At 41.9% G+C, this 267708-nt stretch overlaps 5 protein-coding genes and 1 long non-coding RNA gene across 17 annotated transcripts; 3 read left to right on the top strand and 3 right to left on the bottom strand.

Annotated features, from left to right (window-relative positions):
* Positions 1 to 17473: 17473 nt before the first annotated feature.
* On the top strand, positions 17474 to 63229 carry A2M (alpha-2-macroglobulin). 2 transcript variants are annotated; one of them, XM_042945764.1, is made up of 36 exons: positions 17474 to 17653; positions 20202 to 20385; positions 21241 to 21400; positions 21569 to 21621; positions 23781 to 23801; positions 24320 to 24488; positions 24934 to 25018; positions 26601 to 26721; positions 27451 to 27565; positions 27994 to 28103; positions 29936 to 30097; positions 35142 to 35369; positions 35619 to 35679; positions 36673 to 36815; positions 37393 to 37542; positions 39728 to 39895; positions 40503 to 40611; positions 42947 to 43067; positions 43743 to 43971; positions 44697 to 44817; positions 45153 to 45274; positions 45610 to 45661; positions 49942 to 50025; positions 50307 to 50483; positions 51276 to 51363; positions 52857 to 53013; positions 53331 to 53405; positions 54072 to 54252; positions 55813 to 56036; positions 57383 to 57601; positions 58012 to 58139; positions 59206 to 59296; positions 60411 to 60479; positions 61909 to 62011; positions 62715 to 62756; positions 63093 to 63229. In XM_042945764.1, the coding sequence occupies exons 1-36, from the start codon at positions 17568 to 17570 to the stop codon at positions 63107 to 63109; spliced, it is 4425 nt and encodes a 1474-aa protein (XP_042801698.1). In that variant the 5' UTR covers positions 17474 to 17567; the 3' UTR covers positions 63110 to 63229. The 2 variants fall into 2 exon arrangements, with proteins under 2 accessions (XP_042801698.1, XP_042801696.1); XM_042945762.1 differs by having other exon boundaries at positions 35619 to 35682.
* Positions 63230 to 95952: 32723 nt separating this feature from the next.
* Positions 95953 to 131020, bottom strand: KLRG1 (killer cell lectin like receptor G1). 3 transcript variants are annotated; one of them, XM_042945760.1, is made up of 7 exons: positions 122101 to 122121; positions 118865 to 118882; positions 113237 to 113285; positions 109571 to 109675; positions 106994 to 107154; positions 97516 to 97616; positions 95953 to 96922 (listed from the first exon to the last, which is right to left on the bottom strand). In XM_042945760.1, exons 4-7 carry the CDS (start codon positions 109605 to 109607, stop codon positions 96811 to 96813), a joined length of 411 nt encoding a protein of 136 aa, XP_042801694.1. In that variant the 5' UTR covers positions 109608 to 109675; positions 113237 to 113285; positions 118865 to 118882; positions 122101 to 122121; the 3' UTR covers positions 95953 to 96810. The 3 variants fall into 3 exon arrangements, with proteins under 3 accessions (XP_042801694.1, XP_042801693.1, XP_042801692.1); XM_042945759.1 differs by lacking the exons at positions 118865 to 118882; positions 122101 to 122121 and adding an exon at positions 131007 to 131020; XM_042945758.1 differs by lacking the exons at positions 118865 to 118882; positions 122101 to 122121 and having other exon boundaries at positions 113237 to 113444.
* Positions 127998 to 140756, top strand: M6PR (mannose-6-phosphate receptor, cation dependent). 5 transcript variants are annotated; one of them, XM_042945757.1, is made up of 7 exons: positions 127998 to 128057; positions 135623 to 135802; positions 136568 to 136734; positions 138563 to 138672; positions 138953 to 139083; positions 139632 to 139758; positions 140240 to 140756. In XM_042945757.1, exons 2-7 carry the CDS (start codon positions 135624 to 135626, stop codon positions 140360 to 140362), a joined length of 837 nt encoding a protein of 278 aa, XP_042801691.1. In that variant the 5' UTR covers positions 127998 to 128057; position 135623; the 3' UTR covers positions 140363 to 140756. The 5 variants fall into 5 exon arrangements, with proteins under 5 accessions (XP_042801691.1, XP_042801689.1, XP_042801688.1 ...); XM_042945755.1 differs by lacking the exon at positions 127998 to 128057 and adding an exon at positions 130425 to 130907; XM_042945754.1 differs by lacking the exon at positions 127998 to 128057 and adding an exon at positions 131264 to 131442.
* Positions 140757 to 141801: 1045 nt separating this feature from the next.
* Positions 141802 to 165971, bottom strand: PHC1 (polyhomeotic homolog 1). Of its 4 annotated transcripts, XM_042945750.1 has the most exons (16): positions 165870 to 165970; positions 162747 to 162904; positions 161187 to 161297; positions 160315 to 160392; positions 159626 to 159775; positions 158869 to 159024; positions 151803 to 152064; positions 151569 to 151721; positions 148934 to 149733; positions 147743 to 147890; positions 147277 to 147488; positions 146583 to 146697; positions 145121 to 145229; positions 144738 to 144888; positions 144057 to 144288; positions 141802 to 142931 (listed from the first exon to the last, which is right to left on the bottom strand). In XM_042945750.1, exons 2-16 carry the CDS (start codon positions 162858 to 162860, stop codon positions 142777 to 142779), a joined length of 2946 nt encoding a protein of 981 aa, XP_042801684.1. In that variant the 5' UTR covers positions 162861 to 162904; positions 165870 to 165970; the 3' UTR covers positions 141802 to 142776. The 4 variants fall into 4 exon arrangements, with proteins under 4 accessions (XP_042801684.1, XP_042801681.1, XP_042801682.1 ...); XM_042945747.1 differs by having other exon boundaries at positions 151569 to 152064; positions 165870 to 165971; XM_042945748.1 differs by having other exon boundaries at positions 151569 to 152064; positions 158869 to 159000; positions 165870 to 165971.
* A 7869-nt stretch (positions 165972 to 173840) lies between these two features.
* On the top strand, positions 173841 to 185170 carry LOC122224213. 2 transcript variants are annotated; one of them, XR_006204680.1, is made up of 4 exons: positions 173841 to 173908; positions 176589 to 176694; positions 179681 to 179777; positions 185142 to 185170. It is a non-coding gene; the product is annotated as an uncharacterized LOC122224213 (long non-coding RNA). The 2 variants fall into 2 exon arrangements; XR_006204679.1 differs by lacking the exon at positions 185142 to 185170 and adding an exon at positions 179868 to 179906.
* Positions 185171 to 195949: 10779 nt separating this feature from the next.
* Positions 195950 to 238560, bottom strand: A2ML1 (alpha-2-macroglobulin like 1). Its single transcript, XM_042945746.1, has 36 exons — positions 238496 to 238560; positions 237803 to 237986; positions 237260 to 237422; positions 236606 to 236658; positions 229644 to 229664; positions 228641 to 228800; positions 228289 to 228373; positions 227224 to 227350; positions 226428 to 226542; positions 225724 to 225833; positions 224290 to 224457; positions 221738 to 221965; positions 219181 to 219241; positions 218800 to 218945; positions 218149 to 218298; positions 217334 to 217492; positions 216060 to 216169; positions 215386 to 215481; positions 214286 to 214514; positions 214035 to 214161; positions 212726 to 212847; positions 211840 to 211891; positions 211391 to 211474; positions 209323 to 209499; positions 209076 to 209157; positions 208565 to 208721; positions 206530 to 206604; positions 206196 to 206358; positions 203898 to 204112; positions 199858 to 200073; positions 199561 to 199688; positions 199307 to 199397; positions 198895 to 198963; positions 197926 to 198028; positions 197444 to 197485; positions 195950 to 196234 (listed from the first exon to the last, which is right to left on the bottom strand). Exons 1-35 carry the CDS (start codon positions 238558 to 238560, stop codon positions 197445 to 197447), a joined length of 4332 nt encoding a protein of 1443 aa, XP_042801680.1. The 3' UTR covers positions 195950 to 196234; position 197444.
* Positions 238561 to 267708: the final 29148 nt, after the last annotated feature.

Below are 267708 nucleotides of genomic sequence, written 5' to 3'. Positions count from 1 at the left end.
CAATTTTCATTGATTCTAAGACACACATCTTTTCACATCTCCAAAATCAGGGTGTGTTTTACAATCAGTAGAAATTCGTAATTTAATTAGATGAGGTTTTTTTTTTTTCTTTAAATAGTAGCTTAGATAATGGTGTCCTTTATATCAATGATGTCTTACAGGTGATAAAATGCAGTCATTTAACTTCTCTCCACTGTGCTCATCGATATTAAACTACTAATTAAGTCATGTTTGGTATACTTCAAATCCATCTTTTTCCCCCTCTTCCCACTGTCACAACCTTACTTAAGCCCTCATTTTCTCTGACTTGAACACTGAAATAGCCTCCTGGTTGGTCTCCTTGTCTCCTAAATTGCTCTACTCCAACGCGTGTGCCCCCCTCCTACCAGAGTGATTGCGTTTCTGCCACAGCCAACTCATTTCACTGTCTACAAAATTGCCTGTGGAATGAAATCTAAATTCTCCCTTATGGCACAAAAGGTTCTAACTCTCCCTGCATATTACCTAACCCCCATGTTGTTTCAAAACCCGTGGTTTTCATCACACCGACCTATCTACCTAGAAAATATTTTGCGTCTGTCTCTGTATCAGCTAGGAATCCCTCTGGCAATAAATAACAGAAAAGCAACTAATAGTTGCTTAAACAAATAGGAAAGAAGTCCATAGGTTGACATTCCAAGGTTGATGCAATTGCCCAATAATGCTGGCCGACACCAAGGCCTTTTCTATCTTTTGGACTTGCTTAGCATGCAGACCTCCACCTCCTCCCATTGCTTCATCATATCAAGATCGTCACCAAACCTTCAAGCATTACATCCATTTTCCGTACAGGAAGAATGAGGAAAGACATTTATTGTGTGACCACTGAAACTTTCACTTTTTATTACGAAGACAAAAGTTTTCCATAAGCTCCCAGCAGCTTTCCACTTATATGTCGTTGGTCAGATTACATCGAGCTAGACCCACAGCTTGAAGATGGCTAGGGAGAAGGATATGCAATAGTCTGCTTGGCAAATATCTTCTCAGTTTTTGAGACTGAGCTCAAGAATTATATCTCAGGAATTTAGGGTATATATAGATGTAGACAGATATAGATATAGATGATATAGATATAGATATAGATATAGATATAGATATAGATATAGACATAGATATAGATAGATAGACAGATGATAGATATAGATATAGACATAGATAGATGGTAGATATAGATATAGATATAGATATAGATATAGATAGATGATAGACATAGATAGATATAGATAGATGATATAGATATAGATATAGATATAGATATAGATATAGACATAGACATAGATAGATGATAGATATAGATATAGATATAGACATAGACATAGACATAGATAGATATATTCATCATTAAATGAATATTAAACACCTAGTACATACCAGGTACTGTTCTGTCCTAGGCACTAAGGGGATATAGCAATGAACAAAATCCTTCCCCTTGCAAAACTCCTATCCTAGCATTACCCTTTGATCCAATATGTCTACTTCTAGTAATTTACCTTACAGACTACTCTTCAAAAACACAGATGTTCATGAATGCTATAACTTGAATAACAAAAAAAAACATTGAATATCAATATGGCATTGATTAATTATAATACATACATATAAGATAATTCAAATGAATATATCTCTCTTGATATAGATACTTATGTTGACATGGGTAGTTATCTACAATATATATTTTAAAGGAAAAAAATTATAGAGCAAAATGTATACTATAATAAACCCACACTTTTATTTTTCTCTTTTTGACGGAGAGAGAGATTGGGGTGGGGGGGAGAGAGAGAGAATCCTAAGCAGGCTCCACACCTCAGTGCAGAGCCCAATGTGGGGCTCAATCTCACAGCTGTAAGATCATGACCTCAGCCACAATCCAGAGTCAGATGTTTAACCAACTGAATCACCCAGGCACCCCAAATCCACACTTTCTAAAGAAAATCCCTAACAAAATTCATGTGGAATCTCAAAGGACTCTGAATAGCTAAAATGGCTTTGAAAAGAAGAATCAGTTTGGAAGACTTGACTTCTTAACTTCAAAAATATTACAAAACTACTACAGTAATCAAAACAGTGTGATACTGGCATGAAGACAGACAAATAGATCAATGGAAGAGAATAGAGAGCCAAAAATCAAATCCTCATAAATGATCTTCAACAACAATGCCAAGACCACTGAAGAGGGAAAAGATAATCTCTTCAACACATGATGCTAAGAGCTGGATATCGACATGCAAAAGAATGGAGTCAGACCCTCATCAAAAATTAACACAAAAATGGACTTAAGAAATAAATGTAGGGCCTACAACTATAAAATTCCCAGAAGAAAACAGAGGGGGGAAGCTTTATGATATTGAACATGCCAATGATAATTGCACTACCTCAAATTTAAGAACTTTTGTACATCAAAGACATGATCAACAGAGTGACAACATCTATGGAATGGCAAAAATATTTGCAAATCTTATATTTGATTAGGGGTTAATATCTATTATATATAAAGAAATTCTACAGCTCAACAATAAAATATCCAATAACAAGCTTTGTTAAATGAGCAAAGATATTGAGGAGGGCACCTTTTGTGATGAGCACTGGGTGTTGTATGGAAACCAATTCGACAGTAAATTTCAAATATTAAAAAATAAATTAAAATAAATAAATAAATAAATAAGCAAAGAGCTTGAATAGACATTTCTCCAAAGATGATATACAAATGACGAATAAACACACCAAAAAATGGCAGCGTCACTGGCCATCAGAGAAATGCAAATCAAAATCACAATGATATATTATCTCACACTCATTAGGCTTGCTACTATCAAAAACAAACACACAAACAACCAAAACGAGGATATGGAGAAACTGGAACCCTGTCCACTATTGGCGTCATTGTAAAATAGTGCAACTGCTACGAAGATCATAGTGGTTCCTCAATTAAAAATAGACCTACCATATGATCCAGCAATCTCACTTTTGGGTTTATATCCAAAACTATGGAAAGGAAGTTCTCAAAGGGATATTCGCACATTCATGTTCATAGCAGCGCCGTTCACAATAGCCAGAAGGTAGAAGCAACCTAAATGTCCATCAACGAGGGAATGGATAAACGAAATTCTATACAACGGGATCTCATTCAGCCTTAAAAAAGAAGGAAATCCTGCCACATGTTACAACCCAAATGAGCCTTGAGGACATTGTGCTAAATTAAACAGGGCAATCACAAAAAACAAATGCAGTGTGATTTCACTTATATGAGCTATCTAAAGTAATCCACAGAAACAAAAGGTCAGGTGGTAGTCATCAGAAGCTGGGGGAAGAGGCAAAAAAGACAGTTTGGTGGGTATAGAGTTTCAGATTTGCAAGAATAAAAAGTTCTGGAAATCTGTTTCACAACAACGTGACTATTCTTAATGCTATTAAACTGTAGGTTTAAAAATGGTTGAGATACATAACATATAGAGAAGTTGAATCCCTATGCTGTACATCTGAAACTAACGTAACATTGTGTGTCAAATCTACTCAAATAAAAAAAAAAATTTAAGTACTATAAAAATGGTTAAAATGGTAAAAAAAAAAAATCCATATCTGCAGGTTTATATATTTATAAATATATAAATATTTATAAATATATAAATATTTATATATCTTATTATTTACAATATTTATAGACTAGAGCTATTTGGAGTGGCAGCTCATGTGTTATTTTCTATTTTCTCCATGCCTATATATTTTATAATGAGTGTGCATTCTTTTCATAATCAGAGATATATTTGAAAAATGGAATAAATTAAACGTTACTTTCTTGTGGCTTGGTCGGTTAAGCGTCCGACTTCGGCTCAGGTCATGATCTCACGGCCCGTGAGTTCGAGCCCCGCGTCGGGCTCTGTGCTGACTGCTCACAGTCTGCAGCCTGTTTCAGATTCTGTGTCTCCCTCTCTCTCTGCCCCTCCCCTGTTCATGCTCTGTCTCTCTCTGTCTCAAAAACAAATAAACGTTGAAAAAAAAAATTTAAAAAAAGTTACTTTCTTCTCTTCAACTCTCTTCTTAAAAAATAGTGACCATTTATCTGTGCTTTCACTGTCACCAATAGAATGTATGATGTTTACTGAATGAATTAGTGAATTTATCATCAACTAATGATGATGATGATGAATAATGCTTTCAACAATCTATTTAGCATCAACTTGAGAATTAAATTTAATATGGTTCTTTATTTAATAAATATAGTTATTAAATTCCTATGATGTACCAGACTATGTAATTTTCCAGTAACTTAATATTGTTATTTCTTGAAACCATCTTTTAATGAAATCAGAGAAAAAGAAAAAGGGCTGATAACATTAAAAAGCAAGCCACTTAATGAAATCCTATAATAAGCCAAGATAACACACACCAGCTGTGGAATTTTCTGGTAGTTTGGTTTTACAAAAGAGCCTAAATATATAGTGAAGTGAAGAGATTTAACATCCTTCAAAAAGTGTAACTAAAAGAGCGAAATACCTTCTGAAAAGTTACCCCAGCCTCTGCCAGAGAAAACTGGTGGGAGAACAACTGTCTCTTCACTTAGAAAATATTGCATTCTGGGGCACCTGGGTGGCTCAGTGAGTTAAGCGTCCAACTTCAGCTCAGGTCATGATCTCACAGTTCATGAGTTCAAGCTCCGCGTTGGGCTTTGTGCTGACGGCTCAGAGCCTGGAGCTTGTTTTGGATTCTGTGTCTCCCTCTCTCTCTGCACCTCCTCTGCTCACTCTCTCTCTCCTTCAAAAATAAATAAACATATAAAAAAAATGTTGCATTCGTACCAACTGTAAGAATATTCGTGGTAAGTTATGCATTGTTCTGAAGAAATTAAGAAGCCTATATAAGGATCTGGTTCATGCAAATATGAGCCAGAGGAGAAAAGCAGAGAAAAACCAAAATTTTGTCTCAAAAGGTCCTATGTCACATGAAGAGACATTTCATAGAGTAGATTTTGTCATAAACGTGAAATCTTAATAATTATTATTCCTTTGAAATAAAGCTTCAATGGAATATATTGTTTACCTAACCTTTAAATGAATTATAGTAAAAACTTTCTTAACTACACCTCACTTAAAAGATTCACCAGATAATAGGGTGGAATAATCATTGGAATCTACTCCTGAAATCATAGCACTATGCGCTAACTAACTTGGATGTAAATTTAAAAAATAAATTTTAAAAAAATCACCATATAAAATAATATCATCCATTTCAAAAAATGAAATCAGTGAAATATTGAATGCTTGTAATTAATAATCATCCCTATTATCCCCACATACTTTTATTCCTAATAGTTGAGTTCTGTGCTTACTCGGAATTTTTGTAGTCAGTGCCAAATCTGTTATGCAGTTGCATTATTAGAATTATAAATTTTAGTAATACATTACATGATCTGATAAATACAAATGTGAAAAAAGAAAAGAGTTCCAATTTTTATATAAATGCCTACATAATAAAGGAGAAAGATACCAAATAATCCAGCTGTATTACCTCCAGAAGCTAGAAAATAAAGAACAAACTAACCCTAAAATTAGCAGAAGGAAGAATATCATAAAGATTAGAGCAGAAATAAATGAAACAGGGAAAAGAAAAACAATTTTAAAAACCAAAGAAATTATGAGTTTTTAGAAAAGATCAACAAAATTGACACACCCTTAGCTGAACTACTTAAGAAAAAAAAAGAGGACCCACATATCTGTAAGAGAAGATATTACAACTATTCTCATAGAACTAAACGATCACAAGAAACTATTATAAACAATTTTAAACCAACAAATTGGAAAACGTAGAAAAAAAACGGAAATTCTTAGAAACCTACAAATTACTCAACACCCAAAAAATGAATAATTCAAATAAAAAATGGGCAGAAGATATGAATAGACATTTTTCCAAAGAAGACAACCTAAATGTCATCAACAAATGAATTGATAAAGAAAAGCTGATATACATAAACAATGCACTGTTGAGCTAGATAAAAGCAGCAAATCCTGCCTTTTCTGAGGACATGAATAAACCTTGAAAGTATTGTGCTAAGTGAAGTGTCGGAGAGAGAAAGACAAACACTGTATAATCTCACTTGTACGTAGAATCTAAAAAAAATCCAAACTCGTAGGAACAGAGAGAATCATTGTCGCCGGAGGCTAGGCGTGGGGGAAATGGGGACATGTTGGTCAAAGGGAACAAACCTCCAGTTACAGGAGGAACGAGTTGTGCAGATTTAATGTACCACATGTGGAGACACTTAACGATATTGTATGGCCTATTGGAAAGTTACCAGGAGAATAAATCTTAAATACTCTCACCACACACACACACACACACACACACACACACACACACACTGGCAATTGTGTGAGGTGATGGAGGTGTTGACAACCACTACGGTGTTAATCGTTTCACTATATATATAGCAAATCATCATGTTATATGCCTTAAACTCACACAGTGTTATAGGTTAATTACATCTTGGTAAAGCTAGGGAAAAAAAAAAAAAAAAAGAAAATTGTGGAATAATTTCCAAAACGTTAAAATATGTTAGCAATCCATACCATACTTTTTAACGACGTGGAAAAGCTGCATCATGATGTCTAACCAATCAATAGAGTTTTGGGCCTCCGGGGCCCGATTTAATAGCCCCAATCGGTCCTACAAGACTGTGCCATTGCTACCCCTTCAGACACCCGTAGCAAGCCAGGCTGTTACCTAGGCTTCTGACTGCAAATTGGAAGTTCCAATGGCCCCTTCATTGGGTTAGATTAATTTTGCTAGAGTAGCTCACAGAATTCAGAGATACGTTTTACCTACTAGATTATCAGTATATTATAAAAGGACATAACTCAGGAACAGCCAAATGGAAAAGATGCATAGGGGCAAGTGATGAGGAAAGAGGCATGGAGCTTCCATGCCCTCTCTGCGTGCACCGTTCTCTTGGCCCCTCCACATGTTCAGAAGCTCTCCAAACTCAGTCCTCTTGCGGTTTTGTGGAGGCTTCATTACACAGTCATGATTGATTAAACCACTGGCCGTTGGTGATTGATTCGATCTGCAGCTCCTTTTCCCTCCCTATCACATGGTTAGTTCTCCCGGCAACCAGCCCCCATCCTTAGGGAAGGTATTATGCTAAGTGAAATAAGTCAGTCAGAGAAGGGCACATATCATATGTTTTCACTCACATGTGGATCTTGAGAAACTTAACAGAAGTCCATGGGGGAAGGGAAGGGGAAAAAAAAAGTTACAGAGAGGGAGGGAGGCAAACCCAAGAGACTCTTAGATCCAGAGAACAAACTGAGGGTGGATGGAGGGGTGGGAGAGACAGGAAAATGGGTGATGGGCACTGAGGAGGGCACTTGTTGGGATGAGCACTGGGTATTGTATGTAAGCCAATTTGACCATAAAGTATCCTAAAAATAAAAATAAAAGTCATCTCATAAGCGTAATAAGAAATACATTTGTTGCTCTCAACACTTAGAAAATTCCAAGGGTTTGGGGAGTTGTGAGTCAGGAACCATGGACAAAGAACAAATATAAATGGGAAATATATATATTTGGTCATCTTAATGACCATTTGGTCATCTTAATGACCAAATATATATATTTTTCTTATAAATCGCAATACTGCAGTTACCAAAAGCTGAAAACCACAATTTTATACACACACATTTATTAAAGGACTACCATTGTTTCACACCCTTTGCTTTGTACATAACATGATTTAGTTCCAAATGATACTGAAATACACATTATTTCAAAGTAAGTAAAAGGAGACTACATATTTATAATTTGCCATGAAAGTTTGCCATGAATTATAAGAACAACGACATTGAAAACTTAGCAGCTTTTAGTAATATCTTACAAATATATTCCATTGTTTATTTCTTACAAATTGCTATAGTACTAGAAATTGTGGGTTATTTAAACCACGCACAATTCAACCAATGGCTAACTAATAACCTTTGGGCACGACAAAAAAAAAAACACAAGAAAGAAATTAGAACATCTAAAGCTCTCAGAACATTACTCAGCTCGGGTGGCTCAGTCGATTAAGTGTTTGTTGGTTTTAGCTCAGCTCAATGATCTCACAACTCATGAGTTCAAGCCCCACATGAGGCTCTGTGCTAACCGTGGGGAGCCCGCTTGGGATTCTCTTTCTGCCTCTCCCCTGCTCACACTTTCCCGGTCTCAAAAATAAATAACATTAAAAAAAAGAACACAAGTATTGTCATTAACATCTAAGTAATTAAATAAAGCTCGATAATCAATTTCATGTTTTCCTATTCTTAAAATCTGATTCCAAGGTTTTCTCCCAGACCAACTATAACTCTCTAAAATGAAGGTTCTGCCACGAAAAAGCTCCACGGTGAACATGAGAGCCACGGAGAACAAAGTGGATTCATATGGCAAAGCGATGAAATAATCCTGTGTGTTTCAGGATGCACACTCACACACACACACACACATACACGGATGCATACATACACACATTTTTTCATTCACCAAAGGAAAATTCATCCTGCAGCATTATCTCCTACCTTGCTTCGTTATTCAACACTAAACTGCATACAGCAAAAGATAAAAATAGAAAATACAAATACCTAAATTAGGACAACAATATAGCAGAATATTTTTACAACTTGGGGTGCAAAAGGACTTCCTAATCAGAAAATAAAACTCCTACACAAAGTTAATATACAAGCAACAGTCTTCATACAAGTGTCAATGATGAAGTACATCACTAGTAATCATAGACTTAAAATAATGTACCCTTTTGGGGCGCCTGGGTGGCTCAGTCAGTTGAGCGACTGACTTCGGCTCAAGTCATGGTCTCACGGTTTGTGAGTTCAAGCCCCACATCGGGCTCTGTGCTGACAGCTCAGAGCCTGGAGTCTGCTTCAGATTCTGTGTCTTCCTCTCCTTCTGCCCCTCCCCTGCTTGCACTCTGTCTCTCTCTCAAAAATAAACATTAAAAAATTTTTTTAATAAAAAATAAAGTCAAAGATAAAACACTAAACTTTCTGATAATTTTGAGAAGCTATGGCAAGCATATTGTTTGGGTTTGTTATGCTTTTTATCTTTGTACATTCAAATATTTTTCTCATCAAAAATTATAAAAGGTTCTATACACAATAGAGTACTACGTGGCAATGAGAAAGAATGAAACATGGCCCTTTGTAGCAACATGGATGGAACCGGAGAGTGTGATGCTAAGTGAAATAAGCCATACAGAGAAAGACAGATACCATATGGTTTCACTCTTATGTGGATCCTGAGAAACTTAACAGAAACCCATGGGGAGGGGAAGGAAAAAAAAAAAAGAGGTTAGAGTGGAAGAGAGCCAAAGCATAAGAGACTGTTAAAAACTGAGAACAAACTGAGGGTTGATGGGGGGTGGGAGGGAGGGGAGGGTGGGTGATGGGTATTGAGGAGGGCACCTTTTGGGATGAGCACTGGGTGTTGTATGGAAACCAATTTGACAATAAACTTCATATATTGAAAAATAAATAAATAAATAAATAAACATTAAAAAAAAGAAAAGGTTCTATAGGCTAACCAATTTGGATGTAAATTAAAAAAAATAAATAAGACAAGTTAAAAAAAAACAAAAAACAAACAATAAAATAAAATCTATCATACTTGAAAAAAAATTAGAAAAGGTTGGGGCGCCTGGGTGGCTCAGTCTGCTGGGCTTCCGACTTCCGCTCAGGTCATGATCTCGCAGTCCATGAGTTCAAGCCCCACGTTGGGCTCTGCTCTGACAGCTCAGAGCCTGGAACTTCCTTCAGATTCTGTCTCCCTCTCTCTCTGCCCCTCCCCTGCTCATACTCCGTCTCTCTCTCAAAAAAAAAAAAAAAAAAACAAACCTAAAAAACAAATTAGACAAGGTTAATGTGATAGCACAAATAAGAAACACTGATCTTTGAGAACCTCTCTGTAGATACATATTATCATAACTTCAAGTTTTCTTCAAGATACTGGTACAAAGATAAAGCAAATGCACACTCTGATAGAGTGAACATAGTATGTCATTAATTAAGCTTTCTGACTTTGATGGTAGTTAACAAGTAACCAGCTGAAATGTCCTGCATTTTGCTCTCAGAAACTACACTACTCTAAATGTTCTCTTCACTGAGGCAAAATAAAAGAAGTGTAACAATTGTTACCGTTGGAGAAGATACATTCAGTCCCTGGCAAGCACTGTACGAATACAATGGAGACATTTCTTTTCTATTTATTTCTGTTAAGGGTCATATACTGTACCTCTAATCCTAGCTCTTCTCAATTCCCAAGTAATCCTCCTTTGTTCTTTTTTTTTTTCAATATATGAAATTTATTGTCAAATTGGTTTCCATACAACACCCAGTGCTCATCCCAAAAGGTGCCCTCCTCAATACCCATCACCCACCCTCCCCTCCCTCCCACCCCCCATCAACCCTCAGTTTGTTCTCAGTTTTTAACAGTCTCTTATGCTTTGGCTCTCTTCCACTCTAACCTCTTTTTTTTTTCCTTCCCCTCCCCCATGGGTTTCTGTTAAGTTTCTCAGGATCCACTTAAGAGTGAAACCATATGGTATCTGTCTTTCTCTGTATGGCTTATTTCACTTAGCATCACACTCTCCGGTTCCATCCATGTTGCTACAAAGGGCCATATTTCGTTCTTTCTCATTGCCCTGTAGTACTCCATTGTGTATATTGTTCTTTTTTTTTTTTTTTTTTTTTTTTTTTTAGTATTTGTTTATTTTTGAGAGAGAGAGAGTGAGAGAACAAGCAGAGTGAGAGAACAAGCAGGGGAGGGCCAGAAAGAGACAGACAGAAAATCCCAAGCAGCCCCTCCCCCCTCCCCCCCCCCCCCCCCCCCCCCCCCCCCCCCCCCCCCCCCCCCCCCCCCCCCCCCCCCCCCCCCCCCCCCGTCAGCACAGAGCTTGAAGCGGGGCTCGAACTCACGAACCCTGAGATCAAGCCCTGAGGCGAAATCAAGAGTAGGACACTCAACCCACGGAGCCACCCAGGGGCCCAATCCTCCCTTGTTCTTACCAGAATGAGTTTTCCTGCATTTTGCTCCCTTCCTTTCTTTTCTGTGAACCCCCTTTCTTCTTTCCTTTACTTTCTTGCCTAGCTTATCCCTTTACCCCAGCTTTTTAGCAGTAAATATTTGCTAACTCTTTCGAAAATGTATAGCATTTGCTCTCTTTTCTGTCAAGGACTTGTTCCCAAGGTACCCGAACTTGCGGTATTTGGATGCTCTTCTACACCAAAGCCCAGAGCCCTTCTTCAATCATTAAGATCCACTAAGGTTTACAGGTTAGAAAAAAACTGGGTTCCACCTTGCGTCGTGGGCAAAACTACCCCCACGAAGCGGACAGCACCCATATCACCGTCCCCGTATTTACCCGCGAGAAAGTTGAGACTCAGGGAGTCCAGCGAGTTTCCCAGGACGGCCTAACCGGGTCAGAACTAGGACGCAGGGTCTTGACCACGGATCCAGTAACTCTTTCCCCTCCCGCCCGTCTTTCTTCTCCCTAAGGAAAGAAAGTGACCGACTCCGGCTCAGGTCGTGAGCTCGCGGTCCGTGAGTTCGAGCCCCGTGTCGGGCGCTGTGCTGATGGCTCAGAGCTTGGAGCCTGTTTCGGATTCTGTGTCTCCCTCTCTCTCTGCCCCTCCCCTGTTCATGCTCTGCCTCTCTCTGTCTCAAAAATAAATAAACGTTAAAAAAAAATTTTTTTTTTTAAAGGAAAGAAAGCTCCGTCTTGGGGGGAGGGAGCATTGTAGAGAAAACGTGCCTCTTTATCTGGGAGTGTAGTAAAGTGGCTCCATTTCTCCCCAGGATAATTCCTCCATCCACTCGCTTACGTCTATCTCACGCATGCTCAGCCGCCTCTCCGGGGGTTAGCACTCCTCACCCCGCAATATCCAACCTCTCCCCTTTCGTTTGACTCTCCCACTCAGCGTGTAGAGAGGCAACATTTCACATAAGCTTGTACAAGGCTCTTGGCTCGTCAGAGAAACTCCCTCCCGCCCCACCTGTCTGCCCACGACTTCCCTCTCATGCCCTTCCCTTCAGACAAACTCAGTGACGCTGGCCCCTTGTTTTCTCTCACTCCACAAGCTCCCATCAGGCTTCCCACCAACCCAGACTCTGAAACTGCTGGGTCCCGGTGTCCTCCTTGTCCCCAGATGGAGAAAAAACGATCATGTGGTCTATTAGTTGCCTTTCTTTGAGTTTGTTTATTTTGAGAGAGAGAGCATGCGTAGGGAGAGGCAGAGAGAGAGAGAGAGGGAGAGAGAGAGCATCCCAAGCAGGCTCCGCACTCTCAGAGCAGAGCCCCCGATTCGGGCCCAGTCTCACCAACTGCGAGATCATAACCTGAACCAAAGTCAAGAGTAGGATGTTTAACCAACTGAGTGACCCAGGTGTCCCAGTTGTTTCTAGCTTCTTAAAAATAACAAGTTTTGGGGCGCCTGGGTGGCTCAAGTCGGTTAAGCGTCTGACTTCAGCTCAGGTCATGATCTCTTGGTCTTGTGAGTTCAAACCCCATATCGGGCTCTGGGCTGACAGCTCGGAGCCTGGAGCCTGCTTTGGATCTTATGTCTCCCTCTCTCTCTGCCCCTCCCCTGCTCCTGTTCTGTCTCTCTCTGTCTTTCAAAAATGATTAAATGCTAAAAAAAAAAAAAATTATTTTAGGAACTTAACTTCTGTTATATTTTGAATCGACACACAATAAAACCATGCAAACTTTTGAAATTATTTTTTTTTCTAATTCTGTATGCTATTCACAGATGGCTTGGCATCAGGCCCCAATAACTCAAACTCATAAAAGTCTTCTCTTGGTTATTCTCTTCTTATAACTGTCCTCAGTGGGCTGCCTGGGTGCCTCAGTTGGTCGAGCATCTGACTCTTGGTCTCAGTTCAAGTCTTGATCTCAGGGTCGTGAGTTCAAGCCCCAAGTTGAGCTCCGTGCTGGGCGTGAAGCCTGCTCATTACAAAATTGTCCTCAGAGATCCCACACTCTCCTGTGTTTCTCTCTCCGTCTTAGCCCTTCTTGTCCCATTGGGGGCCCCTGCCCATCACCTAGACACTGGTGTCCCATGGGGCTCTGTCCCGGACTCTCTTCTTCAGCATATCCTACCTGGGTATTATCCCTTTCCATGGCATCAGCTTTCCCCATTTGCTGCTAAATCTATAATCTGTATAAGTAGGCCAGATCTCAGTAAGCTGGCATTGTTCTGATTTCGACTTTAACCGACAGTAACCAATGTTGTCCATTTTCACCGGGCAGTTCACAATGGAACGCTCATCACATTCTCACAATGAAAGGACACCCAACAGTTAAGAACAGAGAGGATCGATCAAGACGGAGATAGTGACTGAAAAAATGATCTAGTTAGGATACATCTTTTGCCGCTCTAGCAAAGAGATCTCAAAATGCAGTGACTTAAATAAGGGAAAGCATTTTTCGGTAACACGAAAGTCTAGGCTAGAGTGGCCTTTGGATGATTCAGGAATGTTTCGTGCTCTGCCTTCTTTGACACATGGTTTCCGTCTTACGGTCGACAATAGAAGTTCTGAGCATAGTCATTGTGTCCACATTCCAGCCTGTGGTAAGGAACAAAGGGGGAGCACAGAACCCAACCCTTACTTCTGAAGTCGTAAAAAGCCACACACATCATGTTCCCCAACGCCCCAGTCGCCAGAACTTAGTCACATGCCACACTCAGCTGCGAGAGAGGAGGTGAGAAATGGAAGTTTTTAGCTAGGCAGTTTGTCCTCAGCTAAAACCCAGTTGTGTTATTAAAAATAGAATTGGAGAAGGGGTAATAAAATACAACCAACCGTTTCTGCTGCACGTGCAACAGATGTTTCTGAAGTTATTATTTTCACTTAGTCTTTTCACTACCTCTATTTCCTATTTTATTATATTCTGTTTCATTGTTTTAAAACTTGCTCATAATTCGCCCATCATATTATGACCACTGTAGATGAGGACCATACTTTGAAAAACATGGTTCTAAGCCTACTGTGTCAAATATGGTACCCAGTAGCCACATGGGCTATTGAGCACTCAAAATGTGATTAGCCTGAAGTGTTATGTGTTGTTAGTGTAGGATCCCATACCAGATTTCAAAGACTTGTTACCAGAAAAAGAACATGAAGCATCTTTAGCGATATTTATATTGATTAAATGTTGAAATGATAGGGGCGCCTGGGTGGCTCAGTCGGTTAAGCATCCAACTTCGGCTCAGGTCATGATCTCGCAGTCTGAGTTCGAGCCCCACGTCAGGCTCTGTGCTGACAGCTCAGAGCCTGGAGCCTGTTTCAGATTCTGTGTCTCCCTCTCTCTCTGACCCTCCCCCGTTCATGCTCTGTCTCTCCCTGTCTCAAAAATAAATAAACGTTAAAAAAAAAATGTTGAAATGATAGTACTTTGGATATTATGAGTTAAGTAAAATATATATTACCAAAATTAATTCAATCTGCTGATTTTTGTATCTTAACGTGGCTACTAGAAAATGCAAAATTACATAGGAGGCTCACAGTCTATATGTCTATGAAACCATACTGCTCTAAACCCTAGATGCAAATGTTAAACTCCCTCTGAATATTAATACTTGAATATTCCACAAGTACTTTCTAAAACTAGACTCTTTCTCTTCCCAGCCCTTAGCCCTCCTGTCTTCTTTGTGTCCCCACTCAGTGCATCCTCAGCTAAAGGCATTCAATCAGTTAAAGGCAACACAATCCACTCAGTGACCTACCAGGAAAACTGAAAGGCATATTCTCCTTTATCACATTCATGTATTCACTGTGTGCTGTAACGTTACCTCTTAAATGTGATATAAATCTATCAGTCATTTTCTAATCTCATCATGAATGCCCTAGTTCAAAATACCATCATCTGTCACCTAGATAATTGTATCAGTTCCCAAATGGCCTCTCTGCCTCCTGGGTTGTCTCCTTCCAGTCAGTCCTTCAAAGTGACCTTTCTGAGAAACAAATCTGGAGAAGTCACTTCACACCTGATCACTCCCCTAAACACCTTAATAGTGCCAACAAGCTCCTTTTTTATTTGAAGCCAGCTTGCTTCACTTTTTGGAATGCATGGGCCTCTTCTCTGTACCAAGTGCTTTCCATCTCACTAAATGTGTCATGATTATTCTTACCTCCTGAGCCTTTGTATACATCATTCCTTATGTGCTTAGAACGCATTTTTTTTAATCGCCTTCTTCCCTCTGGCTAAACACTACTCATATTTCAGAGCTTCATTAAAATTTTGCTTTCCCATTAGAATTCTTTTCCAAAGCCCAAGACTGGATTATGTGTCCCTCTTCTGCATTCCCAGAGCGTCCTGAACTTCGATAAGAATGTTTGGCCACTAAAAGGATGAGATCGTGCCATTTGAGACAGCACGAATGGACCTTGAGGGTATTATGCTAAGTGAAATAAGTCAGAGTGAGAAAGACAAATACCATATGATCTCACTCATAAGTGGAAACTTAAAAAAAAATGAATAAAAAGCAAAAAGAAGAATTGGACCTATAAATACAGAGAATAAACTATATTCCCCTCACCCACTGGTTGGTAGGCAAATGGGTGAAGGGGAGTGGGAGACACAGGCTTCCAGTTATGGGGTGAATAAGTCACAGGGATAAAAGGCACAGCAGAGGAAGATAGTCAATATATCTGTATAGCAACATATAGGGACAGATAGTTGCTGCACTTGTAGTGGACATTGCACAATGTGGAATGTATAAACTTGTCACTGTGTGGTATGCCTGAGACAATTGTAACAGTGTGTGTCAACTGTATTCAAATAGATACATAAAGAACATTGCATTAAAACGCACGTACAAAAGACATTTCTAACAGTGCGAGATGCTCGAAAGAATCATTGGAGCACTATGTCGGTGAACACGTTGTTCACCAGTGTGTGCAGTGTGGTACACACTCCTGGAAGAAACAGGCACAAAAATCGTTGGGAACAGTGGTATCTGAGTGAATGAAGCCACACCGTCAATTTCAGTAAAACGCTATATTTAATTAACGCTTTGCACTACATGTTACATGCTGTATATACGAACGTGTTCAAAAAGGTGACTCTGGCAATGCTCCATGAATGACTCCGTTTGCTGCTATTTCCAAATAAGAAGGCAGAAAATATTAAGGAAAAAACAATCACAGTTAAAGAAGACAATAACCGACATAAAAATATGCTAGCGGAAGAGTAGATTAGGAGATGCAAAAACAAAACAACAACAACAACAAAAAAAAAAACACAGCAGTGATCTGGAAGACAGGATAATAGAAAGCACCCAAGCTGAAGAGCAAAGAAAGCAAAGAATTTTTAAAAGGAGGATACGTTAAGGAATCTTTTGGACAGAATCAAGCAAATAAATATTCATGTTATAGGGGCCAAAAAATAATAATAATAATGTTTGGCTACAGTATTTTTATTGCTTGTTTATTTGTCTGCTTTCACACCCACAGAACATAAGACTTTTTAGTGCATACCTGTTTCTACATATTTGACCATTCCATCTCCATAATTTGCATGATACTGAGCCCTACGTGGCTTGATAAATACTTATAAAACAACCAGATAGTTGAATGGATGGATGGATGGGTGGATGAATGGATGGATGGATAGTTTGAATAGATAGATAGTTGAATACATGATGGATGGATGGATGGATGGATGGGTGGATGGATGAAATAGTTTATATGATTAAAGACTGTTGAAGAGTAGTATATTTAGAAGGCAGTAACAAAACGTGTGTGTACAGTAAATGATAAAGACTATTGTGATTTTTGCACTGTAGGTCAAAGCTTTGTTCTTGAGGTCCTGCCATTTCTCTTTTCAGCTTCTCACTATCTCAATACAGGAAAGTATTTTCTATTTTCATTCCCCCAGGATCTGGCTCCACATCCGCCATCCAGTAATATCCCTAAGGTCAAACACCTATTAGCTCAATCCAATATCATTTCCAGAGAGAACTCCTGAATGCTGAAACTGCTTCAACATGTGAGCAGGCATATCTAATGGAGGACTTGCAGGCACGCTGACCTGAAGTGAAATAGCTATTTTGAGCCTGTCCAGTGTTGCTTAAATTGTAGCTTCCCTTGCCAACTATTCAGGCAAGAGACGTGAGGAAAGCCACAAAAGGAGCTGTGGGGAAATGGAACGAAGAAGTAAGAGAGAGAAGGGGTTGCAAACCCGATTAGCTGCTTTACAGTAAAAGGCAGAGAAAGCGAGCATGAAGGGGAATGTGGATTTTATCCCTCCAGGAATTCTCTTTAGCCCACAAGGAATTAACCTTGACTGTAATTGGGCCCCTGAGAGCAATGACCCTTTCACAGAAGTTCAGAGACCTCTACTTTGTTTAGACACCATGTGTGGGTGGAACTTCCTGTTTGCACAGAGAGCAGCATAAAGCCTAGTTGCCCTGAGGAATGTCTGGGACCAGACCAGTTGCAGGGGAGCGGGGTGCAGTACGGTCTGGTCTCCTGGGGGCCCTTCTCCCTGCAGCATGGGGAAGAACAAACTGCTTCATCCAAATCTTATTCTCCTCCTTCTGATCTTCCTGCCTGCAGATGCCTCAGTCCCTGGAAAACTGTGAGTTTCACATAGAACATGCAGAATCCTTTCCCTAAAAAAGAATCCTCTCTGATTCTCCTTTGTGTGATTCATTTGTCTTTCCCATGAAACTGTCACCTTCTTACCCCTAAAGTCTCTTCCCATGATGAGATTTCATAAATCTGGTTTATTCATTCTTTACTTATTCTTAACTAATCTTCTCCAACTCTCCAAATCTCTGAATTTCTAAATTTGCTAGGCATATGCAAAGACTTTCTAAGGGGCTTTGGGAAGTGATCCTTTCAAAGGAATCGATTTCCAGATCCTCACATTCAGATTGCTTGCTCTCGACCGTGCTATTTATCCTTTATTACTTCCCCTTCCTTAATTGTCCATCTTCCACTTTATAAAAGAAAGACAGAAAGAAAGAAAGAAAGAAAGAAAAAAAGAAAGAAAGAAAGAAAGAAAGGCAAACCTCTCCTTCAATCATATGCTACCATGGAGCACTGTCCTGGGGTATAAAAATCTGTAGGATGCCAAATCATAAAAACGATTTGAAATATTGATATTGGTGTGGAGAAAGCAAAGGATTCTAACGATGAGGGAGAAAATTCTTTGGCAGATTATGTGATGATGAATGCTTTGTGTCAACAAAGTTGAGGGGCATCCAAACAAAATACCAGCTGACAGGTGATTAGAAGCAATTCTTGATAATAGATACTTGATAATAGATAATAGATAATAGATACTTGGTGAATGTTGGTATATAATGCAGAAGGAGTTGCAAGAACCGGTAACAACGATATACTTGTTTTATCTGTGTTTTATTTACTTTCAGGTAAACAGTTTTTCACGGCACTCATGTCTATACAGACTAAAAATAGCAACACAATTAATGTTAGGCCTCTTTCAATTCTTGCTATTAAGGAATAGCCATTCGTGGAAACACAAAAACAGCTCATTGTTCTCATTAAATATGTGCTTCAAAAATATTTTTATTTGCTATAGTATGTGTGAATCATGACTTGTAATACATTCATATTGTTTTGATCAGTTGTATTCTCATAAGACTTCTAAAAAGAATTCAATCCAGAAGAAAATGCTTAGCATTTACAACTTTATGGTCGCATAAAGAGTTAAAGTTAAGGGGCGCCTGGGTGGCTCGGTCGGTTGAGCGTCCGACTTCGGCTCACGTCACGATCTCACAGTCCGTGAGTTCAAGCCCGGCGTCGGGCTCTGGGCTGATGGCTCAGAGCCTGGAGCCTGCTTCCGATTCTGTGTCTCCCTCTCTCTCTGCCCCTCCCCCGTTCATGCTCTGTCTCTCTCTGTCTCAAAAATAAATAAATGTTAAAAAAAATTTTTTTTTAAATTAAAAAAAAAAGAGTTAAAGTTAAATTAAGCACCCATCCATAGTATTATATGTATGAGCATATATATATATATATATATATATATATATATATATATATATATATACATACATAGTTAATAAAGAAGCCAGAGTTATCCATGAACATATTTTGAAGCATTAAAGCCTTAGGACAAACTTCTGTGTAGTCAGTGGCATGGTAATTCAAGTTTAAGGAGGAAAAAAAAAAAGAAAGATGTTAAATTTCTGATCATCACAGAAAGGACATTTTGACATATTTTTTAAATAGGTCATATTGGGTATGTTGTTGCTAGAATATTTAAGAACCCATCAAAAACTTATAAAAGACTGATGTAAGTTTTAACTTTAAAAATGTCTTTGGAAATAGTATCTTTTGCTATTATTTAAACTTGTGACAAAAATATACATGTTTACTGGAAAATATGTAAGGAATGTGTAGTGTCTAAAAATTATTTTAGGAATTCTGTGAGCAGAAATGTTTGAAAACTACACAGCCAATAAAACTATGTATGAGGGTATTGTCAAAGTCTGTTCTGCTCATGAGTTATCTCGGCCCAAAATTCCATCACTAGAAGGCCATTTGTGGGCGGAACCACTGTCTAGCCAAGAACTGAAGGGCAAATATTGAAAATGCAAGGAGCCAGAGTTAGGTAACAAGAAGATAACATTAGTTGCTCACCACAACTGAGACTTTAAACTAATGACTTTCTTTGAGCGTCAGATTCCATATCTACAAAGTGGAAGCAAGTATTTTCCATACGATTTTCACAGGGTTGTTGGATATATATATCCAGGGAAAGTATTGCACGTTGATTGGTTTTTGTAATGTCTCCCCTGAGACCTTGCTTGCTTTTTACAACAGTCCCAGTGTAAAATAGATTTACGACACCATAAGTGTAATCGGCCTATTTCTGATTTGAATTTGGGCTTGCATACGGTGTTCCTGAAAGTGAGGTGTCTCAGCATATTTGCTCACACGAGTCAAATGTTCACTGCAATGGCATTGGTGATGGAACAGGGAATAAGTCTCACACGTGCCGTTCCACAGCAGAGATCAATTTCATGTTCACCAATATGTCTTCTTGTGGTAGAGAACGAATGATAGTAACAATAATTGTGATGGAAAATAGTGCTGGCGATAACACCAGGGTGATTCCCCTCCTACACTCTCCTCTAACTGGACTCCCCGATTCCCAGGCAGTACATGGCCCTGGTCCCCTCCCTGCTCCATACTGAGACCCCTGAGAAGGGTTGCATCCTTCTGAGCTACCTGGATGAGACAGTGACTGTAAGTGCTTCCTTGGAGTCCCTCAGGGGAAACCAGAGCCTCTTCACTGACCTGGTGGTGGAGAAGGATTTATTCCACTGCGTCTCCTTCACTGTGAGTATGCCTATTTGACTTAATACACTTGATTCTACTGGTTAGGGTCATAGGCATCTAGAATTCAGTCAAGATAAAACTTTGAGAGCCTGGAAAAGACTTCAGAAAGAAATCTAAATGTAGTAACTATGCATAGGAATTAAGAAGCAGTGTGTGTGAATTTCCAGCCATGGGAGCCAAATATTTATAGGCATATTAAAAATCAACTTAATGACCAAAGAAAATTTCTGTTAGCCAGGAAGGGAAAAAGCAGTACGCACTAGACAAAGGGAAAATGTGACTTCTTCTTAAAATGTGACTTCTGTGAAATGGAAAATAGAAAAAAATATTAATAAGGCACACTAGACCAATGCATGACGTACACCCCCAGTGGTGGCCTGACAGGAACACATCACCCCATACTGAAGAGTGAAAATTGTAGAAATTTCCATAAGCACATATCCAATCTCTTCAGAGTTGCCCACATGTAACATGCTTATAGCCTACGGCCAATAAACTATGGTAGTTTTCTTTCCCATAGCCTTAAAATATATTCCTACCATGCCCTTTTAGCACATAACATCAGCTTGGTAAAGTTCAGTATATAATTGAATCAGGACTGTATTTGTTGATCTATAAGGAGATGTGAGTCTCACTTATGACCTCTTTTACTGATATATTTTCCTCCATCTTCTGTTCTGTCTCCCCATTTGTAAAATGACAGAAGTAATTCCTGTCCATGGCAACTTCCCCTACTGACAATCAGGGGGGTGCAGTGAAGCAAAGGGGCCAGATGTTCAGGGAGGAGAGGAACACGGGGTGGCGAGGGAAACTTGGGAGACTGAATGGGTTCTTGGGGTCTGTCTTATGTTTCAGGTCCCAAGATCTCCATCCAATGAGGAGGTCATGTTCCTCACTGTCCAAGTGAAAGGACCAACCCAAGAATTCAAGAAGCGGACCACAGTCGTGGTTAAAAATGAAGAGAGTCTGGTCTTCGTCCAGACAGACAAAGCCATCTACAAACCAGGGCAAACAGGTATGAAGAGGCCCTACAGTTAGAACAACTCCCAAAAGAAAAGATCTTCCTCCCCTGCATATTCCCCAGTCAAAGGTCTTGTAGTCCTGGTTCTTTAAAAGTTTGTCTCACCGGCCCATAGGCCTGACTTAAGGTCTCTGGGACTCATGGAAAATATTTCTGTTTCAGTGAAGTTTCGTGTTGTCTCATTGGATGGAAATTTTCACCCCCTGAGTGAGTTGGTGAGTCTCCAAATGTCTATATGGAATCATTCTTATCTGGATAAACAATCTGGAAGCCTCTTTTTGGTGTTGGAGGAGGACCAGGGAGAAGAAGAATCTGGTATCACTGGTGGTGATTTCTGGCAGTACAACAGTGAGAGGTCTTCATTTAAACCAGAACCCCAGCTCAAGAGAGTACCTAATTCTTTCCATCTTGGTACTGGTACTTAGTCACCTGTCACACAGTTAAACTTATTCCTTATAAAGTTCTCAATTAGGCAAATTAGAAAGAGATATTACATAATAGACCCACCTACACCATCAAACAGCTTAAATTCAAATAAACTCTCAAAGAGTTAGAATTTTTCTAAACATACCTACCAAAAACCTCCTCTATAAAGGAAGAGTGTAATCAGTTTTTGTTCCTTGAAACTAACACTACTTGATCGCTTCTCAGCCTTTTGGCTAAGGTCAAGTGAAACTAACCCTACTTGATATTGATAAGAAATAACTCTTTCAACTTTAATGCAGACATCAAACAAAAGAGTCTTCGTTTTTCTCTCCCAAACCCACCACCCCACCACATCTTCTTGTCTCAAAGGCAATTCTTTTCTTCTAACGCCTTAAACAAAAGATTCTCACGTAATCCCTGCTTCCTCTCTTTGACACTCGCATCCACTACATCTGAAAGCCATGTTAGCTTGAAATATATCCAGACTATTTCTATTTCTTACCACTTGAATTACTACAATCTCATCCTGGCCAATATCACGTCTTTTGTTTTTTTAAGTTTATTTTTTTTTTTAACGTTGATTTATTTTTGAGACAGAGAAAGACAGAGCATGAACGGGGGAGGATCAGAGAGAGAGGGAAACACAGCATGTGAAACAGGCTCCAGGCTCTGAGCAGTCAGCACAGAGCCCGACGCGGGGCTCGAACTCACGGACCGCGAGATCATGACCTGAGCCGAAGCCGGACGCTCAACCGACTGAGCCACCCAGGCGCCCCAAGTTTATTTATTTTGAGAGAGAGAGAGAGAGAGAGAACGAGCAGGGGAGAGGCAGAGAGTAGAAGGGACAGAGAATCCAGAGCAAGATCTGTGGTGACAGCAAGCAGAGAGCCCAAGGCAGGGCTCAAACTCATGAACCATGAGATCATGACCTGAGCCAAAGCTGGAAGCTCAACCAACTGAGCCACCCAGGTGCCCCATGGCCAATATCACTTCTAAAAAAGACCATTTCAGTAACCTTGAAGCTGGTCTCCTAATTTCTACTTTCACACCTCCGTCTAAAATAAGCACCTTATCCATCATTGTAGCAGCCTTACTGTCCCCCGTTTTTTCTTCTTGGCATTTCCCTACCTGGTATATAAATCAGGTGTGTGAGTGTGTGTGTGTATATAATATGTTTATCATATATATTCTTTATATTTCAGATACATGACTGATATATCATTGATATATATCTTAAATTCATAAATATTAAATATCAAATCAGTATCAATATAAAATTATAAATATATAAATATTAAGAATATATAAAATATGTATCTTGGGGCACCTGGGTGGCTGAGTTGGTTAAGGTCCGACTTCAGCTCAGGTCATGATCTCACGGTTGGTGGGTTGGAGCCCTGCATCAGGCTCATTGTCATCAGCACACAACCCGCTTTGGATCCTTTGTTCCCTTTTCTCTGCCCCACCCCACTTGTGCTCTCTCAAAAATAAATACACATTTTTTTAAATGACTAACTATTATAGCAGAGGAGCTATTCCTCTTCTTTATTCTTCGAACTAAGAATTCTGTGGCCATCTCAATATTTGGATCTGAGTATGGTTACTTATAATTTTGTTGGTGTTTATTTCTTAATCCGTAAAATTTCATAACAAAGGAGTGAGTATTCCTCACTTGATGCTATAAGCATTGAAGTAATGTCAGTAAATACTATCGCTAATGAAAGGCTGTGCACATACCTATATTTTGCTGATAGCTTAATAAGCTCTTAATATTATTTATTAATTGCTTAAAATAGATTAGTTAAAAGTTTTATAAAACTTAACCTGAATTTTTTTCCTGTTTTACTATAGATAGAGGTATTCTGCATAAAGATGTCTTGCTTATAAATCACAATTAAGAATATTTGAAAATAATTCTACATTACTTTATTTCTCTTTTGTCTTTCAGATTCCACTTGTATTCATTCAGGTAAGCAACAGGAAACATTCCATAATCAGAATTAAAGTAATACATTTAGAGAAAATGTTCATATTTGAGAGGCTGTTACATTCTACCGGAAGCTTGTCATTAAGGGAGAAATGTCTGGGGGTGCCTGGGTGGCTCAGTCGGTTAAGCGTCCAACTTCAGCTCAGGTCACAATCTCGCGGTCCGTGAGTTCGAGCCCCGCCTCGGGCTCTGGGCTGATGGCTCAGAGCCTGGAGCCTGCTTCCGATTCTGTGTCTCCCTCTCTCTCTGCCCCTCCCCCGTTCATGCTCTGTCTCTCTCTGTCTCAAAAATAAATAAACATTAAAAAAAATTAAAAAAAAAAAAAAGGGAGAAATGTCTGAGTTCATACAGCACCAGATAGTTTTAAGTCATCTTCCTTCCCTCCCTTCACCACCACCCCATTGGTTGTCTTTGTGAATAACATAGGGGTCTCCATAGATTTCTGTTATTGTCTCTAAGGCTCTAGGCTCTTTTGTAAGTTACAATTACTGTATCCATAGGACCCGAAAGGAAATCGTATCGCACAATGGCAGAAACTCAAGTTAGCGAGTGGCCTCACGCAACTGGCCTTTCCCCTCTCATCAGAGCCCATCCAGGGCTCTTACAAGGTGGTGGTACAGAAGGAATCAGGTGGAAGAACGGAGCACCCCTTCGCCGTGGAGGAATTTGGTATGGATAATGGAAAGTCACGGAGCATTTTCTTCATATCCAAACTTCCAGGGCCTGGAATTTGAGGTTATTTAGAGTCCTTTCATTTCCTACATGTGAGGTTGGGCTTCGAGTAGAATCAGTTATATCTAACCCCAATAAGACTATCAATAATCTGTGAATAGGACTTTGTATAGCTTGGTTACTTTTTGTAATAATTTTTAATCTCAAAAAAAATGTAAAATACCTTTAAGAGAAGGCTTCCATAATTCATTAGGATTACAGTGATCTGTCACAGTCCTTCAATCAGAATATCCATTTGATGGTAAGGTGGTTGGAGGGAAGAGTACAGCTAACTTTTCAGGACGCTAAAACACTGTTAGGGAATTGTTACAGAGAAACTGAGAATACTAACTCCCCAAAAGTTGAAAAACAATCACTAACTTCCTTTATCTCCGATGAACAGTGCTCCCCAAGTTTGAAGTGCAAGTAACAATGCCAAAGATAATCACTATCTTGGAAGAAGAGGTGAATGTGTCAGTATGTGGCCTGTGAGTTTATTGTTATTATTTTTTTTATCGTTTGAGAGAATTATTTAAAGGAGATTCACCATGGGGAACCTGGGTGGCTAGTCAGTTAAGTGTCTGACTCTTGATTTCAGCTCAGGTCATAATCTCGCATTTCCTGAGTTAGAGCCCCACGTCCAGCTCCGTGCTGGCATCAGGGAGGATTCTCTCTCTGTTTCTCTCTCTCTCAGCCCCTCCCTCGCTCGTGTGTACTCTCTCTCTCTCTCAAAATAAGTAAACTTTAAAAAAAAAAAAAAAAAGGAGACTCACCATTTGGGATATTTTCACTCATTTCTTTAAGAACAGTGGGAGGACAAATACTTTAAGTACATGGAATCATCCCATCTCTAGAACCTTCCTCGCCTGTTGCTTCTCTATCTTTCCTTCTTATGTTCTTTCATGTCCTTACCAGCATCGTCATAACTATCACGGGGCAAGCAACTGTTCCTAGAGAACCTATCTATGAGGACTGATTCTGAAAGTGACAAAGCTATACGCGCACACACACACGTACACACACGCACACACAAATGGGATAGTGTTGAAGGATACTGACTTTCCCATTTCCCAGGTAGAGGAAATTCTGTCATCAACAGATCATTTACATGACCTTGCATACATAGTGGAAAAATAGCTTTGATTCAGAATTTGTAGAGATAGGCATATTACCAAGATCTCAGCTGAGTCGTCGGTCTACCCAAGTCATGTCACATTCCTCTCAGCACTGCCATTTTTCCTGATGAGACTGGACATGATATCTCAGTTTGGTCCTTTCCAACCTTGAAAATTCATGTTTCTAAAATCTAATGCTCCCATCCCCAGTCGCCCATCGATAGCACTAGCAGAAAGAGCAAACAGAGTGAAGAAACCAGCCCTGCCAACGACCGCACACGTAATGCACCCACAATTCCTCAGGGTCCCTGCCCCAGCACTGTCTCAGAATAATCGCCACCAAATTCCTGATCCTATGTAACTGGTGAGCCAATACTCTTGCAAGTAAAGATTCAGAAGATGTTTTAGATAGGGAAGCAAACAAATGCCCTTGAAAACACATCAACCATCAATGACATATCTATATGGCACAACCCCAGTTTCATAAAAAGTAAACAAGTTAAACTCCATATACATAGAGAAGGCTACACATCACAAGAGGATAATGGAAAGAGACACCATCATATTAATAGTTTGTATTCCTAGGTAGAATTGAGGGCATTTTCTCTCTTCTTTATTTTGTTGGTATTGTTTTTTTCCCCTCTCTCTTAAGAACAGGGGTAGCTTTGGTAATAAGAGATGTATCTTTTTAAAGATGGGATTAAAAATAAAAAATTAAGGGGTAAAAAAGACATGATCAAAGAAGACTAGTAAATCTCAGCATGTCGCACTAGAGATTTGTTAAAAAGAAGGGTCATTACTTAACTTACTTGCTCTCAGCATTGTGAAGGCCCTGCAGAGATTAGAGGGAAGTACAGAGAGGAAATATACTTCAGCTAAAGGGGGAATATAAATAGGTAGAAAATGGGGATGTTCAATGTCTGCTTTGATTCATTTGGCAATGTTCCTATGACAGATACACATACGGGAAGCCTGTCCAAGGACATCTGACTATGAGCATGTGCAGAAAGTACAGTAACCCTTCTAACTGCTATAGTGGAGAGTCGCAGGCCATCTGTGAGAAATTCAGTCAACAGGTAGGTGGAAGACTGTTCCTCCTAAGGAACTAACAACAGAGACATTGTTGATAAGCAGTGAGTTACAACATGGTGCTAACCCAGGAAGAGAACACTCTACAAGAGAATGCTGTGTTAGCCACAGTAATTTACATGTCAGTGATTTAGCACAATAAGAATTATTTCTTTCTTATAATTGGCTACTGGGGGTGTGCTTGGTTCACCAAGCACCCAGAATAGTGGAAGTGGAAAGCTGCCTTGGCCATCTACTTGTATGAAGGAAGAAGGAAAATCATTATACCTGTTAAGCATTTGGGCTGGGAAGGGTATAGGTTTTGCCTTCTCTCCGTGAGCAAGAACTTGTCACATGGCCCCACCTACGTGCCAGGGAGGTAGGAAACACAGTCTTCAGATGGGCAGCCACTTCCTTGCAACAGTTGTGTACTATGGAAGGGGGGCCCGGCTTTGGTGAAAAGTTAGGTCCTCGCTACAGTAAGATTACCCACAAATTTTTAAGGCATGCCTATCCCATTAACTCTAGGGAATATCAGATACTAAGAAATATATGTCTGTAATAAACCAGATGCTATCAGGAAATGTAATCATAACTAATCCCTAGAGAATATTTATTGTGTTCTTGTTATTAGAAAACCCCTGGGTTACATTGTCCCTTCAAAAAATCCCACCAGATTAACCGACCACTGACCTGTCCAGTATTACGTTTCTATATTTTGCTTTATCCCCTCCTAGCTAAACAGCCAGGGCTGCTTTTCTCAACAAATAAAAACCAAGATCTTCCAGATGAAGAGACAAGGGTATGAAATGAAGCTTGAAGTGGAGGCCAAGATCCAAGAAGAAGGAACAGGTTTGTGTACCATGTGGGTATGGGGGGAAAAGCAATGAACACTGATTTATTTCCTTTGCCAAATTATGAATTGGAAGGGAAGTAGTAACATAAGAAGTTCAGGGGGGATTGGGGCACCTGGGTGGCTCCGTCGGTTGAGCGTCTGACTGGGGCTCAGGTCATGATCTCGCAGTTCACAAGTTCGAGCACCAAGGTGGGCTCTGTGCTGACAGCTCAAAGAGCCTGGAGCCTGCTTCTGATTCTGTGTCTCCCTCTGTCTCTGCCCCACCCCTGTTTGTGCTCTCTCTTTCTCTCAAAACTAAGTTAAAAACATTACAGAAGAAGAAGAAGAAGAAGAAGAAGAAGAAGAAGAAGAAGAAGAAGAAGTTGTTGTTCAGGGGGGATCATCCTTCCAAAAAGCAATTTATTTTCTTTCTTTTTTTTTCCAGAGGTAGAATTAACTGGAAAAGGATCCAGTGAAATAACAAGAACCATAACCAAACTCTCATTTGTGAAAGTGGACCCATACTTTAGACAAGGGATCCCCTTCTTTGGGCAGGTGGAGTATTTTCTAATTCACAAATCAAATTACGTAGCGTCATTTAATAAACATATATCCTGCTAAAACCGGACCTGCTTAATATTATCTATTGATTAATATAAGCAAAGGTATAAAACCACATAAAAATAAATCTTTCCCTCTATAAATTTGTATATGAAATCTATAAAATCATTCTAAAGCACCATCAAAATCAGAAGGGTTGTTTTCCCCCACTTTTTGAACAGCATTGTGCAATGTCACTCAATCTTTTCATCTTTTCACTACCAGTAGATAGTGTCAGGTTTTTATATTTCCTCAGAAGAATCTCAAAATTCCCCGTGGCCACTTACATGATCCTCTGATCACTTACATGATCCTAACTTTATATGGTAGTGAGTGGGTAGGTGGCTTTAATTGTTATTTTGAAGTCTAAAAGATTCTACTGTACCTAGTGTTTCTCCATGGATATTACAGTTAACACTACTTTCTTTTACACTCGCAAGAATGTACTAAAAACCAGTACGCATAAGGGTAAAATACTGCTGTGTAAGATTTCCAGATTCTAAAAATATAAATTTTCTCACGTGTCTACGAAAAACCTTGTATTGTTATTTTTCTATTGGAAACAGATATGTGCAAATGGGTCTTTCTGACTCCAAAAGTCTGAGATGACAGTTGTATGCCCACCAATGAGTAATTACCGTGTATCATATTCTTAATGGAAATGTTATTGAGGTTTCAGGTGTGGAGACTGTAAAAGACAGAGGGACTAGACCCCATTAAGAAGTGGTGAAGTGTGTTTTAGAATGTCTCGATTATGTTCTGACAGCAAACAATTTCAGAAACTAGTCACTTCCTAAAATGCACAGTCTATTTATTTTTAATTTCTCAGAAGTAGATTGTACTATTTTTGTATTTCCTTCCTACCAAATAACCACCCCATCAGTCATAAGACTCTCTCATCAGTTCGAGAGAATCTAACCTTGACTTTGCCCGCGCAGCCAATGTTTCATTGGCGAACTCAGATCTTACGAATTAATTACATACGTTGACCCAAGTCTTTGAACAGTGCTTCCTGCAACCAAAAGTGACTTCTACTAATAAAGAATCATCCTCTTTGAAATCTTAACTGGACTACTCATCTACTGAGTTCCACATTAGCAGTAATTTCACTTTTGGCCCTTACTGAATACTATATGATTCGCCTCAATTTTGCATTTTGCACATGGGGAGTGCCTCCTGCTATCTGCCTACCTTCCAAAAGTTGGAAAATCTAGACTGGGAAGCAGATATATAGAAAGCAACTAGAAAAGTACACGGGATAATGTATTAGCAACTTCTAACTTGTGCATTTATTATACTTCAGAACACTAATCCATGAAAAGCTAACGGTCAGCCACCAAATAAGTGCCTGGGGCTCAATTAAGTTTGGCTAAGGGGTTAAAAATTGTCATTACGATCTGACTCTTGTGTTCTGTGACTCTCCAAGGGTTCTGTGTAACCCACAGCACTTCTAAAATATCCAGAGAATACACTTTTCAGGTCATCCTTATCTTCATTTCCATGATTCCCCATCCCTTTACACTGCTTTACTGTTTGTCTCAGGACTGATGACTACTAAACACTAAACACGTATATATCATTTATGCATTTATTTAACATCTATCTCTTTTACTAGACGGTGAGCTCTATCTAGATGGCGGAGCTTTGTTTTGTTCACTGCGATAGCCTCAATGCCTGGAACCATATCCAACATACAGGACGTACTCAAGAAATATTTGTGATAGAATGAATGTTTGGTGACTGCTGGGTATTAACCATATAACTGATCCACAGATTTTAATCTTCAGGTGCAACTAGTGGATGGGAAAGGTGTCCCCATGCCAAATGAACTCATCTTCATCACAGCAAATGAAGCTAACTATAAATCCAATGCGACCACTGATGAGCATGGCCTGGTACAGTTCTCTATCGACCCCACCAGCGTGATGGGCACCTCTCTCACTGTCAGGGTAAGTTGGAAGAGACGTCACCAATGACATGAAATAGCCTTGAAAATAAGGTTGCAACCTAGAAGTGGTGAAATTTCCAAGTGGTGTTTAGTCCTATGGAAATGAAAAAAAAAAAAGAAATTGTAAGTCAATTTTTCAGGTCAACTTTGAAAACACTATTAAAAGGGAGGCAGTGTAGTGTTGTGGTTAAAAGCGTGGGTTCCGTTTGTGCGCTGTTGAGAATGCAAAATGGTGTGGCCACTGTGGAAAACAGCATGGCAGTTCCTCCAAAATTTAAAAATAGAACTACCGTATGATCCAGTAATCTCATTCTGGATGTATATTCAAAATAATTGAAAGCAGAGTCTCAAAGAGATATTTGCACACTCATGTTGATAATAACACTACTCACATTAACCAAGAAGGGGAAGCAACTCAAATATCCACCAACAGATGAATGGAAAAACAAAAGGTAGTCTATACATACAGTGGAATGGTATCAGGTTTAAAAAGAAAGGAAATCTGGGGCGCCTGGGTGGCTCAGTCGGTTAAGTGTCCGACTTCAGCTCAGGTCATGATCTCGCGGTCCGTGAATTCGAGCCCCGCGTCGGGCTCTGTGCTGACGGCTCAGAGCCTGGAGCCTGTTTCAGATTCAGTGTCTCCCTCTCTCTCTGCCCCTCCCCCGTTCATGCTCTGTCTCTCTCTGTCCCAAAAATAAATAAACCTTAAAAAAAATAAATTAAAAAAAAAAAAAAGAAAGGAAATCTGTCACATGCTACAATGTGAATGAACCCTGAAGACATTATGCTACGTGAAATGGCCCGTTACCAAACACACACACACACACAAACTGTATGATTCCACTTACATTAGTACCTGAAATAGTCAAGTCATAGAAACAGAAAGTAGAATAGTGGTTGCCAGGGGCTGCAGAGGAGAAATGGGGAATTGTTGTTTATTGGCTTTAGTTTTACAAAGATGAAAAAACTCTGGAGATCTATTGCACACTGCTTAACACCAGCAATCTGTTCACTTACAAATAACTAAGATGGTCATTTTTGGTATGTGTTTTTTCCACCATTAAGAAGAAAGTGTTTAAAGAAAGAAGAAAGGAAAAAAGGAAAGGGAAGGAAAGGAAAGGAAAGGAGGAAAGAAAAGAAAAGAAAAGAAAAGAAAAGAAAAGAAAAGAAAAGGAAAGGAAAGAAAAGAAAAGAAAGAAAGAAAGGAAAGGAAAGAAAAGAAAAGAAAAGAAAAGAAAAGAAAAGAAAAGAAAAGAAAAGAGTAGGTTCCAGAATCAGATAAATTATATTAAAATCCTGGCTTAACTCTATATTAAGAGAAAATAACGAAAAACTTCTATATTTTATTTTCTTATCTGTAAAGTGGATACAATATTAGTACCTAATTCCTGGGGTTGTTGTGAGAATTAAATAAGATAATACATTTTTTAAATTATTTTTTATTTTCAACTTTGTATTTAAATTCTAGTTAGCCAATACAGTGCAGTATTGGCTTCAGGAGTAGAATTCAGTGATTCATCACTTCCGTATAACACCCTAGGCTCATCACAACTAATGTCCGTCACCCATTTAGCCCATCCCCCATCCACCTCTCTCCATCACCCCTCAGTTTGTTCTCTATCATTAACAGTCTCTTATGGTTTGTTTCCCTCTCTCTTTTCTTTTCCTTCCCATATATTTGTTTTGTTTCCTAAATTCCACATATGAGTGAAATCATATGGTATTTTTCTTTCTCTATCTGACTTATTTCACTTGGCATAATACACTCGAACTCCATCCATGTTGTTGCAAATGGCAAGATTTCATTCTTTTCGATGGCTGACTAATATTCCATTGTATTTATATACCACATCTTCTTTATCCATTCATCAGTGGATGGACATTTGGGCTCTTTCCATAATTTGGCTAGTGTTGATAATGCTGCTATAAATATATAGCATTTAAATATATTGGGGTGCATGTGCCCCATCAAATAAGATAATACATTTTGAAACTAATAAGAATTTAAATAAAAACTTGAAACAAAAAAAAGGGGGGGAGGGGAGAAACAAGAGGAAAAACCTGGTAACCTAAGTTGAGTCGTCCTGAAATGAAGACAGAGACTGCCAGAAAAATGAGACTAGAGAGCATGAGGCTGAGGGTTTTGAGAAAATGTTTGTTACATATAAATTACAGAAAAAAGAAAAGGCTGTATTCAGTCAAGCTCTATAGACGAAGAAATAGCGAAAATAACAGAAAATGCCATTGCACAGATTATGATTTACTTCCATTCACAAGGAACCCAGAGTCCAGTAGTATGGAGAAATGGGAGGTAATGAAAACACTATTGTAACTTTTGATGGAAAGCCGGCTGAGGTACACGTAGCACATGGGAACTTTGCAGAATCCACAGAGCTACATTACTGTTCTCTGGGGTAAAGAAGTGAGTTTTGCATTAACGTGTTAAAGAAGATAAGGTAGATCTAGAGGTCAGAATCAGAAAGGTGATTGACATTCAAGGAAGAATGTAGATCTTGTTGCATTGAGCAGTGAAGTTAATGAAACAACTATGAAATTTAAAAAGTAAGCCTAGGGGCGCCTGGGTGGCTTAGTTGGTTGGGCGGCCGACTTCGACTCAGGTCATGATCTCGTGGTCTGTGAGTTCGAGCCCCGCATCGAGCTCTGTGCTGACAGCTCAGAGCCTGGAGCCTGTTTCAGATTCTGTGTCTCCCTCTCTCTGACCCTCCCCTGTACATGCTCTGTCTCTCTCTGTCTCAAAAATAAATAAACGTTAAAAAAAATTAAAAAAAAAATAAAAAGTAAGCCTAGAGACTTTAAGGAAAAAAAAAAAAAAACATGAGAAACAAAATTTAATAAAGGTTTTTTTCTTTTATGAAAGAAAGTGCAATCAACCCAAATGGCTTTTCAAATACTAGGCCCCTAAATAGGCAAAGGAAGACATTATTCTGTATGTAATATATTCATGTTTATAGTATTAGACACAGAATCCTCAAGCTACTTTTAGGAATATCTCAATTTAAAAGTAATGTCCTTAAGGGAGCACCTGGGTAGCTCTGTCGGGTAAGCGTCTGACTTCAGCTCAGGTCATGATCTCACCATTTATGAGTTCGAGCCCCACATCGGGCTCTGTGCTGACAGCTCAGAGCCTGGAGCCTGCTTTGGATTTTGTGTCCCCCTCTTTCTCTGCCCCTCCCCCACTCATACTCTGTCTCTCTCACTCTCAAAAATAAATAAACATTAAAAAATTTTTTGTAAGTAATGTCCTTTAGTTATCAGGGTTTGGGGATTAAATGTGATGTTTAACTTCTTTTTTAAAAGTTAATGTGTTATTTTGAAATGAAAATAGAAAAAATATGTACTTATGAAAAAGATAATACATATTAAAGCACTTAGTAAGCCCCCTTTAACTTGAATATGAATATTATTACTGTAAAAGCCCATTTTAACATCACTAGCATTTAAGGTTTTTTGGGTGGTTTTATTTTTAGAGGGAGGGAGAGAGAGAGAGAGTGAGAGCAAGGAGGGAAGAGGCAGAGAGAGGGGGAGATAGAGAATCCCAAGCAGGTCTCCCCCATGAGCACAGAGCCCAATGCGGGGCTCAAACCCACAAACCATGAGATCATGACCTGAGTTGAAACCAAGAGCTGGTCGCTTAACTGACTGAGTCCCCCAGGCGCCCCATTAACATGGCTAGTAGCATTCATTTCATGTGTATACACCCTATAAATTATTGTTCTTGCTTTATTTTCCCCCTGCTATTCTAATTTTCTCCAGATTTTTGTTATACCCATATAATTCGCTTTATATTAGCATAGAGTTCTCTATTCATCAATGGAAATGTAAATATACACAGAGATATATGGATACTCAAGTAAACATTATATAATAATGATGACAAATAAATGGGATATTTGATTGATACCACTTTACATGGATGGCATTAAAGCCCATATCTCCTAATTAGCTAAAAATTGAGTGTTCGCCCATTTATTCAATCAAGAACTGTCTTGAACGTTTTCCACGCGCCAGGCAATGTGCTCATCCTGAAAATAAAAATATTATTTTTAAATAACCCCTCTGTTTGGTAATTATTTATATGTTATCACTGGAGCATATATTGAAATATAAATAAAGTGTTTTGCTGACACAAGGATTCATTCATGCCACTTGGGAGGTGAGGATGAGGGTAGGGGAAGCCTGAAAAGAATATGGAAAGTCTTCTGCATGGAGAAGAGTTAAATGACAACCCCAAAAGGGCTTATGAACCTTGAGAGTCCAGAGGGACAAAAAGCGTTAAAAACAATCAGCCTGGGTGGTTCAGTCGGGTAAGTGTCTGGCTCTTGATTTCGGCTCAAACCATGGTCTCAAAAGTTGGTGGGTTCGAGCCCCGCTTCAGGCTCTGTGCTGGCAGCTCAGAGCCCGCTTGGGATTCTCTCCTTCCCTCTCCCTCTGCCCCTCCCCTGCTCTTGCCACATAAGCTCTCTCGCTCTCCAAATAAATAAGTAAACATTCAGAAAGCAAAATAAAATAGTCAGCCACAGACAGCCCAGGAGTGATAGACTTCAGCTAATTGACCAACTCAACTCTGGAACCCAACGCTGTTGACAGAAAGTGTTCTCAGACCCTTAAGGTTGAAATATGACATATTCATAATACCTGGTGGAAATCCATTGTAAATAAGTCTCCGAAGAGTAGTTCTTAAGTTTCTGGAGACTATTTGGTCTCCTCAATGGGCTTTTAGAATTCCAGCGTCTCTGTCTGTGTAGGTAAAGTGGCCCCCAAAAAACTGTCGCGCAAACTAAACACAGCAAAAGATGCCTCTGTGTATGCCCTTCAGAAATTTAAATACCAACCCAGGGAGCCTCTGCGGTGCAAAGGCCTGCAATAGAGATAAACACTCTCTCACTTTTTTACTGTGGAGTAAAAGATTTCTAGGTGCTAGTTAAGGTAGGACGATGAACCAAGGCAGTTTTGTGAGAACTTTGATTCCCTCTGACATATGATCTATGAAATTAATACTGTTTTTTTTTTTTTTAATTCACTAGGTCAAATACAAGGATCAGAGTCCCTGTTATGGCTATCAATGGCTGTCAGCAGAAAACGAAGAAGCTTATCACACTGCTAACCTTGTATTCTCCCTAAGCAAGAGTTTTGTCCACCTAGAGCCCATGCCTCATGAACTGCCCTGTGGCCAAACTCAGACAGTCCAAGCACATTATACCCTGAATGGACACGCCCTGCAGACGCTGAAGGAGCTCGTGTTCTATTATCTGGTGAGAAGGAAGGCCAGTTGGTTGACTCCCCATAGACAAGAGCCCTCTGAGGGGCAAAGAACCATGAAACTCCTTAGATGTCACTACTTTGACTTATGATCCATGTTCCTTTTGAAAGTTTGGCTTCTCTTTGGGCTAATTATTGCCAGCTCGGGCTCAATAAAGCAAGAATGACGCATGAAGGGCAAGACATGGGGTGTAAGATTTTTGTCAGGCAAACCAAGTTCCTTTTCCTTGCCTTTTCTGCAGATAATGGCAAAGGGAGGCATTGTCCGAACTGGGACCTATGTGCTGCCTGTGAAGCAGGGAGATAGTGAGTATTTCCATAATTCCACATTTCTTCCCCACTCCGACACAGTCAGCCTTACACTGCAGAAATACCAGAAATAGTTTCAAAAAAGAGAGAGGGTTTCCATCTAACGCCAATAAATGAGAAGCTGAGAGGGGAAAGAAATAATGGGGTGTTGTTTTTTCGCCCTTTACCGAATATTTCTTTTCTTTTCCTTCAGCACTGTATTCTGTCCAGATCATTTAAAGTGTTGATGTTGTTGTTTTATAATCTATGCATATTCCACGTTTTCAAACCATAGACAGTCATGGAGCTTCTTCTCAAATGGCATTTTAAAATTGTTTTAGGAAATGGAGAGAAAGGTAAAATTTTGGAATGTTTTCTATATGCTCCGTCTTTTGCTGAGTCATTTATATCTTTATATCATATTCCCTTTTGAAGATAGTTCTGATTTATGAAAGGTTAAATTGGGTACTTCCACCATGGATTGGGACTCTCACCATGAATAAATATGGACCGATATAAACCTCCGAAGTTTTCAGCTCTTCTAAGGAAGTCTCAGGGACCACTTACAACAAAACTTATCAGTGAACCACTCTTTTGACGCTTCTTCATAACTTCTGGTTCTATCTCCCTTCTCTAGTGTGAAGTCTAGATCAAATAGTAGCCAAGTGGATGTCTCCATGCCCTCAGATAAAATCAGAACTTTGTGTAGACGAGTTAAAGCTGAAAATTAGCGTGGAACCATTGTATGATAAGAGAAGAGAGCACTTTGATAAGGTTCTTCCTAAAGCTAGAGTTCTCAGAGGTACAGAATTCTTAGAGGTAAACATTCTATGTTTACTACTAAGCCTACTACGTCTGCTGGTTGCTACCTATTATACCAACCAATAGAAACGGCCGTTAACCAGACCAGGCTCCTAAAACTGGCTTCGTGGGACAGAAAACTTTCATTTCAGCCCTGGGGAGACGTCTAACCCATACTCACAATTCCTCATTCTTTCTGCGCTCCAGTGAAAGGCCACTTTTCGGTGTCAGTCCCTGTGGACACAGACATTGCTCCCATCGCCCGATTGCTCATCTACGCCATTTTACCTGACGGGGAAGTGGTTGGGGATTCTGCAAAATATACGATTGAAAACTGTCTGTCCAACAAGGTGGGTTTTTTTTTTCAGTTGCTATTATTATCAATTATTTTCTGCATGTGAACCACTGGGGCCAAAGGGGTTAAAATGAATCCTCCAGAGATTTTCAGCAAGGGAATGGCAGAGACACACGAGGAATCCATGCCACTTGCCTCCTAGTTTAAAATTCTCGTGCACTGTCTCTTACTATATGACACAGTTCAGAGTATCTTGCTCCCGTCTATGATGAAACGTTGGAAACATGAGTTTTTAAGATTACTAGGGAGCCAAAAGAAAAATATGAGAGCATCTAGAACCGTGTGCACTCACCCACACTTAACAAACACCTTACCGTGTAACAAAGGTAAAAAATGGAATCTCAAATTTAATCATTTATAAGAATTAGATATCATTACAATGGTTCAACTGATTCTTGGGAGTCAGAGTGAAGCGTAGGGGACAAAAAGCCTCAAGACTCCCATGGTGCCAACCACCGCCAAGTCAAATAAAGTGAGTACGTCCTGAATGTGTGGAACACTCAGGAAATACTTGTGAACGATCAATTAAATCAGGACATTTGTTTTTCTGACCATTCTCCCCAATTTCATAGGTGGACTTGAGCTTCCGTCCAGCACAAAGTCTCCCGGCCTCCCACATCCACCTGCGAGTCTCAGCTTCTCCTCAGTCCCTCTGCGCCCTCCGTGCCGTGGACCAAAGTGTGCTGCTCATGAGGCCCGAGGCTGAGCTGTCCGCGGCCTCGGTGAGTTCCCGGCAGCCCTGGGGGGTCAGGAAGGGCCGTGCGAGGGGCTCAGGGCGAGGAGAAAGGCCTATCTGAGTAAGATAGAATCTATCAAAATTCTATTTACCTAGGAGTTAGTAGCTTTGATCTCTTTCATGGGCACTTTTTTGGGTGAGAAATATATTACATTTCAACACATAGATATGTATTTGTTTACATAAGTTTATATACGTATACAAACATAAACACGCATATGTACATGTGTGTTTGTTTATATATATGTATGTCAATAAAATCATGCACCATTCAAGCCCCTGAAATCCTAGAGCTCTCTAAACTGGTAATAGGTATTTTCAAACTAGTTGTAATGTTTGAAAAAGCCTAACAAAAGTGGTACATTTAGGTGCACGACAACTGATACGAAATATCAAATTTCTGTTTTTGTTAAGAATTATATCAAACACTGTAGGTTCCAAGATGAACACAATTTCTGAAGGAAGATATACATTGTCTCTGATGAATAAAGATTTGGAAAAATGGAGGCACCTGGGTGGCTCAGTTGGTTAAGCATCTGACTTCAGCTCAGGCCATGGTCTCACCGCTCATGAGTTCGAGTCCCCCAACGCCAGTGTGGAGCCTGCTTGGGATTCTTGGTTTCTCCTCTCTCTCTCTCTCTCTCTCTCTGCTCCTTCCCCGTTTGTGCTTTCTCTCTCTCAGAATATATAAACTTTAAAAAAAATGTTTTTGGAGAAATGAATTACTATATGATAAATGACATTAATAAATTAAATCCTTTAAAATATCAATGGAAGAAATAGCACAAGTGTATGCTGGAGTAGAACAATGAGAAACAAGTCAACACTTGCTAATAGTCATTTGCTTGTGTCTTCAAATTTTCAATATGAAGCCAATTGAAATAACCTCTTCCGGAAGTTTCTTTTTTACTATCAAAATTTTACAAAGAGAAATTTATATTTTTTACTCCCTAAAAAAAAAAGTTATAAGAAAATATTTTTAGTTTTTTAGTCCTTCCAAATGGAATTTAATTGAAAATATTAGAATTCTTCTAAAGGAAGTATTGCGTACATTTCAGTAGAGGGAGCAAGGGCATATATGGGAAAATACAATGTTTTATGTTTAGAGAACAATTTCATCCTTCTTGGGGTCTTTTTATTTTTTTTATTTTTTTTAATTTACTTTAAGGGGGGAAGGGGCAGAGAGACAGGGAGAGAGAATCCCAAGCAGTCTCCATGCTGTTAGCGCCGAGCCAGACGTGGGGCTCGATCCCACAAACCATGAGACCATGACCTGAGCCAAAATCAACAGTCAGTCGCTTAACTGAAGAGCCACCTAGGCGCCCCATCTCAGGATCTTTTTAAATTATAGCAACACTGGTGGATAGATAAGGCAGAATATCCTATTAATTTTTAATAAAAAAGTAGAAGCTTTCAGGTATTTAGGAGTAGACCTGGGTTAGAACACTAGTCCAGTCCTCTCGAGCCTTGATAGTATTTTACTAATGAAACAATTTGTTCCCAGTAACATAAGCCGTTCATTCAACAGGAATTAATTTAGTACCTGCTGTGTTGTAGGTGTACCTACTGTTTGTTGGAATGAGGGAATCTGTTAGTGAACTCCTTGAACAACAAGAAGCCATGCTCTCATGGAACTTCTGCTTCCATAGATGAGATAGACAAGAACATATAATACGCTTTCAAGAAAAAACCAAGGGGGGAGATGGAGAATATGCCTAAGAAAATATTATCCTATCCTATATAGAGGATATTTACTTATTCGTGTGCCCGTTCAGAACATGTGTTCGTTAATGTTGTTATACACTGAGTCAGTTGCTAACCACAAGGAGAGACAAAACTATCATTTCCTTCTATCAGCCTGATGTTTTATACCATGTCTCAAATATAGCAGGCATAGATTTATCCCAATAAAGTTTTATTCCATTCTAGTATGGAGTCTAGTGTTTGCCTCTGAACTGTGTAACGAGCTATCATGATCCTTGCGTACTTCGATGGGGATGTTTGGGGGTATTTTTCCCTAAAATTCTTAAAACAGCTTCATCTCTGTAAATTATTTAAGCAACAGTGGCACTCAAACAAGACTGACGGTAATTATGCTTTTCTTTTCTCTTTGCACGTAAGAAGAATAAGCCACAAATAAGTTTGTCCTTTTGTCCTTTGCATTCATACAGGTTTATAACCTGCTACCGGTGAAGGACCTCACTGGTTTCCCTGCGAGTTTGAATCAACGGGAGGAAGATGATGAAGACTGTGTCAATAGCCATAATGTCTTTATCAATGGAATCATGTATTCGCCTGTATCAAATACAAATGAAAAAGATATGTATAGCTTCCTACAGGTAAATTCCTTGTATTTTAGATTCTAAAGATGTTTTGAAGATTTTGAATTCTAAAGATTCATGGAATATTATATATGCAAAAAATACATATTTGTTTTAATACCTTCATATCACAGTTGAGGGTAACGGGACACAGAGAGGTCAAGTGACTTCTCCAAGATTATGAATAGTAGCAGATCTGATCATAGCAAAGAGCCAGAGCTAGAACTTTTTGGACTACTAATCAATTTTTTTTTTTAATTTTTCCCGAAATTCATTGCCTTGTGTTATTTATAAATGTCACATATATAAAATATTACTGTTAAAAGAGTTTTACCAACAGAATAAAATTACTTCTGTGAGTATACCAATAACCTTTCTACAGATGTGAGCATTAAAAGTTCAACATTGGGGCACTTAGGTGGCTCAGTCAGTTAAGCATCTGACTCGGTCTCAGCTCAGGTCTTGATCTAAGGGTCATGAGTTCAGGCCCTGCTTGAGTTGGGCTCCACTTAAAAAAAAAAAAAAGTTTAGTATTAAGCTAATTGGAATGTTTGTGAAATTCAATGAAGTATGTGCCTATATATTTTACATTTATGTATTAATTCAGTGATAATTTCCTTCATAGGATATGGGCTTAAAGGTATTCACCAACACAAGGATTCATAAACCCAAAGTATGTTCACCACCTGAACCCTATGCAATGCAGTCATCTCGAAGACTATTCGCTTCTCCAGGTAAAAAAATAAAAATAGAAGCTAATATACTGAATCAAACAAAAGATTTTTTAAAAATATAAAATGTGATAAAATGAACAGAAAAGCACTTGTGATTCAGATATATTAAGGTTCTTGCTCAAGATCACATAGCAATACAAACCCAAACATTCTGATTATGTCCAGCCCCCACATATGCAATGCTGGAGAGGATACAAGGCAGACTGTAAGAAGTTTCATAAGAGAGGTACAGGAACTGTATGTCAACTATACTCCCATTTAAAGAGAGAGAGAGAGAGACAGAGGTACAGATATACAGAATAAGAGAAAGGATTAATTCTGATTGAGCAATCAGGAAACTCATTCATGAAGAATCCGCTTCTATTCTAGGGGTGCCTGGGTGGCTCAGTCAATTGAGCATCCCACTCTTTTTTTTTTTAATTTATTTATTTTTGAAGGAGAGAGAGAGAGAGACAGAGCATGAGCGGGGGAGGGGCAGAGAGAGAGGGGGAGACACAGAATCCGAAGCAGGCTCCAGGCTCTATACCATCAGCACAGAGCCCGATGGGGCTCAAACCCACGAACCGCAAGATCATGACCTGAGCCAAAGTCGGACGCTCAACCGACTGAGCCACTCAGGCGCCGTGAGCATCCCACTCTTGATTTGGGCTCAGGTCAGGATCTCACAGTTCATGGGATCAAGCTCTGCATCGGGCTCTGTGCTGACAGCATGGAGCCTACTTGGGATTCTCTCCCTTCCTCTCTGCCTCTCCCCTACTTGCTCTTTCTCTCTCAAAATAAATAAGATAAACTTTAAAAAGAAGAAGAAGAAGAAGAATCCACCTCTAGTAAATGGAGATGTGTGAGGTTGAAAGGAAAGATATAATTTCTAGTCACAGGATCAGCATAAATAGAAACAGAAATGTTCACAAGTTGGGACTACATTCTCACCAGTTAGGTAAGGAAGCTCTAACTTCCCCAAAATATCGGTCAATATTCATGTTGAAATCACATTTATTTGTCAGTGATATGGGCTACTTTACTGGTGAATCAGACACTAAGTAACCATTTATTTATAGTTTGATATTGTCAAATCATGGTGGAATATTAGTTGAATACACACTAAAGAGTTTGTCAAAAAATCAAGGAAAATATTCAATGAAAATTCATTAGTTATATGGAATTTAAATAAATATTATTATATATTTTTTATTATTTATAAGCTAAAGTCTATAATCCTTTAAAGTAGAATTTATAGTAGGGGCACCTGGGTGGCTCAGTCAGTTAAGCAACCAACTTCAGCTCAGGTCATGATTTCATGGTTCATGTGTTCGAGCCCCACATCGTCTCTGTGCTGACAGCTCAGAGCCTGGAGCCTGCTTCAGATTCTGTCTACCTCTCTCTCTGCCCCTCCCCCTTCTCTCCCTCTCTCTCTCTCTCTCTCTCTCTCAAAAGTAAACACTTAAAAAATAATAAAATAATTTTTTTTTAAAAAGTGGAATTTATAGCAAACTTATGTATAGGCACAAATTTTTTTTCAGAGAACTGGTTGTTAAATATTTACCAGCACACCATTAACAGAAAGTAAACAGGCAAGAGAAAACCCCACTGACCTTCTGACACATGTGGAAAGAAAGAACTCGTTTTTAATGTTTATTTTTATTTTTGAGAGAGAGAGACAGACAGAACACGAGCGGGGAAGGGGCAGAGAAAGAGGGAGACACAGAATCCAAAGCAGGCTCCAGGCTCTGAGCTGTCAGCCCAGAGCCCGACGCGGGGCTCGAACTCACAGACCGCGAGATCACGACCTGAGCCGAAGTCGGACGCTTAACTGACTGAGCCACCCTCACACCCTAAAAACGTTTTTATCCTTGATCCTTCACGCCTATAAACTTTCTCAGAACCACTGTCATAATGTTTGGGGACAATGGTTCTTTGACCCCACAGAGGAACATACCAAATGGAAACTGACTCCTGCCCTTCTTCCAATCCACATTACATCACTCTCCTTTCGAGGCAATGTGCCATAAGCACAGAGGACTCTTTTCTGCTACAAAGGCAATCCGAGGCTCTTTCTGCCTCTAGATCTCCATGTCCTGTATTTGTGATTCTCTTACCCCCACTCACTTTGGACTTATTCTAGTCCACTTTGGACTTATTCTAGTCCAAACGTAAGCTCTAGAGTTCAGCTTACATATCACTTCCTCAAAGAAGTATTCCCTTAGCACCAAAGCATCCTCTCCTGGTTCCTGTCTGTTCCATCAGCCTGTTTATTTCTTTTGTAACATGTATTACAAGCTCTCATAAGCTTAATCTTTGTATTTGTTATTTCTGTCTCCTCCCTCGCCCACCATAGCCATATCTGAATTGCAAAGAGGCCAGGAACTTACAGATATGGCACATGTTTCAGAGGCGTTCACCGAGACTGTGAGAAAGTATTTCCCTGAGACGTGGATCTGGGACTTGGTGGCCGTAGAGTAAGTAACTTTCTTTATATATAAAAGGTACGAATATAGACGCCTCACGATTTTCCGGGTTTGGCTAATTTTTCAATATCCAAGTATTTCTTCTAGACACGTTCTTATTTTCAGGAGAGGCTGAACATAAGTACTTCTGCTATGAAGTCTCACTCTTCTAATTATATCAGAGCTGAGAAATTTTGCACATATTTAATTCTAAGACTTCCAGAAAATGGGAATAAGGACCAGGTACTGCATAGACTAACACCTGTAAGAGATCTTTCACCGGCCAACAGTCTTGGGTTAAGCACAGAATCAGTCAGACCAACGAGACGCAGTCATAGTAGAATTAAAAACTGTAAGCCTGCCTTCATTGGAACAGTATTTTCAAGAGTAAAATTTAAGAGCAATCTCAAATTACAGACTCAATTTGTAACAACATTGTCTATAATAGACAATGCTATAGTTATATGTCTAGAGAAGATTCTGATATAGACTAGAATTGCAAACAGAATTGGAAGGAAAGGACTTCTAATATTTTCCCATTTCAAGCCTTGATTATCCTCTCCTTTATTGATATTTCTACTGAGTGCATTCAGGTCACGACAATAGAATTATTTATAGGAGTTCTCTTCCTAGAAAGAATTTATTTCACTGTTTGCTTTCTGTTCTTCACATTTCTATCCTCCCCAGCGCATCAGGTGTGGCTGAAGTGGGAGTAACAGTCCCTGACACCATCACGGAATGGAAGGCAGGGGCCCTCTGTCTGTCCAATGACACTGGACTTGGTCTCTCGCTTCCCGCCTCCCTCCGCGCCTTCCAGCCCTTCTTTGTGGAGCTCACAATGCCCTACTCTGTGATCCGCGGAGAGACCTTCACGCTCAAGGCCACTGTCCTAAACTACCTTTCCAATTGCATCCGGGTAAGGACCTCTCTTTCCTCAATTGAACACGAGGTGACAGTCCAATAAATTGAAAACTGCACTCTTTGAAATACTGTGCCAGATGAGCTCACCAGAAGAGGAATCCTCTCAGAGATATTCATATGTTATAGATGCCATGGTTGCCAGTATTTCCAAATACGTGCAACTTAAAACAAGCTTCTGAGCCTTGCCACAACCCCATAAGTTTAGGAAGCTTGTGCAGTATGAAGATTTCTGACAAGGTGGACAAAAATCAGTATGCTTCATTCTCACGTCTTAGATCCCTTAAGGTTTCGACTTCTACCTTCCACATATTTAGTTTTCACATAGCATCCTAGACCAATAGACATATCAAACCTCACTTTGAAAGTTATTTGTGAGCATCTGACCTCCCCTGAAACCACAAGCATTTATAAATCTTGTACACTCTGCTGGGAGAGCTGAAGGAATGGTCAAGATCCCAGGCCAGAGATGTAGAGTTTCCACAGGCAACATGCCATCATGACTTTTGCACCTCCTGTCCCACCCCATGAATGAGCAGATTATTGAAAAATACTAAGGTTTCCATGTCAGATCATGGAAAGGTAGTTGGTCTGCACTTAGATCATCTCTACTATTAGGCAACCTAAAATCTAACCAATCCCCAACATGCTTTATTTCAAACCATTATGCTTTTGGTCTCCTTCTCCTTCTGATCTGTCTCTTGGATTTACGTGTGGTTTCAGGTTAATGTGCAGCTAGACAAATCTCCTGCATTCCTAGTCCAGGAGAAGAAACAAGAGTCTCACTGCATCTGTGGGAATGGCCGGCAAACTTTGTCCTGGGCAGTAACACCAAAGGCATTAGGTGAGGGACACTCTCCTAGAGACAATTCTCTACTCAAGGATTGTATATGTCAGCAGGATCCTCACATCTAATGTTATTTCCCTGAGGCAAAAACACACCCCCTCCAATGGTAGGATTTTCGCCTGTGTCTTTTACTCTAGAAGGCTCTCCCCACTTCCTTTACTTCCACCTCCGCCTTGGATTCTCAGTATCATTAGCCTCTGTGTTTCCATTCCTGCTCCTGTGTTTTTATAAAACAAAAAGAGGTTACAAAACATTGAACACTTATGAAACGTGAGGTTTTGAGGCATGGAGAAAGAAGGCGATGGTGCTCATCTGTACTGCCCCTTTTTTAGGAAATGTGAACTTCACCGTGAGCGCAGAGGCACTGGAGTCTCAAGAGCCATGTGGGACCGAGGTGACTGTGGTCCCTGAATATGGAAAGAAAGACACAATCATCAAGTCTCTGCTGGTTGAAGTAAGTAAGCCAATCCATTTGACAGGTCACAACGAGTCAATAAAAACAATGGTGAATCCAGTTGAGATCCCAAGTTTTAGTTAAGAAGGGTTAAATAATACATAATCACAGAAGAGTTCACAATATTCTCTCCTCTTCTCTTTCTCCCTCTCTCTCTCTCTCTCTGTCTCAATATTTATATCATTTTTCCCTCACTTCCTCCTCATCTATCAACCTGTCTCCTTCATATTGCTTATACTTACAGAATTTATTTATGTAATACATTTGGAAGTCAGTTCTACTACCAACGTACATGTCCATTCTTACCTCTACCTTTTCTTTCTTTCCACCTAAAGCCTGAAGGACTAGAGAAGGAAGCAACATTCAACTCCCTGCTCTGTCCACCAGGTAAGAGTCACTCATCATAATTAAGATAGCATTGACCAAAGTTTGTGTAACATTTAAAGTTCGAAGAATTTTGTATATTATTATAAAGTCCAGGAGACAGGTTATATATATATATAATATATATATATATATATATTATATATAATATATATATGTATGTTATATATATATTATATATAATATATATCTCATATATATGTTATATATATTATATATAATATATATCTCATATATATGTTATATATATTATATATAATATATATCTCATATATATGTTATATATATTATATATAATATATATCTCATATATATGTTATATATGTTATATATAATACATATCTCATATATGTTATATATATAGTTATATATATTATATATAATACATATCTCATATATGTTATATATATAGTTATATATATTATATATAATACATATCTCATATATATTATATATATAGTTATATATATTATATATATAATACATATCTCATATATATAATATATATATTTATATATATATGTATATGACATTATATATTATTCCTACGCTTCCCTACAAGGTAAGTAAGACCCAGAGAACCATCAACCCATTTGAGAAGACACTAAAGAAACTCACAATAGAAGATATAACTTTATCTTGGTGAAGAATTTTCTAGTCTAAACAAAAACACTTACAGAAATTTGGTACACTAAGAAATTTATCGACACATGTGTTCTCATCTCAAACAACATGGAGTCAACATCATACATGTGTTTCTTGACTTTGTCTACCTATGAATTTTTGTTTACTGTGTTTATTATACTGTCAAGACTTCAAATATATAAAATGTGTTCTAAAAACATAATTGCCTGGTTATCTAGCCTTATTTCTACATTTAAGTGAATTTACCACCAAATCCTTTTATCATGGCTTGCCTTCCATTCCTGAGTTCTTTACTTTGATTTATTTCTTATGTGTCTAGAGCTGATCATCAAGCAGTTTTATTAAAATTAATTTTTATTGGGGGCACCTGGGTGGCTCGGTCAGTTAAGCATCTGACTTTGGCTCAGGTCATGATCTCACAGTTCATGGGTTCAAGCCCCATGTTGGGCTCTGTGCTGACAGCTCAGAGCCTGGAGCCGGCCTCAGATTCTGTGTCTCCCTCTCTCTCTGCCCCTCCCCCAGTCACACTCTGTCTCTCTCCCCAAAATAAACAGCAAAAAAAAATTTTTAATTAATTTTTATTGTCTGTGTAATACAAAAATACATTCTCCTTTAGAAAACACAGCTTCATAGTAAAGGCAATATTTTTAATACTTTAATTACCATCCATATATGTTTAAAAATAATATGCATAGATGAATTTATTTATATATGTGATTTATGTAAATGGTATTAAGTTTCATCCTGTAACTTGTGTAAGCAACATTTCGTGACTTCTTACTCAGCAATCTAGCTTAAAAATCTAACCATGTTAAATTATAGAACTAGGTAATCCCTTTTAGTCCCATTCCTAAAAGGTAATTCCCTTTGATATAATTTAGTAAAATTCCCTACTATCGATATATCACAGTTCTGATTGGTATTTTAGCTATTCCTCATTTTCTTAACTATTTGCCAGATGAATAAATATAAATAAATAAATACCTCCTTATGTATAGATGCAAGGGTGTTTTTTTTTTAATTTTTTTAATGTTTATTTATTTTTGAGAAAGAGAGAGAGAGACAGAGCATGAGCTGGGAAGGGGCAGAGAGAGAGAGGGAGACACAGAATCAGAGGCGGGGTCCAGGCTCTGAGCTGTCAGCACAGAGCCTGATGTGGGGTTGAACTCACGAACCATGAGATCGTGACCTGAGCCAAAGTCGGACACTTAACTGACTGAGCCACCCAGGTGCCCCGCAAGTATTTTTTAAGTGTTTATTTATTTTGAAAGTGACATAGAGAGCGAGCGGGTTAGGGACAGAGAGGGAGAGAGGGAGACAGAGAATTCCAGGCAGGCTCTGAGTCAGACGCTTCACCAACTGAGCCACCCAGGCACCCCCAGATGCAAGTATATTTATTTGTAAAATGTGAAATTCCTAATTAAGAGGTGATATGTATATTCTTCAGTTTTAATAGAACTTTAAAAACCCTTTTGCTAATATCTAACAGTTAATATTCTCACCAAGTTTATATTTCCCTCCGTGATCACCAGCATCTTTTACCATGAAAGTTTTCAATTTTGGTGAAAATTTTAGATGAAAAAATATAATGTTTTAACCTAAATCTCTACAATCACAAGTGACGATTAGCTCATTTTTACACATTTATGAATGCCTTCATATCCTGTGACCTTTCAGGTTGGAGTGATTTTTTTTTTTTTTTTCTGATTCATCTGTATCTGACTGATTCTTTATCTATTGAATAAGTTGCTTTTTTTTCTTTTTGGCTTGGTAATTTGTCTTTTACCTTTTTTATGGCATCTGTTTTTTTTTTTTTAACATTTATTTAATTATTTTGAGAGAGAGGGGAAGGGTCAGAGAGAGAGAGAGAGAATCCACTCAGGCTCCTCTCTGGTATCTGTTTTCTTACAAAAGTTTCTTGGGGGGAAAGTAAGAGAGTTTTTTTTTTTTTTTTAACATACAAATAATACAGGGCCCCTGGGTGGCTCAGGTGGTTAAGCATCCAACTCTTTTTTTTTTTTTTTAACGTTTATTTATTTTTGAGACAGAGAGAGACAGAGCATGAACGGGGGAGGGTCAGAGAGAGGGAGACACAGAATCCGAAACAGGCTCCAGGCTCCAAGCTGTCAGCACTGAGCCCGACGGGGGGCTCGAACCCACGGACCGCGAGATCGTGACCTGAGCCAAAGTCGGCTGCTCAACCGACTGAGCCACCCGGGCGCCCCAGCATCCAACTCTTTATATCGGGTCAGGTCATGATCTCAGGCTTCATGAGTTCGAGCCCCATGTTGCCTGCTTAGGATTCTCTCTCTCTGCCTCTCCATGCTTGCATGCAAGTGTGCACATGCACTTTCTATCTCTCAAGAATACATAAAAAACATTTAAAAAATTTTTTTAACATACAAATAATATATAATATATATAATTATATTATACGTTATATATTATATATTATATAATTATATATTATATATTATATAATTATATATTATATATTATATTATTATATATTATATAATTGTATATTATATAATTGTATATTATATATTGTATATATAATTGTATATTATATTATATATAAAATTAAAATTTAGATACACAACTGTGTATATAAATGTAATTAACAACACACATAATTAATGTATACAACTTGATGAGTTTGGAAATAAGTATACACCTGTAAGACTGTCACCACAATCTATACTATAAACTTATCCATCACCTCCAGAAGTTTCCTGCCACTCACTTATTAGCATATTTTTTGTGTGATAGGATCACTTAGTATGAGATCTATCCTATTAGCAAATAAGCATTTAAGTGTTCAGTATGGTATTGTTAATAGCAGGCATTGTTCTATACAATAGATCTCTACAGTGTAATCTTCCTGCGTAACTGAAAATTTGTACCCTTTGACCAAAGTTTCAATGTTAATTTCACAAGAAAGGGGGATGCAGCATGAAGATAAATGCTACATTTCTCTTTCATCGTCATGAAATTTACCAATCCTAAAATGGCAGTAAATGTATGCCTAGCAGCAGCAATTATTCTATGTTCAGTGAGTCAGATACTGTTCACCTTCACCCCCAGTCCCATGTCTCGGGCCCCCATAAAAATACGACCTTCATATCTGTGAAATTTGAGGGCAGTAAGGACATTGTTGTCGGAATTTGGAAATCACAGAGATTTTTTCTTTGCTTATGTATACATTAGGGGGTTTTTTCATACAACTGTCTAGTAAGGAGGTTAGGAATAGACGCTAAACTGATCATCTTGTGATAACCATCTCATGCTAGCCACGGGATGGTCACGACGGAGTCACAACATCATGGGCACTTGTCAATTTGTAGCCTTGTTTGGAATGCACTCTAAATACATGGGAAAAAAGAGGGATGGGGAAGAAGAATTTCTAGAAATCTCAGAATCCCGTTTGTACACATTTAAGATTATATATATGTGTGTGTATATATATATGTGTATATATATATATATATATATATATATATGTATGTATTTTTTTTAAGGGAAATACTGGAAGAGGGACAACTTTTCAGAAGTTTAAGTATAAGGCATAGTCTGGCTTCTGTGTTTTGGAGCTCTGCAGGAGCATTATTTTCATTATGGCTTGTGTGTTTCTCTAGATACCGGAGTGTCTGAACAATTATCTCTGAAGCTGCCACAGAACGTGGTAGAAGAATCTGCCCGAGCCTCCATCTCGGTATTGGGTGAGCTCCGTCCCTGTGAATCATTCTACTATATGGGCAGTTTTTACTGTATTTCTTTTCCATAAATACTCCCTCAAAATAACAACTATAATTTCAACTTCAGTCTTCCCTCCATCTTTGGGCTTGTTCATTGCTCCCAATCATACTCCTGTCCCTGGACAGCTCACCCTTGCCCAAAATCTTCATTTTTCAACCTTCCTAAAATTATTCCTTTCTTCTTAAGGATTCGGATAGATTATAATCTATAAGACTTATGATGTCCCATCTCTCCCATTCCCTAGGAGACATCTTGGGCTCTGCCATGCAAAATATACAAAATCTCCTCCGAATGCCCTATGGCTGTGGAGAACAGAATATGGTCCTCTTTGCTCCTAACATCTATGTTCTGAATTATCTAAATAAGACACAACAGCTGACTCCAGAGGTCAAGTCCAAGGCCATTGGCTACCTCAATACCGGTGAGTGATTAAACAAGTAAGTGAAAACTTCACAGAGTCATTTTAACAATACACTGGATTTCCCAATAGGCTTGAATTACTTATCGGTTCTATGGTATGTTGGCTTCTCATAGTATCATAGTTACTTTGGTACTCATGCTGTGATTTTACGGTAACTATCCAGGGTCCAACTTCCCATTAATGTTTAGAACTCAGACCCTTCTAACATATGACAGCAAAATTTAAGAAATATCACCAAAGGGACGCCAGATGGTCAGAATCTCGCAGTTCGTGGTTTCAAGCCCCAAATCAGGCTCTCTGCTGTCAGTGCAGAGCCCGCCTGGGATCCTCTGTCCCTCTCTCTCTCTCTCTCTCTCTCTCTCTGCCCCTCTCCCACTTGTGTGCTCTCTCTCTCAAAAATAAATAAATACTTTTTTAAAATTTTTTTAAAAGAAAGAAATATCGGGGCGCCTGGGTGGCTCAGTCGGTTAAGCGTCCGACTTCAGCTCAGGTCACAATCTCGCGGCCCGTGAGTTTGAGCCCCGCGTCGGGCTCTGTGCTGACGGCTCAGAGCCTGGAGCCTGCTTCGGATTCTGTGTCTCCCTCTCTCTCTGCCCCTCCCCCGTTCATGCTCTGTCTCTCTCCGTCTCAAAAGTAAATAAACGTCAAAAAAAAATTAAAAGAAAGAAAGAAAGAAAGAAAGAAAGAAAGAAAGAAAGAAAGAAATATCAGCAGAGACCGAGGCATTTTGGTAATTTTTCTGGCCAAAACACATGCCATCTGTCATACTGTTTCATTAACCTTCTATTCCAGGTTACCAGAGACAGCTGACCTATAAGCACCATGATGGCTCCTATAGCACCTTTGGGGAAAAATATGGCAGGAATGAGGGCAATACCTGGTAAGGAATAGACAGTTTTTTGAGCTTCTATTTCCGTACCAGCTCTTTTACATGTATTATCACAAGTATATTCACAGTAACCTTATCAGATATGTATTATTAAACCTGTAGTTGGTTATGCTCAGTACCTATACCAAGACTAGCGAGGTAACCACCAGAAAAGTTGACATTCAAATACATGTATGTTAGATCTGTCCCCAAAATTCATCCTGTTAATAACACCAAGCATATTCTTTCTAAAATAGCTATTCTGGGGGGGTGGGGGGGCGCTTGTGTGGCTCAGTCGGTTAAGCGCCCGACTCCTGATTTCGGCTCAGGTCATGATCTCATGGTTTGTGAATCTGAGCCCCGAGTCAGGCTCTGCACTGACAGCTCAGAGCCAGCTTGGGATTCTGTCTCCCTGCCTCTCTCTCTGTCCCTCCCTGACTCGTGCGTGCTCTCTCTCTCTCTCTCTCTCTTTCTCAAAATAAATAAATAAACTTCTAAAAAATAAAGTAAAATTTTAAAATAATAATAATAAAATAAAATAGATGCCTTTGGGGGGGCACCTGGCTGGCTGAATCAGTAGAGCATGCAATAGTTGACTTCACGTTGTTAAGTTCAGCCCCATGTTGGGTGTAGAGATTACTTAAAATTAAAATCAGTTAAAAATAGTAATGAAATTGGGGCGCCTGGGTGCCTGTCAGTTAAGCATCCGACTTCTGCTTAGTCATGATCTCACAGTCCATGAGCTCGAGCCCCACGTCAGGCTCTGTGCTGACAGCTGGGAGCCTGGAGCCTGCTTTGGATTCTGTGTCTCTGTCTCTCTCTCTCTCTGCCCCTCCCCCGCTCACACTCTGTCTCTCTCTCCTTCAAAAAATTCAATAAACATTTAAAATTAAAAAAAAAAATAACAATAATAATATGATAGCTGTTTTTAAATGGCTATTTTTTTCTAAAATCGCTCCCATAACCATGAGTTTTTAAATAATATGGCCAGTGAACGTATCACATAACTTTTAGATAAACCACGTTAACTTCCACTTGTGGTAGGCTTTTAGATCATACTCATCTTGACTGAGAATAAATTCACTCATAGGAAGAAAGAAATGAGGGGGACCCAGTGACACGAAACATTGTTTTAAAATCCCTAAGGCAAAGCAAAGCAGTTAGAAGTTACCACAATTTTCCATAGAAGATTCTGCCATCTACAGAAGGAAGTCTCTAAAGAGAAGAAAGATGGAAAACCTCACTCAAATAAGTAAAGATAAGTAACATTAGAAGAACATTAGAACGTTACTCGCTGTAGCAAAGAGAAAATGAGTCAGCAACAAAATACCAGATTTAGCAGATTAATCAAGCAGTCTAAAGGAGATGGGAGTTCTAAATACACGTGAATACCGGTCAGGTGACTCACATCAATGTAAATGGTGTCTAGTGAAGCCTGTCACTGTGATGCAGTTATAAAACTATTGTCACAACATAAACATCACCATCGCTTCCCTCCTGCTCAGGCTTACCGCCTTTGTACTGAAGACTTTTGCCCAGGCTCGAGCCTACATCTTCATTGATGAAGCACACATCACCCAAGCCCTCACCTGGCTCTCCCAAAAGCAGAAGGACAATGGCTGTTTCAGGAGCTCTGGGTCTCTGCTCAACAATGCCATTAAGGTGAGGTGTTCGTGGAGTTAGCTTTTATCTGTCCATTCTGATGTCTACAAGGATAATATAGGAATTCCTTAGGAAAGACAAATAATAGATAGATAGATAGATAGATAGATTGATAGATTGATAGATAGATTGATAGATAGATCCCGGATAGTGCCAAGAAAGAGGGGATGGAACGTAGGTTGCTTGTGCTAATTTGCCCCCTGGGGATGCAGACGAGTAAGGATACATTCCATGACACCCAGGAGCTGATTAAGAGCATTCTCAGAAGTTCATTTAATCAAATCTCTCTCTCTACCCCCCCCCCCCCACACTTACAGGGTGGAGTGGAAGACGAAGTGACCCTTTCTGCCTACATCACCATTTCCCTTCTGGAGATTCCTCTCCCCGCCACTGTAGGTACCACCTCATTCCCCTGCTGAGGCATAGTTTGGACACAATGACACTGCTGTCCGGCTGTCAGAAATATCACCTTACTAAAAGCCAGGTGTCAGCTTTCCTTCTATGCCATGCCAATGCTTCTCGGATCAGAAGGAAATGTGGTCAATCGGTTAAGAAAGATATACACTATCCCAGGGATGCCCCCTAAGCTATTTCTCCCCTAAGACCTCCCACTCTTGCCATATGTACATACAAAATGAGTTCTAAAAATATGGTCTGTGCTCCTGCCTAACGAATGTAATAATAACATAAAATACTATTCTCTCTCTCCATAAAAATGACAACAGATGGGGGCACCTGGGTGGCTCAGTAGGTTAAGCATCTCACTCTTGATTTCAGCTCAGGTCATGATCTCGCGGTTCACGACATCGAGCCCCAAGCCGGGCTCTGCACCAACAGCATGGAGCCTGCTTAGGATTCTCTGTGTCTCCCTCTCTCTCTGCCCCTCTCTCACCCTCCTGAGTGCTCTCAAAATAAATAAACGTTAAAAAAAAAAAAAAGAAGAAGGAAAAGAACGAGAACAGACGGACACATGCATTTGGAAAATGATCCGCTTTTACCTGGGAAAGCCAGTGTCCCTGTTCACACAGCTCGGTTCCCTCCTTGTTTTCCCCCCTCAGCACCCTGTTGTGCGCAATGCCCTGTTCTGCTTGGAGTCAGCCTGGAATTCAGCAAAGGAAGGACCCCATGAAAAGCACGTCTACACCAAGGCACTGTTGGCCTATGCTTTTGCCCTGGTAGGTAACCAGGACAGGAGCAAGGAGATACTCCACTTACTTAATGAGGAAGCTGTGAAGGAAGGTGAGCAAACATCCTGCCTTCTCTGTATCAAGAACCATACCTCAAAACCCCCCACACCTACCTCCTGTGATCGCTTTCCCTTCTCTTCTCTTGTCTCTATCACCATAAAATCTGGAACTTCTTAAGCAAGTCACACACCAAAAGATAAGAGGCAGGTGCACTGTAGTCGTGAGAAGCTCAGCCTCTGGAGACTGGCTCCAGAACAGTTTAACAGTGTGACCTTGGGCAAGTCGCTTAACTCGTCTATGTTTCAGTTCCTTCATCAGTAAGATGGGGGTAATAATAGTATTTACTCTGCCCCCTCCCCTGCTCAGGTCGAAAAAATAGAAAATAAAATGCAAATGGTAATAGTTTATCCAATGAAATATATTCTACCTTTCTGCCTTAACGGTGCCGTTACGTGTTTATTCTTAAAATGTATCGGGAAGGTTTCAGATATACAAAAAGGCATGAAGGATAATCAGCAAACCACTTTATACTTCCCTCCCAGCTTAAGAAATACAAAATTACCAATGCAGGAAAAATTCTGTGTGCCCCTCCCACCCCCAAAGGTGACCATTACCCTGAATTTGTCATTACCATTTCTATGGATAGCTTTATGTTTACTCCACCTATATTCCTAAACAATATTCAGAATTTTGATGTGTTCTTCATCCTTAAATCAACAGTATCACACTTTTGAGTATTTCTGCATCTTGTTTTCTTGTCTGTTTGTCTGCCTTTTGTTTTTTAAGTTCCACATTGTGCTAACAGGAGTCCCCTACTGAGGGCCTATAGCTCTAATTCATTATTTTCTCTGCCGCATAATATAGTGCAAAATATAGGTAACTCATAACTTATGTTAAAGAGTCTCTCATCATAGGTGTTGTCTCTTATTTGTTGCTATGGCAAACCGTGCTGCAGTGAATACTCACTGATGTGTCTGTCTCCTTGTGCGTGGGTGTGAGTTCCTGTAGGTTCTACTTCGAGAAGTGAATCGCTGATTCGTAGGCAAAACACATCTTCCCCTTTGCTGGATGTTCCCAAATTGTGATTTACTCCGCAGCGTAATTTACTTCCCACAGCAGTTTAAATCGGTTCCCATTAGGTCACACCCTGGTCAGCCTTTGGTTACCTTAAGGATTACTGTTATTTCGTACTGTTATTAGGGTACTATTCGCACCCTAATGAGTGCAAACTCCGTTATCTCATGTCATCTGCGATCCTCACAAGAAATCTCAATAGGAAAATTTATAGAAAATTTCACAAAGCCCAGATAAGGTCTGGATAACATCAGAAACAAGCAACCCCCACAGTCAGGGAGCGAACTTGCTCTGCAATTTCCCCCCAACGACCCAACCATAGCCACCGTTTGACAACTTCGTTGGCTGTGGGCTTATGACTCAGCAACATTTTCCGCCTTAGGCTGGCTGAAACAAACCACGTTCAGGTTTACACAGAAGGAAAAGCATCTAGATAAGGTCCAAGGGAATATAATTGGAAGGCACCCTCCACTTAAGCTCGGGCTTAAATTAGATATGAATATGTGGTTACTCACAAATCTCTTTTTCTCACCTCCAGACAATTCCGTCCACTGGGAGCGACCTCAGAAACCCAAGGCACCAGTGGGGCATCTTTATCAGCCCCAGGCTCCCTCAGCTGAGGTGGAGATGACGTCCTATGTGCTCCTCGCTCACCTCACGGCCCAGCCCGGCCCGACCTCCGAGGACCTGACTTCGGCCACGGGCATCGTGAGCTGGATCCTAAAGCAACAGAATGCCCACGGGGGCTTCTCCTCCACCCAGGTCTGTGTCTGCCAGAAACTTTTGCTTCGCCTTCAGGGAACAAAAGCTCTGAACAAGATATAAACACATGCAAGAGGGAAAAATGAGGATGCGGATAACTCGAAATGAGGAAAATACGACGAGTATTCAGGGAGAGTGAGAAATAAGGAAAACTCAAAGTCAAAGAGGGCTAAAAAGAAAATTCCTGCAGTTCTGGCACCCCAGCCCTGTTATCATCACAGTCCCCTCCTGCCAATAAAAACTCTACCTCCCTAAAGATGTGAGACCCTATGTGCAATGGCCACAGCAGAATGGCTTTTAAAAACCTACCTTCAGGAATCTTCTGGAAGTTCTAAGAGTCCCTTTCAAACAACAGTTGGAAACAGTTTCAAACAGTTTGAACAGTTTCAAACAGTTCTCAGGAGCGCCACTCAAAACCCAAAAAAGCTCTCCTTGCAAATCTCTGCATTCAAAGGTCCCCTTTAACCGGCTTATTTTGAAGCCGACACATTTTATGCTTCCACTATTCACCCTTTGCTATACAAATATTTGTTCACCAGCAGCATGAAGAACTTGCTTTATTATTGCCAACATCGTAAGACTATCTAAAAAAAAATCCGTCAATAGGTACACAGCAGGAAGTGTTATTTTCAGAGAATTTAGGCTTATTTTTCCATATGAATGGGGAAAACATGGAATACTTTTATGACAACAGTTATTCTTTCTTAAATCTATTGTTTAAAGAATATCATTCAGGTTCAATGCTGAGAAGATTTGAGAATTGAGAAGATGGCATGCAAGGGTGGGAGGAATCCAGACATGTGGTAAAAAAAAAAAAAAAAAAAAAAGGGAGAGCCAAAAAATGCCAATAAATCAAGAAGATAATTATAATTAAGCATGCCCCTGATCATGGCTGCAAAGGACCTTGGGTTTTCTCAGGGCACTGAACTCAGCAACAGAGCAGAGTTTAATTTGGGGTGAGAGGCAGACTGATCTTTGGTTGAGTGATGGCAGACATAACCACAATTACCAAGTAAGACATCTTAGACAAATAGCTAATGCCAATGAATGATTCCCATTCACATATACTTTCCACAGCTCATATCCCACAAACATTCATCCATAGGAAAAGATCAATTTTCTGAGAAATAAAAGAAGCCTCTAAAGCATACAGTTGGAGGCAGATATGTGCATATTACGGTTCTGTTATCTATCTAAGGATTCTAATCAATCTGGAAATTAGAACTCCATTATTTAAGTAGAGAGGGAAGCAGGAAAGAGGACGTCAAGGCCCATCTTGTCGACATGCCTTTGGGCCCTCAAAAGGTTACTGAGCCTACACAGGTTCTCTCACTCGTCTTTTCTAGGACACAGTGGTGGCTCTCCATGCCTTGTCCAAGTATGGGGAAGCCACTTTCACCGGAACTGAGAAGCATGCACAGGTGACCATCCAATACTCAGGGGCGGTTTTCGAAAAATTCCAAGTGGACAGCGACAACCGCCTGTTACTACAACAGACTTCATTGCCGAAGGTGCCTGGAGAATACACCATGACAGTGACAGGAGAAGGATGTGTCTACCTCCAGGTGAGACTCTTGGGGCACATGGGGTCAGAGGGCCCACCGGAACAGTCCTCACTAAAAAATCCCTAACTCAGCGGGGCGCCTGGGTGGCTCAGTGGGGTTGAGCTTCCGACTTTGGCTCAGGTCATGATCTCGCGGTCTATGAGTTCGAGCCTTGCATTGGGCTCTGTGCTGACAGCTTGGAGCCCAGAGCCTGCTTCAGATTCTGTGTCTGCCTCTCTCTCTGCCCCTCCCCCACTCATGCTCTGTCTCTCTCTCTCTCTCTGTCAATAATAAGTAAAACATTAAAAATTTTTTTTTTTTCAATTCCTAACTCAGCAAATGATAGGGCCACCCAGAGAACGAGTTGAGGAAGCTTGGAGGAGTTCTGGTGACCAGAGGGAACACAGATTTTTGTCTTTGATGTTCCACAGACATCCTTGAAATACAATATTGTGCCAGAAAAGGAAGAGTCCCCGTTTGCTTTGGATGTACAGACTGTGCCCCAAACCTGTGATGGACCCAAAGCCCACACCAGCTTCCAGATCTCACTGAATGTCAGGTAAGACCTGTGACTGGATCGTCTAATTCTGGGTATAAGAACCCGTCTTCTAGGGGCGCCTGGGTGGCTCAGTCGGTTAGGCGGCCGACTTCGGCTCAGGTCATGATCTCGCGGTCCGTGAGCTCGAGCCCCGCGTCGGGCTCTGTGCTGACCACTCAGAGCCTGGAGCCTGTTTCGGATTCTGTGTCTCCCTTTCTCTGACCCTCCCCCGTTCATCCTCTGTCTCTCTCGGTCTAAAAATAAATAAACGTTAAAAAAAAAGAGCCAGTCTTCTTACCGGAACTCCCATTAAGCTGAGTGGCGTGGCAATAAATGTTTGCACTACATTTGTTGTAAAAAGCAACGCGTCCTCATGCCGATACAGAATCGCTTCATGATGGGGTATATGCATTGTGCCTCCCCTGCCTCCAGGATCTGTGATTGTGAAACCTCATTATTGAAAAGTTAAGTCCCCTCAATAAGAACTAAAAAAAGAGAACATTCACCCTTGCCTCTGACCCGAATTCCTGATTTAATTCTAAATGTAAGTGAATTCATTCTATTGTAATGAAATTCTATATCGTTCTTGCTCTCTCCGATTGCCAAAACGTCTGAATAGAAGGACGTAGTGAGTCTGTAGTTAGAATTCCTACCGACAATAAGTAAACCTCAGATTACACACAAAATAATCGATTTGCATACATGCACAGCAACATTCAAATAGCTCCAGGGCTTACCAAAAAACGTTTCTGCCCACAGGAATGTTCTACCCTGGCTGGGGATACCGTTCAGGACAAAAGTTAAAAGTATACGTAACAAATAACGCGCAGAGGTTAGCGGTCTCAGGCCCAGCTATGTGTCACTCACAGAGCTTCCTTCAACTCCAGAACCTCGAGTCCACACACGTAAAATCCTGATTCATCAGGTTTAGGGTAAAGCCCGGTCTCTGTGGCTTTAACAAGCTCCCTATCACTTGGGTGGGATATTTAGGAAGGCTTTCATGTACTATTGAGGGCTGTGATGGCTTACTGTGGACATGGGAGAAAACACGGAAGGCCCTAATTTCCTTTCTTCCCCAAATCTTCAGTTACACTGGGAGCCGTCCCACCACCAACATGGTGATTACTGATGTGAAGATGATATCTGGCTTCATTCCCCTGAAACCAACAGTGAAAATGGTAGGTCTATTATACGTCCAGGAGGCTCTAGTTTATTTGATGTTTTATGTATCTCCAGACTGAGAAAATCTTAAAATATTTTAAATCAACTTCTACCAAAGGCTAGCACTTTCTCCAAATCAGAAATACAATTTAGCCTGCTTGTATATGGGTTTTTTGATGTGTGGTGGGTTTTTTTTTCTTTTTTCCTCATGGAACTCTGTTTTCATGCATCTCAAAATTCTGTGAACAGGTTTTTGATCACGCTGTTCCCATTCAAAAGTATTTATTTTAAAAATCTAATAACTTAAAACACCCACACACACAAACGAATGGTCCACAAAACATTCTCCCTTCCTTCTGAAGGTTTTACGAGGCATTATTATCATTAACCAGTCTTACTTTTAAACTCAAATGGCCAACAGAGACAAACAGTGCTGAGACCATCCTTCCACCACTGATTAAGACTAGGGTGGCAGGGATTAGGGATAATATTCATTTAGTCCCCTGAGCCTTCCGGGCAGACATGGTAACCTTGCCAGATACAACAGACTTTTCATCCGCTGCTTTGATGACCCCCGGAGGGACTGTGTGTCTCATTTCACAAACAGCTCTCTTCGAGAAGCCACAACGTACTAGAAGAATATCAGCAGATTCCTGGAGCTTAGACTCTTAAGATAAAGCTTATGCACCAGTGGAAAAAATATATGAAAAATAACCAACGGGCACAAACTAGAAGTATTACAGAAGTTCGGAGGAAAATGAGATTGCTATAAATTAGAGCAGGCAAAAAATTTAAAAAAAAAAAACAGTTAAAAAAGGAAACCTCCTTCATGAAGGAATAGAATGTAACTTGAACATTGAAATACGGAAAATTCTCAAGTTTAGGACATTTATTTCACATTTCTGCAGATATATCAACATTACACATAGGCATGTGCCAAACTAATATTAAATGCTGCCTCCCAAGTATCTTTCATTTTTACTTTAAAAACATTATCATCTTTACTTACAAAAATCATTCGAAGCAGCTTTACCCTCAGGCTTAATTTGGTAATCCAAATTCTCCTTTTCTCTGGTTTCCCCAGAGGCTTCGTCTGTTTATTAACATTTGTGATGTATTAATTTTCTCCAGCTTGAAAGATCTAACCACGTGAGCCGAACAGAAGTCAGCAACAACCATGTTTTGATTTATCTGGATAAGGTGAGAGCCCTGCCACTCTAGTTGTGAAAAAAATATAGATAATACTTCTTCTAAAATTTTTTTTAATGTTTATTTATTTTTGAAGGAGAGAGAGACAGAGTGTGAGTGGGGGAGGGGCAGAGAGAGAGGGAGATACAGAATCCGAAGCAGGCTTCAGGCTCGGAGCTGTCAGCACAGGGCCCGACGCGGGGCTCGAACTCACAGACCGCGAGATCATGACCTGAGCCGAAGTCGGATGCTTAACTGACTGAGCCACCCAAGCACCCTGATAATCCTCCTTCTAAGGGAGTTATAATAATCCTATTCTAAAAGAAGTGAATGAAGACATTTTGGAGACATCACCTCATGGCAAAACTTTGAGCATTCTAGGGGTGCTTGGGTGGGCTAAGTGTCCAGCTCTTGATTTTGAGTCAGGTCATGATCTCACAGTCCATGAGTTCGAGCGCCGTGTCAGGTTCTGTGCTGAGCAGAGGGATTCACTCTCTCCCTCTCTCTCTGCCCCTCCCCTGCTTGTGCTGTCTCTCTCAAAAAAACATTTTTTTAAATGAGCGTTCTAATATTAATTCCAATAAACATTCTCCTCTCCTTTATTCACATTTCATGTGAGACAATGGGAAGAAATGGCTTATTATAATATTGGGATATGAATATTTCTAGGCCTCATAAGCAAGAAATTCTCTATACAATGTGTTTTTTATGTCCATAATCTATTTTGAAAATATTGAATAATGTAAGGAAGAAACCCAGTGGTAAACCCAATGGTTTCTTCTTTACATAATTATATCAACATCAATTCTTATGTTGATGCTGCTATATCAATTATATATTATATCTCAAATATATCAATTATATAATTGACACCTCAATTATTATATCAACAGCACATCAACAATATAAAAGGGGAAAATACTGTCCATCTCAGCAAGGATGTACCAAAAAATGATAAGATCAGTCCGCCCATAAACTAATCTCACTTTATAGTTGTATAATCTAACATAATTTATGCATTCATATATTAATGGATGTTATAGTTTATAAGTTTTATGAAATTTTAGTAAGGCTGTAATGATCAATTTTTTATATTCCTTTTTGAGTTCACACAGTATTTCTACAAGATTGCGAAGTAAAATTATACCAAATCTCTGGATATGTAAAAATGGACATGACCATTCAATCAATAAAATCATATATCATTCACCCCCTATAAACAGAGCCCATGGACTAGCATTTATTTATACGACTATATGAATTGATTGGATTATTTAAGAAAAATTTTGGAATTTTTCATTCACTCTGGGAACTTTCTGCAATTTAAGGACACTGTTTGTTGATTAAAAAAAAAGGTTCTTTTCCCCCAAGAAAGTAGATGAATACTTAAACTCCTTCGAAGAAGACAGAAGAAAAATTTTAATTCCCTTTTGCTTTCTAGGTGACCAATGAGACACTGAGCTTGTCCTTCATGGTTCTGCAAGATATCCCAGTGAGAGATCTGAAGCCAGCCATAGTGAAAGTCTACGATTACTATGAGACAGGTAAGTGTGAACAACTTCCACATAGAAATTAAATTTCTTTTTTTTTTTTTTAATTTTTAGAGAGAGCAAGAAAACCAGGGAGAGGGGCAGAGGGAGAGAAAGAGGGAGAATCCCAAGCAGACTCCACACTCAGTGCAGGGCCCGAGGCGGGGCTCGATCCCACGACCGTGAGATCGTGACCTGAGCCAATATCAAGAGTTGGTCACTCGACTGACTGAGCCACCCATGCACCCCTAGAAATTAAATTTCTGATCACAGAAATTTCGATTTGAGAACTGTATTGGGGCCCCTTATTACACTAACTATTCTTATTTACTTCATTTTGTCTCCATCAAGTCTGATTCTTCTCTGTCTTCTATACATACGTTGTAGAAACTCCCAGTTGTATAAATATGTCAATTACTAATACCAACCACCTGTAGGACATTTAGCTCCCTTTTCTTCAGATAAGTCAACGATAAGACACCATGAGATTTAAAGAAGTATAACATGTGAACTGTCCTTCAGAAGCGTAGGGTAAAGAGAAACACAACACACTGTATTTGAAGAGTTGGCAACAGAAGGCCACAAGCAACGCATCAAATGGATGATGCTGAAGTTTCCGACCCAAGTCTTCCCATAAGGAAAGATTTTTTAAGGGACCTGTCTCCCCAGGTGTTTGCTATCCCTCTCACTTCACCTAATGGTTTTTGTTTTCATTCAGATGAGTTTGCAATTGCTGAGTACAGTGCCCCTTGCAGCAAAGGTAAGCAATGCACACGCTTTCCAAATGCAGTCACACCCCCTTTGGCTTGTCCCTCCAATAACATGAAATTCTGGCTAAATGCTTTTCATAGATACCCTCTTGCTCATAGTTCAACTTATTACTGAAAACTTCATTTGTTGGGAAAAGGTCACTGATGGCCAAACTTTAAAGAGTCCATAGGGTTACTTTTTGAATAATTGTAAGTAATAAATCTCACTTCCCACTATATTAATCAGGTTTCCTTAGGCACCGTGCTACCCAGATCTAAAGGACAGAATATTCGTTGCTCAGGAGACCCATGTCCCTCTTGATTTTCTCTTCTTTCCACTCTCACAGATCATGGAAATGCTTGAAGACCACTTCAATGAAAACTGCTTTGCTGGAATACCTGTTCCACAGACTCAGGTCTCTGTGGAAGAAAAGAATTTTTGTATGTCTGAAGATCTGAGGAATAAACCTTTTTTTCTGGCCAATCTTTATCGCTGGTTCCTCATTCATTCAATAAACATTTATAACATTTCCATATAATTCCCAGTAGAACCTTAAGATTAAACATTGATAGCAATCAAGGGTTGAGGGACTTCAGAAAATTAAAAATGTTACCGGCAGGGGCGCCTGGGTGGCTCAGTCGGTTGAGCGTCCGACTTCGGCTCAGGTCACGATCTCGCGGTCCATGAGTTCGAGCCCCGCGTCGGGCTCTGGGCTGATGACTCGGAGCCTGGAGCCTGCTTCCGATTCTGTGTCTCCCTCTCTCTCTGCCCCTCCCCCGTTCATGCTCTGTCTCTCTCTGTCTCACAAATAAATAAACGTTTAAAAAAATAAATAAATAAAATAAAATAAAAAAATAAAAAAATAAATGTTACCAGGATATTGGTCTGAGTAGGTTTCACTTGGGGCTTCAGGAGAAGGATTATGTACTAGGAGAGTGGGAAGGGTGTTTGGTTACAGGAATACCCTAAGAAAAAGCCAGAGTGCATTTTAGGAGAGAATAAGACTGTCTCGACTGGAAAAGACTTCCCACGTTAAAGGGAAATAATGAAATACAATGTTGGATAAGTTACATTGGGAGGCAGCATAACTAGTTAGAACTTCACCTGAACTGGGATTACATGTCCTCAGAACCAAATCTGCCATTGATTGATACAAGTGATCGGTTTCAATAAAGGATGTCAGATTGAAAAAAGCTGAAGGGGTGACACATCAGAAACGAGTCCTTCTAAAATAAAAAATCTATAGAACTCAGCAGCCCAAATAGGAGTGTTATATTGGAGCATTTTTTTTCCCCCAGAACTTTGAGCCAGGATCAAAGCATAGGTGAAAACTCAAGAAGCAATTCAGAGGCAGAAATCAGCATCCCCACAATATCCGATCTCTACATTTTCTTTGTGGGAAGTATCGAAATCATTTATTGTGTGGCTAGAGGAGCAGAAACTCCAAGAGCTTGGAGAGATCTCTGGAATAATCCTAGGAGTCCTCATCTTCATTTGGGTTGGTTTGACAGAAGCTTGGATGGTATCGGCTAAGAGCTTTTTTTTTTTTTTTTAACGTTTGTTTATTTTTGAGACAGAGAGAGACACAGCATGAACGGGGGAGGGGCAGAGAGAGAGGGAGACACAGAATCGGAAGCAGGCTCCAGGCTCTGAGCCATCAGCACAGAGCCCGACGTGGGGCTCGAACTCAAGGACCGCGAGATCGTGACCTGAGCTGAAGTCGGACGCTTAACCGACTGAGCCACCCAGGCACCCCTTGGCTAAGAGCTTTAAAGGACTTTGAAGTTCAAGCATTCTGAGCTCTAACTCTGGACTGGGCAAAAGTAAAAGATAAAAGCTATCACTGAACTCCATACATTCCAGCCTCCCCCTCTCAACCCTACATGAATTCCAAACCACTTGCAAAGCTGCAATATCACTGCGGAGGCCCCTCACCGAAAACCTCACAGGGCCGAGGGAGCACAAAATTTATTCAGCACAAATTCGATACCCAGGACCAAGCTAAAGTCCTTCCAAAAACACAGGGAAGAAATGATTATCCTAACGGTGAAGTGGTCAGGGTTTCCCTCTTTGGAGAATCACCTCCCTTCCATATTTTATATAATTTTCAGGGTGGTGTGGTGGGAAAAGCATAGGTTTCCAAAGATGTGGAAAGCGGGATGGTCTCAACATCCAGCTCTGGCATTTAGCACCTATGTAATCTTACCCAGCACTTACTGCCTCTCACAACTCAGTTTTCTGATCTGTATAAAAGGAGAATATTATCAGCCTCCACAAGCGTGTATGAGGATGAAAAGCCAAAGGTCCTCCACATAACGGACCTCACTGGGCACAGCGGTGCCGGCTGGAACCAGCAGTCACTTCCGGTTCATCTGCGAAATGGGCCTAGAAACAGCGATTACCTCACGAGATAGCTGCGAGCAGTGTGCTTAATCTAGTTCTTGACACACAAAAACATTCAAAACTTAAATGGTAGCTCTTTATTGAAACGATCTTTTAAAGCTTGTCAATAATCCCATGACTTCTTCAAGGGAAATCTATGCAAAAATGGACACACTCAAGGTCGTTTCTGAGTAAGGGTAACAATACACCCAGAGAGCAGTTAACCACAAGAAAGCAGAGCTGAGAGGTGCCTGGGTAGCAGCTCAGTCAGTTAAGCGACCAACTCTTGATTTCGGATCAGGTCATGATCTCATGGCCGTGAGATGGAGCCCCATGTTAAGCTCTGCACTGAGTGTGGAGTCTGCTTAAGATTCTCTCTCTCCCTCTCCCTCTGCCCTGCCCGTCCTCTACTCACACCCTCTCTTAAAAAAAAAAAAAAAAGCAAATCTGAAATTACTTGCTTTAAAAATTACAATTAGGAATCCAATCGTTTTCTCCAATTTCCTGAGTAGCGTTGACAGAAAGCTGAGACTTTAAAAATATATTGGAAAATGCAGGTAATTGGGTTAATGCCCTTACATTTGTTCTGCCAACAAGGCAGGGGGAGGAGGGCAATAGGTCTGAGGCTTGGGGGCTGTGGGCCAACTCCTCCCAGGATCCCCTGGGCCTCGCGCTGTAGGACTCTGACGCCCAGCCAGCACTGAGCAGCCGATGGTTCGGGATCTAAAATGATCCCGTTCCAAACTCTAATTGTGCAGGTTCCCTCCTGTAAAAGGTTCACAGCCTCCCTCCCATCCTCATGGCCTTCACCCTCGCCCAGGCTGCCTTCACCTCCCACCTTAAGAGCTGCTGTGCCCTCCAGAGCATTCGTGTCTCCAAACCACTCACCAAATTGCAGCCAAAGTCTTCTTCGGAAAATTCACATATTTTTAAGTGTATTTACGTATTTTGAGAGAGAGAGAGAGAGAGAGAGAGAGAAAGAGCCCAAGCAGGGGAGAGGCAGAGAGAGGGAGAGAGAATCCCAAACAGGCTCCACCCTGACAGCACAGGGCTCGAGGTGGGGCTCGAATTCACGAATGGTGAGATCATGACTTGAGCCGAAACCAAGAGTCAGACACTCACCCAACTGAGCCACCCAGGCGCCCGGATTTTTCACATCTGGTTGTAACTCTTCTTTGTCTAAAGCCCTTTGGCGGCTTCCCATTACATTAGTCCAATGGTTCTTTCTGGCTTGTCGGGTCCCGCACGTTTCCCCCTACCTTTTCAGGGTCCCATCAGCTCCTGAGATGTACAGGACACTGTGCTAGGTACTCAGGGTGCACAGGGGAAGAAATCTGAGGAAGTCCTGCTACAGCCCAGCAGGAGAGACAGATGTCTAACTGGTGACGTAATTACCTAATTAAAATGTAACAGGGGGCACCTGGGTGGCCCAGTCGGTTAAGCATCTGACTTCAGCTCAGGGCACGATCTCACGGTTCACGAGTTGGAACCCCACATTGGGCTCTGTGCTGATAGTGCTCTCGTGTTCTCTCTCTCAAAAATAACTAAGCACTAAAAAATTAAACCTCAAAACAAATCAATAAAATGGCAGTGAATGACACCCAAGGAAGCCAGGGTGCTGGAGACTTCCTGGGGAGGACGAGCCAGGTGGCTCACAGAGACTTTAACTCTCCACTCCTCCCCCAAATACTTCAGCACTGAGTACGATATGTACGTGCATCCATGCAATGGCCGAGGAAAAGCGATGCTGTTTCTTTAAGAATTTAAAACTATGGTTAAAAATGAAAATATATTTTTTAAATGACAAAGCAATTTATAGGCAGATTCACTGAAACCCCTATCGAGGTTTCAATCGTGTTTTGTGCAAAAATGGAAAACCCATCCTAAAATCATATGGGATTTCAAGGGACCCTAAAGTCAAAACACTCTTTAAAAAGCACATATTTAGGAGTGCCTGGGTGGCTCAGTTGGTTAAGCGTCTAACTTCAGCTCAGGTCATGATCTCACGGTTTGTGGGTTAGAGCCCTGCGTGGGGCTCTGTGCTTACAGCTCACCATGCTTTCTCCAGATACGGAGCAACCACTTTTGTCAGACTGAGAAAGCTGCTTTGGCGACTATTCAGTCTTCAAAAACATTTTCCACAAAATTCTAATTGGAGAATACCAACCTCTTGTTACTACCTCGAGTCTCATTACCAGACAGTCCTCGGGGCAGGGGGGGCGGGGGGGTGGGGCAGTGCAAAATAAACCTGTCACAGGAAGGATGTGTGTATATTCAGGTAAGATTCTCATGGAAAGTTGGAGAGGTTCAATTGTAATCCTTCCTCCTGAAAATGTAAACTCTATTTATTCCTACATGGGCAATAAAAGGGCACATCGGGAGAAATGGAATTTTGACCCATTGAATGGTCCTCTGGATGGGAAACGCTTTCTATTCATAATGTTCCACAGATAGCTCCGAAATACAAGGTTTTCTTGGAGAGCAAGGAATCTGCATTCAGTCTACAAGTACAGGCAATACCCCAAACTTGTGACGGACCTAAAACCCACATAAGTTTCCAAATCTCACTGAAGTCAGGTAAAAATATCTGTCTGTATTATCTAGCCCTGAAAACATTCGCACCTAGAACTCTCGAGTACATAGATTCAGGAAGACCTAAAGTAATCCTCGTCGTTAAGTTTTTGCCTCGTCAATGAAAAAAAAAAAAACTGTCTTCACCAATGTGGACAATGAAGAATTGGTACAGTTATGGGCCTAATTTGTCTACCTCTAGGATTCTTTTATTACCCACAACGATTGCTGAAGAATAAACAAGTCCTTTCAATAATACTTTCAAAAGTACTTCAATGTGAACTCATTCTTCCTTATCTCCAAAGGAAATCTTCTTTTCAAATTCCAGTTTTCTAGGGGCACCTGGGAGGCTTAGTTAATTGGGCATCCAATTCTTGATATTGGCTCAATTCATGATCCCAGGTTTGTGAGATCAAGCCCCACATTGGGCTCTGTGCTTAACATGGAGCCTGTTTGAGATTCTCTGTCTCTCCCTCCGCCCCTTTCCCTTGCTCACGTGTGTGCAATCTCTCTCTCTCTCTCTCTCTCTCTCTCTCAAATCAAATAAATAAAATAAAATTCTAGTTTTCTACAGAAAAATAATTCACAATTCACTAGCATTCTTCAAAAGCTTTACTTGGAACAGAAAAGGTGACTCTGGCTATAATTACAAAATCTAATGGGTCTTGGGGCACCTGGCTGGCTCAGTCCAGGGGAGCGTGTGACTCTTGATCTCAGGGATGTGATTTCAAGCCCCATACTGGGTGGAAAGATTACCTAAAAGTAAAATCCGGGGGCACCTGGGTGGCTCAGTCGGTTAAGCGTCCGACTTCGGCTCAGGTAGTGATGTCGCGGTCCGTGAGTTCAAGCCCTGCGTCGGGCTCTGTGCTGACAACTCAGAGCCTGGAGCCTGTTTCAGATTCTGTGTCTCCCTGTCTCTCTGACCCTTCCCCGTTCATGCTTTGTCTCTCTCTGTCTCAAAAATAAACGTTAAAAAAATTTTTTTAAAGAAAATCCAATGGCTCCCAGACAAAAAGAAAAAAATAATATTCACGATTTGGCCCATCGTCAAAAGACAAATAAGCTAAATGTATTTTATAAAAGTGAGTTACATTAATTAAGCAAAAATACATTCAAGAAGCTGTGGGGAATATAAATAAGATAGGTATCTTACCTAAAGGAGTCTATAGTCTAGTTGTGAAGGTCATTTGCACATAAGAAAAAGATAATCATTAACCTAAAATGTGTACGTTTCAAGGTAGTAGTAGATACCAGAGATTCTAAAATCTAGTTATTCTCTTTTGTAAAATTTATTTAAAAATGGATATTTCCAGGTTCCCCCCTCAGAGATTTAATTCGGTATTTCTGGAGCTGTGCCCAGGCATCTATATTTTCATGAGTTCTGCAGCTGATTCTGTTATATAGTCAGTTTTCAGAACCACTGATACCATCTATAAAAATACATTGACTATATATTTCTAAGGATGGAAATATCACTGAGGACAAGGCAGCAGTTAGGAAAGCTACGTAGAGAAAGCTACTTAAAAAGCTACTTGACAAAAGGCTTGTGGTGGACCTTAAAGGAGAGCAGGATTCAACAAATCGGGAGGCCTGGTTCTTCTCTTTCTTGGGTCTACAGCTAGACAGGAAGCCATGCGGCCTCCAACAAGGCGATCGCTGATGTAAAGATAGTATCTGATTTCATTCTCCTAAAACCAACAGTGAAAATGGTAAATGGATGGTAGGTGTTTGAATTTTCTGTCTCCCTAGCATAAGGCTATACCAACAACATTCTCACCATGTCAACGTGCATCAGGGCAACATTGGGCCTAATCTAAGGAAACTGAATTTATCTGCGACCAAGTGTATGGTTAGCATTGTGTTAGGTTCCAATACAAGAATTGTAAGAAAGATGTTGGGATTAATTGAGCCTACATTCTAGTTAAGAATACTAAAAGAGGGGCACCTGGGTGGCTTGGTTGGTTAAGCATCCGACTTCGGCTCAAGTCATGATCTCACGGTCCGTGAGTTCGAGCCCCGCATTGGGCTCTGTGCTGACAGCTCAGAGCCTGGAGCCTGTTTCAGATTCTGTGTGTCCCTCTCTCTCTGCCCCTCCCCTGTTCATTCTCTGTCTCTCTCTGTCTCAAAAATAAATAAATGTTAAAGAATACTAAAAGAAAAAAAATTAAAAAAAAAAACAATAACTGAAGCTATCAAATAACATTTAAGGACAAGATATAATTAAGCACCAAAATTGTTGGTATAGTTTTTAAATACCGCGAGAATTCAGAGAAAGCTGAGATCAATGTTAGAATAGAGAAAGATACCTTCATAGATAATCTCAAATGAATCGCTATCCAACTTGAGGATACTTCTCCCTTTATCCTTTGGTTAAAGGATACCTTTAAACAAAAGCCAGGGATACCTATTTCTTAGTCATAGGAATATTTACCTTTGTGTCTAAGTACTGGTATTCACAATTTCCTGTATATGTTTCCATTCTACTGGACAAATATCTTCACGCTCATTTAAAGACATTTAATCTCAGCTTTTTTAATACAGACTTCAGTCCCACAGTCTACTTGTCTCTTAGCACTGAAAGGCTTCAGTTAACATTGGGGATTTCTCTCATTTGCCTCATCTTGAACGATCTAGCCACATTGGCAGGAGAAAGCGAGGAACAACAATGTGTCAATTTATGTGGAACAGGTAAGGGCCCTGCAGCCTTGCTTAACACATCCAAGTGGAAAGTCCTTTTAGGTGGGTCTCTTCACCTGGGAAGTACATGATATGGGAAGAGCAATCAGAAGGAAAGCCTTTTGAGAAAGCACGTCTTCTCTGTTCCATAAGATAATGTTGTAAATTCTCTTTCCCCACTGCAGGCTTCCCTGGAACTTGGGAGTGTCAGGAGCAAGGGGGCTTGGGGAGGCCAGTGGGCATGGATTTGTTCATACTAGTATGGCAATATGAGCATTTCCATTTACTTCAGGGAAACACTCTTTTCCGCAAACAGGCCTGATCATTTAGAAGCCCTGTCGAAAGTTACGACGAAGGATAGGAAGTGTTGGGGCACCTGGGTGGCCCAGTCGGTTAAGCGTCTGAGTTCGGCATTAATGATCTCATGGTTCATGAGTTCGAGCCCACATCGGGTTCTCTGCTGTCAGAGCAAAGCTCACTTCGGATCTTCAGTATCTGTCTCTCTCTGCTCCTCCCCCACTCATGCTGGCTCACACTCTCTCTTGGTCTCTCTCGCAAAAATAAACATAAAAAAAAAAAAAAGGATAGGAAGCGTTCCCAAGAGTTGATCAGTGATATCAATCTCATTTAACATGCACGGATACAAAAAATTAGACAGATGATAGATACATGGTTGGTTGATTGGTTGATTGATAGATAAAGATGATCAGTCTAGATGTATTAATCATAGTCCATTTTATCATAAAGTAATGTTATTGATTTCATTAGCAACACAAGAACACCACTCTGATTTCGTACATGTATGTTTACGCTTTGAAAAATGTTTTTCAGATATTTGAAAACGTTAACGTGGGGGCCCCTGGGTGGCTCATTCGGTTAAACGTCTGACTTCGGTTCAGGTCATGATCTCACAGTCGTGAGTTCAAGACCCATATCACACTCCTCACTGACAGTGCAGAACCTGCTTGGATTCGCTCTCTCCCTCTCCTTCTCTCTCTCAAAATAAATAAATAAACTTTAGAAAAAGAAAATATTAATATGGATAGAGTCTGCGGCAAAAAGAATTTATCTCTCCCTATGAGCAGAGCCATGTATTAGACATTACGAGGAAATAGTAATTGTTTTAATGGGTTAAAAAAAAACTGGTACACTTTTTATTAAAAAAAAAAACCCATTCTCTAGTTGCTCAGGTTCCTACTGGAAAATCCGTACCACCATTCATGCACATGAGCTGTTAGAAAGCATAATTGGCTTGAGATCGAATGCTATCAGCCAACTAAGAATTCTTCCTTGGGGCGCCTGGGTGGCTCAGTCGGTTAAGCGTCCGACTTCAGCTCAGATCATGATCTCATGGTTTGTGAGTTAGAGCCCCACGTCGGGCTTTGTGATGACAGCTCAGAGCCTGGAGCCTGCTTCGGATTCTGTGTTTTCCTCTCTCTCTGCCCCTCCTCTGCTTGCGCTCTGTCTGTCCGTCCATCTCTATGTCAAAAATAAACAAACATGAGAAAAAAAATTTTTAATAAAAAAAATCCTTTGTTCCTCAAAGGATGAATACTGAATCACACTAAAGAAAGAGAAATGAGGCCTCTCCGGTTCTGGATTATTCTTGCTTTCCTTTCGCAGGTTACCAATCAGACCCTGAGCTTTTCCTTCATACTTCAACAAGCCATCCCCATAAGAGACCTGAAACCTGCTGTCGTGAAAGTCTACGATTATGACGAGACAGGTGAGTAAACAGGACTAAGAACCCTAAATAAATGCAATCCATAATAAAGAAATTAGATTGTGATGGACAATTGTACGTAGGTCCTGTTTTCAACTTATTCTGTCACCCATAACTTATTCCTGCCACCTCGCCTTACAAAACCACTACAAATACAACCCACAACATAAGCCTATCCATCATGCAAAATTTTGCAAGGTACTAAGAGTTTTACAATGAAGTGTTTACAGGCGAAGAGACATATAAATCTCCTTCACATGATAACATAACAATGCAAAGCCATAAATAAAAGCCTAGAGACTTACACAAATAATTATAGTAGGAAATCGGAGATGGGGAGAGAACTATAGCCTGAGTGGTCACGGAAAAGCAAACAAAGAAAGTAAAATTTGAGTTGAAAAATGAAGTGTGTGGATCATGCTGATTAGTGGAGAACTTCCTGAGTATTTCAGACCAGGAGGAAAGTATAAGAAAATACCATGAAGGAAAAAAGAAGCCAATATCGAAAGAAAACCCAAAGCATGCATAACTACAACTACCCCCCCCCCCCGTACTTTTCTTGAATCACTCTAGTAGAAACAGGCTTTTATTTTTTCCCCCAGAAAATGGGATTATGTCCCTGTTATCAAGAATGGAAATTCCTGGACCATTTTTGTCTATTGCCCCCGATAGCTATTTCCACAATGATGCAGTTCCCGATTCAGTCAAGTGTGCAGTCCTAACACCTTCAAAACCTCCCCATGAAACCCTGTCCCACTGAAGCTCCCTTTCTCATGCCTTTCTCCTGTTGTGTCTTTCAGATGAGGCAGTTTTTGTTGAATACAGTGTCCCCTGCAACACAGGTAAGCAGTTCACATTCCATGCCTCCAGGCTTCATTTTGCTCTCAAAGCCAGTCCTCCTTAAATACAAAAAACATTTTTTTTTTTTTTGGCTGATCTCAGATTCTTCAAACTAAATGATAACACAGAAATATACACCTTAGGAGAGGAGCACAAGCTCTCTGGAAAACTCCTCTAATTCCTTCATCAGCAGAGCAGATGTTTATTACAGGGTGCATATCTGATGAATCTCATTCTTAGCCGTAGCCAGGTTTGTTTCCTTTAGCAAGGTTTGTTCATATCCAACTAGAATTATATTTAAGGGGCGCCTGGGTGGCTCAGTCAGTTAAGCAACCAGCTCTTGATCTTGGCTCAGGTCACGATTTCATGGTTTGTGGATTCGAGCCCGAAATAGGATTCCGCACCTCGGAGCCTGCTTAGGATACTCTCTCTCTCTCTCTCTCTCTCTCTCTCTCTCTCTTCCTCTCTCTGCCCCTTCCATGCACTCTCTCTCAAAATAAATAAACTTATAAAAAAAATTAAAAAGAATTATATTCAAGAAGAGGCACTAACTCTTCTTTAAATGTTCACAGAATTCACCGGTGAAGCCATCTGGTCCTGGATCGTTGTTTTTTGGAGAGTTTTTAGATTACTGATTCAATTTCATTACTTGTAACTGGTCTAATAAGATTCTGTGTTTCTTCATGATTCAGTCTTGAAAGATTGCGCATTGCTAGGAATTGATCCATATCTTTTAGCTTTTCCAATTCATTGGCATATAATTGCTTGTAATAGTCTCTCATGATCCTTTGTATTTCTGTGGTGTCAGCTGTAACTTCTCTTTCATTTCTGATTTTATTTACTTGGGCCCTCTCTCTTTTTTTTCTTGATAAGTCTTGCTAGTGGCTTATGAGTTTTGTTTATCTTTTCAAAGAACCAGCTTTTAGTTTCATTGATCTTTTCTATTTTTTTTTTATTCTCTATTTAATTTCTTTCTATGTGATCTTACTATTTCCTTCCTTCTACTAACCCTGGGCTTTGTTCTTCTTTTACTAGTTCCTTCAGGTATAAAGGTAGATTGCTTATTTGGAATTTTTCCTGTTTCTTGAGGTAGGCCTTCATAGCTATTAACTTCCCTCTTCGAACTATTTTTGTTGTGTCTCATAGATTCTGGAAAGTTGTGTTTCCATTTTCATTTGCCTCAAGGTATACCCTCATATCAAAATCAGACAAAGACACTGAAAGAAGGGAAGAAGAAAGAAAGAAAGAAAGAAAGAAAGAAAGAAAGAAAGAAAGAAAATTACAGGCCAATATCCCTAATGAATATAAATGCAAAAATCCTCAACAAAATATTAGCATACCAGATTTTATAATACATTAAAACGATCATCTACCATGGTCAGGTGGGATTTACTCCAGATATACAAGGATGGTTAAATATGCACAAATCAATCAGTGAACAAAACAAAGGATAAAAATCGTATGATCATCTCAAAAGATGCAGAAAAAAAAATTTTGGCAAAATTCAGCACCCATTTATTATAAAAACTTTCAACAAAGCAGGTATAAACAGAACATATGCCTACATAACAAAGGCCGTATGTGACAAACCCACAGCTAACACCATACTAAATAGTGAAAAGTTGAAAGCTTTTCCTCTAAGATCAGGAACAAGACAAGTATGCCCACTCTTGCCACTTTTGTTCTACATAGTACTGTAAGCTCTAGCCCTAGTGAGACAAGAAGAAGAAATAAAAGGCATCCAAAGTAGTAAGGAAGAAGTAAAATTGTCAATATTTGAAGATGACATGATACTACATATAAAAACCCTAAAGATTCCATGGAAAAAAAAGCCTATTAGAACTAATAAATAAATTCAGTAAAGTTGAAAGATACAAGGTTAACACACAGAAATTGGTTGCCTTTCTATACACTAATACCAAGCTATCAGAAAGAGAAATTAAGAAAAACGATCCCACTTACAGCTACGTCAAAAGGAATAAAATACCTAGGAATAAATTTAACCAAGGAGAAGAAAGAACAACACACTGAAAACTATTAAGACATTGATGAAAGACACTGAAGAGGACACAAAGAAATGGAAAGGTATATTGTGCTCACAGATTGGAAGAATCAATATTGTTAAAATATCTATACTACCCAAAGTCATTTACAGATTCAGTGCACTCCCCATCAAAATACCAATGGCATTTTTCACGGGACCCAAAGAATTCTCAAATTTGTATTGAGCCATATGATGAGGATGAGGAGTGGGAACCACTGAAATAAGGTTGGACTCAGACTAACAAGATTTTAAAGGACAAACACTTATACGTAAGAGACACCGATAGCATGTACTAGATTCGTGACTAAGATCCTGAGCATTATGGTAAAAGACCATGTTGGATGTTCTGCAATGTTTTTTTTTAACGTGCTTCCTGTACCCTTGTCCCTCTTCTGATGGCCTAGCAGAAGTGTGGGGATGCCCTCTCTTCATGTACAGTAATGAAAATTAGCCACAGGGTGGCAGCAAAGTTTATAAAGTAAGTACTGCTTCCTTATTAATTATAAAAAACATGTAAAACAAAAATTAAGAAGTTAGGCAAAGGGAAGAGGAAAAAAGAGAAATAAAATAATTATGGAAACTTAAAACAAGAAGATAACAAAATAAGGTGCCTAGAACAAATTGTCCTTCTCCGTGGGCAGAATTACATTCACAAACTATAGAAATGATCCCTGAAAGTATAGTCTTGAGAATTACATTCACAATGCTGGATATGGCTGATTTGGGACGGGGACAGGGGGTGTTTCTTAGAATCAGTGTATTCTATGAGAAATATTACATTTCTTTGTTTTCTAATAAATGAAATGTGACTCTACGCCTCATCCCCATTGGACTACAAGAAATTTATCTCAGATATTTTGGACTACAAGAAATGTATCTCAGACATCGTGGGGAACTAATGCAGGATGAAGGTATTGCACCCTACTGCAATCATCTGTCTGTAGTCGACATGACTGTTTTAGATCGACCACTCTGTGGCCTCCTTGTCATTCATAGGGATAGGAATATTTGACAAAGAACAAGTGGCTGGGCCTGGCATCAGCCTTCCAGGTGTTCCATGGAAACCTTCCCTCTAAAACCTGCAAGAAATCTACAGACCTCTTTCTGCCCAGCCTGGAGGAATTGTTTTGTCTGGGATATGTTTTTACTGTTAAAACGTTTAGTCATTTCAGTCATAAACTTTAGTTTCTTAATTGGTTTTCTTCCTTCTCAAATTTATTTGCCTAATTTTTTTTTTAATCAAAACCCAGAAAACCCTGACCAAACTTCCCTCAAGGTTCTATTCTTCCAGATTTTCTATATAGACAATCACGTAATCTGTGAACAAAGATAGTCTTGTTTCTTCCTTACCAATCTGTATACCTTTATTTCCTTTTCTTGTCTTATTATATTAGCTAGGATTAACAGGACAAGGTTGAATAGGAATAATTAGAGGGGACATCTTTGTCTCATTCTGAATTTTAGGGGAAAGCATCTAGTCTGTCACCATCAGTATAATGATAGCTTGTAGGTTTTTTGTAGATATCCTTTACCAAGTTGAAGAAGTTCCCTGTATTTCTAGTTTGGTGGGAGCTTTTCTCATGAATGGGTGTTGGATTTTGTTAAATGTCTCTTCTGCATGTATTGTTATGATCATATGATTTTTCTTCTTTAGCCTGTTAACATGAAGAACTACATTAATTGATTTTCAAATGTTGGACTAGGCTCACATATCTGGAATAAATCCCATTTTTCATGGTGTAGAATTATTTTTACACATTGTTGGATTTGATTTGCTAATATTTTGTTGAGGACTTTTGCATTTTTGTTCATGACAGAGTATTTAGTTTTCCTTTCCTGTAATGTCTTTCTCAGGTTTTGGTATTAGGGTAATTCTGGCCTCATAGAATGGGTTAGGAAGTGTTCCCTCTATTTTCTGGAAGAGAGTACAGAGAATTTGTATCATTTCTTCTTTAAACATTTGGTAGAATTCACCAGTGGAAACAGTTTGATCCTAGTGCTTTCTGTTTTGGAAGGTTATTCATTTCTAATGCAAATTCTTTAATAGATATAGACCTAGTCAGATTATCGATTTCTTCATATAAGAGATTTAGTAGATTGTATCTATCAAAGAATTGGTCCATTTCATATGTTATTAAATTTATGGGCATGAACTTATTAATAATATTCCTTGATTATCTTTTTAGTTCCCATAGAATCTGTTGTAATGTTGCCTCTTTCATTTCTGATAGTAATTTGTGTCTACTTTCTTTTTCTTGATTAGCCTGATTAGAAATTTATCAATTTTATTGATCTTTTGATTTTTTTTCTATTGACTTCTTGTTTTTAATTTCATTTGCTTCTGTTTGAATATTTATTATTTCTTTTCTTCTACTTACTTTAGAGTTAATTTGCTTTTCTTTTGCAAGTTTCCTATGGTGGAAGCATACATGATTGATTTTAGATGTTTCCTTTTTTTTCTAATGAACATATTCAATGCTATATAGTTCCCACTAAGCACTGCAACCACAGGAAAGGTCTGGGGAGTTAGCATTGTGTCTGTGACTCTGTGATGATTTTGTGCCACATACTGAAATTATGCGTATGGAATTATGAACCATTCTAAATGATAACAAGATTTAGCACTTTACCCCACTTCTCCTCTTTCTCCTGCTTTATCTAAAGTTTAATTTCCCATAACCAGGGGCACCTGGGTGGCTCAGTCCGCTAAGCTTCTGACTTCAGCTCAAGTCATGATCTCACGGCTTGTGGGTTTGAGCCTCACATCGGGCTCTGTGCTGATAGCCTGGAGCCTGGAGTCAGCTTCCGATTCTGTGTCTGCTCCTCTCCTGCTCATGTTCTGTATCTCTCTCTCTCTCTCTCTCTCCCTCTCTCTTTCTCTCTCAAAAATAAATTAACATTAAAAAAAACAGTAATAAAAAAATAAAGTTTAACTTCCTATAATCAAATGTCACCTTTTATTAAGAATATGATGTGTCTGTGTTACCCTCGTTTGTTCCTTTTTTTATTAAGGAACCTCCTACTACTGATATTTCCAGTTTCCTTGCTACTGAATGTTATCATTCTTTTCTTCCTTACTCACTCTATCATTTTAAGGCTAGTTCACATGACTGGCAGTAACCTGAATACAGGGTACAGGCAACCTTGCTAATCAAATGATCCTAGGTCTCTATCTTGAAAATGTACAGTGACAAAGGGAATGACTGGTCACAAATAAACTATTTGCATCCAAGTCAGGTAAAAATAATGCATGAATATTCCTAGAATTGAGGTAATAAGAAGATGCTCTTTCCATTAGTGATTGAAAATATTCTACCCTTGACTGGCCACTAAAAACATCTTTCATTCAGTAGCCTCAAAATCGGCCTTGGGCTGAGTTGTCACTGGTACCGATGTTACCTGGTCATCATTCTGTGTAGAAGATACCCGTGATGGTCGTTTGATGTGTCAGCTTGCCTAGGCAACAGTCCTCAGTTATTCAATCAAAACACCAATCTAGATGTTGCTATGAGGGTATGTTAGGTAATTAAAGTCTATAACCAGGGGCGCCTGGAGTGGCTCAGTCCATGAAGCGTCTGACTCTTGATTTCAGCTCAGGTCATGATCTCACAGTTGGTGAATTTCAGCCCCGCATTGGGGGCTGCCAGCATGGAGCCTGCTTGGCATTCTTTCTCTCTCCTTTTCTCTCTGCCCCTCCCCTGCTTGCACACCCTCTCTCTCTCAAAATAAATAAACATTTAGAAAACTGTAAAGTCTATAACCAGTTGACTTTAAGTAAGAGAGATTATCATGGATCATCCGAGCGGGCTTGATTCAGTCAGTTGAAAGGCCTTACGAGCAGGGTTGAAGCTTCCCTGCTGAAGAAATTGCACCTGTGGACAGCAGCTTCAGCCCTCCTAGGGTGTTCTAGCCCACCCCTCCTGACAGCCTGCCCTATGGATTTTGGACTTGCCAGTTAGCTCCACGATTGGGTAAACCAACTCCTTGCAATAAATCTCTTGATGCATATCTCCTGCCAGCTCTGCTTCTCTTGTTGAACCCTGACACAGTGCCCAAAGATGAGTTATCCCTCATGGGACACTTCCGTGGGTTTCAGCAGATCCTGTGCACAGAGAGATATGCCCCTGAGGAATTTCTGCACTGCATCATTTCCCGATCCAGGTGCTATGCTCTCTGGAAGGACTCTTATGTCTTTACCTTAACTCTCAAGTTACGGTGAACCATTCTACAGGACTTCTTTCTCCTGGGGTCTGAGCCTGGCAGGAAGTCCTCTTGGATAAAGCCCTTTGTAGGTAACTCAGATCCCGTGACCTTCTGCTTCCTCTGGGTTCAAGGGAGCTCATATACCAACTCAACAAACAGTGAGTTTGCGGTCAGCTTTCATCCACTGAAGCTGTACCACCTTCCTTCATCTTCTGGGGCAATTTCTACAAGCTTCCCACCATCAGACCTCTCTAATCAATATTCAGGTAAGAGTTTCTACACCCTCCATAATGGGGAACTTGGGTCAAGTTCTTCCAAGCACTCTCTTCCTCCCCAGACAGCCACAAACCCACACATTTCCATTGGTGAGCAACATAGCACCAGGAAGTCAGCCTCTGCTCCCACCTCCGACAAGCAGCACCCAATGTCTCCTGGGTGCCTCTGGTTCCCCCTCTCACTTGGCTTGCAGTGGAGTGGGAGGTGAAATACCCCAGCGATCTGCTCATCTACACATTGCCTCAAAGAACTTGCCCGTAATCAGTCTTTAATTTTCCCTGATGAGCTGTTGGTAATTGCCCCTAAGCCAGTTTGGAAAGTCCTATGGGGTGTGTCTAAGGCCCCCCTTTAGAATACAGGACTTCTCGTCCCCCACCATTCTCAGCTTTAGCTTTCGGGTCAAGTTTCAAGACCACAGAAAGAAGTCTTTCTCTAAGATTCTACTACTCTCATTACTGAGTAAGCTTCTGTACTCACAAAAATCAACTATTCAAAAAAAAATCAATTATTCGTAGGTAAACTTCTATCCAAAATTTTGTATCTTTAAAGGGCATCCCCAGGGGCGCCCGGGTGGCTCAGACGGTTGAGCGTCCAACTTTGGCTCAGGTCATGATCTTATGGCTTGTGAGTTCGAGCCCTGCATCGGGCTCACTGCTTCATATCTTCTGTCTCCCCTCCCTCTCTCTCTGCCCCTCCCCCACTGACGCTCTCTATCTAAAAAATAAATAAACATTATAAAATATATATATATTGAAAGGACATCCCCAGGCTGTTCTAGTCTCTCCACAATGTTTTCCACTCGTGGCTCTGTTTCTGAGTCTAGGGATATTTGATGAGTTCATGAGTCAGTAAACATCTGTCCCCTTGGACAGTGGTTCTTAAAGCCTCCTGGGTGAGCCTTCAAACATGTAATCACTGCACTCTCCAACGTTTCACTTACAGGTGCACCAATTTTTCCATCCTTCTTGCCACAACAAGGCTGATTCCAGTTTGTTCCTGATGCTTCCATAATTATGTGTTCCACTAGAAGTCAGCTGTCTTATACTCTTCTTTACCCAATTTAATCTTAGAATGTAGAATGAAAAATTTCAAATGCTATAAAAGCTAGAATTCATTTAAAAAAGGAGGATAAATGTGATATACAAAATCCCAAATTTCGGCGTGCCTGGGTGGCTGTCAGTTAAGCATCCGACTCTCAATTTCAGCTCGGGTCACAATCTCACGGTCTGTGAGTTCAAGCTGACAGCAGGGAGCCTGCTTGGGATCCTCTCTCTGTATTCCTCCTCCACTCATACTCACTCTCTCTCCCTTTAAATAAATAAATAAATAAATAAATAAATAAATTCCCAAATTTTTAACAAGGAAAAAAAAATCCCATCACATACAAGAGAAAAATGATGAACTAAGACAAAATAGTTTTAGCTTGTATCACACTCAAATAGCTAATTATTTCAGTGTGTAAAGAACTTTTTTCTCACAATTATTGAGGAAAAGATCAATCATCCAAATTTTTTTTAAATTTTTTTTTAATGTTTATTTATTTTTGAGACAGAGAGAGAGAGACAGAGCATGAACGGGGGAGGAGCAGAGAGAGAGGGAGACACAGAATAGGAAGCAGGCTCCAGGCTCTGAGCCATCAGCCCAGAGCCCGACGCGGGGCTCGAACTCACCGGACCGCGAGATCGCGAGATCGTGACCTGAGCTGAAGTCGACGCTTAACCGACTGAGCCACCCAGGCGCCCCCCAAATTTTTTTTTAAAGGACAAAGGCTATGAATGGTCAGTTCACAAGAAAGGAAACACAAATGCCCCTTCAGCAGGTGCAAAGACGCTCTCTGTAGTTCTTAACAAGAGAAATACAAATTAAAACCACAAGAGGAAAATATTTTTCCCTTCTCTAATTAGCAAAGATCAAAATATTTTATTGAAAAAACTACACTGGTGAAGAGTAATGAGAAAATGAGACTAGCATATATTGCTGGTGGGACTATTAATCTGCAGACTTACATAGAGCTATTTGGCACGTCTACAAACACTCAAAGACACAAAACTATGCCTGTAGACTACCCAGTTCACTTATTTTTTAAAATTTTTTAGAGAGAGAGAGGAAGAGAGCACAAGCAGGGGTGAGGGGCAGAGGGAGAGAGAGATTGAATCTTAAGCAGGCTTCGTGCTCAGTGCAGCGCCCAACACGGGGCTCGATCCCACGACCTGCGCCAAAATCAAGAGTCCAACACTTAACCAACGGAGCCACCCAGGCACCCGGATGCCTGTAGATAAACAGTCATTGCAGCATTGTTGGTAAAGTCAAAAAAGAGGAAGTGATCTAAACTTCCACTAATAGAAGACTAGCTAAATTGTTAGAGCCGTAAAACAGAAGTCTATCCAATCATTAAAAAGGAGGCAGTTCTTATGAGTATGAACATAAAAAGATTCAAGATATATTGTTAATCGGCGGGGAGAGTGAAGTTCAGAATAGTGTGTATACTATTCTATGACTTGAGAGGTGTGTGTGTGTGTGTGTGTATGTGTGTGAGCATGTACATGTGTATGGAAAGATTACATATGGAAAGGAACTCGAGAAGGAATGGAAGTAAGTGATGTGGCAATCAGAGGTGGGGCCAGCCTTGTTTTCACAGATACGATCCCTTCGTAACTTTTGCATTTTATCCTGTGAGCGTGCACATCTGCAAAACATAGTAAATAATAATTTCAAAGAAGTAACACGTAAAGGGAAGCACAGACGGTGACAAGAGTTTGGAAGGAACTCAACAAGTGGATGTCACAGACAGCAAGGAGACTGGCTACTTTAGATGGAATGATCACATGGGCTGGGCAAACCCAGGCTCAGAGAAGTTAAGCGTTTTGCCTGAAGTCACACAGCCATTATTCTAAAAAGGATTTGAATAGAGGTCTGTCTTACTAACTCCAGCATTGGCGTTCCTCCCAGTATGTTCCCACAGTTCTCAGGTAGAGACAAGGCACAGTCTAAAAATATACATAACCTCTGGCATAGAAAGAGCCAGCATAACTGACAGGTTTCAGGAAAGTGTTTGAGCACTGTATACCCATCACAGTGAGCGGCAGTGAGATGTTACAAGTCACACAGGGTCTTGCACTAAGGAAAAAGTAGCTAAGCAAAAAAAACAGAAAGAACTAAGCGGGGGGCGGGGGGGGGGCGGCGGGGAATAAAAAATAAAAATAAAAACAAACAAACAAAAACCATCTCCTAGTTCCTCCCAGGGATCTACAGAGAACATTCCAGCCAGTTTGTGGAGATAGATCACATAAATAACAGCTGGTTTGGGGGCCAAACTGGTAAGGGCAGCCCGGTCCACAACAGCTGTGTTAGCCAAGATAGGCCAACACGTTAGTGTTGGCATCCGTTACAAAATTTGGAATGTGTGCAGTAAGGTTTACTAACTCTATAGCCATGTGACCAAAGATGTAGCCTTTTCAAAAAGACAGAGAGGACCTGTGTTTAGGGGCAAAAGAAGAAAATGCAACTTTCGAGAATAGATTTTTAAAGGGGGGAGAAAGGAGAAGGCACATTAAGCAATCCAAAGCACAAAGAAGCAATCCGGCTGCGGTCTGAATTTGCATTCCCACGACAGCCCAACCAGACTAATCCTCCGATGGGGATGGGCTCTGCCAAAGGCCCAAGTCCAAGGGAACAGCAGCACTGTGGAGCCCGAGTAATTCCTCCCTGAGGTTCTAGCTTGACGATTTTGTTGGCAGATCATGACTGGCTTCTCCTGGTCTATTAGTATGGCTGTTCTCTAGTTATCCAGGCAAAAAACAAAAAACAAAAAACATTCTCTTTTTTTTAATGTTTATTATTTTTGAGAGAGACAGAGACAGAGAGCAAGCAGGGAAGGGGCAGAGAGAGAGGGAGACACAGAACTGGAAGCAGGCTCCAGGCTCCGAGCTGTCAGCACAGAGCCCAACATGGGGCTCGAACTCACAGACCGCAAGATCATGACCTGAGCTGTGGTCGGCCGCCCAACGGACTGAGCCACCCAGGCGCACCCACAACATTCTCATTTTAAAAGATCTGGTCTACCGAAAGAAAGCAAGAGGTAACAGGATTTCTTTAATCATTTCAATACTGGTAGACATTTGAATCATTTCTGATTCTTCCTACTGTAGAAGTGTAATAAAGTTCTCTGTACCTAAATCTCTGTGCAGTTGTATAAACATTCCTTTAGAATCTTACTGGTGGCAGGAACAGCATACTGACCAGGCCAAAAACAGGAAGAGTGATCCAGTAGGAGACACCATCGGTGTCCAGTCTGACACCGGATCATCGGTACCTGTGCCCACTCTTGCCCCAGTCCTGACCTGGGTCTCCACAATCGGACCATCCTCTCACTGCCCCTGCTGGTAAATCCTATCTGGAGCGCCAGCTGAAATCCCGGTCACCCTGGAAACAGGTTACCTTCTATTACTCGTCCAGAGGCACCATGTTCCCACCCTTCTTTATCTTAACTGCCCAACAACTGTTTTTAGAAAAACCGATGTCCTCGCAAAATGAGGCTGCTCCGCGTCCTGCAAAGTTGGGGGGAGGCAGGAAGTGGTGAGGAGAGGAAAGTCTGCATTGTTGCTGCTGCTCCCCTGGCTGATTCCAGACCACGATTTCCTCATCCTATAAAAATGGAGCCTTGAAGAGATTCACAACATTGTGAATGCAATTACGGCTACTGAACTGTACACCTGAAAATAGTTAGCACGGGAAATTTTATGTTATGTGTATTTCACAACAATAAAAAAAAACCAATGGCTCCTTTTCGTCTGTTCCTCCTTGTCACTATCACCCTCAGACCTGTTTCTGAGACCCTCACAATGATCCAGGATTTTGGCCCAGAATTCAGTCTGCTCTAAGGGAGACCCAAAACAGCAAAAATGAATTAATTATTAAAAGGTAGGGACGCCGTGGTGGCTCAATTGGTTAAGTGTGTGACTGGATTTCGGCTCATGTCATGATCCCATGATTCGGGGGTTTGAGCCCCACGGGGTTTCCAGGTTCAACACTAACAGTGTGGAGCCTGCTTAGGATTCCTCCCTCTCCCTCTCTCTCTGCCCCTCCCCTGACTCGCAGTTTGTCTGTCTGTCTGTCTGTCTCTCTCTCCCCTTCTCTCACAGTAAAATAAACTTAAAATAAAATAAAAAATAAAATAAAATAAAATAAAAAAATAAAATGTAAAAACATAATAAAACGTAAAAAATGTAAAATGTAAAACCAGAAGCGCCCGGCTGGCTCAGGCAGAAGAGCTCAGAATGGTGGGTTTGGGCCCCCCATTGGAGGTAGAGATTGCTTAAATGAATAAATACTTAAATAAAAACTTAAAAATAAAATGTAAAACAAAATAACAATAATAATATAAATTTATTAGGAAAAAATGTATGTATAATCCCATGTAAGAGATTCTAAGTAGAAAACCAGAATCCACAACTGGAGGGAAAAAATGAAGATTTGACTTTACTAAAACTTAAAATGCATGAATAGAAAAAAAAAATCCCCATGACATTAAAAAAAAAAAAAAAACAGTAGAAAGAAAACATGTGCAACACATGTGACTAACAAAAAGGTCATTCTGAGTATACACAGTGCCTACGGATGGAAAAGACAATAATAATAATAATAATAATAATAATAATAATATTGTAATAATAATAATGACAATTTGCTAAAATCTAAAATTTTGAGAACATGTGCAGCTGAGAAGAAGGGAGGACCAGTATTCTCATCCCTTGCTAGTGGGAGTAAAACTGTTTCAGTCTTATAAACTAATCTGGTAGCATCTATTAAAATTTTTATTTTGGGGAGGGGAAGGAAAAAAAGAAAAAAAAAAGATGTTAGAGTGGGAGAGAGAGCCAAAGCATAAGAGACTCTTAAAAACTGAGAACAAACTGAGGGTTGATGGAGGGTGGGAGGGAGGGGAGGGGTAGGTGATGGGCATTGAAGAGGGCATCTTTTGGGATGAGCACTGGGTGTTGTATGGAAACTAATCTGACAATAAATTTCATATAATAAAAAAAAATAAATTAAAAAAAATAAAATTTTCAATTTGGCCTACATTTTGGCCCATGACTTTCACTTTTCGGAATCTCTTCTAGGGAAATAGGAGACGCGTACAACAATGTTCACTGTATTAGTTATCTCATCTCCTGTACTATTACTCCCAAATCTTTTCCCATCCAGCACGTCCCTCACTTCAGGGTTTCTTATGTAATTCTGGCTACTTCTATCTCCTGACACCATTTTTCTCCCCTGAAACCACGCTGTAAAATTGCCACGCTCCAGCATCCCTACTATTTGGCTTCTCTGTTATTATAACTAGTCTGACGTGGGCTGCTCTCAATAATCAGGCAACAATGCGGGCTGAAATCACTAAAAATGTGTGGCCTCCTGCCTCCCTCGGTGTTGACCAGCAATGTTGCGTCTGTAGGGAGATGTCTCTCTTCCCTGTGTAGAAATTCCAAAATTCTGCCTTCTATAGATCCCAAACCTATCACTTTCTCCTTCATACTTAGCATATAACCTTGTCCTTTATTTCACCGAGAAAATGGAGTTCACCAGTACATTTCCTTTACTGTCGCTTACACAAACATTGGAATCTTCCTCCATCGTTCCACCTTCCGTAGGAAAGGGGATACTCTTGCCACCCAAAATTATTTCTTCCATTTGTGCATCGGCTCACATAATCATCCACTACCTCAAGGATCCTGGTGTTGCATGCATTTTTAATCTCTTTTCTCTTTCAACTAAGTTGGAAGCTATAAACACGAGTTACTCTTTCTTATCTATATGTAAAAAAAATATATCGGCACAACCTACAGGCCTTTATATAGATGCTATCTTTTTCCTTCTGTCCGTAACAAAACTTCTTAAAAGAAATATCTAAACTCATTGTTTCCACTTCCTTACCTCCTGTCTGTCAGCTCACTGCAATTTCATATCTTTCACCAGCACACTAATAAAGAATGATGGACAATGACCTCCACATTGCCAATTTCATGGAATGCTCTTCTGTCGTTGTGCTACATTACATCTCTTTAGCATAAAATGCCAACCAAACCACTGATGAATGCTCCCTCCACCTTGAAAATCACTCCTTCCTTAGTGTTTATCACATTCTTTTCACACTTTGCCCTGTGTGCCAGGAGTGTTCTCCCCTCGCCTTCATTTCCTTCCCCATCTCATTACTCATACGGGAACAAAGACTTTACGATCATCAAGGTTTTGTTATGAGAGATCATTACTATCAAAGGTCATTCCTAGCTTTGTCTTACAGATGCTCCAATCTGAAGAACCTGGAAGACCTTCTCCTAAGTAAAAATTCACAGGACGATAGATCCAGGAGTGAAAAGTCGTGATCATAAGGAGCCTGTGGTTCCCTTTACCCTTGCCTGATGATGATATAGAGAAATAGTCACTTTACTTCATACACTGCACGAGAGTTTAAATTAGCAGGCCCTTGTGAGGTGCCTGGGTGGCTCAGTCGGTTAGGCATCTGACTTCGGCTCAGGTCATGATCTCACAGTTTGTGGGTTTGAGCCCCGTGTCAGGCTCTGTGCTGACAGCTCAAAGCCTGGAGCCTGCTTTGGATTCTGTCCCTTCCCTGTTCACGCTCTGTCTCTCTCTCCTTCAAATATAAATAACATTAAAAATTTTTTTAAAAAAATTAGCAGGCCCGTGTGAACAAAGTATCCACTGGACCAACAATTCAACCTGATATATTCAAACGTGTACAAAATAACATAGGAATAGAATATTTATCTAAGATCTACAAGAAAAAAATCGTAGGACCTAGAACAACTCAAACAATTTTGAAGAAGACAAACAGAGTTGGAGGTTTACACTACTTGATTTCGAGACTTACTATCAAATTACAGTGAGGTAGAAACAAAAGGATAAGCATACAAATAAATGGCACAAAAGACAAAATGCAAAAGTAGGCCAATATAATCATTGCATTGATTTTCCACAAAGGTATCAAAGGAACTTAATGAGAAAAGAATAGTTATCTCAATAAATGGGGCTGGAACAATTAGGTTTTTATAACAAGAAAAAAAAAAAAGACCTCAGCCCACACTTCATATCATCTATAAAAGTCGGGTCAAAATAGATGACAGATCTAAATGCAAAAGCTAAAACTATGAAATTTCTGGAAGGAAACCTAAGGCAATCTTTATGAACTTGTACTAGACAAAAGTTTCTTAAACAACATACAAACAATACAAACTGTAATACAAAGATTGGTAAAATAGACTTCATAAAAATTAAAAACTTCTGTTCTTTGAAACACCTTGTTGAGAGAATGGAAAGACAAACCACAAACTGGGAGACAATATTTGCAAAGTGTTTATGTAGTAAGAACTTGGATCCAGAATACAAAGAACGCTGAAAACTCAACAACAAGAACACAAAGAAATAGGCAAAATATCTGAACAGATACTTCCCCAAAGAAAGATATATGGATGGCAAATAAACACATGAAGAGAGGCTCAACACCGTTGACCTTTAAGGAAATGGCAATTAAAACCACAAGATACCACTGAGTACCTACTAGAATGGCTAAAATTAAAAGGACTTGACTGTACCAAATATCACAGAGGAGGTGAAGAAAATAGAACTCTCGTACACTGCTGACTAGAAAACAAAACGGTACAAACACTTTGGAAAAGAGGTTGGCCGTTACTTAAAAAGTTAAGCATATACCTACCTTGTGATCTGGTCATTCCACCTCCTAAGTATTTCCTCAAGAGAAAAGAAAGCCTGTGTCCATACTAAGATTTGTTCCCAAATCTTCATAACAACTTTATTTTTATTTTTTTTAAGTTTCTGTATTTACTTTGAGAGAGAGAGGGTGTATGTGTGCACGAGCAGGGGAGGGGCAGAGAGACAGGGAGAGAGAGAATCCCAAGCAGGTTCCACACTGTCAGTGCAGAGCCCACGGCAGGGCTCAATCCCACGAACCGTGAGATCACAACCTGAGCAGAAATCAAGACTCGGTCACTTAACCAACGGAGCCACCCAGGCACCCATAACAGCTTTTTTTAAACAGCCCCAAACTGAAACGACCAAAATGTCAATCAATAAGTGAATGAATAAACAAATTATGGCACACCCATATAGTGGAATATTAGCAATAAAAAAGGGTAAACCATTGATACATACAACACCACGAATGAATCTCAAAATAATTATTCTGAGTGAAAAAAGACAGGGGAAAAAAAAAGAGCACATACTTAATGACCCTGTAAAACTCTATGTACTGTAAAACGCTAGAAGATGTAATCTCATCTATAGTGACATAAAGTATACCAAAGTTTCCTGAAGATGGAGGAGTGTTGGGTGACAGGGAGGAGAGAAAAGGAGGAATTACAGAAAGGCCTGAGGAACCTTTTCAGGATAATTGCTATTTCACTATCTTGATTACGGTGACATTATTTTCATGGGCATATACATATGTCAAAACTTATCAAATTTTACTCTTTAACATGGGGCTCAAACTCACAACCCCAAGATCAAGAGTTGCATGCTCCTCCAACCGAGACAGCCGGTTGCCCCTCAATAAAACTATTTTTAAAGGGGGTAGGAACAAAAGAAGCTGTCACAGTCGTCTAATGAACAATGACAGAGGCTGGGACTGGAGTTAGAAGTGGAGATGGAAAAAAGAGATTAGATTTAGAATATACTTTGCTGGTGGAGGTGATAAATTTGTTGGAGGTCAAAAAATAAATACATCAGAAAACTCTTCAGTTTGGGAAAGAAAGAAAGAAAGAAAGAAAGAAAGAAAGAAAGAAAGAAAGAAAGAAAGAAAGAAAGAAAGAAAGAAAGAAAGAAAAGAAAGAGAGGGAGGGAAGGAAGGAGGGAGGAAGGGAAAAAGAAAGAAAGAAAGAAAGAAAAAGAAAGAAAGAAAGAAAAGAAAGAGAGGGAGGGAAGGAAGGAGGGAGGGAGAAAGAAAGAAAGAAAGAAAGAAAGAAAGAAAGAAAGAAAGAAAGAAAGGGAGGGAAGGAAGGAGGGAGAAAGAAAGAAAGAAAGAAAGAAAGGGAGGGAAGGAAGGAGGAAGAAAGAAAGAAAGAAAGCAAAGAAAGAGAGGGAGGGAAGGAAGGAGGGAGGAAGGGAAAAAGAAAGAAAGAAAGAAAGAAAGAAAGAAAGAAAGAAAGAAAGAAAGAAAGAAAGAAAAGAAAGAAAGAAAGAAAGAAAAGAAAAGAAAAGAAAGAGAACAGGAGACAAGACAAGACAAGAAAGGAAGGAAGGGAGGGAGGGGGAAAGGAAGGGAGGAAGGAAGGGGGAAGGCAAGTTCTTCAGGTTGGAACCTGAACAACAGAATGGAGGCAGGGCCATTTCCTAAGATGGGGAAGACTTTGGAGGAGGGATATAGAAGAGAATATCTATCCCATCACTGTGATAGTGGGGAAACAAAGGCAAACCGGGTGTCCATCATTAAAAGAATGGATATATAAAATGGGGTTCATGTGCCACCTAAAAGGATGAACTACATGTACATAGTACAACCTGAATAGATCTCAAAAATATAATGCTCGTGGAAAAAGTAAAACAATGAAATATATAAAAATTATTATTTAAATATGAAACAAAGAACACTACATAGCTTATACGGATACGTATAAAACAAGCTGAAGGAATATACCAAACATCAAAGTATGTTCCTGTGGAGGAAAGATAAATAAAAGTAGGGATGCAGGACAAAGGGGAAGTGTAAATGGACTGCAAGAGAGGCAAATATGGACTAATGAAGATGATGACCTTTGAACCCAGGAGTTTGAGGGACTCTAATCACTGTCCTCTAAACTACAAGACACTGATGAAAGAAATTGAAGATGACACAAACAAATGGAAAGATATTCCATGAATTGGAAGAATGACTATTGGGAGCACCTGGCCGGCTCAGTCAGTAGAGCATGTGACCGCTGACCTCAGGGTTGTAAGTTCGAGCCCCACCTTGGGTGTAGAGATTACTTAAAAATAATAAATAATCTAAAAAAAAAAAAAAAAAGAACAAATATTCTTAAAATGTCCATGCTACCCTACAAATCTGCAAAGCAATCTACAAATTCAGTGCAATCCCTACCAAAATACCAACAGCATTTTCAAAGAACTAGAACAATCCTAAAATCTGTATAGAACCACAAAAGACCCTAAGTAGCCAGAGCAATCTTAAAAAAGGAAAACAAAACTGGAGGTATCACAACCCCAGATTTCAAGATATACTACAAAGCTGTAGTAATCCAACAGTATGGTACTGGCACAAAAACAGACACATAGATCAATGAAACAGAAGAGAAACCCCGGAAATAAACCCACAATTATTTTGTCAATTAATGTTCAACAAAGGAGGCAAGAATATTCAACGGGGAAAAACATCTCTTCAATAAATGGTGTTGGAGCTAGCGTTAAGTGGTTATTTCTTTCGAGGATGTTTTTAGTTCTTAAATTTTACGCTTGTATTTGATTATAGATATTAGTGACATTTCATAGATTGAAAAGTCCTTGCTGCTCTGAGAAGTATAGATTCTAGTGAAAATTACACAGTCATAAGAGAAATGTGTTATGTTTTTGTTTCCTTTTCTATTTTTTAAATCTTTTTTAAGTTTATTTATTTATTTTGAGAGAGAGAGAGAGAGAGAGAGAGGGAGGGAGGGATAGAGACAGAATCCCAACAGGCTTCACACTGTCAGCACAGAGCCTGACACAGGGCTTGAATTTACGGAACTGTGAAATCATGACCTGAGTCTAAACCAAGAGTCAGACGCTTAACTGACTGAGCCACGCAGGTGCCCCTTGTTTCCATTAAAAAAAAATTTTTTAATGTTTATTTATTTTTGAAAGAGAGCACAGCAGGGGAGGGGCAGAGAGAGAGGGAGACACAGAATCCGAAGCAGGCTCCAGGCTCTGAGCCATCAGCGCAGAGCCCGACGCGGGGCTCGAACTCACGGACCGCGAGATCGTGACCCGGGCTGAAGTCGGACGCTTAACCGACCAAGCCACCCAGGCGCCCCCCGTCTTGTTTTCTTTTTTAAAGGTGCTATTATTGGGGGACTGGGGGGAGATTTTTTTTTCAAACTTTTATTTAAATTCTAGTTAATTAACATATGGTGTAATATTGGTTTCAAGAGTGGAATTTAAGTCATTTATCACTACAACACCAAGTGCTCATCACAAGTGCCCTCCTTAAAGCCCATCATCCATTTAGCCCATTCTCCCCCCACCTCCCTCCATCAACCCTCAGTAGTTCTCTATCATTAAGAGTCTCTTACGGTTTGCTTCTCTCTCTCTCTTTTTTTCCCCCTTCCCATATGTTCACACATTTTGTTTCCTAAATTCCACATACGAGTGAAATCATATGGTATCTGTCTTTCTGTGACTGACTTATGTTGCTCAGCATAATACATTCTAGCTCCATCTGTGTCATTGCAAATGGCAAGATTTCCTTCTTTTTAGCTATTTGTTCTATGTTCCCTGGAATATTACTCCTTTGTCAAAGTCCAGACTGAACACAGTACCCTCCTTGTACCTAGTACATTTATAGACCTGGATCTCTCACCACTTAATATTTCTGAATTAGTTAAGACAGAAATTTGATAGCTTGGTTAGAGGGGAGGGGAAACCTGTGGCTTGATATGTCTGAACTAAGTGCCGTATTCATCTGGGTAAGAGTTGTGAAACATAATCTCTGTGCATAAAAAAAAAATAGTTGAACATCACACAGACAACAATTAAATCATAAGAAACAATTGATATGTGGAGAAAGATCTTTTGTACAGATTGAAAAAAATTTTTCATGGCGATATCTATATGGTCAAGAGAGTTAATTTTTTGTTTTTGTTTTACTACTGCCAGAAACTTGCCAGTGGTAACTTATTCATCCCATTTAAGGTAACTCTGTAGTTTCCTTTCCTAGGTCTTATTGTTAAATACCAAAAGACATTTTTGAACCGTACATTGGATCAGATTGTTAGCTTTTCCTGCTTTATTTATCTTGAACACCTTTGAAGAAAAAAACATCTGAATGTTTTTAACAGTGTTGGGAAAACTGGACAGCTACATGCAAAAGAATTAAAGTGGACAATTTTCTTACACCATATCCAAAAGTAAACTCAAAATGGATTACAGACCTTAAAGTGAGACCTGAAACCATAAAAATCCTAAAAGAGAGCACAGACAATAATTTCTTTGACATTGACCACAGTAACACTTTTCTAGATAGGTCTCTTGAGGCAAAAGAAACAAAAGCAAAATGAACTATTGGGACTTCATCAAGATGAAAAGCTTCTGCACAGCGAAGGAAACCATCAACAAAACTAAAATACAACCTACTGAATAGAAGATATCGTGACATATATGATAAAGGGGTTAGTATCCAAAATACATAAAGAACTGATACAACTCAACACCCAAAAAACAAATAATCCAATTTAAAAATGAACAGGAGACATGAACGGACATTTATTTCTCCAGTTAAGACATACTGATGGCCAACGTCAATCATCACCAGGGCAATACAAATCAAAACCACAATGAGGTGGGTATTGAGGAGGGCACCTGCTGGGATGAGCACTGGGTGTTGTATGGAAACCAATTTGACAATAAATTTCATATTTAAAAAAACCCCACAATGAGATATCACCTCACACCTGTCAGAATAGCTAACATCAAAAACACAAGAAACAAGTGTTGGCAAGGCTGTGGAGAAAAAGGAACCCCGTTGGTGGAAATTCAAACTGATGAAGTCACTGTAGAAAACAGTATGGAGTTTTCTCAAAAAGTTTAAAATAGAACTACCCTATGATCCAGCAATTGCACTACTGGGTTTTACGCCAAAAATACAAAAATATTATTCAAAGGGATACATGCACCCCAATGTTTATAGCAGAATTATTTACAATAGCCAAACTATGGAAGCCGCCCAAGAATCCGTCAACTGAGAGATGGTATGTATATACACGATGGAATATTATTCAGCCATAAAAAGAATGAAATCTTGCCATTTGTGACAACATGGATGGAGCTAGAGAGTATAATGTTAAGTGAAATAAGTCAGCCAGAGAAAGACAAATACCGTATGATTTCACTCATATGTGAAATTTTCACTCATATGTGGAATTTAACGAACAGATGAGCAAAAGAAAAAGAAAAGAGGGGTGCCTGGGTGGGTCAGTTGGTTAAGTATCCGACTTCAGCTCAGGTCATGTTCGCACAGTTCGTGGGTTCGAGCCCCATGTCAGGCTGATAGCTCAGAGCCTGGAGACTGCTTTGGATTCCTTGTCTCCCCCTCTCTCTCTGCCCCTCCCCTACTCATGCACGCGCTCTCTCTCTCTCTCTCAAAAATAAAAAATAAAATAAAAAATGGGGGTGCCTGGGTGGCTCAGTCTGTTAAGCATCCAACTCTCCATTTCGGCTCAGGTCATGATTTCACGGGATTCACGGGTTCAAGCCCCACGTCAGGTTCCATGCTGACACTGCAGAGCCTGCTGGGGATTCTCTGTCTCCCTCTCTCTCTGCCCTTCCCCCACTTGTGGTATCTCTGTCTCTCTCAAAATAAGTAAATAAACTTAAAAAAAATAAATTAAAAAAATAAAAAATAAAATAAACATTTTTTTTTAATTTTATTTTTTTTTAATGTTTATTTATTTTTGAGACAGAGAGAGACAGAGCATGAACGGGGGAGGGGCAGAGAGAGAGGGAGACACAGAATCCGAAACAGGCTCCAGGCTCTGAGCTGTCAGCCCAGAGCCCGATGCGGGGCTCGAACTCACAAACCGTGAGATCATGACCTGAGCCGAAGTCGGACGCTCAACCGACTGAGCCACCCAGGCGCCCCATTTTTTTTAATTTTAAAAAGAGGGGCTTTGGGTGGCTCAGTTGGTTAAGTGTTCAACTTCGGCTCAGGTCATGATCTCACTTTCATGGGTTCGAGCCCTGCATCTGGCTCTGTGCTGACGGCTCAGAGCCTGGAGCCTGCTTCGGGTTCTGTGTCTCCCTCTCTCTCTGCCCCACCCCTGCTTGCACTCTGTCTCTCTCTCTCTCAAAAATGAATAAATGTTAAAAAAAAATTTTTTTTGTTTTAAATTAAAAAAAGAAAAATGTTAGTTTCTAATAGTTTTACCAAACTTTATTTCACAAGGCAAGGTAGAAGGATTGCATTAATAACCGCCCCATGGCCCCTCATGAGTAAGATTAGGGAATAAATAAGTAAGTTATTTCTAATGTAACATCCTAAAGGGAGAAAGAGCAGTGAACTAGATCCAATTCTGATGAGAGGTGGTGAGAAATCTTTGCAAGAACACTGAACCCTTGTCACGGAAAAGAGTTGCCCACATGCTTCCTGCTCAGGGGAGAATTCAGGAGTGCACCGGCCTCCTTGGTTTGTCCTTGAATAAGTAAATGAGATTGTGCGCCCCTTAGGAGCCAAGCCATGGGGGCCCAAGTGGAATCATTATCATTACATCCTTAACCAAGTGGGATCACTACCATCACATTCATAATCAAGAGACACCCCCCTCCAACCCAGAGCCAAAGGTAAGAGATCATAAGGAGATGGGAGTTTGTTTCCACCACTTCCTTCTGTGAACAGTATATCTAGATTAACCTGACTCTTTGCCCTTTTCAAGTCAGCTACCGAATGTACACCCTGGGGGGGGGAGTTAGGGAAGGATTAGAATATACTGTGTTTCTTGCCCTTAATTCTTCTAATTAACTCATGGGCGAACACGAACTACCAGAATAAGAATATCTTAATTTTTATTTTTTATTTGTCCATTTATTTATTTAATATTCACTGATACAAGCACTATTTTAGGTGTGTGGGATACAATGGTGGATAAGATACAGTCCATTGCCCCCCCTCCCCCAAAAAAAGACTATGAAAGAGAAAGACAAGAGATTACAACTCGGTGTCATTGACAGTACAGACTGATGGTCCCCTTTAGTATTCCCTCCTACATCTTTTTTTTATTATTAAATATAATTTACTGTCAAATTGGTTTCCATACAACACCCAGTGCTCATCCCAACGGGTGCCCTCCTCAGTGTCAATGCCCATCACCCACCTTCCCCTCTCCCCCCACACCCTCTGTCAACCCTCAGTTTGTTCTCAGTATTTAAGAGTCTCTTATGGTTTGCCTCCCTCCCTCTCTGTAACTTCCTCCCCTCCCTGCCCCCCGGCCCCTCTCCCATGGTTCTCTGTTAAGTTTCTCAAGATCCACATATGAGTGAAAACATATGGTATCTCTCTTTCTCTGCCTGACTTATTTCACTTAGCATAATACCCACCAGTTCCATCCGCGTTGCTACAAATGACAAGATTTCATTCTTTCTCACGGCCAAGTAGTATTCCACCGTGTATATAAACCACAATTTCTTTATCCATTCGTCAGCTGATGGACATTTAGGCTCTTTCCATAATTTGGCTATTGTTGAGAGTGCTGCTATAAACATTGGGGTACAAGTGCCCCTATGCATCAGCACTCCTGTATCCCTTGGGTAAATTCCTGCATCTTTAAACAGCACCTTCTCTCCTCATCTATGTCCAAACCATACTTAAGAGAAATAATAAAGTTTTTCTTTATTTTTGAGGCATTCGTGCCTAATTTGGGAATCAAGCACATAAACTGCTTCTGTAAATTTTCCTCTATCAGACTGACCATGATTGTGAAATTAGCATGCGGATCACGCACTCACAATATGGAAAAATATGGTCATACATTGGTTTATTCATCCACATTTATGCATACCCAGAAAAATTAAATTCAGCCAAGGCCAAGTCTCTAAGTGGTAGAGAGCTGAGAAGCAGAAAGCATCACCCTGTTTTTATCCACTTTCTACTTGTCACTATTGGCAGTATCCTTTAGAATAAAGCTTTATTTGCAAAGGGCCATTGTTAGAAGAAAAACATATTATCAGGGATAAGTAACATGCCAGCCTATTAGCACACATCAAAACTCTGTAACACATTAGCAATAGTATATATTTGCATGGATATCGTCGGACTATTTCAGACCATAACACAGAAAAGGTACATTTTTGACAGAGATGGTGGGAATGGGGGTGAAGAAGGCAGCATCAGTCACTACTGTGAGAAGTACTAAAACAATATTTTCTTTCACAAATTTTCCTAGATCTGATCTTTAAATTGTTAATATCTAACTGTTCTCAAAGAGAGTCCAGCAATAAACCATCAGTCCCAGGGAAATCGCATTAATCTTACATCTAATGCCATGTTCTAGAAGGTTCGGCTTTCACTAAATATACACTCATGACTATCCCAGCACCCAGAGGCTGGCTCCCCCTTTTTAGGGAGCCATATGACAGATCCACCCATCAAAGTCTGACCTTCTTACAGACCCACTGTAAAAGAGCCTCACAGCTAGAGCCTAGGAAACCACTTTTGCTGAAGGTACCACACTTCTGTATCAAGCTGTTTGAAATAATCCTGTAAGAAATCAAAAAAGTCAATCAATTAAGGTAACATGAGAGTAAAGGACTAGCAAGACATGAGGGATGAAAACTGAGCAAGTTCTTTCTCCCTATTCAGTTCCCACTTTTCTCCACTCCCAAAACAGCAGAATAAAAATTGTTCATTAGCCTCCCTTTAAACTATCATCTTTGATATGCGCCTGGGTGACTCAGTCGGTTAAGTGCCCAACTTCAGCTCAGGTCATGATCTCGCCATTGGTGGGTTCGAGCCCCGCGCCGGGCTCTGTGCTGACAGCTCAGAGCCTGGAGCCTGCTTCAGATTCTGTGTCTGCCTCTCTCTCTGCCCCTCCCCTGCTCGCGCCCTGTCTCTCTCTCTCAAAAATAATAAACATTAAACAAAAATGTTTTAATAAAAAAATTAAAAAATAAATAAAATGTCATCCTTTTTTTTTTTTTGCTCTTACCCACTGTTCATTTCCTTCCTTGTTCCCTATTTCCTTTCCTTACCCTTTCCTCTCCTCTTCCTCTCTTATCCTTGATCTATTTCCCTAGTCACATAATTTTTCTTCCCATTTTCTCTTTTTCTTTCATTGTCTTGAACCCCCTTACCTTGAAAAGTTTAGGGCTGACCCATCTTCCCACCTCCAGCCAGAATTGTTCCTCAGACCAATCCAATAAAAGTCCTCTTTGAGGAGAGGTTGAAGCAGGCTCTGAGAAGAGAGATTCAAGGTGATGGAAAAAGATAAGAAAACGCAGAACACCAAAGAGGAGATTCAGTGTCATGATCAAACAATTATTCCTTACACACCCTCTCATTACCATTATTATGGACTGAATGTTTATTGCTCTCAAAACCCGTTTGTCGAAGCTCTAACCTCCAACATGATGGCACCTGGGGGTGGGGCCTTTGGAAGGTAATTAGGTTCAGATGAGGTCACGGGGCCCTCACTACTGATGCAATTAGCCTCCTTGTAAGAAGAGGCCAGAGTTCAGTCTCTCTCCACGAGGAGAGGACACAATGAGAGGGAGGTTGTCTGCGTGTCAGAAAGAAGGTTCTCACCAGAAACCAAACCCGTCAACACCTTGATCTTGGACTTCCCAGCCTCCAAAACTGTGAGACATAAATGTCTGTGGTTTAAACCACCCAGTGATACTCTGGTTAGCAGTTCAAGCTGCTTAAGACCACCACCTACTCCAAACAACTAATTTCTCTTTTAAATTCTAATTCTAGGGGCACCTGGGTGGCTGTCAGTTAAACGTCCAGCTCTTGATTTCAGCTCAGGTGTGATCTCACGGTTCATGGGATCGAGTCCCGCATCAGGCTCTGCACTCAGTGCACAGTCCTTCTCCCTGTTTCTGTGCCCCTCCCCTGCTTTTGCCCTCTCTCTTTCGCTCTCAAATAAATAAATATTTAAAAAATTCGATAAGCCCTTAATTCTAGAGATGCGTTGCAGAGTGGAGCATTTCCCAGAATTAAACTTTATGTCTGTACTTGCATTCTTATAACATGAAAGATAAGGTAAATATGACACATCTCTGCCTTCCATTATAACTTGATTAGGTAGAGTACCTAATAGAAGAAAAGCTAAATACCACTATGGAAGCAGTCATCTTTCTCATTCTCATTTAACACATAAATTATTATTAAGCCTGTAGCAACATACTTGTCTTTTTCCACACTACACTCGCATTTTCCAAGACCTCATCAATTTTCCATATGACAAGAAAAATAAAAACGGCTCGTAAGAAAACAAGCGTCAGGTAAAGTTCAAGTTGGCTCCACCCGTATGTCCCATGCAACCACTAGAACAGAGATAAAACATTCTTTGTTCTGTAGAGTCTGACATTCAAATGAAGGAGCTTACACTCTAAGGTAATAGGCCTCTCCAAGTGGAATAAAATGAAGGACAAATTCCAGAACATTAACTCTGGTGTAGGATTTGGTATTAGTGTAATGAATATACTTTACAATAAATAAACAACACCTCGGCTTTGCAAGCTGCTCTTGTTACAGAGATTTGTCTTGTGATGCTGAATTTTCAGTGTGACGTTAATGTTGACAAGTATTATGTTTCTTCAGGAGCAGGAAGGACAAAAGTGTAAGTCTGACCAACGTAACTGTAAGACCAGCCTACTGACGGGAAAGTTACATATCAAATAAGGAGCTCAAGAGTTGTGTATGTTTCAGAGAACGAATGAATATGCAAAGGTATTCATATGTGTCTTAACAGATACCAAAGCGTCTGGGTTACAAGCGGTGGGCAAGTACAAATGTGTGCAGTAGCATCTGGGGACATCGATAACTGATATCTCTGTGTGTCCAGAAAATATTGTATGTATAGTGAGATGATTACCTGGCATCCTCTCTATACTTCTTTTTTTTTTTTTTAAACACTTATTTATTTATTTAGGGGAGAGTGGCGCAGAGAGAAAGGGGGAGACAGAGAATCTGAAGCAGGCTCTGAGCTGTCAGCACACAGCCAGATGCGGGGCCTGAACCCACAAACCATGAGCTCATGACCTGAGCCAAAGTCAGACACCCAACTGACCGAGCCACCCAGGTGCCCCTCTATACTCTACTTCTTATTCTTAATCCTTGAGGTCACTACAAATCCTTGGTGAAAGAAAATGTAAAACTAATAAGAAGGCTTCAAATGAGACCTCCCTTCTATTTTGTTCCCAGGAATCTTGTGTTTTAGTGGTTTTGTTGGGTTACTTGGTTGGTTTGGTTTAATAAAATGTGCTTTCTCTAGCCCTGAAAAAACCATGAGACTCCTAGGATGTGCCAAGAAACATATACATTCAGCATGCTAGGCAACTGGACATTCTCTTTGATAAAATAGGCCAAGAAGACTGCTTAAGCTTATATTATAACATTAGATTCCAGTATGATTGACTTTCTTGGGATGTCAATGTTGTACAGAACAAGCTGATGTATGAATAAGAATGTTTATTAAAGCTAATATATCATGTTTGTTTCTCATGATACATAAAGGCAGATATCCTAACACCTGGGCTTATTTATAAGCCCATCTTGGGGAAGACCCAAGATGGCAGAGTACTCCTAGATTTCCTTCAGGCAATCTGAAAAACCTCCTCTAGATATCTTTGAAAAGAAATCAAAGAAAATTACGTTCTGCTTCAGGTTTCAGGAAAAAAAAACACAACACATTTTTAAACTTCTTAATTTTCCTCCAAATTAGATATATAATTTTTTTCATTTAAATGTATCAATAATTTCTAATCGCAGCTGAATTCGATGAATGCTTTTTAAAGAAAATATGCTTTCTTTATCCAACAACTACGAAGACACCAGTTTCTACTAAGAAATTTCAACTCTGTGATTCTTCCTATACTGCTAGATGTCCCATTTTGATGTCCTTGTTTTTATTGGAAGATGGTTGCTAAGGAGTAAGAATTCAAGGACTCTGCTCTTAACTGGGTCTGGATTAGCCCCCTTTACTTACTTGGAGACTATCACTGGCACAAATAAAGAGTTTCTCTTCTTTTTTTTTTTTTTTTTTAATTTTTTTTTAAAGTTTATTCATTTTTGAGAGAGAGAGAGAGTCCAAGTGAGGGAGGGGCAGAGAGAGAGGGAGACACAGAATCTGAAACAGGCTCCAGGCTCCGAGCTGTCAGCACAGAGCCCGACGCGGGGCTCGAACTCACGGACCGTGAAATCATGACCTGAGCCGAAGTCGGACGCTTAACCGACCGAGCCACCCAGGTGCCCCAAGAGTTTCTCTTCTAAAAGCAAAGAGAAGCATAAGGTTTCTTTGCATCCCCACTAAAAACATTAGAAGAGATGGTCTATAACAAATCACTATAGACTGGGTGGCTTAAACAATGGGCATTTAATTCCCACAACTCTGGAGGCTGGGAAGTCCAAGATCAAGGTGTTGGCAAATCTGGCATCTGGTGAGGGCCTGCTTCCTGATTTGCAGATGGGCATCTTCTAGTTGTAGGCTCACATGGCAGAGAGCAGAGAGACAAGATTTATAAGGGCACTTATCCCATCATGAGGGCCCTACCATCATGATCTAATTGTCTCCCAAAGGCTACATCTTCAAATATCTCCACGTTGAAGATTAGTATTTCAATGTATGAATTTTTGAGAGACACAAACATGCCGTCCATAACAGACAGAACAAGGCCTTTGTGCTATTTCCCGCTTCCGAATAACTTCTATTTTCTCTTCATTGGATTTCAAGCTTAGTTTCCACTGAAAAAACATGGTGGTGGGAGTAGCTTCTAGATGAAGCGCTTGAAAAATCTGTAAAAGTTGTTTCTCAACACTTCCTTCCCAAATAATCCATCTCCTGTGATAACTTTTTTCTCTCGGGGCAGAGTATCCTGAAGACAATTATGTCCTATATTCATACGGTACTTTAAGGTTTACAAAATACCTCTGCATTCATTCCTAATTCACTTGAAAGGTTCGACATGCAGAGCGGCATTTAGGAAAACAAAACAAAAACAATACACTACCGTTAGCTTTGTCCCTGCTCTCTGAAGATGAAAACTTTGCTTAATCTGGCTGAGTTGGAGTTTCCTTAAGAGGATTTAGTTCAGATATTCGCAACGATTTTTTCAAGTTATAAAATAAAGCCCTGAAAGATACACTAGAATTATCCTGTTCTTCTATCTAGAAGGGTAAAAAAGTTCACATGGGTGAACGGGCTGACCCAACGCTCCTTACCTAATACGCATCCAAGTTTTCTCTCCTAGTGCTGAACTTCCGCGTTATAGGAGGCACTCCCCTTCTAGTAATAAATAAGATCACATTGTGCCCCTGATTCATGCTCTCTGATGATTTCCTCTTTCACATAGAATAAAATCTAAAATCTTTACTATGTATTACAAGGTTTTACACGATCTAGATCCTGCCAAGCATTTATTCAATTACTAGCTTCCAGTCGCCTGAAGCTTTTTTCTATTCTTTTAACATGCCAAGGTCATTTTTACTTTAGAGTCTTTATGTAGCTTTTCCCTCTGCCTGGAATACCCTTTCCTTAGATTTTTACATGGCTGTCATTCAGGCCTAGGTCTCAGCTCAAATGCTACCTCCTTGGGGAGGCCTTCCTTAGTTGGCCAATCTAAAGTAGTACCTACATTCACTATTACACGGTTTCATTTTCTTCAAGGCATATATCACCAAATTTATTTATTCACTTGTTTGTTGTCTGTCTTTCCTCCAAAAGTAAGTACTACAATAGCAAGAATTTTTATTGATTACTACTCTATCCCTGCTACAATATTCAAAAGATATTGGAACTGCCCATTGACAGAGGAATGAATTAACAAAACGTGGTATATCCATGTAATGGAACACCATAACACCATTTGGCCAGAAAAGGAATGAAATTCTGCCACATGCCACAGCCTGAAAGGACCTTGAAAGCATGCTAAGTGAAATAAGCCAGATATGAAAGGACATAATGGGCAAATCCAGAGACACAAAAAGAACAGTGGTTCCCAGCGGTTGGGGGGTGGGGGGTGGGGGGAGAGGGAACGGGGAGTTATTGTTTAATGGGTACAGAATTTTAGTTTGGGACGATGAAAAAGTTCTGGACATGCACAGTGGTGACGGTTGCACAACAATGTGAAGGTACTTAATGCCACTTAATTGTACATTTGAAAATGGTCAAAATGGTTAATTTTACGTTAAGCATATTTTACCACAATTTTGTAAAATGTTAAAAAAAAAAAAACAAAGATAGCGAGAGATATCTTAACTGTCTACCACACCTACACTTTTGGTGTGAAGGTCACAACTGCTGCTCAATCTGTTTATGAAGGAAGGGTGACAAAAAAAACACAGACATTACGAGACTATCGGCATCTCCAGAGCAAAACAGTTCTCCTACCATCAACCCTGTGTTTCCAGCCATTTCTTTGAGTCTTCAAACATATTTCATATCTCCTCATAAGGAACATATTCAATTCAACAAGTCACAACTTACTTTGTGATACATATTTGTTGAAATTTCATGTCTTGGGAGGCAGAAGAGAAAAATAAAAGTTATTGTGATGCTGAGCTTTATTTTGAGTGACAAGGAGAATTCGTTAAAGAATTGGAAAAGAAAAAAAAAACTAAAATTAAGTGATTCCTACTACGGTAAAGGAACTTCCACACAGATTTTCTCATTTAATATCGTAACAGTTCTGGAACGTTTTTCCTCTTTGTACCTGAGGCAACTGAGAGTCAAAGAGGTTAAGGAAACTTCACACAGCTAGCAAGCAATGTAGTAAAAACGAACTCAAGACTATCTGAAAAAAAACTATTAAAAAAACTATAAAAAAACTTTCCAGGGGCGCCTGGGTGGCTCAGTCGGTAAGCGTCCAACTTCAGCTCAGGTCATGATCTCACGGTTCGTGAGTTCTAGCCTCGCATCGGACTCTGTGCTGACAGCTCGGAGCCTGGAGCCTGCTTCGGATTCTGTATCTCCCTCTCTCTCTGCTCCTCCCCCACTCACACTCTGTCTCTCTCTCAAAAATAAATAAACATTAAAAAAAAATTTTTTTTTAAAAACTTTCTGTTACCTGATTCTACTTTAAAATAGGAGGGAGAGTGCCCATGATATCATAGTGTTTGTACCTCAGTATCCAAAGAAGGAAATCTTGAGAATATTTAGATGCAAACCCTAAATATAAGAAAAGCTAGTATTAACAGTTCGGGAGGAAGACAGACAATCTCAAAGTCACAAACCCTGAGAGGGCCGATGGTTAAAGCTGAATGAGAGGTTGTTAAAAGAATAGAGTCTGATGATATAATCCCCAATGATGGTAATGAGGGAGAAAGGTATTACAGGGTGAGGGGCATCAGGATAGACTTAAAGAAACCAAAGTATTCCCACCGGGTAAGCTCTAGTCAAAATATATTTTAAAATAACACACCAACAACCATAAGAAACAAATGCTAACATCCTAAAAACGGAGCCTAATGAAAAAAAATCAAGAATTTGGATATATCTAAAGATCTAAAGAGCAATTCAAAGAGCAAGAAAAAGAACAAAGAGGAAGTGCCATAATGTAAACGGAAAACCAAAATAACAGAGCAATTCCATTTCCATTTTGTAATTACTTTCTCAAAAATAAAATGTTTAAGTGCAAGATAGAAAAAAGAGATAATAAGTGAGCATCTCACTACTTTAAATATATTTAAGGGGCCCCTGGGTGGCTCAGTTGGTTAAGTGGCCGACCTCAGCTCAGGTCATGCATGATTCACGGTTCATGAGTTCAAGCCCTGCATTGGGCTCTCTGCTATCAGCCCAGGGTCCGCTTCAGATCCTCTGTCCACCCCCCCCCCCATCTCTGCCCCTCCCCTGCTTATGCTCACTCTCTCTCTCTCTCTCAAAAATAAACATTAAAAATGTTTTAAATAAAAAAATAGTAAAAATTTTAAAAATATATTTCAATCCTAAGAGTCACGTAATGTACGTTCCGGATTTCAAATTCAAATACTTTTCTGAACGTGAATAGAAAAGGCACAGAACGGGGCACCTGGGTGGCTCAGTCGGTTAAACATCTGACTTCGATTCAGATCACGATCGCACAGTTTATGAGTTGGAGCCCCGCATCCAGCTCTGTGCTGACAGCTCAGAGCCTGGAGCCTGTTTCAGATTCTGTGTCTCCCTCTCTCTCTCTGCCCCTCCCCTACTCCTGCTCTCTCTCTCTCAAAACTAAATAAACATTTAAAAAAAGAAAAGAAAAAGAAAAAGAAAAGGCACAGAAGACAATAGGAAAAGTCATCTCATTCTTCAGCACACACAGGATGGATCCGGAAGCCATCCAATACAATAATCCCGTAATTGACTTCAAAAGGTTGGCTGACGTGGAGTTTAAAATCCGACTCTGAAAAAAACGGTGTAGGTCTGCCAGATTTGTAGGCTTCTACTTGTTCACTAACTGTTATTCATCAAGTACACACTCATCAGTAAATGGAGATGTTGAACTTGACTTCGTAGGATGGGCTATGAAGATTGAGAATAATATACACAAAATATCTGGCACTTGGCAAAGCCTCAGTTTATGTTAGTTTCTTCTTCTTCTTATTATTATTATTATTATTATTATTATTATTCACTTTGCTGTAACTGATCTAAGACAGAAGGGTAAGCCAGATTCTGGTTCTATAGAATCTGACAAAAGCTGGGGGCAAGAAAAAGAGACTCGAGAATCAAGCAAGGTTCCACAGGAATGTCAGAAGCGAAACTTCCCGGTGATTGCTACTGAATCTGCTAGGGGCCTTCTACCCTCTCTAGCGCGGACCTGAAACAAGGGGCCTTAAGAGAAAATAAGCCAGTTTTGGAAATGTAGCCCATCTAACTCTGCTCAGCTCACTCAACAGCAGAGGCAGGATTCAAGGAAAGTAAAGACAGACAAAAATCCCTCTCATACCCCCTCTATTCCTTCGGAGGAGCACAGAGAAATAGAAATATCCCAAAGCCCCAGATATTCCGTGCCTTTGCCCTTTTCCTCCTCAGCTCTCATTACCACAATGTCTCGTTTATAATAGCTGCCATACCACACTTTTCGGTGGCAGGGTCTCGCATTATGACTCACTACTCTATTTACCAGTCTTTGCCCTGCAATGTTGCAAGCTCTCTGCTCACTTCTGCTATTGACTTTAGTCAGCTCGCGTCCTCCGCTGCAGCTATATCACGGTGAGAACAGCGGTTGCTGCAAAAGGCCCAGAAAGCAAGGCTATTATTATCAGATGCCATAAAATCTCCTGAATAGACCCCGGTGCATTCTGCCACGTGGTTTGGCAAAGGCATACAAGAAAGGGAAGTCACAGAGAGAGACTGATTTGGAGTTAGAGTCCACGCAGAACTTCAGAGGAATGACAGCATTCCTCATTTGACGGAAAACAAGGAATCTAGATGCTTCCGTCTTTTCTCAAAATAGGAATGTAGAAAAATGTAGGGACTATATGTTCTCTTCAACAGCGTCAGAATGATTACCTCCCTGAATTTCCCGAAAGAATGCTTTTGTTTTTGTTTTTTAACTTGAAGTATAGTTGATACCCGACGTGACATTAGCTTCAGATGTACAACATGGTGACCGGACAGCTCTACGTGGTACACAATGCTACCAAAGTAGTCAGTGTGTGTCACCACACAACGTTATTTCCACAGGTATAGCTCAATTCTGAACAAACTGTTGTCTGGGACTTGATTCTACCCAAAAGAGAATACGTAAAACAATTATCACCACACAAAAATCAGGGGCGCCGGGGTGGCTCAGTCGGTTAAGCACCCGACTTCGGCCCAGGTCACGACCTCGTGGTACGCGGCTTCGAGTCCTGCGTCAGGCTTTCAAGTTACCTCAGGATGTCAACTCCTTCTATTACCTGGAGCTGCTCTAGGGTTAACAATGAGCTCTCCTCCCGGAGACTCCTGGGTGGACAGAAAGGATCTGAGAGTCCAGTAGGAAGTGGAGGTTAGCCCAGCTTAGCCCTGCAAGGAGGTTAAGATCCCCGCCCCCCCCCCTCCTTTCTTCTTTCCCAGCTTTCTGGAACTGCTTCCTCCCCATGCCCTCCCCATCATTCCCAACCGTCTCCTAGCCTGGAACTTACTGGATTCCAATGAATGAAGGGAAATTCTTGAAAAAGGCATGTAAGCCCTCGCCACTGTCTCTTTGTCCCCCATCATCTCTCTCCCCCACGCCCTTCGAAATTCCACCAGCTCCTGCATAGGACTCTGATGCCTCCTGGGTGCTGGACCCATCTGTTTCTGGATCTAATGCGTTCTTTTCCTTCGACCTGTATTTCAGGCCTAATTCCTGTCTGTAATACTCACCATCCTTCCTCCTCCAACACACACACCTACACACACACCTGAGTCTGCAAACATCTAGGTGTCCACACCTGAGGGTTGCTGGGTCAGGGAGAGAAAGGGTAAGGAATACGAAGGAAAAGGAGGGAGGCAGGGGGAGAGGAGGAGGAAGGAGAAAGAGGAGAGAGCAGGAGAGAGAAAGAGAAGAATGTTCCTTCTGTCCCTCAAAAGAGGAGACATGATACACTGGAGCAGCACTCATCAACAACAACAAAAAACCCCTACGTTTGCTAAGTGTTTTCATTTACCATTTCCTGGTTGCCTGTAAGCATAAGGAGATGGGAGTCTTCAGCTAAGCAGAAGTCCAGACTAGAATCCCAGTTGTTTTTCTCCACTGAGAAGTAGTAACAGTAGTCGCCATACCTCACCCAGAAGTCTGGGCAACTAGGACAACTGGCACGAGTGGAACCTGGAAAGGAAGAGGACCTGGTTCACATCTTTATAGACCACTTGGCCCCGGGGATGAAATGGGAGATAAATAGAATATGGCGGCCCCACTGTCTTCCCTGCCCCACCGTCTTTCAGACTAAGGTTTAGAGAAACACACAACAGTGCATGGCCTCAAACTAAAACCCTCGCAATGCCCAACTCCATCACTACTCCTGTCCGTTCCACGACACAGGCATGGGACCATGACTAAAGAAGCAGGTAGGGAAACACATACAACCTGGCTGAGGACCGTGGACAGAGTACCTTACTTGCGCTAGAGGTCTTTATGCCCTCATGCCATACACACACCGTATAAAATAACGATGCATCCACTTTATCTGTACCAGTGCCTGTCTACGTAGGTTCAGTGCACACATTGTGTAGCTGCATAATATACATGGTTGAAATCAGGCAGAATCTTCCAGAATGCCCAACCTCAACCTGATACCCCAGGTTGAGTCAAAAGAAAAGGACAGAAGCTAGAAAAGGCAAGCTTACCTAGAGTGAAAGATAGAGGTTTTCTCTTTTAGCACAAATGCAAATATTTGGCACAAATATCCAGTGATCTATCATCCCTGGATATCAGACAAAAGACTTATACTTCAGCAAAATAATTTATCAAAAAAAAAATGTTTCCAATAGAGATGGATATCAAGATGCGAAAGTGAAAAGTGAACGCAATTCTCTTCACAGGACTCTTAAAAATGTTTTTGAGGGGCGCCTGGGTGGCTCAGTCGGTTGAGCGTCTGACTTCAGCTCAGGTCACAATCTCGCAGTTCGTGACTTCGAGCCCCGCGACGGGCTCTGGGCTGACGGCTCAGAGCCTGAAGCCTGCTTCCGATTCTGTGTCTCCCTCTCTCTCTGCCCCTCCCCCATTCATGCTCTGTCTCTCTCTGTCTCAAAAATAAATAAACATTAAAAAAAAAATTTTTTTTTTATTTTTTTAATGTGTATTTATTCTTGAGAGAGAGCAGGGGAGGGACAGAGAGAGAGGGAGACACAGAAGCTGAAGCAGGCTCCGGGCTCTGTGTTCGCACCGTGAGATTATGACCTGAGCAGAAGTCAGATGCTTAACCAGACTGAGCGACCCAGGCGCCCCTCACAGGACTCTTTTAAATACAGAACACTCTCACCCCTTTAAAATGGTTCGATTACAGGTCTGTGAAAATGAAAGAGAACTGAGCAAGCTTTCAAGGTAATTTCAGCCAAGATTCCATAATTCTATGGATTTTCTACTTCCACGTAATGCATTTGTATAAACTCTGCAGAGGCACAACTCCACAGCAGGCAAGCGTGAGCCATTATGTCAAATGAGCACATGTGTGGATATAGAATTGCTTAATAGGTTACATATCTAGTGTAGATTTGGGGAGTTAAAAGTAGGGAAGGCAGTACTTTTCAATGTCAACATTGGACAACTTTTCTGTGGCTTAGCGGGGGACCCATATAGGGTTCTGGGGATCAAGCTATAAAGTTGGAACCTTATAGATTTGTGCTTTTTCTGCACAACTGTGGCATTTCCCAGAATGAATGAGAAAATTCCCAACTTCCCTTGGAGTCTCTTTCTGTCAAAAGACTTGGGTCTGAGGTAGAAGTCCCAGGGATGAACCCTTAGAGTCCTAATGGATAAAGTCTGTATATAACAATCTGTCACTAACGATCATCTCAATAACATAACCTAAGTCAAAACTCTGCACTGTGAGACAGTAAACCAAGGGCTTTCTGGATCAGCACAGTTAAGGACCTAGAAGAATTAAATCTAGAAAATTTCATTTTAGAAAATGTGAAAGCAGTCTAATTGGAAAAAAAAATCAGAATATATTTAATTAAATTTTGTTGGATATATTATGTGAAAAGCCAAGCACAATGAATACAAAATTAATACCCAAATGATATAATTATAATTTGATTATCATGATAAATATGGTAGTAGGTAGGAAAGTGTTTATGATATAATATAAAATTAGAAAGCAATATACGAAATTACAAGCATATAATGATCAGAACTACACTCAGACTTACTTTAAAAAAAGAAAAAAGGTGGGGAAGATTTTAGAGGACTTGACAGAAGTTCTGTTAAAAGAATAAACATTTACATAAATGCTTGTAGTCAAAGACTAGGGGACTGTACCCAGGAAATGTCGTTTATACAAGTGGTGATTTATTTTGTTGGCATTACTTTTCATTTTTCAAAATTTCCGTTATGTTATGTTGCTTTTATAACACAAAATAAGTCAAATAGGGGGACCTGGCTGGTTCAACTTGAAGAGCATGGAGACCCCTGACGTCAGGGTCGTTGAGTTCAAGCCCTGTGTCGAGTGTAGCGATTACTTAAATCAATAAACTTTTTAAACAGTAGGTAAAATAAAAGATGTTCACTTAAAGTTAGTACTCACCTTGGCACAGAATCCACGGGACAAGCAGCAAACACATAAGAAGGGCGTTCAGAAGTCCCAAAGCTATTGCCACATGGCGCGAGAGAGGGAACCTGGGAGAAGAAACTGCAAGCACAGGACCCAAAACAAAATCCTGAGTTACAATAAAGGTTGAAGGAAAAGAAAAGGCCAAGGAAGGATATCTGAAGTCTTGAACAAATCTGGCCTAGTTTCTTTGCTGGATATCAGGGACTTGCTCTAAAGTCTAGAGTAACAACCCACATCTTTATCAAACAACATATTACATTTGTTAAGTTAAGAATACTTTCTTCTTGGGGCGCCTGGGTGGCTCAGTCGGTTAAGCGTCCAACTTCAGCCAAGGTCATGATCTTACAGTCTGAGTTCAAGCCCCGCATCAGGCTCTGTGCTGACAGCTCAGAGCCTGGAGCCTGCTTAGGATTCTGTCTCCCTCTCTCTCCATCCCTCCCCTGTTCGTGCTCTCTGTCTCTGTCTCTCTCTGTCTCTCTCTCTCTCAAAATGAATAAACATTAAAAAAAAAAAAAAAAAAGAATACTTTCTTCTTGGGCGCCTGGGTGGCTCAGTTGGTTGAGCGTCCAACTCTTGATTTCAGCTCAGGTCACGATCTCACCGTTCTTGGGTTCAAGCCCCCAGTTGGGCTCTGTGCTGACAGCAAAGAGCCTACATAGGATTCTCTCTCTCTCCCTCTCTCTCTCTCTGCCCCTCCCCCCTCTTCTCTCTCAGAATAAATAACTAAACTTAAAAAAACAGAATATTTTTTTCTTTCGAAATTGTGGCTTATATAGTCTCATGCTTTAGCAGTGAAAATATTAATTGGTACAACCACTTTGAAGGACAATTTGACAATGTCTACAAAAATCACAAAGGTGATTTTTGGTCCAGCAAATTCTCTTGGAGGATATTTTCCCACAGATCCTCACCCATGTGCAAAGTGTCGTATTTATAAGGCAATTCATGGCAATAGTATTTGCAGAAGAAAACAACTAAATTCAATCTAAAGGGCTACCAATAAAAGACCGGTCAACTACATTTTCTTTTTTAAAATACATTTTGATATACCCATAAAACGAATATTCTAAAAAAGGAATAAAAACATGCTTTTTTTTACAGGTACGGAGTGGTTTTCAAGATATATAGGTAAGGGAAAGAAATATTTTACAGAACAACGTATGCTCGTATTTCTGAAAGTAGACACAAGAATCTGATAACGTTGTTTGTCTCTAGGGAGGGGAATTAGGTCGCTGAGGATAGAAATAGGAGGGAGGCGTTTTTACCTTGTTTTCTTTTGCACCTTCTGAATTTGGAACCATGTGGGGTAGTACCCAGTCAAAATTTAAGTAGCTACAATTTAAATGAAAATAAAATAAAGTACATCTCAGAAGTGCTTTGTAAACTGTCATTTCTGAGAGCACAATGGGTTGTGCTCGCATCAGCAGCACGTATACTGAAAGAACAATGAGTTTAGGTTGATATGTTTAAGAATAGTGCACCACTCCATATTAACTAGGTTACATATAACCTATGTCTAAGAATGGTACTTTCCTCCCTTTGGAAAATGCACATTTTTCTTAACCCAAACTTTTATCTCAAAATCGCAGCGGTTTCATAGTCTGACAGTGTATGGGTTAGTGTAAAGAACAAAAATGTCTCAAGTTAGGAATTTAAGTGCTACGTTTGATCCCTTTATTTGGTCGTCTTTAACTTGGAAATTTGGAAATTAACTCTACTTGGGGTCTCACTTTACCGCTTAAATTTTAGACAAATTATCCTGTAGACATGTGTGTATATCCATGAAGCATTCCGAACTTCTTAAAAGAAAGAAATTCTTGGTGAGAGATATCTTTAAAATGAGAGGGCTCAGGGGTGCCTGGGTGGCTCGGTCAGTTAAGCACCCGACTCTCGATTTTGGCTCAGGTCACGATCTCACAGTTTGTGAGTTTGAGCCCCGCATCAGGTTCTGCGCTGACAGTGTGGAGCCTGCTTGGGATTCTCTCTTTCTCCCTCTCTCTCTCCACCCCTTTTGTGCTCTCTCTCGCTCTCAAAATAAATAAATAAATACCAAAAAAAAAAAAAAAAGGAAATTTAAATAAATAAATAAAAATGAAATGAGAGAGTTCTGCACGATAAATATTTGGATGGACACACCCAAAAACACGAAAAAATACACTTGCACTATAGTAAAATACTTAATAAAATAAATGTTGATTTTAGATGTCATGCAAAATGAAAAATTGTATCAAAACACGGTTGTATTTGTGTAACCACAGCCCAGTTCAAGAAATTAAGCGGAATTTAAAATGTGTTTTAATTTACTTTAAAAACATACATATTAAAAGCCTCTTAGTAGAGGACATAGAGTAGGCTCAGTATAGACAGGCAAAAATAGATCAAAATAGTAATCGTAACTATCGCCATGATGTGAAATTATTAGTGATTTTTATTTTCTTGTATCTGCTTTCATTTTTCCCCTATTTTCTATAATAAACATGTAATAATTTTGTACAGAGATTTTTAATGTCATTTGAAAGCTCCTCATCTATTATCCTATGCCCAAGGAGAGCACCCTGGAAAGCTAGTGTGGTAAGGAACATAGTGGCAGTAAATAAGAATGTGCAATATGTACTGTATATGAATAAAAAACCACTTGCCTAGAAATCAAGATAATTATATTCAGGTTTCAGCTTACCACTGTGTGACCTTGCACTCACACATTAGTATATAGATTCCTTTGCCTTAACATTTCTATTCCTTAGAAATCAGTACACATATAATCCAGAAGACAGAATTATATATATAAATGTAAATGTTCAATGCCATATAATTTATAGTATGAGAAATAAACCTAAATGTCCAAGTATACTAGAATCGTTTAGCAAATTACAGCAATGCTTTCAAAGAACCACACTAAAAATTGTAATAATAAGAGAGAAAGTTTATTAAGCTCTACTAAAAAACCTACTTTGTGGGAATTTATTGCCTAAGATATAAAGTCAAATACTAATTTTCACTCTTAACTATTATCTGCCTGTCTCAGAAAGTGTTCTCGCAGGGCTCCAAGTAAAAATGTCTTTTTCATCCTCAAATCCCCAAAGAGTCACTGAATATTTATCGGCAGTATTCTTGATACCTTTTTCCTACCCCTGTCACCATTCGGGCACAATACTGGGGGGGGATGAGGATCTAGACATGTGAGTCAGTTTCTTTCCTAAGAAACTCTTACTACTATCCATTAGCAACATTATTGGTGTCTTTCTCCTGATTTCGTAGTCAGGAAACAAAACAGAGATGCTTAGAATTTAAACAGCTGGTCCAAGGTTACTCCAAACATTACTAAAGAAGTTCTTGCTTTAGTTCAGGAGCAATAAAGAGTAACAGAATTGCCTTAGCTTGGGTTTCACAGATGTTTCACAAAAGTGAACAGTTAGGGAAAAAAAAAAAAAAAATGTACCTGAGACCTAGCTAAGATCAGATCCTTGACCATAGAGCAGATTTTCATATTTCAAGTCTGCACTGCCAACTGAACCAAAATTACCCTTCAAATTGCCCTCGATTTTTCTGCATCCTCAACTCTAAACCTACTCTGCATCCCATTCATTCCTTAGTCTAAGGTCACTTCCATGGTTTTGCACACTAACTTGATTAACTCACCTTTTTCCTGTGGTCTGTAGTCATTCTGGGCTGGAGGTTCAGTAGACAACTGTAATACAGAATAAATATCATTGTCAATCATCTTTATCTAATGTCATTCACATCCAGCTGAGAGAGTAAAATTATACACTTGATCTTGGCCAAAAGGCTGAGAAGCGATCGAGAGAGTAAAATTATAGAAGTATGAAGAGGCACATGTCAATAAGGAAACAGCCCAATGTCTTAACTGTTAGCAGGAAATTTGGAGGTTTTCAAGTTGTTTTTTTTTTTTTCAAGAAAAAAAAATGGTCCAGCATGACATAAGCAGAAGTAATGTTTCAGGAAATGATTCAAAATCTGGAGCTGCCTACGAAATTAATATTCTAAACTCGGTTGTTCTTTTTTTTTTTTTTTTCTGCCTTACCATACGCTCTAGAGACTCATTAAATACATATTAAATTGACTCCCATCTCACATAATTCTACAACAAGGAAAAGTTGCTCTGAAGTCCAGCAATTTCAGCGATGGAAACAAATGAAAACGAGAGTGGTTCTTAGTTACAGATTTTGTATTTGCTTTATTTCCTTTTGAGAAAATGGATGCATGCCAAATGGGACCAACTTCATTGTTTCTTGGAGTCTTTGGTTAGTGACATATGACAAGAGAAATGGACTGCTGGGTGTATGTGCCTGGCATCATGGGGAAAATGAACTACTTCCCAGATACATGTTTTGTGAAAATGCTGTACCCACCCCCCACGTGCCCCCAAACATCTTCCCACTTGTGCTTCAGTCTTTACACGTCACAGGGTCAGAAATTCCATTAAATTTTCTCTCCTTGTTCTCGTATTTTTATATTCAAAAACAACTACAAAAGGGGGAATGAATTACATAAATATATACTAAAGTGTGAATAACGTATTTCTAATAGGTGAAACGTTAATAAAAAGTCAAAGTAGGGAAAACAGAAATGGAATTGAAACTCTACGTAAGAGTATGCCAAAACATAACGTATACAGAGAGAAGAGAGGAAAGAGAAGCAGGGAGAGGATATTAATAAAAACTAGTATAGCTGTGGGGCACCTGGCTAGCTCGGTTGGTAGAGCATGCGACTCATGATCTTGGGGTCATGAGTTTGAGCCCCACGTTGAGCACAGAGATTACTTAAAAAAAGAAAAACGGGGTGCCTGGGTGGCTCAGTCAGTTAAGCGTCTGACTTCAGCTCAGGTCATGATCTCGCGGTCTGTGAGTTCGAGCCCCGCATCGGGCTCTGTGCTGACAGCTCAAAGCCTGGAGCCTGCTTCGGATTCTGTGTCTCCCTCTCTCTCTGACCCTCTTCCATTCATGCTCTGTCTCTCTCTGTCTCAAAAATAAATAAACATTAAAAAAAATTTAAAAAAAAAAAAGAAAATAAAACGTTTAAAAATCTAAAAAAAAACAAAAACAAAAAACCTAACATAGCTCTGCTTCCCACAAGGGTAAGACTGGACTTGCTCTTCAGCCAAAAAACTATATATAACAAACTACACGAGGCAACTGTTTTCAGGCACAGGAGTACGGGCAGCACCGCGATCCCAGAGAGAACGGAATATACAAAGGCGAGCACTGGGGTCACCGGCATTCTACCCAGGGCCACCTTCTGGCACAAAGCAGGACAACAAATTCTAAACAGAGCAGCAGTTTAAGTGGAGGAGGCAGAGAGGCACAGTTTTGAGCTGTGTTTGTGGCTGGGGCGTGCAGGGCAGGGTAACTGGCAAGAGAGGGCTACAGAGAGAGGTGCCCCAAAAACCACATGGGAATTCACCACGGTCAAGGTGGGCCGCACAAACAGAGAACGAGACCCTGCAAGCCGCTGCTGAGGGGCGGTGTGGTGCTGATCAGAATCAAAAAGATCTACCAGTAATTTAGCTGCCTGTGAGAACAAATTCGGACACCCTTACGTAGGGGGTCTATACATAAAATGGGATATAATTCAATCATAAAAAGGAAGCAGACCCTATCACACTCTACAGTATGGATGGACCTCGAAGACATTATGATACGTGAAATATGCCCATCACACACACACAAAAAAGACAAATAAATACTCTATGATTTTACTTATATGAGGTCTCTACAGTAGTCAATTCATCGAAACAGAAAATAGAGTGGTGATTGCTGGAGCGACTGGGGGAGGGAGAAGTGGGGGACTGTTTAATGGTTCCAGAGTTTCAGTGCGGCAAGATGAAAAACGTCTGGAGATCTGTCGTACAACAGTGTGAACAGGCTTGTGTTAGTCTGCCTAGGCTCTCATAACAAAAGACCCCAGACGGTGTAGCTTAAACGACAGAAATTTATTTGCTCACAGTTCCGGACACAGGAAGTCCAAGATTATGGTGCCTGCAGAATTGGTGAAAACTCCCCCCGGGGGGGGGGGGGGGGGGGGGGGGGGGGGGGGGGGGCAGCATTGTCCTTCTTACACTGGTCTCACATGGCCTTTCCTCAGTGCACGTGTGCAAGAGAGCTAGCAAGTAAGCTTTCTGGTGGCTCTTCTCATAAGGATGCCAATTCTCTCAGATCAGGGCCCCACCATGATGACCACATTTCACTTTAATTACTTCCTTAAAGACCCCATCACGAAAGAAAGAATAAAGCCACGCTGGAGATTAAGGTTTCAGCATAGGACTCTGGGGGTGGAAGGGGACACAAATACTAAGTCTGTAACATTGAACATTTTGACACTCCTGAACCGCACCCTTAAAAATGGTTAAGATGCTTGGGGCGCCTGGGTGGCTCAGTCGGTTAAGAGTCCGATTTCGGCTCAGGTCATGATCTCCCAGTCCGTGGGTTCGAGCCCCACATCGGGCTCTGTGCTGACAGCTCAGAGCCTGGAGCCTGTTTCAGATTCTGTGTCTCCCTCTTTCTCTGACCCTCCCTGTTCATGCTCTCTCTCTCTCTCTGTCTCAAAAATAAATAAATGTTGGGGCGCCTGGGTGGCTCAGTCGGTTAAGCGTCCGACTTCAGCTCAGGTCACGATCTCACGGTCCGTGAGTTCAAGCCCCGCGTCGGGCTCTGGGCTGATGGCTCAGAGCCTGGAGCTTGCTTCTGATTCTGTGTCTCCCTCTCTCTCTGCCCCTCCCCCACTCATGCTGTGTCTCTCTCTGTCTCAAAAATAAATAAACATTAAATAAATAAATAAATAAATGTTAAAAAAAAAATTTTTTTTTTAAATGGTTAAGATGGTTGAAGACGAAGAAGAAAGAAGAGGAGAAGGTGGCTGTGGCAGCAACATAAGAACAGGGCCTCTTGAGGAAATGACTAATTCTAGGGTCAGGGCACAGAAAATCCAAGATAAGCCTGGAGCATCTTTTAGTGCTAGAAAAGGAGGAGGTACTCAAAAACTAAAACCAAAAAAAAAAAAAAAAAAAAAAAGGCAAGATGAGGTCATGTCAGAAGGACACAGGAACCAACCTGACAATGCTCCCGATGGCCAAAAATGAAACAATTAGGGCAAGAAAATGAATAAACCGTATGGGATTATAACTCAGAGAAAGAAAAAACAGCTATGAATTCATACTCACTGATTTTTTATCTGCATGTATCTTTAATTAAAATTGTATATACTTAAAGCATATATATGTGGAACTTTTGATATAAACATTGTGAAATGATTGCCGCGAACGAATTTACACATCCAACACTTCCAATAGTTACCATTCGTGTGGGAGGGCGGGGGGTGGTGAGAACACTTGAAATCTACTCTCTCAGCAAATTTCAAGTATATACATTTTTTTATTTCATTTCATTTTATTACTTTTTGTAAGTAGGCTCCACACTGTACATGGGGCTTGAACTCACGACCTCCAGATCAAGAGTCACATGCCCTACTGACTGAGCCAGCCAGGCATCCCCCGAGTATATGTTTTTATTTTTATTCATTTATTTTTTTAATAATTTTTTTCATGTTTATTTTTTTTATTTTGAGAGAGACACACACAGCAAGAGCAGGGGAGGGGCAAACAGGGAGGGAGAGAGAATTCCAAGCAGGCTCCCTACTGCCAGCACAGAGCCCAATGCGGGGCTAGAACCCACGAACTGTGAGATCATGTCCTGAGCCGAAATCAGGAGCCAGACACTTACCTGACTGAGCCACCCAGGCACCCCTATGTTATTTTCTTAATAGCTTATATTTTTTTAATTTTTAAAAATTTTTAATGTTTATTTATTTTTGAGAGACAGAGAAACAGAGGGGGAGGGGCAGAGAGAGAGGGAGACACAGAATCTGATCCAGGCTCCAGGTTCCGAGCAGTCAGCAGAGAGCCTGACTCGGGGCTCGAACTCACAGACCGTAAGATCGTGACCTGAGCCGAAGTTGGACACTTAACCGACTGAGCCACCCAGGTGTCCCTGTTTTTTTAATTTTTTTAATGTTTATTTACTTATTTTGAGAAGGAGAGGGAGAGAAGGAGGGGCAGAGAAAGAGGGAAAAAGAATCCAAAGCAGGCTCCACACTGTCAGCTCAAAGCCCGATGAAGGGCTCCATCTCACGGTTCGTGAGATCATGGCCTGAGCAGAAATTAAGAGCCAGAGGTTTAACCAACTGAACTGCCCAGGTGCCCCTTTAATAGCTTTATTGATGTATAAATAACATACATGCATGCACCAGTGAAAACATCACCACCCTCTAGGAAATAAACATATTCATCACCCCTAAGAGTTTACTTGTGCACTCTGTACTACTCCTCTGCCCCTCCCATTCACCTTTCTCTAGGCATCCACTGATCTGCCTTTTTTATAAAAACAAAGTTTATTTATTTATTTTAAGAAAGAGAGAGAGAGAGAAAGAGATTCCCAAGCAGGCTCTACACCATCAGCACAAAGCCCAATACAGGGCTCAAACTCACAAACCGTAAGATCATGACCTGAGCTGAAATCCAGAGTCAGGTGCTTAACTGACTGCACCACCCAGGCACCTACTAATCTGCCTTCTACCACTGTAGATTAGTTTGCATCTTTCCCAAGTTGTGAATGAAAGGAGACTCATCCGTGTTTGTAGTATATATCAATAATTCATTGCTTTTTATTGTTGAATATATTCCACTATACAGACAGACCAGTTTGTTTATATGTACAATAGGTCTCCAGAACTTAATCATCTTATAACTGAAAATTCATACCCTTTGATCAATAATGTCTCCCCTTTTCCCGCATTCACTAGCCTCTGCTAATGACCATTCTACTCTGTTATGATGAACTCAACATTTTTTTTTTTTTAGATTCCACAATAGTGATATGAGAAATTTCTTTCTGGTCTGGATTATTTCACATAGATAATATCCTCTAGTTTCATCTGTGTTGTTGCAAATGGCAGGATTTCTTTTTTTAAGGCTGAATAATTTTGTATATCATACACACACACACACATACACACACACATACGTTTGTAAAACTTTGGTTTGTGAGGATAATTTGTTCCAGAAATATGCTTGTAATCCAAAGCACTTGTATATCAAAGAGAATTTCCCCATAAGAAATCATGGAAACTCAGATGATTCCATTCCACAACCCAAAAAATATTCATATAAAAATGATTACAATCCTGTAATAGAATACAAAATAATAAAGAACATACAAAATATAAAAAAAAATAAACAAATTAACCTGAACTTACCTTTGAAAACCTTCGTGGCTGGTGAGAAGGAGACAAGAGAGCGGAGGGTTATTGTGTAGGACAACTTTAACTATCACTAATGGAATCACTGTTATCTATTGGCTCAATGGAATCTTTCTTTTTGTGCCTCTTTAACAAGGAATCTATCCAATAACACTTGCTTTTGCCTCCTTTTGAGGATTTCGGGGAAATGTGATGCTGCATTGTCGTTAAACAGATACATCGCTCGCACTACTCCAGCTTTATTTGGGTGGTGCTTTTCCACACAATTTTGCACTGTTTCCCACATTTGACACATCTCCCTAATCTCATTTGAAGTGAGGGATTCCTTCCGCCTTTTCCTCCTCCTCCTCTGCTGACAAGATGCAGACATAGACTTCTTTACAAAATCTTCCAATTTTGGCCACTCACGTACCTCGTTCATACTTCCCGATAATTCCCTTAACTTCCACCGTAATCATCTCCTTTTTCTTACCGCCTTTATTTCCAACCTTTTTCTGCATGGGGGCCACTGTATATGCTTGCATGGGTGTTGACTACAGGGCAGTATGAATAAACTCTTGTCATGTACTGTATTTAATGTAACTGACAATAAGGCAGCGGAGGAAAGGGTCTATATGTGCAGGCAGCCTGACCTAGAAAAAGCAAAGCGTTCCTAAACTTACTCTTGGTATGGAAAACTAAAGGACTGTCCATAGGTGCTTTGAAGTGACAAAAAATACACTAGTGTTCAGTTATGGGCACCTTCCACGTGCTGAAAAATCACTGAAAAACACCTCGGCCTGAAACTGAGCATCTGAGCACGGGACACCATCACCCATAATCCCACAGCAAGAGAGAGAGAGAAGAACCATTGGCTCAGTTGTAATCATACGACATTGCTCGTTCATCAAGTTAAAATTTATTAGAAATGTTTGCTCATCTTGCAGAACACTTGCAGAACAAGTGACTCACAATCCAAGGTTATACTGTATATCACATTTTCTCTACCCACAGATACTAAGGCTGTTCCGTATTATGATTACTATGACAGTGCACTGTGACAGTGCAGATACCTCTTTAAAATAGTGATTTTAGGGGCGCCTGGGTGGCTCAGTCGGTTAAGCGGCCGACTTCAGCTCAGGTCACGATCTCGCGGTCTGTGAGTTCGAGCCCCGCATCGGGCTCTGGGCTGATGGCTCAGAGCCTGGAGCCTGCTTCCGATTCTGTGTCTCCCTCTCTCTCTGCCCCTCCCCCATTCATGCTCTGTCTCTCTCTGTCTCAAAAATAAATAAAACGTTAAAAAAATTTTTTTTAAATAAAATAAAATAAAATAAAATAAAATAAAATAAAATAAAATAGTGATTTTACTTCCTTTGGATATATACTCGGAAGTGGGATTGCTGGATCATGTGGTAGTTCCATTTTTAATGTTTTGAGGGGTCTCCATACTGTTTTTGGTAGTGGCTGTACCAATTTATATCCTCATTCATTTTGTTGATTGTCTCCTCTGCTGGGCAAAAACGACCTAATCTGATCTAGCCTCCCTTGTTTATTTTTGCTTTTGTTGCCTGTGCTTTTAGTGCACATTCCAAAAAAACATTGTCAAGGCCAACGTCAAGGACCTTTTCCCTGACATTTTCTACCAGGAGTTTTACAGTTTCAGGTCTTCCTTTCAAATTTTGTTTTAATATTTATTTTTGAGAGAGAGACAGAACCAGAGAGCGAGTGGGGTAGGGGCAGAGAGAGAGGGAGACACAGAATCCGAAGCAGGCTCCAGGCTCTGAGCTGTCAGCACAGAACCCAACACGGGGCTCGAATTCACGAACCGTGCGATCATGACCTGAGCTGAAGTCTGAAGCTTCACTGACTGAGCCACTCAGGCACCCCTTTCAGGTCTTACTTTTTAAGTCTTCAATTTATTTCAGTTGCTTTTATATATGGTATTAAAAAAGGGTACAATGTCATTCTTTGGCATGTGGATATAGTTTTCCCAACATCACTTATTTAAGGGCCCATCCTTTCCCAATTGTTTATTCTTGATGCCTTTGTCAGAAATTAGTTGATTGTATATATGTGGGTGATGGAACTGTTCTTCCTACCTTTTTTGTGTGGTTATTCTCAAGTGTTTTTGCCCCACTGTGTTGCTGATGCTTTCCTAAGTGGCCTCCTAGAATCTTTCAGAGATATTTTCATTAGTGATAACCGTCTAATTGTTCTTCTTTGGAGGGGGAAGGGAGGGGACAGAGACTGGGGTCTGTCTCCTAATCTGCCATCATGGTGATATCACTCCTCTGAATCCACACTAATTAAAACACATGATTGAATAAATAAATAAATGAGGAAGAAGTTATAAATCTTTCATACAGAGATTACACATAATATATGCAGGCATTCCCCATCATGATGTTCAACTTAATTCTCTTCCTCTTAAGCATTGGAAAGACTTAGTGACTCACTTCCAAAGAATAACATATGGGTAGTGGAATACAGTAACTTTCCATTGGAGAAACCTGGCAAACACAACCTTTATCATATAAAAAGGGTTAATCATGTAAACCACCAGTAATAAGTCTTGTTGCTATCATGTACCCCCAATATGATGCAATGAAAAAGCTACTTTAATTACTGTGGTACATTGTACCAAAACCCATAGTTACAGTCTAAAGATTAAAAAAAAAAAAAAAATCAGGTAACTTCAAATTGAGAAGTACTAAGTATTTGAGTAGTACCCTTTAAATATATCAACATTACGAAAAAGAAATACTGAGAAACTGCCACAGACCAGAGAAAACTAAGGAAATATAAAACCTAAATGCATGAGCACCTGGGTGGCTCAGTCAGCTAAGTGACCGACTCTTGATTTCAGCTCAGGTCATGATCTCACGGGTCGCGAGATCAAGCCTCACGTTAGGCTCCCCATCGGGCATGGAGCCTACTTACAATTCTCTCTTTCCCTTTCTCTCTGCCCCTACCCCACTGCACGTACATGCACAGGAGCTCTCTCTCTCTTAAAAAAAACCAAAAACACCTGGGGGCGCCTAGGTGGCTCAGTCGGTTGAGTTTCCGACGTCGGCTCAGGTCACGATCTCGCGGTTGAGGAGTTTGAGCCCCGTGTCGGGCTCTGTGCTGACAGCTCGGAGCCTGGAGCATGCTTGGGATTCTGTGTGTGTGTCTCTCTCTCTCTGCCCCTCCCCCGCTCATGCTCTGTCTCTCTCTGTCTCAAAAATAAAAATTAAAGAAAAAAAAAAACCCACCTAAATGCCAGGGGATATCCTGGATTAGATCCTGAAACAGAAAAAGGGCATTAATAAAAAAACTGGTGACATTCAAAGTTAGTCAATAATAGAGCAGTTATTATTACTTAGTTTTGACAAAAGTACAATTACTTAAAACGTTAACATTAGAAGAAATGGAGTGAAGGGTATGAAAAAAATGCTATGTACCACCTTTGAAACTTTTCTATAAATATGACTTTATTTCCAAATAAAAATTTCACTTAAGGGAGACAACATAACTCGACTCCCTATAATGCAATATATTTAATTTCCAGCATACAGTAAAAGAGTATTACAACGCAAAGAAATAAGGAAACGTGGGTCACAGCGCAGAGAAAAGTAAAAAACTAGAAAAGAAATTTAAGATGACAAGGGTGTTGGAATTAGCAAAGACTTTAATAGCCATATAAATATGCTCAAAAGCAAGAGGAAAATATAGTCCCAGTGAATAAAAAGATGAAGAACCTTAGTGGGGAAATAGAAACTGTAAAAAAGAGCCAAGTAAAATTCTAAGTCAGAAAAGAATAATATCCATAATTTTAAAAAACTAAAATTAAAAAACCCAACTGAATGGGATTAACAGCACACTGAAGAGGACAGAAGAAAAGGTCAGTGGGATGTGAAGACAGATGGCTAGAAATTACCCCAATATAAAGAAAACAATATATAAATAAACAGAGCCTCAGTGACCTGTGGGACGACATCAATGCCTGTACGTGAAGTCCCAGAAATACAGGAGAAAATAGTGGAGCAGAAAAAGAACTTGAAGAATTAATGATCGAATATTTCCCAAACTTAGTGCGAAATGGACAGATAGGAGAAATTCAACGAACCCCAATCAGGATAAATACAAGGAAAATCACACCTAAGGACATCATAACAAAACTGCTGAAAGCCAGATAAAAAGCAAATACTGCAAGCAGAGAGAGAAAAACAACGTATTAACAAAGAGGAACAATGACATGAAAGGTAGCTGAATTCTCATCAGAAACCAAGAAGGAGAAAGACAACGGAATGCCATTTTTAAATGATTCTATTCTATTCTATTCTATTCTATTCTATTCTATTCTATTCTATTCTATTCTATTCTATTCTATTCTGAGAGAGCACACACAAGAAGATCAGGGGCAGAGAGAGAGAGAGAGAGGGTAGAAGGTCGAAAGAGGGCTCTGCGCTGACAGCAGCGAGCCCGATAGGAGACCATGACCTGAGCCAAAGTCAGACACTCAACCTACTAAGCCACCCAGGACCCCTGCCATTTTTTCAAAGGTAAGATAATAATACCGTGGGTACAGCCACAATGGAAAACAATACGGACGTTACTCAGAAAATTAAAACTAGAACTACCATATGATCCAGCAATTCCACTTCTGGGTGTGTAGCTTAAGGAAATTCAATCACAATGTCAAAGAGGTATCTACACCCCCTTGTTCACTGCAGCATTATTCCCAATAGTCCAGACATGGAAACAGCCTAGGTCCCTTCAGTGGATGAATGCACAAAGAAAATGTGGTATATAGATACAGTGGAATATTATTAAGCCATATAAATGAAGGAAACCCTGCCATTTATGACAATATGGACAGACCTTGAGGGCATTATGCCAAGGGAAATGTCAGAGAAAAACAAATGCTGTATGATCTCATTTATATGTATTTTTTTTAATGTTTACTTCTTTTTGAGAGACAGAGGGCGAGCAGGGGAGGGGCAGAAAGAGAAGGAGACACAGAATCCAAAGCAGGCTCCAGGCTCTGAGCTGTCAGCACAGGGCCCGATGTGGGGCTCGAACCCACGAACTGTGAGATCACGACCTGAGCCGAAGTCGGATGCTTACCCGACTGAGCCACCCAGGCGCCCCTGATCTCATTTATATGTAGAATCAAAAAAAAAAAAAAAAAACAACCCCAAGTTCAGAGAAACAGAGTAGAGTGGTGGCTTCCAGGGGCTGAGGGGGGGAGAAATAAGGAGACGTTGGTCACAAGGTATAAACGTCCAGTTATGAGATGAGTAAGTTCTGGAGATGTAATGTACCACACAGTGATTACAGTTAAGAATGCTGAACTGTATACTTGAAATATGCTAAGAGTAAATGTTCAATGTTCTTAACACCAAAAAAAAAAAGAATAAAATAAAAGTAATTAAGTGAGGTGTTGGATATAGTAACTAAACTTATTATGGTAATCATTTCACAGTATACATACATGTCAAATCATCACATTTTATACCTTAAATTTGCACAGTTATATGTCAATTATACCTGAATCAATCTGGGGTGTGAGGTGAATACTGCTACCAGTCCAGAATTCTATATCCAGCAAATACATCCATCAAGAATAAAGAAGAAAAAAAGACTTTTTTAAAAATTTAATTTCTTTCTTCATTTTTTTTAAGATTTTTTTTAATGTTAATTTATTTTTGAAAGAGAGAAAGAAAGACAGAGCATGAGCAAGGGAGGGGCAGAGAGAGAGGAGACACAGAATCCGACGCAGGCTCCAGGCTCTGAGCTGTCAGCACAGAGCCCGACGCGGAGCTCGAACTCACAGACTGCGAGATCGTGACCTGAGCCAAAGTCAGTCGCTCAACCGAATGAGCCACCCAGGCACCTCATTAATTTCTTTATTTTTAAGTTTATTTATTTTGAGAGAGAGAGTGCACACACTAGCAGGGGAGGGGCAGAGAGAAAGGGAGAGAGAGAATCTCAAGCAGGCCGATTTGGGACTCAATCCCAGGAACTGCAAGATCATGACCTGAGTAGAAATTAAGAGCTGGACACTTAACCAACTGAACCACTCAGGCAACCCCAAAAAACACTTTTATATAAAGAAAATGGAACTGTTTAGCAGTCCAGCGCGACCAGAAATGCTCGAAGAAGCTCTTCATACTTAAAAGCAAAGTCACGAGATGAAAACTTAGACCTACAAGACTGAAGAACAGAAATGGTAAATATATAGGTGCATATAAAAGATGGTGTTCTTTTTTCCCCTGAATTTCTTTAAAGGAAAGAAGAAACAAAGGGAAATAAAACATGTAAGACAGACTGTAAACAAATAGCAAAATGATAGACCTAAAGCCAACCACATCAATAAGTGAATTCATCATAAATGGACTAAACACATCAAATAAATGGCAGAGGTTGTAACACAAGGAGAAAAAAAAAGCAAAAAACAAACAAAAAAAACGCAACTATATGCTGTGTATAACACACGCACTTTAGATATGATGACACAAACAGGTCAAAGGAAAGTACAGAAAAAGATACATGCAAACAGTAAACAAAAGAAACCTGAAGTGGTAACCACCCTGTAATCAAGATTTAGATTTTCGTCACCCAGGAACATTTCCTTGTGTCCCTTTCCAGTCCTGTCTAGGATTTTCAGTACAGTGTTGAATAGAAATGGTAAAATTAGACACCATCACTTTGCTCCTGGGTGGTTTATAAACCACTTCTGAATTTTATTTGCTGACAGTTTTTTTAGTGAATTATATAGTTAAGAGTTGTGTATTTTATTATTTATAAAACTTACCTCAACAACAAAAAAATGAAACTTTAAACAAACATTGAACTCTAATTAGTAGGCTTGCTTTATACAACAGTATGGTTTATCGGTTATGAAACTACTTTCTGCAGGGTGCCTGGGTGGCTCGGTCTGTTAGGCATCTGACCTTGGCTCAGGTCATGATCTCACAGTTCCTGGGTTCAAACCTCATGTTGGGTTCTGCTGGAGCCTGGTCTCCCTCTCTCTCTTTCTCTGCCCCTCCCCTGCTCATGCGCGCGCCCGTGTGTGTGTGTGTGTGTGTGTGCGCGCGCGCGCGTTCTCTCTCAAAAATAAACAAACATTAAAAAAAAATTTTAAACTACTTTCTGTGTTTCCTTATGCGTGAACAAAGGTGAAATATATTGAGTACGATGGGAGCCTGGTTGCTCACTCTTGGAAAGATACATTGATTTCCTGTGTCTGCTAAGGGGCATTAAAGCAGTCACCATAAGTAGCAAGAAACACATCTTGCTTTCTCAATACCATTCTCCACTAAATGGAACAAGTCTGCCTTGAAGAAACGATTGATTCTAAGGTAATTAAAACACAAGATAAACATGGAATATCTGTGTACCCAAAAGCAAAGAATTGGCTCAAACAATGATGGGACCTGTCAAAATGACAAAGGAGCCACCATAAAGAGGCTCCCACTACCAGCTCAAAATCAACCCACGCCCTCCAGCAATTTATCTGTTACCTTATCAGTGGGCTGCACATTCTGCGGCAGGAACCACACCCTCTCTTCAGAGGTCTGAATCTCTACCTTGTGGTTGGGGAAGGGAGCACTTCCTTTAAGTTTCTAAGGTACTTCCTTAACTCTTCTTCAGCCCAGAAGTAGTAGCTGCATCCTGTAGTTGCTACTTCTGTGTAATTTCTATAACTTCGAGTCCTTGTTTGCCTCCTCTTAGTAATGATTTACTAGAAAACCAGTCTACATTAATTGTTTCCTTAAAATCACTGGTGTGGTATCTGTCTTCCAATTGGATCCCAACTGATACAAGAACACATCACTTGTCTCTTAGCCCTACTGAAAAAATTCATTCCTAAATATAATCATCAGGAAACATCAGACATACCCAAAATAAGAGACACTCTACAATTTAAGTAACATGTACGTTTCAAAATTTCACGGGCAAATAAGGTAAAAATGACAACTAACCTCACCGTGTGACCCCTGCTTGGTTTCTGTGGTTGGGGAATGGGAAATAATTATAAAGCATATTTCCTGGGACAATGGATGAAATGTGAATATGGACCATGGATTAGGTAATAATATTGTATCAATGGTACAGTGTCTAATTTTGACAATTACACAGTGATAAGGTAAAAGAATGTCTTTATTCTGAGGAAATACACACTGATGTGCGTAATGGTAATAGGGAACTTTCAAATTGTTCAAAATAAACTAGTGTGGGGTGGGAGGAGACTAATAAAGCAAACGGGGCAACTTGTAAAGGACTGGCAAATCCGGGTAAAGGGAATACAAGAGTTCTAAAACAAGGGGCACCTGGCTGGCTTAGTTGGTTAAGCTTCTGACTCTTGACTTCGGCTCAGGTCATAATCCCCCGGTTCAAGTTTATGGGTTTGAGCCCCGAATAGGGCTCTGTACTGACAGTGCAGCAGAGCCTGCTTGCGATTCTCTCCCTCTCTGCCCCTCTCTCTCCCAAAAATAAATAAACACTTTAAAAAAAAAAAAGAATGCAAATTACCAAAGCCAAAAAAATACACTGAGTCCTTGAAATATGTTAAATATTTTAAAAAGAAGTCATCAATAAAAATTCAAAACTGAAATCTAGTTCAAGATGGCAAGTCGAATACATGCATATCAGGACTGAGAAACTACCAAACGAATTTCAAAGATCCCTGAGCAAGTGCACTTGGGTAGCTCAGTCAGTTAAGCGTCCAACTCTTGGTTTCAACTCAGGTCATGATCTCACAGTTCGTGGGTTTGAGCCCCGTGTTAGGCTCTGCGCTGACAGCGTGGAGTTCAAACCTCATGGTTGGGAGAGGGTTGGGAGCCCTCTCTCTGTGCCCTTTCCCGGCTCTCTATCTCTCAAAATAAATAAATAAACTTAAAAAAAAAAAAAAATCCCTGAGTAGATCAGAAAATTGTGAGCAGGTAGGATTTATTTGATAGTGAAACCAGAGCAACACATGTAACGCAAAACTCATAACTGAAGGAAGCTGTTGAGAGATTTTAAAAAGCCATTCCCAACCAAGCTTCCAGCTCAGATTTAACAAAAATCACACCCGGGAGAATTCTCAAAGCAACAAATTGAAGGAAGAATTCAGAATACAGTGGTCTCCCCTAACCCATGGTTTCGCTTTCTATGGCTTCAGTTACTCAAGGTCAACCACATCCTGGAAGCAAATGATCCTCTTTTGACTTATCAGCAAAAGGTCAGTAGTAATCTATCATCAAATCACAATATATATGTCATTGACCTCACTCCGTCTCATCATGTAGGCATGTTATCTCACACCATCACAAGAGGAAGGGTGAGTACAGTCAGGTAAGATATTTTGACAGGGACCACATTCATATGTTGTTATAACTGCTCTAATTTATTATTAGTTATTGTTGTTAGTGTCGTACTGTTGTTATGCCCAGAATTCATGATCCCCAAAGACCACCAGGGAGCCGAGTCTGATGCAAAAGCAAAGAGCCTTTATTCGAGCTAGCTCAAGCTCAATCTCCTACCTGCACCAACACAGCGGTGAGATACCGGAGAGAGAGAGCGAGTTTCAAAAGCACAAAGGTTTTATAGGGGTCTAGGGGCAGTTGGTGAGGTAATGGCTGCGGCCTCAGCCGATTGGCTGGGGAAGGGTCGGAGTCCTGTTACGCAGGTCGCAGGGCGTGTTTTGATTCGGAAGTTTGAACGGGTGAGCGGGAGGTTACTCAAGGGGAGGAGGCGTGGTTCTGCAATTTTCCCGGAAAGGGGGCATGTCGGGGACATAGTCACTCAAGGTGGAGGACACAGAACAAGATGGAGTCGGCCGGCGTAGGTCCGCTCTTTCACTGTGCCTCGCTTATAAAAACTTTATCATAGGTATGTATGTATAAGAAAAAACACAGGCTTCAGTACTATTTGCAGTTTCTAGGGGTCTTGGAATATATCCCCCGTGGATGAGGGGTACTAGATCTTTCAAGTACCTTTCCTTCTTCTGCTTATACTACACAGGAGGTATTTTTGCGCATTTGATTTTAGCACAAAACTGCTAAAGGACTGCTTTCTAAACAAACTGAGCAATTTACCTTGTATGTGGGAGGGGGGTGTGGGTGTGGGTATTACGTGCCGGGGGGTGTCCTTGTTAATGATGCGGCTACAGACAGGCAGAGCAGAAAGGCAAAAAAGAACTGCTAATTTCAGTTTTTGTCCCTGGCACAGATAGTTTCCACAATGGGCACTGAAGCATGAGAAGCAGGGAAGTAACCCAGGTTAGTTGTGAGTGGAGGGAAAGGGAAGTCTCTCCCTCCTTCTCACTCCTACAGAAGACAAGTTATTCACCCTACTCAGCTGCATTGCTGGACCTTTTGTGACTTCCAACATGCACCCTTCCCTCCCTCCAGTCCAATGCGGCCCTAGGCAATGACCAAGAGGCAAGATTTCTGAATTCACCAACAAATGAACATCAGTTCCAGAATGAAAGCTTATTGTAAAAGGGATTTTTGTCTCCCCCACCCCGCACCCCCCAAATCTGTAACAGTATATTGCTCAGTAAATATTTGTTGAATGAACTGATAAAAGCAATTCAATAGAAATAAATACCTAATTCTAATGGACTTGCTCAAGCAGCAATCCATACACCTAAGTATTACGCAACCATTAAAACGTTTATTTATAAAGTTAGTGATATGGAGAAACATTTGAGGATATTAAATCTTTTTTAAAAAGGAAATGGAGAACATGTTCTCTGTATTTTCTGATTACAAATTACTTTTATTGTTAAAAAATTTGGGGGGCACCTGGGTGGCTCAGTCGGTTAAGCGGCCGACTTCCGCTCAGGTCATGATCTCGCAGTCCGTGAGTTCGAGCCCCGCGTCGGGCTCTGTGCTGACAGCTCAGAGCCTGGAGCCTGTTTCAGATTCTGTGTCTCCCTCTCTCTGACCCTCCCCTGTTCATGCTCTGTCTCGCTCTGTCTCAAAAATAAATAAACGTTAAAAAAATTTTTTTTTAATTTTTTAATTTTATTTTTTTTGAGAACACACCTGAACCCAACCCACCTTGCCTGAACTGAATGCACCAATTAATAAACAAACAGAATCCTACACACTCAATGTACTGCTTGAGAGCGTGGACTCTGAAGACTATATGCATATCTAATTAATGCCTAAATTATGGGAACTAAATACTGACACCGTAACTTAAATAGCTGCGGGACCCAGAGTAGGTTACTTAGCCTCTAGGAGCTTTAAAATTCAAGGTTACTTGTGAAGACTAAGCGAATCAGTATCCACTTCAAGCACGGACAACAGTGCCGGCACTGCAGAACTATACACGTATTAGCTTCTATTACTATTGGATTCAAAACATTGTGCTAACTCTGGCGAGGAGAATGACGAATCAAAATCCAGTCTCTATCCGCAAAGATGGGAGGGGGAGGGACACATACAAAAGCCACGTAGGAGTCACAGCGGCATGAAAACGCGCTAAAACCGGGGATGGGCAACAAGTGTGCATTTAGAAGGAGTTACTTATTCCGAAGAGAGTCGAGCCGGGACACCACCGGAGCAAACAGCATTTGAACCACGTTCTAGGAACGCGCAGGACCTCCCCAGCGACGAATAAGACAGACACGAGGGAAACCACAGAGGATCTTGGCAAAGGCACAAAGACTAACATTGACCTGCTCTTTCCCCAGGACACCAGAAACGCGGGACAGGTTGGAGAACAGAACTGGTTACAGAATGCTCATCACGCAAAGGGCCACGAGACCGCAAAATGCCAAGAGATCTCTTGGCGAACTGAACTGGTTGCGGTGTTCCACGCAAAACGCCACGACACCGGGATGACACTGTTAACAAAAACAGTATCGGTAACAACAGACCCCAAGGTACTAAGCTGTAGAAAGGAAATAAAGAACAAAGGTGTCGTAAAGAATGCCAGGACTACCACGACCCAGTCGCTGTCCACTGTCTTCTAGGTGCCGGGCTTGGAGACAACGCGACTCGGGGCCGGCAGACGGCGAAACAGCGCCTCCCGCAGGCGGCAAGCGAGCTGGGGAAGCGCGAAGAGGAAGAAACCTGCGGTGAGAACTACAGCTCCCACTGAGGCCTGGCCGACAGCCCCCTCCCCATATTTCCGCTTCCGCCGCCCGCTCTTACGTACGGTCCGCTTGGGGACCTACCGGGGAGCGGGCCTGGCGCGTGACCGCGCGTGACCCCGCGTGACCGCGCGTGACTCCGCGAGCCGAGAGGCCGGGAGGCGGGATTCTGGGGCCCCATTGGTAGAAAGGCGACCCGAAAAGGTGGAACCCAACTTGAAAATCTCTATGGGGATTGGAGTTGATAAGACAAGGGCGGAGCTAAATGCCCGGATCCTGGCCAATCAGAGTCTGGGATCCGCCGGGAGACCGGGAAGGGGAAAGGGGCGAAATGGTTCTGTGGTCACATGCCGCGGGGTCTAGTGGGAGGAGCAGTTGCCCAGAGGACGCCTGGTGCTTCCTGTTTCCGGTTCCCGGAGTGGTGCACAGCGAGGCGTCTTGGGGAAGGCTGGCCTTTGACACGAGTTGTGGGTCGGGGGTCTGCGGCTGGCCCCTCGCTGGCCCTGTCTCCCAGCCCCAGGCAGGTATTCAGCCGGGGATTCTGCGCCTTGGCTACTCCCTTTGCCCGTGACACGTGAGTATGAGGGGCGTGGAGGAGGAGAGGAGCTGGAGAGCGCTCACACCTCGGCGTCCGTGACAGGGGCTGGGATCCCGAAGTCAGCTTTGGCCAAGGTTCTAGCCCAAAATGCAGCTAAGGAGCCCTAGGGCAGCGTGGAGGCGCAGGCGCAGGCGCAGGCGTGAGGGCAGGGAGTTACGAGTCCCGAAGGGAGCGAGGGAGAAAAGACCTACCCAGACCCGAGAGGGAATTGACGGGTATTGGAAAGCAGAGAAAGGAAGGACCCTAGGTATGGAGTCGTTTGAGGGATTACTGGCTACCTGTGGAAGGAATTTTTGGCCTGCATCGAGAAGGAAGTCAAAGTGGCATCATTTGGAGAGGATACGGCCCTAAGCGATTGGAAAGTCAGGAGACGAAGACGGAACGAGAATTTCTAGAACCCTGGAAGAAGTTTGAAGGGGATCCGTGTGTGATACGGAGAAGCTCATGGAGGGCTTATCTAGTGTTTCGCTTTGTAGGGAGCTTCCGCTCTTGGGACACAGAGCTACTTCTCTAAGGCTTTGCAGCGTTGGGCCTTTTAGCTAATTAGGTTCGCTCTTCCAACGGTGTAGGCTGCTGGAGACAGGCGATAAGGGCTGCTACCTCGGGAGTGAGCCAGAGAGCAGAAAGTAGAAATTCCACTGAAAAGTGGAAAATGCTCGTGGCTAGTCTTGAGGGGTGGGAAAGAGTGGGACAGAGCCCCAGCGATGTGAACTGCTTCCCAATTCCTGCCTCCGTCATTGGAACATCCCATTAAAGAGATTTTTTTTTTTTTTTTTTTTTTTTTTTTTTTGCATTACCGAAATAGATCTGTCCCAGAACAGGACAATTGAAGGGGATTTTTCAAAATCTTAAAAGTCCTACTCTTTATTTCCAAAGTCTCTAGACAAACTATGGCGCCTCAAGAATCTAATTGTAGCACATTCAAAGGGAACTACGCAGCCCTTGGATTTTATACTCTTCCTAACAAACTTTGGCCCCTCTGTACTTTCCAGAAAATTGCCAGCAAGTAGCTTTGTGCCATGAATCCTCCAGGTTGTCCCACTAATTTCATACATGTTTAATACTTGGACAGCCTAGGGCAAATCATTTAACCTCTGTAAGCATCAGTTTCCTCATCTGTAAAATGAGAGAAATCATACCTGCTCTTCTGGGTTGTGAAGATTGCCAAAATATGATCTAGATTAAAAACACTTAGAGCATTTGCCACTGAATCAAAAGAAGCAGTTCAAACATACAGATAAACCTTACACAGAAAAGAGAATAATGTAAGTTTGACCTCCTAACTTCTTAAACCAATAAGCAAATGAAAGAGAGTTCAACTCAACTATTGCAGACCTCAGGGTGTTTAACCCTTCATCCTATTCTTTGTTCTAATTTGGGAAAAGAAATCATTAACTGTTAACAAATAAGGAACTGATTCTTAGGCCAAAGGACACAGCCTTCTGTGTGAGCATCCCTCCAGAAAACTGGTCCTGGGGGAAAAAAAAAAAATCTCAAAAGTCCAGAATGTTGAAATTTTAAGTTAGATCCTGAGACCATATACGGAAAATGGCATGTTCAATCAGTCCCATGAAAAGAGTCTCTTATTAATAGTTTTTTTTTTTTTTTAAGAACTCAGCTGGTCACATAGTGTGCTGAGCAATGAATTTAGGGAAGGCAGGAGTCTGAGGTTTGAGTTCTTTATTCCAACCTCTGAACTGTGTGAGGAGTCACTTCCCCCTGCTTTGTCAGAAAGAAAGCAGAGCTTTGGCTGCCGACTAAGATCCCCAGAAAACTAATGTGAAAGGAGGTAACATGAACGTGTGGTCCAGTGTAGACCGTGAGCTCTGGAGTTAGACTTTTCTGGTCCATCCACTAACTGTGCCTCAGCTTTTTCATCTGTAAAATAAAGACAACAATTGTATTCACTGCGTAGAGTTTTTGTAAGGACTAATTAGTTAATGCATGATAAGTGCCTTTAACAGTAGAAGGCAGGCACTCTATTAAGTTTCCTATTGGTGCTTTAAATGTGTATGGGGCCTCAGACTTTATGGCTGGTGATAATTATTCTATGGAAACATTTTATTAATATTACTACAGTGAATTGATGTTGGAAATAGTACAGAGTCAGAGAGACAAGACAACTTCCCCAGCATTTGTTGTTGCCCTAGTGGAACGTGGAGAACACAAGGCCAGATGTAAGTTGGTTTAGGGGAGCAGAGAAAATTCAGGGCTCAGAGCTTCCATTTTCCTGTTTTTAAACTTCTTAGTACCCATTAAATCCTGCCTAGCGTATTAACCAAAGTTTAGACTTGTGGTATGGAAGCATGCTGTTATACGTGAGGAAAGTTTGGAAGAATTCAATCTTTGTACCATAACAGTGAGAGTTATGAAATTAACAAGTAGCAGTGGCCTGAATGATCATCAGCTAAGAATGGATACCAGAGTGAAGTCTTCTGCAAGGGTAAATCAGAATGTCCTTGGGTGTGGGGATGGATTAGAGAAAAGGCGTCTGGGAAATGGAGCCATGTGTTTCCATTCCTAGAACAGTACAAGGAACAGGTGAATTGGAAAGTGACTTAGTGATTCCCAAGAATTGCCAGCAATTTGGAGGATACAAAGACAACTGTCCTGGACATTTAGAAACTCTTGGGATTTGTGACATGTAGAGCCTGAGGTGGGTTTTGGAAGACTTCTTCAAACCACTCTGTCTCTGACCTCATGAATTTTCTTCTTCCTATAGTTTGAGTGACCAAATATTTTTTCAGACCTGAGACATCAAAGTAGATAAATGTCAAGGTTTAGGTGCTGTGGCTGTGTTTATCTCCATTCATCATTCTTAGGGCAAATATGAACGAAGACTGGTGGATGCTCCTGACTACTGATAGGAGAAGTTAGGGCCCAAAGTGTTCGAGTCTCTTTCTTTGTTTTACATCTTTCTCAATAACTTTCAAGTGAACTTTATCAAGTGTTAAGTGAAAATTTGAGTGTTCTCTTAGGGTGGGTCACAGGTTGAAGCAGGTTTGTTATTTGTTTTTCTTTTTGTTTTTTTTTAATTTTTGTTTATTTTGAGAGAGCAAAAATCCCAAGCGGGCTCCGTATTCAATGCAGAGCCCGACGTGGGGGTTCCATCTCATGACCGCAAGATCATGACCTGAGCCGATAGCAAGAGTTGAGCCCAGCTGAGCCACCCAGATGCCCCTGAAGCAGCTTTTATGAACTGTATTAAAGTATTAAACTTTAAATATGAGATACCGCAATGTAACTTTTCACAAAAGCGTAAAGAAGCAAGGATGTCTCCACCCAAGTTGTCATAATTAAGTAATTCCTTTTTGTTCTTTCCTTTCCAACTCTTCGCACCCCCAGAGTTTGTTGTGAAGGACTCACCTGTGAATGACACAGAAAGCTACATGTCTGTATGAGTTTCCTATTACAGGTGCTCTTGGCACAAAGATATTAAGATGTACTATTTGTTGCATGTGCCAGAGAATCTTGGACATTCTGAAGAATCCCACTACCATTCCTTGGTGTCAGCTAGGTATTTCCTAGGCCATTGGTTGGTCCTTCTGACAGTTTCTAGGATGGAAAATACGCTTTTCTCCGTAGAGCTGAGGAGTTGGTAAATCGCCTCGGAAATTGAGACATTCCTGTTGTAGGGCACACCTATGCCGAAATCATCAGCAACCATCCGTAGACACTGACTCTTCACCAAGGCCAGTGCCGTCCTCTTTGCTGAGCACACAGTGTGCCCCTTTCCTGAAGGCACCCAGGCAGGACAGGAGGTGAGCAACGGTGTCAGGCAAGAGAGTCTGCTAGGAAAAGACTTGCAAAATAAGTTTTAAAAAGAAAAAAAACCTAGAGATTAAGAATCCAATTCTGAACATTAAAGGACAGGAAAAAATAATGGGTGAAAGCCAAAAGCTTGAAGCAGACACGAGAAAATGAACCCCAACTTCCTGGTAAGGAGGAAGACTGACTAGCGTAAAATAAGTGACGGACGGGAGATAAAACGGTAAAAACAAAAACACATTCGCTTATTGCACGTTGCTGTGTTTTATCTCTCTCTCCCTTCTTTCCTGATCCTACCCCGCTTCCTCAACACACACGCAACGTCTCCCAAAAGGATGTTCCCCTTCTGCAGCTGCTGGAGGACTGGACTGCTCCTGCCACTGCTCCTGGCTGTGGCAGTAAGAGAATCCTGGCAGACAGAAGAAAAAACCTGTGACCTGGTGGGAGACAAGGGTAGAGAGTCAGAGACAGAGTTGGCTCTACTGAAGAGGCTGCAACCACTGTATAACAAAAGGTAAAGGGTCTTTTCCTCCACTTACTGACGTTATTCTCATATTACTACTCTGTACGGAGGGAATACGTGTATAAGAACCTCCTCTGGGAGACGGTTCTAACTTGAACTTCAGTAGTATTGGTCTTATTTGGCCATGATAGCTTGCCTTTTTTTTTTATGATATAGAGCAAATTCTCAGCCCAGTTTTTACTAGCAATGTGGAGTTCTCTTATGCAGAAGGGTAGCTATTTCCGAGACTGGATCCAAGAGACCAACTTGTAGGAATTAAAAAGCATTATTTGATACCTCCATTTAGTGGGACTTGAGAAGAATCAGATGAACATTGAGGCCTACACACATCATCTTAACTGTTAGGAATCTTCAGGTATATAAATCTGGAAATGATCTTCAAGGGACAAGGGATACTTCCTGTGAACACAGATCCTTATTCGCAGGGAAATAGCAACTAACACTTCAGCATAATCTAGAACAGGTGTTCTAGAATATCTAGGTGTCTTGAGTGTTGTGTCTTAATCAGTCATCATCAACAATTAGGATTGTCTCATGATTCAGTAAATATGATTCACTCTTACGTGGATATCTCATGATTCATGGATATCGCATGATGCGACGAATGTTATTCACTATTATGTTTAGTTGTGACATCAAATAAATAAATGGATCACACTTTCGGGGGACGGGTGTTAAAGGAAGAGAGGCCGCTTGTCCTAAGGCTGATAGCCAGTAACTCTCCTCTTCCTTCTTTCTCCACGCTTCTCCTTGCAGCTTTGAGAGCACTGTGGGCCAGGGCCCAGATACATATATCTACATGTTCAGGGTGTGCCGAGAAGCTGGCAACCGTACCTCTGGGGCAGGCCTGGTGCAGATCAACAAAAGTAACGGCAAGGAGACAGTGGTAGGGAGACTCAACGAGACCCACATCTTCAATGGAAGTAAGAGTCTCCCTGTTGATTGATTGATCCCAAGTCAATCCCTCTGACAGTCCTGTATACGTCAGCCTTTCTCAGTGTCTTTGGAGCATCCTATGGCATGTGGGCTTCAGCTCACCTGAGACTGTAAACCACAGGATACCTAGTTCCCCAGCTCCTCTGGAGCCATGGCTCAGGACCTCTGTGTGCTTGTTTTAAAGTTAATGAAAAGCTTCGGCAGAAAGAAGAATCTAGCTGGGATTCTGTAGCTTAATGCATTTTTCATGCTAGTCATGAAAATACCAACCGTGACCATTTCGCATTGAAATAGTCCATCTCTGCCAGTTAAATTTTAAGAGATTAAGTTAAGCTTTTTTGCAAACCAGTCTACAAAAACTTCCCCACCAACTTGTGGTGTGGTGGTTATGTTTCTCATAAGTCCTAAAATCATTATTGCCAAAAGGACTCTTTGAGCACCTGTAGTCTGATTCCCTCCTTTAAGTGGATGACTGTATTTTCCAGTGTAGGCATTTGCTCCTATCAGTAATATAATAAAACGACATCGAGAGTTTAGGGCTCGGGGTTGGAAGACTGGGTTTTTGACCCAGCTTATGTTTACTTGTCCTGTGACTTGGAAGAATCATTTCATCTTACTGTGTTTTTTGTATGTAAAATTGGAAGCGGAATCTTTTGCCTTGTTCACCCGGTAAACCAAAGGATATTTTGCAAAAGCAATTTGAATGTGGTAAACATTAAAGAAGAAATGGCAGCGTGTCCAGGTGGCTCCGTCAGTTCAGTGTCCGACTCTTGATTTCGGGTCAGGACATGATCTCACAGTTCATGAATTCGAGCCCGGCATAGGGGTCTGCTCTGACAGTGCCGACCCTGCTTGGGATTCTCTCTGTCTGCCCCTCCGTGCCTTGCGCTCTCTTTCTCTCTCAAAATAAATAAATAAGCTTTAAAAAATAAAAACGGGGGGACCTGGGTGGCTCAGCAGGTTAATCATCCGACTTCAGCTCAGGTCATGATCTCACGGGCTCTGGGTTGGTAACTCAGAGCCTGGAGCCTGCTTTAGTGTCTGTGTCTCCCTGTCTCTCTGTCCCTCCCCTGCTTGTGGGCGTGCACGCTCTCTCAAAAATGAGTAAACATTGAAAAAAAAATAAAAAATAAAGAATAAATGGCTCCCAGTCTTAAAAATCATCCACTTTGAGGGGTGCCTGGGTGACTCAGTCAGTTAAGTGTCCAACTTCTGCTCAGGTCATGGTCTCGCCATTTAGGAATTGCGACCCCCACATCGGGCTCTGTGCTGACAGCTCAGACCCTGGAGCCTGCTTCAGAGTCTGTGTCTCCCTCTCTCTATGCCCTTCCCCTGCTCTCTCCCTCTCTCTCTCTCTCTCTCTCTCTCTCTCTCTCAAAAATAAGTAAACATTAAAATTTTTTTCAGTCATCCACTTTGAATTTATCTGTGGCTAATTTTAAATCGTAGGCATTCCTCTGCCAGCTAGTAATTTTATGGAACCTCTTCTTTCGATGTTAGCAGGTGTTCCGAAAATGTGAATCATTGTCACAGTGTGGGTCATAATTGTTTTTTCACTATCAATTGCCTGCCTTTTATTGTGGAAAATTAAGATTATCATATGAATATCTGGATCTCAGTTGTCTTAAGGGAACACAAAGCTGTTACAAAGAAGCCAGTTTTAGCTTGGTATTTGGTATACAGAACCCATACTGATAAGGATTATTTGAATTAAAACCAGTTTCATTGAACTTCTCAATTCCTTTCTACCATAGTACCTAGGCCTGCCTCTGCTTTCCCCCCACCCCAAAGCTCCATTTTCCTTGTCTCTCTCAGGTAATTGGATCATGCTGACCTATAAAGGGGGTGATGAATACGACAGACACTGTGGCATGGAGCAGCGTCGTGCAGTGGTGATGATCTCCTGCAATCGACACACCCTAGCGGTGAGGCGTCCTGGGGCACACGGGCCTAGAGAGCACATGCAAGGACTGACCCAAGGTGGGAGAGTCTCCAGAGGGGACGAGATAACACTGGGATGGATCAGAAGTCTGGTGTCGCCCTGCATCACAGACACCTTGTCTTCCATTATATGTGGAAAATAGGTTATTGAACCAAGAGAAAGCAACTGTTTTTTTTGGCTTGTGGGTTTTTTTCTTTTTTTAATAAGAGCCCAAAGGAAACCGTTCACCACATAACTGTTGCGTTCTGGCCTTTCGTCATCAGGACAATTTTAACCCTGTGTCTGAGGAGCGAGGCAAAGTCCAAGATTGTTTCTACCTCTTCGAGATGGACAGCAGCCTGGCCTGTGCCCCGGAGATCTCCCGCCTCAGTGTGGGTTCTATCTTACTAGTCACGTGAGTGCTTTTTCCTCTATCAGTCCAAACAGTCCTTTTTTTTCTCCTCTCAACTCAATTCCTTGGTGCTATTTAGATACAAATTGTGTTGGGGGGCGGGGGGGGGGGGGTGGGCGGGGAGCTTCGCATGAAAATCCTCTTTAAACTCTTGACTATGCAAGTTTTTTTCAAAACGAGATGTAATGTTTCACACCTAATAAGTATTTGCATTTGGAGGTGCTTTTTATCCCCCTACAGGAGGACCGGACTCTTCTTAAATCTATCCCATTAGACTATTAGAACTTTGGGAGAAATGGAACTGTAGATCTGTAACTATTCTTGGCTTTAGGTGAGAGTCATACACGAGGGTCTTGTTTTTTCTGAGCCTTTTGCTTTTAGACAATGTTAATTGGCTTTTTAAAGCAGCTAACCCTCCCTCTCCCCCCCTTTTTTCCCCATTTTTACAGAATACAGCCTAGGAAACAGCTAGTGAATACAAAGATCATCTTTATTATTGAAGTTTTACTCTTCCTTGGTCTTTAAGCAGAGAGGTCTTTATTCCTCAACAGGTTTGCATCACTGATCGCAGTCTACGTCATCGGGGGGTTCCTATACCAGCGACTGGTGGTGGGAGCCAAGGGAATGGAGCAGTTTCCTCACCTCGCCTTCTGGCAAGATCTTGGCAACCTGGTAGCAGTAAGTAACAGGACTGCTGGCTGAGTCTGTAGCCTGCATACAAGATTGAGTCACCAGCCATCTCGGTTTACCCACACTGAGGGATCTCTCGAGACACAGGACTTTGGGTGCTAAAACTACAAAAGCCCCAGCAAACCCAGTACAAAGTACCTGCTGGCCCTAGCACAAAGCAGTAAGTAGCATAGCATCTTAGTGGCTGGCCTTTGCCAAAGACGTGGCTGGGAGAACAACACCGTTGCTTAGATTTAGGCATCTGAGAAAGCTTTGCAGGGGCCTAGATGGCGAGATGAGACGTGATTAGAATTTTTCTCCGGTTGGCCCCAAATTCAATTCAGGCTGATGCTTAGAGCATCTAGGTTTTCTCATCATCCGTGAAGAAACCTAGTTCTTGCCACATTCTTAGCCCACGGGTACATTTTGCCTCAAACTAAAGTTGGTTATTCCAAATTATCATTTCCTTCCTTTGCTTCTCTCTCTACAGGATGGTTGTGACTTTGTGTGCCGTTCTAAACCCCGAAATGTGCCTGCTGCGTATCGTGGTGTGGGGGATGATCAGCTGGGGGAAGAGTCAGAAGAAAGGGATGATCATTTATTACCAATGTGATTGCACTTTAAATGCCCAGCTGCTTCTTCAGTCCCCCAAACCAAAGCATACTCAGCCAGATTTCTTAAGCAGCATCCACTCCAGTCTCTCATCCCACCCTTAATATTTGCTCTTGCTTTCCAGTTTGCTTTTGATTTGCATTCTCTTCTCACTAGCAGAAATGCCTTTCCTTTTTCCCCGATTGTTTTTCCTCTAGAGAGGTACAGTTACAGGACAGAGATAAAATGATAGGGCCTGTGCAAAAGAGGCTATTACACTATCTCTTGGTGTCAGAAGGTACAAATAGGATAGTCCTAGTGAGCAAAAAAGCGTGGCAGGCTCCCTGACCTTTTTAAACACATTTTCACAAGTTTTTGAGACACTGGATTTAATTAAAAAAAAAAAAAAAAAAAAGGCAAGAAACATTATTTATACAAGGTTTGATTGCTTTCATGCCGTTACTCTGCACCCTACAGTGGTCTCCATGAGAATCTGGATGTGATCTCTTGCTGCTTGGAACTACTCTACAGTGATCATTTGGTTGCAATCCAAGTATTGCCATTTGGTCTGAGCCCGGAGATGTTGCAGACTTCTCCCACCTCTGGGATTAGGATGGGGAAGAGGATTCATTTCCCACTTAGAGGATTATAAAATACTGTCCCAGCAGTTGTTGGCATTGGAGTGACCTTTTAGCTGGAACTGGGCCCTGGATTGTGGGTTCATGGTCGTTAGTCCCCATGTGGCTGGAAGTCTAGTCTGTTGAAAAGGGAAAGTGAATCAGACCCCGTGTGCTACAGGGGTTCCAGAAAAGGAAGTCTGTTTACCTGTAGTGGGACGTCCTCAGTGGCTTTCTTCTCCCACTTGCAGTAAAAGCTGGTAGAGTTTTTCTTCTAAGATGTTTCCCTCTACTGGTATTTCTAAGTATGTTGCACTTTCTTCGCAGGCATGTCGACCTTCCCCCACCCAACCCTACCCCCCAAAATCTTCTGGAAAGGGAATGAAAGCAGAGGTGGGACATCTAGGGCTCTGCCATCCTGTGCTCTGGGTGTGGAATGCTGCTGCGCTTGTCCCTTCTGGCTCAGGGAAGGACCTTCTTGCCCACAGCAGTTCTGTGGGGGGAGGTTTGGAATCCTCTGATGCTTCCACTTTCTTGTTTAGGCCATGTGCCCACAAGCCTGGCCCGATCTTTCTGTGATAGTGAACTTGGGCCAGTGAAGAGTAACATGGCTCCACTGGACACAAGAGGACGGAGTCAACAGGCAGGGGCCTTTTATAGCCTTTAGGGAAGAAAATGAAATTATTTCATCTTTGGACTTTTAAATACTTTTGGAATGATTTTTTTTCTTCTTTCTAAAACAGGGAAAATAATGTTATAAAAACATCTTTTTTGTTATTTGTTTGCATCCCTCCCCCACACCTGGTGTTTTAAAAATGCAAAAAAAAAAAAAAAACAACAGGAAACTACATTCTTTTGTACAAAAACACTTAAAAGATTAAAAAAACAAACAAACAACTTGCCCTAGTCTTTTGTATGAAAGAAGAGGGTAGAGACACTGGAATGGAGTAAGAGACAACTGAGACCAATTTTTATCCTTTTACTGAGGAGGAAAAAAATATTTAATATTTTTGTTGTATAAGGAATAGCGCCTAAGGCAGGTACTTACACTCCTGACCTCAGCCCCACACACTCCTGTTTGAATAAAGCTATAGGACAGAGCAGAGTTGGAACTGAAAAGAAAGGGAGGGTAGAAGACACACAGACTGAAGGGAGCACGGGGATGCGGAAAGAATGACAGCCACACGTGTGCCCAACACTTTTTAGCCCCTGCAGCGGATCAGAATGACGCCGACCGAGTCTCTGCGGGTGCTGGTGACCCTGCCAGGAACGCAGGAGAAAACGTTCAGTACTGAGGGAGCGACGACAAAGACCCCAGGCCACGGCCAGGCGGTCCAGAGGGAAGAGAGGGGCCGCCAGATTTTGCCGCTCGTGTCAACGCCAGCTAGAAAAACCCCACCTCGCTCTCCCGCTGCGGAGGCACACCCGCGTTCCACCCACTTCCTTACGGTTCCACACGGTCTATTCCTCCTCCCGGAGAGCTGAGGCCCTGGCTACGTACTCCACTCCAGGATAAGGCGGAGCAGTCCTACTTCTCTAGACTGCCTCTTTTTATAAAGATTGGATCAGGGGAAGTGAGAAAAGCGAGAACCGTAACTTTTAAAAATGAAGGTAGAACCCGGAGAAAATGTCACAGCTGCCGCGATGTAGCACCAGCAACCAATTCTTGCACTTTTCTTCCCTGTCTCGGTAATCCCCTCTCCAGAAGATTTACGTAATTGGAACAGCTCTTTCTTCCCTGTAAAGTCTGCTGCTACCAGGTTATAACCTGGACAGTGGAGAGTGTCTGCCTTCGGCTCGTGTGTGCGAGAGGGCCACCTTAGGTCTCCTTGAGGACGTTTATCTTGGCGCAGATCTTGAGGGCAGGGCCCAACTTGATGTTCATGGCACTCATGAGATGTTCCTCTTTAAGTAATAAAAGGGCCTGTCCATCAATCTCCTGGGAACGGAACTCCTCTGCAATCTCTTGGCAGCCTAGAAGGAAATGGGGGGAATACACATGAGAAACCACATGGGGGCACCCGAGGATACGAGGGAGAAACTAAAGATGAAAATGGGCGCCTGGGTGGCTCAGTCGGTTAAGCATCCGACTTGGGCTCAGGTCATGATCTCACGGTCCGTGGGTTCAAGCCCTGCTTCAGGTCCTGTGTCTCCCTCTCCCTCTGCCCCTCCCCTGCCCATGCTCTGTCTCTCTCCAAAATAAATAAACATTAAAAATTTTTTAAGTAAAAATTAAAAAAATATGAAAACAAAAAGCCTCGGGGCCCCTGGCTGGCTGTCGGTTGAGCATCAGACTCGCGATTTCAGCTCAGGTCATGATCTCGCAGTTCGTGAGTTCAAGCCCCCCGTCTGACTCTGCATACACAGCATGGAAACCGCTTAGGATCCTCTCTCTCCCTCGCTGCCTGTCCGCCACTTGCACGCTCTCTTTCTCTTTCTCTCCCAAAAATGAACATTTAAAAAAGCCCAGATAAAAGAAGAATGACAAAGTTGTCCAATCATAGAAATAACTTCATTCAAATAGCTTGAGCAAGGAGGAAAAGGAAGGAGCAAGATCGACCTGTTTTCTTTCATAATAGCAAAAAACAAAGTTCGGAGCCTTTGTGGCAGTTTTGCTTAAGGACCCATAATTCACACAAATGGCAAAACGGGTACAGTGATTTTGTTTTCTGGAGAAAACCATCCTTTTTCCAGAGTAGCTTATAAACAATCCTGCCTTGAAGAGTGTGGAGTTAACAATGGCCCCTTATTTCCTAGTCCCTTTAGTGGGAAAAAGTCTTCTATCCGTGACAGGTATCACAGTCACACACAAAAAATATACTTTATCCAAAAATTATCGGTAAGAAACATGAAGGTGAAAATCAAACACTGCAAGACTGCTGACACAGTTGAGGACAATCAACCCAGAAGGAAATTAAGAAACCAGGCTGTGGACAAGTAACTTGGGCAACGATCAAGAGTAGAGCCTTCATCATACCGTACTTCAGTCCCTACTGCTTAAGAGTCAGTCACGTTCCCTGTCACGAAGGCCCACACTGGGTGACCTAAGGAAACTAAACCTATATGGGATCCGGGTTCTGCCAGATAGATCCTCAGTACCTTGTAGAGAAGCGATGAACTCATACACCTCTTCTACGCTCCAACGGCTCGGATTGCTGGACAGGAACACAGGGTTGATGCCATGTAATTCTGGCGTCGGTGGTACCGTATTGGGGGTCCCCAGGTCACGTTCTCCATGCCCAGTTCTCACAGATAAAGGCCCAGGAGATGTCGGAGAGAGTGCTTCATCGTAACTGGAATTATCCGAACCCCTGCTAGAGTCCTCTTGACCCTAAGGAGAGAATCCCAAAGCAGTGAGATCATGAATACGGGGCGTGAGGTGTCCCCCTGCCCCATTTGGGGTTTGAGCCAATAATTGGGCAGAGAGGAAAACCTAGCATCACCGCGAGTGAAAAAACAGCACTTGGTTTGCAAATGCCCAGTCACTAGCCCACTCTCAAGTCGCTTTCAAGTATATGCTATCACTTCCTCGATTCTCCCTTCTTCCAACAATTTGGGTTTTCCCAAATGTAATGTCGAGATTAATGGATACGTGAACCAGTCATCAGGTGAAAGGAGACCAGAGGTCAGGATCTCTTGGAATTTCAAGTGATGCAATCAATGCAAAAATGAGTTCTGGTCTCCTGCTGTCTTTCACCTGGGCAAAGGAATCGCCCGGTAGGGGAGGACCAAGGAAAAAGGACCACTTGAAAGGGAGCCGGCTCTGCACCGGCAGCTCACCCGGTGGCGCTTGCCCTGGATCTTGGCGCGGGCGATGTCAGAGGAGCTACGGCGGGGTCCACGCCGACGAACACGAGCATAGTTGGCTTCTTGGAACTCTTTCATTTTTTTCCTCTTCAGCCGGAACTGGTGACTACAGCTCACGTTATACCTACAGGTCAGGGCACGCGCCGGACGTCAAAGGTGCTACAAAGATTACCCTGCTACCTTTCGCTAAACGTGAATCAGTGTCTTAAGAACCGACTCGGGGACGAACGGGCCACCAGACAGGCAAGGAGACTCATTGAACGATCAGCTGTGAGATGATCCCAGGGAAGGAAGGGGGGGCGCCCTGTTAGATGGAGGAACGGGTGCAGAAGGTGAGGAAGGGGTGCCCGTGGTACCTCTTAGCGCAAGTCATGGAGCAGAACCTCTTGGAGCCGCGAAACTGCTCTGCGGGAGCATACTTCCCACAGTACTCACACTTCAGGAGATTCGCCTTCTTATCCAGCTCTGGAAAACAAGGCCTCGCTGGAGAGCGGTCACCGGTTCCGCTGCCGCTCAGACCGTCGTGCGGCCCACAGTTGACTAATCACTCTCAGGGTTTGCCCCCACGGAGCTACACGACCTAAGTCAGAATCCCTACAACCTGAAGTTCAGAATCCAAAACCATAAAGGTATGTCCCTCAGGAACGTCCCTGGGCTTCGGACTTAAGGCAGACTGTTTCCGTTTTCGATGACTAGCTTTGGCCTTTTTTTCCTTGTAATGTTTTTTTTAACGTTTCTTTATTTATTTTGAGAAAGAGAGTGCGCTTAAGAGTGGGGGAGAAGCAGAGAGAGAGGAGAGGGAGAATCCCACGCGAGCTCCACGCCACCGGCGCAGAGCCCGATTCAGGGCTCGAACTCAGGAACCGTGTGATCAAGACCTGAGCCTAAACCAAGAGTCGGACGCTTAACCAACTGAGCCACCCAGGTGCCCCGAAGACAAACTTTATCCTAATTCATACTCTCAGATTTCAGATAAGACTGCATTAGCGAGCAGGACAGAGGAACTAATTACTAACTACAAAGATACAAGATCCCTCTCCCAACAACAGTTTACAAAAGCCGTGGGGGAAATGTAAACAGAGTCCTTAATGTACTTAATGTATAAAATCTAGACTAAGGAGAACTAGAGGTGCCTGTGGATGACTCAGTCGGTTAAGCGTCCAACTTCAGCTCGGGTCACGACCTCACGGTTCCGGAGTTCGAGCCCAACATCGGGCTCCCTGCTATCAGTGCAGAGCCTGCTTCAGATCCTCTCTCTCCCTCTCTCTCGCTCTCTCTGCCCTTCCCCCACTCCACGCTCACGCTCTCTATGTCTCTCAAAAGTAAACATAAAAATTTTTTTTACAAAAAGTATCCTATTTTATTTTTTTTAATGTTTTTATTATTTATTTCTGAGAGACAGAGAGCAAGAGACAGAGAGAGAGAGAGAGAAAACAAGCCGGGATGGGGCAGAGAGAGAGGGAAACACAGAATCTGAAGCAGCTCCAGGCTCTGAGCTGTCGGCACAGAGCCCCACACGGGGCTTGAGCTCACAAACCATGAGCTCATGACCTGAGCCAAAGTCGGAGAAGTCTCCTCTTTGAGATCTTTTGAAAAATATATCCTTACAGTAAATAATTCAAGAGGTTAGCTGGAAAAAACTACCCTAATCCTCTGGAACTCCTCTTGTATGATTCTACACATTCTGGTATTTAATATAGTTGCTGTGTGTGAATGGACTTCACATAATTCCCACCTTAAATAATTACTATTTTACACTGAGTCAAACACATCTCCGTGAGCCTCCTTCCCCAGATGGGTCTCTAAATTAATACTCACCAGCCGATGGGCTGTCCCCTCCCAAGGGGCCACCTGACTGATTCTCATTCAGCCCCGTCGGGAGGCCAGTCTGCAGCGGCTTCTCAGACTCTTTCAGTAACTGAGAACAACCCACCTGTGCCGGACAAAGTTTACAGGGAAGTCAGCCCGACCTCCCTTCTGCTTCTCGATAGCTTTCCCCAGCGTTTCTTAGCCGTCTCTGCCTGGTTTTCTGAGTTAACCCAACCCTGGTGCAAGGAAACCTGTTCAAGAGGACAATCAGGAGTGCCTAACTGGCTCTTCTCCCATAAGCCCCTGGGAGACAGGTTTCTACCTCGGCTGTCCTCTGCCTTCCAAAGTCGCAGAACACCGGCATCCTGGTCCTGGTTCTGCAAGGGCTGGCAACCTAGAAAAAGTCCCTTAACTTCTCCACCACACGTCTCTTCATTCTCATACAACCCAGTTTGTGGAGCTAAACATGAACAGCTTTTTCCTTTTCTTCTCCTCTCCCAACATTGTCATTTTTTCTGGTCTACACATAATCTTCCCACTTCCCTTCCTTCTTTTCCTTCACAACTCACTATGCGCACAACACAACTGGACCATTCTCTAGTAATTAAACAGTTCTGAGACCGTTGAATTTAGCAGACTTTGGAAAGACAGTAATCAGACCACGTCTCCACTTGAAAGTCCCACCTTATGGCCCTGCCCTCACCGGGAAAGGCTCTGCTCCTTCCTGGATAACGAAGCCTTCAATGATGTGGGTGAGAATCTGGGGCTTCACGATGGCCTGTGGGGGTTTTGAGTCACCCATCTGTCTGGACACCATGGCTAGTGTAGGAGGGGGTGCTGACGGGGCAGGAGCCAAGGCTACTAGTTCACTGCTTGGAGTATTAGCATTCACACCGGTCACTGGTTCAGCTTTCTCTGGAAAACAAACACAGACAGACTAAGGAGCAGACCGGGGATGACATAACTGGCCCATCTGTTCGCCAAGCCAGTGTGATCTTCCACAATGATACACGTTCACCTCTGAGCATTCACCCTGGTGTCCCTGTTTTTGGATCCACTCATTCATCCAAGTTCAGGCCCGTATTCCCGTATTCTCCTGAACCAGATTTATCTTTCGGCCCACTCCGAACATTTCTCTAATCTCTGCACTGCACAAGTCAGCTACTCACCTCCAAGACTGCTCTTCTCCTCCAGGGCCTTTGGGCTCTCTGCTGCTGGAGATGCCTTGGCAGGAAGCATTGAACCCAATGTGGAGACATCGTCTCTCTCCTCCTCAGATTCTGCCTTCCGTTTGACAGCCAACGTCTGGGGTTTGCTCTATCAAGTGAAGAACAGGAAAGAAATCAAGATATATGAGTGAAGGAGCATAAAGAACCTCCATTACTCCCATAATACCGGCGAAAATTTTCTCATTTCCAGATTCCCCAATTGGTATACTCCTCACGGTACACTAAGATTCCTGGTCATTCCCAAGAAGTGTATCTTCTACATCAGGACAAAAGAAAACGTCACATTTAGCCCTGACCTAGACCTCAGAACCCTGGATCCATTCTGGCCCGAGAACTACTGTTTTTCCAAAGATCCATTTAAGTGATCAAGGCTATCTTGATCTAACTTAGTAGAGATCCAAAAACCCAGAATGAATTCGGTAGCAAACTCAGGAGTATGAAGTACAGACTATTACATACATTAATGTCTCTCTCTTACAAAAGGAACGAATAAATACCAGTACCTTAACCTTCTATTAATGTCTCCCTTACAAAAGAAGCAAATACCAGTATCCTTTTCAGTTTTAGGGTTTGTAACAAATAAGGGTCACTGATGAAACAAGACGATGATTAACAGAGCAACTGATGCAGTAACTTATTCACACACGTGCACTCACTCACTCACACGTATGAATTATGGATTTGTTATGGACTGAATGTTTGTGGTCTCCTCCTTCCCAATTCATAAGTTCTAACCCCAGTGTGGCTGTATTGGGAGATGGGGCTTCCAAAGAAGAAGTTAAGGTTAAATGATAAATATCAGTATCTTAACTTTTCCAACTTTTTTTTTTTTTTTTAAGAGAGAGAGAGAGAGAGAGAGAGAGAGAGCGAGCGAGTGGGGTCGGGGGGCAGAGCGAGGGAGGGAGAGGGTCCCAAGCAGGCTCCATGCTCAGTGCAGAGCCCGTCACGGGGCTCGATCCCACAACCCGAGGATTGTGACCCGAGCCGAAACAAGAGTCAGATGCTCAACCCACTGAGCCACCCAGGCTCCCTTCTTCTCTTCATTCCCCTCCTAAGTTAAGCTCTGTTTCCACTGAGCCCCAGGCCCACTGGAAGGTGACCGTGCCCTCAAAACCATCAGATGGCACTCACCGGCAGGTGCACGGACTGCATGTAGAAGGCGGCAGGTACCTGGGCTACGACAGGTGAGGAGGTGGTAGCCCCACCCTTTACCACGTGTGCCGTCCCCTGCACAGGAGCAAGGGTCATCCCGGAGGCCAAGGCGGGAGGGCACTCTTGCGGCGCGCCAGGAGCCTGCGACGAAGGTGGCGAGGAGGCCAAGTGGGCCTGACCAGGCTGCGCTGTGCTGGGCATCCCCCGGGAAGTAGGTACGGCGGCCGCCAGCTGTGCCAACCCCAGAGCCTGCGCCTGGGCTGTCCCCGGCTGCCGGGTGCCCACGACTTGCACGGGGATATGGGGTGGTGGTTGCTGGGTGGCTGCCATCTTCGCAGCCCCTAACTGAGGAGGCTTGATAGGTGCTCCCGGCGGCTTGGACTGGATGGGGATGGGCGGCTTGGGGGTCGGGTCGGGCGGGAGGGACAAGGGTGAAGACTGAAGCATGGGCTGAACCACCAGGGTCTGGGCTTGCTGCTGGGACTGGGAAGGCGGGACCTGCTGAGTAGGCGGGACCGGCGGTGGCTGAGGGGCAGTGAGAGTCGTGGCCGGCGGCGGGGGTGGCGGCGGCGGCGGGGGCGGCGGCGGCTGCTGCTGTTGCTGCTGCTGCTGGGCCAACTGGAGGTGCGTGGCGGTGTGAAGGAGCTGGGACTGGCGGTGCTGGAACTGCTGCTGGTGGTGGATGGCGATCTGCTGCTGAATCACCACCTGTTTCTGCTGGAGGTGGATCTGCTGCTGCTGCTGGATCAGGGAGTGGGGCTGGATCTGCGTGTAGGTGGCTGCAGGAACCGCCCGAACGGGACGGAGGGGAGGAGCAGAAAATCACCCTCGTTACGGACGAAGAGTAAAACCACCCTTCCAAAGCGCGCTTGCTCTTGGTATCGCGCGGCGACTGCAAATCTAACCTGCGGCGGACCCGAGACAGCGCTTCGGTCACGCTCTTTTGTCTGAGGCAGACATTACCACCTCTGTCTAGGATGAAGGACCTCAAGGAAGGAACTCGAGAGCCCTCGGTAAGTTCTTGTATCCATCTAACTTTTATTCCCTTTGCTATGCTAAATCCTGCTAGTGGGACCCAGCAAAGGACAATGGCTGGCCCATCTTCTGTGCGACTGGACTGGACTCCTCAAGGGTTGAGTACCCGCTTTCTTCACTTTTTTTACATCCCTAGAGCCCAGCCCAGTGCCCGGCACATGAGAAAGACGTAATAGTCGCTGAAAGAACGGAGGTCCTCAGAGGTAAAGATTACCAACATTTTCCGGTGAATGCCTCAGTTTTCCAGACTCATCAGTTTAGGTCACCACCTGTGGGGGTCTTTAAGAGTCGCAGCTATAATCTCTGACTTTACCCAGTTTCCTCCCCTGCAAGTGGAGCTGACAATCCCACCCCCCCCCCCCCATATTCTCCCAGATTGTCCAGAGAGCGTATGTGAGACAAAAGCCCTTTAGAAATAGAAGCGCTATGGTACGTAAATACCTAGATATTAGTAATACAGCCGATAATTAACTCCTGACTTTTTGTAAGTAAATCATCCCAACACAGCAACAACCAAAGTGCTAGAAACAAGGCAGGCAAACATAAACCTTACCAAGTAAGGTGCACACATCTAACTCTATCTAACCACAGTCTAAAAGCAAGTACAGGGGCACCCGGGTGGCTCAGTTAAGCGTCCGACCCTTGATACCGGCTCAGATCGTGATCTCACTGTCATGAGATCGAACCCCACGTCGGGCAGAGCCTGCTTGGGAGTCTCTCTCCGCCCCTCCCCCACTCACATGCCCCTGCGGGCGCACTATCTCAAATATCTTTTAAAAAGTGAAAAAAAAAAAAACTTAAAAAATAAAAGAAGTATAAACCATTTGGGGTTAATATTATTTATTCTTTTTTTACCCTTATCATTGATACAGATGATCACAAGGTGACTATATTAAACTGTGCTCTGCTTGCTAGTCCGAAGTGCTCCGCTCTACCCTGGCTGGTCCAACTAATCATCATTAAACAGTGAGAGGAGAAGTCATCCCTTAAGCTAAATCCTAAGCTCCACGAGGACAAGGCCTCTGTTTTTCAAAGATGCATCCCTGAAGCACCTGGGTGGCTCAGTCGGTTAAGCGTCCAACTCTTGATTTCGGTTTCAGGTCGTGATCTCACGATTCGTAAATGAGCCTTAAGTCGGGCTCTGCACTGCCAGCGCGGAGCCTGTTTGGGATCCTCTTTCTCCCCCTCTCTCTGCCCCTCCCCTGCTAGCGCTCTCGCTCTCTCTCTCAAAATAAACTTAAAAAAAAAAAGACACATCCCTAACACCTCCTACAACACAGGAGGCAATTCAGTAAGAACGGGGGAAATGAATGGGTAGGGTGGGTAAACTCAGGGCCTAAGAAGGGAAGGAAGCAATTGTTTGTAAACTGATTGCTGCCTGGTGGAAAACAGGGCGCGATCTAGCTCTATTACCAGTCCCCCTCTCTCCCTGGACGAATATGATCGAGGCTGATGCGATTTTCTTTCCTTCCACTACTCCAGGACCAAGAGAAGCAGGAAAAAAGGCAAAGAAACGTACTCTGAAGATTTCAAACAAGTTCTGAGAGAATGATGCCGTTACGAGAGGGGACAAGCTTACCTGAGCTAATGAGGGTCTGGCTGGGAGCAGGTGTAGCTGTCCGTGTCAGGTTCATGCCCACGTTCTGCTGACCAGCCCCATCTGCTTCTGCCTTCTTGGCCGCTGCACTTTCTGCTTCCGTCTGGCTTCCCTGACTCACAGTCACTGTCTGGGCTGCAGGCAAGGGCTGCACCACTCCTGTGCCCTTCCTGGGACAGCTCCCACCACCACCCATTCCTGAGGAAGGCAACTGACCCAAGCCCCCAGGTGCCTGGCCACCTCCACCTGGACCCATGGACCCTGGGATGCTACTTCCGCTGCCTCCACCAGCTTGACTGAGGTTCAGGGACTGGCCTGAAGCCCCAGAGGATGCCTGAGCCACAGCTAGGGCCTGGCTAGAGGCCTGGGAGAGGCTAGACACAGGGGAGGCTCCAGGAGGAACGGCCTTCTGAGTAGAGCCTTGCATTTGGGGTCCTTGGGCTGAGGCCTGTTGGTTCCTCACTGCCAAATTCTGCACCTGAAAGATAAGAAGAAAGAGATATACTGAAAAGGGGGGGACAGGAGGGACTAAGGTCAAGATTTCTATGATGATTCAGTAGCAGTGAGGATAGCCACCGATATTCCCCAACCCCCCTCAAAACTCATACCCCCCACCTTGTCAATTACATACACGAAAGTCCTTCCAGTCACTCAGGGAGGGACTCAAATCACATTTGATTTCCGGTTTCCTTCATCCACTATCAAACCCATCAGCAAGTTCACTCATTTATTCCTTCAAAATGTCTCAGATTTTCCCTTTGCTCTCCATTCATTCCTTCAACATCTACCAAATACCTACTATGCTTCAGGTACTATGTTGGATACTGGAAACGCAGGGACGAAAGACACACGATCCCTCCTCTTAATGAGTACTTTCCACCAGAAAAGACCAGAAAATCACCAATAGCCATAGGATACTATGCAGAGATATGCACAAACTGCCATGGGAACACAGAGAAGGAAGACTGAGTCAGACCAGGGAGATCAGGGAAGACTTCCTAAAAGTCTTTTGTTTGACCTGAGACTCGACAGGTAAGAGTGAAGGCGGAGGTTTGAAGATATAGGTAACAACATTTGGAAAACCATCAAGCCAAGAAAGAGCACAGCATTTCTGGAAATTATAAATATTTCGTTATGTGCAGGGGGAGTTAGAAGGAGTGACAAGAAATGAAGCTAGGAAGGTAGGCTCAGGCTGGCAAGGTAGAAAGGTACCAGATTATGAAGGGCTTGGTATATTAAAATTAGGAGAGTCTGAACTTCGGTTCGCAAAGTTGATCTGTCTCCTCCACTGTTCCATTTCTAGCACCTAGCACAGTGCCTGACATAGTAAGTACTCCAAAATATGAAGAGAGGAATGATGAGCACCTAACAGATTACAGGAAGCCACTGAAGAATATTAAGCAGAATACACAGACACAAATCTACAGTTGAAACCATTCTTTTAAATGGTGCCGACATAAGGCACCTGGGTGGCTCACTCGGTTGAGTGTCCGACTTCGGCTCAGGTCACAATCTCGCGGTTCATGGGGTAGAGCACCGCGTCGGGCTCTGGGCGGACAGCTCAGAGCCTGGAGCCTGCTTCGGATTCTGCGTCTCCCTCTCTCTCTGCCCCTCCCCCACTTGTGTTCTGTCTCTCTGTCTCTCAAAAATGAATAAACGTAAAAACAAAATTTGAAAATAAAAAAATTAAATAAATGGTGCTGATAGAAGTGTAAGTCAGCACAAACACTTTGGAAAACAGTTTGGCATCATATCCTGTAGTTGAACATTCTTCAACTCCTGAAACCAGTATTACACTATATGTTAAAACTAACCAGAATTTAAGTAAAAATTGGGAAGAAAATAAATAAATAAAAAATAAAGTTGAACATTCACACAGCCCCTAATCCAGGAATTCCACAGGAGAAACTCTTGCTGATGTCTAAGAATGTTCACAGCAGCACTCTTCGCAGGTAACAAAAGCCTGGACACAACCCAAGTGACCGTTATCAGAAGAGAAGATGAATGAACTGTCGTATATGCACACAATGGAATACTACATAGAAATCAATATTAATAAAACACAACAGCATGCAACAGTATGGACGGATCTGGACAAGTATTCCCCCAAAATTATATACAACCCAAAGACTTTCTAAATTTAATTACAAAGTAAATATATATATATGAGATATATATATATATATATATACATATATATATATATATATATATATCTCAAATATATATGTACATTATATATCTGATATATATATAAAAATATATATATTATATATATATATATATATATCAAATATGGTATCTGGAATTTGCTTCTAAATAATCCACAGGTGGAGGGAAGGGGCCTGGCTAGAATGGCCATGTGTTGACAAATGTTGCAGCTGGTTGGTAGGTACATAGGGCTCCATGTTTTTTACTATTTTTCCAGAAGTGTGAAATTTTCCATAATAAAAAGTACTTCTGAGAAATGTAAGCACAATAAAACTATTAAGAAAAGGGACACAGGGAAGGATGGACCTAGGAATCAGAATGATTGTGACCATGGATAGGGGCAGGCAGTGGGTGGAACTGGGGATTGCTTATTACATCATGAAAACATACTGAGAAAATACATAAAAGTGGACCATGAATGGACCATTGCTGACAGGATATCATGAACCAAGGATTGTGATTTATCAAATCTGATACACCAGAAGGACAATTTAAAATAATGTTAGTAACAACACATATTTTCTTATTTAAAAAACTTATTCTGGGGCACCTGGGTGGCTCAGTAGGTTAAACGACTGACTCTTGATCTCAGCTCAGGTCATGATCTCACAGTTCATGAGTTCAAGCCCCGCACTGGGCTCTGTGCTGATGGCACGGAGCCTGCTTGGGATTCTGTCTCTCCTTCTATCTGCCCCTCACCTGTTTGTGCAAAATAAATAAATCTCAAAATAAATAAACTTAAAAAAAAAAAAAACTCATTCTGGGGCCACCTGGGTGGTTCAGTCGGTTAAGCATCCTACTCTTTGATTTCAGCTCAGGTCATGATCTCAGCGTCATGAGATAGAGTCCTGCGTCAAGCTCCATGCTGTGCAAGGAGCCTGCTTAAGATCCTCTCTCCCTCTCTCCCTCTGCCCCTCCCCCACGCACATGCATGCGCTCTCTCTCTCAAAAAAAAACCTTATTCTGATAGTAATACGGAAGATGCTTAGAGGTAGATAAGGCTGAAGTCAAGAGACCAATTAGAAAATTAGTACAGTAATTCAGGTAAAAATAATAAGAACCTGAGTTCAGGCAAGCAGTAAAGAAGTGATAGATTTTAAGAGATTTAGAAGAATCATCAGGATTGGGCACTGGGGCACTTAATATGATCTGGCAATTCTACAGTTTTTTTCTAACCAGCTTTCCATAACGGTTGCTTAAAACCGTCCTAGTCTGGGGCGCCTGGGTGGCGCAGTTGGTTAAGCGGCTTCAGCTCAGGTCATGATCTCACGGTCCGGGAGTTCGAGCCCCACGTCAGGCTCTGTGCTGACAGCTCAGAGCCTGGAGCCTGCTTCGGATTCTGTGTCTCCCTCTCTCTCTCTGCTCCTCCCCTGCTTGTGCTCTGTCTCTCTCTGTCTCTCAAAAATAAATAAATGTAGGGGCGCCTGGGTGGCGCAGTCGGTTAAGCGTCCGACTTCAGCCAGGTCACGATCTCGCGGTCCGTGAGTTCGAGCCCCGCGTCAGGCTCTGGGCTGATGGCTCGGAGCCTGGAGCCTGTTTCCGATTCTGTGTCTCCCTCTCTCTCTGACCCTCCCCCGTTCATGCTCTGTCTCTCTCTGTCCCAAAAATAAATAAAAAAAATAAAAAAAAATAAAATAAAAAAAAAATAAATAAATGTTGGAAAAAAAAATCAAAAATAAATAAATATTAAATAAATAAAACTGTCCTAGTCTCCCTATACACCTCAGAACCACTTGCTCGTCCCCCTCTTCCTCATCACCCCTGCAGAGACAATAAAACCATTACGAGCACCCTCCATGAGCTCCATCACCAAACCTATACGTCCCCCTCATAAACACCCACCACTTCCTTTTTCCCTGCTCTCCCTTCCTCCCTCCTATCAAATCCCACAGTCAGGGCCCCACCCCTCATCCTTCTCAAGGAGATTAGTCTATCAATTCCTTCCAGTCTCTTCAACCTTTCCACTAACGGTTGCCTCCCGTCACAACCGAACCCCACTGTCCCAACCCCGGCTTCATCTTCCTTTCCTGTTATTGCCAACCCGGTAGTAACTGTTCACATGTGCTGTGCCTGTTCTCACTATCCAGCCATCCCTCAAGTCATACTACTTTGACTTCCACCCCCCACCAACTCCACTGAAATGGTTCTCGATCCCTATTAGTGATTCTATCTTTCTTGCCCTCTCTACTGCATTTGACAGAGGACTTCTCAGCACTTCTTCCAACATTGTGCTCCCGTCTTAATGACACTACACAATCCAAATTTTCTTATTTCTCTGCCACTCTCCTATTCCCCTTTGCCAGTCCATCACCCTCTACTCGACCATGACCTGCTCCACTTTCTAAGGCACTGTCCTAACCCTCAGGGCTCCATCTTTGAACGCTTTTCTCTTGTCAACCCATACCTTTCCCCAACAATCCCAAATGTTCTATGTGCCTACTACTCCTGAACGTTTATCTCCAACTCACAGACCTCCCCTCCAAGCTCCAGCACCAGATATACAAAACTGCTGACCTCCTCGTGAGCCAGTGACTCACAAACACATCCGAAGTCGGCATATCCAAAAGGGTGAACTTCACCCTCAATCCCCTTCTCCAACATTCTTCATCCCCTAAGTAGCACGAGCAGCCACCTCACTGCAGTGTCAGACCTCATCTCTGGCATTCCCTCGACTCCCCCATCCGTTTTCAGTTTTCCGTTTTCAAAGATCTTCCAAGTTTTTCTCCATCCAATCTGTTCGTTTCTGTCCCTCTCCCTTGTTACTGCCCAATCCAAGCACCACCTTTCCCCCCGACTGTTCTAACGCTGTCGTTCTCCTTACATTCACACCGACACCACTTCCGTCTATTCTCCAGCGAGGAGCCAACGTAATCTCGAAACACACAAATGAACAAACCTCGAATCGCTCCACGTCACTTCCAAATTTCAAATCCTTCCACAGCGTCCTCTCGCCCTTCGCAGAAAGCCAAAAACCCCAAACGCTGTCCCCACCATCTTTTTTAATTCCTCCCATGTATAAAGCTCCTTCCCTCCTCTTTGGATTTAAAGGGTCTTTGGACATGAGGTGTCCCATGTCTTCACCACTCTCCTTCCAGGTAGACACCTCCCTCAAGGGTGGCTTTCTTGCTTTCCACCCCAATCCCAAGGCTAAATTAGGTCTCTTCCTGTGTTTGCGGAGCACTCCGTGCTTTTCTCATGAATCAATTATTTATTAAACCATCCAGGTGATTCTTTGTTTATAATGTCTGGTGCTTCAGTGATTTGCGATCCCTAACAGTCCAATGTTCATGATCTTCTTGGGCATACAAGGCAGGGGATATCTGATACATAGTAATGACAGCCAACAGTCTCAACACTCACCGCATCCAGGCACTGCTCGAGCACTTACACCGACAACTCATTTAAACCCTCAACACAACCTGAGGTAGGTATTTAACAACAGCTATTTTATGGAAGAAGAAACTGGCAAAAATGTATTAGGTCATTTGCCTGGGTCACACAGTAAGTCATGGACTTGCATTCTGACCCAAATATCAGATTCACGTCTTCAACCACTACTCTGTCCCCCCACATACTGACACTCAAATATCTGATGAATAAATAGACGGATAAATGAAAAAACTGGATACGAAGTCACAACCTCAGCCTCGGACCCCCCTGCTGTTACCATAGTCTAAAACAAAGGTCTTACCCTAGTGACTAAATGACTCCCAAGAATCTCTTCCTAGGTTCCTTTTTTTTTTTAATTTTTTTTTTTAATGTTTACTTATTTTTGAGACAGAGAGAGACAGACCATGAATGGGGGAGGGTCAGAGAGAGAGGGAGACACAGAATCTGAAGCAGGCTCCAGGCTCTGAGCTGTCAGCACAGAGCCCAACGTGGGGCTCGAACTCACGGACCGTAAGATCCTGACCTGAGCCGAAGTCGGACGCTTAACCGACTGAGCCACCCAGGCGCCCCTCTTCCTAGGTTCCTTAATTTCTCTTTCTTCTCCAGGTACATGTTCCTAGAAAATTCTTTCCAAAATACTGTCCTTATCCTATTAATCTGCTGTTCAACAGCCAGCCATGACCCCTGCTACCTATGAAGGTACTTTTCAGACTTCTCCCTGCCATTGACCTTTTCTGCCATCAGATCTATTGTCTCCACTTTATCCACTCATCCCCAACTCAGGCACATACAGGAGTTATGCCTTTACACACCCTGTTCTCTCTCAGTTTTCTTCTTGCTCTGAATCAAATCCTATCCATCCTTTAAGAATCTACTCAGGTATCCCCAGAGTCCCCGAGAAGGAATGCGGCCAACTCTTCTCTAAACTCATGTGTCCCTCCAAGTTAGTACCATCTACTTCGCACTTCTTTGTTCTCTAAGATCTTTGAAGACTTGACTTGTATTGCTTTCCAATCTTCCAAAGTCTCTAGTATATTTCTGAGCACATCAGTAGAAAGAGCTCAAGCTCACTATTTACTTGCTGACAAACTAAGAGAAAGAAAAAAGTGATTGTGAGATCCCAGTGGGTATTCCATCCATAAGAAGCAAAAGCTTCATGCTCGAAATAAATATACGTATTTTGGGGATAAGGCACGGGGAGCAAGGGTGAGGAAGACTTTACTGGGCACACAGCAAGTAGAAACACACTGCCGAAAGTGGGCAGCTACCGTAACTCATGAAGAGAAGGAATCAAACGTTCTTTCAGCAACTCAGCCAGGCTGGCTTCACATTTAGCTAACTGCAGGATTCCCTTATCTTGAAGAGAATACTGCAAAGAAAGAGAATTAAGACTTCCTGAATAAAACTGAGCCACAGAGGGCTAAAAGAATGTAAGGAAATCTACCCTGGGATGAGAACAGGCTTCCCAGATCCACAGGGCTGTTTTCAGTCAAATCTACTTCCCTTCCTAACTCAAGTAACTCATCGGCTATAAGGGATTCAAGTTCTATAGAAACTAAGAAAAGGGGAGGAGAAAAGAATCCTGAGAAGTAGTAATGGGGTAGCAGGGCAGGCCCTGGTCTGCGGTCGTTCCCTTCATCCTCCCCAGTGCCCATCCCCAGGTCAAGTGGTTGCCACTGACCTGATCTGCATCTGCATGGACTCCCGGAGACTGAGCCGATGGCACCTCCTGCTGGACTGCAGCCACCGCCCCGTTAGGCATCAGGATGAGCTGGGAGGCTAGAGGCACATTCCGGCCCAGGGTCCGGTTTACCTGCAATAGGTTTCCCAGCTGTGGCTGGCAAGGAGAGGAGGAAGAGGAAGAGCAAAGGAAAGAGAACAAGAGGGAAAGAAGAAAGACAGAAGAAACGGAAGGGAAGGACCACAAGACAAAATAAACAGAAGATACGAAACTGCTAAGCCCTGCCCCTTTCCACACCAACCCAGGAGACCCTTATTCTCCATATGCGATGAGTCATCCAGAAGGAAACCTAGAATGTACATAAAACTACAGATTGATATCAAAGAGTCAAACATCAAAGACGTTGAGACAATGAGGATTTCAGAACAAGTATTTATGTATATAGTAGGTAGACAGGCTAAGAGATAACACTTAGTTTGTGTACTTGAGCCACAGGTTAAACGACTGGACTACACGTGACGCTCCTTGAGTCAAATGTTAAGGCGAACATCTAACTTAGGATCTCGATGTAATCTGCAGGCTACCCGTGGATACGAGCATCAATTCTATACATAAGTAAGGCCTAGGAGGCAGATCAGTGTGTCTTAACATATCGGGGTAACCGTAATTAAGTAAAATAGCTTTCACTCAAGTCTTTGTTTGCCAGGGCCACTCACAGTTATGCCCCGGAACGATGGTGGTCGTGTTGGTGGCTTACCCGTAGATACATCTGGGCCTGAGACTGGTTGAGAGGTGGGGAGGTGGTGTTCCCCAGTAGCACAGATTGGGTCAAAGTGGTAGCACTGGGAGAGCTCACACTCTGCGATCGGCTGATGAGCTGGGCGGCCGACGTGGTGGCCAGATTGATCTGCGTGGTACAGAGAGGAACCAGGCTAAGGCTTTGGGAGGGGGTCAAAGGAAACATACACCATGGACAAATTCAGAGTGACACAGTCAAGAGCAGAATATCTCATTTTCAGAACGGAGGGGGGGGTGGGGCGGGAATGAATAACACTTTCCCATCCATAACCGTCATCCCAGCTACTGTAGGGTATTACCAAAGTAAAGAAGCCAGTCCCTACCCACTGGCATTAACGGCTGGGAGGGGAAAGGAACAAAAATGGAGCAGACTTCACGTCTCAGGAAAGGGTCCAGAGATCGGTCCCTTCCCTTTGTTATCTCCTCTTCTCCCCCCGGGGATTTTCTTCCTCCTCTCTTAGACCTCCTCGTTAAGGGTCCTATATAGATTCAAGTCAGTTATTTCCCTTTTACTGACATTCTCTACGTCAGAGCAATGAATACTATTAATGGCTCAATAAGCACTCCCCACTGGCTGCCCAAAGCTGTTTACCCCAGAGACAAAGACCCAGGACAGGGTGCCACTTGGTGGGAGGAGGCAGTACTCACTGAGGCCTGGGTGGTGGTAGTCTGCTGCTGTGTAGTGCTGTTTGGGGAGCTGGCCTGCCGACTGGCAGCGATCGTGGCCTGTTAGAGGGGAAAGGAAACAAGAAAGAGCAGAGACAACGAAGGAGAAGACTCGGAATCTTCTAAGTGCCAGCGCAAAATGGAATCGAGACTTCGGGTAAGAACCCAGAGACTACCACAGAGCAAGGAAGAGTATATTCGCTATCCCAATAACGCTGGCATTACCACAACCGCTAGCCTAATAACTCCCACGTAACTCCCCCGGAGGGGGGGGGGGGGAGATCCAGTAATCTGTCCTCCTCCTCCTCCTCCTCCCACTTTCTCTTAGGCGGAAGAACCTGTGATCAGATCGTATCAAGAGTCACTCTCAGGTCTGGTCCGCGGCTGTCCCACACAAATATAATGCGAGCCACATATATAATTTTCTAGGACGCATGCTTCTCGAAAAGCGAAAAGATACAAAATAAGCTTTGATTTTACTTAAGCCGCTATCTCTCATTTCAACGTATAACCAAGAGAAACAAACCACTCAGACACTTTACTTTTTTTTTTTCCACTCGAAGACCTTGCGATCCATAATGTTACCATTTGGACTAGTCCTGTTGTCAAGGGCTCACTAGCTACACACGGCTGGTGGCCGCCATACGGGACAGCGCAGTTCGAGAACACAGCCATTCTATCTCCCAGCTCCTACTGCAACCCCAGAGACTGAGATCCCTTCGTCCTCCTCCCGGAGGGCAGGAGGCAGAAAAGACACTGTTGCCACCCGGACTTAGTGGAAGAGGCGGTACACCCCTATCCACCTGGAGCGCCTACCCCCTCCCTCTTGGGCCAGCCGGCTGCTGACCTCTCACCTGCTGGACGGCGGCCAGGCTATGCAGCTGGGCATTGCTGAGCTGCTGCTGGAGCATGAACTGGTGGAAATACTGAGCCGCGTTGGGCTGACGCTGCAGGGCCTGCAGAGCCTAAGAGGAAAAAGAGAGGATCAACCCAACCCACTCAGAAAAGAATCCCTTGGAACTCCTATTCTATGCAAATGACTGCGATCCTCGGAAAGGGAGGTTTAAGGAGGAGAGAAACAAAAGAAGAGGGGGAGTGTGGCGAAATCAACAACCTTCGGAGTTGCCCCTTTTTACAGGAGAACTAGGAAGTTCACACAGTCTTCAAAAAATAGAGAAACAATTAATTCTGTCATGCTCTAGTCTTGTAGGTAAAGACAAGCAAAGCAGTGTAACTCACATGAACTCTTAATTCCCAGAATGGAATGTGGAGAAGCATGCGATGTAGTAAGGAAAAGAGCGAGGGCTGGACAAGTTGAAAACAATTAATGAAAAGAAAAGAAGAGGCATCAGGCTGGCTCAGTAGGTATAGAGCATGCAACTCTTGGTCTCAGGGTTGCGAGTTCAAGCCCCAGATTGGGGCGTGGAGCTTATTGAAACAAATAAATAAACAAAGGGGCACCTGGGTGGCTCAGTGGGCTGAACATCTGACTCTTGGTTTCGGCTCAGGTCACGATCTCACGGTTCGTGAGATGCAGCCCCGCGTCGGGCTCTACACGGGTAGCGCAGAGCCTGCTTGGGATTCCCTCCCTCCCTCTCTCTCTCTCTCTCTGCCCCTCCCCAGTTCTCTCCCACCCTCTCTCTCTCAAAATAAATAAATAAACTTAAATAAATAAATAAATAGATAGATAGATAAATAAATAAATAAATAAATAAATAAAACAAAAATAAGAAGAAAAACTAAAGAGAACAAAAAAAAATAAGAGACCATACGCTAGGGATACAATAACGGTGAGAGAGCCCCAAGCAGTTGAAAATGATGAAAAAGAGAGCAAACGGGGGCTTGTGAAAGATTCTATTAGTACAATTTTCCAACAGCTGGCATTATAAGGATGTTACTGGTAATGCAGTTTTAGTATTGACTTTGGGATATTACCGTATTCTTATTCTTTAATAATTAGAACTATTCTTATGATGTGCATAGTTATTCTAGCAACCAAGCTCTTTTACGTAAAATGCCCCGTTCCCAGGCAGATTTTTTTTTAATGTGGAATTCTACTATTTATCAAAAAATAAAACTCTGAGTCTCAAACTTCCATTACTCAGGGTGATTGACAAGAAAGACCAAATATTAAAAACCTGACAGTCCACAAAGAGAAGTGGGTAGTCAGAATCTAGCTACATGAACTGAGTGATATACAAATCCATGGTTTAAAGACTGAATTTCATTCTCTGGTTGCTTGGTCAAACTGTTATAAACCCCTAAGATTCTCAGGGCTGGAAGGGGCATTAGTCGTCACCTAATCCAACTGCCCCGGTTTGCTGAAAAGGAGCTAAGAGCAATTCTCCCCCCAGCACCCGTGCCTACCCCAAGCCCAGACTCACAGATCACAGCCCCTCCGAGTTGAGCCTCACCTGCACTGCTTGCCGTTCATACAGCGACATCTGAGCTATCTGGGGCCGAGAGCTGCCCCCAGAGCTGGAGCTCCCATTGGTGGAGTTAGAGTTCTGCTCGCTCTCCGTCTCCATGATACTGGCCCAGGGTCCCCAAAGCCGGCGCTCTAACTCAAGACCTAGAGGAAAGTAGCGAAGGATTAAAATTTACACCGGATCTCACGCTATTATTTCTTGTTATTCAAGCTATCGAAGACTCTTCCTCTTCTTTCCAGTAGCCATGATTCCTTGGGTTTTTGAGAATTACCAAATCTACAACATACACAACCATATGTTCCCCATACCATCGTTTGAAGCTACGCGATGTCTCAAAAGAAACCTTTACATAGTCCCTTGGGACTGTCACTAACTAGCAAATGGCTAGAATTCAAGACTCCTAAGGCTAAGGCTACCTTACATTCCCGCAAGCCACTTAACAGTTATCTCCTTTTTGCCTGGATCCTCAACGTCATTATCAGCATCATCTTAACAACGGTCACCAGGCACTGAGAAGCCGCCAGGTGCCTTCTCTCACTGACTAGCTCTTCATCTCCATTATTTTTCACAGAGCTTTAAGGTAAACAGGATTATCCCCATATTATCACTGCAGAAAGGAGGTTTTCTGAGGTTAAAGTTGTGCTAGGAAGTATCAGGTCTTTTACATGAACACATGCTACCTCCTCAAACAAAAAAATCTGTGCTTAAGGCAGTGTCATTGGGTTTGATATTTATTGTCCTCATTTTATGGAGGAGGGGCTTGAGATACAGATATGTTAAATGCATCATGGAAGGTCAGAAAACTGGAAGGCAGAGGGGCCCTTGGCTGGCTCACTCAGAAGACCATGCAGACTCTTGAGTCATGAGTCAAGCCATGAGTTCGGAGCTTAAGGATGGGTGCAGAGATTACTTAAATAAATAAAACTTGAAACAAACAAACAAACCAGCAGGTAGAACTGGGCTACAGCCCAAATAGCTTCCTGGTTCCGGCTCAGGCTACTATTAATCACACACTGGGCATGTCACTTTCCCTGCTTATACCTCAGTTTCCCCATTTGTAGAAAAATCTTCACAGTTGAATGTACTGTATCATTTTCACAAATGGACTCCCATGTATGAAACAGATTAAATACACAGCAATGAAAATCTTCAAAAAAGTAAGATTCAAATTTTTGGTGCACTTAATTAAGCAGTCAGAATTTACGCTGCGGGGGGCGGGGTGAGGGGGGAGGTCTACGATAAAATTTGCAAACAGACATGAAAACAGTGCTAAGAACCAAGCAACGAGACAGGAGATGAGAAATAAGAAATAGGCCTCTAAACAGCACTAAATGACCATATGGCTTTTTTTGGTTCATTCTTATTTTTTTTCTCTCTCTCTCTTTTGTTAAGCCTGGACACTATATTCTCTACCTCTGAGGCACGGGGCCACTAGAAACGTTAGGTCAGCAAAGCACTATTTGGTTTAGGAATGTAAACATCAAACCAGAATTTCTGCTAAGGCCTGTCAACAGTTTTATTAAAATGGACTGATCATAATGATTACATCCAAAACAAAACAAGGGAGACAAAATCAAACCGTTTGGCCCCGGAAACAGAGTTAGGGAGATTTCTCAGTATTCCATTCAGGGCATCATCTGATCGCATCATCATCCCCCAAGTACTCTACCCATCTCTGTAGGTGTGGCAAATGTCACTGCAAACATGGATATAACCCACGAAGTACACAGGGGAAATCCTATCAGCCTCAACTCAACTCCGGTTACCTTCTCCCACATCTTTCGCCAAAATATCAAAGCACTCAACAGATACAGACCCATGAATCCTCATTATCAGCATGTGAAGAAAAAAAAAGTGGGTAAGGATTAGAGGCAGCATGGCAGAGTTGTATATAGAGATCAATGATGGACTTAGTTCACTGGACTCAGAGACAGGAGTCCCCTTTACTAGCTGGAGGATACATTAATTCCTACATTCATAGGGGGAAGTGCTAATAAACTGCAGGATCCTAAAATGGAAGTCGGAGTAATTTTTTTTCAGAGTGTGAGAGGAAAATAGAGATGGAAAGGGACCAGCTTAGGGAATAAAATCAGGAGAAACTGACATCAAGAGTAGGATTCCTGGATCTCAGCCACGTAAATCTGTTCATCTGTGATCAATGTTGGGACTGCAAAATTAAGTAGAGAAAATGAAAACAACCAAAAGTTTGGGAGGCACAGTGAATTTACATTTTCAGAATCATGCCAGAAGAGAAAGAGCAAGAAGCTGATCCACGGAGGTCCCCACAATAGCTCAACTGTGGTCACCCTGAACCGTAGTAGTTGGGTGTGTATGGACTGGATTGGGTTGGGTTGGGTTGGTTTAGGACGGACCTCTGGCGGGGAGCTAGAAAAGGATAGTGAAGTGGACCGGATCCTGGGCCCATTGAGCCAAGAGTTGGAGGGAATAAATTTCCCTAAACATAAAACTCCGTCTTGTAGAAAGTACCGGGCATAGGAAGGGCGGCAGGAGAAGGGGGTGGTTGGGAGAAGGCTGTGCCAAAGAAATGGAAGTGATCTGAAGAACAGGGATAATAAGTAAGCGCCCACGGGTGCTCGCTGTATACAGAACCCTGAGGAAATGAGGTTCCAAAGAGGAATCAAAGACACCGAGGGAAGGGGGCAGATAGAGCGGTGCCAGGCGTGAACTGACCCAAGTGAGCTGGGAGATGTGCTTACTGATAGCAGGGAGCCAAGCAGGAGAAGGACAGACAGAAGTCAAGGAACTGGGAGACCGAGGCACCAAGCGGACCATCCAAAGCAGGGAGATTACTAGACAGCAGGCTTGGATGGGAGAACCAAAGTCAGAGAAGGAAAAAATGAATGAGAAAATGAGCAGTCAGAAGCAACTAGGGTGACGGACACACGGCGTGAAGCGCAGCGCAATGAATAGCAAGACTTGGACAGACAGAGCCGAAGGACCGCAGAGCTCAGCGCTAGAGGTAGGCAGGGAAAGAAACTGGGGGAGGTACCTGGGGCGTTACACAGACGGAGGTGGCTGAAGAAACATCCCCGCGCAGCCAAGCCCCCAGAGGTCCTGCCCCTCCCCAGCCCGCGGCCGCCCGGTTACCTTCGCGCCCGGCTCCGCACCGAAGTGCTCCCGGGGGGCGTCCACCTCATGTGCCGGGGTCCCCAGTCGCCGGGCCGGGCGGGGGGCTCGCTCGGCCTCCGCGGCGGGCTCCCCTCGCCTCCTCCCCTTCCTGGAGGGGCGGGGGCGCCGAGGGCGGGGTGGGAGGTGCCCGGCGCGGCCGCGGCTCCCCGCCCCTCCCGCCGCTCCGGGTGCGGGCCCGGCCGCGGCTCTGCCAGGCCTCCGGGGCTCGCTCCGGGCCTGTCACTTCCTGCCGGGCCGAGAGGGTGGGGGCTGCAGGCCGGGGGCTGCGGGCCGGGCTGGAGGAGGGGGCTGGCGGGGAGGTGCTTCCGGGGCAGCCGGACCCCTCCCCCGTCCCTCCCCTCCCCTCGGCGCCCTCCTCCCACCCCTCCTCCCTCCCGCGCGTCCCTCGTTTCCTGCCGGCGCCCGTTGCCATGACGACGCCGCTCCCGGGCCTCTGCGCTCTAGGCCCCGGGGTTGTTGTTTCCCCGCCCCCCCCAACCCCCCTTCGCTCTCTCTTTCTCCTCTTTTTTTCCCTTCTTTCTCTCCGAGTTCTGCGCGCCGGTTGGAGGGACGAAACTGAGAAAGTGCTGGCCTCTAGTGGGGAACTCACTCTCACCGACTAGGAGAAGGAGATGGGAGAAGGGAGGGAAGTGACGTGCAAAGGGGGGAAAAAAGGAGGTATTTTCTGGAGCTTCTGGGAATAAGGGATAGAAAGAAAGGATCAAAGGGGCGAACAGGCAAAGAGGGAGAAAGCGAGGCAACCACCCGAGAGAAACGACAGACTGGGGAAGGAAATAGAGCCGAAGAGAGGAGAGAACAGGAAAGAAAAAGATTGAGGCACTGGAGAGAGAATGTTGATTGTTAAATCCTCACCTCAACTCCGAGAAGGCGGGAAAGAATGCTGCCCAGAAACTGAACCCATTAGGAGTTGACATTCATTTAAAAGCGGCAACCCAATAAGCCTTGCTTTGAACAACACATTTAAGTCTGTCATTTCAGGGATTTTGCACGCGCGTGAGTTCTTGGGTGCAAGTGTGTATGCAAAAGACGACAAAAATCAGGGATGAGGCATAAAGAGAGGGTATAGAGTAGAACAATGGGGCTGTATTTGGGGATGCTAAACATTTGATGAGGCAGTGGCCTTTGCCAGTTTATTTATGAGAGCAGTTGGTGGGCTTTTAATCCTCTTAGCCTTGGGAACATTCAGCAAATATTAATCGAGCACCTACTATGTGCCACCTCCCGTTTTGGAAACTTGGGTTACTTCAGGGCACAGAACAAAGATAACTGCCCTCGCTTACCTTTACAGCAGGCTGGGGGACCCCTGGTGGATAGATAAGGAAGGCTGCTGCCTTCTCTGGGGTTATCTTCATCCAGGAACAATTTTTACCTCCTAGTTTTTCCCCAGCCTCTGGTCTAGTCTGCCCTTCTCTCTGTCCACCCGCTCTTAATTCTCGCCTTTGAAAGCCAGTGCATGATTTGTTTTTCGAGAAAAAAAAAAATAGAGGTGTTCTCTTTGTTTATAAATGAGATCCATTTAGATCTGCGCTCGGGGAGGTGGGTTTGGACTCCTGCTCTTAATCCGTGGCAGCCAGATTTATGTCAGAGACGAATCTCTGCCAGGCTTCTAGGAACCAGCCAGACAAGTATGTGAGGGAAGGAACCGGAGGGCAGCCAAAGGACTGGAAAAGCAAAGACGTGAGGTGTGGGGAGGTGAAAGGGTGTGTTGCCAGGATGGTTGACAGGCTTTGGCTGAGGATGAATTGAAAAGATGCTGGCAGAGCGCTAGTGGTAGAAACTAGGTAAAGCATTAGTCATTTAATTCAAACTTAGATTGTTGGCACGTCAAAGAAGTTTAAAGCTTTCTTGCGGAGGCTTAACAGTGGATATATTGAGCCTGAACGGAGTCTCTTGGCACCAATGAAAAAGTGGTATCCGTAGACTGTTTTCAGCTGATACGACATTCGGGTCAAGAAACATTACTCACGTGCTCCCGTGGGTTCCGTGGGAGAACCGGTGCCGTTAAGTGTCTAAAGAAGGCCTGTGATATATCCCAAGTATTTTCACCAGTGGAGGTGAAACAGAATCACCCCTACTGCTTATCGATGCATTCCGCCTCTAAAGATTTTTTGTATTCCTGGTCACCAGCCCCTACATCTCCTAAAAGTTACGCATTTCGAAGATCTTAGGGAATAAGGTAGTGATGATGTGTAATTTGGGGGAATGCTATAAATCTAGCCTGGGAATACTCTAGCGCAGCCCATGTGTTATTGATTATGAGCCCAAAGTTTCATCTTCTGATGTGAAGGCTTGTACCCCATATTTCACAACAATTGTTTTCAACTTCATTTCCCTCTGAGACGGACCAGTCTTCCCGAGGCGCGGGTCTAAGCAATGTTCCAAAGGAAATTTCAGGGTTAAAAAAAAAAAAAAAGAAATGTATTAATGATAAAGTGAGGTATTAAGGAAAACCTCCATCCATATGAAAACCATTCGCACGGACTAAGTCCACTTGGGAAACGGTACTGAAGAATTTGTCTCTACCTAAAGGGAGCAAAACAATCTGTTAATCCCTAGAAAATCCTTAACGGGCTCTTCTTTTTTTTTTTTTTTATTATTATTTTGCTAAGCTTTCTCATTTTCATTTAATGATTCTGCTGGAATTAGTGTTTTCTTTTTCAAACCAAACAGTTCTCCTGAATAGAGGCTGAGTAATTTCTTTACTCTGCATAACACTGCAAGTCATTAGCCTAAACAGGTGAAAAGGAAATGCGTTCTATCTGTCGGGTCGAAGCAGACGCCCTCCCCCCTGAAAACTCACCTAAATAAGGAAGATCAGGTTGTGAAAGGCACTCACTCACCTCTTTGGCAACAACTTAAAGCCAACAGAATAGTAGGCAGGCCGATTTAATTTTGCATATCAACTGAACAGAGACTAAGCATCCTCCAACCCTTCTAAACCCAGCTTTGCGCCATGAATTGTGGAGGAAGAGAAGGCCCTTAACCCTGGAGGTGTTAGCCTCATTGGAATGTATCTATTTACAAGCCACCAGGCAAGGAAGCCCGTGCGCTCAGCTTCTATGCAAACGTGGACTGGAGGAAGTAGGGGGAAAAGGGAATCGTAACTTTTACTCTAAACACCACCACTTGCAGATGTGAACCACCATATACACATCACACACACCCCCCCACCCCAGCCCGCCACCATTCTATATGCCACTTTAAGGTCTAGTTGGGAGGTGAGGGTTGATGGGAGGAAAGGGGGGGGGGATGGGCTAGACGGGTGCTGCCTATGAAGGAGGGCACTGGTGTTGAGCACTGGGTGTTCTACGTAAGTGATGAATCACTAAATTCTACTCCTGAAACCAGTATTACATTACAGGTTAACTAAGTAGAATTTAAGTGAAAATTTGAAAAGGGAAAAAAAAAGATCATAAGGCAGAGAGGAAGGCTTTTACCATGTCACATGTGACTTTTTAACCTGCAGGAAGTGTTACTAAGTGAAAAAATAAATGGTCCTTGGTGACCTACAGCCAAAAAAACAACAATAAATACAGTAGAATGGGGAGAAGATGAAATGAAGGTTAAAAGAATTTATGGACTCTTAGATTTATAAAACGAAAAAGAACTTTAAAATTACCCAAGCGGGGCGCCTGGGTGGCTCAGTCGGTTAAGCGTCCAACTTCGGCTCAGGTCACGATCTCACTGTTCGTGAGTTCGAGCCCTGCGTCGGGCTCTGTGCTGACCGCTCAGAGCCTGGAGCCCGTTTCAGATTCTGTGTCTCCCTCTCTCTCTGCCCCTCCCCCGTTCATGCTCTGTCTCTCCCTGTCTCATAAATAAAACGTTAAAAAAAAATTGTTTTTAAATAAATAAAATAAAATTATCCAAGCTCCTCAGCTTTAATTGGAGAAAACTGGAGGCTGAAAGTTGAATGTAGAAGAGGGACATTTCATAATCCCTACCAAAAAGAAGATGTCCGATAAATATTGGTTAACTGAATTAATTTCCTAGATGGTTGCCCTTCTCCCAACTGAAAAAAATATACGAAATTAAAAGATAAAAATATCTCTTATTCCTCACCACCAGTACCCACACTGCCCCAAAATATTGCACCTTGATACACTGAGTTTTCAAATGGAAGGAGTTTGAGAAAAATGGAGGAAGCAGGAAAGTCATTCTAAACTCCTCCTTCCCTCTTCCTTGTCTAAAACAGGTGGTAAAACCCTCATGTGAGAGGTGCCCTGGGCCAAAAGGAGCATCCTTGTCTGAGGACAAAGGACACCAAGAACAAGCCTTGTTAAATTTCTCCCAAGTTGGGGACGCCTGGGTGGCTCTGTCGGTTGAGCATCCGACTTCGGCTCAGGTCATGATCTCACGGTTCGTGAGTTCGAGCCCCGCGTCGGGCTCTGTGCTGACAGCACGGAGCCTGGAGCCTGCTTCTGATTCTGTGTCTCCCTCTCTCTCTGCCCCTCCCCTACTCATGCTCTGTCTCTCTCTCTGTCTCAAAAATAAACAAAACATTAAAAAAATTTCTCCCAAGTTATAACAATTACCTCACACTCCTTATGCTATTCCTCTACAACTGTTCACTCTTGATCAAATCTAGCATAAAGACACTGTTCTATTTCCTTAGATCTTCATTTTCTGATGAAGGCTCCCGTGTCACATTGAAATTATATTAAAGAAATAAATTTTGTTGAAAGAAATCTCTAGGCAAGATGGAGTCTCTTCTGCCCGGGATGTTGGGTCAGCAGATTGAAATTTAGGTAAGTTTCATGTCCCTGTAAATGCTTCACTAGGCCAAAAACTCAGGATATCCAATCAGCCAATCCCCAAACACCAAACCAACTCTGGGCTCTATACTTACTTCCTTGTTCTTTTCTTCTTTATCCTCTAAAATCTTGCTGCCTTCTGCCCCCATTTTGCAGTTCTCTGTCCACTTCGCAAAGTGTTAAATAAAGTCTGTATCACCTAAATTGTCTTTTTTAATCTTTTTTTTTTTAATTTTTTAAATGTTTATTTTGGGGAGACAGAAAGACAGAGTGCAAGTTGGGGAGGGGCAGAGAGAGAAGAAGACACAGAACCCAAAGCAGGCTCTTCCAGGCTGTCAGCCCAAAGCCCGACACGGAGCTCGAACCCATGAACTGTGAGATCATGACCCGAGCCGAAGTCAGACATTCAACCGACTGAGCCACCACCCAGGAGCCCCCTCTGATCATTTTTATTTATTTATTTTTTTAATTTTTTTTTTAACGTATATTTATTTTTGAGACAGAGAAAGACAGAGCATGAACGGGGGAGGGGCAGAGAGAGAGGGAGACACAGAATCTGAAACAGGCTCCAGGCTCTGAGCCAACAGCCCAGAGCCCGACGCGGGGCTCGAACTCACGGACCGTGAGATCGTGACCTGAGCTGAAGTCGGACGCCCAACCGACTGAGCCACCCAGGCGCCCCTCCTCTGATCATTTTTAAACAACTTGTATGCTCTTCTCCTGTTAATCTGTCTTTGTCGATTTAATTTTTAGGCTCAGCCAAGGGCCCCTAAAAGGGTTAAAGAAAACTTTTTCCTCTAGTACACCCACCCTACTTCCTTTCTTTAGAGTACAAATTTAAAATTACCATATTGATTGCTTCTGCTCAGTATTCCGTCCAGCATTTCCATCAGAAGAAATGGATACACCTTCCCCCCGCCACATCCTTGAGTAGCATAGAGTGGGCAATAACATAAAAGTCACCAGTTTAGATGATTAGCGTGCAGTTGAGCTCAAATATTGTACCTTCTCTCAGCCTTGACTTTCTTTTTGTAAAATGGGGATAGCAGTCATTAGTTGTTGGAAATGAATGCAACATTTATAAATTATTTCATATGATGTCAGGCACAGAGTATGATCTATTATTATTAGTTTCCAGCATATTTTTGCCATCATCAGATGCATCTAAATCACTATTTTTTTTATTCAGCATACATCACATCTTTATTAACTCACGATTGAGTTATTGAGTTTATATGCTAATGACTTTAATGAATTTATTTATTCATTAAGATAAACAGGAGGAGAGGCACAAAGTTTTATTAATATTTATTTGTATGAGAGTTCACAGAAAAGAAGTAAAACTCAAAGGAGCTGTTAGACTCAGGAGCTTCTATACCCTTCTTAAATGAAAGAGGGGTGTCTGGGTGGCTCAGTCGGTTAAGAACCTGCCTGACTTCAGCTCAGGTCATGATCTCTCGGTTGGTTCATGGGTTTGAGCCCTGCATCGGGCTCTCTGCTGTTAGCACAGAGCATGCTTTGGATCCTCTGTCTCCCTCTCTCTCTGCCCCTCCCCAGCTCACGCTCTGTCTCTCCCTCTCTCAAAAATAAATAAACATTAAAAAAAAATTTGTAATAAATAAATGAAAGAGGGTTTGGGCTTTCAGGAATGATAAATTTGGGTGCAGAGGGGATCTTAGGTGGAAAACTTGTAGGGCATCTGTTAATTCTCAATTGCCTTCAGCTCCAAATAATCTTTATGCCAATGTGGTATATTTTGTGGTGGCATATTCTGATCCCCTTTATTACTAACATTTTATATGAAAACAGTATTCCCTTCCTTATGTACAAGATTTACCTCCTTGGGGGGCTGCCTGGCTGCTCAGTCAGAAGAGCTTGTGACTCTTGATCTCAGGGTTGTGAGTTAGAGCCCCAAGTTGGGTGTAGAGATTACTTAAAAAAAAAATTACTTCCTTTGGGGCTTCCAGTGTGCCTTTTGGTCTACTTTTCTAGGATTTGGGTACAAATCCATGTTGACAATAAGCACTAGATTTATTTCCTTTTGGGGTTATGTACCCTAGGCCAAGAGAGCTAATCCCCCTGGGAAGAAGTCTAAAAGGAAAAAGTGATTTAAAATATACTTAGAAGGGGCAGGGGATTAAAAAAAAGTAATAAATAAAATAAATAAATAAAATAAAATAAAATAAAATAAAATAAAATAAAATAAAATAAAATAAAATATACTCCAGAGCCTCTGTTCATGGCTTCATATACATTATTGTGTCCAACCCTCTCAAAAACCTTTTTTTGCTACCTCCTATTAATCTTTAACTGGCAGGTGAGGAAATTAATGCTCAGGAAGGTGAGGAAAATTGCTCAGTGTTCATGAAGATAGTAGGTAATAGAGTTAGAATTTAAATTCAGGGGCGCCTGGGTGGCTCAGTTGGTTAAGCGACCAACTTCAGCTCAGGTCACGATCTCACAGTTCGTGGGTTCAAGCCCCACGTCAGCGGGCTCTGGGCTGACAGCTCAGAGCCTGGAGCCTGCTTCCGATTCTGTGTCTCCCTCTCTCTGCACCTCCTCTGCTCATGCTCTGTCTCTCTCTGTCTCTCAAAAAATAAATAAATGTTAAAAAAAAGTATATATATATATATGTATATGTATATGGAATTTAAATTCAGGTCTGTCTGACTTCATCACATCTTTTACACGAAAATAAAGTAGTGCAAAAGATCTATTTAAAACACTTAGCGTGGGACGCCTGGGTGGCTCAGTCGGTTGAGCGTCCAACTTCACCTCAGGTCAGGATCTCGCAGTTTGTGAGTTCGAGCCCCGTGTCGGGCTCTGTGCTGACAGCTCAGAGCCTGGAGCCTGTTTCAGATTCTGTCTTCCTCTCTCTGCCCCTTCCCCGCTCATGCTCTGTCTCTCTCTGTCTCTCAATAAATGAATAAACATTAAATAAATAAATAAATAAATAAATAAATAAAATGCTTAGCGTGTCGTATGTAAGTGATGAATCACTGAATTCTACTCCTGAAACCATTATTGCACTGTATGTTAGCTAACTAAGATTTAAATTAAAATACATTTATGTTATAAATAAATAAAATGCTTAACACACATAAATGTTTGCATGAAGATACTTGGCATTTGCTACTGTAAATACATATAGTGGAAGACCTGCTTTGCCTTTGTTAACCAGGGATACAGCTCTGATCCACAAAGATACTGGGGAGATGTCTCAGCAAAAAAATAAAGAAGAGAGATGTATGTATTATTTCCCTAAATTGTTTTCTCCCTTCTCCCAATGATAAGCAGATAATGATCCCAGAGATGTCCTCATCCGTGACACCTGTGAATGTGTTATGCTATGGCAAAAGGACATTAAAGTTGCAGATGGAATTAAACTTGCTAATCAGTTGACCTAACAATAAGGAGATCATTCTCTATTATCTGAATGTTCTCTATTATCTGAATGAGCCAAATAACAAGGGTCTTTAAACGTGTAAGCGGGAGGTAGAAGAGACAGGCAGAACAGACAGAGGACTCATCCTGCCATTGCTGGCTCTGAAGATGGAAGGGGGACCGTGAACTGAGCAATGCAGGAAGCCTCTAGAAGTTGGGGAAAAGACAAGGCAATGGATTTTCTTCCACAGCCAACAGAAAAGACAGCCCTATGACACCTCCGTTTTCACCCAGTGAGATGCATATCACACTTTGATCTATAGAACTGGGAGGTAATAAATTTGTGTTGCTTTAAACCACTAAGTTGTGGTAAATTGTTACAGCAGCAGTAGAGAACTAACACCCACTAACCAGTATGTCAAATGCGGTGGCTAACGGTAGACCTTTTCTGCTGCCTGAAGTCCAGCCAACTGCCAACTTCATTACCTCTTTGTCTGCTAACAACAAGAGAATCTATTGTATCACGTGCTTGGGCTAATCGGTGAATAAAGTGCTCAGGAATCATTTTGAGTGGTGGCTTTGCAGGTCTGTGAAAATGATAGTAAAGGATAATTTTCAAAAAGGTAGAATCATAACTCTCATGCAAATATAAAATGAACACGTGTCAAACGTTTTCTATAACTTGTTAAGTAATGAGAGAACCACTGAGACATTAAAATCAGCTCAAAGTGCATTTGAGATGCTCGATGTTTACAGTCAATTTAATACAGGAATGCTAGAAAAGATTGCTGGGTTGGATACAAAACTGGTTGATATCCTACTGAACCACCAACCGTAACCTTAAGGATTGATTATCTTTTCTAGGAGCACCTGGCTGGCTCAGTCAGTGGAGCGAGTGACTCTTGATCTCGGGGGTCATGAGTTCGAGCCCCATACTGGGTATAGAGATTACTTCAATAAATAAAACCTTAAAAAAAAAAAAAAAAAAAGGATTATCTTTTCCACCACCCAGACAGGGAGCATTTGCATCTTTGAGTCAATCTGTGCCTCTTGAGTTGTAAAGTAACCCAGTCAAGAGGAAATCAATCAAAGGCGCAAACCTAGTCCTACACTGAAAGGACACATTTCTAACTTTTGGGTAATTTTTTTTTTGACATCTATAAATCTGAGTAAAGAAATTGTTAGAGTTACCAGAATAGGGGAGATAGATCTCCCTGTCAAAGCACTCTGCCTGAGTTTCCTTCTTTTTTGTTTTTTTTAAACTTTTATTTATTTTTGAGAGAAAGAGCGCCAGCGAGGGAGAGGCAAAGAGAGAGGAGGACAGAGGATCTGAAGCAGGCTCTGCGCTGACAGCAGAGAACCCAACGCGGGGTTGGAATTCATGAACTGTGAGATCATGACCTGAGCCGAAGTCAAATGCTTAGCCAACTGAGGCGCCCCTGAGTCTCCTTCCTGACTGCATTCTAGAGGCGTGTGTGACAGACGACCAATAATTACAGCAAATCTGCTTGGCTTAGCCTTCCCAGCTGAGAAAATGGCAATCCCACTTATGTAGGCAACACACCTTAGAATTATCCTTGATGGCTCTCTTTAGTTCATACTGACCTCTAATTCATCCTCATATTCAGTATGCACCAAAACCAGTTTGAGGGCCTACTATGAGACAGCCACTTACAGCCATTTCCTTCTGTCACGGACATCCATTGGTAGACAAAATGGACAAAAATTCTTACCCTCGTGGAACTTGCATTCTCGTGGGGGAGAAGAGCGATCAACAAAGGAGTAAAATCCACAATCTGTAGAATGTCATATGATGACTAGGGCAACGGAGAAAACACTTTTCATGGAAAGGGGTTGGGAAAATTAGGGGGCGGGGCTTAGAATGTAAGGAGAGTTGTGAGGGAATACCTCATAGGCAAGATGGCCATTAAGAAGGGATCCGGAGGGAGTGACAGAGGCAGTCATGCGTATATCGGCTCCAGGCACAAGGATTATGCGCCAGTGTGTTAGAAGAACGATGGGGTTCAGGGCGCACTACCCCAAAATAGGGCGCCTTGGCATATTGATTATTTTCAGCTGAAGGAGTTAGAACCAGAGAAACAAGAATGTCATTCTGACCTTCTCCTGAGCCTTCTTCCTTGAAATAGGTCTTAGAAGCCTCATGGCAGAGGCACCTTCCCTATACCTGAAGGAAAGGAACACCCCTATCTCCAAAGACAAAGGGATGCTGTGAGGAATCTGAACAGGACTTACTGAGTTCCCTCCAGTTTACTACAATTACATCATACTCTCAGACATATCATATTTCTCCTCGACCGTCAGCTTGTCATCCCACCTGGCATAAAAATCCTCAGGGGTAACCATTCCTTTGGGTCTTCGTTTCCTTATGAAGGCTCCCTTGTCAAAATTATATCAGAACATTTATAATATATATGAACATTTATAATATATATATTATATATATATATATATATATAATATATAATCAAAATTATATTCAGAACATTTATATGCTTCTCCTTTGTTACTCTGTCTTTGTCAGTTTGGCTTTCAGACCCAGCCAGAGACCCTACGAGGGTCAAAGAGAACACTTTCCTCCCCTACCGGAACAGCAAGCATAGTGTGTGTGGACCAGAAGGAGACCAGAGGTGAGGAACGGGAGACGAGGGATAAAGAAGTGTGAGAGCGCCAGGGAGGGAGGAGGAGGGAGGGAGGAATGGAATAAAGATTATTAGATCTGACTCTGGCTTTTACTCTGATGGAGAAATATTGGGAGAATTTGAGTAGAGGAGTAATGTGATCTGATTTACCTTTTTAACAGGATCACCCTGGCTGTTTGTGTTAAGAATAGGCATGAGAGGGGAGCCTGAGTGGCTCAGTTGGTTAAGCATCCGACTTGGGCTCAAGTCATGATCCCACAATTTGTGATTTCAACCTCCGAATGGGGCTCTGTGTTGGCAGCCTGGAGCCTGCTTCGGATTCTGTGTCTCCCTCTCTCTCTGCCCTCCCCTGCTCACATTCTGTCTCTCTCTTTCAAAAATAAATAAATATTAAAAAAAATTTTTTTAAAGAGAATAGGCATGGGAAACAAGGATAGAAGCTGGTAGATCCGTTAGGAGGCATTTGCAATAGACCAGAGTGATAACAGTAGAAATGATGAGAAGTGGTCAGATATTGAAGATATAGATATTAAAAAGTGTGTGTGTGTGTGTGTGTGTGTGTGTGTGTGTGTGTACTTTTTTAAAAGTAAGCTCTACACCCAAATGTGGGGCTTCAACTTATGACTTCAAGGTCAACAGTCATTTTCTCTACTGACTGAGCCAGCCAGGTGCCCCTGAATATATTTTGAAGCTAAAGCCAACCAAATTTACTGACATAACAGATGTAGGATATAAGAAAAAGAAAGAAAACGTAAGTGCCAAGCTTTTTCTTTTTTAATGTTTATTTATTTTTTTGAGAGACAGAGACAGAGACAGAGCACGAGTGGGAGAGGGACAGAGAGAGAAGGAGACACAAAATCCAAAGCAGACTCCAGGCTCCTAGCTGTCATCACAGAGCCTGATGCGGGGCTCGAACCCACAAACTGTGAGATCATGACCCGAGCCGAGATCAGACGCTTAACTGACTGAGCCACCCAGGTGCCCCACCTCCAAGCTTTTTGACATAAGAATAGACTTTAGCGATTATCCTGTAAGAGAATATGTAGAGCTGCCATATTCTTTTTTAACAATTGCACAGTATTCCCTTGTGTAGAGATATTGAATGGACATTTTTGTTATTATACAATATAGACACACTGATGAACATTTTTGTTATTTGTACCATTGTATAATCACAATATCCTTAAACGTGTATCAGTGCACACAGATGCAATCATAACTATAAAAGAAGTTCCTTAAAGTGTCACTGGTAGGGGCGCCTGGGTGGCTTGGTCGGTTAAGCGTCCGACTTCGGCTCAGATCATGATCTCACGGTCCGTGAGTTCGAGCCCTGCATCGGGCTCTGTGCTGACAGCTCAGAGCCTGGAGCCTGTTTCAGATTCTGTGTCTCCCTCTCTCTGCCGCTCCCCCGTTCATGCTCTCTCTCTGTCTCAAAAATAAATAAACGTTAAAAAAATTTTTTTTAAAAAGTGTCACTGGTAGGTCAAAATACACGTATGTTTGGTATTTCAGTAACTATAGCAAAATTGCTACCTAAAGAAGTTGTCTCTATTTTCTTTTCCTCCTTTTTTACAATTTTATTTTATTTTTTAAAGTAATCCCTACATCCAACATGGGGCTCTAATTCAAAACCCCAAGTTCAAGAGTCACACACTCTACAGCTGAGCCAGCTAGGCACTCTTGTATTTTCTTTTTTCTTTTTTCCTTCTCTTTCCCTTTTTTTCTTTTTTGCTTTTTTGCCCCTGTGTTTTCTTTTTCTCTTTCTTTTTTTTTTTTAAGTTTATTTATTTAGTTTGGGAGAGACAGAGACAGTGCAGGTGGGGGGAGGGACAGAGAGAGAGCAGGAGAAAGAGAGAATCCCAAGCAGGCTCCGTGCTGCCCATGCAGAGCCCAATGCAAGGCTCAAACTCACAAAACCGTGAGATCATGACCTGAGCCAAAACCAGAGTCAGATGCTTAATTGACTGAGCCACCCAGGTGCCCCTGCCCCTGTATTTTCTTAGGTGGGTACATTAATGTCTAATGCCAGAATTGGGCATATTCCTGGGTCCCTTTATAGAGATAAGTCAGGGTAGGGATGGCATGTGAAAATGTCACCTCATTCATAATGTGGCGACAAAATGGTTAAAAACCTGTGCTTTTGATGACTTCTTATCTAAGCCTTGTAATTTTATAGTTGTCTTTTTCTATCTTTCAAATTTTTTCTTTCTGCCTTTCCAACCATCCGTATGCACATCCATTAATACACACACACACACACACACACACACACACAGGAAACATACATTTCTCCTATGGACACTTGTTAACTAAAGATAAGCTATAATTCCCATAGAAAGATGATCTATGATCAATTGAATAGACACGTTTGATGTTTTTGGTTTGTCGCAATACATTTACGCTGAACTGACAGCAACATCATATATTTACAAGACGATGGTTAGGGTTAGAAATCGATTATTTGACCATAAATGAGCTTTCTGCACATAAACCAAAATTATGGAATGAAAAAGCAAGACTGGTGGATTCTAGCATCAAGACTGTTCGTGGGACATTTGAAAGTGTTGCCCCTAAGAAGTATCTAGGTGTGTTTAGCTTTAGTAATTCTCCACTTTATGCTAGATTCAACCATTTTCCCAAAAGGTTTAAACTGTAAGTAAAGAGAAGTTTTGGGGCGCCTGGGTGGCTCAGCAGGTTAAGCGTCCGACTTCGGCTCAGGTCACAATCTCACAGTCTGTGAGTTCGAGCCCCGCGTCCGGCTCTGTGCTGACAGCTCAGAGCCCGGAGCCTGTTTCAGATTCTGTGTCTCCCTCTCTCTCTGCCCCTCCCCTGCTCATGCTCTGTCTCTCTCTGTCTCAGAAATAAATAAAAAACATTAAAAAAAGTGTTTAAAAACAAGAGAAGTTTAAGTTTTTTGAAGCCACCAACTATGATGTCACGTGATTACTCATGGTTCTTTCATTTTTGTACCGAGAACGATTTGCAATGATAACTCAAGTAGAGAAAGCAACAACAGTGGTCCTAAGCGGCTATGGCTTCTGTCGCCTAACAGCTTGAGAGTCTTGGCAAAGGTGATTATTTTACTATCTATCACCAAGGTAGTCTCATTTTTTAACTTTTTTTTAAAAATTTTTTTTAACGTTTATTTATTTTTGAGACAGAGAGAGACAGAGAATGAACGGGAGAGGGGCAGAGAGAGAGGGAGACACAGAATCCGAAGCAGGCTCCAGGCTCCGTCCAAGCTGTCAGCACAGAGCCCAGAGCCCGACGCAGGGCTCGAACTCAGGAACAGTGAGATCAAGACCTGAGAGGAAGTCGGATGCTTCACCGAGGGAGCCACCCAGATGCCCCAAAGGGCGATTAATTTGTGAAGAAAGGATAAAACAAAGGAAAAAAAGGGCTTGAGTTTCTAGGAGTGGTAAATTGTGAGAAGGTAAACGTATGGGGGAAACTAATGGCGAATAAGGGTTACTTTAGTCAGGTTTGTTTGTGCAGACCCATCTCGGTGCTGTACCCCTCTTACGGTGTCCAGTGATTAAAAGTCTGTTGTCCTTTTCCTGGTATGGGAGAGGGGAGGAGGACACCTTCACAAAGGGAAATTGATGCCCTAATTTTAGGCAGATAGGGAGAGGGGAAGGATAGAGAGCTTTTCTGTCATCTGCTGTTTCTTTCCTTTTTATTTTAAGTTTGTTTACAGAGAGAGAGAGGGAAAGAGAGAGATTGAGATTGAGATTGAGAGATTCCCAAGCAGGCTTCATGCTGCCAATGCAGAGCCCGACTCAGGGCTCAACCTGACAAACATGAGATCATGACCTGAGCCAAAATCAAGACTGGGACACTTAACCAACTGAGCCACCCAGGCGCTCTGCATCAGCTGTTTCTAAACGGCCATCAGCTCAAAATAATTCTTAGGCCAAAGTGGCATATTTTGTAGTGGTCTATTCTGATGACGTTCAAATGCATCCCTCATGAAACCTGAATTCATATACCTGGATCTGTACTTCTTTGCACAAATATAACAACCTCTAAAGGATTAATAGATATTGCCCATGATTTATTATTTGCTTTGTTCAAGGTATTGTGCTAAACGTTATGGACATACTGAGGCGAACAAAAATATTGATTCCTTTGCTTTTTAATTTTTTTTAATGTTTATTTTTAAGAGAGAGACAGAGTGCAAGCCGGGAAGTGGCAGAGAGAGAGGGAGACACAGAATCCGAAGCAGGTGCCAGGCTCTGAAGCTGTCAGCACAGAGCCCGATGCGGAGCTTGAACTCACGAACCCCCGAGATCATGACCTGGGCCAAAGTCGAATGCTTAACCGACTGAGCCACCCAGGTGCCCCAAAACTGATTCCTTTCAAGGAACTTAATATAATTGGGAAACAACGTCAGGTATATATATTATTTAAATCTGGTGTTTCAGTTAAGAACATGAATTTTGAGATCTGGGTTCAGATTCTGACTGCTACTAGCTATCTCTGCCACGCACATGGTCGTGTAACAGAACCTCTGTAAGTCTCATTTTCCTTATCTGTGAAAGGAGAGATTCACCTCCCTTTCACGGTTGTTGTGAAAACTGAGTAATGAGCAGAATTCAGATAACCCGCTGATTGTCCTTGTAAGCATTAAAAAAATATTGTAATTGTTAATATTAACAACTAGAGTGTAAAGCAGGTTGTGATAAGGACTCTAAGATTTTGCATACTCAAGGGTACCGATGTCCCCCCCAGTCTGGTGTCCAAAGAGTTGTCCTTCCTATGAGAAAGGGACAAATGATGTCTGGAGTAGGGTTTGATCAGAATATGAAGGAATCGGAGGGAAACTCTTGAACGATCTTATCTCTTGGGGCGCCTGGGTGACTCAGTCGGTTGCCCATCCGACTTCAACTCAGGTCATGATCTCACAGTTCGTGAATTTGAGGCCCGCATCAGGCTTAATGCTGTCAGTACAGAGCCCGTTTCAGATTTTCTGTCCCCCTCTCTCTGCCCCTCCCCCACTCACACTCTCTCAAAAATGAATAAACATTTATTTTTTTAAAAAAATCCTATCTAGGGGCGCCTGGGTGGCTCAGTCGGTTAAGCGTCCGACTTCAGCTCAGGTCACGATCTCGCGGTCCGTGGGTTTGAGCCCCGCGTTGGGCTCTGGGCTGATGGCTCAGAGCCTGGAGCCTGCTTCCGATTCTGTGTCTCCCTCTCTTTCTGCCCCTCCCCCGTTCATGCTCTGTCTCTCTCTGTCTCAAAAATAAATAAACTTAAAAAAAAAAATCCTATCTCTTGATCTCTTGATGGGGTGCCTGCGTGGCTCAGTGCGTTAAGCATCTGACTCTTGGTTTCGGCTCAGGTCATGATCTTGCAGCCCCACATAGGGCTCTGTGCTGACAGTGAGAAACCTGCTCGGGATTGTCTCTCCCTCTCTCTCTGTCCCTCCCCCACATTCGTTGTCTCTGTCTCTCTCAAAATAAATAAATAAACTTAAAAAAAAAAAAAAAAAAAGAATCCTGTCTCTTGATCCAACTGACCAAATGACAACCTCAACAGTCATTTACATGAACTATGTTAGATGTTTTTTACTTATTATCCATTTAATCTTTTTTTTTTTAATTAAAAAACTTTTACACTTATTTTTGACAGAGAGAGAGACAGAGACAGAGACAGAGCATGAGCGGGGGAGGAGAAGAGCAAGAGGGAGACATAGAATTTGAAGCAGGTTCCAGGCTCTAAGCTGTCAGCACAGGGCCCGACGCGGGGCTCGAACTCACGAACAGTGAGATCGTGACCTGAGCCGAAGTCGGACGCTTAACCGACTGAACCACCCAGTCACCCTCTTATGCCTTATGTAAAATCATCTCCATCTTCCACACATCACACGAGGCTAATTGTTGGGGAAATATACCAGCATGTAAATCTCACAGCATTTTCTGTGAGATTACAACCTGTTCAATTTCTCAGGTCTCCTCTGGCTGCTTGTCTTGAGTATCATAAAGGATTCTGTACCTTGGGCCTCAGTTTCCTCATTTTTCAGTTAAAGAGATCATATTAGGAGATTTCTAAAGACATTTTCAGTTCCAAGAAATTAGAGCTCCGTCTTCTGCCAAAGGTGGCCAGTTCTTGAACTTTATACAGGATTCAGAAAATGATTTTCATTGCATCTCCTAAAAACTAAACAGTAGTACAGGGTTGTCTTTCCCTAAGATCACTAACATGAGAGGCTTGCGCTGAGGAGGGACATTAGTCACAGAACAGATTCTTATGTATTCAAGTTGATGCCTTTTTTTTTTTTTTAAGTTTTATTTAAGTGATCTCTACACCCAATGTGGGGGTCCAACTCAAGAGCCCAAGATCAAAAGTCACATGCTCTTCCGGGGGCCCCTGGGTGGCTCAGTTGGTTAAGCATCTGACTCTTCCCTTTCAGCTTGGGTCACGATCTCACGGTTCATGAGCCTGCTTGAGATTCTCTCTTTCTCCCTCTCTCTCTGCTCCTCCCCTATCTCTCTTTCTATCAAAATAAATAAATAAATAAATACTTAAAAAAAAAAAATAGTCATATGCTTTTCTGACCAAGCCAGCCAGGCACCCCCAGGATAATGACTTCTAACTCGGAAAATCTATGTGTACATACCTACGCAAGATATTTGGAAAGGAGGTCGCAAGATGGTTGAACAAACGGCTGGACACAGAAAACAGGGAAACTAAAAAAAAAAAAAAAAAAGATAACAATAACCTCAGTCTCCAGAGAATGCGAACACTATTTCCTCCATGTGGAATATTCCCCACACTCGTCACCCCATACCTCTATCCTTCCTGCTTATCCCTCTGCATGCAGCACAAGCATCAGTTCTGGGAATCTTTACTTTGGTCCCGAGATTAGGTGAGGCCCCCCCATACCTCTTGCTCTTTGTTATGTTCATTCCACTCATAACTATATGCTCAGTGTTGATCTTCCTCATTAAGCCCCAAGCCCTGTTAGGGCGAGAGTGTAGTCGTCATATTCATCCGGTGCCTAGCACAGTACCTGGAACTGAGTAGATGCCCAGAGAACATGTATTTGATAAACATCTCTGCAGGTGCCTTCATGTCTCAGTGCCATGGAATAATTCTTTCTCTCCCCTGGCGCACAGCCTTGTAACTGCACTTTAAGACGGAAAAGAACGGGGCACCTGGGTGGCTTGGTCGGTTAAGCGTCCGACTTCGGCTCAGGTCATGATCTCACGGTTCGTGGGTTCGAGCCCCACGTTGGGCTCTGTGCTGACAGCTCAGAGCCTGGAGCCTGTTTCAGATTCTGTGTCTCCCTCTCTCTGTGACCTCCCCCGTTCATGCTCTGTCTCTGTCTCAAAAATAAATAAACGTTAAAAAAAAATTTAAGACGGAAAAGAAGAAACCAGGAATAAGAGAAAACGTGCCCCACTGGTTTTGCCAAAACCGTAATCTGTTACATAAATTGTTGAGGAAAATGCTGGTAGAATGCTGCAAACAGTAATTCCATTCAACGCAAGAGATAAAAAAAAACAAAAAAACAAAAAAAACCCAAACCCATGCATACTCTGAAAACAGTACATCACACGGAACTACAGAGCGAACGCTGTTGGATAGCTAATATTTAAGGAGTATCTTATACCTAGTTTCTGTATTTCTGCAACAAGTGTTAGAAGATAAAAGATGACACTTTTTTTCTTAACTTAAAAAAATTTTTTAACGTTTATTTATTTTTGAGAGAGAGAGACAGAGACAGAGTGCGAGCTGGGAAGAGGCAGAGAGAGGAGACACAGAACTCGAAGCAGGCTCCAGGCTCTGAGCTGTCAGCACAGACCCCGATGCGGGGCTTGAACCCACAACGCGTTGAGATCATGACCTGAGCCGAAGTCGGATGCTTAACCGACTGAGCCACCCAGGCGCCCCTCTTAACTTTTTTTTAAAGGTGACATTTTGTAAATGTATATATGCATGTATGACCGAATATGCACAGAATATTTTGAAAAGATATATGAGAAACAAAGAACCATCTACACCCACACTGTCTACATGAACTTGACTTTACTATTGCACTCTCTTCGTTAATATGAATTTAGTATTCCAGGAAATACTTGCCCAGAAAATAAAAGTTGCAAATAATTGTGGTGTGTAATTCAGGAACACCCAGAAAAACCATTTTAAACTGCTCAGCTTTTCCATAGGCAGTTGGCAAATGATTAGTCTCTAAGACATTTCAAAACCCTCACCGTGGCTGCGTCTACAGTCCTAAACCATGTTCCTTAACCAATCTTAATGAAACCCCTACATTGAAAGACTCCCGCACTTAAACCAGACCCCAGAACCGCATAAACATCCTGACTTAGCCCTCCCCTCCCAGTCACTACTCAGGTTCTTTCAGGGAGCTAGCATTTAACAAAACTAATAATAGCTACTCTTTTTTTTTTTTTTTTTTTTTTTTGGGACAGAGAGAGACAGAGCATGAACGGGGGAGGGGCAGAGAGAGAGGGAGACACAGAATCGGAAACAGGCTCCAGGCTCCGAGCCATCAGCCCAGAGCCTGACGCGGGGCTCGAACTCACGGACCCGAGATCGTGACCTGGCTGAAGTCGGACGCTTAACCGACTGCGCCACCCAGGCGCCCCTAATAATAGCTACTCTTGAGGAGGGAACTGAGAGAAGAGACGTAGAAGGTGATTTTTTTTTTGCACCCTTGAATTTTACATCAGTATGTCTTGCTAATTCCAAAATAAATGATTTTTTTGAAGAAAAGAAATAAAATCTAAACACGTTCAGCAAGACACCATGTGTACTTTCCTCTCCGGCCAGCAGGTGTCACTTTCTCGCCTAGGTAAAAGCTGCCTCCACCCTTTCTCCTGGATGCGGAAAGAAGGCCCGGGGTTCATAGGACAGCCTCAGTTATGGGACAGAGGACTTAAATGGGCCTGGAAGTGTTGATTCCTAGAAAGAAGGGTTCAGGTTCTCTCCTCACAATAATAACTAATATTTATTGAATACATTTTAAAATGGCTTTAAGGTAGAATTAGTACAATTAACCACACATATTTAAAGTGCACAATTATTATCATTTTTTTAACATTTATTTATCTTTTGAGACACAAAGGGAGACAGATTGTGAGCAAGGGAGGGGCAGAGAGAGAGAGGGAGACACGGAATCTGAAGCAGGCTCCAGGCTCCAAGCTGTCAGCACAGAGCCCGACGCGGGGCTTGAACTTACAAACTGTGAGATCATGACCTGAGCTGAAGTCAGATGCTTAACGGACTGAGCCACTCAGGTGTCCCAAAGTGCACAATTCTTAATTAAGCTTTACCACCCTGTGTAGGGCTTGAACTCACAACCCTGAGATCAAGAACTGTGCTCCACCGAATGAACCAGCCAGGTGCCCCTAAAGTGTGCAATTTGATGAAGGTTGATATATGTATGTAATCATAAAAACTATCACTACAATCCAGAAAGTGAACATATCCATCACGCCGAAAAGTTTTCTCATGCTAATTTGTAATCCATCCCTCCCTCCTCCAGATAAGTACTTTATATGAATATATTTTTCACCCTCACCACCCCTTTTTAAGTAATGACCAGAGAGAAATCCAGGGGTATATCCTTGAGGGGACCGTGCACTGTCTTGCAAGATAGAAGCCTCTACCTCATCTTTCAAAGAGTGCTTTGACCTTGGCAAAGCAATCTGGAAATGGCTGAGAATTCAACTTTCTCTGGAGCTGTTCCTCTTTTTTTTTTTTTTTTTTTTAACATTTATTTTATTTTTGAGAGAGAGACAGAGCGCGAGCGGGGGAGGGACAGAGAGAGAGAGGGAGACACAGAATCCGAACCAGGCTCCAGGCTCTGAGCTGTCAGCACAGAGCCCGACGTGGGGCTCAAACTCACCAACTGTGAGATGTGACCTGAGCTGAAGTCTGCGCTTAACCAACTGAGCCACCCAGGAGCCCCTGGAGCTGTTCCTCTTGTAACAAAATGTTGAGCCTGGTCTTGAGATTTTCCTGCACTGTGGTTGCAGAAGTTGAGAATTTTTATATCTGGCCAAGAGGCCCCCAGATTTTCATATGTAGCATTTAATTGCTTATTAATCACCCTCAACAGGTGAGAGGGTGTCAGCATACCTCCTTAGTAGAGTTTGGGAGGGGAGGGCTAAGTCGGGATATTTATGTGGTTTGGAGGTCTGGTTTAATGGGGGAGTCTTTCAACATAGGGGTTTAAGATTGGTTAAGAATCATGGTTTAGGACTGCAGACACAGCCACGGTGAGGGTTTTGAAATGTCTTAGAGACTAAATAATCATTTGCCAACTGCCTATGGAAAAGCTGAGCAGTGTAAACCCCTCTCCGAAATATCTATTGCTCCTCATACAAAGCCATCCAATTCCATAGTCCTAATAACAATTTTATTATTTTAATACTATATTGCTAAATATAGTATTAAATATTATTTGAATATTATATTATTAAATATAGCATTAAATTTATTATTTTAATACTATAATAGTATATTATACTATATATATATATTATACTATAGTAATAGTACAGCAGTATAGTATTATTTTAATACTATAAAACACTATTATAGTATTATATGTAGGCATATTGTATATACATCAATTAATACATTAATTGCTATTACTTATGATTAATGTCTTAATATATAATCATATTAATATGACATATATAATGTATAATTCTGTTCATATGATAGCTAATAAATATATATTATAATGTTATATATATTATATGTTATATTAATGTTATATATATTATATATATTATAATACATATTACCACACAATATGGTGGTATAATATAATATATATATAATATATATTTAATATTATATTATAATACTGTAATATTGTAATATATGTTATATTATACCACCATATTATACTATGCTATTTTTTCAAATTTATTTTTTTTGAGAGAGAGAGCACATGAGCAGGAGAGAGGGGCAGAGGGAGAGAGAGAATCCCAAGCACGCTCCATACTGTCAGCACAGAGCCTGATGCACGGCTCAGTCCCATAAACCTTGACATCAAGACCTGAGCCCAAATCAAAAGTCAGAGGCTTAACTGATTGAGCCACCCAGGCGCCCCCAAGTCTATCTTAAGGAAAAATCACACGACTAGAAAACTATACCAGCAGATATCATATATATAACAAATGATATGTATAAAACTATTATAAATAAAACTAGTGTATGTGGGGGAGTATTATTAGGATAGGCAAACACAACAATGAAACAAACAGAACACAGAAATAAACCCTCACCAGTATGGTTACCTAGCTTATGATAAAACCACACACTGCAAGGTAGTAAGGAAAGAATGGTCTTTCAGTAGATGGTGAGGAGACAGTTGGATATCCATAAGGGGAAACAATGTAGCTTGTCCCCTACTTCATACCATTTGCAAAAATTAACTCCAAGTGGATTGTATGTCAAATATGAAAGTTGCGGGGGGACACCTGGCTGGCTCAGTTGCAAAATATGTAACTCTTATCTCAAGATTGTAAGCATGAGACCCAAGTGGGGTGTAGAGATTACTTTTAAAAAATTGTGTGTGTGTGTGTGTGTGTGTGTGTGTGTGTGTGTGTGAAAGCTGAAACAAGAAAGCTTTTAGATGAAAACATAAGGAAAACACTTTTGTGACCCAGAGCAAAGATTTCTTAAATAGAATATAAGGGGCACCTGGGTAGCTCAGTCGGTTGTGTTCAACTCTTGATTTCGGCTCAGGTCATGATTTCATGGTGGTGAGATTGAGCCCCGTCGTGCTGGGCATGGAGCCTGCTTAAGATTCTCTCTCTCTTCTTGGGGCACCTGGGTGGCTCAGTCGGTTAAGCATCCGACTTCGGCTTAGGTCATGATCTCACAGTTCATGAGTTCGAGCCCCGCGTCTGGCTCTGTGCTGACAGCTTGGAGCCTGGAGCTTGCTTTGGATTCTGTGTCTCCCTCTCTCTCTGTCCCTCCCCCACTCGTGCTCTGTCTCTCTCTCAAAAATAAATAAACATTAAAAAAAAAATTTTTTTTAAAGATTCTCTCACTCTTTTGGGGTGCCTGGGTGGCTCTGTTGGTTAAGCATCCGACTTCGGCTCAGGTCATGATCTCACAGTTCGTGAGTCGGGCTCTGTGCTGACCGCTCAGAGCCTGGAGCTTGCTTCAGATTCTGTGTCTCCCTCTCACTGTACCTCCCCTGTTTGTGCTCTGTCTCTCTCTCAAAAATAAATAAATAAAAAAAAAATTACACATAAGACACGTAGTAAAAAATTAAACAACAACAAAAAAATGAGAACCTAAAAGCACCCACAGAAACTGTATTAAAATTAAGAACATTTGTTCGCAAAAAGACACTATTTTAATGAGTGAGAACGCAACCCACAGACTGAAAGAAGACATTTGCAGTACATACATCTAACAAAGGCCTCCGATTTCAGATATATAAAGAATTCCAAAAAGAAAACAACCCAATAGAAAAACAGACAAAAGACTTGAACACTCTGTAAACAAGGACACCTGATATACCCAGCTAGAGTGGCCAGAATCAGAAAGTCAGATTAACAACAACAATCGATGGGGATGTGGAGAAGGAAGAACCTTCATACATGGCTGGCGGGAATACACAAGGGTGTCACCACTCTGGAAAACAGTCAAGCAATTCTTCCAATAATTAAACACAGAGTTACACTATAACCCAGGAATTCCGCTCCTGGGTATGCACCCAAGAGAACTGAAAACATATATCCCCTCAATAACTTGTACCTGAGTGTTTATAGCGGCATTATTCATCATAGCAAAAAGGTAGAGACAACCTAAATATCCACGAGTGGACAAATGGATAAACAAAATGTGGTTTAGCCACAGTTGATATCCGACCATATTATCAGGTCATAGAAGTGTTATCTGACCATAAAAAGGAATGAAGTGCTGGTTTATACTACAATATGGATAAATCCTGAAAGTGTTATGCTAAAGGAAAGAAGCCAGTCACAAAAGTTCACATATTGTGATTACATTCATATCAAAGTTCGGAATAAGAAAATCTGTAGAAATAGACACTAGATTCGTGGTTGCTCAGGGCTGGGCAAGGGGTGTAGGGAGCTAAAGGATATGGGGTTTCTTTTAAGATGATGGAAATATTCTCAAGTTGACGGTGGTGATGGTTGCATATATCAGCATATACTAAAAACTATTGAATTATATACTTTCAATGGGTGAATTGTATGATATGTGAATTATATCTCAATAAAGCTGTTTTTAAATTTTTAAAAAAGTGTTTAAAAGTTGATTTATTTTGAGAGAGAGAGAGAGAGAGAGAATGGGGGAAGGGCGGAGCGAGAGGGAAATAGATATAATCCCAAGCAGGCTCTGCACTGTCAGAGCAGAGCCCAATGTGGGGCTCAGACCCACAAAGCGTGAGATCATGACCTGAGCTGAAATCAACCAACTGACCAATTGGACACTTAACCAACTGAGCTTCCCAGGCACCCCAATAAAGCTGCTTTTTTACAAAAAGAATATCCACGAGGCCCATAAGCTTTTTTCAAAGTACTCAACTTTATTAGTTATCAAGAAAATACCAATTAAAAACCAATGAAATGACAGTATACGTCTACCACAATGGCTAAAACAAACAAGTCAGGAAATACCAAAATGTTGCCAAAGATGAAGAGTAACTGAAACTTTCATACGCCGCTCTTGAGAGTGTAAATTGGTCCAAACACTTTGGAAAAGGTTTCAGAGCACCTACTCAAGTAAAACATGTGTTATACCCTATGGCCCTCTATACCCCTAGGTATATATCCAACATAAAGGCATACAATATGTTCACCAAAAGATATGTATTCGAATATTCATAGCAACGCTATTCAAAGTAACAAAACGTGAAACTACGTCATTTCTCAGCAACTGTACAATAGAGAAATAAACTGAGGTATACTTATACAATGGAAAACGATGTCGCAATGAGTATGAATGATCTATAGCTATACAAAATAATATCAATGAATACCTATAAACATTTTGTTGAGGGAAACAAGCCAGCAGCAACCATTTGTATTCTTACATATTCTTTTTTTTTTTTTTAAGTAACCTCCATGCCCAATGTGGGGATCAAAGTCACAACCCTGAGATGAAGAGTCACATACATGCTCCATGACTAAGCCAGCCAGGCGCCCCATGTTCTTGTTTTTATATGGGCAAATATAATCTGTGCTTTTAGAAATTGGTGTTGTTTCTATGTTGATTATACTTGAATAAAATGTTTTTAAAAAGCAAAAGCAAAAAGTAAACCATGTATTATTCTCATTGCCTATCCCAAATGTCCAAGGGCCCAAAGTCAAGGACAGATCTATGATGTTGTCAAGCACCCAAACTCCTTTCGTCTCTTCATCTTCAACATACGGCTTTTATTTGCATGGCTGCAAAAGGATGCTTTTCCTCCAGGATCCTCGTCGTTGTTCAAGTCAAGAAGAAGAAGGAAAGGCCAAAAGCTATCCCTTTGTGAGGTTCTGTCATCTCCTTCAGAAGGGATTTATTTCCAGAAACTTCCAGTTACCTTTTTTTTTTTTTTTTTTTTTGGCTAGAATTCTGCCACAGAGCCTCCCCGAACTGTAAGTAATTCTGAGAAGGTGAGTATTTCAGTTGGGCACGTTACAATTATGCTTTTCCTTAGTGAAGAAAAAGAGAATGGATACTGGAGAGGTATTTGACGTGTATACCATCAGGTTGGAAGCCCTCAAGGATCTTACGTGCTGGTGGGGCAGAGGGGGTATTAACAGAAAAATGTGAACCCAGTTTGATAAGTCCTCAGTGGAAAGTGCTACAGGAGTGGAGAGGAATTCTTGTGGAAGATTCCTGACTAGAAAACACCTCTCGAAGGCCATCTTATAGGACCAGTGGAAAACCTCCAGGCAGAAGAGATGGAAAGGCTTTGCAAGCAGCATAAAAAGCATATGTTAAAATGATCAGGGAGGGGCGCCTGGGTGGCTCAGTCGGTTAACGTCCGACTTCGGCTCAGGTCACGATCTCGCGGTCCGGTCCGTGAGTTCGAGCCCCGCGTCGGGCTCTGGGCTGATGGCTCAGAGCCTGGAGCCTGCTTCCGGTTCTGTGTCTCCCTCTCTCTCTGCCCCTCCCCTGTTCATGCTCTGTCTCTCTCTGTCTCCAAAATAAATAAACATTTAAAAAAAATTAAAAAAAAAAATGATCAGGGAGCATAGTCGAAATAGGGAACTAAATGCAGTTTGGTGTTCCTGGAGAAGTAAGGGTAAGGTTGGAACACCAAAGGCATATCTGGGAAGCAGACACAGGAGGAACTCTGCCTTCTCCTTTTCTGCCTGAAAGCAGGGCGTTAATTTTCTCTTGTGAGACTGTCTCCCCTCCCCTCTCCCATACCAGGAAAGCGATCTTTATCACAGGACACGGAAAGTCAGCATAAACAAGTCTGCATAACAAACCTTACTAAAATAACCTTAATCTTTCACTCCTTTCCCCCTATATTTACCTTCCCACAGTGTTATTGCCCCTAGATGACCAAAGACCTTTTCCTTTGTTTTGTAACTTCTCTATAACATATTGCCCTTTGTTAAAATGGTAATATGAGCCCCCAGACCTAACTGACTCTTAGGGCTTTTGCTTTCTTCCTGTAAAGTGACCAGGTGCATACAAATAGATCTTTTCTCCTGTTAATTTGTCTTTTGCCAACTTAATTCCCAGTCCCCAGGCACAGAATATAAGAAGTTAGAGGAAAAGGGGGGGGAACCTGGATGGTTCAGTCAAGTTGAGTGTCCGACTTCAGCTCAGGTCAGGTCATGATCTCACGGTTCGTGGGTTCGAGCCCCACATTGGGCTTTGCACTGACGGCACAGAGCTTGCTTCGGATTCTCTGTCTCCCTTTCTCTGCCCCTCCTCTCCCTCAAAAACAAATATTTTTTTAAAATGACATAAGAAGCATTAAAAAAAAAAAGAAGTTAGAGGAAAAGGTTTTCCTCTCTTACAAATTCTACAGTCTAGAGTCTTGGCAGTTTTCCCAGATTCTTCCCGGACTCTTTTGTCTTACATCCAATTAGTCACTGACAATGGTGAGTTTCACCAGACCTCTTTGCTTCTGGAAAACAGGTCAGTTAAGAAATACCCTCATTTTTTTTGTTTTCCAAACCCCCGTCACCTTTTGTGTTCCATCCTGTTCTCGTATATTCCATGAAAAGACCCGTCTCTACACTGGCTCATGACTCCAGTAAGATTGGGGCCCTGTGTTTTCCTACCTCCATAAAACCTCAGTTCCCTTTCCTTTTCTATGAGACATTCTTCGTTAATAAACATGTCCTCTATTGCAATAGCCTGAATAACATCACCTCAGTTGTCTGGTGCATTTTGTCTCTGACATCACTAAGTTCTGATGCGATCTCCCCTGCGGAGTAACTTCTACGTACGCCCCTTCCTCCTAACTCCCGCTGCCAGTTCCCCAGCGCGTGTCCAGATTACCACAGCAGTTTCCTAAATGATTTTGAGAACTTCAGCTTCACCCTTCTCTTCTCCATTCTTCAGTCTGATGCTGGAATGATCTTTCTTTCTTCTTCTTCTTTTTTTTTTTTTAATTGTATTTATTTATTTAAGTAATCTCTACACCCAACGTGGGGCTCAAACCCACAACTCCGAGATCAAGAGCTGCACATGCTCTGACCGGGCCGGCCAGGCGCCTTGCTCTTCTGAAAAAGCAAGTCAGGATCTAACTTCTCTCTACTTTCTCAACTCATTTTTCTTTTTCTTTTTTAATTATTACTTTTTTTTTTTTTTTTACATTTATTTATTTTTGAGAGGCAGAGAGAGACAGAGCACAAGCAGGGGAGGGGCAGAGAGAGAGGGAGACATAGAATCCAAAGCAGGCTCCAGGCTCTGAGCTGTCAAGCACAGAGCCTGGTGCGGGGCTTGAACCCATGAACCGTGAGACCATGACCTGAGCTGAAGTCAGACGCTCAACCGACTGAGCCACCCAGGCGCCCCTCAACTCACTTTTAAACACACACACACACACACACACACAATCCATGAGTTGCATTGAACTACTTGGATGAAATACCCATGATTTCTTCTACCTCTTTGTCTTTCATTTGTAGCTCACTTTGCCCAAACTTGCTTCCTCTTTCATTTTCTCATTGTTCATCCAGCTCAGGCATCAACCTGGAAAAGCCATTCTGACCACTCCTTCACTTCAGTCTGGGAAGGTGCCTCTCCTATGTAATCCCATAGCTTTTTGTATTTTCTACCTCTCCCTCTCCTCCCTTCTTTCTCTTTCTTTCTTAAAAATTTTTTAATGTTTATTTTTGAGACAGAGAGAGAGAGAGAGAGCACGAGTTGGGGAGGAGCAGAGAAAGAGGGAGACAGAATCAGAAGCAGGCTCCAGGCTCTGAGCTGTCAGCACACAATGCAACACGGGGCTTGAATTCACAGACTGCGAGATCACGATCAACTGAGCCAAAGCTGGATGCTTAGCTTAACCTTAGCTTAACGGACAGAACCACCCAGGCGCCCCGCCCCCTCTTTCTTTCTTTCTTTCTTTCTTTCTTTCTTTCTTTCTCTTTCTTTCTTTCTTTCTTTCTTTCTTTCTTTCTTTCTTTCTTTCCTTCTCTCTCACACTGTATTGTAACTGTTGATTTATTTATTTTCTCCCTCCACCAGTCTGTGAACAATTTGAGGACAGAAACTTCATTTTACTTATTTTTGCATTCCCAGAACTGGTAAAGTGCCTGGCATATAATAAATGCATGTATTGAGTCCCTACTATAAGCACTATAATATGACATGTCACTTAATTCTCACAATCGCCTTGCTTCTTAGATATGCAGAAATGTTTACGTTTCTGATTCTGTGTCTCCCTCTCTCTCTGCCCCTCCCACTCACTGTCTCTTTTTCTCAAAAATAAACGTTAAAAAAACTATTTTACATAAAAAAAGAATATTCTTTGCCTTCAATCTAAAGCCCAAAAGATACAATGAACACAGAAACTCTATTCATTTCAAATATTCATTTAAAATATTCTATCCAGATATAACTTCTTTAAAACTTTTTTTTAAATGTTTATATGTTTTTGAGACAATGCAAGAGACAGAGTGTAAGCAGCGGAGGGGCAGACAGAGGGAGGCACAGAATGTGAAGCGGGCTCCAGGCTCTGAGCTGTCAGCCCAGAGTCTGATGCGGGGCTCGAACTCACGAACCGTGAGATCATGACCTGAGCCAAAGTCGGACACTTGACCGACTGAGTCACTCAGGCGCCCCCAGATATAACTTCTTAAGTCCTGAGGATCACTATCTCCCTCCATTGCAAAAAGGAGTGGGTTCTGGGAGGAGTCACAGAGCCAAATGTAACAGGGTAGAGGGTTCAGGAGTGGGGGGAGCGTTCATGAGTGCCCTCTTTTCTTTAATTTCCATGATACCTGAGAGGTAAAGCAGGTTTGGGGATGACCTCCTTTGGGTATGTTCCCCATGTTCTCTCACTAGGAGGTCCAGGGCAGAGTCTAGGGTGGGGGGAGACAGGAAATGAACAATGTTTGCAAATATGGCCCTGGGCTTATGGAAATATCTCTACATCATGAACTTACTTTCCCCTGGCTCTTCTGGTCAAAATTTACAGTCCAAAGGAGCGAGATCAGAGAGTGAATATCCAGGGTGAAAAGGTGTGGTTGCCTAGATGCTCTTCTCTGTTTAAATACTATTCATCTCTTTCCCCCCCATACCTTTGCCTCCAGACCCGTTTCTAAAACAAAAACATTGCTTCCAGAAACAGTTTACACAAAGATAGGTATCCCCTAGCGGAAGAGGCTGGGGGAATCCTGAAGGAGAAGCACAGAGATAGGGAATCCTGGCCAGCCACTTCTCTTGTTATCAATCACTATTTTGCCCTGCAGTGACAGCTGGCTGAACACAATCCCTTAATTGGGACTCTCTGACCCCTCCCAGAATCGGCAAGACGATTCTCTGACGTGTCTGGGTCAAAAGGTTTAAAGAGGAAGCCAAAATATGAGTTCTGGTTAAAGGATGATTATTATCTTTCAACAAAACCTTTGGGAGCCATAGCAAGACGCACAGAGTCAAGGACACGGGTTTTCTTTTCAAGGAAAAAAATTTTTTTCATCTACTCCCAAAGCGCTAAATTACATCTCCCCTTAGATTTAACCTCCGGAAAGACATTTTTATCTTCCCTGGATCCCCCTCTACTTCCAAATCTTCTCTGGAGAGTCCCCCCCCCCCCCCCCCCCCGTGGCTAAATCACTTCTCCTCCCCCAGGGGTCTTTTCCAGGTAATTCTTCCCTGGGGTGATTATTCCGAGCCCATCCCCCCGCCCCAACCCTTTATTCCGTCATCTATGCATCTGTGAAGTGGAAGAAAGTAGCTGAGGTTCAAGCCTGCTCATCTGTTACACACTCACTAGTCAATCAGAGAAATCAAATTAGTTGATTGAATGAGTTTTGCTTTAAGAGGCAGAAGAATGTTGTCCAGTAATGTCACAGGGGATTAAATTAGTCTCTTTCCAACTTCTATCCTGGGAGAGGAGGGGGGGGGGGGGGCGGGGGGAAAGAAGACATCATTATACTCAGAAAGTCTTCATGAATGTAAAAGAGTTTTTCCTATTTATTTGTTTAATTGTTTTTTTTTTAAAGTTTCCTCTAGGGGCACCTGGGTGGCTCAGCCGGTTAAGTTTCCGACTTCGGCTCAGGTCATGATCTCATGGTTTGTGAGTTCGAGCCCCGCGTCGGACTCTGGGCTGACAGCTCAGAGCCTGGAGCCTGCTTCGGATTCTGTGTCCCCCTCTCTCTCTGCCCCTCCCCCACTCATGCTCTGTCTCTCTCTGTCTCAAAAATAAACATTTTTTTTAAAATAAATAAATAAATAAATAAAGTTATCTCTACACCCAAGGTGAGTTTAAACTCCCAACCCGGAGATCAAGAGTCACATGCTCTACCAATTGAGCCATCCAGGTGCTCCCTCAGCTTTTTCCTACCTACAAGAAAATCTGAATGCGCAATGAGATTATTAATAGTGTTATCTCAGAGGAGCAGGATCAAATAATCTTTACTTTTCCCTTAGTATTTTTATATAACAAAGATGTAGAATGTAAAAATAATTTTAAAAATTCATCAATTTCAATCAGAAGAAAATCTGGTTTTTAAAAACCACATAGAACCCCTCCCACAAATGCCACTATTAACTTTTTCTGGTGTGACCTAAGATTATTATTCTTTCTTTAAGAGTTTAGGACCGGGGTGCCTGGGTGGCTCAGTGGGTTAAGCATCTGACTTCGGCTCAGGTCATGATCTCTCGGTCCGTGAGTTCAAGCCGTGCATCGGGCTCTGTGCTGACAGCTCAGAGCCTGGAGCCTGCTTCAGATTCTGTCTCCCTCGCTCTCTGCGCCTAACCCACTCGCATTCTGTCTCTGTATCTCTCAAAAATAAAAATAAACATGAAAAAAAATTAAAAAAAAAAAGTTTAGGACCAAAAAAAGGGGGTATGTGGCTGGCTCGGTCAGTAGAGCATGTGACTCTTGATCTCAGGGTCGTGAGTTTGAGCCCCACGATGAATGTAAAGCTTACTTCAAGAAGAAAAAAGGATTTAAGATTTAAAAAAAAGAAAAAGAAAAAAGGAAAGCCCACTTTCTATCAAAAAATAGCTCCCCAAAGGTAATAACAGTAACTCAGAAGAAGGTCCCTTAACTTTTGAATACTATCACCCTACCGCAAAAGCTCATCCTTACCTCATTCACAAGGATCAGAGTACTGAATTGTTGCCTGTTCACCTGTAAGATGAAAGGACATATATTATTACATAAGGGCCCTCATGCATTCAAAGAGAAAGTACTTCATAAAAGCTACTGCTTTAACCCTGTTCAGAGGATCCCTAGACGCGATGAGCATATTATGAGCATATTCCGAATTACGGGAAAGTTCCAGACACTACTGTTGTGGTAAATTCTTAATCGCAGCAAAAACATTACGAATAGTCAGGCCTTAAAGAACAAGGGTCCCTCTTGTCCTTTTGGTCTGTGGACCGTCGTAAAACATCGCTAGTGCAGAAGACTTTTAAAAATGACATACAGTTAAAATGCAATGTTTTAGGAGGTCAAATAATGTAATTATATGCTACTTGCTTGGGAAAGAGTATCTGTAAAATTAGGGGAGATAGCATGAAGAGCGAGGTAGAACTACGTTGGGAGATACAATAGAGCTCAGCCCTCACCTGGGAGGTAGTAGTCATAGACCGTGATGGTTGCTGGTTTCAGGTTAGTGACCAACATACGTTGGCTGATGGTGAAGGTAAAGGCCTGAGTCTTCTTATTCAGCTGTGGAGAAGAAAGACAAAACATCATATCAAAACTAAAGAGAAAATAACACTCTCTGTAATGCGGAGATTAAAAGACTCTTGTCTTCACCCAAATCTCCTGAAACCCTTCTACCTGTCCCTTCTTGCCCTACGCCAGTCTTCAAGATGTTGGCTTCTGCCGACTTCCTGACTCTTTCTTCTTAGGATCTTACAGCTTCCTGGCCTTCTTGTGACAAAGTCCCCTCCATTCTTGGTCTACTCTAACCCATGGTTCCTCCACTAAATTAATTGAAGTGGCCAAAGGAACAGAATCTTTCTTTTTTTTTAAAAGGCTCTTTACTTCCTAGTGGTTTTCTCTCTTCCTTCAGGTCTCTGATCAGGTAACATCTCCTCAGAGAGGCCTTTCCTGACCACCTTATTTTAAAATGGTCACATCTTGGCCGACACATTTTTAAATGACATAGATAGCGGGGAGCCTGGGTGGATTAGTTCGTTAAGTGTCCGACTCTTGATTTCGGCTCAAGTCACGATCTCATGGTTCTTGGGATCGAGCCCCACATCAGGCTCTACGCTGACAGGGCAGAGCTTGCTTGGGGTTCTCTCTCCCTCTCTCTTTGCCCCTACCCCCTCTCAAAATAAATAAATAAACTTAAAAAAATAAATGACATAGATGGCTAGGATGATGTATCTGTTAGTACTGCCCTGGAGGTGAATAAGAATATTTTATAGTAAACAACATGGAGGTAGAATTCACTTCGTGGCTTCAGACCCATTCTCTCGGTTCCCTCATCCCTGTGCATGTGACACCAATATATACAGATTAAAAGGGAAGTTGCAAAGCTACATAAGGAATCAAGCTCTTGGGTTCAGTTTCTGAACACCTACCTCTTCCAAGTAAATGTTCAGTACGTCAGTTCCAGATTCAACCTTCTTCACCAGTGGTTGTTGGAGAAGCTAAATAAGAAAGGGGGACAATAAAACAGACTAAGATCCAGAGCCTTCCCTATCCCCTAGGGTACTATACCAAAGCTCTGTCATGATCAAGGAAACAATATATACTGTGGAAAAGGTAAGACAAAGGAACCAAGATGATTCCAGTTTCCATTTAACACATCTGATGCACTTTTGCAGCCCATTGAAATAATGTAATTATGAGTTGTATATATACATGCATAGATAGATAGATTATAGATAGATAGATAGATAGATAGACCATGAAGCCCATTTCACCAGCTTTTTAGGGATCATGTTATGTCCTTTTAGAGCTTGTTAAATGAAGAAGAAAGAACAGACTTACTAACTGATTGGTGCCCTCCATGGGACTGAACCCAGAAAGCATCTTCACTTCTACAATGGCCATATTGGAAGAGCTGCGACTCCCCACATAACTAAGGGCAGAAAGAGGTGCATCTGTGTCAACCCGTTATTTTCACTCTTAGCAGACTCTGTAGCCCCAACGTGCGCACACGCGCGCACACACACACACACACACACACATACACCTCAGCTCCTATGATCCAGGTGCCCCCCCACCAGCTCAGCTTTTCTCACCTGGTGTGGATAGTAAGCACCAAGGATCGAGGTGAAGTAACTTGCTCACATGTATCCTTTCCCACTTCCACACTAAGACTAAAGGTATCCGCAAGTTTAGGAGGGGGGATGTTGTATTTCAGCACCGTCTAGCAGGAGGAAATAGATAACCAAATCAGAGCTAGGAAGAACTTTAACTATTGCACAGCTCAAACTACTCTCTTCACAAATGAGACAGGAGGTTCGACTGGAGGCAAAGACGCCCGCAGGCTCTCCTTCCCAATGCGTGCTGGTTCTTTCTCATGGATCTCTGCTTACCTGCACGTAGACACAGCCCTGGCCCGAGGCCTCCAAGGTATACGCTCCAGGGATATTGGGTAGAGTCTCCTGCTGAAATACCAACTGGTTGGCAGCCTGAATGTTGAAAGCACGCTGGAAATTCTCACTGGATTTCACAGCCAGGTTGACTTCCTCAGATGGCACATAGGCAGTGGTGGCGTATTTGGCAAGAGCTTGGAGGGCAACTACAGTATCCTGAAGAAAACGGTGGGGCATATGCTTACATTTTGTGAGCCACTGGAATTAACTTCAAATAACCCGATAACCTACGTGTCTGGCTGTTCACTAGTGTGGATGACGCCTCTTCTAAGTATGTAAGAGCCACGTTCATCGATGCCGGGGAAACCGACATAGAAATCATATCTTGCCTGTCTAGAAAATTGTCATCAAGTTGCTATGACACATCTATAGGTTATCGGGTTCATCTCATATTCGTCTTCAACCAAACCTATCTTCAGAATGGGCTATAGTTAGAAGCAAGTGGGTAACTGTTCAGTATATATTTTACAGTTTCCTTATTTGGAGAGGAAATAGCAGTAACATAATAGCCCTAAAAATTGCACATTCTTCAAAGTCATTTAGCTGTGTGATGATCTTCTATGGCACAGCTGGAGAGGATATCAGGGTACCCTTCCTTGCGAACTAAGGCTTCTTCGCCGCTGTGCCATGTGACCATCTTTTCTTCACTTGGATAGAAGACAGATAAGCTGCCACCAAGAAGGCAAGGCATCAGAACTTTTCCATTCTGCAAATATGATTTATATAAGTGACAACTAGAGGAAAGAAAAAACAGAACGAGATGTCCAGCAAATTGCTATATTTTACTGCTATGAGAATATCTACATGCTCGACACTTTGTACAGTATCTACAGAATAAGGGAACCCCACATCTTCCTATCCCAAATGAAAACGAACAGCTGTATTTAGACATCATACTATCGTATAAAAGCCTGGGTGGCTCAGTCGGTTAAGCGTCCGACTTCGGCTCAGGTCATGATCTCACGGCTGGTGGGTTCGAGCCCCACGTCGGGCTCTGTGCTGACAGCTCCGAGCCTGGAGCCTGCTTCGGATTCTGTGTCTCCCTCTCGCTCCCTGCCCCTTCCCCACTTGCACTCTGTCTCTCTGTCTCTTAAAAAAAAATAAACATTAAAAAAAATTTTTTTTGGAAAAACAGGAAGGCAGGTCACCCACTCTGGGGAAGCTGCGAACGAGTGATTCCTATGCAGCTTGACTATCTACAAACAACTTTGTATCTACTCTCTGTGAACTTGATCCCAAAAGGTCCTTATTGCTCCAATATGTGGAAACAATTCAAGAAACGAGACCTCATCACTGGATGAAAAACCACTGTGGGTGATATGTGCCTTCTTGTAATAGCTAAGGATTTTATTGAAAAACAATTCTGACATGTATCTGTCACTGAGAGTTCTAAACATTTCACTCACGGCTTTCTGAAATTGTATATCATAATTATTTAGGGCTCAGCAAGAAAGAAGTCCTTCCTGATCTTTGGCCAAGAATTTCCTTGCAGGAAGGAAGGATAGTGCCATATAATTTTTTATTTTATTTTATTTATTTATTTATTTATTTATTTAGAAAGAGAGAGTGCAATCAGGGGAGGAGCAGAGAGAGAGAGAGAGAGAGAGAGAGAGAGAATCTCAAGCAGGCTCCACATTCAGTGCAGAGTCTGAGGCGGGGCTCAATCTCACGACCCTGGGGTCATGACCTGAGCCAAAATCGAGAGTCAGACACCCAAGTGACTGAGCCACCCAGGTGCCCCAGTGCCATATAATTTTTTTAAAATTCCTATTAAGGCATTACCATATTCAGTTTCAGTGCTCTTAACATCTTTATCACACACTTCATCAGTTAAAATATATTCTTTTTCCAGGTCTTATTTACATGTTATATCCTCAACGAAACTGGCCCTAATTTCAACGAGTCAGAATACAATCTTTACAAAGACAAGAAATATGTTTTTTTTTTTTGTTTTGTTTTTGTTTTTTAAAACCTAAGGACTCAGTTTTTTGGGTTTTTTTTTTTAATTTTTTTAAGCTTATTTATTTTTGAGACAGAGAGAGACAGAGCATGAATGGGGGAGGGTCAGAGAGAGAGGGAGACACAGAATCGGAAGCAGGCTCCAGGCTCTGAGGCATCAGCCCAGAGCCCGATGTGGGGCTCGAACTCACGGACCGTGATATCGACCTGAGCTGAAGTCGGACACTTAACCGACTGAGCCACCCAGGTGCCCCAAGAAATATGTTTTTTTGATTATTTTGTATGATCAGTGAGTTGGATATGGTATGTATTTAATAACATTTGCAGAACAAATGAATTAATGACTACTCTCTTTATAATCATCTAAGACAATTTTTATGATACTATTTGAATATATCATGCGATTTTACATCTTTTTCCCAACTGCCACCAAATTCAAGTTCTCCTTACCCCTAACGTAGACAAATGAAAGAGTGTCCTATCTCTTCAAATCCAGTGTCTCTCTCCTCAGAACCATCCCCTACACTAAGTAACAGTAAGTAACAGGTTAATCTTTCTGACACAAAGTTAAAAAAATTAATAGCTTCTCAGAATGGGCAAAATCTTGAGTCTGATACACAAGGGCCTCCATGGTATAAACCTGTCCGAACTTTCTAAACTGAGGTCCCGTTATGCATTGGCTAACCCAGTTTTCCCGACAGTCATTCTATACTTTTGCAAACTGTTGTCTCTGCTCACGCCATTTCTCCTTCCTTGTAATAGTTGTCCCCCCAAATGTTACATATCCTTTTATTTATTTGTTTGTTTGCAAGTAGGTTCGACACCCAACGTGGGGCTTGAACTCACGACTCCAAGACCAAGAGTCACATGCTCTACCAACTGAGCCTGTCAGGTGCCCCTGCATATGCTTTTAGATCTACCTCAAATGCTACTCCCCTGAAGACTTTTCTTATCCTTCAAGTTGTTGTAAGCTCTCTTTCCCTTTTTAAGTGCATTATTTTGTATCTTTTGTTTCTTTCTGGTATAACCAAATCCTGCTCTGTAGTTATAGAGCTTTTCTGAACTTTACTTCTAGTTTGTGAACTTTTTTTTTTAAGAGTCCAGTGAGGCATTTTATTTGCATGAGCATATTCTATCCCTAGGAAAAGAATTCCCGGGATTTTCCCTCCTGTGTGTTTTCATCCTGCTTCCTCATGGTCCATGATGCCACCTGAGGTTGTCAGTACAATGAAACCAACTGGCAGGAGGGGAGCAAATTATTCTGCCATTTTTCTAGACCTTTGAGCTGTACATCAAACCTGGGGCTGATCACCCCACACTTGTTTAGCCTCCCCCATCCCCGTGAGGTTTCCAATAATTTTCCCAGCTCTGCGAGCATCGATGATTTCAAATTCGCCAATGCAACCATGCTTCAGTATCACAGTTAGAAATCGATGATGACTTTGGAGCACGACCCAATAAGAACCTGGTGTTTGCTTCTCTTTCCAGCATTGTCAATGCTCTTGAGAGCCTCTGCCAGGACATTCATGTGCACCATTATGGCAGCACGAAAAGATGGCGGAAAGAGCTAGTTTGTGAACTTTTAAAAATAGAAACTGTATATCTTACTAGCTTCCCAATACCTGCAATAGAAGGAAGTATACTTGTAAAATCTTGCTTTTATGTTTCTGACTCCATAATTGGCTTTCTAATCTGTTAATGTATAATATAGTCATAATTATATATGTCCTATTCACACATAAAACACTGATCTTATAATGTTTCTCTTTATTCCATTATGTTTCATATTCTACAAAAGAAGAGAATTAAGTACATATAGTACTATTTATGTGTTCATATGACCCTTGTTATGAACCCTATATATTTTTCACACGTTTTTCCTCCCACCCTATAGAATTATTGACCTAGAAGTCAAGGGCAATAGTTTTTGTGTCTTGTTTTTGTTTGTTTGTTGTTTTGTCCTCTCTCCACAGAGGACTAATACTACCTGATAAGTCGAGGTTGGAGAGTGGGTTATTTACCTGAGTAGAAGAGAAGCCCCCATACGCGTTGCGTTGCTTGGCCAACCAAGCCACTATGGCAGTGGCCTTGGCTATCTCCTTTTGAGTCAGGCTGGCTTTGCTAAGCTGGGCTAATAAGATATATGCTGTAAGTTCCACATCTACAGCCTCAGGCTCAGACCAAGGTCTGGCATCCAGGGACCGAGTAGGCTTTTGGCTCCAGTGAATGGACTCTCCTGTGGAGAAAGAAGCATAATCAGGAAGGTCTTAGAAGGAGATGATTTCCCATATTCAATGTGTAAATGCTACACCTCAGAGCAGAGCAAGCACCAGCCAAAAATTAATCATGAGTTAGAAAAAAAATTTTTCTCAGAATCTTCAGGTGTATTGGCCATTATGTTTACACAGGGATGTGTGTGTGTATGTGTGTGTGTGTGTGTGTGTGTGTGTGTGTAGAGCCATCCATAATTCCTCAAGGTGAAGCTGAGAGTGTCAACAAATGCCTCCAGCAATCACATGAAAACCACTCTTGTTAATTTATCAATTCTAATGCCAGTGGAGATAGGTAAGTAGAAACTTACAAGAATCTTACATGTTTGGGGGCATGTTTTTGGCGTGTAGAATTTTGTTAACTTTTTAGCCTTTATTTTACCTAATCAAAAGTTTAACATCTTAAGAATAACAATGACAGGATATGCGTAAGAACTCTGAGAAATCATAGAAAAATGCTAATGAGGGTGAGCAAATAGAATATGAGACTAAAACAGAACTCTAGGACAACCAAGACGACAGATAACTCAAAGAAAGGGATGAGCAAATGGAAATAAAAAGAGTGAAAGCTATGGGAATGCAAGCTGGTGCAGCCACTCTGGAAAACAGGATGGAGCTTCCTCAAAAAAGTAAAAATAGAACTACCTTGGGACCCCGCAATCATACTACTAGGCATTTATCCAAGGGATACAGGGGTGCTGTTTCGAAGGGACACATGCACCCCCATGATTATAGCAGCACTATCAACAATAGCCAAAGTATGGAAAGAGCCCAAATGTCCATCGATGGATGAATGGATAAAGAAGATGTGGTATTTATATACAATGGAGTATTACTCAGCCATCAAAAAGAATGAAATCTTGCCATTTGCAACCACGTGGATGGAACTGGAAGGTATTATGCTAAGTGAAATTAGTCAGTCAGAGAAAGACAAAAATCATATGACTTCACTCATATGAGGACTTTGAGACAAAACAGATGAACATAAGGGAAAGGGGGCAAAAATAATATAAAAAACAGGGAGGGGGACAAAACAGAAGAGACTCATAAATATGTAGAACAAACTGAGGGTTACGGGAGGGGTTGTGGGAAGGGGGAAGGGCTAAGTGGGTAAGGGGCACAAAGAAATCTATTCCTGAAATCATTGTTGCACTATATGCTAACTAATTTGGATGTAAATTAAAAAAAAATAATAAATTTAAAAAAAGAAGAGTGAAATCTAGAAGTTTAATTAATTATCCATTTAAAGATAATAAATAAATAGCCCACAGGAGGCAATCTAATTGGAAAAACATAAGAGAAATCATGTGAGCCGGCAATGCAAGATAATGGAGAAGAGATAATCTCATTAAATCAATATACACTGGAACAGGTATGTGCAACCCACTGTCTGAGACACTCATTTCATGACTAGAGTCGCTTATGTACCAGTCAAAAAACTACCCAGAACCCAGGAGAGGACAAGTTAGTAACGACATTCATACAAATGAAGGCCAAGATTAAGCTTTTACCTGGAAGTTTGATTTTAACCCCACAGCTAGATCAATAAAATGCTTGTTAGAACATCAAATAGTATTCCAAATACACCCAAAAGTTTTTAGGGTGCCTGGCTGGCTCAACCGGAAGAGCATGAGACTCTTGATCTCGGGGTCATGGGTTTGAGCCCCACATTGGGTGTAGAGATTATGTACGTAAAGTTTTTAAAGGACCTTGAGAAGTCTCTCTTATCCCGTCAACCTCAGTGAACTCATAGCAAAGAATTGTCAAAGATGGGCAAAAGGGGGGATTCTACAACACCAAGGGGTCCTTTGACTAGCTCCCACCGTTTATTTTCTCTTCGTGTTAAAAGTATAACAATGCCTTTTAAGGACTTCCATGGGCTTTCTTATAAAACCCTCAACAGTGACCTAATGACTTCACACCTTGTGCTAAAAGGAATCCTCTCTAAGACTGAATATATGTGGGACTATGGGGACTAGGAACAATCACAGATAACTCACAGCGCATTTCCACAATTTCGACAAAACACTCCTAACATGGCCAACATACCTGTGATGATAGCCTGCTGGTCTAACTTTTCAAGAAGAGTGTTTCTGATGTCCATCTCCCCAGCCAGAGAGAAAGTATAAGCTAGTAGGGCCTGTGTGTAGAGGCTGTTAGTGGAGGAAACAGAACTCCTGAGGCACCGTAGGCCCTGACTCACCATCGGGTCCTAAAAGGTACAATGAAGAACTGAGTTTATAAGGCATTCCTTTGAAAACGGGAAGTGATAAGGAAGTCATCGTATCCTTTTTTGAGTCTACAAGGGTGAAGGGTAGGTGCAATGTCTCTAGAAGTAGGCATAATAGGAAGGATAGACAGAGGAGGCCCTAGAGACACGCACCTGTATGGTTTTGCTCATCTCCAGCAACGCGGCTGTGATGTATGCAGTCAGGGAAGTCTCATCATCAACGCCACCCTGGAGGACGCAGGGAGACGAGGTCAGGGCCACAGGCAGCACAGCGCGTTGTATGACTCGTGCACAGATTGCAAAAAAGTATCCCCTCTGAATGGGTGGATTATTTAAACAAGCATACAGACAATCACAGGGGAGGGGATATGGAGAAAAATCTCTTATTCTCGGGTTCTTCCTGAATCTGAGCCTCCTCAAACAGACATCCTCTCAAGAAGCAGAAGGCCCCGGGGGCGCCTGGGTGGCTCAGTTGGTTAGCGTCTGACTCTTGATTTTAGCTCAGATCACGAGCTCACGGACCAAACACCAAGTCTGGGCCGACAGCTTGGGATTTTCTCTCTCCCCCTCTCTCTGCACGACCCCCTCCCCTTTGTGCTCACTCTCTGCCTCAAAATAAAGAAAATAAATTAAAAAAAAAAAAAAAAAAAGGTCCAGCCTCTTCTCCAGGGGGGAGATCAGATGGCACCCACCCCGTTTAATGCCTTTTACGGAAAGATATTAGCAAGTTTTTAAAAATAGCTAATCACAATTGTTATCCTCATTCGGGAGATAAGAAAATAAACCCTTAAAAGGCTAAATGGCTTGCTGGAGATTACACAGCTAATAAGCAGCAGGAGTTGAACCCAGGGAGTTTAATTATGGAGCTCCTGCACCAAATCACTAAAGCTTGCTACACAGGTGATGGGTTTCTTTTTTTTTTTTTTTTAACATTTATTTATTTTTGAGACAGAGAGAGACAGAGCATCAACAGGGGAGGGTCAGAGAGAGGGAGACACAGAATCTGAAACAGGCTCCAGGCTCTGAGCTGTCAGCACAGAGCCCGACGCGGGGCTCGAACCCACGGACCATGAGATCATAACCTGAGCCGAAGTTGGCCGCCCAACCGACTGAGCCACCCAGGCGCCCCGGTGGTGGGTTTCTTAAGAGCCTGGCCGGGGCTGGTGGGCAGGAAGAGGAAACAGCTCCTCCATCTTGTTCAAGTCAAGCCCTGGCTTGTGCTACTCCCACGTGTATTTCAGTGTATAAGGGGACAGAGATTTGGAGACACTGATAAAATCTGGCATAAGGAATGTACTAGTGAATCCTATACAGAGACTTTGTTTTGTTTAATACTCAAAATGTTTTAATTGAGGCCCCAGAATGGCAACGTAAATGATTTCCCTAGCAACGTACATACAAATCTTTCCTTCACTGGGTATATTCCGAATGGAACAAATTCTCCTGAAGCATCAACACCTCAGCCTGTGTTTGGGAGGGGTGCAGGCAACGCAGTGAATGGAGTCCAGCGGCTATGGTTCAAAATAGAGTCCTCCCACTCATTACCATTCACCTTGGGCGGTTAACTTAATCTCTGCACCTTCATCTGTAGAATGGGAGTGATAGTGGTATACCGGCACCTAGCTGATTAATTGGCTGTAAACATTAAATAATATCAAATAAACGAAGTGCTTGGAACAGTGCCTGGCACAGAGCGAACCTCTTACAGAAAACACTGGACTGCCTATGGGTCGTCACCCGAGAAAGTGGCTTCACTTCCGATTCGGGGAGATAGTAAAAGACGCAGCGAACGTCTAGTCCAGTGGTTCTCACGCCTTCGGGAATATCAGAATCACCTCGAGGGCTTGTCAGAAATACAAATGTCTGGCCCACGCCCTCCACAGTTTCTCAGAGTAGGCGGGGTAGGAACTGGAATTTGCATTTCTAACAAGTTCTCAGGTGCTGCTGCTGCTGCTGATCTGAGGACCACAGGTTGAGAGCCTTGTGCTAGCACATGTTCTCGTTTTCTACAGACGTGGAAGCTGTGGCTCAGACTGGTTGAGTACATTGACCGGGGTCACCCAGAGCCAGGGCTCAGACCTGAAGAACACTGACTCCCAGGCCTATGCCCTTTTGATTCTGCTCAGTCAGAGGTGCAAGCTCCTCCCAGATGTGGTGATGGGCTGAGAGCCCTGGGGTGGATTTGCACCTTCATAGCTGTGTGTAAGAGCTTTCCCACATTGGCATAGCAGCCGCTGGGGAGCTGGTTTTCCGCCATCCACTTGAGAGCATCCTGGATATTCTTCTCATCAATGAAGATGAATTCCTGAGCTTGGCCAAAGCATTTGGTGACAAACGCTGTCAACCTACGTGGGTAAAGAGAGAAATGTGGCACGAAGGGGGGGATTCCCCAGTGAGGGTGCAACAGTTCTGTCATTTATTCTGGCGTGTGGTTCCAGAAAGGGATTGAGGAAACATAATGCCATTGGAGCCTAGAAAAGGGAAGTATTAATGGGTATCAATGGGGACAAGAACGGGGGAGGCACAAGCTCAAGGAGAAGGGTGAGGGGTTTGACCCTACATGAGGCTGAAATAATCAGTATTAAAGGAGTAGAAGACGGATGTAAGAAAGAATGGGGTTAAGGGAAGAGGTAGAGAGGAATAGCTCCACAGGCCCAGAAATTACGCTCTGGGATCCACTGAGAATTGGGCAATATTACCATGTGTTTCCATTTTCATCCTGCTCCCCAAAGGCACTGTATGAGCCATTGCTGTGTTTGTACAGTAGCTCCTTCTGGTACCCTGGGAAGCCAGATATGGGGTTAGATCACAGGACCAACTTCAAAAAAACATGGCTTTCAAGACTTTCAGGGATGTGGGACACTTTGGAGGGAACCTCCCTATATCTTATGAGCCTATCATAGCCCCTAGAGAATGCATTCAAGAAGAAAAACTGAACCAACTCACCGAGCTCCAGGAAACCCACTGCCCGAGACCTGATTTCCTCAGTCAGCAGCCTTGCCCTCTTCAGATACTGCAAGACGTAGATTATGGGAGCAAACAATACCATGTTCTGTTCCCCGCAGCCCCTTGGCATCTGTACCAGATTGTCTAGGTTCTGTAGGGCTGTGCCCATAATGTCTCCTGAGATCCAAAAGAAGAGAGAAAGTGATGGTAGAGAGAAGAAAGAAGGCTTCTGATTTATTGTCATTCATTTAATTAAAAAAAATTTTTTTTTTACAGTTTATTAATTTTTGACAGAGAGAGAGAGAGAGACAGACAGAGCATGAGTGGGGGAGGGGCAGAGAGAGAGGGAGACACAGAATCCGAAGCAGATTCCGGGCTCCGAGCTGTCAGCACAGAGCCCGACGCAGGGCTCGAACTCCAGACCGCGAGATCGTGACCTGAGCCAAAGTCGGACACTCAACCGACTGAGCCACCCAGGCGCCCCATATTGTCATTCATTTAACAAACGCGTATCAGCTATCATTTAGTTGAGTACCTACGCTGTGGCCTGGGAGACAGTAAGTCAAGTACAGTCTTTACCTCAAAAGATCATAATCCGAGGGGCAAACAATTACAAAACATTACAAATAGAATTCATTATAAACAATTATAATACAGTGCGATCATTTTGGGTGCACACAAGGTGCTGGAGCACACAGAGAAGAAGTACATGGGTTACCTAAGGGCGTGGAGGGTTGTAAGAAGACACGTCACGGGCTGGTGAGTAACATAACAAAACCTACAATACTTAGACTCAATCTCTAAGTTCCTCCACTGCATATAAATGCATTGTCCTCCAAATCACCATGTTCCTGCCAAAGCAAACACAATCCTGATCCCCTTTTCCAAGTTATACCTACTGGCCTGCCATATATTTTATACACCCGTAAGCCTGATCTAAGTGACCCATTAACATCTGCACTTTTAGCCATTAAGTTCAATTCAAATCTATAAATACATACTGAATGTCAACTATGTGGCAATAACTGTGCTAGAATCAAATAAAAAAGGAGGTGGGGCGCCTGGGTGGCTCAGTCCATTAGACGTCCGACTCTCAATTTCAGCTCAGGTCATGATCTCACAGTTCATTAGATGGAGCCCCACATCGTGTTCCATGCTGACAGCCAGAGCCTACTTGGGATTCTTTCTCTCCCTCTCTCTCTGCCCTTGCATGCTCTCTCTCTCTCTCTTTCAAAAAAAAAAGGGGGGGGTGACCCTTGTCCTCAAGGAGCCCACAATGCAGCGTGAAAGACAGACATAGACAGTGTAGCTACATCCTACAATAAAAATGAGTGTTACACTAGAGGTCTGACTCAACTACAGTCAAAATAGAGAAATTTTATCCTGGAAAGGATCTTAGTAGGGGATCAGAGTAAAGAAATGATCTAACATACACAGGGCTCCTAGTATATGCTAGATATTGCGGTGGAAACTTTATATTTAATTTTTACACCAATCCAGAGAGGTGGGTTATCATCACAGTCTTGCAGAAGGGTGGGGGAGGATCGGAATTGTTTACTTATTCAAGGTCATGTGGCTATCAAATGGCAGTACTGGGATCCCAACCTGGTTTGATATGATTTTCAACCTCATGCTTTTCTACTCAATCCCTCTCCTTGCCCAGAGAAGTGCCCTGTCTGTGTAAATATGGTGTTATTTCCCCTACGCTATACTCAACTAGATAAATTCCTCATTTTTTTAAAGGTTGCTACAAACATTATGTCTCTCCTCCACTCAGTTTATAGACCACCTGAACCTAAACGTATATGAAGCTTCCCTGACCTTTAACTTCTTCCTATCCAGGCTCCTTTCTGTTTTTAACTACCATAGACATCTAATCCCACATGTACTGTTATCTAGAGGCTGTATTTGCCCACTACATAGAATAAGCTCTTCTTCTGTCCCTTCTAATTTAACACATCTTCCCTCGGATAGGTCCACATGCCCTAACCCACTCCACACTTTTAGCAACTTTCAGCCCCATTTTTTTTTTTTTTGTCCTTTTGAGCAAGAATCTCTGGCTATTTACCCAGAGCCGCAACATAAGCCTTGGCTGAATCAGGAACCACATCCACAGGGAGCTCCAAGGAAATGGATTCTGAAACCACTTGTCCTGTGAGAGGCAGAGAAAAGGGGAAAGCATAGAAGGTCAAAACAGTGGGAGTTCAAGCCCAAACCATAGAAAACCTTTCTATAATTCAGGGTTGTCTGTACCCAGTCCTTGCTATGGGATGGAGGCAAATTTCTTTTAACCTATTCACAGTGCTCTTTGCCGAAAATAAATTAAAAAAAAAAACAACACATAAATGTGTTGTACATTTTTTCTTCATCCTGTCTCTCAGCTAATTGGTCCTATTAGGGACAGCACCCTTAGACTCTCCTACCCTTTCCTGTCCTTTATATTCCTCCTTTGGCCCAAGAAAGTCTCCCGTTGGCTACGGGAATTCTCAGTACCAACCCCTCTCTGCACTCACCCACCTTTTGGGCAAAGCAATGAGCTGTGTGTCTTCTCCACGAGGACTCCTTCAGGCTGACATGAAGAGAGACATAGGGTGAAAACAATGAAGGTGAATGTCAGGGCAGGTGGCCCTGAAGGAACAGGAAGTGGATGGGAAATGGGGAGAAAAGGCCCTCCCTGTGCCCCCAGGGTTTCTCCCAACAAGAGAAAACAGAGCTTCTCCTTGAAGCTCAGGAGAACTCCATTTCTTTTCTTTTCTTTCCTTTTTTTTATTTTTTTAATGCTTATTTATTTATTTATTTTGAGAGAGAGAGAGAGAGAGAGAGCGCATGAGCCAGGGAGGGGCAGAGAAAGAGGGAGAGAGAGAATCCCAAGTAGGCTCCACACTGCCAGCTCAGAGCCCAATGTGGAGCTCGAACTCACAAACCGTGAAATCATGACCTGAGCCAACGTCAAGAGTGGGACGCTTCACCGACTGAGCCACCCGGGCACCCTGAGAACTCCATTTCAACACAGGGATGGATCTACCAGTAAAATTCTTTCTGTGCAAGGGCTAGAACTAAGGGCAAGTTTAGGATACTTCTAAGAGGCATGATTGGCAATGGGGTTCCTGAGGGGATAAAAGAAAAGCAGCAAATGCCAATAGTAGAGATTTTTAATAAGAGAAACTAACTTTCGTTGAGGATCTATACCCAGCGCTGTATTAGGCACTGTCAGAGAACATTGGTATGGGGTAGGCAAATGATTAAGGGCAGAAAGGGGTCACAGAAGAAGGCAAATGAGCTACCTGACTGCACTTGGAGTCAGACAGCCGTGGGAGACCAACCGTACAGCTAGACACACACAGAGCACCCCCGGGGTGCCTGCTGTCTCTACCTCGTGAAGCTAAGCCTGCAGAAAACTCACCTTGACCAGAACTGGTTTGATGAGTGTGTCACTTTGGCCCTTTTCTGGAACAAACCCCTTCTGCCTCCCACAGAGTTCATCGCTGTCCAGAATCTTGGTAGTAACAGTAAAGTTTACATGACCTGACAAGAAAGAAGGAGAAAGGAAGGCATTAGCCCTGTTGCCGGAGGTCCAAGGAGGTCTCTTCCCCTCCAGACCAGTGCTCCTTAAACTTAATGGCGTTCAAAGACCAGTGGATCTTGTTACGACACAAACTAAGTAGATCTGGGGTGGGACCTATATCACATTTCTCACAAATTTCCAGGTGATGTCAATAATGCGGGTTCAGTGTGGTAGGCCGCCTCTAAGGGTCCCCAATTATCTCTGCATCCCAGTATTCATACTGCTGTGTCAGTTCCTCTCAAAGCATGGGCTGGATTAAGTGACTGGCTTCCAAAGAGGAGGATAGGACAGAAGCAATGAGATGCCACTTCTGAGATTAGTTTACAAAAGACTATAGCTCCTATCTCAGGGGCACTCTTTCTCTTGGGCCCCTTACTCTGCAGGTGGCCAGCTGTCTTGTCATGAGGCTGCCCGGTGGACAGATTCATGTGACGAGAAACTGAGGGAGGCCACCAGCCCACAGCTGAGGCCAAGAACCACAGCCTGTGTGGGACAGAGGCTTTGGAAGGAGCTTGGAAGCGGATCCTCCTCTAGTCAAGTCTCCAAATGAAAACATAGCCCTGGCTGACGATTTGATTGGTATTTGATGAGAGACCTTGAGACAGAGGCACCCTGCTAAACAGTACCTAGATTACTGGCCCACGGAAACTGGGTGATAAGTAATGTTTATTCTTTTAAGCCTCTAAGTTTTCAGGGTGGTTGTATCAGATAGGTATTAGATAACTAATGTATTAGGTAACTAATACATCGGAAGACCATACTTTAAGTCGCCAGGATCTTATCTTAAGAGCAAATGACATCTCTATTGTGACGGTTAGATGAATTCATACAGGTCAAGCAGCTAGAACAGAGGCTGGCCCTTAGTAAGTACTTGATTAATAACAAGACTCTATAGCCCTTGTCCTGGCATAAATATCAAAAGCTCCCCTTTACGCACTCAAAATAGTCTCGTTTGGATAACTTTTTGGTCGTCGATCAAAGAGCATTTGCTTATTTATTGATGGCATAGGCTTAGGGGGCAAAAATAAAGGCAAATAAAATGAAAAAGCAAGAACAAAGCGAACGCAGGAGAGGAAACGGTAACGTTCTCAATGACTGAGCTTTGCTCTATGCTTCTCTTGCTCCCTCCACCCCCTCCTCCTCTTACCCAACTTGATAGCTGTGATATTCCAGTGATAGCTTTTTGCTTCATCAGCACAGAGACAGCTGGAGTCCTGAGGACCTGTCCACGATTCCACCTGGTACTCATCGGATTTAGCCAGGTGAGTGTGAACCTGAAGATGTTTAGGAAATATAAAGGGTCTGAGTACAGGAAGCCACGCACAGAGGCTTAGGAAAACGGGGAATCGCGTCCCATCTCTTTCCCGGGGTCAGAGATTCCCGTATCTCGGCTCTTACCCTGATGCAGTCCTTTAGATAATTGAAGATGGTGGCAGTAAGGCGAAAAGATTCCCCTCGAACTACTGAGTAAGGGAGAGTCAGATCAACAAAGAATGGTTTGAAAGCAGTCAGTCCAACAGTGGGTGACAGACCAAAGCCGCTAGTCTGGGAGGTGCAGAAAGTCATGGCCTTCCACTCGGTGATAGTATCAGGAACCGTGACGTGGACAGCCTCCTTCCCTGAGTTACTGTGAGAACACAGAACCCAGGTGAGGCGCACACACAGCAGGACAAGGAGAACACTGTGGATGAAGCTATCGGTTCACCTACAGAAGTCATTTGTTGTTGTCACGGAGGTGGGGGGAAGGTAAAAAAGGCAGCCGAACTGAGGAACATGCCAGCCTCAGAGTGTGACCCTTTGGGGGGAGTGAGGATGTACAAATATGGGAGAAGGGGGTGCCTGCGTAGAGGAGGGGGTAAGAGCAGGTGGGCACATGTGGACACACGTATCTGAAAGAGCCAGTGCCCCTGAATCTGTGAGGTGCGATCTCGTCGGGGTTTTCACTTGCATTTCTCTGATTAGCGATATGGAGCATCTTTTCATGTACTTTTTGGACACAGGAGCCTTGAGATGAGCTTGTCATGAGCCCCGGGCCGGGCTCTGTGCTGAGCGTGGAGCCTGCGTAAGATTCCCTCTCGCCCTCTGCCCCTCCCCTGCTTGCACTCTCTCTCTAAAATAAAATTTAAAAAAATAATAAATTTAAAAAATAAATAAGTAAATCCATGTCTTAAAAAAAAAAAAAACAACATTATCTCTGGGGCGCCTGGGTGGCTCAGTCGGTTGGCTCAGTCTGACTTTGGATCAGGTCACGATCTCATGGCTTGTGAGTTCGAGCTCCGCGTCGGGCTCTGTGCTGATGTCTCAGAGCCTGGAGCCTGCTTTGAATTCTTTGTCTCCTTCTCTCTCTGCCCCTCCCTGACTTGTGCTCTGTCTCTTTCTGTCTCTCAAAAATAAATACATGTAAAAAACAAAAAATAAAAAAAAAAAATGATCTGACTCTGAATTCGCTGCTGACTCCACAAGGTACAATCTTGCTATATCTTTGAGGCATCACTTACCCAACAGGAAACAGATCCCAGAGCCAAGTCTCTGGGAAATACTGGCGGATCTGAGGATCCTCTGACTGAAGTGATGAAGATGATGATGATTCAAAACTCACTAGACGATTACCATAATTTGCTGAGGAGAACAAGAATAAGGGAATTTGGGAAAACAGAAGACTTTTGGGAGAGAGAGAGAGACCTCTCACACGTGCGAGTAGGGGCGGGGAAGAGAGACAGAGGGAGAGAGAGAATCTCAAGCAGGCTCCATGTTCAATGTGGAGCCCAAGGTGAGGCTCAGTCCCACGACCCTGAGATCATGACCTGAGCCGATATCAAGAGTCGAATGCTTAACCAATTGAGCCACCCGGGCTCTCCCAAAAGACTGCTGTTGTATGATAAGCTGAGGCAGAGGAACTACGACCAAGAAATTTAGAGGGAAACGGAGAACAAGTCAGAGACAAGGAGGAAGGAGTACCGAGGAACCGACTAGTCTCAAGGCCATCAGGGGGAAGTGACAGATGAGGAGGTTTGGCCAGGGGATGAATAGGTAAGGGCTTCAAGCTTCAAAAGTGCTCCCCAGAAAGAGATGTGGCTGCCTGCATCCATGACCGGCAAGCCATTATCATTCTGACCGGAGGCAACAGGAACAGGAAGCAAAGAGTGTGCTTCCGGAGTTCCATGATTTAAGCTACACAGGTAGCTTACCTTCCGCCACTGCAATGCTGTGCTTTAGAGACTGGTGACTGCAATCTACTGGCTTCTTAATCTGGGCATTGGACAGTATTTTCAGGCCCATGTCCTGATAGGCACCAAAGAAACCGGAGGACGAAGAGTTAAAGTGGTCCCCTCCCTTACTATGTGGGCTACTGCCTAGGCAGTCTATCCTCAAAGGGTTGAACCAAACCTTCTTTTCCTGTTAACTGTGATACAGGTGTTTATTCCCCAACACTCAGCCACCAAGTTTTGTTCACTTCTGTCAGCCAGAAATTTAAAAAATTTCAATTTTTTAAATATATACTCTGCATAATGATCACCAGAATAAGCCTAGTTAACATCCATCACCATACCTAGGTACAAAAAAGATGTTTTTTTTCTTGTGATGAGAACTTTCAAGATCTATTCTTTTAGCAACTTTCAAATATGTAATACAATATTAGCCATGCGGTCACCATACTATATGTTACATCCCCAGGACTTCTTTTAAACCAGATGTCTGTGCCTTTTGACAACCCTTACTCATTTTGCACACCCCATGCCCACTGCCTCTGGCAGCCACCAAATTATTCTATGAGCTTGTTGTTGCTGTCGTTTAGGTTCCACATAGAAGTGAGATCATATGGTATCTTTCTCTGACTTATGTCATTGAGCATAACGCCCTCAAGATCCACCCATGTGGACACAAATGACAAGATCTCATCCTTCTTTTTATCACTGAATAGTAATCCACTTATTTCATTGTCAAATATATTTCATGCTTCTTCCAAACGTTAGTCACTGTGCCCTTATTATTTGATTTAGCCTGAACTGTCTGAGGGCAGGAACCATATCGGCTCAGTCAATTCAACAAAAACACATTGAGTATTATGAAGGATCAGTCATTAGAGAGAATACAAATATGGACAAGACATGGTTCCTGACTTCAGAGACTTCCGGTCAGACTTAGGCTTCGGCATCCCCAACTCCTACTCATAAAGTACTTAACTTCTACTCACGTATTGTTTATAATGATGGAAAGAGGCTGCACACAGCCTCTCACGGTGGCCCTCTTCCAATGCAGTTGGGCAGTTGGGTACCTTCTTCAAGGATAAGGACCAGGAGAGGCTACCTCACATATTAGGAGTTTCTTCCAAGGTTTTATCCCCTCAGTGCCCACATGAGTCTCTCTGCTTTTTTTAGTTAAGGAATTTCCTCCGCCCACCACCACCATTGTTTCTACAAGAACAAAACGGGTAAGAACATCTACCTGGAAAAAATGGAAAAGGTCCACACGTTCAGAGAACCAAGGCCTCCACATAACCGAGAGGGTTTGTGGAGAGTTCCAGAAGCCAGACATTGGACACTCATCATATTCAGCCACCTGATGGGGGTAGTGACCATACCAGAATGAGAACATCCTATAGATCTGAAACAGGAAGGGAAAAGGAAATAAACTATTGACACAGTGAAATCAGTAGAGAAACTTCTCTCGGACTGTGGTGCCACAGCTCACCGCCCTTGTATTATTTCTCTTCGTTAGTCCCGAAATCTTCCTGTATTTATTGCATCACAAAATCTCCCCTACCTTTACATTTTTGACCCCTTTTTCACCATTTTTTAAAGGTTTTTTTAAAGCTCATTTCTTTATTTTGAGAGAGAGAGAAATGTGCGTGAACGGGGGAGGGGCAGAGAGAGAGAGAGAGAAGATTCCAAGCAGGCTCTGTGCTGACAGCACAGAGCTCGGGGCGCTCGAACTCACGAACCACGAGATTGTGACCTGAGCCAGAATCAAGAGTCAGACACTTAACCGACTGAGCCACCCAGGCCCCCCCTCTTTCTCACCTTCTTCAATAATCTGTCACCCTTATCTCCTATTACATCTTTCCTACTTCTATGCCCACATGAGCCCTGCCTTTCTCATGTCATCAGTTTACCTCTGTTTCCCCACCAGCTTTTCTACCACCTTATGGTAGAAAAGCTCAGGCTTTCCCTCAGCCTTTCTTTCTCACTCCCTGAAATCCATCTTTTGTTCGAATGCAGTCACGCTGTCTTCTCTTCCCGCCCCAGTAGCAGACTACTCACAGAATTGTTGCTCAGCTCTCTCTCTGGCCTCAGCAGTGAGACACTCTTATCCACCGCCCGGACTGCACACAGGGACCCAGGAGCTGCCTGCAGCTGTAGTTCCACATCTGCTCCTGGAAGCTGCTGGGAAGGTGAGAAGCCAAGGGAAACCTGGGGAAGGGAAAAGTATAACTTGGGGATCAGGTCAGCCCGGAGACGGGGAGAAACAACATAATTTGCCTCATCTGCCAATATGCCCCAGTTCTGGCATCGGGGCCCATTCCTTCACTTTTATACTGATTTTTTTTTTTTTTTTTTTTTTTTTTTTTTTTTTAAGTCTGGCCCTTTTAGAACTAGTGCCCTTGCGGTACAGCTGGAAAAAGCGAGCAGCACAGCACAGAATAACACAGAAAGTTTACGAGGCCGAAACTAAAAAGAAAGAAGACCTGGGTAGGATACACAGTTTCCCCGGCATGACTTTCTAAAAAGAAAGAGAGCGATTTCCACAAAACATCCTGAAGATATAAATACGATAATGACATCCGCCTCCCTATTATCTTCCTATTCCTCTGTCCCTGCCTGATCTCCAGCCCCAGCATACACCAGATATCTCTCTCTCTCTCTCTCTCTCTGCCCAGACCTTTTCTTCACCTTCCTCAACTGCCATTTTACCTGATTGTCAAAACACATCTCTACTGAGAACTGAATTTTGTCGGCTATAACCGCTCCGCTGGGAAAAATGGCATAGATCACCAGAGAAGGATGAGGGGCTAGTCTGGAAGTGAAGGTCAGTGAGATGGAGAAGGAGCCTTTCGTTCCTGGAAAAGAAGAGGGGATACACAGGGATGAGAATGCGCGCTCGTCCACCAATGAATGACCTCCAACCACAAGTCTACGCCTCTCATTGCCCTAGCTGCGGCCTCCCCATTCTCCTGCTCTGTGGCGATCAGTGGTATTCTCTCATTGCTTCTTCTCTGTTGCTTCTGGGATAACAAGAGCTTCCTGGAAGTTGAAGATATCCTTTCATCTTTCAGTGGAAGCCTAAACACTCACCTTCCTTCTCAGAATTCAGGTGTTTCTGCCCCTCTATCTCCAAACGCCCTTTCCCCACTACCTAAAAAAGAGAAAAGAAAAAAAAAATCATCAACCGCACAGAAGTTATGGGACCCTACTTGTGGAGCATCCCTGCCTCTCTGCATAAGGAAAGTCTCCTTTCTTAGTTCCATAAGGAAAGTCTCCTTTCTTAGTTCCAGAGCCTGGCTCATTGCTTCATGCCGCGTCCGTCAGTTTGTCAAATGTCGGATGGCACCATGAGCCTTGATGACCCTTCCTCTTGGAGGCGCTCCCGAGAACCCCGGCCATGGATGGGAGGAGACAAAGGTCATCATTACTTCGGGGCCAAACGGAACAGAAGCCATTCTTCACAATAGAGAGCTGTCCACCGATTCTTGAAGGTCTCCAGGTTTTATTCTCTTATACTCCTTGTAACATGAAGTTAACCCAAAATCCATCCGTCTTCATAACTTTTTTTTTTTAATCGCTTGATTCAAAATTCAATGGAAACGAGTGCACTTTAAACTGCCTTGAGCCCTTCTGACATTTGACTCTTTGGGGGAGAAATCCCCTCGTCGAACTCTCCCTGTTCACTCACTTGAAACCAAATTCAGTGAAACTGTTTCTAAGCAGGCTGTCAGCTCAGACTGCAGTCAAGGGCTCTAGGGCCGGCTCTTCAGACTCTCAGCTGGCCCTCAGCCCTTCCACACTGATCAGCCCATCCACCCGCCCCCCCGCTGTCCCCACACTCCTGTCCCGAAGACAGTGCCCGTGTTAGCACTCTGACTCCTTATGTTGTCTACCCCTCCTCATCCTGTTTGGTCAGGATGATTGTTTCTGCGCGAAGACACTGAAATGAATCAATGGGGAGAAAATCCCTCAGAAACTTGGAGAGGGTGATAAAAGAATAGAGACTCTGGGCCCCGGCAAACCCGGGCTTTACACAAATCTAATTCCCTGCTATCACCAAGGTGACCAGTAAAGCCGCTTATCAAGCCACAAGTTGTGATTTTACTCACACCACAAACCTGCTATCAATGTTAATTTTAACCTTTATCATCTATTTTTAAATTACTGACCAGTGAATCACAGAATAAAATCTGTTCTGAGTCCCAGCCCCTCCGCACCCTCTCCCCCATTCACGCACCCAGCTCCCATTCAGCCCTGACCAGCAATGTGTTCTCCTTAATTCTTCGTTTTATCTTCCCAGACAGTTTCCCTGGGCTCCTTTCTAAAATCTCTTTTTTTTCACATCCACCCCCATCCTTTACACCGACACTGTGCAATACAGTAGCACGAGCCACATGTGACTGCTGGAGCCCTTGAAAGGTGGCTACTAGAAAATACATACTTTGAGTTTCAGAGATTTGGAACTCAGCTAAACAAGAAGTGTAAAATATCTATTAATAATTTTGGTGTTGATTTCAGGTTGACACGATCATATGTTGGATACACTGGGTTAAATGTATACATATATACGTGTATATACACGTGTGTATATGTGTGTATATATATACATATGTGTGTGCGTATATATACACACATATACGTACATATATGTATGTATTATATATTATGTATATATGTGTGTATATATACACATATAGATATGTATTATTATACATATATGTATTATATATTATGTATATATGTGTATATATCCATATATGTATTATTATACATATATGTATGATTATATATTATGTATATGTGTGTATATACATATATGTATTATCATACATATGTATGTATTATATATTATGTATATGTGTGTATATATACACACATATATGTATTATTATACATATATGTATGTATATACATATATTATTATACATATATGTATTGTATATTATGTATATATGTGTATATATACATATATGTATTATTATACATATATGTATGTGTTATATTATGTATATGTGTATATATACATATATGTATTATTATACATCTATGTATTATATATTATGTATATATGTGTGTATATACATATGTATGTATTATTATACATATATGTATGTATTATATATTATGTATGTGTGTATATATACATGTATATGTATTATTATACATGTATGTATTATATATTATGTATATGTGTATATATACATATATATTATTATACATATATGTATTACATATTATGTATATATGTGTATATATACATATATATGTATTATTATACGTATATGTATGTATTATATATTATGTATATGTGTTTATATATATGTATATATACATATATTACATATACACATATGCATAATATTATATATATATAATCTCTACACCCAGTGTGGGGCTTGAACTCATGACCCTAAGAGCAAGAGCTGCCTCTTCCCCTGACTGAGCCAGCCAGGTGCCCCTAAAATGTATTTTTTAAATTAGTGTGACCTATTCTTTTAATTTTTTTAACTGCGGCTTCTAAACGTTTTGAAATTACCCACGTGACTTGCACTGTGTCTCTAGACATAAATCACCCTCTCTGTCTCACTCTCCTCATTTCCTTTCCTTCCCTCGTGCACTTTCCCCAGCCCTCATTGCCCTGTCTCACATAGTAGGAGAAGATGACTTCCTGGGCAGGGATCGCATCGGCGGGATCAATGTAATAATCCACCAGCACTTCCTGGGGCTGGCCACATGCCAAGACTCCGTTTGGCTGGTGGATGCCAAGGAAGCTACGAGTTGTGTTGTAGAAGGGCTGCAGGTGAAGATAGTCATTCTGGTAGTAATGAGGCACCTGTTCTGGCTTATATACCAGATCTTCCATTTGGAATCTGCCCTAAGAACAGAGAAAGAAAAAGGCTTTTAACACATGCCCCCACCATAGTAACCCCATGGACTTCTTATGGTTTTCAAAACCATCTCTCTCAAATCTTCACTGCCTAAGAATGGCATGTGGATGTTTTACTAGAGGTCCAGCTAAGGATGATTGAGGAATCCGTAACAGTGGTTATGTGCAGCAGCACTTTGGTATGTAGACGAGTGAAATTATAGTTTTCAAGTGATGCTCAATTGGGGGTGATAAACCTTCACGGACTGATGCAAGAGATGTAGATAAGCATGACTAAGATTACACAGAAACCAAAGAATCCATCCTAGGGATAAGAAAACCAGGTGTAAAGGATAGTAAGGCTAAAAATAATCATTTCTAGGGGCGCCTGGGTGGCTCAGTCGGTTAAGTGGCCGACTTCGGCTCAGGTCATGATCTCACGGTCCGTGAGTTCGAGCCCCGCGTCGGGCTCTGTGCTGACAGCTCAGAGCCTGGAGCCTGTTTCAGATTCTGTGTCTCCCTCTCTCTGACCCTCCCCCGTTCATGCTCTGTCTCTCTTTGTCTCAAAAATAAATAAACGTTAAAAAAAAATTTTTTTTTAATAAATAAACGTTAAAAAAATTTTAAAAATAATCATTTCTATCAAGGAACAAAAGAGATGAACATATGAGAAGGGGGGGAAGGAAAAAAGAGAGAGAGAGGGAAACAAACCATAAGAGTTTCTTTTTTTTTTTTAATTTTTTTAAATGTTTATTTATTTTTCAGAGAGACAGAGGCAGAGTGCGAGTGGAGGTGGGGCAGAGAGAGAGGGAGACACAGAATCCGAAGCAGGCTCCAGGCTCCGAGCTGTCAGCACAGAGCCCGACGCGGGGCTCAAACCCACGAACTGTGAGATCAGGACCTGAGCCAAAGTCGGACGCTTAACCGACTGAGCCACCCGGGGGCCCCAAACCATAAGAGCTTCTTAACAGGGAGCAAACTGAGGGTTGATGGAGGGAGGTGAGTAGAGGGTGGGCTAAATGGGTGATGGGCATTGAGGAGGGCACTCGCTGGGATGAGCACTGGGCGTTGTCTGTAAGTGATGAATCACTAAACTCTACTCCTGAAACCAATATTGTACTGTATGTTAACTAGCTAGAATTCACATAAAAATTAAAAAAAAAAAAAAAAAAGAAGAGGGGGAAAAAAATGAAGATTATTTCTAAGTAGAGTGACTGAGTGAGGCCTTATGTAAACAATTACTTAAATGAGCCACCACACAAATTGTATGTGTTTGCTTAAGCAGCATGGTGAACGATGGCACTAATGGGCCCAATCCATCCCTCGGGTATTAATGCCCTCTGCCACGTAGTCTTGTGTTGCCCTGTTAGTCTAACTGCAGACCCACCATGTGACTTGTCGGGAACGGGATGTGAGCATATGCAAGAGAAGGAGAGGCTTGGAAGAGCCCTTGCGTGTCGACCTTTCCTCTTGCTCCCCGTCATGGCTGTAAGAATGTACCCGAACTAGTTTGCTGGGACGTGCGAGCCTGGCCTTCATCAGCCGGTTGGGCCACAGCATGTAAGAACCACACCCCCTCTCAAGACCAGCAGAGCTGCCTGACTACCCCAGAGGGACAAGAAGTCCCCTAGAGGGACACACTTGTGGTTGTATAATACTAAAGTTTTGTGGTTGTTTGTTGCGCAGCATCGTGTCACAGCTGATAACTGGTATGAGTTGCCTTCCCTGGAAGTTATCCAAAACACAGAGTTTCCTTCTTTGCCATGTTTATGAGTACTGGCCCCAGAGCGGGTGGAGGGAGGGACAGAGAGGGAAGAAAATGACTCTGAGTTATCTTGTCCTCCCTACTCTACTTTTATTTTATTTGTTTTTTCATGTTTATTTATTCTTGAGAGAGAGATAGCAAGCAGGGGAGGGGCAGAGAGAGCGAGAGAGAAGGGGACAAAGGATCTGAAGCGGGTGCTACACTGACAGCAGAGAGCCCGACGCGGGGCCCGAACTCACAAACCTCGAGATCATGACCTGAGCCGAATTTGGATGCTCAACCAACTGAGCCACCCAGGTGCCCTCTCCCTACGCTGATTTTAAATATGGGATCAAATAGAGATGAGGATAAGTCGTACGCTGAATTAGTAGAAATAACATTGTTTACCTGAAGGAAAATTTATTCGGTTGATATTAAAGGCCAACAAAAGTTTTTGTCAACTGGGAAGCAGGACTGGTGAATGATGCTGACAGAATGACAAATGAGGGAGGAGGGGAGAGAACAGGAAAAGTTTGAGGTTTTCCTTCAGGGAAGCCTTACCGGAAAGCGTGTCCTCTTCGGTGCTTACCTCCAGAGAAATATCTCTCCCATTCCAACTGACTGTATCCAGCTCGAAGGGAGCAAGGCCATCGTTGTCAGTAGTTAGGGTCTGGTTGGTGGTTCCATTTATGCCGGAAATCACCAGGAATACTGAATGATTCTTGAGGGGGGAGCCGTCATGGCCCCTAACTCTTATCTAAAGGGTGAAGGTTATGAGGGCATGAATTAGGGTTAGGTTTGGAGTCGGTTCAAGTATGAGGTGAAGTGAGGTGAGAAAAGAAACTCTAAGAATACATTTCACGAAAGAGTCCAGAAACAAGTAGATGCGATTCAAGCATTGGAACCTGACATCTGTGGGGAAGTGAGAAGCAAACAGAAGCAGCTCAGCCTGGAGCAGGAGTAGATTTGTCACGTAGCTAATGAAGCTTCAGGACCCTTCATTTACACAGGTTCCCCCCCTCCAAGGCTCTCTACATTTTTTTTTTTTAACGTTTATTTATTTTTGAGACAGAGAGAGACAGAGCATGAACAGGGGAGGGGCAGAGAGAGAGGGAGACACAGAATCTGAAACAGGCTCCAGGCTCTGAGCTGTCAGCATAGAGCCCGACGCGGGGCTCGAACTCACGGACCGTGAGATCATGACCTGAGCCGAAGTCGGACGCTTAACCGAGCCACCCAGGCGCCCCTCTCTGTACATTATTATTATTATTTTTTTTTAGAGAGAGAATCCCCTTCCACTCCCAAATTTATAATCCATAGGCTCCCAGAGAATCTGGATCTACCCTTGGTCTAGAGACAAGATGGCTAAGGATTGATTTAAATAGATCTAGAAGTATGCTACATTATTGTGTTGAACGACTGTTTGGGACGTTAACAAAGATAAACTGGAGAGACGGACAGATTGTTAAGTATCAGAAAGAAGACTCCAACAAAGGAAAATTTTAAATCTCCGAAGAAACTGCTTAAGGAGCGATAATTGGCTCCCTGTTAAGGCACGTTTAATCTTGCTTAGATGAGGAGACTAGATGATTTCTCCAGATACCGTGCAGATCTAAAATTCAAAGATTTGGACATTAGAGTACGAGTCCCGGGCACTGGGAAAGGCAATGAAGTCACATTAATATTCAAGGCACATCTCATGGGAGACTAAAGGCAGCACAACCCAAGGAATTAAGACTATATACTCTGGATGCGGTCTGCCTGGGTTTCATCCTAGGTGCCACTTACTAGCTGTATAACTTTTGGAAAATCATTTAACCTCTCTGTGCCTCAGTCTCCTCATCGGTAAAACGGGACCAATAATAGTGTCTACCTCATCGGATCGTTGTAAAGATTAGACAGGCGAATACACGTAAAGGACTGAGAAAAAAATGTTAAATGAGCTATTATTATATGTCTCCAGGAAGAAGGCAACAGCGGATGGTTAAGCACCTTTTGGGTGTAGAGACAAGTTTCAACCTACCTTCCCAGTGAAGGGGAAATTGGGGTAATAAAAATTTTTGGTGTCTTCAAAGGTTATCGATCCCATTTCTGAAGAAATGTAGATATCCTGAGTGGTATTGGCCTCTGCTCCTGAAGAGGGAAACCAGACGTATGATGACCTAAACACCCTGTGTGTGTAACGTAAAATCCCTGAAAGGACAGTGCCACCTTGGACGTATGAAACTGAACACATTTCCGGCCAAAGATCCAAACGAACTCCTCCTCCCCAAACTTTTGGGGAAATAGGTAGTGAATGACAGATTGGAATCCGGCATTTCTCTTTGACGGTGAACTAAGAACAGACTCGTTCCCAAACACTAATGAGGGTAGGTCTTGAGCCCTCTCGATGGGTCTGTTCCTAGGACAGCCCTTCTCCTGTCTCTTTTCTTTTCTTTCTTTCTTTATTTATTATTTTTTTAAAAAAAAATTTTTTTTTTTTAACATTTATTTATTTTTGAGACAGAGAGAGACAGAGCATGAACGGGGGAGGGTCAGAGAGAGGGAGACACAGAATCTGAAACAGGCTCCAGGCTCTGAGCTGTCAACGCAGAGCCCGACGCGGGGCTCGAACTCACGGACGGCGAGATCATGACCTGAGCCGAAGTCGGCCACTTAACCGACTGAGCCACCCAGGCGCCCCTCTCCTGTCTCTTTTCTTAATGAAGGCAGGCGTGTCCAACTTACCTGTTCCTTCCTCCACCACGGTAGCCACAATATTGATGCTGTGGCTGTACGTGTAACCAGTGAGGTTGAAGGTGGACATATCCACGGAAGCTGAGAAGCATCCTGATTTGTCAGTCTAGTGAGGCAATCAGGGAGAGAGAAAGGGAGGATGAATCACCTAACTTCTACTCCCACTTGATAATATACCATGGACAGAAATTCTGATCTCCATACTTTAGTTTCGCCACGTTTAAGAAAGAAAAACTCTCTATGGGGCGCCTGGGTGGCTCAGTCGGGCGTCCGACTTCAGCTCAGGTCACGATCTCACGGTCCGTGAGTTCGAGCCCCATGTCGGGCTCTGGGCTGATGGCTCGGAGCCTGGAGCCTGCTTCCGATTCTGTATCTCCCTTTCTCTCTGCCCCTCCCCTGTTCATGCTCTGTCTCTCTCTGTCTCAAAAATAAATAAACGTTAAAAAAAAAAAAAAAGAAAGAAAGAAAGAAAAACTCTCCTCCGACACAGATAATCATGAAGCAACGTTGAAGCTCCAAGATCGGACAGGGGGAGAAAAACCAACTGCAGGGCAGGAAAATTGTGCCTCACAAGGATTTAGCTTAATTTCTCGACTCCAGGGCAGATTCTAAAAGACTTCACCTGTTTAGAATAAAGAAGACTGCCTTGTGCTTTGGAACTGGGACGACGATTGTGTGAAAAGGTTCCTACTTTGGGGTTTTTACTACTTTTCTATATTGGTATATTGGTGCTTAGTTACTTTCGGACACAGGAGTAAGTTTCCCTTGCTACATCCCCTTTACTCACCTGTCCAGAAAAGTTCTTGCATCTGTCGGGTAGCTGTTCCCATTCTGCCTCTGGAAAATGGTGAGTATACGCCTTTTGACACACGGATACCTGTGCTGCCCCTCGCATGGGCTTTCCGTAGGTGTACCTAACCCAGAGAAGCATGGCAAGTCAGAGTTGGGAGATTCCACTTGAGATCCAGCCCTCCTCTTCCGAAACACCACTTTTCCTTCTTTTCCGTACTCCAGCCTCTGGAAGCATTGACTGTCCTACCCTTCACTAGTCTGGTCCACTTCCCTGCTTTACCCAAAGCCTTGGGGTGTCGGCCACCACACAACAAATACCATCCGAAGGACCGAGATCGATGCTTTTCTTTCTCCTTACCCCGATTTCTCATGGGATTCACTGTTGTGTTCCGCACAAAGCAGACACTAACTAACAATGCTGAGGGGCATCTGGGTGGCATAGTCAGTGGAGCGTCTGACTTCCGCTCAGGTCATGATCTCACCGTTCATGAGTCTGAGTCCCACGGTGGGCTTACTGGCTGCTGACAGGGCTGAACCTGCTTTGGATCGTCTGCCTCCCTCTCTCTCTCTCTGCCCCTCCCCCGCTCACGCACACTTTCTCCCTCAAAAATAAATACATAAATAAATAAATAAATAAGGAAAAAAAAAAAGAAAATGTAGGGGCACCTGGGTAGCTCAGCCGGTTGACTGTCCAACTCTTGATTTCAGCTCAGATCATGATCCCAGGGTCATGGGATCGAACCCCATGTCAGACACTGTGCTGAGCGTGGACTGTGGACCCTGGTTAAGAGTCTCTCCCTCTCTCTCTCTCTCTCTGTCTCCTCCCCCCCCCTCCCCGTTTGAGTGCCCTCTCACTCTCTCTCTTTCTAAAACAAAACACAAAAAACACAAAACCCCCCAAAAAAACACAACAAAAAAAGAAAATGTGTTCTGGGAGAAGTCACGGCTCTGGACCGCATAAAATGTCTCGAGTCTTAACCACCGCCTCCATAACCACTCTCCCCTGTCACTCTTCTCCATATAGCTGTAATCTCCACCAGATCCAGAGCTTTAGTCTCACCTACAACAAATTTTCACTAAGAAGGACTCCTCCACGGTCCATAACTGCTTGGGTTCCACCACATCCACCTGAAACTTAGGCAGCACTGGGGAGAGTGGAAACAAAAATGGGCAAGAAAAAGGATTTGACCCTACCGACAGTAGACAGAGGGACATAGAAACAGTGATAATTAAATGAATTAAGTTAAGGGAGGGGACGAGCAAGGCAAAACTGCTCCTAACGTTATTAGCTGGCTTAGCCAGGATTCAAAAACGAATCAAGAATCCCTCCCCGTAGTATATTTTACTGTACCTTTGTTGACTTGGGGGCAAGATTCTGTCCAACGCTCTGACCTGCTGATTCTCCCACCTACCATATTCTTCCACAAGGAAGGTGCCAAAGGTCTTGCCCCCAGCCACTGCCACGGTATAGGTCCCCAGCGTTGCCTCTGGGGCCAGTTGGAAGGACAGGTCTGCAATGCCTTGCTCCGGCATCACTTCCAGCCACTGGGCAATCCTGTTGCTATTTGGGTCCTGCGTTCATTAAAAAGAAACTTCATGACGTACCTGCCCGTCTCTCGCTCTGCACTACAAAAAGCAGGTAAAGACACAAAGCGCAGGTAAAGAATCCCACTCCCTGGGATTCATGACCTCCGTGGTCTGCGTCCAGGAAGAAGGGCCCCCTGTTTCATTCATAATTTTCTTTGTGGCTAAGTTTTCATTTATAGTTTTCTTGTTGCTAAATAAATTTTCCTATAGGGCCGGACCCCACTGGGGAAGAAAAGCATCCTTGTGGATTCAAAGAGTCAGATCGAGTCCTCTAAGGTGTTATTGTCAGTTTCAGAAAGTGGGCTTTAGGATGGCCTTTACAGAGAGTTGTTTGTTCTCGGTGCCTATGTAGGGGTAATGCTGAGGGAATTTATCGTAAGCTACCTGACAGATAAGGTAACAGAACAATGGAGGCGATGCCATGAGATATTCCAACTTTCTGGTCCCTGTCCTTCTCAGCACTGCCCACAGGTATTCACGTCATAGCCAACTGCTGAGCGTCTACAAGAACGGCCATGACAATAAGAGGAGTACAGAACTGAGCCCAGTGGAACTCGCATGGAGAAGAGAAGTCACAGGAATCAGAGTGGGAAGGCTGGTGGCCGCAGGGCAGTGTGTCCTTATCTACAGAGGTTCAGGCCTGAGAGGGTGGGAGAGCACAGGCCAGAGAGCAGGCATGGCTTGGGGGGAATTGTGGGTGCTGGGCCGCGGGCTCCATCTTGGGCACTGGGCCAACATCTCAGAGTGGTTTCTGGCGTCGGGGTTGAGCACCGAAATCATCTCCCCTTTTCCATAGCTGACAGAAAAGGAAAGGAAACTTCTACCTACCTGCAGTTCCACCATGGAGTACTGAAAAGGAAAACCAGACAACGTGGGTTAAAGCAGGATACTCAATAAGGATGGGCCGAAAGCAAAAGGTTCACAAGGGGCCACCTGGGTGGCTCAGTTGGTTAAGCATCTGGCTGAGGCTCGGGTCATGATCTTACGGTTGGTGAGTTTGAGCCCCACTTCGGGTGAGCCCTGCTTCTCTCTCCCTCTCTCTGCCCCTCATGGGATTCTGTCTCTCCACCCTCTCACTTGTGCCCTCCCTCTAAAAAAAAAAAAAAAAATTCACAAGGTCTGTCTTTCTCTGAGCCTTTCTAAATGGCTGTTTGGTGCCTCCATAAGGGTAACAATGAGCAAAAGCTTATTGGCTAGGGGAGGAGAGAGAAGAGATTTCCTCAAAGGGATTGCCAGTCTCCAGAAACTGAAGAAATGAAGCTTCTGATGCTTTTGCATCCCTTAGTGCTCTACACCACATGCCTTAAAAGAAAGTATTGGGGGCGCCTGGGTGGCTCAGTCAGTTAAGTGCAGACTTTGGCTCAGGTCGTAATCTCATGGTTCAAGAGTTTGAGGCTCTGGGCTGACAGCTGGGAGCCTGGAGCCTGCTTCAGATTCTGTGTCTCCCTCTCTCTCTGCCCCTCCCCTGCTCATGCTCTGTCTCAAAAATAAATAAAACATTAAAAAAATTTTTTTAATGTTTTATTTATTTTTGAGAGAGAGAGAGAGAGAAAGAGAATGAGAAAGACAGCATGAGCAGGGGAGGGGCAGAGAGAGAGGAAGGCAGAGGATCTGAAGCAGGCTCCGTGCTGACAGCAGAGAGCCTGATGTGGGGCTCAAACCCAGGAACCGCAAGATCATGACCTGAAGTCAGCCGCTTAACCAACTGACTCACCCAGGTACCGCTAAAAAATACGTTGTTTAAAAGAGTTCCATCAAAGGACCCTGTATAGTTTCTTCAAGAAAATAGACGCTAAAACCACTAAGTTCATGGTGAATGGGTTATTGGGCTAAGTGTCAAAGTGTCACCAAAATTACTTGCTAATTAAAAAAAAAAAAAAAGACAGGGGTGCCTGGCTGGGTCAGTCAGTACAGCATGTGACTCTTGACCTTGAGGTAATGAATTCAAGCCACAGGTTGGGCATAGAGCTCACATTTAAATAAATAAATAAATAAATAAATAAATAAATAAATAAATAAATAACATTTAAAAAATTTTAAGAAGAAGACATACCTTTACCTGGAGAAATTAGGCTATCACCACCTTAAATAAGTAATCAAACTCATCATCACTAATAACGGGACAACCTGACATTAGGTATTTCTGAAGAGATACATTGGGTGTTCACAGCATTTCCTGATAAATATTTTAGCCAAAAAGGTTCAGTTTAAATCTAATGAAGACCTCAGAACTACTTCCAGAACATAGGGGAGCAAGTTAGACTACAAAGAAAGACATAACCAGACGAATGAAGAATGTCAGATATTTTGGAGCATGTGGGCGGCTCAGTCAGGTGAGGGTCTGACCCTTGGTTTCAGCTCAGGTCATGATCTCATGGTTGGTGGGGATCAGAGTCCTGTGTTGGGCATGGAGACTGCTTGGGATTCTCTTTCTCCCCCTCTCTCTGCCCCTCTCATTGTCTCTCACAATAAATAAATAAACAGTTTTTTTTTAAAAAGGAACCTTGAAGGGCACCTGGGTGGCTCAGTCGGTTAAGCGTCCGACTTCGGCTCAGGTCATGATCTCGCGGTCTGTGAGTTCAAGCCCCGCGTCGAGCTCTGTGCTGACAGCTCAGAGCCTGGAGCCTGTTTCAGATTCTGTGCCTCCCTCTTTCTCTGACCCTCCCCTGTTCATGCTCTCTCTCTCTCTGTCTCAAAAATAAATAAACATTAAAAAAAAATTTTTTTAATAAAAAATAAAAAAAGAACGTTGAATATTCTATAAGACAACTAGGCTTCCTCAAAAGTCAATGTCATTTTCTGGAATGGGGACATTCTACAAGTCATTTAGCCTGATCACGTCTCTCGCTCTCTCTCCTAAAAAATATATAAGGCGACAATGAAAAAATAAGACTATTTTAAATTATGAGAGATTTGAAAGATGTAACAATCAAATGTAATGCATGAATTTAATCAGATCCTAGTTTGAAAAAAAAAAAAATCAGCCATTTGAAAAAACCCTAACTTAAGACAGGTGTTACATGATAGTAAATGATTCTTATTAATTTCCTTAGGTTTGATAATGAGATCATGATTATTTAAGATGTACTTTTTCTTTTTTTTTTTTTAAGATTTAAAAAAAATTTTTTTATGGTTTATTTAGTTATTTTGAGAGAGAGAGTGTGTGCGCACGCGCACACACAGGGGAAAGGGGCAGTGAGAGAGGGAGAGGGAGAATCCCAAGCACACTCTGCCTTGTCAGTGCGGAGCTAGACATGGGGCTCGATCTCACCAACCGTGAGATCATGACCGGAGCCAAAATCAAGAGTCGGACACTTAACCAGTCGAGCCACACAGGCACCCCTAAAGATTTCAAGCAATCTGTACAATCATCATGGGGGTCAAACTCACATCCCCGAGATCAAGAGTCGCATGCCCTACAGACTGAGCCAGCCAGGTGCCCCTGAAATACGCTTTTGAAGAGATACATGCAGGGGCGCCTGTGTGGCTCATTCGGTTGAGCATCCGGCTCGTGATTTCCACCAGTTCGTGATCACAGGATCCTAGGGTCAAGCCCAGAGTCGGGCTCCATGCTGAGCGTGGAGCCTGCCTGGGATTCTCTCTCTCCCTCTCTCTCTCTGCGCCTCCCCTGCTCATGTGCTCGTACATTTCTCAAAATCAATAAATGCGAAATACATACATACATACATACATACATACATAAACGTTAATGCAATTAAAACTCAGATTAGAGACTGTACACCTATTAAGTTCAGGGCATTCCAAGTAGTATTACATACACTTAAAAACTAAATGGGATTGGGGCGCCTGGGTGGCTCAGTCAGTTGAGCATCCGACTTCGGCTCAGGTCATGATCTCGCGGTCCGTGAGTTTGAGCCCCGCGTCGGGCTCTGTGCTGACCCCTCGGAGCCTGGAGCCTGTTTCAGATTCTGTGTCTCCCTCTTTCTGCCCCTCCCCCATTCATGCTCTGTCTCTCTCTGTCTCAAAAATAAATAAACGTTTAAAAAAAAACCAAAACTAAATGGGATTGAAAGCTGGAATTTAGATGTGTGGTCTCAGAGAGGGTTCAAGGGCTGCATCTCTCTTGGAAGGAAACAGAAATGAAGTCAAGGTGGTGTTTGCCTTTGATTCTTGGGCCAAGCACCACGTCATGTCAAGGCAGCTGTCAGCCTGGATATCAAGGATCATGGCAGTTCTTCAGAAAAACCAAAAAAATGAGAGGTAAGGATTAGAGGGACAGAAAAATTTCCCCCTTCTAGTGTCTTTGGCTAGCCTAGTAATCCAAAGATAGATTAGCAGGAGAAAAACATTTGATTACTGGCATTTGGGAGCCCCACAAAGACAATGAGACCCCAAGGCAGTCAGGCAATTGAAGATTCTGTATCATCCTGAGCTAAGGAATGGCAAAGGTGCCTGGGGTTTCAAAGGGACACCGGGCAAGTCACAGAGAGAGCAGAAGAACAAATGGTTGGTAATCAAATCTTTGCCTTACCATGTAGATAAATATTTTTTTTTTGAAAGAGAGAGAGAACATGCACGAGAGAGCACAGGAGCAGGGGGAGAGGGGCAGAAGGAGACAGAGAGAGAATCTTAAGCAGTCTCCAGGCTCAATATGGAGCCCGACTTGGGGCTCCATTCCACGACCCTGGGATCATGACCTGGACCTCAACCGACTGAGCTACCGAGGTGCCCCCAGATAAATCCTTTAGATAAAAAAAGTTATATCTGGCAACTGGGCCAGGCCTCCTATTTCAGTTCTCTCAGTCAGTTAAGAGAGAGGTAAAAAAAAAAAATGTTTCCTGAGCATGCTGGCTCTTGATTACCCGCAGTTCAAAACAATCCACATGCCACAGTGGCCCATTTTGAGGTGGCACATTCCATTCCCCTTCGGGGTCAAAGGAGAGGCTTGAGACTTTCACAAACCAGAGCTATACAGACAATAAGGAGACAAAAATGAGATTACTATGGATGGCTAAAAATTAGAGAAAAAGAACACTTCTCAGATAACAAAGTACTTTCCTCACACGGAGAGTCAAGAGGCGGGAAGAACACCAATTACTTAGAAGCAGGCTCCGGAAAACAGCAAGTGTTCAAGTAAGAAGATAGCGTTTCCACCTGGAAGTAGGCTGAGGTTTCTGAATAAATGGGTGTTGCCACCAAAGTAGATAGGCTCGGTTAATCTCAAGTATACTTCAGTCGCTTAACTTCACAATTTTTGTCCCTCAGTTTCTTAGTAAAATTCCTTTAGTTGATTTCAGTGTTTCAAACAGGAGTTTCAAATTTGGAACTTGGAGTAGGGGGCTGGCTAAAGAAATGGTGTAGGGGAGAAGTAATTTTAAGATAGAAAGAGAGAATAACTGTGGAAATCAGAACAACTCTCAGTAATGGGGTCTAATTTGAGCAGAGGAGAGATAATAGAAGAAAGGTAGTTAATGGGACCCTTAACCTTCAGGCACCTTCAGGGGCCAGTGGAGTCTAAAATAATACTGGGCTGTGGTCACATTTTCCCCTAGCCTTTCCTCTCTGCTCTGGAATTAACAGTCTGTTAAGAAATAACTAGTCAATATTAAACCTGATTGATACAGAAAGGATACAGGTGACAGGAAGGAGAAGCTAAAAAGAATTCCAAATTGGGAAAGAAAGTAATGGCAGAGGAAGCTACTCACCAAGAAGCTCATAGCTTCTACAACCCAGCAATTGTACTACTAGGTATTGATCCAAGGGATACAGGTGTGCTGTTTCGAAGGGACACGTGCACCCCCGTGTTTATAGCAGCGCTATCGACAATAGCCAAAGTCTGGAAAGAGCCCAAATGTCCATGGATGGATGAATGGATAAAGAAGATGTGGTAAATATATACAATGGAGTATTACTCAGCCATCAAAACGAATGAAATCTTGCCATTTGCAACTACGTGGATGGAACTGGAGGGCATTATGCTAAGGGAAATTAGTCAGAGAAAGACAAATATCATATGGCTTCACTCATATGAGGACTTTAAGATACAAAACAGATGAACACAAGGGAAGGGAAACAAAAATCATGTAAAAACAGGGAGGGGGACAAAACAGAAGAGACTCTTAAATATGGAGGACAAACAGAGGGTTACTGGAGGGGTTGTGGGTGGGGGGATGGTCTCAATGGGTAAAGGGCATTAAGGAATCTACTCCTGAAATCATTGTTGCACTATATGCTAACTAACCTGGATATAAGTGAAAAAAAAATTTTAATTAAAACTTAAAAAATAAAAAAATTGAAAACAGCCTAAAAATGAAATATGAGGATAATGGTTAAAAAAAAAAAGCTCATAGGTTCACTGCACGGAGAGGAAAGAAACTCTGAGAAGGGGAGATGGAAATAACAATAATGCTGCCCTATGATTATCTTTAAAAGCTTCATGACACATCATGTATCATGGGCTGTGAATGAAGGGCAAAGAAGGCAGCAGAAATGTCTGAGAGGTGAGGTAAGTGTTTCAGAAATATAAAAATGACACAAGCCCTAAATTGAGATCAAACCTATCAAAAGGCTTATGATTCCAGGGACTGAGTTGTTTAAGGAACCTTTAAGTAATTGCCAAGTGTTACCACATTTTTTTACCTTAGGCATGTAATGTAGCCTTAGGAGAATTGCCTACTTTATAAATCACCTTGCCTTGTAGTGTAAAAAAAAAAAAAAGGTGGGATTGGATATTCTTATTTCTAATTTTTGCTAGGAATACTCCTGAATTATTTCTTTTTTTTCCAGTGTTTATTTGACAGAGACAGAGAGAGACAGAGCGCAAGCAGGGGAGAGGCAGAGAGAGAAGGAGACACAAAATCTGAAGAGGCTCCAGACTCTGAGCTGTCAGCACAGAGCCCGATGTAGGGCTCATACCCACGAACCATGAGATCACTACTTGAGCCTCAGTCAGATGCTCAACCGCCTGAGCCACTCAGGCGTTCCCTCCTGAATTATTTCTAATTTTTGAACTGCAAAGTCATGTGGTATCACTCCTGGAGAGAAAATCTTGAAGTTTTCAAAAACTCTTCTATGTTATTTATTTATTTGTTTGTTTGTTTATATTTGAGAGAGGAAGAGAGAGTGTGCATGCACACACGCGAACAAAGGGGGGGGGGGCGGTGGGCAGAAAGAGACAAAGAGAGAGAATCCCAAGCAGTCTCCACCATCAGCACGGAGCCTGATGTGAGGCTCGATCCCACAACCCTGGAATCATGACCTGAGCCGAAATCGAGTCAGACGCTCAACCTACCGAGCCACCCAGCACCCCTGTAGAAACTCTTAAAACGACAGTGGAGGGGCTCCTGGGGGGCTCAGTCAATTGAACATCCATCACTTGATTTGGGCTCAGGTCATGAGCCTGAGATTCTTGGAAATCTCTCTCTCTCTCTCTCTCTCTCTCTCTCTCTCTTTCTCTCTCTCCCCCTCCCACCCCGCTGCTCTCCCCCACTGGCACTCGCATGCTCTCTCTCTCTCAAAAATTTTTAAAAAATAAAAAATAAAATAACATGGAAAACATTTAAAACGGGCAGTGGATACAAGCACGTCTCAGGAATATTAACCTAACTGATGTTCGCAGCTATCAGCTTAAGAGCTGGCACCTCTGGCTGTTTTTAGGCTGCTGGGGACTGGCAGGCTTTGGACCTGTGCCCTGAGGCTAGCACAAGCATTCTGCTCCTCAGAGGACTTCACCTCTTCACGCTCTTAGGAAGAATCTCTTCTCCTTCTCCCTGCTCTATCTCAGTCTGCCCTACCCCTCTCCCCTTCCTTCTTCCCAACTGAATTCTCACCTTGTCATTCACGGGAAGAAAGCTGCTGTTCAGGGTGACGATGCGGAAATGCACTAGAATAGAATAGGCATCATTGGCAAAGGGATTTCCCCCTCTCCAGTCCTTCTTCCACTCTTTCCACTCCCTGCCGCACCCCCCCCCCCACTTCTGAGTCAGCAAAACCTGGTCAGGGTTTACTTTTAAAAAACAAACAAAGAAACAAACAAACAAAACAAACAACCTACACTGACAGACAGATAAAAGCCCCTGACTTGGAAACATCATAATGGAATGCCCTTCTAGGGAAGAAGGCACAAAGTACAAATATCAGGAGCTTAAGCCAAATGCTTTTGATGCTTTCTTATTCACAGACAAGCAGCTCGCCATAAGACACAGCAGCCCAGCTACACTGATCAAACGCCATTCCCGGGAAATGTATACTTTTGTTTCAGACACACACACACACACACACACACACACACACACACGCAACTCCACCCACTTTTCTCTGCTTCCGTAACACAGCAGGCATTCCACACTTGTCACGCTTCATCCCTCCAGAACTTCCTCCCTCCTGCCCCATAGGCCTACCCCCAAACCACAGAGCCCCTCTTTCTGGAATATGTGCAGTGGTTTCCCCAGTCTTTTGTCGAATCCCCTATGTATGCCTCTTACCTTTGTGCCCCGGGTTGTAGATGGGCTTGTCAGTTTGTATAAAGATGCCGTTCTCCTGCCTCTGAATCAGAACCTTTTTCTTCTCCACAAAATTGATGTTATTTCCAGTTCCCGACACCCAGATTGTAGCCACTTCTTCTGTGCCACCAGCAGGAGGTGGTACCTGGACAAGAGAAGGGGGCTCTGAAGGAGCAGGATGTTGGGGAATGAATCAACTGGTCTCAACCCCAGAGTGGGAGGGTGGAAGGAAAGAGCTGAGTTAGATGTGGGTAGCAAAGTTAGGGCCGTAAAACACACTGCCAGGAAAAAGAAGGGAAACGATATTCAGAGGTTAAGGTCAAAAACTAAAGGAAGAAATCCAAGGTCAAGGAAATGGTGAATGAGTTATGGCCAGGAGCTGAGTTTACGTTTAGGGGAGATAAGTTTAAAGACCGTGGCAAAAGTAAGGCAACAGAAATCGTACTTACAATTAGATTGTGCCAAGTGTCTCCAAAGAAGGATAAAAAAGGAAGGGAGCAGATTCAGGGTTGAATCTGTGCTTACCAGAAAGGAGGTGCAATGGAAGTGTCTCTTCTTCAACCCAGAGGTTTCTAGCAACTTCTGGGTCTTGTCTTTGGTCTCCAGAGTAATAGTGAATTTTACATCATGGTTCCCAGGGCTCAGATCCAGACAAACTTTCTCGGTAGAGGGGAAGTTAAGCTGGGCTGGTAAGGTCACCAGGTAGTTTCTATTAAGGAAATATAAGAGTTTCAGGGCAGTAATGATACATTCAGTCAGTGAAAAATTAAGCTCTCTCCTAAGAACTCAGCATATAGCAGTGAATTAAGCAGACTGAGCCCTTGCCTTTAGGAATCTTATTTTCCATAATGGAGGAACAGATGAGTAACAAATAACTCAGTGCATAGCCTTAAACCTCCCACAATTAGGAGACCATCACTGAGAACCTATGCCTAGGGTACCAAGAAGGAAATTAATTCTATTACAGAGAACAGGGTATTAGGACTCTACTATATTTTAACATTATCTTTTTTTCTTTTTAACATTATCTTTCCTAAGGCTCCCTTTTGATGCCTCAGCCTTTCTCTCTGGGTAAAGGAGAAATGAAACCAAAGAAGGAACAGACGAGAAGGAAATTAAAATAAGTCAAAGGTTATCTCTTCTCCCGCATATTAACATTTGAGAAAAATAGACAAAGAAGCCACCTGCCCTACATCACCTCTGACACCAAGCACTTACGGGAGAGATTTTCCTGCAATGGTTGGTGACAGGGCCAATATTCCTAGAAGGAGTTGAGCCCACATCTTTGCGGGTGAGACAGACTCCTCAAGAGCAGGAACCAGAAATCTGGGTCCCCGCTATAGCATATATATTAACCCCACAGGGTGTGGAGTTTTTATTAATGCTCCAGCCAATAACCTACTGGAGCCCCAGGCTAAGGTGGTAACCCAGGGTAGGACTTCTGTCACTTCCTCAAGTTTATTTCTCCCTGAAATATTCATACTGGCTTAGCCAGTTCGTAATACCTGTTCTGGGGGAAAACCCAGGGCTGAGTATTCATAGTGGTAATGCTCTTGGAACAAATTTTGGACTCCTCCCTTTTTTTCTGGTGTCATTCCAAATTTCCATACATGTTTGATCTTTGCTCTCTTTTTTATGATCCTATTAAGACATTATTTGGGAACACAGGTATGGGTGTTCTATACACAGGTATAGAAAAGCAGTATACCTACTTGGGAATTTAAAAAAATAATAATACTCAGTATGCCCGTGACTGTAAGGAAATAGGGACATATACACTCCTTACAAAAGTCTAAATGGACAACCTCTCTGAAGGCAATTTCACACACATCAAAAGCCTTTCAGATCTGCATGTTCTATGAGTCAGCAATTCCTACTTTGGAAATGTTTCTTAATGTGGAAAGAAAGCATGCATGTGTGCAAAAGATGTAGCTACTAAGTTGCTTCACAGTGTTCTTTATAATGGCAAGACTTTAAAAAAAATTTTTTAAAGTGTATTTATTTTGAGAGAGAGAGAGCGCAAGTAGAGGAGGGACAGAGAGAGAGAGAGAGAGAGAGAGAGAGAGAGAGAGAGAGAGAGAAAATCCCAAGCAGACTCCGCACCACCAGTGCCGAGCCCAATGTGGGGCTTGAACTCACAGACCGCAAGATTATGACCTGAGCGGAAGTCAAATGCTTAACCCACTGAGCCACCCGGCCACCCCTAAAATGGCAAGACTTGAATGCCGCCTACAGCATAAATCAGTAGGGATACTTTCTGGAGCACTGAACAACCCAAATCAAACCAACTTAAACAAAAAAGGATTTTTGGTAACTGGGGTGGATCACACACAGAGAACTGAAGGAACCAGAGAAACTGAACATGTTATGGCCCGAAGTCAGAGAACTGATGCTGCCAGGACTCGCTTCTCCCAATCTTTCAGTCCCGCCACACACAGGATTTCCTTCAAGCAGTGGAGAAGAGGGAGCTGTGAATCCTTCCAGCTCTATGATCCCAAGAGACAGAAATTTTTCATCTATGTTAGGGAAATTTCTGAAGAAGGATTTTGTTCCTCCTTCTCTCACATGCTCACCTCTGAATCAATCATCGTAGCCAGAATACTACGAGAGGGAGGACCTGGGTTCTTCTTACCACCCAAAGGCCAGCAGGATGAAGCAACCCCAAAGAGACATGTGGCATTGACCAAAGGAAGTTCTCTTCCACCGCTATGTGGGGGTAAAGATGCTGGGAAAATCAAATGTTAGGTCTATTACAGTGCCCAATCATTTTAATTTGGTTCCACTTATGTTCTGTCTCCCTCTCTCTCTCCTTCAAAAATAAATAAAAACATTAAAAAAAAAACTTAAAAAAAAAAAAGAAGTCTTGAAGAGGGCCAAAGGAATAAAAAACTCATCATATATAGAAAAGCAAAGGTGAGAATTACAGCAAACTTCTCATGAGAAGCAATGTTAGCCAGAAGACAATGACTTGGCATCTTCAAAATACTGAAAGGAAAAAAAAAAACCAAACCCACAAAATCCAGTATTCTGTTAGCCAACAAAAACATCTTGTCAATGAAGGGGGAAAAAAGACTTTTTCAGAGAAACCAAAGGTTAGTGCCAGACCTGTGCTACTGGCAATATTAAAGGGAGTCTCACGGCAGCAGATATGACGGGGGTGACAAACTATAGCCTGCAGGTTAAATCCAGCCCCCCACAGGTTTTGTAAATAAAGTTTTGTTGGAGCACGGTAACACTCATTTGCTCTTGTGCTACCATGGTAGACTTGAGGAATTCCAAGAGACCATTTGTCTTGCAAACCCTCATGATTTACTATCTGATCATTTCTAGAAAGTTTGCTAACTCCTCTCGTAAGATACCAGACAGAAACTGCCCAAATAAATGAAGATCTCTGGAAACGGAATCAAATAAAATAAATATAAAAGACATCAAAAATTTTTTTTTAATATTTATTTATTTTGAGGGAGAGAGAGAAACAGAATGTGAACGGGGGAGGAGCAGAGAGAGAGGGAGACGCAGAATCTGAAGCAGGCTCCAGGCTCCGAGCTGTGAGCACAGAGTGCAAGGTGGGGCTTGAACTCACAAACCGAAACCACAACCTGGGCCGAAATCGACGCTTAACTGACTAAGCCACTCGGGCACCCCCATTTTGTGCATCTCTTAAGTACCTCCAAATTAATTCCCTCTGCTTCTGCTCTCCAAACTCTTTCAATGTTCCTTCCCTGTTTGCTTGGTATAATTTTATGATTAATGGCACCATTCGCTCTTTCCTATAGCTAACCCCAGGAAGAAGGAAGTTAGGATCCAGGAAGAAGGATCCACCTTTTATTTTTTTTTTAAATAGGCTCCACACCCAACCTGGGGCTAGAATTCACAACACTGAGGTCAAGAGTCACACGCTCTACCGATTGAGCCATCCAGGAATCCCTGAAGAATCTATCTTCTGTCTCAATTGATTTATTAATAAGAGAGACATGGCAAAATGTTTGTTGGGACCCTGTCCCAGAGTTTCTGACTCCTTGGTCTCTGGTGGGGCCTGACAATTTGCATTTTTTAACATTTTTTTGTTAATATTTTATTTATTTTTGAGAGAGAGAGAGAGAGAGAGAGAGAGAGAGAGAGAGACAGCACAACCAGGGGAGGGACAGAGAGAGAGGGAGACAGAGTCTGAAGACAGTCTCCAGGCTCTGAGCTATCAACATAGAGCGTGACGCAGGGCTCAAACTCAAGAACCGTGAGATCATGACCTGAGCTGAAGTCGGATGTTTAACCAACTGAGCCACCTAGGTGCCCCGAGAATTTGCATTTTTTAAAAAATGTTTATTTATTTTTGAGACAGAGGGAGACAGAGCGCGAGTGGGGGAGGGGCAGAGAGAGAGGGAGACACAGAATCTGAAGCAGGCTCCAGGCTCTGAGCTGTCAGCACAGAGCCTGACACGGGGCTCGAACCCACCAACCGTGAGATCATGACCTGAGCCGAAGTCGGACGCTTAACCGACTGAGCCACCCAGGCACCCCCGAGAATTTGCATTTTGAACAAGTTCTAAGGTGAGGCTGATTTCCCGGTCCAGAGACCATACTTCGAGAACAGCTGCTGTAATGCTAGATCTAAGAGTAGTCAGAAAGGCTTCCTGGAGTTTAGAGCAAAGTTCTGACAATAAAGGTTCAGAATGTCAACTCTCTTCTGCATTTCCTTCACCAATGTCCAATAGAAAGAGGTCATGAAACTGCCTACCTTTCCCTCTTTGTTCTTGTTCTCTTGCAGTCAGTTCTTCCCAGGACTTCTCTGAACTTAGCATTAGCAATTTTAGTTTGGTACTCTGCTACCTGGAATAAAATGAAAATAGTAACCACATCTGGTAGAAGAAATAAGATGCCAACACTAATGAGCTCTCCGTGGAACGAATCCAGATGAACTCTCCCTTGATAGGAAAGGAGAGTTGTTCAGAAAAAATGAGAGGCTGCCTCTGTGTTTTATTGTCTATAATTTTCTTTAAAATAGACCCATATAAACAGTAACGAGTAAGCAAAACAGTGAATGTTAAATTTAGTCTGCACCGTGGAGTAGTTAGTTAGCACTGGAAGGCCCAGGATATAGATTCACATCTACATTCATTTGGAAATCTCTCTGATGTGCACAGACTATATAACCTCTGAGGACAGGAACTCCGTTTTGCTAAATATCATATCTCTACATTTAATATAGTACCTGGCACCTAGGAAGCTTTCAATCAGTCAACACTGGTGAGTACTGATGAGGTCAGGATTAGATCTTCCACAAATATTGCATCAGAGCCTTGTTAGGAATACGCTAGGAAACTTGTTTCTACAGGTTAAAATATTCCCTGCATGTTTCTCTCATTCCCACAGCAAACACGCACAGTAAGCACACATATGTATGCACAGAGCAGGGTTCTTATTTAGGTTTGGAACACTTTGTGGTTGCCTCTGAAGGTTTTGATTGCTACGGACACAAGGGAAAACCAGCATGTCCAATTTCAGTTTTAGTCTACATCAAACAAATTCTTATGTCAATAATCAATTTTATTACACTATATAGTCATAGTCTATAGAAAGTGTATGTAAAGATGAATACCAATTTTTTTTAAATTTTTTTTAAACGTTTTATTTATTTTTGAGACAGGGAAAGACAGAGCATAAACAGGGGAGGGGCAGAGAGAGGGAGACACAGAATCTGAAACAGGCTCCAGGCTCCGAGCTGTCAGCACAGAGCCCGACGCGGGGCTCGAACTCACGGACCGCGAGATCGTGACCTGAGCCGAAGTCGGATGCTTAACCGACTGAGCCACCCAGGCGTCCCAAGATGAATACCAATTTAGAGACACATGAAAGCCAGGGTTTTGAAATATTCCAAATTAGATTCCATTTTCTTTCTATTATTAGTGACTATTTGTCTTTAAATACATGGTTCTAGTCTCTATTTTCCCTCTCGTTTCTGTCTGTCTCTCCCTGAAGTGACCATGAAGGGTCAGTGTCAGTCCTGCCTTATAGACACTTCAAACAGCAAACTATCTGAAAAAGAAACTTTTAAAATTCCCATTTACACTACATTGCATTAAAACCAATAAAACACTGGGGTGGCTGCGTGGCTCAGTCAGGCATCCGACTTCAGCTCAGGCCATGATCTTGCAGTTCGTGAGTTCGAGCCCCTTCTTGGGCTCTGAGCTGAGGGCTCAGAGCCTGGAGCCTGCTTTGGATTCTGTGTCTCCTTCTCCTCTCTGCCCCTCCCCAACTCCTGCTGTCTCTCTCTCTCAAAAATAAATAAATATTTAAAAACTAAAACAACAAAATACTTAAGAATAAATTAAAAAATTTTTTCAGTGTTTCTTTATTTTTCAGAGGCAGAGATAGAGCATGAGTGGGGGAGGGACAGAGAGAGAGGGAGACACAGAATCCTTAGCAGGCTCCAGGGTCTGAGTTGTCAGCACAGAGCCTGACATGGGGCTCCAACTCACAAACCACAAGACCACAACCTGAGCCGAAGTCGGATGCTTAACTGACTGAACCACCCAGGCAGCCCAAGAATAAATTTAACTGAGGAGGTGAAAGTTCTGTACATGTAGAAAATATAAGACATTAATAAAAAAATTGAAGAAGGCACAAATAAGTAGAAAGATATCTCAAATTTATGGATCAGAAGAATTAATACTGTCAAAATGTTCATATTATCCAAAGTAATCTATAGACTCAACACAATCTCTACCAAAAATCCAGTGGCACTTTTTTCATAGAAATAGAAAAATAAACCCTAAAATTCATATGGAACCACAAAAGTCCTTAAATAGCCAAAGCTTTTTTTTTTTTTTTTTTTTTTTTTTGAGAGGGAGAGAAAGAGAGAGAGAGCATGCACAGACAGAACTGGGGAGAGGGAGAGAGAGAGAGAAACTCAGGCTCCAGGCTCAGTGTTGAGCCTGACAATGCAAGGCTTGATCCCACTATCCTGGAACCCTGGGACCTTGGGACCCGGGGACCATGACCTGAGACAAGATCAAGAATTGGACACTCAACCGACTAAGCTACCCAGGCTCCCCAAAAGCAATCTTGAGAATAACAAAGCTGGAGTCATTACACTTCCTGATTTAAAACTATATTAGAAATCTATAGTAATCGAAACAGTATGGTGCTAGGATTGGAGGGGAAGATAACGGCAGAGTAGAAGGACCCTAAGCTCACCTTGTCCCACGAATACAATAGATGACTACCAAATCATCCTAAATATCCCAGAAATTGATCTGAAGACTGGCAGAGCAAACACCACAAGTAAAGGCAGAGAAGAGGCCACATGGAAGAGGAAGTGTGGAGACACAGCTTGGGCTGCAGTGGGGAAGGGAACTGCCACGGATGCGGAGAAGGGAAGAGACAAATCAGCGCACGGGGGGGCACATTGGGGTAAATGACTGCCCGTAGCAATTCGCTTGGAAAGCAAGAGGGCCCAAATTTTGTGTTCTCGCAACCAGCCAGGCTTACAGACTGGAGTCAGCATGTCTGGCTCTGGGAGAAATCAGAGGACGCTGGGGCCGCTCTTGGAGGAAAGGTAGACAAACAGCCTATGGACATACAGTGAGGAAAGGTCGTTTGCTCATCTCAGAGCACATCCCAGAAAGGCAGCATTCACGGAGAGACCCCGCCAAGAACAAAGGAACTGGCCGGGGCCATTTCCCTCCCCCACCCTTCCAGAAACACAGAGCCACCTAAGGGAACCAGCGCAGCACTGACATCACTATGAACCTAACTTGCCTACACCAAGCCCCGCACACTCCCCGCTCTGCACTCCCGAAGAACCACGCTTCCCAGTAACTCTTGCCTCAGTCCCAGTGCATCGGGCCCTCTCCCCAGAAGACTGGCCCAAACCCCTGCCAACGCCACATCTCCTGACCCATGAGTTTTGCGAGGCCTCGGTTCGGGTGGCGGCAGCAGGTCTCACTTCACAAGCAGACCGGAGCGCACCTCGCTACGCCGTGCCACGTTCGGCCAGGAAACAAACACTGCCCACAACAGGCGGAGAGCCTCTGCAGACAACCGGCCTGAAGGATAAAGCAGCCAGGATCCGCTAGCACGCGGAGCACACGTCGGAGACGTTCCCAGAAGTGCCACACTCTGGGGAACAAGGGGACACTACACAGCAGGGCACCGCAGGACCTCCTGTTCATAAAGCCATTACCCTCAAGAGGAGGAGACACAGCTGACTCTCCTAATGCACAGACACAGGCACAGAGACTTAGAAAAAATGAGAGGACAGAGGAATCTGTCCCAGATGGAAGCACAGGACAAAGCCAGTTTACTCAAGATGAATTAAGGACTTAAATGTAAGACCAGAGGGGCACCTGGGTGACTCAGTCAGCTGAATGTCCGACTCTTTAACTTCCGCCCAGATTATGGTCTCATGGTTCGTGAGTTCAACACCTGTGTCGGTGAGGAGCCTGCTTGGGATTCTCTCTCTCTCCCCCCCTCTCTGCCCCTGCCCCACTTGCATGTGGTTTCTCTCTGTGTGTGTCTCTGTCTCTATCAAAATAAATAAATAAACTTGTATTAATTAATTAATTAATTAATTAAAATGTAAGACCTGAAATGATAAAACTCTTGGAAGAAAACGGAGCAAAAAAGCCCCTTGACACTGGTCTTGGGAATGATTTTTTTGGATATGTCACCCAAAGCACAAACAACAAAAGCAAAAATAGACCAGCACATCACATTAGAAGCTTCTGCATAGCAAAAGAAATAATCAATGAAATGAAAAATCAACCTATGGAATGAGAGAAAATATTTGCAAACCATCTATCTGATAAAGGATTACCATCCAAAATATATAAGGAACTTGTACAACTCAATAGCAAAAAAAGCAAGTAATCCAGTCTTAAAATGGGCAGAGGATCTGAATAGATGTTTCTCCAAAGAAGACATACAAACGACCAACAGGTACCTGAAAAGTTCCTCAACGTCACTAATCATTAGGGAAATGCAACTCAAAACCACAATGTGGTATCACCTTACACCTGTCAGTATGGCTAGAATAAAAAAGACAAGAAACAGTAAGTGTTGGCAAGGATGTGAAGAAAAAGAAACCCTTGGGTGGCTTAGTCAGTGGAGGGTTCAACTACTGATTTTGGCTCAGGTCATGATCCCAGGGTAATGGGATTAAACCCCTCATCAGGCTCCACAATGAGCCATGGAGCCTGCTAAAGATTCTCTCTTGAAAGAAAGAAAGAAAGAAAAGAAAGAAAGAAAGAAAGAAAGAAAGAAAGAAAGAAAGAAAGAAAAGAAAAGAAGGAAGGAGGAAAGGAAAGGAAAGGAATAAAGAGAAAGAAAGAAAGAAAGAAAGAAAGAAGAAGGAAAGAAAAGAAAAGAAAAGAAAAAAGAAAAAAGAAAAGAAGGAAGGAGGAAAGGAAAGGAAAGGAATAAAGAGAAAGAAAGAAAGAAAGAAAGAAAGAAAGAAAGAAAGAAAGAAAAAAGAAAGAAAGAAGTAAAAGAAATCTTTACTGTTAATCAGAATGTCAATTGGTAGAGCCACAGTGGAAAACGATATGGAAGTTCCTCAAAAAGTTAAAAATAGAAGTACCATATGATCCAATAATTCCACTACTGGGTATTTTACCCAAAGAAGACAAAACCACTAATTCAAGAAAATATACGCACCCCTATGTTTATTGCAGCACTATTTACGATAGTTAACATACAGAAGCAATCTAAGAATCCATTGATAGACGAATGAATGGATAAGGAAGATGTGATGTATGTACACGCACACACACACAAACACACACACACACACACACACACACACACACACACACACATATACATACACTTGAATATTATACAGCCATAAAAAAGGATGAGATCTTGCCATTTGCAACAACATGGATGGACCTAGAGGGTATTATGTTAAGTAAGATAAGTCAGACTGAGAAAGAAAAATACCATATGATTTCACTCATATATGAGTCTAAAAAACAAAACAAATGAATAGACAACACAAAGCAGAATCAGACCTGTAAATACAGAGAACAAACTGATGGTTGCCAGAGGAAAGGAGAGTAGGGGGATGGACAAAATGGGTAAAGGAGAGTGGGAGATACAGTCTTCCAGTTACAGAATGAATAAGTCATGGGAATAAAAGACACACCATGGGGGTGCTCCTGAGTGGCTCAGTGGGTTAAGCATCCGACTTCGGCTCAGGTCATGATCTCGTGGCTCGTGAGTTCGAACCCCGAGTCGCGTTCTGTGCTGACAGCTCAGAGCCTGGAGCCTGCTTCGGATTCCGTGTCTCCCTCTCTCTGCCCCTCCCCTGCTCACGCTCTGTCTCTATCTCTCAAAAATGAATAAACGTTAAAATAAATAAATAAATAAATAAATAAATAAATAAATAAATAAAAGACACACCATCGGGAATATATTCAATGATACTGTAACAGCACCTGAAACTAACATGACTCTGTATGTCAACTGTACTAAAAAACAAAAAACGAACCACAATGAGATATCACCTCACATCTGTTAGAATGGCTAGTATTTTTTCCTTTGCCCCCTCCCCATGTTAGAACAGCTATTATTAAAAAGAAAAAAGATGACAAAGATTAAAAACAAAAAAGATAACAAAAAATAAACCAATTATATATTTTGAGGTGGATGTGGAGAAAAATGAGCTCTCGTGCACTACTGGTGGGAGGTCAATTGGCACAGCTGTCATAAAAAACAGTATGGAGTTCCTCAAAAATTAAAAATAGAACTACCGGGGCGCCTGGGTGGCGCAGTCAGTTGGGCGTCCAACTTCAGCTCAGGTCACGATCTCACGGTCTGTGAGTTCGAGCCCCGCGTCGGGCTCTGGGCTGATGGCTCAGAGCCTGGAGCCTGCTTCCGATTCTGTGTCTCCCTCTCTCTCTGCCCCTCCCCCATTCATGCTCTGTCTCTCTCTGTCTCAAAAGTAAATAAACGTTAAAAAAAAAAAATTAAAAAAAAAAAAAAAAAAATAGAACTACCATAAATGATCCAGCAATTCCACTTCTGTATATATCCAAGGAAATGAATTGAAGATATATTGAGGATATATAATTGAAGATATAACTGCCAAGACATGGAAGCAATCTAAGTGTTTGTCAATGAATAAAGAAAGAAAATGTGATATGTATACACACACACACACACACACACACACACACACACCGGAATACTATTCATCCGTAAAAAAGAAGAAAATCCTGCCATTTGCCACATTATGGATGAAAACTTGAGGGCATTATGCTAAGTGAAATCAGACAGACAGAGAGAGACAAATACTGTATGATCTCACTTATATGCAGAATTTAAACAACTTGAACTCATAGAAACAGCGTTGAATGATGGTTGCCAGGGGCTGAGGGAGGGAGAAATGGGGAGATGTTGGCCAAAGCGTACAAACTTTCAGTTATAATAAGTTCAAGGAGTCAAATGTATAGCATGGGGACTATAGTTCACAATATTGTATTGTATACTTGAAACTTGCAAAGACAGTAGAGCTTAAATGTTCTCACCACACACACACAAATTATAACTATGTAGATGTGGTCACTAACCTTAATGTGGGAATGATTTCTCCACATATACATATATCAAATCTCATGTTGTATGCCTTAATATAATGCAATGTTATTTGTGGATTATATCTCAATAAAGCTGGAGGTAGAAAATGTTTCACTGGTTAAATATTACATTTATGCTAATTTAGTCCAAATACTTTCCTATCAATTATATTTACTGATCTAACTAATAGCTATATGAATTAGAATCAGGAAACCTCTCCATGTCTGCTCTCAATGTGAATCAAACTGCTTTTGAAATAAATTCTAGAGCATGAACATCCTGAGGTCCCCAGGATGTGGTTTGCCCATCACACTGGCATGTGATCAGAACATGATATAAGCATGGTTGGGGTCAGTCTTGTCTCTCCTTTTGTTCCATTATCTGTTTCTGCTTCATATATTAGAAGAATCACTCAATTGCCATAATACACACCCCTCTACGGGAGGCTAGCTGACCTTCAGGTGGGAGTTGTTTACTGCTCTTTACTATGCTTTCAGTCAAATATTTTTATCTCTTCTAATCCATTTCAAAATCTATTGAACGCAGTTGTCAGCCTGATAATCTGCGTAGAATTTCTTAGGGGAAAATATCCTGGGTTTAATAATTTCCAAAATTTAGACTGCATAAAATCCTATTGCTGGCACATCACATAGCCTATACAGAGGGAACAGCCACGTTCATAGTTATTCTGTAAAGAGTTACCCTACTTAGTTTTGTTCTGGGTATCAGGATCCTGACATGAGGGTTTGAGCCTAAATAGATATCATAATTTATTACCTGAAAGGGTTCTTGCATATGGCCCTTTACTGTAAATAATAAAAGTATTTGTGGAATAAGAATTATATAAATTATATATAAATTATATAAATTATAAACTATATAAATTATATATAATATTATATTATTGTTATTATTTTATCATAATAGGTTATTATCTTATACTATTTATTATCTTAGGCATAACTAAGTTAACTATATTTACAGTTATATAATATATGTAATAGTTATTCAGGGGTACTCATAAATTTCCAATTCATCCACACCAAAAAATTAGTGGTGATAAGCACTCATCAGTACATCTAAGAAAAAAAATTGCTCTGGTGTGCTTGGAATTCTTCTTTATTTATATTATTCCAACTTTCTTGATCCTTTCATTTTTTTTTAAATTTTTTTTTTAAAGCCTATTCATTTATTTTGAGAGACAGAGACAGCACAAGCAGGGGAGAGGGAGAAAGAGAGGGAGAAAAAAAGAATCCCAATCTGTCAGCATGGAGCCTGATGTGGGTCTCAAATTCACAAAACCGTGAGATCATGACCTGAGCCCCAGCCAAGAGTTGGACGCTTAACCGGCTGAGCCACCCAGGCGCCCCTTAAAAATACTTTTTATATTTATATTTTATATAACTCAATGATGTTATTTTTTCAAGTCCAGTCTGCTTTTTCACAAATAGTCTTAGGTCTTCCACCTGCTAATATTTTCTTCGAATATTTTGTTCTCTGAAAAGCTACTAGCTCACCATATTTGGTTATCTCTAAAAAAAAAAAAAATACCTTAATACTATCCTTGGTATTCTCAGCAGGCCAGCTTTCTGTTCTCCTCAGACCAGAGGAGAGGGGCCTGTTTCCAACCCACTCAAGGACTGCTGACTTGAGACTCTACTGCTAGAGAGCAAAAATCAAACAAATCAAGCTATAGTTTGGGGATGGAAGGGATTAGATCAGCTGAAGTTAGGGCCACTCCTTGCTTGCCTCCGTGTCTCCTCCACTCTTCTCTACTAAATTATAGGCTTCACTATTTCTTCCTCAAATCCATTTGAGTAAACCATACAATGTGTCAAAGGTCAAATATGAATGCATCAGAGCAAAAGGTTGCCACTCAACCAGACCGAAACTCAGACAGCAACTGAACCATCATGTTGGATCCCTAGCCCACTTGGAACAGTGTCTGTCTGTGGTAGGCATTTAATAAGTATGAATGAATTTTTAAAATGAGAGCAAAAAAGGTCTAATTGGGGTGATTTCAGCAAAAATCATGTAGTAAGTATCTCTAAAACTTTGTCCCTCCTTAAAAGCAACAACAACAACAAAATCCTGGCAAAATAGAACCGGCGTTAAACCCTGGAAATCAACCAAAGGTTTGCAGCCATCCAGAGAACACTTTTTTAAGAAAAACAGCTGAATCCCGGTAAAAGCAGCAAGCTTTGTGGCTTTTCCTTACCTTAGTCCCGTCTCCCACGCCCCAGTTCCGTAGTAACCCTAAAAAATAATAGCCTGCATTTCTAATAATGGAAGAGGGAAGGGTGGAAATAATCTCATTCCCAAAGAAATGTTATTATTATTTGACCTGTCTGCTAATGGTTCCCTCGAAGACTACTGGAAAGTCTTTTCTTTATGCAACCACATACAAACTTGCCCACTGCTACATACCTCAGGGATATGGAGGAAGTGCTTTCGTTGAATGTTTTATAGCTGCCTAAGATGATGGCATAAATAATAGACTAACCAAAATGCTTGAAAAGAAAAGGTGAGGAATGAGATATCCACAGGGACTTTGAAAAACTCCACTGTTGAAAACTTGTATGGAATTAGTTCAGAAGTTACTGGACAAACAAAAACAACTATAAAAACAGCAACAATAATAAATCCTGAGGAGGCAGAAGAATCTGATTTCTAGAGATGTCACATTATATTATTTGAAATGTTCAGTTTTCAACAGAAAATTATTAGGCAAGAAAGTCTGACCTATACACAGTGGGTGGAAATCAATAGAGATAGCCCCCAAAGTTCCTGGATTTACTAGACAAAAGACTTCAAACCAATTATTTTAATTAGGTTCAAGTAACTAGAAGAAAAAAAGATGTCTAAAGAAGTAAGAAAGTATGAGAACAATATTTCACTAAATAGAGACTATCAATAAAGAGATAGCAGTTTTCAAATGAATCTGGGGTTGAAAAATAAAACAACTGAAATGAAAAATTCACTAGAGGGACTCAACACCAAATTTGAGTAGGCAGTACAAAGAAATCAGTGAATTGAAAGCTAGGTCGATTGAGATTATCCAGTCTGAGGAACAGAAAAAATAGAGAATGAATGAAAATAAACAGAGGCTCAGAGACCCGTGAGACCATCAAGCATGCCTACCTACTCATAATAGAAGTTGCAAAACTGGTGGTGAGAGGAAAAAGAACAGAAAACAATATTTGAAGAAACATTTGCCAAAAATTCACCCATTCTGATAAAAATCATTAATCTACACTCCCAAGCTCAATGATTCCAATGTAACAAATTCAAAGAGATCTGCCTGTTTTGGATTCTGTGTCTCCCTCTCTCTCTGCCCCTCCCCCACTTGTGCTCTGTCTCTCTTGCTCTCAAAAATAATATATATATATATATATATATATATATATATATATATATTCAAAGAGATCCAACACTCAGATGCATTAGAATCAAACTATGAAAGGACAAAGAGAGAAACTTGAAAGTAGCAAGAGAGAACAATTCCTTATGAACAAGAGAGCTTCAGTAAGATTAACAGCTGATTTCTCAGAAACCATGGAGATCAGAGGCACCTGGCTGGTCAGTCCTTAGAGTTACTTTGATCTCTGGGTTGTTGATTCAAGCTCCACATTAGGTATAGAAATTACTTAAGAAAATAAAATCTTAAAAAGAAAGAAAGAGAAAGAAAGAAAGAAAGAAAGAAACAAACAAAGAAAGAAAAATGGAGATCAAAAGGGATAATATATTTAAAGTACTGAAAGAAAAAAAACTGTCACCCAAGACTTCTATACCCAGCAAAAATATCTTCCAAATAGAGAAATTAAGACACCCCCAGATAAACAAAAACTTCGAGGTTTCCTTAGTAACAAATCTGCCTTACAAGAAATACTATAGGGAATCCTTCAGGCTGAAATAAAAGGACTTTCAACAATAACCTGAATCCTCATGTATTTTTTTTAAGTAAGTTCTATACCCAACAACAGGCTTGAACACTCAACCTGAAGATCAAGAACCTCATGCTCTATCTACTGAGGCTGTCAGGCACCGTTTGAATCCTCATAAATAAAATAAAGAGCACCAATAAAGGTAACTACATAGATAATATAAAAATAGAGTATAAATGTACTACTTGTTTCTCATGCTTTTTTTTTTTTTTCCTATCTGATTTAAAAGACAACTGCAGGGGGCACCTGGGTGGCCCAGTCTGTTAAACTTCTGGCTCTTGATTTCAGCTCAGGTCATGATCTCACAGTTTTGTAAATTCAAGCCTTGTGTTGGGAACTGCTCTGATCTCGAGGAGCCTGCTTGGGACTGTCCCTTTATCTCTGCCCCTTCACTGCTTGTACTCTGTCTCTCTCAAAATAAATAAATAAACTTAAATTTTTTTTTTTTTTTTTTTTTTTTTTTTAAATTTGGGCACCTGGGTGGCTCAGCCAATTGAATGGTCGCCTCTTGGTTTCAGCTCGGTCATGACTTCACGGCTTGTAAATTCAAGCCCCACGTCCGGCTCTGCGCTCACTTTTCGGAACCTGCTTCAGATCCTCTGTCTCCCTCTTTCTGCTCCTCCCCAGCTCGCTCCCAAAAATAAATAAACGTTAATTTTTTTTTTAATTAAAAAAAAATAAAAGACAACTGCATGATGCAATAATTACAAATGCAAGTTGTTGGGCATATATGTATAAACCTGCAATTTCTGACAACAGCAGCATGGTAAGGGACAAAGCTACATAAGAACAGAAGTTTTATATACTCTTGAAATTAAGGTGGCATTAATGTAAACTAGATTATTATAAATTAAGTTATTATTGGTAATCCTTAGGGCAATCGCTAAGGAAAAAAAGATCTAATTATAAATTTATCATTAAGCTATTGTCACATATCAATTAGACATTTGCATGGAACTTATGTGGAATTTATTCTATTTCTCCAATAACTGAAAAGTTAACAGTAGAGACTGATCTTCAGAAATTTGTCTAACAACTAGCCATCATAGGATTCTATAAAAATTCCAAGAGCATTCTTCTAAAAGTGCCTTGCTATCCTGTCTGGCTTTATTAAGGTCTTTGGACATATTGTATGGGAATTTGAAGGAGTAAGATTAAAGATTAAGATTAAGATGTTTAAAATCCAAACAGTGTCACCAAGTTCCTAAAGGAGATGCCGATTTCCATCAATAACAAATTCCATATTCACAGCCGTAAAAGAGGACTGATGGAAAAATCCATTGTTATTCCAGGCACCAACTAGTAGGTGGAATCAGAGTACAAGGGTCCCATCCAAGGGACGAAGGGCATTAGACTAGATCAAAGCAATTATTTTAACAAGGCATGAGCAGAAATGGACAGTCACATGAGCACAGACATTAGGAAGCATCCTTTCAGATAGATTATCTTTGGGCTAGAAGGCTAAAGGGAGGTAACAGAATCTTTGTGAAACAAGTTTTAAGAAACTAAGCTAAAATGTCATTTGCCCAGGTTGTTCAAACATGAACTTAACTGATAGAAGAAGAATGACCCTTGAGTGACTTATTCAGATTCTTTTCATTTCACTGACTTTTTAAAATTTTTATTTTTTACTTTTTTTAATGTTTATTTTTGAAAGAGAGAGAGAGAGAGAGAGAAAGAGGTGCAAGCAGGGGAGGAGCAGGGAGAGGGAGACAGAATCTGAAGCAATCTCCAGGCTCTGAGTGTTAGCACAGAGCCCAACGCGGGGCTCGAACTCACAAACCGCGAGATCATGATCTGAGCTGAAGTCATGATAAAGAGTGGCTCCCTTGACTGAACCAGCCAGGCACCCCTCACTTCACTGATTTTATTCAGTCTTTTCATATATCTCCTGCCTCTCTCATATCCTCAATGATGGGCCAGTCTTTCAAATGCATGGAGTCTCCTAAGGAGTAATTGAAGGAAACTTAAGAATTTTTAAATGTCTTTAGAGAAAACTTTCTAGGTAGAGACTTTGGTTAAGTATGCTAGCTTCCCTGCCAGCTGGGGAGATTTAAGATTAGGCCAAGTTAACAAATAAGGCAAGTACAAAACACTAAGAACATCCTAGTGACATCAAAAAGATAATGAGGAGATATTATAAACAACTTTATGACAACACATTTGACAACTCAGCTAAATGGAGAAATGTTTTGACTACAAAAAACTACAAAGCTCTCTCAAGAAAAAAATCATTTCACTAGTCCTATATCCATTAAAGAAATCACATTTACATTTAAAAATCCTCCCACAGGGGTGCCTGGGTGGCTCAGTCCGTGAAGCGTCCGACTTCAGCCTAGGTCATGATTTTGCCGTTCCCAAGTTCCAGCCCTGTGCTGACAGCTCGGAGCCTGGAGTCTGTTTCAGATTCTGTGTCTCCCTCTCTCTCTCTGCCCCTCCCCTGCTTGTCTACTTCTGTCGATATCATATTTTGATATGATGGATGTGATGGATTACGCTAATTGGTTTTTCTTTTAAGTTTATTCATTTATTTTGAGAGAAAGTGAGAGAGTGAGAGAGAGAGCGTGAGAGGAGGACGGGCAGATAGAGAGAGAGAATCCCAAGCAGGCTCTGTGATGACAGTTCCATATGGGACCCGAACCCATGAACTGTGAGATCATGACCTGAGTCAAAATCAAGAGTCAGACCCTTAACGGACTGAACCACCCAGGCGCCCCAATTGATTTTTTTTAAAGTAGGCTGTATACCCAACGTGGGGCTTGAACTCACAACTCTGGGAACAAGAGTCACATGCTCTACTGACTGAGCCAGCCAGGCATAACTATACTAATTGATTTTTTTAAATGTTTACTTATTTATTTTGAGAGAGAGAGGAGAGAGAGAAAGAACACACAAATGGGAGCGTGGGAGGGGCAGAGAGAGGGGGAGAGAATCCTGAACAGTCTCCTCCCACACAGGGCTCAATCTCACGACTGTGAGATTATGACCTGAGCAGAAATCAAGAGTCTGCACTTAACTGAGTCACCCAGGTGCCCCTACTAATTGATTTCTCAATGTTGAGTCAGCCTTTAGAGATGTCCTTTATCCAATCAAAGGTGTTTCCTTCTATTCCTAATTTATTTATCACATAAGGGTATAGAATTTTGTCAAATACTTTTTCTGCAACCACTGAGATATTTGTGTGGTTTTGCCCTTTATTCTACTGATGTGGTGTATTACATTACTGCGTTTGTTTCTGGATGTTAAACTAACTTTGCATTCCTCAGATAAATCTCACTTGGCGGTGGCATATGATCCTTTTTTATATACAACTGTTCAGTTTGCTAGTATTTTTTGAGGACTTTTTTCCTCTATATTCAGAAGAGATATTAATCTGTATTTTTCCTTGTGATGTTTCTGTCAAGTTTTGGCATCATCGTGATATGGGCTTCACAGACTGAGTGGAGTAGTGTTCCCTACTGTTCTTTTTTTTGGGGGGGGGGGGGAAGAGTTCATGAAGAATTGGTATTCATTCTTTAAACATTTGGTAGGGTTTATCGGCAAAGCCACCTCGACAGGGATTTTCTGTGTCAGAAATTTTTATTAGTAACTTGACGTCTTTATTTTTCACGTATCTATTTCAGTATATTATCTTGAGTCAGTTTTTGTAGCTTGTGGTTTTTCAGAAATTTGTCTGTTTCTTGCAGATTATCTAGTTTGTTGACATACAATTGTTCATGGTATTCTTTTATAATCTTTTTTTTAGCTCAGTAGAGTCCACAGTAAGGTCCCTTATTTCATTCATAGTTTCAGTAATTTGAGTCTTCCCACCACCACCACCCCAACCAGCCTTGGTCAGTTTAGCTAATGGTCTCTCCATTCTGTTGATCATTTCAAAGTACCAACATTGTTTCGTTTTGTTTTGAATTTTCTGGATTGTTTTTGTATTCCCAATTTCATTCATTTCTACTCTTAATATTTATTCTTTCCTTCCTTCTGCTCGCTTTGGGTTTACGTGGTTCTTCTTTTCTTCCTTCCTAAGGTACAAGTTCAGGTAAATGATTTGAGTTCTTTCTTCTTTTTTTAATGTAGGTGGTTTACAGTATAACCCTTGCTTTAATTGTATCCCATAAGTTTCTGTATATTGTGTCTTTATTTTCATCCATCCCAAATTATTTTCTTATTTCCTTGTGATTTCTTCTTTGGCCCATTGATTACTTAGATATTGTTTTATTTCCAAATACCTGTGAATTTCCCTAATGTCTTTCTGTTACTGGTTTCTAAGTTCTTCCATTGTGGCTAAAGAACATAAGTTTTATAATTTCAATTCTTTTTAAACTTATTGAGGCTTGTTTTATGGCATAGCATATGTTCTATTCTGGAAAATGTTTTGTACATGCTAGACAAAAATATGTCTTTTGCTGTTGTTGGGTATTGAAGTATTCCATAGATGTCTATTAGGTGTAATTGGTTTACACTGTTCTTCAAGTCTCCTATTTACTCACTGGTCTTCTGCTTGGTTCTATCCATTATGAAAATGGTGTATTTTTTCTCCCTTTAGTTTTGTTCTTTTTTTTTTTTTTCTTCATGACTTTTGGGCTTTTGTTATTAGGTACATGTTTAATTGTTATTTCTTCTTGATAGACTAACCTTTGTCATTATGTCCTTTTTTGTCTCCCATAACAATTTTTGTCTTAAAACCATACTGTCTGATATTAGTATAGTACTCTAGTTTTCATTTGGTTAGTATTCCATGCCATATCTTTTACCATCCTTTTATGGTGAACCTATTTTTCCTTTGAATCTAAAATGACAACATAAAATTGGATCATATTTTCCCCCCTTTTACATAGCCATATGCCAATTTCTGCCATTTGAGAATTTAATCTACTTACATTTAATGTAATAAGGGTAAAGGAGGATTTATATCTGCCATTTTGCCACTTACTATGTCTTTTCATTCTTCAATTCTTCCATTATTGCATTCTCTTCTGTTAAATAGATTTTCCAAGGGTATCATTTTAATTTCTTTCTATTTATATATTTTAATTATTTTTTTAGTGGTTGCTCTGTGGTTTATTATTAACATCTTTTTTTAATTGGTAACATCTTAATTGATAGCAATCTAACTTGGATGAATACAAATTTAATTTTAATTGTTTACAAAAACTGTTCTCTCTCTCTCTCTCTCTCTCTATATATATATATATACATATATATATATATGGCTCCATACCTTCCCCCATTTTATATTGTATAATTTCAATTGAACTATCTTCAAGTTTGCTGCTTCTTTATTATTCCTGCTCAAAATTCCTTTAGTGCTTATTTCATTTCGGATATTGTATATTTCAACTTCAGAAATTTTATCTGGATCTTGTTAATATTTTTTATCTTTATTGATATTCCCTATTTGATGAGACATTTTTCTCAAACATTATTTTAGTTCCTTAGATATAGTGTTCTCTTAGTTATTTTATTTTATTTTTTTAATTTTTTAATGTTTATTTTTGAGAGAGAGAGAGACAGAGAGACAGAGCGCGAGCAAGGGAGGGGCAGAGAGAGAGGGAGACACAGAATTCAAAGCACCTTCAAGCTCTGAGCTGTCAGCATGGAGCCAGATGCGGGGCTCGAACCCACAGACTGGGAGATCATGACCTGAGCCAAAGTTGGACGCCCAACTGACTGAGCCACCCAGGTGCCCCTCTTTGAACATATTTTAAATAACTGATTTAAAGTCTTTTTCTAGTAAATCATTTGCTCTTCCTCAGGTACACTTTCTATTGAATGCTTTCTTTCCCCACTATGTATGGACCACACTTTCTTATTTCTTTGCATACGTCCTAATTTTTTGTTGGGAATGGGGCATTTCAAATAATATAATTAAGCAACTCTGGAAATCAGAGTCTCTCCCCTTCCCAGGGTTTGTTGTCGTTGCTATTTGTTGTAGTTGTTGTTTGTTCAGTGACGCTTCCAGACCGATTCTGCAAATTCTGTATTGTTTTTTGTGTAGAGACACTGAAGCCCCTCCATTAGCTCAGGGGTCAGCTAATAATTGGAGAGAAATTTCCTTTAAGGCCTAAAACTGGGAAATCTCTCAGTCTTTGCTGAGGGATTCTTTGTGCATATTGGAGCACATCTTCTCTATTTCCCCAGGCAGTTTACAACTTTATCTCAGCCATCATTTCCTGCTTGTGTATAGTTTCAACGCCAGTCAGAAGTCACAGCCTAGGATCTTCTCAGGTCTCTTCTGAGCATGTGCACAGCCCTACTCCTGCATGTGGCCTCCTAGATCCCAGGAATAGGTTGGAGTTTTCAAAACCCATCTGGTCCTCACATTCCTCACCTTTTTTCCCTTTTAAGACCTTGGCTAATCTATTGTTTGCCCCAGCGGCGATCGAGGCTTTCTTTTAAGCTTGTTAGGTGTGATGGAGCAGCCTTCAGTCTAGGGCAATTTTTCCCCCCCAAGTCCTGAAGCAACACCCTTCTGAGTTCTCTACTTTTTGTCCCATGATCTACTTAGTTTTTCCACTCTGGCTAGGGGGAATACAAACGATTCCAAACCTCTTGGGAGCCCCAGGAACGGTTCCCACTCATGATTTCAGGTGGTTCTTTTCGCGTCCTTGGGGAGTTTCTTCATATGCACGTGCTGCTCAGAACTCATCCAGACCCTCAGAGTGACCCTCTGCAGCCTCTGTACTCTGTGTGCAGCTCTTTCCTCTCTGGCACTCTGCCCAAATTCTAGCTGCGTTGGTTCTCTAATTCCCAGCTCCATTTCTTAAACTCGGTAGGACCGCTCGGCCACTGTTAGATTGCCTTCCCCTGCACTGTGACGTAGAAACCCCCCCGGATAGTATGCTGGGGGCAATCACAGGGCTCACCTTAGCTGTTTTCCCTCTCTAAGGAATCATTCTCTTCTCCCTGATGTCCAGTACTCATTTTATATATTATTTCCTGGTTTTTTAGTTATTTCAGATAGCTAGGTAAATTTAGTCACTCTTACTCCATCTTGACCAAAAACAGAAGTCCTCTTGCCTGTATTATGGCTGTAGTTTCCCTGTTTCTACTTGTGACTCTCCTGAATCTATTATCAACAGTGTAGCTAAAATAAGTCTTTTTTTTTTTTTGAGTCTTTTAAAATATAAGTGAGAGGGGCACCTGGGTGGCTCAGTCGGTTAAGCGGCCGACTTCGGCTCAGGTCACGATCTCATGGTCTGTGAGTTCAAACCCCGCGTCGGGCTCTGTGCTGACAGCTCAGAGCCTGGAGCCTGTTTCAGATTCTGTGTCTCCCTCTCTCTCTGACCCTCCCCCATTCATGCTCTGTCTCTCTCTGTCTCAAAAACAAATAAACGTTAAAAAAAATTTTTTTAAATATAAGTGAGATCATATTACTTTTCTTTTTTTTTAAATTTTTTTAATGTTTATTTATTTTTGAGAGAGAGACAGAGCACGAGCAGGAGAGGGGCAGAGAGAGAGAGAGAGATGGAGACACAGAATCCCAAGCAGGCTCCAGGATCCGAGCTGTCAGCACAGAGCCCAAGTTGGGGCTGGAACTCACCAACCGTTGAGATCATGACCTGAGCTGAAGTCGGACGCTTAACCAACGGAGCCATCCAAGTGCCCCTTTTTTCTTTTGTTTAATTTTTTAAATGTTTATTTATTTTTGAAAGAGAGAGAGAGAGACAGAGCGTGAGCAGGGGAGGGGCAGAGAGAGAGGGAAGATCATATTACTTTTCTAAAAAAGTGCAATGCCTTTAATTTCTCTCAAATTAAAACCATGCCTCTATAGTTCTCCTAAGGCCCTGTTTAACCTGGCTCTTCATTACCTCTCTGACCCACTACTGCCCTCTCTGTCCATCCATACTCATTGCTGTCCTTCAAGCATTCCAGGAACATTTCCATTTGTAGCTTAATTACATTTATGATTTACTGTTTCCCATACTGTACTAAAAAGACTTTTTTTGTTCTTCCCGATTTTAACCTAAGCAGCTAAAGTAGTGCACCGTACACAGTAGACCCTTTAAATATTTGCTAAATGAAAGTCTGAGCCCAATCATAGAGCATTTAGGATATTAGGAAGTTTACAAAAATAGGCATTCAGCCATAGAAGACAAGACAGAAATCCAATTACCAAAAATGTCACATAATATCAGAGTGAGTCTTGCCTGTAACAAAGGTTATCTGATGCCAAGTGTTATTGTTGAACAAAAGATATTTAATGTGTTTTACCGATCACCAGAATTTAACTTAGAGATTTGGCTGAGATGAGAATAAAGCGACTCAAACTGTGGGAAAGGATCTGATATTAAGCTCAGCTTGAAAGGCCCCAACAACATAACTAAAAAGGGCAAAAATGTCTAATATTCCCACTAGAATTCATTGAAGACTTGCTATATAATATCCTCATTCTTTTTAAAACACAATTTGCCATGATTTTTAATGCTGATACACATGTGGTAAAATTAACACCTTATAAACTAATGGCAGAATTGTGTTGCAAACATTTGTTTAATTTTTAAAAATTGTGGCAAAATATAGATAACATAAAATTTACCCTAAAAGGTACATTAAAAACATTCTTTTTAATGTTTTTATTTATTTTTGAGACAGAGAGAAACAGAGCACGAGCAGGGGAGGGGGAGAGAGAGAGGGAGACACAGAATCTGAAGCAGGCTCCAGGCTCTGAGCTGTCAGCACAGAGCCCGACACGGGGCTTGAACCCACGAAATAAGAGATCATAACCTGAGCCAAAGTCAGACACTTAACCGATCGAGCCACCCAGGTGCCTCTCAATACCATCATTCTTAAGTTAAAAAGTGAAGCCATCATTTTTTCTAAAACTATTTGTGTCTACCTAATATAGTTGGTGAAGTAGAAAGAATTTTTTCCTTTGATATCCAGGAGAGATTAGTTACGCAGTATAGGAAAAAGTAGGAGAAAGCACAGATGAATTCCGGAGGCCCTTTTAATTCCTCGTGTGTACATTTAACTACATATTGTGCTGTTCCCTTGAATTGAAGAGACTTACAGCTGTCTTTAAGAAAAACATTATGTCTTTGACTCAACCCTCTTTCATGTTTGATCTCCTCTTTCTTTCTTTTTTTTTTTTTTTCAACGTTTTTTATTTATTTTTGGGACAGAGAGAGACAGAGCATGAACGGGGGAGGGGCAGAGAGAGAGGGAGACACAGAATTGGAAACAGGCTCCAGGCTCCGAGCCATCAGCCCAGAGCCTGACGGGGGGCTCGAACTCACGGACCGCGAGATCGTGACCTGGCTGAAGTCGGACGCTTAACGACTGCGCCACCCAGGCGCCCCTAATCTCCTCTTTCAAATATACATCTTGCTGGAAAGACTACCTGGCCGTTCTTCCTCCATTCTTTTATTCTGTGATAGGTGTGCCAATACCGAGTCTCCTGGCATTGAAGGATGGAATTCTATGCATCCAGCCATCTCATTTTGAACCTGGCAGCGGTTTGTGGACTGAGGTCTCCATCTGCACAAGACAGAGCAGCATATACAGCACCCATAGAGGCTCTAAAACATATTCTTACTTACCATGTGCTTCGTTAGTAGTTACCCTGATGTTCTCATTTAGGCCACAAAATTATAAAGATACAGGATATTTCTTGCCTGTGATCCTCTGAGTGGCCATGAATTGGCAAGTTCAGTTTCTCACAATTCACATCCCAGGTGCATTTACAAACCCTCTTCTTCTGGACTTTCAGACTCTGCTCCTATAGCTTCTTTCTCATATAGATATATTTAAGTTTATTTTGAGAAAGAGTGCATGCACACGTGGGGGAGGGGCAGAGAGAGAGAGGGAGGAGAAAGAATCCCAAGCAGTTCCGAACTGCCAGTGTGAGCCCGATGCAGGGATAGAAATCACCATGAGATTATGACCTGAACTGAAATCAAGAGTCCCATGAGATCATGACCCAAACCAAAATCAAGAGTCTGACACTTAACCAACTGAGCCACCCAGGCACCCCTAGTTCCTGAATATTCATATGTCACCACTTTGAAAAACTTATCCTCCCTTTCGTATATACCTATATATCCGAAATATATGTATATACCCTAGGTATGACTGACACATTTAATGCAGAAGGTTAGAGCTAGAAGGGAATCAGAATTAACTCAGTCGAATTCCTTCCTGTTCCAGATGAGGGAACTGAAGCTCCTCCAAGTTAAGTGATTTATGTGACTTACGCAGTTAGGGGCTGAGCCAGCACAGAATACTACTTCCTGTCTCTCAATACCGTGCACTTTCCATTTTATAATGTTATTGTCCTAAGTCATGGAATATACTAGACTCCTATGCCTGTGAACCTATAAACTAGGTTACTCCACCATCAGACAAGGCAGCACAAATCTGCCAGTCTATATACTATATGTTTATAGTGTAAAATATATTATACAATATATAATACATATAAAATATTAAATATATTCGACATTTTATATAAATATTTTTACTATAAAGATACTCGCATTAGGTTTCCATTGCTGTATAAAAAATCACCACAAGTTTTTGTGGTTTGAAAGAGCATATTTTATTACCTTACAGTTTTCATTGGTCAGGAATCTGGACACAAGTCTACTCAGTTCTCAATCTCATCTGAGGCGCGGGTTCCTTTTTTCTAGTTCACTAGTTGTTTGCAGAATTCAATTCCTTGTGATTTAGGACTGAAAGCTTTGACTCTTAGAGGTCACTGACTGTTCCTTGCCATATGGACCTCTCCAAATGGCAGTTTGTTTCTTCAAGGCCAACAAAGAGTCTCTGCTGCTACAAATCTGGTTTCTCCTGTCCCACTGGCCTCGAACCCACAAACTAGGAGATCATGACCTGAGCCGAAGTCAGAAGTCAGATGCTCAACCCACTGAGCCACCCAGGCACCCCAAGTCTAGTGTTTTTATATCTTGAGTTTGCTACTAGGTGATCAATAGAAGGTTACTTAATTTCTCTAAATCTGTGCCTTAATTTCTCAAATATTACTTGTCTCCATTAAGACAATATTGTCTTTATGATACAGGGTCATGGATCGAGCCCTGCATGGCTTCATGCTCAGCCTGAAGCCTGCTAAAGATTCTCTCTCTGTCCCTTTCCCACTCGCACTCTCTCTACAAAAAGGACAATATTGTCTTTATATTTAGTCCTCGGTCATTTTCATTTCCTTCGTCATCTCTTCTGTATCTTTTGAGGAAGAAAACTGCCCTTTCCTTTTATTGTTGTGGGAAATTCATTCTGTGTGTATCAGGAGGGGCTGACCCATCTTGCCAACACTGGTTATTACTTATCCTAACAAATGCTATCTTGCAGTTTTGATCTGCGCTGCATTAATGATTAGTGATGTTGAGCATCTTTTCATGTGCTTATTGGCTGTTTGTAGATCTTCTTTGGAGAAACATCTATTTAAATCCTTTGCCTGTTTTTAAATTTGGCTATTTGCTTTTGCTATTGTTGCATGTTAGGAGTTCTCTATATATTCCAGATACTGACCTCTTATCAGATACAGGATTTACAAATATTCTTTTTTTTTTAATTTTTTTAACATTTATTTTAGAGAGACCGAGAGAGACAGACCATGAGTAGGGAAGGGACAGAGAGAGCAAGACACAGAATTCGAAGCAGGCTCCAGGCTCTGAGCTGTCAGCACAGAGCCCGACACGGGGCTCGAACCCACGAACAGTGAGATCATGACCGAGCCAAAAAGTCAGACACTTAACCGACTGAGCCATCAAGGCACCTCAGGATTTTACAAATATTCTTGCATTTTGTGGGTTGCTGTTTCACTGTTCATATTATGCAAATTTGTTCACAAGTACAAAGTACTTGAAAAATGTTCACAAGTACAAGAAAAATCTCCATATCCCAGCAGACTTTGGCTAGTGAAAGACACAGATTACCACTTACATTTCCGTTAAGATTTTTCGGTGCAAAGGGAAGAAACTCTAGGGAAGCCATTTATTTAATATCAATTATGTACCAAATGCTACTAGGATTACTCCCACATATTTTTTTAAATGTTTATTTTTGACAGAGAGAGAGAGAGAGCATGGCGAGGGGGGCGGGGGGGGGGGGAGGGGCAGAGAAAGAGGGAGACAGAGGATCCCAAGTAAGCTCTGCACTGACAGTAGAAAACCCTATGCGGGGCTCAAACTCATGAACCAGGAGATCATGACCTGAGCCGAAATCGGGTGCTTAACTGACTGAGCCACCCAGGCGACCCAGATTACTCCTAAAAAAAACCCAAAACAAACACAAAAAAACTTATCACTGATGACCTTTGCAGATAAAAAAATTGGTGCATAGAAAGTTTAACTTGCAGGGGCACCTGGGTGGCTCAGTTGGTTAAGCATCCAACTTCAGCTCAGGTCATGATCTCACGGTTCACAAATTCCAGCCCGGCTTCAGATTCTGTCTCCGTCTGTCTCTGCCCCTCCCTGGCTCATGCTCTTTCTCTCTCAAAAATAAATTTAAAAAACATTAAAATATTTTTAAAAAGAAAGTTTAACTTGCCTACAATTGCAGAACTAGTATGTGGCACAGCTGAAATTTAGACTCTAACTTCTTTACTCAATATGCTTAATGATACTTGTCAAATGATTAGGCTATGGTTATTAGACACTATTGGACAAATAATAGACTTGATTGGCCTTATTAATTGACTTCACTGCAAACTCCCTGAACTGGGAAATCGGTATAGATCTGCCTTAGAGATAATGTATGTTATCAAAAGTCTAGTCTGTTCAACCCAGACTAAGCCCAGTATATAATACTTCAGGCTCTTTGGCACAAGTGGCTTGCATAAAGTGGTCTAGAATTATGTGAATTCCTCTGCTTATAAACTGAATTTATAAAATGTTTATTACCTGCACCAACAAGCATATATTAAATGGATTTTCCTGTAGATTTAGAGATGGAGTGTCTACAGAAATAAAATTGAAGACTATAAAAACTGTTTTTGGAAATATTGAATTGGTTGGCAGTCTTTCTTTTCTTTTTGTTTTCATTATGTTTTCATATACCCCAATGAGGCCAAATATGGATTTTGAAAATATTCCGTTTGTTTAAATACTCAATTGATTTTATTGAACTGGTAGAAATGACGTTACTATTCCTGCTGGTACTTTATAGTCCCTTGATGTTAATTAGACTTGGCAATTCTTTAATCCTGCCACATCCCTATTATGGTCCAGCTATCCTCCATTAGATCTAGTGCCACTCAGGTCAATATAAACCTTCTGGATTATGGAAGTAAGCTTTTTTTTTTTTTTTTAATCAACTCATCTCTTTCTCATCCTTTGATAATTAATCAAGGACAGAATCTTGGGATTCACTCTGGATATAATTGTGTAAAGTTTCTTCATAGTTTCCCAAAGTAGTATGAATTTTTTTAGTACGGGTATGCAGATTTTTCTCCTCAAGAGTTACCTCTCCAGCAAAGCTCAATTTCTGTTCAAGTAATTTTCAGTTGGTTATCCTAAAAAAATCTGTCAAATAAAGTTTATTTCCTTGTCCTCATTCTCTTTTCTTGTGTTAGAAATCTTTGGTTACGTATAACAGAAATAAATTTAAATACAAAGGAAAAACTTAAAGACTAGAATATTTCATGTAACTAAGCCACAGAAATAAATTATGACAGAAGTAAGTAGAATTTTATGTAGCTGTTTAATAAACTGAGGTAGCAGTATACCTATTTGTACGGCAAGATATTCAAGACACATTGGGAAGTTATGGGACACTCTTTATAGCATGAGCCCATGGGGTTTGAGAAGAAAAAAGACATGCGTATAAATGGATTCCGAAATTCTGGAAGGAGGGGCACCTGGGTGGCTCAGTCAGTTAAGCGTCCAACTCTTGATTTCAGCTCAGGTCAAGATCTCATAGTTCACTAAATCAAGCCCCACGTTGGGCTCCACGCAGCCAGTGAGGAGCCTGCTTGGGATTCTCTCTCTCCCTCTATCTATGCCCATCCCTGCTCTCTCTCTCTCTCTCAAAATAAATAAACTTAAAAGAAATTCTGGAAGGATATGAAAGAAAATGTTAACAGTGAGTCTCTCTAGGGAGTAAGGTCAGGAGGTGGGGGAGGGGTACTGGTGGGTCTTTCTTTCCAGTTGTTCTCTCCTTGAGACCCATTCGTCTACCATGAGCACTGTGACAGCCACAGAGGTTTGCCAATCAGGCCTCTCCCAAAACTTGTGGCGAAATGTAGTTGGCTGGCTAGTCTCCAGCTGCTCCTCTGTTGGGTCCACCTCAGTATTTACACCAAGGCCACTGTCTTCCTGGCTTACTCTTAGCCGGTGACTACATACAGCAGAGGTATTAGATCTCAGGTACATCATATACAGCCACTGATCTGGCAATTCAAAAATCTTTTTCCTGGAGCGCCTGGGTGGCTCAGTCAGCTAAACGTCTGACTACAGCTCAGGTCATGATCTTGTGGTTGGCAAATTTGAGCCCCACATCAGGCTGTGGGCCATGGAGCCTGCTTCAGATTCTCTGTCTCCCTCTCTCTCTGCCCCTCCCCTGCTCTCTCTCTCTCTCTCAGAAAATGAATAACACGTTAAAAAATAAAAATGTTTTTTTTTCTATCTCTATCAGATGAGGACCAGAAATCGTTTGCATCCACACGGAATGGAAAATATTCACTTAGTTCTGCTCCAGGGGTAGGTTAACCACTGTACCTTTGATGACATAATCTAAATTATAGGTCATATGGACATTCCATAGAATAGCACATCAATGACAACATGCTGATTGGACAAGATAAGCAAAAGTTAGCTTACCATACAGAAGGCCTTGTGTAGATATGTTTCAGAGAGTGAGAGATAAACTCTATAAAGATTTGAGGGTCTGCCATTCTTATAGTTTTTAGGAGACCAGGGGTAAAGGGCATGATGAACATCCCCTACAAAGTGAAAGCCT

Source organism: Panthera leo, chromosome B4, assembly GCF_018350215.1.
Source record: "Panthera leo isolate Ple1 chromosome B4, P.leo_Ple1_pat1.1, whole genome shotgun sequence".
Classification (NCBI taxonomy): Eukaryota; Metazoa; Chordata; class Mammalia; order Carnivora; family Felidae; genus Panthera; species Panthera leo.
The sequence above is the reverse complement of the archived record's forward strand: the minus strand, read 5'-3'. Positions and strand labels throughout refer to the sequence as shown.

Excerpts from the sequence above, each read along its gene's own strand:
- A2M (XM_042945762.1), top strand. The coding sequence starts at position 17,568 with ATGGGGAAGAACAAACTGCTTCATCCAAATCTTATTCTCCTCCTTCTG. Across the intron at positions 39,896-40,502 it reads ATATGTATAGCTTCCTACAG|GATATGGGCTTAAAGGTATT; the intron begins GTAAATTCCTTG and ends TTTCCTTCATAG. Across the intron at positions 43,972-44,696 it reads ACCTTTCCAATTGCATCCGG|GTTAATGTGCAGCTAGACAA; the intron begins GTAAGGACCTCT and ends GTGTGGTTTCAG.
- M6PR (XM_042945752.1), top strand. The coding sequence starts at position 131,270 with ATGCCGCGGGGTCTAGTGGGAGGAGCAGTTGCCCAGAGGACGCCTGGT. Across the intron at positions 135,803-136,567 it reads CAACCACTGTATAACAAAAG|CTTTGAGAGCACTGTGGGCC; the intron begins GTAAAGGGTCTT and ends TTCTCCTTGCAG. Across the intron at positions 139,084-139,631 it reads GGTTCTATCTTACTAGTCAC|GTTTGCATCACTGATCGCAG; the intron begins GTGAGTGCTTTT and ends ATTCCTCAACAG.
- A2ML1 (XM_042945746.1), bottom strand. The coding sequence starts at position 238,560 with ATGTGGGCTCAACTCCTTCTAGGAATATTGGCCCTGTCACCAACCATT. Across the intron at positions 219,242-221,737 it reads AAGTCATCTTCTCCTACTAT|GTAGTGGGGAAAGGGCGTTT; the intron begins GTGAGACAGGGC and ends TCTCTTTTTTAG. Across the intron at positions 218,946-219,180 it reads CCTGAATTCTGAGAAGGAAG|GAACGAAAGGCTCCTTCTCC; the intron begins GTGAGTGTTTAG and ends CTTCTTTTCCAG.
- KLRG1 (XM_042945758.1), bottom strand. The coding sequence starts at position 113,318 with ATGATTGACAATGATATTTATTCTGTATTACAGTTGTCTACTGAACCT. Across the intron at positions 107,155-109,570 it reads CCCGTGGATTCTGTGCCAAG|GTTCCACTCGTGCCAGTTGT; the intron begins GTGAGTACTAAC and ends CTTCCTTTCCAG. Across the intron at positions 96,923-97,515 it reads TCAGCCCTAAACTTTTCAAG|GATTATTTCAAACAGCTTGA; the intron begins GTAAGGGGGTTC and ends GATTTCTTACAG.
- PHC1 (XM_042945747.1), bottom strand. The coding sequence starts at position 162,860 with ATGGAGACGGAGAGCGAGCAGAACTCTAACTCCACCAATGGGAGCTCC. Across the intron at positions 159,776-160,314 it reads CTACCACCACCCAGGCCTCA|ATCAATCTGGCCACCACGTC; the intron begins GTGAGTACTGCC and ends TGTACCACGCAG. Across the intron at positions 146,698-147,276 it reads AAGGAGCAGAGCCTTTCCCG|GTGGGTTGTTCTCAGTTACT; the intron begins GTGAGGGCAGGG and ends TGTCCGGCACAG.